The sequence below is a fragment of the Patagioenas fasciata genome, chromosome Z (genome assembly GCF_037038585.1).
Source record: "Patagioenas fasciata isolate bPatFas1 chromosome Z, bPatFas1.hap1, whole genome shotgun sequence".
NCBI classification, from domain to species: Eukaryota; Metazoa; Chordata; class Aves; order Columbiformes; family Columbidae; genus Patagioenas; species Patagioenas fasciata.
In genome coordinates, this window is record NC_092560.1 from 17,402,679 (window position 1) to 17,660,000 (window position 257,322).

The following is a 257,322-nucleotide window of genomic DNA, read 5'->3' on the forward strand; positions in this document are numbered from 1 at the left end:
TCTTTGCTCTTGGGGTGATTCCTCATGCCTTGCAGATGTGCAGTTTCCTATTCAAGCGCTGTCTGCTGCTAAATTTGCTGGGATGTGTTGCAGAGGAAATGAGCTCTTGAATGAGACGTGTGAAGAGAATGGAAAAACAGAGAAGGAGTGTGATAGATAGAGAGGAGAAACCCACAGAGGACATGTTCTCTGTCAGGGCAGGGCATGTAGTATTTCATGAGCAGTTTATCAGGCTTGGCAAATTGAGAAAGGTACTGCGCATCAAATGCTCTGTGTGAGCAGGGATGCCCAGGCACCTGCACCCATACCAAACCAAACCAAACCAAACCAAACCAAACCAAACCAAACCAAACCAAACCAAACCAAACCTCTCCTCCACTTCACCTCAGCAGCTCCTTAATTTTCTGCAGAAGGTTTCCCAGAGGTGTCATTAAAGACCTCAAGTAGAACGCTCAGATGGGTCATCTGGGGAATGTTGGGCTTGGCTCAAAATGCATCCAGAATCCTTCAAATTAGGTGCAGTCCCTGCTAGACTACACATTTGCCGTTCATCGTCGCAGAGGGTGGGTCCAGAGCATTTGTGATCTCTTTCCCGATGTGGGTACAAATCTAGGTGAGATCCATGGAAGCCAGGGATCTTTCAGTGGCATGAGAATACCAAGCTCACCAAGCACAGCAAAAGGGGTGATTTCTCTTTTTGCCATTTCTTGTGTGCTGGGGAATGGTCTAAAGGTATCCTTACAACACAAAGCCTAAGAATGCCTCTACTCGCAAGTTGCAGTGCTCTCTCCTTTCACTTTTTTCTCTTTGTTCCTCCCTTTCTAGTTTTGTGCCATTTTTCATGGTGTTTTTTGAGCACTTTCCAGAAAAACAACTGGGCAGAGGAAAGATCGTCATGGACATCACAATCTTTGTCTTTTCTCATGTATCTGTTTTGAAAACAATTCTGCCTTGGAGAAAGATTCCATAGTTTATGAGGACTGTGTCTGATACATATGAAAATGGTCACCAGTTTCAAGAATGTTAGTCTAGTGATGAGGAAGAAAGTAGATAGAATTTCAGGGCAATATGGGTTGTGTGATATCACCAGCATTTCCTGCTGTGATTTGAACCTGGACTGAAGATCCTGTCATTGTTGAACACAGCAAAAGGATTTATCTTTTACCAAAGGCACGTTTGACAGCCTTTGGCACCAGGGTTTCTGTATGCCAGCCATGCTGCTGGCCTGTGGGCCATGCACATTCTGCCTTCATCTTCTCCAGCATTTCCTCACACGGTTTCATCAGGCATTCATGCTTTCGAACCTTGATTGAACATATTTATATGCTGCTGTTGTGCAGAAACACCTTTTGGAGACATGTTTAAGAACTGGTGGGAAAACCCCAGGAAAGCACAGCTATTATACGAAGCAATGGCTCCAAGAGCTCTACAGTTGCCATGGCATATGAGAGGTGTGCTCCATCAAAGGGCATCAGATCAACCAGTGTCAGGTGGTAGGAAATTTGTTTGCAGCAGGTGCCTGCTGTGGGTCTGTTTCAGTCTGAGACGAGCCTCTCGAAAAAACCCAGAGCTGACCACTGAAATCAGTCACAACCTGTGTGGCAGGATGCAAACCCCCCTCTCTCCCCGCTCCGTCCTTCATCATGGAAGGAGTAGGCACATCTCCCTCTCTCTCTGCTGTTTGAGGCTAACAGCTTCTTTTGTTTGGCCCCAGAACACCCTGGCCAGGGCCACTAGGAGAAGGGAGTGCTGAGGCGCCAGGGAGCCGCTGGGCACCCACGGCCAGTGTGGGGGATGTTTGGAGGCTTCAGGGGCACCCCACAGCCAGTGTGGGGGTGCAGAGAAGCTTCTGGAAGGCCCACAGTCAGATCTGATCAGCCAATAAAAACGGGACTCTTCTCAAGACTTTGCCCATTGTCACAGGTCTCTCGGAGCACCAGCGAGATGCTGCCTCCGAGATTCACCCCCCGCTCGGGATGGAGACTCCGCTTGCTTTCCTGCTATGGGTGTGAGTAAAACTTCTCCACGCAGGAATGTGAGTGTATCTACTTTCTGTGCACATATGCACGTGTAAGTGTCTGTGCTCAATATGAGCACATGTAAAATTAATCCTCGCATAATCACGAGTGTATTTTCCTCCTCTGGTTCCACATAACCACATGTAACTTTCTGTGCACATTTGCACGCGTAACTTTCCGTGCACATTTAGGTGCGTACTTTCCATGCTTAATACAAGCACATGTAAAATTTATCCTCGCAGGATTGTGAGTGTATCTACTTTCTGTGCACATTTGCACATGTAACTTCCTGTGCTCAATACGACCACATGTATAAATTATTTCCTTGCACAATTGCGAGTGTATTTTCCTCCCGTGCTTCCACATAAGCACATGTAATATTCTGTGCACATTTGCATGTGTATTAACCCTCACAGGATTACGAGTGTCCTATAAATTTACCCTCACAGAATCGCGATTGTACACTTCCCGTATGCACTAGAAGTACGTGTATCTCTTTAAAATAATCCCACACCATATTCAGGCAAGTGTGGACTCCTCCCGGACTCAGAGGCGGCTTCGGCATTGTTTTGGTGATGCCACCTGCATGCACTCTGTGGACCGCCTGTTGTATTAGTTGCTGCCCCTTAATAATTTTCCTCAACTGATATCTGAACCTGTATTTAAGTCACTTATGGAGTGTTAAAGCCCTGTTTCTCACTGGTTTAATAAAAGTTGTTTTGGACCCTGTTGTCCCTTAAACTAACCTCGGGGTGCCTCCTTGACAACCTGGAGCAGAGATTTGCATCCAAACTTGTCTCTCTAGTTCCACAATGGCAAATCTGATGTTATTTTATCAGCGGTTGACAGAGAAAGAATTCATTACGTTTGGTCTTTCTCTCTTTTGTCCAGAGGCTAACTAGGGCAACCCTAGGAAACAGCTTTATCATCTCCTTTCTACTGGGCTCCATACCATGAACAAGGAGAAACCTATGCTGCTTTTGTGACAACACTTTACAGCATGCGATTTTTTTTTTAATTGGTCTTTCACATTTATGATATGGCTTCCCTGTGTCAGATCATCATGCGTGAAGAGTTTAAAATCAGCCTGTCGTACCATAAAATTCCAAAAGCAACAGAATTTGGAAGTTTTGGAGTCAAGGGATCCTCAAACTAGAGATAAATTTCTTGGTGCAGTGTCACATCCCACCCAGATGTATGGGTGGGGGGAGAAGTGACTCAGGTTCGTCTGTCCCCTTGGTTGGAAAAGAGTACACACAATATTTAAGGTCCATAAACAAAAAGCCTTTATTTTGCAGTTTGGTCTAATTGGCAAATGATTTGGTGGCTGAAGGATTTATGTTAGGTTCAACTGGTAAACATAAAAACTTTGCAGCACATCTGGGGCTGTCAATATTACTATATTCCTTATAAAAAAGAAAGAAAAGTATAGCAAAGAAGAGGGAGGGAGGGAGGGAGGGAGGAAGGAAGGAAAAGAAGGAGGGAGGAAGAAAGGAGTGCACAGCATGTACACAGCTGGCAGAACAGCTGGCAGAAGGCCCGGGAGGCTGTGACACCAGCAGCCCAGGCACAGGGGGCTCCAGTGGGCCAGCAAGGCACAGCCTGTGACCCACAGGTGGGGAAGACACAACTGTGTCCGCAGGGCACAGCAGACCTGAACAAGCTTTAGTTTCCACACTTAGAAGGAAGCTCTGTCCCGACAGAGAATTAGACGTCCTCTAGCCACTGCAGCACTTTAATGCAGCTGGTACTGACTGTGCTTGGGAAATGTAACCGAGGGTTTCATTCTGGGCCAGGGAGCTGCTGTATCTCTAATAAGTGTGGGCAGGAACGTGCTTTTAGTGGCATCAGCTAGAGCCCTGCTTTGACATGGAAAAATTTACTATGCTAACATTTATCTTTTGTAGACTGTAGCCAGAGGAAAATAGACTCAGCGGACAAACAAACAGTTTGTTCTCTTTCTTGTCCTAAATATTCAGCAGAGAGAGAAAGCATTGTGTATGCGCAACATGATCAGTCAGTCTTGAGAAATGCTATTGTTCTCACAAAACCAAGAGTATTTAGAGAACTGTGTTTGTATTCTTACACCCTTTGTACACACGTGACATTTCCTGCTTTTGCAATGTGACAGCAATATGAGGAAGCATTGAGAGCACTGCAAGAAAAGTTGTCTCCTTACACTGCCTCAAAACTCACAGGCATTTCTATGCTAAAAAGTTGAGAGTGCAAAAAATTGGATAAATGTGAAAACTGTGATGACAGAACAAGATATTTTTCCACAGAAAATGTTACTGATAATGTAGAAAGAGAAAGTATTGAATTGAAAGGTACATGGCTACTCTCTCCCTTCTCATTCCCTGCTCCCTCCTCATCCAGCAAACAGCTAAGGCAGCGTCCCAGGACTCAACCAGGAACTCAGAGATGGGTCATGCACAGCACCACACTGCACAAATATTTCTTCAGTTTCCTTGTTTCCAGATTTTCTTATTCCCCTGCTCCTTAGCATTGTGGGAAGTCAGAGAGAAGTCAGTATCACAGCAATAAAAATACATTGGACATCAACTGCTCACTGATCACGATAGAAGCTGATAACAAGAGAGGTACTTGAAGCAAAAGACTGGCAAGTGCCTTTACTAAAGACCTTGCTAGTTAACTGAGAAGGATGCTAAAAATTATGACAAGTTGTTTGGTGCCGTGTGTGGAAAGGAGTTCTTCCCTCTTACAATGCAGCACTACATTACAGGACTGCACATCCCGCCTGGGGAGCCACTGCTCTGGTACACAGGAGAATTGTAAGAGCACCATCTGAAGGACAGTTTATATTAATACAGCAACACCAGCAAAAAGAGGCTTATTCTGTGTTGTTTTTTTTTTTTTTTAATCACATTATTTTTGTATGCAGCCACATACACAACTATTCAGTTTAAAACTAAAATAAATGATCTCATTTATGTTATCTGTGCAAGTTTTAAGACCAAGTTTTTCCTTGTATTTGCTTGTAAAAGTGTAATCCTTGCATTTTCAGGGTTTGTTTCCTCAACCAGCCTGATGCCTTTTCTTGAAGTCTGAAGGAATTACTGGGCCCTTTGAAATGTTTTCTGCTTTAGGAGGAAGAAAATCTTTACCCAAAACATGTTTTCCTAGATTTCCAATCTTACCAAGGGTACTCTTCTGAAAGCTGATTTTGGAATACTCTGCCCCAGTTGGCTCATTGGGAGGACAGGGAGCAAAACCACCTACATACCAACACAGAGGAAACAGAGAGAACCCAAGTTTTCTCCTTTTCATCCAATAATTCCTACATTATTTGAAAACAATGAATTAGCAAAGTTACCTGATGATACTATAATGTTCTCTCTCAAAATACGGATTTGAAAATGTCATTGACCTGTGATGTGCTGGGCCTTACTCAGTGCTTACATGCCAAAGTCATTCATAGCTTGATGGGCACAGATGGCTGCATACAGAATGCAGTGCAAACATCACCAGTGCTGCTACTTCCGGTCAATATCAGTAATGAGCTCTTACATGGAAATAGGAGACTTACAAATCATCACAAGCTTTGGAAAGCCCTTAGTTTCAGGCCATGTAGAAAACACAAGGAGTATTTATTCTGTCAAAATTCAAATTAGACATATAACTGAAAAAAGTGATTCGGGTACATTTGCCAGTCAATGTATTTATTTTGTCTTGTACTCTTGGCGATTTGGATGGAACAATTGCCCAGAACATGCCACAGATTCAGTGGACTTAATGCATTTATATGAATAAAGTGATCATCCACAATTGCAGATTTGTTAGTATAACAAGAGAAGCCTTCACGTTTGGGGACACAAGTCATAGTGCTGAATAAGGTGATTTATAATAGGCCTCTCCAAAAATATCAGTTCTGTATGTCTCTTTGAGATATCTGATATTCTTGGTCAGAGTTGAAACATCAGACTTATCCAATACAATATTGTCCATGGTCCTACATTTTTCTTCATGCTGCCAAACACTTACAATTTTGGTATTTGTTTAAAAAAAATCAGTCATAACATATTGTTACTCCATAAAATCCCATCCTCCACATACCATCTTAAGAAGATCTTTTGTCTGATAAGACAGCATTTGGCAAATAAAGTAATATTGGAAATACGATTTATCTTATTTATAGCTCACATTCATTTTAACAAGAATTGTTAAATTACCAGATCTGAAGTTTTCTTTATCCGAACCATATTTAGGGCTTATATAACATTCAAGGTTTCTTTTAGTCCAGTCTGATTTACAAACATAATATTAGCATTTCTCAATTCCTGTCTTCTCTTATAGTAATCTGTTGGGTTTTTTGTGTTTTGGTTTGTTCTGATTGCTTTGGTCGGTTGGTTTGGTTCATATACATTTTATTAAATTATATATTATTATATTATATTATATTATATTATATTATATTATATTATCATATTACATTATATATTGTTATATCATATTATATTATATTATTCATATGATATCATATCATATCATATCTACATATGATTTATTTTGACCAAGAAAAAATTAAAAATATTTTTGTTGTAAGCACAAAAGGCATTTTTCTCAGTTCAAGGAATAAAATCCCTTGGGTGTTTGTAAGAAACCAGTATTGACATGTGAAATTACAAATGAGTGTAACATTTTGGGGGAGAAGGAAGGGAGAGAAAGTATTTTCTAGAAATATCTCTGTGTAAATGTATTTTTTGGCTCAGCAGAGAATTTATTGTACAACCAGCAGCCACTGGAAGAGTAAGTAATACACACTTGTAATGATGATTACGCAAACATCACACTTTTAAAAATACTTTTTCCCCTGTAGAAATAGCCTTTGGTGGCGTGGTGGGAAAAAGCCCTCAATTGTGTATCTTGATAGACAGGATTTGGACATCAGGTACAGCTTTACTTGCACTGAAGTAAAGAGCTGTTTGCCTACTGTGCTTGCTTGGCACCTACACAGCTAGAGAAGCTACTGCCTGGCAAGCTTAGCTCTGCTGTAAAATATGGCACTTTTGTCCCCAGGTTAACAGTGCTGTGTTTAATGAAAACTTGCTAGTCACTGTCGAACTCTGTTATTGTTTCTCAAGGAGGCAGACTTAAACCTACTGACTTGCTGGGCTAATAATTTTTGGTAGAAAATCTTAAAAGCACATCCAACTTTCCTTCATATACATAATTATTCTATTCTGCAGTCTTAATACACTCCTGCATTAGACATGTTTTTTTTCCCCCTTTTCACTAGCTTTATTTTCCACTTTATTACTATCTTTTGCTGGGGAGTCTTTGGACTACTGTTTTTAAAAATACCTTTTTGAAAAGATGCGTGTAAACCTACCAGGTCATTAGAACAGAGAATTTAATCTGGCCAGGATACCAAAGACAACATGACAGGCTTCTGTAAAAGTACATAGGTAACAAAAAGAAGACTAGAGAAAATGTGGGCCCTTGACCACCTTTTCATGTGCAGATTTGTTTAGGAAAAATGAACTTGCTTTCCTTATTCTACATATGCACCTTTCATGAGGCAAAATGTTAATTGGAATTTATGGCCAAACATATTTCCTTATTTTTCCTTATTTTGCTTATTCAGATTATGATGTGAGCAAGTAAGTAGAAATTTTTTCCCTAGATAAGATATCGGAGAAGTCATTAAAGTCAGCAAGTTCTTTAGGCAGATATTTTCCGGCTCCATGAATATTCTAGCGTGAAGTGACGTCAATTAAATTCCATTTTTATTTGGTTTCTGTGATAAGCTATGAGATAAGATCTCAGTAGGAAATGTGGAAAAACTTTATATTCACCTGTATGTACAAAATTTTACCCTCTTGGTTAACTGGTCAGCACTGGTTGCTGCTTCTGTAAAACTCGGTAGTAACACAAATGTCATTTATACACGGATGATGGTCCTTTTGAAAAAGACAATGCAAAATCCTCCACAAACTAAACAGAAAAAATAATTCTCCTTCTTCCATACATTTTCTGTGTCCTCCCCAGATATAAACTACAGGTTAAACCCAGAAGCAACATCACGTTAAGTAGACAATTGTTTCCCAGGGAATCCCTTCTTTCCATAGGTAAGCATACCTACAAAAGTAACAGGAAAGTGCTGTATTTTATATCGTAAGTACAAGGTTATTCTTTGTGTCATTATAATAGATACTAATGATATTTTGTGCTTACTTCACATGAGTGGTATTTTAGGTGCAACACCTAAGAAAAAAGGCTAATAGAAATACTTACCACTCTTCCTAAGCCGTGTATTGTGCTCTTGCTCAGAGTTCTCAAGCTGTGATGAAACAGAAGGGTGTGCAGGCAGCAGACAGACTATTTCCTGATATTGCCACAGTGTCCAGATAAAAAAAGGGTATGAGCTGTTCCTCCTAAACTAGCTGTGCCACAGGCACAGCTGCACTGTGTACCCCTTGGGGGGCAGGTAGGCAATTGCCCCAGCTCATCTTCAGTGTTCCTTGGATACCTCTGGCCATCCAGCTCAGCTACATGCTGCACTGGCTGTGAACCCCACACACTCCCCCTTCTCTGTGAGAAATTATTTTCTCATTATGATTGAGCTTAATGTGTTATTCTCACAATTCTGTAAAAGGTTCACTGTTTGTCTGACTAGGAGGACTAAAGGGGGAGTAACAACCTTGCCTGAACCATCAGTGGTTAGAAGCACCTCTGAACTCGATGATTGTTAAGGAAGCAGATCTACAGGAACCCCAAACAGTTTTGGATCTAAAGCCAGTGAAATTGTTTGGTTTTCCCATCAGTTTCAGAACTTGAGAGCAATCTAGGAGACTGCTAAATAAACTGGAAGCATGGGAGCCAGACCCACTACTGAAGTTTAATCATATTCACATGAGAATTAGCTGGAACCTGGCAACTTGCCACCATACATCTGCTTGTGCATTCTATTAATCTTTTTGCATACCCACATGTTTGTCAGAGATTAATAGAAGTTATCCATTTGCTACTTCGTATTCTAGCTCTTTTCATAAAAACACTGTATATACCAATTAAAGATATGAAAAAGAGCATATGCCCATTTCCTTTCCTCCTTTGAGATGAGGTAGCTTAGTTGTTAGAAAACAGGAGGAAACGTCACGAGGGACTAAGTCCTGTGCTTGTTGAAGTGAAAGAAAAACCCTACTGGTTTTAATGAAGGAGGATAAAGCCCATGGAATGCAACCTACAACTTTGAAACAAATTCATTAATAAGAGGCATTCAGCTGGTTCTCCTCAGACCTGCATGCTTTTTATACATCAGAATTATTCTCAGCAATGTGACGGGGAAAGTGTCAAGACTTTTACTTTAATGGTAATGTTGGAATTTTTTGGACATCAGTAGCAGTTCTTACCAATCTGTATGATCTTCCAGAGCTTTGGTTATAGCTTTGATTACGGTATCACCTAATGAAACATGTTCTTAGACTCTCTCTCCTGCAGCACGTAGGAAAAGTAACACCCAACCTGAGATGGCAAGAGAATCTTAACAGAGGAAATATACAATATTTAAAATGTATTAAATTAACATTTTAAACAAGGGAGCAATACTGTATCAAAGCATTAAGTAGGTTACTGTCGGACAAACCCAAAGTAATATATTCCCTGTATGAAAGTGGCTAAAGAACACAGCTGTTTACAAGAGAGATCAGAGGTATTACTACAGTCATCTAATCAGATTCCCCATTAAATAAGGCAAACAATTTCACTCTGTAAAATTAAATCCTTAATTACAGAGTGACACTGCAGACAATTCATCTCTGTTGACAGCAACTAAGGAAGATTTAGCAGTCACTCGGTGTTGTATAACCCTGCTAAGAACAGTACTTGTGATTCTGTGATTCCCAACAAGCTATTTAACCTTCTGATGACAATGGTCTGCTTCAGACAGCTGGCTTTTTCCTCTTGGATTGGGCTGTAAACTGAAAGGGTTGTAACTGCTTTACAAATTGCAGGCCAACTGGATTATTTTTTAATAAATTCCAACATGTTCCATCCATTTCCATCACCCCACTGAGGCTCTTGGTGACCACACAGTTGCTGACAGTATAGCAGCACTATTTGAGAAACACACTTTGCTACCACTTACACATCTCCTTCTGTACTAGCCAAGGCTTGCCTGAGAAAGGTACAACCTTATGCCCCTGTGCTGCTCACAGATAAACTTTCTCTGCTTATCTTTTTAACCATGAAAGCCTCATGTCTTCAAAAGCTGTGTCAGCTTGGGCTCAGCATCATGCTGATCTAACCCTTCTAAGCCTTGCCAGAATGCTGCCTGCTAGAACTGGGGATTGGCTTGTTGAGCAGCTCCTCTTGCAGATTCCAGTCCAGGCTACTGCCCATGCTCCCCCGCAGGTAGGTTGTGTTCTAGAAATACTGGGTACACACAGTCACAGCTTCACACGAGCCCTTGTCAGCCTTCTTGAGCCCATCAAGAACAATCTATTGAGCATGTACAATATGTGGCATCCTGTCCCGTCCCAATAGATGGGATGAGGGATGAGTTAACTCTAGACGCGACACACGCTCTGACTCAACAGATGAGACCAGGTGTGAGTTAACTCTGGTTTAATTCTGCGCGATTATGTGAAGTGAATGACAATCACCTCCGGGGTCCAATTCAATTGTGAGTTTTACTAAAAGTCCTTGTTAGAATATTGGTTACAGCGAATGGTGACTTGGCAAAAGTATAACAGAACTTATCAACACATTAAGAGCAAAAGTCCTACTACGAGCAATATATTGGCAACCATCCGTAGCTATAATATGAAATTTAACCAGAAATCAACAGCAGAGCTTAAAGATGGCATTATCCTTATATGTTCAAAAGAGAAAAACAGAAAGAGAGTGGTAGAGAGGGAAGGAAAACTAAGGTATAAGGGAGAGAGAAAGAGACTAATATATATATAAAAGGAAGGAAAAGCAAAGAAATGGGGGTATAGCAAAAAGGAGAGAAGGAAAGAGCAGAGAGAAAGAAAGAATGAAAAGAGTGAGGGATCCAGTCTCTTACGGCCCCACAGTGTGGATGACAGGACTTGTACAATGATGTGTAGCCTCGGTGTCCCACAGCGAGGATGCTGGGGTCAGGAGCGCAGTGTTCTCCGATGTCTGGTTCAGAGTGAGGGTCCTCAGAGTGCTGGTATTCTCTTGGTGAGGCCGAGTTGGTAGTTCCTTCGGTGAGACTGGTAGGCCCTTAGATGAGACTGGTACTCCCTCCCCCCGGTGCAACTGGTAGGACCTTAGATGAGACTGATATTCCCTCCAACCATGCTGGTTTTGGTGGGCTTTTTATAGTTCGCAGAGTAGAGGAAAGTCTGGGGGTGGGAAAGTGGTGATTGTGAAAGCAGGACAAGTCTGGACAAGTCCCGATCCACGCTGAGGGTCTCTGCCTTGTCCCTTGTGTCATGCTGAAATCCAGGGGGAAATGGTGATTGCAAAAGATCAACAAGTTTCGACAAGCCCCGAGCCATGTTAAACGGTCTCAACTTTTCCCCTTTGTTTGCGGAGCTGGCCATATCAGGAGACTGGGCTATGTGCCCTCCAGCACATTCTCCATCTCCTGTTGGTCAGCTGGCCTGATCTGTGGCTCCTTAGCTCATGATTGAAGTGCAGATCTCAGTTCCCCCTGCTCTGACTGTGTCTTCTCTTGGTTGAACTAGTCACAATGCTTTCAGCCATGATCCTTATCAATACTCAACACATCCTAATTTCTCCCACATCTCATTTCTTCTGTGCACCTCTCCCCTACCACATAAGACAAAAGTGCTGTTGGCATTTTGCATAGGCAATGCATCCCAGGCAAACATGCACTGTCCTGTTTGTGGAGCTTCAGTGCACACCATGCAGAATTTCCAGTGCAGTTTATTCCTATAATTTACTGTAAAAATCTCATTCTTATTCACTTGGGAAGCCATGAGTAGTGGGGTGGCAGGGAACCAAACCAAACCAAACCAAACCAAACCAAACCAAACCATCTCAGGTACCCAAGCACTGCAAAATGAAATGAATCACTGCTCTGAAAATTTCCATCCTTCTCTCTCATAAACAGCTGCACCATTAACATGACTAAAATATTCACTCCCAATAACACGACGTGTGGTTTTAGTGAGCTAAAGGAAGAGCTGCCTGTGAAGGGCAGCTGGAAGTCTGCCAGCTCCTATAGACATGGGAGGTGGGACAGAGAAGGAGTCAGCCAGGCTGGGACTCTGCAGAGGACCAGGAGGACCAGCAGCACCTGGGAACATCTGTGCAGGGCCATGGCAGTTGCAGCCAAACATCTAATGGCCTCATTGTTGAGAGGACTCTACATTCGATAAAACTAAAAAATCTCCACCTTTATAGCCCAGCTGTTGTTTCAGGGACTGTGGTAGCTAATATTGTTTTGTTCTGACTTTGAACTAGATTTTTAAGGAGCTTATTTAGAAACACAGAAGTTCACACCTTACCACACAGAATTTCGCTTGATGGCTTCATAAGAAGTCCCTTCTGTGTTCAGGTAAGCAGCCTACACGACTACTATTCCAGAAATGTGTTCTCCAAACAGATTTATACTTCCAAATTATCTAGAACTATGTCACCCTACCAGTAGCGCAGCCTCTGCTGCTAAGTTGCACCTGATGACTGGGATAATAGTCCATTGCTTTTCCAGAGGACATTAAATTATACTTATATTGCGAGTAAAAGTGGATTTTTCACCTGGTCATTTCCCAGCACTTAATGTGTTAAGAAAAGGATGCTGTCCTCTCTGCCAAAGCTTTGCTCTGCCAGCAAACTTGCTGCTCTCCACTGTGACATTCAGTACCCCACTTAATAATACTTGACAGTCATGAGATTTATTGTAAAATATGTTAGACAAATTATTTCAGGAACACTACCCTCTGTATCAACTAGTCAATTTACATCAATTGCGCTGAACATTTGGGAATGTTATGTGGCACTGGATACTTTTGAAATTTTTATCCAAGACTAGGGGACTAATGAAATATAAGCTCTGGCTATCTCTAAGCTGCCTTTATTTTAATAAATATTTTCTGATTTTTCAAGGCAGGTAAGTTTCTTGTGATAGGTTAGATTACCTTTTATGTACTCCCATGCACCTGTGCAAAGAAGGCCACCTCATTCAAACATGGGCTGCTCATAGTTACCTTGTGTGCAGCTTATGACCCCACAAGGAGGAATGGAGAAGAAAATCAAACACAACTTACAGCCCAGAGCTGTTTCCTTGGATACAACATACTGTGATTTATAAGCTGTATCATTAAAATTATGATAATTTTAGCCTCTTTTCACACCTCTCACATGCTTCTTCAAATTACAAACCTGAGATTATGTGTTTATCTCAATGTGTGGCAGTGACATACACAGTCTGGTTAAAAGGACAGCCATTTGAGATGAGTTCATTTGTTTGCACTGGTAAGTAGAGAGAAGAAGACATTTTTTGAGTTACTGTCATCTGATTGAACATATAACTTTCCTTCACTCTGCTGGCAGTCCCACGACTACATCAAACAGGAAAATCTGACTTTTGCTTTTCTGAAGAATCAATCTCAAAATTGTTTTGGCTTGTATACCTGTCATCCCTGGAGAGTCTGTATGATATTGTAAAATGATAGTGTATTACACATCAAAAAATGGGACTTAGGGTACATGCATGCCATTCTGAACACCTGCCACCTAATAACAACCAATTGTGTATCAAAAAAAAAAAACCAAGAAAGTATTGAGAAACATTTCTATTTCCTACATCCTTCAAAAAATTTAGCAGAGAAATGGGTTTTTTAACTTGATTTGAACTTTGTCCAAGTTTTGAAGAGAGCGGCTCTTTTCCTGCAAGGTCTGAGTTGGGGATCCTGGGAGAGCTCCTTTGCTGTCAAAATGCAGCTGGAATTAAATTGCCTCTGTACTAGGGAGGGCCTAGCATCAGTGCCATTAAGATTCTGGCTAATTATATGATCATACAGCTCTTAAATGCAGACAGATGTCATACTGAGTCAAGGTGCAAGTTTATATGTACAAGATGAGTGTGTTCAAGCCTTTAATCAGATTACTGGCAGTGATCATTCCAGCCTTTCTAGTTCATTTTCAATTCTATTAATTTATTTATGTGTCCAGCTTCTCTATTTGTCCTATGTGAGGCCTAGGCATTCAGAAATTAAGGGGTTTTTTTCTTTTGTCATGTTAATTTGAACCTAATAATAATACCTGCCAAATGGCAGGGATATGAAACAGTAAGCTGAAATCACCTCCCAGCTTCTCTGCAGTTGAGGAGTTGTGGGCTGGATGCACGATGCCATGGACAGCAAGTACAAAGATACACTGCTTCTGCTTTTATTCTTCCATATCAAGGCACCGATACTTCTTTTTCTTTCTGTTTCCCAGTATCTTCTTCCATTTCCATTTTCACTTTCCCTAACGCTATTTTTTCTCTTATTTGCCTGACCTCCCCTGTCGATTCACTTCTGTTTATTGCACAGTTATGTCTAATATTTATGACCAGTACTATAAAATGTAGGTTAATAATGCAATAGAATAAAACTGACACCCAGACAAACAGCTACTTTCATTCTATTTTAAATAACAACTCATGACAAAAAACTTCAGTTTTCACATTCTTCCTGTAAGAAGATAAACCACCAACAAAACATAAAAAAATTGTACACATTTTAAAAAATATCTAAGGGAGTTGTTTGTCAAAAGATTTTCCATGTCTTAAATAATCTTTTAAGATAGTCCCAGGACCAAATATCCTTGCCTCTTTCATGTATGACTAGCAGATAGGTGATGGGAGCGTATAACAGAGAACTGGGCTTCTTATGGAATGTAAGGGTGGCCTAAGCTCACTTATTGAGGCACTTTGAATGGTGCAGAAGACTTGAATGGCTGCCTTAAATTAGACGCTTAATGAAAAGAGGTTGTAGCCCATCTTCCTTCCCAAAAGATTATTTAGACCAAGTGTGCAGATGAGGAACTAGCAAAAGTAAATTTGTTAGGAAGGAAACGAGGAGGTTCAACTAAGAGTCTCTTTTGGTGGCTGTGGCTCTGCATGTGGCTACACTGCAAAAGTGCTGATTGTTCTTTGGTATTTCCTTTAAAAAGTGACAATGCATTTAGTCTGAAAAGAAATCGAATTTCTGCAAGAACAGCTGCTGCAGCTAGTAAGTTCTTGACATGTTTCCTGCTTGCCATGTGTGCTCTGTCACTTCTGCCATCTGATGGAGACAATATGGGAATGATGCTGGTTTTGACTATTCTAACTATAATTATATGACCTTCGTATACTCTGAACACTCACTTCTTGAAAACTTGGCTACTGATGTAAAATTGTTTAGAAAGAACAGTTGCAAGCATTATTCTCTTTCTTCAGTTGTGCAGCCTAAAACTTACTAGCTATCATCAAATTAAAAAGAATTTCACCCAAACTAAAGTCCATAGCACTGTTTGCATACTTTCTTGGGGCTTTCTGAACGTTAAATCCCTATGTGTATATTCTGCTCCATGTTTGTATATATAGTCTTAACCTAATTGTAAAAAGAGTATCTTCTTAAGGGATGCACATTCCTTCTCATGTGAAATTCCCTTGACCTTTCCTCTTAATTCCAGTGGCCAGAACTCTTGGGAATTAATGAAGAGTTGGGTTTAGTAATGAGATATAATTTCTTTCTGGTGCAATAGATCAAACCCATTCCTAAATAAATAATAGCTTTTGATTACTACGTGAGTGGAGACTAGTTGTACTTAGATTCTGATTCTTCCTGTAAATATGCTGTATGACAAACTCCTAGTCCTTTGTTCAGTTTAAAGGATCAGTTCATTACTCATAATACTTAAATCGTCCAGGGTGATGCCACCAAGAAACATACTGGTACACGGTGCTCTGAGCCTCTAACGTGCCATTCTTGTCTGAATGAACAAAAAGTTCTGCTGCTGACTGTTTGTGTAATGACAGCAGGTACCTTCACTTCTAAACATCAAATAATAACAATTTTGGTCCACCATGTTTCTCAAATTGTAACAAATGGAAACTTACTGAGTGCTTAAATTGCCATCTTTTAAATTTAGCCTTCAAATGCTTTTTCGGTGACTAACACATCTCACAGAAGAGGACTCGTGAATGGAAGAAAATGCATTTATAGATTATAGCAATGACTGCCATTATTTTTGTATTCAAGACTTCCAGCTGTGACAAATCCTGTAATAAGGCTATATGTTGGTTTTCGCATTTGAGTCCCTGGTTTGTCTTAAAGATACAAGAAAACTTCTGCAAAGGTGCTCAGCTACTAACAAAAAAAAATCTAGATCAAATTGATCATAGCTTATATTTGCTACATTTACATTATGCTTTTAGTAGCTTTACATAACTGCATTTGCTTTTGAGTTTGATCCTACCAAAATAATCGAAGATTTTGCTATCAATTTCAACAGCAGCAGGACCAAATCGTTAGTGGCCTGAAAAAGTCAACCAGGAGAATAATAAGCTTTTCAATCTTCCAATTTTTTTTTTTTTAATTGAGGTCTTTCCACTTTGCAACAAATACTGTGGCACATAACATTGCTCCAGTCCCACTACCCTAGACATTTGCTGGAAAACTTGGAAGACCTTGATTTTGTTGAGCCAGAATCTCCAAGAATTTGTCAGTGTGCCAAATATGAACTGTCACCAAAACCATTCTATTCACCAAGTAAATTGCTGACTCAAAACATGCCAGATTGCATTGTGGGTATGATAAAATAATGTTTTTATTTAACATGGTGATGCAATTAGAAACACAGTTAAGAAGGGGAGTTCACAAATGGTAATAGCAATTTCACAATCACTGTAAAAGTGAAATAACTAATAAAAAAGTGAAAGAAACAATCCAAAGTATTTAAGCTATTTCTTACTTCAGCAATTGCTTTTGAAACACAAAATGCTCATAAATAAAATTCTATGACAATGCTCTGGCTCCAGGTATTTTTTTTACCTTCAGTTGAGTGTTTACAGTAAGGTTTTATTGACTTCCTGTTCTAAATGACTATCATAAAAATATTTAAGGAATGATGATATTTAATCAAATTAACTTCCTAAGAATGTTTTTGGGGGTATACAAACAGGTTAAATATTTACTACCTAGATTCTCAGTGAGAAGAATCGCAGTACTTCATTATAAGAAATACAGTTTATGTAACTTATTTGTGACCTTCTCATTTGCCACAGGAATCCATATCCTCTTTCTCACTGCCAGGCATGATGCCACCTTAGGAACAATGGCAGTCCTATCTTAAGAAACATAAACTGGAATGATAATTTGGAACAGTCTTCATATTAAAATAAATTGATGCTCTGAAGTACAATGTAGTAAGTTTGTAAATGACAAACAAAACTAAATTCCTGTTGCCTTTGTCATACACAGAACTGAGAGTAAAATATCTCATCCCTTCCCTGAAAAGATCAGACTCAGTATTAAATGACTAGTAACATAAGGGTAAGTACATGTGGGATTTCAGTCTATAGGAACCCCGACCTAAAAGAAGTAAACTAACTTACAACTTCAGGAAAAAAAAAAAAAAAACACCAACACCAAACCCTGTTTTTCGTTACCTGGCAAGTGTCTTTCAGCCATTAGTCTGATTTTCATTTATAGACTTAAAGACTGGATTTCAAATAATCAGTTTTCCCATGGATTTCAACATGGGGGACTTGGCTATACAATTTATTAGCTCCTCACAATAGGAGAACATCTACTGTTAAATATGTCAACTACTCTGTCTAATGTTTTTAATTATTTAATGGTCAAGAAAGTAAAAATTTCTCTGCAGCTCTGGGAACATAATCAACAGTGCTGAAGAACCTAACTTAATCACCAAAGGTTAAATGTTCAGTTTGGATTCACTGTCCCATTTGAATGAATATCAAATAAGAGCAAGCTGATGATTTATAAACCCCTCACCACCCAGGAAAAAAAAAAAAAGGAAAAAAAAAAATTTAAAAATAGAGGTCTTCATATATGTATAATACTACAGATAATATTACAGATTTAGCAACCCTATGTACGGAAAGCTGCAAACTTTTGAACTTCAGGTCATGATGGTTCAAGTAATGAAGGACTGCAGGTTCTTTTTTGCCTTTGGGAAGAACAGGTGTGCTGCATCATCACAACTTGATTTTGCAGCTGTCCAGGCAAGGAAGCTCGCTGTCAGCATGAATTCCAGCTTTCATACACTGTCTGGCATTTAGCAGCAGGAATTTTAAGACAAATATTGTAGGTCTTTTTGTAAGTGGAAGCTGGCAAACTCTTTTTAATAGTAGAAGTAACAAGCACTCTGGCTTCTGATTATTAATATCACTTTAAGTGAGAAAGTGAAATACTGCCAGGAAGCATTTCTAAGTTTCAAAGAAGGGAGTCACCATGAAAAAGTCCCTGGCTGTTGATCACTGCTCCACCCAGAAAGCCAACACGGTTTATGAGGTTTAAGTAAAATAAATAAACTTGCACACCTTGAACCCACTAGAGAACAGAATATGTGTATTTCACAGAAGAATAGCAAAAGTTGCAGGAATCCACGTGACCTAGCTTTGAGAGACTCTATTTCCACAAATCAAAACAAAACCTGAAATATGTGGCAACTATTTACAGTTTAAAATAGTATTCAAGGAAAAACAGAGGAGCATGTAGTAATAAACTGAAAAAAATAATGATCCTTAAGGATAGAAAAAAGAATGAAAATCCAAATAATTGCAAAAAAAAAATTGAAATACTGATGATTTCTATTAAAAATACAGTGATGTAACTTTTTCAAGATTTTACGTACATATTTTGAAGTATTTCTACTGATAATTAATTCTTCAGTACACAGTATGTGGGAGTGTGAGTCTGGTTTTGTTTCAAAGGCTTGTCTTCCATTTGCAACAACTACGAAGATTTATCTATTTTCTGTTTCATAACAGCAGCTGCAATTAAAGACAGAAATTTCAAGAGACTATAGGCACATATGATGAGAAGCTCAACATTATTTCAGCCTCACAGAACACTGGTAACATATTCAGTGTGGTTTATCCAAGCAAGCGATACAGCTATGAGAGCTAAATTCAACTGCGCTTCTCCCCCTGCTTGCCCACTATAGGAATCTGACTTCACCCCACTGGAAAAAGAGTATCTATGGAAATACTCATGTACAAAACTCTTGCAAATTCAGGCTTTACCAATGTAGTAGCAGCTCAGTAGCAAAGTTTGGATTGACCTATATTGTTCAAAATTACTATAATTAATAGTATTGGCTATTTGATCATAATGACAATCATATTCACCCTGGACAACAATAAATAATGCCTGACATATTCCTGAAGTCCCATGCATAGGCTTGGAGCCTATAACTCTGTAAGAAGCTCAAAGGAATTTAGAGGGACTGTATAAACAGACAGGAAAAAAAACATACTGAAGAGCACTGAAGGTCATCATGTGTTAGTATGACGAAGAAAATGGCCCTTTCATTACTAAAAGAACTCAGTGAGAGTCATTTTGTTAGGAAAAATTTCTGGAGCAAAATAATGTTGTCTTGAGGTATGTACTGACACCTCAATTCTCATTTGGCTGAGCCTATACATGTTCTTAAAGAAAATACTGAGTAGAAAGGTGAAAACCTTACCAAAAAGACATTCAGTTCTGTTATTCTAGTTCTGTGTAGCTTGAGAAAGTCAGATACCTAAAAAATACATACAGCTGAAAGAAACAAGTTTTCTGTTCCTTACAGGTTTTCTTAAAAGTGATTTGCCTCCTACTGCCCTGGTGGTTCTTTCTCTTGATGATATAATTCACACCAAATGAAGACAGCTTTTTTTTTTAAATACATAGAGAAGAACTGAAATGAAGAGTGGAAAACATGAGTACTAAGAAAAATGTGATCCTATCATATTTTTCCTCTCCCATTTCTGCATTAAATGGAGCAGACACTGGTCCATGATAACCAGGCGTTTTCAGGTAAAGGGCATCTGCCTTTTACAGACATGCAGACCTATTCCTTATCAAATTTTCCCTCTTCAAATTCATCTTCACTCAGGCTACATACAGGTGAGTTGCAGTCATGAGTAGTAATACATATCCACGAAGAGAAAAAAAGATTGGAACCTTTATCCACATCCAAATACAATCAAAAACCAGCTACTTGTTTTTTTCTCAAGTTGTTCCTAAATAATGTGTGTATACCAATATAAAGTCATAACACAGAGAAGCTCAGCAGAAATGTTGAGTCAGAAATGACACCTTCATTTACAGCAAAACTAGTGGATTAAAGAAAAAAATTCTTCTAACATAAGACTATATATAGTGGTGTTTTCAGTAGGTATCCCAGTCACAAGTACGATAAACGCTAGCAATTACGTCATATGTGCCAACTCAGGAACATACAGTCGGAACTTTACCTATGGCTCTTTGTTGGCCTTTGCACAGGAACACCTTTTCTTCAGCACAGTGTCTCAGTACTTTCAGCAGTCTTCTGTTCAGACATAAAGATCTGAATGCAGGGAGCTCACTGAAGCACAGAACATTTGGAAAAACTTTGGAAGCATCATGACATATCCGTTGCTTCTCTGTTTTTAAAGGTTTTCAAGATAAACATTTCCACTGTATAAACTCACAAGAAGATTCAAACACTGCAAAAGAAATTCTCCTGGATATGTGGCATTCTGAACATCTTACAAGCTTCCGTTTCATGTACTCCTGCTTTTGTTTGTTCTCTGTTATGCTTACTATTTTGTTCTTTCTTTTGTAACTGGAAACAATTACTAAAACTCTTTTTTAGCATTTTCCACTAAAAAAAAAATTCACAGTAGTGCTTGCTTACTCATGTCAGACTTAGAAGCAGCAGCTTGTTCACTACAGAACATTTGCTGGATTACTCAAACAGCCTAATGCAGCATCTCATGCAGCGTTAGAAAGTCACAGCCTCCCTAATTATCACCATTTAGAGAAGGTGCTGAAAGACACTGCTTTTGGATCCCAAGCTGTGTAAGTATGCTAGTATCACCTTTTTTCTGGGCTATTTAAGTTGATAATGCAACCCCATTGTACCTGGTATCAGAGCTCCCTTCAACATATTTGCATAGCACTGCACTGTGTCCTATAGACAGACAGCCCACAGAAGCTAGCCTTAGCACAAGGATAGTATTTACCAGCCTTTGCTTTTCCATACAATCTTGTGATACTGTAAGAAAGATAAATACCCTGGAACTCTGTTCTTGTACACTTATAAAGGAATGTGTCTGGAAAAATCATGTGGGCTTGGCTTCTATATCCAGCCGAGGAGGCTTCTCAGGGTTTAGAGCTAGGGAAGAAACGGATGTTTTCTTAACCTGTTACTAAGAAGTGATTTCTGCAAAGAGTGCACTGTAACTTCCATGTAACTTTCTGTACACGTAAAAGGCAGATGCAATATCTTGTTTTGAAATACTAAGACATAACACTGATAAATGAGTAATGCGCTTCTGAATACTCTTATAAACTGAATTTTCTCATCCCCAGTGATGTATGTGAGCACAGCACCTCAAAAGCAGGATATTATCAGTAAAATGGCACTGAAACCCATTGGAAATGCACTGCACTTCATGGTTGAATTCCATGACATGGATCCTGAGTTCATTTTTCTCTAAAGATGAGATACTCTTTAAAAGGAAAAACTTAAACCAGCTCAGAAAGACTTAAGAACAAATGGTTCTTTATCAGAGAGGGTAGAATCCCAAGCATGGGAGAAGGTCTCTCTCTGCACAGAAGACATTGCACTGGCATTAGATTTCCCTGAAAGATGATCTTGCTCTGCTGGACAATGAACTGGAAGTTTTATACTCATTTGTCAGAGAAACCTGAGGCATGCACTCAGACCAGACTGTGCTTTGATTCAGTACGTCAAAGAGAAGGCATAAGTTTGAGAAAGAGAAAGACACTAAAGCCAGCAGAAGTGTGCAGGGTGCATGCTACATTCTAGTAGCTGCATTCTTATTTGGTTGTATGGAATTTTCATTTTGCATTTTGCTTCAGCTATGAAGCAGGACTCATATTCCAACAACAGAGCTTATTGTGAATTAATGAGTGTATCATTAGTAAACATGTAGAATCTTTATAAATGCAATCTCACTTAAAACCTGATGCTTCTTTAAAAGGGTGAGTTCAAATCATCCTTTTAATCTAGAATGACATTTCTACTGTCATTTCAATGTTATTTTAAACACATGAAACTAGAAGACCAGTCAATAAAAACATTCAGACAACACTCATTCTAACATTCTAACATTCTAACATTTTACTAATGTTAGAAATCCTCTGAAGATTTTCACCAGTTTGTATGTATATCCTCTAAGCAGTAATATCAACACGAAAATAAAACACTGTTTTAGAATTTCACTGTGACTGTTCTTCCTAGATTAGATTGCTTTAGATACATGCCTGAACTGGGAAACAGAACCAATGTCATCTAGTTTTTGACAGCTGGGAGAGCTTGACACTGCTCAGTTTTCAAGTGAATATGTGGCAAAAGTTAATTTAATTAACTGCCAGAACTTTGCATGCTTTCTGTTTGGCAGTGCTGACATTTTAACTCACCCAGATGCTTTTCCCTCTTTCACTTTTAGGAAAGTTTTTGCAATCTCTTTTCTCTTACATGCAATTTCCTGGCTTAAATTATGTAATAGTCTTCAGAAAAGAAAAAAACAGGAAATAATGGCAACACTCAGACTGGAAGTCCTGTTTAGATGTTGTCAGCATCACATACACATGCTTTGCAGCTTCATAGTTACAAAAACAACCAAAGAAATCCAGCTTATCCCACAATGGTTCACTAATCAGGACAAATGCAAGGATATGTGGGTGGCTAAGAGAACATAGTCATGGATAAGAAATTCAGAAACACGGAATTCATTTGTAAACTTCGCTGGACTGCAGAAAGTGGTTCAGGGAGGTGGCAGTTTTTCCTGTTTCATTGAATCCAAAAAAGTGCACCTGTTCCATTCAGAATAATAATATAAATGGTACAAAGACTGCAGTTTTGTTCTAAGGAAGGCATCGAGATGACTGATTTGCCACATTGTAAACAAATGTTGTCTGAATTACCACGGCCTATGTGAGCATCTGTATGAAGAGCTCTCTGATTTCTAGATCATAGCTTAGTGACTAGTCCTGCTCAGTTATCTCAGAAGCACCTATGTGGAGCAGGGAAAACAAAAAAAAAAAAAAAAGGAAATAAGGAAATATGCAATCAGTGCTTTGATACAAGAGACTTACACTGTTCTGAAAGCAATCATCAGAAATCCCTACTGAAAAATGTCTGCTTTCTTAAAAGCACTCAGGCCTTCTCTCCTACCCTTGTTTTCAGCAAACAAAATGCAGAAAAATTCAGGCTTAGTGCTGACATGCTGATAAGCCATAGCTAACATCTCCTTGACAATATGTAAGAATATAAGAAATTTATTATATCTGCAATTACTGCACAGAAAAGAGGAACTGCCCTTGAATATTCAGACAAATATGAGACCAATAAGTTTTAATCTCCTTTGAAGTGCATCCTTAATAAGCATGCTTAATATTATTTTAATATGTATACTTTTAAATTATTTTCATAAGCTGATCAAATCAGTAGAACTGGAAAACTGGGGGATTTTGTTTGTTTGTTTGTTTTTAATGTAACCTTGCATACTTTTCAAAGACATGATAGGAGAGGAACATGGGAGAGGGAAGAAAATTGCTTATTTTAATTAAGAGAAGAAATAGAACTCTTTGTAGTTATGCGCATTTCTAGAAAAAAAACCTCTCCAAATTAACATATCACAGAAGTGACAGTCTTGAAGCTGCACATTGAGTTTTAATTCCTGCATAAATCATGATCTAGGGGAAGGCTTTTGATGCAAAGGGCTTTGTTACTGACTGCTACTAAGAAAGCTATAAGTTGCTCCTTATTTTCCTTCAAAAATTTGTCCATGGTTTCTTGTTATATAAAACCAAAGGAACATATAAATGAAATTACTTATGTGGGTCTAAAATACTATCTGTGCATGATGGTGGACTCTGTATGCTGAACTTATTCAGTAGCTAAGATCAGCACTGACTCATGGATTTCAAGACATAAAAAATTACTTTGACATTCTCATCTCATTCCTCTGTTAGAGACAACTGGAACTCAACATAAGTATCCTGCAGCGACTGCACACTCTAAACTGCCATACTTATGCAAATGCTTTGACAATGTGAAGTTGCAATAAAAATGTTAAATGTTCTGCATTGGCATAATGATCCAGCTGCAACTACTGATGGTTGCAGCAAAATTCATCCTGAACTTGTGGAAGGCTGACTCTCAGTAGCATGAACTTGTTCTGGCTCAGGTATGGCACACAATTACACTTCGCCCCACACAGTCAGGTGTAGTCAGGAATGCAAACTGTTGAGGGAGAAAAGGTAAAAAACTCATCAGCATAAAGCTAATTCATAAAAATTATCTGAAGGAGTCTGAACCAGCAAAGTGCATTTATACTAGACCATCACTCTGTCACAGCACTTTTGATCTGGAACTCTGAGTCTTAATACTGACTTCAGTATATTGTCAATACATGTCAACACTTGTCAATACAGCATTCTCCTGGAGAAACTGGCTGCTCATGGCTTGGATGGGTGTACTCTTTGCTAGATAAAGAAACTAGCTGGATGGCCAGGCCCAAAAAGTTGTGGTGAACAGAATCAAATCCAGTTGGTGTCTGGTCACAAGTGCTGTTCCCCAGGGCTCCGTGTTGGGGCCAGTTCTGTTTAATCCCTTTATCAGTGACCAGGACAAGGCGATGAAGTGCACCTTCAGTAAGTTTGCAGATGACTCCAAGTTGGGTGGGAGTGTTAATCTGCTGGAGGATAGGAAGGCCATACAGAGGGATCTGGACTGGCTGGATTGATGAGCTGAGGCCAATTGTATGAGGTTCAACAAGGCCAAGTGCTGGGTCCTGCACTTGGGACAAAGCAACCCCGGGCAGCACTACAGGCTCAAGGAAGAGTGGCTGGAAAGCTGCCTGACAGTGTTGACTGACAGCCTGCTGAACATGAGCCAGCAGTGTGCCCAGGTGGCCAAAAAGGCCACCAGCATCCTGGCTTGTGTCACAAGCAGTGTGGTCAGCAGAACCAGGGAAGTGATTGTCACCCCGTACTCATCACTGGTGAGGCTGCATCTCAAGTACCATGTTCCATTTTGGGCTTCTCTACAAGAAGGTGCTGAAGGGTGCACATTGAGGTGCTGAAGCATGGTCAAAGAAGAGCAACGAAGCTGGTGAGGGACCAGGAGCACAAGTCTGATGAGGGGCGGCTGGGGGAACTGGGGCTGTTTAGCCTGGAGAAAAGGAGGCCAAAGGGAGACCTTATCGCTGTCTACAGCTACCTGAAAGGAGGTTGTAGCATGGAGGGTGTTGGTCTCTTGTCCCAAGTAACAAGTGGTAGGACAAGAGCAAATGGCCTCAAATTGCGCCAGGGAAGGTTCAGATTGAATATTAAGAAAAATTTCTTCAGAGAAAGGGTTGTCAGTCATTGGAACAGGCTGCCCAGGGAAGTGGTTGAGTGACTATCCCTGGAGGTGTTTAAAAGACATGTAAATGTGGTATCGAGGGACATAATTTAGGGGTAGACTTGGCAGTGTTACGTTTACAGTTGGACTCAATCATCCTACTGGTCTTTTCCAACCTAAATGATTTCCAACCTATGTTTTCAGTCACCCATCTATAAAACTTTATAAGTTATGAGGATATTTCTCTCATCTCAGATATTTTGTAGAAGAAATGCATAGTTTGTGAGATGCTTTAATATTTTGAAGCAATGAGCATAAATGTCCTCTACACAAACATCATCAGTCCCATCAAAGAGTGATTCTATGAATTAGAAAAATTTGTCGGACTAGCAGTTACGATTGCACATTTCCTGCAGTTACCTTGCTAGATCATATGATGTGAACAGCTTAAAGAGTTAGCTTGGAATTCAGTGTGGGGCAATCTACCAAAATGACAATTGCAAAATTTACACTGTAAGGAGCTCTCTACTACCACAGCTAGACACAACTCTTATCAGGCTGGTTTTAATATGTCTGTGCAGGATGCAGCTGTCAGACCCCAGGGCACTCACACTGGCAGTGTGAGGAGAAGAAAATTATCATTGAGATTCATAACATGTTATTTACTGACAGTTTTATTATATCATAAAGCACTGTTACTGAGTGCACACATGAGTGGAAGAGAACTTTAAGGTACCTGTTTGTTTCAGCACAAAGAAGGAAGAAACTCTCCTACTTTAGATGTTATTTTCAATGAAGAAGCAGCAGAGGTTCTGTCTGCTTTTCTTTTTGGACCTGGGATTTGGTGAGGCCTGTTTGCCACATATAACCGGTGTCACTGCTGTCTGAAATTCTTAAAACTTTCTTTGCAAGAGCTCTGCAAGACAGTTCAGTCTTGCTGGTTGAGGTGAAACATAGTGTGAAACAGTCCACCTTAAAGATCTGAAAGGAAGTTCTGAGAAGCCCTGACTGCATTAGCTTATTCTCCATCATCTTGCAAATACACATACCACCATGAGCTAGTTAATGCTCCAGATTTTGAATACATTAAGAAAGCATAATCCACTCTAAAGATTTAAAGCTGAGCTAGATGGCACATCTGACTGCGGTGTATATGAGCCACTGTGCTACTGGTGGGAAAGGCAGAAATTGAAGCTTGAGGGGATAAAACCAGAAGCTAGTTTCCCAGAGATCTCTCTTGCAACTCTGACCTAGGGAAGCCGTCATCATTTAAGAGGTATGACTACTGAACATGTTTATGAGTAAATACGTGATGTAGTTGCTCTGCTATCATTTGTTATAAATACTATGGCAGATAAAAGTCAGAGTGAGGTAAGGGCCTTAAACACAATGGAACAAAATAGAAGTAGCATGCTGAAATGCTACGCAATTTATCTTCTTTAACACATGCACACATACAGTAGCTCCTTCTGCATTTGGAATTCAACGTAGATGAATCAGCATGTCCAGTATCAGTAATTACAGCTTTAAATGCACAGCTATCATGCATTCATCTTGTGTAGCTTGTGATCAGTCTATTCTACCAGGAATAAAGAAGTCCTAAGCAGATGCTAAGGGTTTGTAACCGTTCTTGAGTGGTAAGCAGGCACAGCCACCTGTGCAGCCTTGGGTCATGCAGCAGGAGTGAAGCCTCAGCACTCTGCTCCCTGGGAGAGACCAGGCCCCTGTAGAAGAGACGTTCACCTCAACACAGCAGTGTTGTGAATGAGGTCCTCCCAGCCCCCCATCTTCTTCAGCAGGAAATCTTTGCACATTCGTTGTCCCAGCTTCCCTTCCACATTCATTCATTTGCACTAATTTATAGCCTTCTTCACTGTCCTGTTACAAGGGCCTCAGGGAGGTTTTGATGAGGACAGCCCTTCAGGACCCCTCACAGCTCTTGTCTCCTGGGGACCTTGGACCCACAACCACCAGCTGTTCACCCACCCTGGGCCCCCACAGTGCCGCAAACACCCCCCTGTGCCCTGAGTGCCTGCAGACAGAATCACATAATCACGTAATGGTTGGGGTTGGGGATGGGGTTGGAAGTGAACTCTGGAGATCATCCAGTCCAACCCACCTGCTAAAGCAGGTTCACCAGAGCAGATCACACAGGAATGTGTCCAGGTGGGTTTTGAATGTCTCCAGGGAAGGAGACTCCACAACCTCTCTGGGCAGCCTGTTCCAGTGCTCTGGCACCCTCAAAGTGGAAAAGTTTCTCCTCATATTCAGATGGAACCTCCTGTGTTTCAGTCTGTGCCTGTTGCCCCCCATCCTATTGGTGGGCACCACGGAAAAGGATCTGGTCCCATCTCTTGTCATCTTGAGATATTTATAAATATTGATGAGATTCCCTCTCAGCTTCTCTTCTCCAGGCTGAACAGACCCAGCTCGATCTCAGTCTCTCCTCATCAGAAAGACGCTCCAGACTCCTCATCACCTTTGCAGCCCGCCGCTGGACTCCCTCCAGCAGACGCGGGGCACAAGGCGGGAAACAGGAGAGGCAGCAAGTGCCAGGGGAACGGGGCTCGCGGGTGGTGAGGTGAGCCGCGCCGGGCGAACACCGGCACACTCGCTCCTCCTCGGCCCCGGGGCGGGAGAGCGGGAGGAGCCGGCCCGGGGCGGGGCCTGATCTGCCGCGCCGCCTCACGCCGCCCCGCCCCAGGCCGCCACACGCCGGCGCTGGAGGTGAGGGAGTCGCCGTGCTGCAGCCCGGGCGGGTCGGGGGCGGTGGGGGCTGCAGCCCAGGGCTTCGCTTCGGTGTCGGGTGGCGCGGCGGGGCGCCGGAGGCGGGAGGGAGGCCTCCCGTGGCGGGGACGGCTCGCTGGAGGCCCTTGCAGCTGGCGGCGGGCACATCCGTGCGTACGGTGCCTGTTTTTTCTCACCTTGTTTTCTTCCCGGTGGGGTGGGCAGTGTCGCCGCGTGTGGGCTACGGCGTGTGCCGTCGGGTTTTCCTCCGGTTTCATTTTTGCGGCTGTTCAGTTCTCCCCGCGGCGTGGGGAGCTCTGCGGGGGCGGCGGGCCGGGCGTGGCGGGCGGGGGTCGCCCCGAGCTGGGCTGGGGCAGGGGCTGAGCCGGGCCGGGCGCGGCTGGTCCCGGTCCCCGCTGGGCAGCCCCGTCTGCACCCGAGGCCGTGCCGCCCGCTGCCCGAAGGGCTGACAGAAAACGCTTCTCCTTTCTGGGCTGTTTGTGTTTGTTTGGGGGCGTTTTTGTCTCTGAACTTCCGCGGACTTTTAAGTCTCTTAATCGTGAGGTTGTAGCTTTATAAGTAAAAAAACCAAAACCAAAACCAACCGAAAACCAACAGCATGTGGGGAAACTGCCAGGGCTACGTCCCTGCGAACACAGGCTGTTCCAGGCTCGATCGAGCTGCCCAGGCGGGCGCAGCCCGTGCGGGGTCCACGCTGACCCGGGGTGCCGGGCCGGGCCGCTTCTGTCCGAGATGCGGGTTTGCTGAATAGCAGGAAACTCTTTGAATAGTAAAACTTACATCTCAGTACCATAAAGCGGCTTTCTTAAAGTAAGAATGTTTCAAAGCACTTCTTTGGCTATCAGAGGCTGTTTTATTTTTTTTCCCCTCCTTTTTTTATACTGCTTCTTAAAAATGGAGCTGTGGTGTGCGCTGTTGCTTTAGGAAAACTTTGTGCGGATGTTATGTTAGGTCTCCCAAAGGAAATGTAAATATACTTCTTTCATGTTGATTCTAAAAGGATGTCGCTTGAGGTGAAGAAACAGTGGGTTTTTTCCTTTTGTTAGATAATTATGCTTTTATGTAAATGTTATGAGCAAACATTTGCATAATGTGATGTGGAGGAGGTCTTGGATAGAAATTAAAACAACAGAAACTCTTCTTAAAATGAACAGCATTGACAGTTCAGGAGTTAGTGAATATATAGTGTAACACTTACTGTGTCTTCTGTGTCTCAACATAAATTTATAGGATATTTATTCCATGGTTTATTATGGTAGAAGTGCTTTTGTAATAAAACTCATTCAATGGTCTTTCAAAATTCTTTGATCTTCAAAGCAGAGAATACATAGTCTGATGAATGCCTGATGTAGTTGTTGCTCTGACTCTTCCAGAACCTAAAGAACAGAAATAATTCTTAATTTGTCACACGTCTTCCTCCAACTGGGTACTTTTTCCTATCCTTAATGTACTTTTTTGCTTTATAGCCATCTCATAATTGATTCATGAAAACCAAATTTGAAGACAAATCACAGAATGGTTAGGGTTGGAAGGTCTGAAGACAGATATTTAAATGTATTTTGTTTTTAAAGATTAGTTTCTGGTAATTAACATGTCAAACTAAAAATGAAATGCAATTGTAAAAATGTTCTTCACTCCTTTTATTTTACTTTGTTTAATCTCTTTCATAGATTCTCTCCCTCCCCCAGTTAGATAGAACAGGGACTGGAAAATAATTTTTGAAGTTTAGGAATTGGTCCTTAAACCATTAAAAAAGGCAGGAGGTTTTTCACTGAGTTCAGTTGGTGCTAGCTTAGAGCTGTTTATAACCTTTAGTTATGTATTTAGGTCTTCTTGATATCAGGAGAATTGAAACACATGCCTGAAAATAACCATATGCTTGTGTGGTTTGCTGTAATAGTTTGTCTTTGTGGGATGGTGTTGGGTTTTCTCAGTTTTGTTTTTTATCTAGCCTGTAGGTAGGCAAGGGATTTCTTTTTTTCTTACTTTTGACAACACTGGAATGGGCTAGGAACTATAAAAAATATTTTCTTTGTGGCTTGCATAATGTGGTACATGTAGCATTGAAAATGTACTTACTGGTTCCTGCAGCTCCATGTGTACGGTGTCCACTCTGTGTGTTTGTGGTCTGTGTAACCAAGGCACAGTAAGTGTGCTGGCGTTCTTGGCTGCTTTAGGGTAGAAGCTGGCAACAGCCTTTTGTTAGGACCTGGGCAGCTGTTTGTAAGGTGCCATTCCCCCTTCTCCCCTCAGCTCCCATTTAGTTTTAAAAAGAGATAAGAGCTGGCACAACTTCTGTGCAGTTTCCAGCACTCTGCAGGGTACAGTGCTAACAGTTGCTGAGAGCCTGCCTAAGCGTTTGTCTTACACAATGATTGCAGATTGTATACTTGATGGTATTGCAGTGTGGTTACTTTGGTTACTGCTGATAATTATATGGTGCTATATTTGAAATTTATATACTGTGGAAGCTAAAAAGCAAACTTCACTAGTCAGGTGAAATAAAATGTGCACATAGGAGCATATAGATGAGCAATTTGGTATATGTTATAGTGTGCAAAACCCCATATTGCTTAGAACTGAATAGCAAACTCTGCACAAGTTAAATGGAACGAAATGCTTTTCGAAATTGAGTCTTACTGACAGTGCTAGACAGGACTGCGAAGATGGTCTTCATGCTGTTCTACCATCCTGTGTTAGGTACAGCTTTGACAATTTTTCATCTCCTAGGTATAATTTGTGTTTGAATCCATTTTGTACCACACCTGCTTGTTGTGGGCCAACACCACTGATATTTTGAACTTGATTTTCCCTAAGTAGATCCAGTGTTTCATTTGTCATCACAGATTCCTGCTGTGATTATGAAGTCACACGTCTTATTCTTCACATTTATACAGTCCAGAAAGAGCTTTTTGTCCTCCCATGTGAGGAAGAAACTGCAAGTCCTTCCTCAGAGAGCTGGAAATCCCATCTTTTATCTTCCCTCTTTATTCTCCAGCTGTGAAGTAGAAAACCCTATCAGGCTGTTGCAAGGTACAACATCTACCATTTTACTGTTATTTCCTCCTTGCGTCATAGTCAAAAAAAGTAAGTTACTTGTAAAATTGTGTGGTACTGTATAGGGACATAGTCGTAGGATGCATCAGTCACAGAAAAAGCCTATCTTGGTGCCCTTTGACTAGAGCTAGTTTATGATCAGAATTATGTTAAGTGTAATGGACACAAATGCGAAGATGATTTGATTATACCAATACTTAAAAAAACAAATACCATTCAATAGTAGAAATACTGCTGTAATTTACAAATGCAGTCACTAAATTTTGTTCACAACTCCAGAAACATAGCTGTGCCAGTTGAACTGAAGGAAACGGCTAGCATTTAAGCTTGTAGCTTGATGAGCAGTGCGGTTTAATGGGATGTTGCCTTCAACACCAAAGCTGACTTCAGAATACTACAACTGTTATTACAGTTTGCGACTTTTTTGGCTGGTGGCAAACTATTGCTGAGGGTTTGTGATAATATTGGATCACTGAACTGATCCAGGTTAAAAGTAACTTTGCAAGAACAAAAGAGGTTGGCGTGGAGGGCAGCTGTTTTTCAACTGACTGTTTAAATGGTGCAGTTTGCTGGTACAGCCATTTGTGAGGGTTTGTAAATGGCAGTGGAGAGGTGGAAGAGAAGTGGAATTAGTAGAGACCTGTTAGTTTTGTCTTAAGAAAATAGTATGTGAGATTTCTGTCAGTGTTCCTGTAATCTAGTCAAGGGGGAGGAACTTGTTGCTTGCTTGCAACACCTGTTGCCTCTACCATGTCCCCAGTCTGAATCGTAAGTCCAAATTTCGCTTTCTTTACCCATCGGGGCTTCTTTTGTTGGCATGAGCTTTAGCGTTGCAAAGCCCAGGGTCAGACCTGTGTCTGCAAAGGGAGTGAATGAGCTGGATTCTCCTTGGGCTGTTTTGTACCCAGAACTTCCCATCCATCTCTATTTGGGAAAGGAATTTTCTCTTTTTTGTCCTGCTGAGTTTGTTCTCATGGTAAGTTCTTGGCCTGGGTACCAGTGTGAGTCATTTAAATGCCAGCGAATATATCTATGGAGCTAACTGATAGCTTAATTGTAGCTGGGGTGTGCCTGTCCCTCTCCTGATCTCAGTGCAACTGGTCCAGGCAGCAGCAGCTGGAGGAGCAAGGAGGTACCAAGGATGGCAAACTGGTGGGAGCCCCAGGTCTGTGCTGGGCTCGCAGCCTGTGCTGGCCTTTGTCCTGCGTTACTTTGCTGCTCTTGCTGACTGGTCTGTGTAGAAAGGTGTCCCAGTGCTGGAATGGCGTTCCCATTTGGTTACGTAAATTCTTGTGAAGCCTCCTGCCGCTGGACACAAGACCATGAGAGCTGGTAAGAGTTTCCTCTTTACAAGCGGTTGCTTCTTCCCCAAATCTAAGGTGGATTTTTTTATTTTTTTTCCAGTTCATGAAGAGCATTAACTGCATGAGAGAGCATGTCGACCCAGAGAAACAGGGAGCAGCCAGTTTTCTATTTGGGTCATGTGAAAATCCATTACAGTTGCCACTGTTGCGTATCTCTGATCAGAAGATTAATGAATACATTCTTTTTTTTTTTTGGGGTCAAGATGGCAGTCCTCATGATTACATACCTTCACTAACCCGAGGTGTGAAGGTGTAGTATTATGAAAAAGGAGCTTAGAAATTCATGGGCTTCCTTTTATAACTGTATATTAAAATATTCAGAGTATGATTGACCTAAATGGAAAGATTCCAGGAATCCCTGGATACTGCTAAGATAACTTTCTACCTTGAGACATTCTACAGATGTTCTTGGTTTTAATGTGTCATGAGTCAAAGCTTTTTGCCTGAGAGTAATGCAACACTTGTATGAGACCGTGCCCTGTCTGACAGTGTGGCAGTTGCACTACATGGCTTGTTGGTGCCTCCTCCTCAGGAGGAAGGTGTTTTTGTGCAGTGGTGTATGGTTGTCTTGTTTGCCTGTCATTGATAACAGTAGCTCAGTGACTTTTTTAATCTCTGGAAAAGAAACAAAACCATCTCAGCTAAGAACACTGAACATTAGTTTCAGTGGTGCTGAGTTAAGTTTTTCAGATCACTTCATTACTTGGTTACTTCAGTTGTCAGGTCTTACATTCAGAACCCCAGTAAGGGATGTGTCAGGTGTGTCAAGGACCTTTGTCTTCAGTGTGCATTTCTATTGTTCTAATGTCTGACAAGTTTGAGAGGGCTTGTGTACAGACTTGTTTGAAAATACACATATTTTTGTATTCATAAGTCTAAAAAAATGTTACTAAGACAATAAATAACACTATTCAGCCATTTTTCTCCAATATGTCTCCTGGCCGTATTACAAAAGGTTGTCTTAGAATGGAGGGGTGAAAATTTACCTTCTTGGGTAATGGAGAGGTTGGCATGCAGTATGGTCTTTTGGCTTGTGAGTCAAGGTAAAAATTACTGCACCCTTACCTTCTTCATACCACAAAGCGTAATCAGCAGATCTACACCTGCAGGCGCTGATTAGGATCTTTTCACCACTTTTTTTTTATGATATGTTTTATGTGAGTCTATTCAGAGAGCAGATGGGGTGTTCGTGGTTTATGCAGTGTGGAGATTGCCCTTACCCAGCCCGCCCAGCTCCTGGTCACCAGGCTGCAGAGAGATAAAGTGATATTTCTGTGGCTCTGAGCAGTCTTGTGTAAGATCCCTCAGATCTCTGTATAAATAGTCTGGAAACAAAAAGGCACGTGTGGCTTACCTTGCATGGAAGAGTACACCCTTAAGTCAAATTTGAGTACCCAGGTACTGCGAAAAATGATGTCTTCATTTTGAGTAATGTGGAAGTCAATATGGGTAATTTTATAAGGTATATTGCAGTGCATGAAGACACAGGCACATACAGAAGCCTTTGAGGGACTGTCGCTTTAGCCCTTTATTGCTTACTCAACCTTGCACACACTTTGAGGAAAAAAAAAAACACAAACTTTTCATGTTCAGAGTGGTAGTGGAAGATCTTTGGGGGGAAGAGAGAAGTCCCAAGTTCAGCCACTTTGTTCAGCGCAGGAACAAAGGAAGTATTATGAAGTGGTTTTTGGCTAGGAAACAGAAAACCTTTTCATGAGAGTCCACAGCTTCTGGTTTTGTTTTTAATACAAACATGATGATGTAACAAGTCATCTCATTAAGGAACGATACTTGAACATTTCATGTTATTTGGTTTTGTTTACACAGTAAACTTTTTGCCAGCTATTCACAGATCACTATAGTAGAACACTAAAGTATTGCAAATTGAAATAACATTATTATAACATTATTAATAGAAATCTGAATTGGAACCTTACTTTGCTTTGAGGCTTTACACTAGAAACAGTTTGAAACTATGGGGAATGTGGATGGGTAAGGACCGTAAGTCTTTTGTTATCACATTTGCTCTGGTTATGCTTCTGCTGAAATGTATGATGATGATGATCCTGTCAGAGATGTGGTGCTAGTACATTATTCTTCAGTCATGTGAATATGATCATTCTAAGCATATGCAGAAACAGAGATGACATAGTCAAAGAGGCAGTTTGACATCTGATTTCTAGGCAGAAAACCAGACATGGAATATTATTTCTTGGTGTGCAAATAATGTAGTTTGAGTATGAGATATTAAAAGTACCTACAGTTAAAACATAAATATCTGTGTAATTTTAAGACACCCTTTAAAATTCTGTTGTAACTAGCCGAAACAATGACTTTCAGAGAAGTTTTACTGATACTGATTGTGAGAAGGAAGAGCTTCAGACCTCTCCAGTAATATAGTCCAAAGTAATTCAGAAGGACCTCTTAAATTGCAGTGTGAATGGCAGATTGCTTCTCTATCATTTATTTAGGAATACTTGCTAACATGTTCACTGTTAAATTAACAGTTCATTTGGTCTTTAAAATATAATTTTTCAGAGCTAAGACTAAAAGAATAAGTAGCTTATAACTATAAATATTTACGTTAAGATGGTTCATGTTCTACTTCATGTCTGAATTGTATTCTTAAGGATATTTTACTTAGGCTTCAGTGTTTGAAAAAAGTGACTCCAGCAGTAGGAGAGGTGTCCTACTTGTTAGCCCTCAAAACTTTAATTAAGTCTTGAAGTATTATAAACTGTCATCTTTGCTCAGCCCCAAGATTTCTCTCAACTAATTTGGACCATGTCTGTGTATGTTAAACAGCAGATTTGGTGTACTGTGGTGTTCTCATGCAAAATAGCTAAGAAACATACCAGTGTCTAGCTAGACTGCATATTTTGTAAGGCTGTCCTGTGCCTTTGTTTAAGGTTTACATGATTGCTTCTCTTTCTTTAGGTTGCTATTCTGCTAGAGAACATACCAGTTTTTGTTGTATGTTGGTGTATTCATCGGTGTGACTTTCGTCATGTGCTTTGCATACAGTTACACTGGAGTCTTAAGTGTTACTGCAGCCAGAGCCCATCTAGGACTGTCTATTTTATTTGACTAGCTGTTTTTAACAGAGTAGCAAAACTGGAGGTTTTGAGCAGCAAATGATGACTTTGAGGTCACCTACAGCCTGTACTGCCTGCAACGAAGGCAGTGTTTCCCTCATTTATGTCTCCTTATCTCAGCACACTGCGTTGTTGTTATTATTCTATGAACACGGGCCTTCCTGTTGTGCTGTAATTAGCCAAGAGTGAACACAGAAGCTTTGGTATAAAAGAAGAAACACATTTTGATTCTGAGTTACTGGTTCTCAAACATGGGATTATTGCCTTCTGTTAGCAGCTGAACTGGTCAATTAAATTCCTCTTCCTAATAACAATCCACTAAGTCATTAAACTAATTATTGCATTGCTGATTAGTACTAACTTTTTCTTTTTCTGTATAGGCAGGGTTGTAAAGGGTTGTCTAATATGCACTTGTCTCACTCACAGCTTTAAAAGATACAGTGCTTACTGTGGCAAGGCTGATTGTGTTGTAAGGTGAATGTACTTTGCAACACCAAGAACGGAAATTGTTATCGCTGTGTTTCAGCAATGTCCATAACAGTATTTTCTTAGCATGTGAATAGTTAGGAATGTTATGTAGACAGGAAAAAATGAACTGTGGTCTATTCTGTCTATGGGGGGGATGCAGTTTCTGGAATTAGCTGGATTTCTTTGGAGTCTGAGCTCCGTTGTACTAAAGCCCAAACAGAGCATGCCTTGCACGTTACTGACCTCTGAGTTTATTTTGATGAGTCTTTTCAATGTCTGAACCTACCCAGCTTTTCTGCTTCATGGGCTTTGTGTCACAGAGGTGATGGGAACTCTACAGGGTGGAAGATGCATCTGAAGATTGACATGTCAAACTGATTGTCAGAGAACCGTGCCCTCTTTACCTTAGTTTCTCCAGAGGAAGAGTTGTGTAAGGATCCCTACAGTAGTTCTGTATTGCAGAACTCATCTTTGAACCTGCTCAAGAAAGATCACTGTAGTTTTAAGTGCATTTGATCGGACTGTGACTTCAGTGCAGCCCCAAAGTAGTTGTGCATCGTAGGAGTATCCTACCTCCTAATTTTGGTCCTTGAATGTATTTACCTCAGATGTAAGAATGGTAGTTTTTCAACAGCTGTTTGACCTTATGTGGAGGTCAGTTATTAACTAGTAAGCAGCCATGAACATCTGCACAATTACTGAGTGCAGTTACCTTTAGCACTTGCCTTGACTCCTCCCATACACATTGCAGAGACTACCTGTCATTCAGAATTGCCCTTTGCATCTCTCCACTTTCATCATTGTTCCAAATTTGGTATGAAGTAATGGTCTGCGGCTACAGAATGTTGAAACCTAATCAAGACCCTTTCATGTGTTGCAGCTGTTCACATTACTTTTGTTAGTTTGCTGGACAGGCTTCTCATCTGCAGCCGCTCCCTCTGACACATGCAGGAGCTGAAGTGGTGAGATCTGAGTCTGGGTATTCTTTGGGTGAGCAAAGGAAGCCCCTGCTAGGGGAATGTGTGTGCCGTGATGTAAAGATTGAAACACAACTTCTACCTGGCCATGGCTTTTCCATACTTAGCCACGCTTCTTTTATGTGGGCAAAGGTGGCTCTGGATCTCACTCACAGCTGTCCCAGTGGCAGCCTTGCCAGTGCCCTCAATCAGCCTGGTGGCATGATGATCTGGGCAGATGTGCCTCAGGACACAGCTGGCAGAGGGCTGACGTCAGTGCAGTGTTGTTGCAGATGACTGATAGCGTGAGGGGTACGTGTAATGTATTACCATGAGGAACTGATGCACATACAGAATCTTTGGCTGGTTTGTGTCTGTGTTTAACTTGTAAATGAACTATGAATGTCACCTGTGTTTGAAGGATGACCTGATTTCTTTGATTGTGATATTATACAACAAAGTGTAGCTTTGCATGTTTCATTCTTCTTGCATCAGGTTGTGTTTGGAAAAAAATGGCTAATGAACAGACATATTTTTGTTAAATTAAGGCATCTAGTGAGAACTGTAGTAATTAAAAAAAAAATCTGTATTCATTGTGTATTGGAAGCTAAGGCACTTAACTTCATTATTTTAAACAATCACATGTATTGCCAGGTCATAATCTAACTTTGACTGTATATTTGCCTTTCAAAAGGGAGATACTGCAGACTGACATATTTTTTTTTTTCACCTACCTTGGGGCAGGCTGCCAAAACACTGGAGTGGTTTATTCTAGAAGTGTACCCCACAGCAATTATGATAAAATTTATTCAAAACTTTTTCCATGTATGGCATTATAGCAGCCCTTACTTGAGCTGAATCTTACCGTTTTATGACTGCATTCCTGTGCTGGGCTGACTTGGTGATCAGAAAGGCATTGGAAGTCAGTGGGAAACAGTTGTGTCAAGTGGTTTGTAGCCCTTTGCAAAACTCGGGCAGATTTCCCCTTGATTGGGAGGGACTTGAGGAAGAGCTTGAATCTAAAATCATCATGTTCAGTTTATTTCAGTCTGAAATTATCTGGTCTATTCACATGTTGTTTGTACAGATATTATAGAACTTTGAGTTGAATTAGGCAGCTAACAAATGTGATCTGAAATTCATTCAGTCTTCTAATTTATTTGTTCATCCAACCCTGATTTCTTTAATGTCCAGTCTTTTTGTTCTATCTTTTCAATGTGCAGTATATGTCTGATTTAATCTGCAATATCAGGATAGCATCATAGCTATAGCAAATGTGAAAAATGTAAAAGTACATTAGAAAATTATCTGTTCAGAATAGTTAAACTGGAGGTTAAAATGCCAGTGGCAATTTCAGCTGCTTTCAGCTGAAATTACATGTTTAATACGAGACTGTGGTAGGAAGTAATTTATAAATTGTTTGGTGCTTTTTTTTTTTTATTTTTTGGTTTGGTCATAGCCTGACATTAGTAGAAGAATTTCACTTTGCTTTGCTATACCTGCAAATGATAAGGTGCATGATGGGAAGTGTGGCTCATAAAACTTGAGTTAAAAACATGAGATGCCTTAGGATATTTGTGTTGGCTGCTATTGAGCAATGTCTTGGTTTTTACATAGACCCTCAAAGCAGAAGAATTTATCTTAACTTTAGGTCTAATTACAGGGATCGTTAGTTTCAGGATTTTAACTTGTTTGTTGAAATGCAAACATTTTTGTCAGTGTTTGCAAAGCTGTAATATTGTGCTAAGCACCACAAATTAAATGAAAACTGCTGGGAATATATATGTTTTTATGAAGTAGTTTGAGAGGTAAGTAAGTAGGCATAGTGAAAAATGGGACTTAATTTTTCCATTTGCAATAATCTCTATGGATATTAGAGATGAACCTCTGGAATTCAGTAACTGCTTGGGTTAAAACCTTGTTACAGTAGCAACCACATTAAATATTTTGATGTTTGCTTGCAGTGTTGGTTTAGTGTTGTTTAACAGTATTTAGTATTGTTGGTTTATATTGGTTTTATGCAGAATGCATTTGAAACATTTGGGACTTACATTAAGAGGCTTTTCAGCTAAGGCTGAAAAGGTTGGGCGCAAACTGTTTTTGACTCTGGTGTTTTGTTGGTACTTCTAATTGAAACAAGAAGCAGCTGTTGATACAGGGAGGTGGAGGGTGAAAGTCTTTCTGTAGGAGCTCAGAAATATTCAGTATAAACATAAATTCTGTGAATTTGTTGCTTTAACCTGTCAACTGTAAGTGATATTTATAAAGTGGTTTGCAAACTCTAAGATATATTATGAAGTATATATTTACAAAGTGAGAATATATATACTGAAGGGTGGGATTTGCACAAAGCACCCTCAAACTTGGAAGGAGCGGAAGTAAAATTATTAGTGGTTTCTTTACAACTTCTATGAGCTTTGCTAAATACTGTGTCTTTGCCATTAAGACTGGATCTAAAGTTGCAAACACAAATTTTATAGAGCACACCTGATGCAACTTTGCATTTTATGGAAGAATTAAAGGTAGCTGGTATGTGGGAATGAGTAGTTCAGCAAGCTGCAGCTGGTTCTTGTAACCTCGGTTTTGGTTGTATAGATTTGATGTATAAGGCACTGAAGGTAAAAATGTTTTCATTAAGATCAATATACAAGGCCTAGGCTAAGTAAGATTTTTACTTGTTGTTAAAAACTTATGCTTAGATTGTCACGTTCAGCTTGATACTCTGTCCAACAAGCTGACACTTAAAACCTGGGATGTGAGGAGGAAGCCAGGGCTTACCCCATGAGAACTGTTGAGTCCCTGCAGTTTGTTCTGGCAGAAGTGAGGGATGCAAAGACTCAACCCTTTATGTGAGAGGCTCTTAAGGACTAAACCAAAAGTTATAAGAGCTGTACCTTTAAGGGATAAATGGAAAAAGGAGAAATACAGTGTACTTTGTATAGGAAAGGGGTGGCCGCTGTCCCTGTTGTGTTTCCTGTGGTTTGTCACCATATTGCAACCGGGCGGCATGCTCTGCCTGGTACCTGTCTGTATGCATGACAAGCAAACACAGGCTGTCAGCCTACTTGTGCTGTGGGTCTCTAAGAACCTCTAACAGCTCTCAGACTTGGATTTGACCCTGTGAAGCACCTGTGTTATTTAATGGACCTTGGCAGTATATTTCATGCCATGTATTCCGTTATGTGACTTTGTGCCTATGTATTCTACTCTGTCATACATGTTCTGTTGACATGTGGCATTGTATGAATGTAACTGACAATCAGGCCTGGCATTCACTGAATGATTAGCAAAGCCAGCAGTGATGTTGGGAAGTTATAAGGTCATTCTTGTTCCTTCTGTCTGTTCATTTACATTCTCTTCAAGAGAAAGGGACCTTTGGAGCAAAAGCAAACATTTTGGTGAACTGAACTCTCAGACAGTGAACTATCATTTCAGATGTGTGCAATGGCTATTAAATGGAGAGGGAGAAAAATAATACCATTGTTCCAGTTTTAGCTTTTGTTGTGCTGATAGAAGATAACGAAAGTGGTGACAAACGTAGCAAAAGCCAATTTGCAAGGAATTTTACTCTAAGTAGCCTAGGAATAGTATGTGTGAGATCATGTTATCTCCACTATATTGCATTCTGTTGAGTTAGCACCAAAACTGATTAATAAGGTCTTTTTAAAAAATCTATGTACAGAGGCAAACTGTATCTGCAATTTGACACCAAGCTGGGAGGAGTGGCTGACACGCCAGAAGGCTGTGCTGCCATCCAGAGACCTGGACAGGCTGGGGAGTTGAGTGGGGAAAAATTTAATGAAATATAACAAGGGCAAGGGTAGAGTCTTACATCTGGGTAGGAACGACCTCAGGTTCCAGTATAAATTGGGGAATGACCTATTAGAGAGCAGCGTAGGGGAAAGGGACCTGGGGATCCTGGTGGACAGCAGGATGACCATGAGCCAGCACTGTGCCCTTGTGGCCAAGATGGCCAATGGCATCCTGGGGTGCATTAGAAGGGGGATGATTAGGAGGTCGAGACAGGTTCTCCTTTCTCTCTACTCTGCCCTGGTGAGACCACACCTGGAATATTATGTCCAGTTCTGAGCCCCTCAGTTCAAGAAGGACAGGGAACTGCTGGAGAGAGTCCAGCGCAGGGCAACAAAGATGATTAAGGGAATGGAGCATCTCCCTTATGAGGAAAGGCTGAGGGAGCTGGATCTCTTTAGCTTGGAGAAGAGAAGAGGAGACTGAGGAATGACCTCATCAATGTTTATAAACATGTAAAGGGTGAGTGTCATGAGGATGGAGCCAGGCTCTTCTCAGTGACAACCGATGATAGGACAAGGGGTAATGGGTACAAACTGGAACACAGGAGGTTCAATTTAAATATGAGAAGAAACTTCTTCTCAGTGAGGGTAACAGAGCACTGGAACAGGCTGCCCAGGGGGGTTGTGGAGTCTCCTACTCTGGAGACATTCAAAACCTGCCTGGACACCTTCCTGTGTAACCTCATCTGGGTGTTCCTGCTCCGGCAGGGGGATTGGACTGGATGATCTTTCAAGGTCACTTCCAGTTCCTAACATTCTGTGATTCTGTATCTGGGTTTCACTGGGAAGAGAAATTCCCATTCAAGGGTGTTTTTTCTTTTTGTGCAGCAATACAGCCTAAGAATGCAAAAAATGAACAGCAAGTTCAGCTAAACAAGGACTTGAACAAATGCAAAACAAAGTAATTTGTCTGTTTAGTTGCTGTGATAAAGATACATAGACTTGAAAGCCAGGAGTCCCTCAGATCCAATACTGTGTTGCAGTGGCACACAGCAAAATTGTAAATGATTTTGAATACAGTGTAAAACTTAACTAAAACCAGTTGGTTTTTATGAAAAGTTATAAACTAGTATTGGAGGTGCGATTCACTGATTCATAATAGAGATTTTGCAATGATTTTAATAACTATTGTGAAATATTTGGTTTTATATTCTTTGTGTTTCACCTACTTTAAGAACATATTGTATATGTAAGAAGTGCCTTCATTGTATAGTAAAAAATGTTAGCTTTCTATCATTTTAGATACTACTTTTCAGTAAAAATCTATTTTAGTATTTTTTTTAGTATCAAAGAGTTATACAGGAACAAATTACTTTTCCGTTTCACAGTTCTGATGGTATATTCTTTTGAGGATATTTTTCAGTTTGTCACAGCATGTTAGCAATCAATTGTATCTTATAACCCTTCATCTCTTTGTGTATATGTACAACATGCGTTTGTATAATATCTTCATAATATAAAAAAAGTCTAATATGCAATGGATAATGTAGACAGTATATATAACACATATATAAAAATTGGATATGTAAGTAAAACAGCATTCTTCAACCTACTTCTGAGTGGCCTTTCTGGACTCAGGTAGATTTTACACTTTGTGTATTTCCTTTCAGCCTAATATGCCTACCTATTACTTAAATATGTGCTTTTACAGAGATTAAAAGTATATGCACTTTTCCTGTGTTTTCACAGTCTGGTCTAAATAGGAATGTTCTTAAAATCAAGTTTATTTCTAGTAAATGGAAGTGATGACAGTAAGTTTGTGAATGATTACAGAATAGTTTTTTTCTGTCTTGAACTGTGGAGAAGAAAAAGGGCTGTTAAAGAGGTAATTTCTAGTCATATTTTATTTGAAAATGTGATTAGACATGCTCTCCCCCACCCCCTTTGGTCTTATTTTGACCTTGTAAGAATATGAACACATCTTCCATGATTTTATAGTTTTGAACATGGAAACTTCACAGGTTGCCTGGACTACAGGTGCTTGTACTGTCATCCACATGGGTGATACTGCCTCTTGCTACCTGTCCCAATGCTAGAAGCAAATGTAGATGTTTTATAAGGAGCACAGGGCCCCCTTGAAGTTGTAACTCAACAGCTTTTGTAAAGAGCCAGCAAGCTGGAATTTTTAGGTACTTCTTGTGCAACTCAGACACTGGAATTGCAAAATGCTCTTGCAAGTCACACTGTTGAAGCATTAATAGAGCTTTGCTGTGCAGGCATGAAACAATAAGGACTCTCTTTTCAGATGTTCTTAGCTATCAAGCAAAGCTGCCAAAGCTATACCCCAGGTGATTGCAAACACTGATGTTTAAACCTTGAGTTCCTTGGCCAAAGTAGTTCATGCTATTGGAAAAAAGAATTAAGATAGAAAGTGTTTCCCAGGTCTCTTGCCAGCTAAGTGTGAGAAAGTGTAGTGTACCTGTTTTTAACATTTGAAAGTGCGCAGAATTACGCTTCTTGCTACCTTTAGTCAGTGGCCAGGAGAATAGCTAGAAACCCAAACCTAGAGCAGCTTGTTTTCTGCTGATGTTTGGTGAAAAAATATTTTTCACAAGAGAAAAGGAAGGCTAAAGCCTATCAAGGTGTTCAGTTCGGTCTGATTTTTAGATGGTGAAAATGTATAAGGCACTTATACATGCATCAAATCCAGCTTGCTTTACAATTCACAGTTTTTCTGAAGTGGTGCATTTCTAGTTCATGAGTTGAAGTACGGATACCTGGAGGAGTGGGTGTGGGGATGTTTATAGGGTGGTCTTGCCCCTTTCTGTCCTTCCAGGTGATATGCTTGCTAGCTGGTCTGCAGATTTTTTTACCAGTGAGTTGGAGAAAGCTGACAGTTTGTTTGCCATCTACCTGTGAAGTAAGACCATATGTCAGTATAATGGAAAACTGAAGCAAACTGTAAGGATGGGGAGAACAATGACCTAGAATAACAAGCTGGTTTATTTTCAGTAAGGTCTGCTTTCATCTCACTTCTCTTCAACCATCCCCCTCATCTTCCAACCCCCAAAGCAGATAGACTGCAAACAGATATTTGTCTGGTAACGTGTAGGATTCTGACAGTGAGTGGTGACCAACACAATCAGGAAGAAGGAGGACTTTTCTTCTTTCATGGTGTTTCAGGAAGCACGTTCAACTCCAGAAATCATTCGATTGAGTGCAGGTAAAGCTTCAAAATATACTGTTTTCATACAGGATTGTAAGAAACTGAGCTGCTTTTGTCAGTTTAAATAGGCCTCCCGAGTTCTTATTGCCACCCTTTTTTGTAGGAAATAATACGATCAGTCCTGTTTGGACCTACAGCGTGTTGCAGATGCAACCTTCAGGACCTCGTATTTTTTCAACTGTCAAGGACCGCATTTTTTAACTCCAGGACTTTGAGTCCATGCTACAACCAGATTAAAAAACTACTGTTTGAACAACAACAAATTTAAGAAGTGTTTTCATGTGAGAGAGCTCCATTTTCTTTCTCTAGGTGTTTCCTTAAATACTGTTTATCAGAGGTGAAGTACTTGTTGTAGGATTGTGCGCTGTTGGTGACTCATACAGATCATTTGACAAGTGTCCTAGCAGTGGAACATCTTAGAAGGGATAGAGGGAGTCACATTGAGGATGGTGGATGAGAAGAGCTTCCATTTCTAGTCTGTTGCAGGACCACACATATCTTTTCTCTGGCTTTTCTGCACTGTAGCAGGATGCATACATAAGTCACCTACCTGCTTTTTATATAGAAAGGTGATCGTCTGTAGTGATGGACCTACCTCTCCCATCTTGTGTTTTTCTTCATGTTTTCCTTAGTCTCTTGAGATTTACATAATATGCTTGTTTGGAATGATATTTACAGAGGTCTCTGTAGCCTGGGTCCTCTGTTAGATGTGAAATACAGTGGACTTTCATCATCTATGCCCTTAATTGAGAGAGAAGAGGGACACTATATATATGAAAAGAAATGCTAGTTTCATTTATGTATATGCAAATAGGTAATAGTAGTAGCTTTTACAAAGAGTAACGAGGTCTGAATTTCGTCAGACTAGAAGACACTGTATTCATATTACTTTATTGTGTTTTAGTAACTGATGAAACAAAACTGAGATGTGCATTTAAAAACAAAGCGATATATTATGGAGAGAAAAGTAACAGAAGCCTGTGGAAAGTTTGCAACTCCACACAACATATTTCTCTATTTTTAATGGGCATCTTGATGAAATTAAAATATTCTGCAGTTATTCTAGAAGACCTGTAATCAACTACTACACTGTATCCAAAGCGTGTTTTTTGTTGTAATCCTATTAGTGCCTCTCTGCTTTTACCCCTTTTGTGAATGTAAATGTTTATTTGGTGCCATAAATTTGCTGTAACCATCCCTTCTTCATGACTGGAACAAATTTTTCAGGTCAATATTTTTATTACAGCTCATTCCAAGTTCTAAATTAATCTTAAATTAATCTAAATTAGTCTTAAAATCACCCTTTTAAGGGTGACAACCTGTTCCCCAGGATATACTGTTACTTTGATGTAACTGTGTTCAAAGAAATTCAGATTGGATATACATGTTTAGCAAAAAGTGGTCTGAAGTACAATTTAAGTGGTTTGATCTCCCTGGAGAGTACAGAGGCATAGCAGCATCTCCTAAAATTTTAGTTCCTTATGTCCCATCAAGTAAGTGTTAGAAATAAGGCCATCAGTTGAACAGTGAAGCAGTGTTCCACTACCTGCCTCACTTTTCGTGCTGTTAGAAAATTCCTTGAAATGGGAAATCAAATTATGTCCTGTATATGCTGCAAGAGTTTTCCACTTAGAAAAAACCTATACGTTAACATGCACTAGGTCTTTCACGGACCATTACCACTTAATATAAATTGACAAATAAAACCTTTTCTGCAGCATTCACCTCGGACTCTGTAACTTGAAAGGCAGGGTGCTGCTTTCATCTCCGATGTAAGTAGAAACCCATCCGAGTGTTTCATTTTAAGAACAGATGAGCAGTAGTGGATATTTGAAAAATCAGAATAAGAGGTGAAAACTGGTAAGGCAATTGTTCTTAATCTTACCCACAGAGTTAACAAATACACATACAGTAGGGGGAAAAAAAAAAGGTTTCTGATATTATTTTTGATGCCACACCATATTATACAAATATTTGCAAGAGTTTGAAAGAGTGAAACGTAATTTTGAAAAGTCGCAGTGCAGAACAGGACAGTTGGCCTCTGTGAATTCAATGATTCTGGGTCGTTCAAAATACACTTGAATTTTGGCAGTCCGATTTCTTCCAAAGCGAAGTCAAAACAGGCAGTAGTACCTATAATGACACTTCTAAATACAGCTGATCATTGCAGTAAAGTGACTTGTATATAATTTCAATTTTTTGAAGGTGAGGAATAAGGAAAGTGGCAGAAGTGTCATAACATGCTTCTACAAGGGAAACGAGGATGTCAGAGACTCTATATTTCCATGATTAGTCATATCTTTTTGTCCTGTGGGCTCTGAGTTTTTGGCTATCTAACTAACACACAAACTCCTTTCCTGTAAGAGATGGCCCTGTTTCTCGTCTGAAGATGCAGTTACTGATGGTGTGGTATGTGAGAATTTCTTGTTAAAGGGAAGTTTCATGTGCAACTCTGTCTATATGTACAACTATTGAAAGGATTCAAGTAGTTTCCCTTTTAGACCACTCTGAGCTGTGCAATTTCATGAGGGGTTGTTTCCTATTCATAGGTTCCTTAGGATTAGTTTTGCTTTTTCTGTTCTATGTGGCTACTTCTGCAGCTATTGCAGTAAAAAGGTGAGGTTATTGTTCAGTACATAGGTACTTCCACTTTATTTTCTTTTAACATGTCCTGGTTCTGCCAATGGCTAAGCATCAGAGTAATTTTACTAAGGTCATAGGGATGCAAGAGGTAAGGAAGACACATTTCTCCAGAAACAACATCGATTCTGTTATTTTTGAGCCACTTCTTGTGATGCTTAAATGTGTTCCTAATTATTTATAAATGCTGTGTAGACAAACAGCTCAAGGGAGTTGGATGTGGACTGTTTGTCATTCACTTAGTCAGCCTTGGCATTATCATTGCATTTTTGCAAATATTACAGGCCCATGGAAATAATGATGCATGGTGCCAAGTGATAGGAGGGAACTATATTGGGAAAAGTGTGCAGTGACAGAGTGTTAAGAATGTAGTGGTGAAGCATACTGTAGCATACAGTCGAAATGATGTTGATTTAATGAGCTGCAAAGGCGGTTCTTGGACTCTTATCTCAAATTTAACATTGATAAAATTGTGTGTTCTGTAAAAAGCCTACTCTGAATATATTTATTAACTATCTTCATTTTCAAAAATACAAATTTCACTTCACACAGAATGTTGGGAGTCGGGGAGAAAATCATGCTGTACTTTTTCCCGTATTATCAAAGATGTCTTTTCCTGGTAGGAATTGTACAACAACGAGCTGCAAAACAGGAAAAAAACCAGTGTGTTTCAAGTTACCATGAGAACACTTGTGTAGTTTAGTGGTTCAGTTTGGAGATTAGCTAGAATTTGTCTAGCAAAAGTGTGGATCAGTTGAAATGACGACAGGGTCCAGATGTTGTATAGGAAATAGAACTCTGAAAAATCACCTTTTGAGAATTCCGCTGAGCACATGAAGAACCAGACCTGAAGAATGACATGTTTGTAGCTAGGTATTATGTCATTGTGTCCAGGATGAGGCATGGTGAGAAAAATTCAGACTTCAGCAAGGTGTCTGCTGTGGGAGGAGGAGCAGAGGCAAACAGGGCAGGATTGAATATCTCAAGCCCTTTCTGTGAGATAAACGTATGTATCTATGCTTCACAGTGAACTGACCCTTCTGTATGTTGGGCCAAAAAATACCTGTATTGTCCTGGATATAAAAATCAAGTTTGTTTTCTTGCTCTTTCCCCTACAACATAACCTTATACTATTAGCTGTTTATTGACTTTTTATTTTTTCCTTCCCTGTATCCTTTTGACTATTCAAAGTTAATGACACTGAACCCCTGTTTTTAATAGGCCAAAGCAGAAAACCTTTCTGATCCATGTATTTCCTGTTAACATATATTTCCCTTCCACTTTGGCTCCCTTGCTCCTCATCCACTATTGCTTCCTATTACTCCTTTCTTCCCAGTTCAACTGTGTACAGTTTCTGACCGAGTCTCTCCCTTCCCTTCTTGCACTTTTTTTTTTTCCTTTGTTCCCCATCCCAAATTGCTCACTGTGTTTAGTTGGACCCTTCCTGCCTGTTCCATATGTGAGAGTCTTCAGAGTGAAAGAAAGTATACTTCTCAACTGGTTTCATTTTTTTTTTTCCTGTTGTGAGGACATAAACATAGCAAAGGAAATCAGTGTCATGAAGGTTAGTCCAGGGAAACACGATTTTGGTAACCTTGGCATCTCTCTGAGCAAAAAGAGTGTACATCCTCATGGAGTTACGTGTCATGCAGGTATGAGTTACCTCTATAGATTCCTCTTCCGTCTGACCACCCTGATAAGTGTTAGCGTTTGGAAGCTGTATTTGTTACGCAGAGCTGTGCTACCTGGAACTCACTGGCAGGGAAGGACACCCTTCCAAGCCTGTGCAGGGACCACACTGGCTGACTCTGGGACCTGCCAGGCCTATTGAGGCAAGAGATTGTTCAGAGACAGGTGTACCAACACAGGCAAATTGTTTGGAAGAGCAATTGATAAAGACTTATTTAATTAGAAAACCTCCTTGTTACTTACATGATTCAGAGAAACTCTCAAGTGAAGCATCTACCAAAAAACATTGCAGGACGTCTGCTTTACCCCTGTGAGGGGAGAGTGGTTTGCCATCAGCTGCTGGGTCAAGGCTGTTGTGTGCCCTTTTCACAGCCTCACTTAGCATCGCTCTAGCAACTCCTTTGTTCTCTTGAGCGAAAATGCAAGCTTAGAGCTCTGTCTCAAAATGAGTACTTTCTGCTGAAAGCCATTTGCTTTGAAGGGAGATATAGATAGTGTCCAGTTTTTCTGGGTTGTATGCTGGACCAGTGTTAGTCACTGCTAGTTAAGAGAAGCTGTTTTAATGTGGTACAGTGTCTTCAGTCTGCCTTCTGAGGCATCTTACAGTGTCCGCCCTTCCTCTCACATGCGAGCACACTAACTTACACACACACACCAGCCAGAATGCCTCAGGAAAGATTTTTATCTGACCTCCTCATCAGATTCTTAAATTAATGACCTTCACTTACAAGCATTTGGGTAATACAGTGCTCTGCAAGAACACTGTTCATGCCACCATCACCATTTTTGTGACCTTCTGCTGCAGTTCCTGCTGCAGCGAAGGGGCTGCCTCTGTCTGTCCTGTGGCCACCCTTGGTGCTGGGATTATGAGGAGGGCTCAGTGTGCTGGGTAGTCTGGCTGGCTTTTATGTGTCTCAGTTATTAATTTTTTCTTGCCTTTTATTTGGTGGTCTTTGGTAATTAGTGTAGGGGTGAAGTTCAGTGCTTTATAATGGTATTTTATGGCAGGACCAGTCTCTTCATTTGCTCTAAAGTAAAAGCACAGCTAGCTAGTCCAAAATATTGAGTATCCCTTTTGACCTACCTAGCAAATTGACTGCTTATTCCTGGGAGCAAGACACAAACTGGAGAGGTTTTGGGGGTAGTGGGTGCACACTGCTAACAGCAACTCTTGAAAGGTAATTTTCTATAAATACATTTAAACATATGTGGCGTGCAGTGTGCTGGTTTGTGTTAGACTCAGACTGAAAAAAGTACAACCCTGTAACTGGTAAAATCATAGGCTGAAAAAGGTGTTTAATAATTGGACGCTCCAGCTGATTAATGCCAGGTAAGGCATATCAGACAGTGGAGTATTACATTGTATACTTTAAATCATAAGAACGCTCTGTTCCACTGAGAACCTATTAATTTAATGGATTTTCTTTTTCTGCTTTAGTTCATGGAAACCATGTAACGTTCGTAGCCAGTATTTTATCTTATTGGAATTTTATTTTCTTTCCTGTTAATGATTCATAAAACAGTATGCATTAAGCAAAAAGTGTGTTGTGTTTTGTTTATTCTGAATGCTGAAAGCGTTATTTTTACCTTTTGAAAACTGTGGTGTGGGCCATTCACTGACTTACAGAGAATGCTGTATGCCTTTTCTAACCCAGTCATAATGATGCTTCTAACCCAGTTACAATGATGCATTGGGAGTTGTAGATAGTGTTTAAGAGGGCTTCAGTGTGAAGGAAGGAGATTCTTACTGGGACCTCTCAAGAAGTCAAAGACCTCTTTCATTTGTGGGAAAACTCACATTTTCCTTGGAGTAGCTGACAGGTTCTAGTCTTTCTCTTGAAAATTCAGTGGTGTCAGGCTGTGTATGGTTCTGCTACAAAGTGTTCACCCACTATTTGCTCTTGTTGCTGATAATGGACTGTCTCCTTTTTAAATCTCACTCTCATTGTGTTCCCTGTCTTCTGTGTGTGTTAATAAAAAGCCAAGTTATGTTGAGATGTATCTTTTGCTTATAGTGATAGCTTATGATTTTGAATTTTCCCATAGTTTTTCCAGATAGCTTATTTTAAAAAAATGAACTTCCTGTGGAGGAAGACTGTGGTGGTGTTACATATTATTTATGAACTCACATTTTTCACACAAGAATGTTCATATTGATGCAATTGATGAGGAGTATAAACCACATCTAGAAAATAATGGAGTGTTTCAGAACTGGCAAAAGTATTTAGAAATGACTTCATTTTACCTTCTTGCTGCCAAAAATGTTCAGGAGCAGGTTTTTCCATTTGATTTGGCAAGTGAAAGACTGTTGGAAAACAACTTTAAAAATGTTTATTTGAAAACTTTTGTATCGCCATTAAAAATCCTGTGGCTAGGTTTTCATATCTTAGAACAGCTGTACATATTCCTTCCCAAGGTATACCTCATGTTCTTAAATGTCAGTAGGATACGTATGTAGACTGTGGTTTTGTTTCTTAAAGTACACTACAAGTATATTTATAATTTCAGATGAGTGCCAAATTCAGCATGGTGTCAGGCTGCTGCCAGGCAAAAAGCAGTCGGTTGCTCATTCTGGTCTGCCTGTCAAAGACTGACTTGGAGAACAGAAGTATACGGTCCATTATAGGGGCAGTCACAACCTCTGAATTTAAGCAGCCACATGGTCCGGGAGTGGCATAACCTAAAAAATAGTAACATTTATTTTGGTGCACTTAGTGGTGCAGTTCTACTGTAGTGGCTGTAAGATTGCTGTCTCCATTTGATGACAACTAGACAGCAGCAGCTGTGACAAATAGCAGCTATTTCCATACCTGCTGAGCAGTTCTTTCCTTAATTAGTTTCAGAATTTGACTTTATTGTATTACTCTTGCTTTTTAAACTACTCCTACCTAATGCAGCTTCTGAAATTATTTTCTTCTCCCTTAAAGCTTTTTTTGCTGTTTAAAAAGAAGCATGTTAGAAAGCTCATTTAAACTGAGAAGGCTTTTGTGCTTTATAGAGCATTTCATAAAATGAAATAATGATCTCTCTTCCATAGCTCTGCAAGTGGCTTGGGAAAAGTCTCTGAGGAACTCTTGCTGTATAGGAAACTGAGAACTCTAATCAAAGGAATTTTGGTGATGTAGAAGTTTTCCTGTGTTGAGAATTGTACAAGGGGGTTCCTTAAAAATGGTTTTCAAGAATAAAGTGAGCTTTCTGTTGAATTCTAACTAAAATTAAGTTGGACAGGTCCAAGGAAAGCTTATTGCAGTTTTAACTTTCCTGAAAGAAAAGAGGGGGTTTTTTTGGGGAGTGGGGGTGTGTGATGGGGCATTTTGTTTATTTTTAATTGGTCATAACAGATGTTATTATTCAGTACAGTAACTTCAAATGTTTGTCATGTAAATTTAGATATAACTTTCAAATTAGGTTCTTACAGTGGTCTTCTGTATCTATTCTTGAGTGACCTTATTTTTCATACAACCTAGGCACCTGAAAAACAAGTTGCTGTTTGAATATATGTTTGGGAACTTAACCGTTAGAACTTTTCCTCAAGCTAATTTTGAACTTAGTTCTGATGCTGTTGCCCACCCTATTGGGCACTACTGATAACGCTTCTTTCCATCTGCCTCTGAGTCTTGCTTTCTGGTTTTGTCAGAAGTAGACTTGCAGCTCTGATGTTGTGCAGAAGTATGTGGATGGTTGAAGCAACTGAGACGCTTGATCTGCCATTCAACATGGGCCAGAGGTCTGACATGTTGCATCACCTTCCTCATCCCTTTCCAAGTTTCTTCTTGATCTCAAATGTGTCCGTGTAAAAGCTGTGTTTGTGGTTGTAAGGAGGTCCATTGTGGTGATTATTCTTTGGCTGGTTATTTTCCTGTTAGCTTAATTGTCTAGGTGAGTTCTCCTGGAGCCTGAGGAACAGTGGCACCATAATAAGGATACTGGGAGGTGCCTGCTTGTAAGGCAGAACCATAGCAGCACCAGCTTGGATCAGTTGAAACTGTTGCAGATACACAGCCTGAGTGGTACATGGTGATAGGATGGAAACCAGGAGGAATCATTACAAGGTATCCAGACATTTTCCTTCCTTCAGGACAGTACAAACTACTTTTAAAAACAGTTGTATAATCTGTCAAAAAATCTCCAGTATTGCCTGTCACATCCTCTAAGGTAGTCTGTTCCAGTCTTCAACTATCTTTTTGCAGCTGTATAGAAGGGCGCTCAAACAGAGGCAAAACTGGGATTTTAAAGACTTGAATTTCTTTGATAACTTGGCTGCTGAAAAGCTTAACTTAGTAAAAGCTGTATATACAAGCTATGCTTGCAGGACCCAGGGTAAGAAAGCATAGAGGACTTGAAGATCATGATAATCCACTCCAGCATTCAGCTTAGTGTTTCCACAGCATATCCTTCTGCAGACTTTGATGTGATAGATTATATGCTAAGGGGCTGTGTAGTTCCCAGTGTTGTTTCACCTACAAGTGCCAGTGGAGAACTGATGAATAAATTATGCCATCTATTTTTATTTAACCACAGATTTTCTGAGTTGTCCACTTAGCAATCTTTTTTGCAATGTTCTTCTAAGCAAATAATTTCTGTTGTCTTTCTTCATGAGGTGCTTCTGTTGCAAAGTTCTGTTTGCTTCGCCATTTTGAGTTGGTGAAGAAAATCATAGTATGGCTGATCTTTTGTTGAGGCGGAAAAAGGTGTAGAAGTATAGAAAAGATAAAGGTCTCAAAACAGAGCCTCACAACTGTTGTGAAGTTGTTGTTTCATACACATTTCTCATAGTAGTGATTAGTCTTGTGCTTGTCTACTTTTGGTCTTGTGTATTCACTCTATACTTTTTATACTTTATCCATTTGACCTATTTTCCTTTTTTTTGGTATGCTTCTTTCTGGAGTTCCAGATCACTAAAGTTGTTGGTTTGACAAAATTCCTCTTTTGTATATATTACCCACCAAGCAAGGTGGGGTTGTTTGCACTTCTGTTTGTGTCATTCCTTTAGAAAATAAGTAACACTTTCACTGGCCTCCTTTCCGCCTTGTGTGGGTCTTCATTCCCCTTGGATTTTACCTACCAATTAGGTAGTGATGTAGCTTGCCTTACTTTCCTTCCAAAAATTGTAATCACCATGGTATGTGTTCCCTGTCATTCAATTTTGTATGTAGTGTCAAAGGCAAATGTAGAATAGTTTTCCCTCTGATTTTTGCTTGCTTTATCAACCATTGGTCCCAGCATGCTGCAGTATTTTGTTGGACAGCATGTGTTATGTTATGGTGTTATTTATTTCACAGTGCAATGTCTGGTATGTGTTAGCATCAGGACTACTGCCATATCAAAGTTGCTGAAGTGATGTAGCAGAGCTCTGATTCTGGACTCTGCAATGTCTTCTACCTGTGCCCTTCACCGGGATACTACGGTAACTTCTATTTTCTTATGTTGCTTACAGTTGTATATAGTGTGTAGATATTTCCTTCTTTTGCTTGTCTCAAAGAACACCCCATCTTGATGATTCTTACTCATTTGTAACCCCGGTTGACGTTGTAAAAAGATGTCTAGTCTTCTAAAAGCTACTGTTGTTGGCACCTCAGTTATGAAAACATAAGTCGGAATTAGGAAGTCTTCTGCTGTGTACAAATATGCCGTTCTACTTCATATGCTTTCAGTCTGTTACAAAATAATGATAAATTAATGAGGCCATTTCATTTTGTAAAAGGAGGGCCTGTTAGTAGTTTCTGCAAAATACACAATATGGCATCAGTTACGTCAGGGATCAAATGTTTGTTCTTTCTGATTGCTGGTCTGGGATCAGCGATTTGGAAAAGTTCCACAGTTTTAAACACAAACACCATATACAATGCAGTAGAAAGTTTGCTCTGCTTTCACAGTTGGTGTCTGGAAAGAAGTAAGAGATCCTTCATTGTTTCTGTGAAGAGCAGTAGTCACAGCAGTTGACGGTAGGGGTTAAATAGGTTACCAGGCATTACAGTGATCGTAGACATTAAAGACACTCAGATTGAAGTTCTGAATTTTAGAATTCATTGAGGAAAAGAGACTTTTTCACATTTTAAACTTTTTCAGAATTTTTGATGGTTGTCCAGTGCATTGCAACGTGTAAACATTGACTTCATTCTCAGGGTATATTGGTTTAAAATATCTATATCTATATCTATATCTATATCTATATCTATATCTATATCTATATCTATATCTATATCTATATCTATATCTATATCTAGATATATATATAGATATATATACACATATATATATGTGTATATACACACATACATACACACACTAGCTTTTACTTCTTAGATATTTTTGGCATGAGGACATACAGATATGTTTGATCTTAGATTGCTACATGACTACTGATATGAAGAAGTGAATCCATTCCACAGACCGGTGGAGGAGAAGAAAAAAATAGCTGAACTGTATTTTCTTAAAACTTAGTGGACACGTATATTACGTCAGTTTTTACTTGAGAGCTGTGTAACTGTGCAGACACTCAAGTGCAAAGAACATTCACTGAAATTAAAAGATATGAGTTGAGGGAATTAACTTGTGATGGCTGTTGAGAAAATTGTACAATGTTTCATGTATTGCCTCTTTTCTTACTCTGTGAGCTACATAGAATTATACTTCCTTTCACTTGTTTACATTTGCTTGTTGGCACACTGCCTCTCAGGGCTTGCATGTTCTCAAACACCGATCTGCATTGTTTGGTCACTTCAGAATGAAGGCAATTAAACAATGAAAAATAGAGTCACCATTGTTGTAAAGCTCTATAAAGAAACTGAAATGCAATAGATGTGAAAGTTCTAACAATTTAGGTCACGCTTTTCACTTTGTTAACAATTCATCTGCCTCTTGAGACTTCTGAGAACAGGGCAATGTGAAAAAGCTTGAAGGTCCCTTCTTCAGTTCCTTTTCCCAGGGACACCTGGAAGTATGCCGATATTTTTTTACTTGATTTCCTATGGAAACAAGATGTATGTATGCGATTTATATTGCGTTGGAGAATATTTTGTGTGTCCTGAGCCCCTCAGTTTTTGTTGACCTATATTTGTCAACTGAACTTGACAGTGGTCCAGGGTACCAGCAAGTTTCATGGAAAAACAGATGAGATGAGATCTGATTGCGAAAACTAGTGCTGAAAACTGATGTTGTATTAGATGCCCAACTAGTGTTGTATTAGATGCCCAAGAATACAGGAGGGAGGAAGACTTTATAAATGCATCATCTTCAAGAGAAGTTTGGTCAGTACCTAAGAAGGTGTGAGTTCCAGTCTTGCTCATCCCGAGGCAGTAGGGGAATTAGCATTATTAGTGCCTTTTGATATTGGAGCTGCTCTCTCATAGCTCCAAGAATACTGTGAATGGTTTCAGGGCAGGGTGGGCAAGAATCACAAAAGAATGAGTTCTTAGTAGTTTTTCATTAGTGAGTATGTATTGAGGAATTTCTTCTGCGGAGCATTTTTGGTTTAGAGGTTTTGCTCCTTCCCCCACCAGTGTGTAACACAGATTTCCAGTTTCATGCTTGAGCTGAAATCTGGCACTGTGTAACCCTGTCCGTCAAGTGGTTTGTTGGAAACACGTTCCCATATAGATTTGCAGGTCCTTTTAGTGAATAGAGGAGCTGACTTGGCAAGCTACTTTCACAACTACCACAAGGAAAAATATGATCAGGCAAATCTTAGCAGTTAAAGTGAGTTTTTCTGTAAATTAAATGGCTGAGATTTTCATAGTTGCATTAAAAGATGCTGCTTTAAAGTCGTAACAGAGGAGTAATGAGGGCTACCAAGGAATTCAACTTGGTGACTCTTTTCAATGGAATACACTATAAATGCTGTTTATAGAATTAGGAATGCCTGGCAACATCTTTGTGTTATGCTGACAAACTGCCATCATCAAGAATGCAGTCTGGTGTTTAAAACTTCCAGTTACTTGGGACAAATATAATGATTATTCTGATAATTTCATTTTTTTGTCTTATGCTGAGTTAATACCCTTGGTATGAACTTAATATGAGATTTTGTGTGCTTTTCTGAGGAATCAGCTGCCCCATTTGGGGGGTTTTGTGTCTTTCTGGAGGAAGAGAGCTCTTTAAGGATTAGAAAGCGACTATCTCTAATAAATAAATTGTCTGAAATGCATCAAAGTACAAGAATCAAATTTCTGGGTTAATTGCAAAATTTTGTATTCCATCCCAGTACATTCACTTTAAAAAAAAAAAAAGTGAAAAGAACATCCAGTTGTGTGTTTCAGACTCTTAAAGCTAAAAAACAGGCACCTGTCTTTTTGGTTTATTATTTGCCTTAAACAGACTGTTGTGGTTTAACGTGGCAGGCAGCTAAACACCACATTCAGCCGTTCATTCTGCTCCTGCCCCCACCCCCAGAGGGACAGGAGAGAGAATTGGGGGCGAGGGGAAAGTAAACCTCGTGGGTTAAGATAAAGACTGTTTAATAGGACTGAAGTGGAAAGTGATAATGATAATAATAAAAAATATATAAAACATGTGAAGCATAATGCAGTTGCTCACCACCCATCAAGCAATACCAAGTTCCTGAGCAGTGGTCCCCTTGTGAACTTTTCCCTAATTTATAGACTGAGCATGACATCATATGGTATGGAATAACCCTTTGGCCAGTCTGGGTCTGCTGTCCTGGCTGTCTCTCCCAGTTTCTTGTGCATTTCCAACCTCCTCACTGAAAGGTCCTCAGCTTGGTATAAACATTGCTTGACAACAACCAAAATGTAGGTGTATTATCAACATTAATTCTAAATCCAAAACACAGCACTACACCGGCTACTAAGAAAGAAATTAACTCTGTCCCAGCCAAAATGAGGACACAGGTGTAATTGCTTCTTGTATTCGTTAACTTCCAGCATTCTCCTTGTGCCCACTGGAAAATTTTAAGTTTTTTGGGGTTTAAAATTTTAAGGTTTAATATTAGTTTGTTTTTTTACTTGTCATATTTAAAATGACAGATTATGCCAGGTGAAAAGGCAGCAATACGTTTTCTCTCAAATGATATTTCTGTTTCTGAATGTATTAGCCACTGTAGAAGCCTGACAGCAGTACACCTGGGGAGGTGTTTCTCTCAAAAACTTAGGAGAAAATGTACGTGAATTTTACCTACCAGCCAGGACAAGGTGGCAGTCATAGCAAGAAGCTACATGGCTTGTATTTGGAATGTGATTCCTAAGTAGCATGTTTTATCAGTGCTTTTAAAAAAATGATTAATTTAAGAAAATAATCTAAAGATGCTAAGAAATGCATTCTTCAAACAATTATTATTTTCTTGATAATGAAGAGAAGGCAGAACTCATTTTTGCCTGCCTGAATTAATGCATGAGGTCTGTGGGAGCTTAACAATAGTATTTGTCATGGATGTTTGTTTTCACTGAAGCTGGTGGGAATGCCAAAGTTCACTTGGAATTGAGCTGAAAGGTGTTAGTGCCATAACCTGTGAGCTGTGCCTAAGCAGTTAAGGTTGTGTAAAAACAGATACTAAACTATAATCTGGCAAAATGAATGATTTATGCTGTTGGTAAAGGGTGAATTGCTGCAGGAAAATGTGATTAAAAATTAAGGAACAAAAAGAGAAGCTGGGTATAGGAAGCTCGCATTTGCTGTCACCTCAGTTCCCGAAGCTCCAACTGTGCAGTGGGCAGGCGGAGCTGATACAGTAGGGCCCTGGCTGAGCAGAGAAACTGAAAATGCAGCCCTGTAGCTTTGGAGTAGAATGCATATGGCACTTCTGCCCCAGAATCTTGGGAACTACAGTTTCTGTTAGTTGGGAAGTGTGCAACTCAACAATTCCAGTGCAAGAAACTAAACTGTGAGCCACAAATTTTTCGTTTAGAGGTTAAAGCATGTATTGAGTAGGTGTGATTCTTTTAAGTCTGTGTTTAGGGCAAGGATGGAGATGTTCTGAGCAGAAAGTTGGAACTGAAGGCTGTAGACTTGTGTCTCAGGAACTGAGCATTTCCCACTGTTTTTTGCTGCAAGGGAGACTGATGACCAAAATGTTGACTTTTCAAGAACATTTGGGAAAAATACTCTTTGACTTTCTACTGGATTTTAATGTTTCTCTCTTTTGTCATCAGGTAGGATGTGTGGCATCTAAAAAGCCAAACAGAAGATCTTTATAGCCCAGTCGTTCACTGAATACCTACAATATCTTTAAGACTAAATGTTTTCCTCGTCTATCCCTACCTCTAACCCCACAGTCTTACTTTATTGTGAGCCTGTTCTTTCTCAGATACATGCAGAGGTCCAATGCGTTAGTTATGGTAGTTTCCTGCTATTGTAATAAATAAATAGTAGTAGCTTAGCCTGGAAATGGGTGCAAGACTTTAACTCTGTCTTTACACTGTCAAACCTCAGCAAATCTGAGACGGTAGCTGTTGCTATGTACAATATAAAACACATGAGAAGGCACACTGTATCATTTCAGTAGTTGCAGGGCAGGGAGAAAATACATGAAATAACAGTTGCTTTGGAAAAAAAAATATTAGCATGGAATAGCTGTCATAGCAAAGATCTTGGAAGATGTTTGACGCAACCCCAATTGTGGTGTTAGATCTGTGTACTCTGTTTCTCAAAAGATTAGGAACTGAAATAATTCCATTCTAAATGTCTCTAATAATGAAATAAACTGGTAGAGTTAGGAAAAATTCACTTTGTTTGTTTTCACATAAATGTTCTTGGTTAATTTGTTTGACTATAGTGGGAACGGGCTTTTTTCATGTCTGGCATGCGTGTTTTCTTCACTTAACATCTTACTGAAGGAAAGTTCTGGTGTTGCATTCATGTTTGTCTCTTACAGCATATGTATGATCATATTTTAGGAAGTTTTGAGACTAGTAGAACAGCTTATGTCAATAGTCCTCAGAGGTGTGTGGAGAACAACAATTTGAGGGGTTTTGGTGGTTTTACCCAGGAATCAGTTTAATAAAGTGTCTTCCTCCTACTAGTGACTAAAATGACATTTCATTTCCTACAGAAGTTGTTTTAACAGAAGTTCCTGGTGTCTGAATGAATATACTGATAGAGTTGCAGGCATGGATTGGTATTAATTAATATCAAATACGTGAATATAGGTAAGATAAACAAACTACACGCAGTTTTAAAAGCTATCATAATTGGTTTAATGCCTTTAAGTAGGAGTTGATGTATAGGATCACTCTAATACACATCCAAGTAAAGGAATTACTGATGAAGCTGCTTTAATTGCCTGAAGACTACGATGAAGAGTGTAGCTGGCTGCAGTAGGAGAATACTGTGATGTGATGTTAGAAGAGGTTTTTCTAAGGAAGCTTTGTTTTGTTGTCAGAAAATCCAGATTTCTACTTGTTGTCCATGGTTTGTTTTTGTTTTTGTTTTTTTTTTGTCTCAGGTGCAATTAATAGTCTGCTTCTTAGAAGGGGAAGAAAATACTGTTTTGAAGTCTTCTATTCTTAGTGGTGTTTGTATGCTTTTCAAATTACTGGAAAATTAAATTCAGTGAATGAGGCCTGGGAATATTTTTTTGCTAAATCAATTTTTAGTTTTATACAAGTTGCTGTCTGTACTGATGGAAGACAAATGAGATTGGTTTTCTTCCAGTAGGGCTGAGAAGTTGAACCAAAGACTAGTCTTACTGACATATCTTTAAACAGATGCAGAAGGTAAGAGGGAGATGTGATGCCAAAGAGCTATCAAATAATATCTGGTTATGTTGTATTTTCTCCTATGTTTAGTCAAACCATTTTAACTATGAAATAGCTCACCTCAACAAGATTACTTGCAGAAGTGATGCTGATGGTAACTACCTTTATTAGAAACTTCCAAAATGAATTTGTTGTCTACGTCTATTCAATGTGCAGTCTTCCAAACTGTCACTCCTGTTGCTTGTCTTTTGGGTTTGGTGGAATTAAACTATGGACTGTCCCAAGTGATTGGTTTATTATTTATTTTTTAAAATCCTCATGGAAGAGAGCATGTAATTCCACAACACTCCAGAGCATGTATGTCTTCTGCTGTATAGAAATGTTTATTGTAGCATTGCTGGTGCTACAGTAGTGAAATTTCCCTAGGGCAAAGGGAATTTAGACTGCACTTATTTTATCCTGTGTAGTACTGCCAGTTTCTAAATACATTAAACGGAATGCTGTGTTCAGCTCTGGGACTCCCAACATAAGAAGGACATGGACTTGTTGGAGCAAGTCCAGAGGAGGCTACAAAGAAGATCAGAGGGCTGGAACAGCTCTGCTGTGAGGACAGGCTGAGAGAGCTGGGGGAAGAGAAGGCTCCAGGGAGACCTTATAGCAGCCTTTCAGTACCTAAAGGGGACCTGCAAGAAAGATGGAAAGGGACTTTTTGCCAAGGCCTGTAGTGCTAGGACAAAGGGTAATGGCTTTAAACTCAAATATTATATACTTAGATGAGATATAAGGAAGAAATCTTCAGTGTGAGGGTGGTGAGGCTCTGGAACAGGCTGCCCAGAGAAGCTGTGGATGGCCCGTTGCTGGAAGTGTTCAAGGCCAGGCTGGACAGGGCAACCTGTCAGGGGTGTTGGAACTAGATGATCTTTAAGGCTTTCAACCCAAACCATTCTGTGATTAGTAACCAAGTTATATGAGATAAATGTTGATCAGTCATAGCTGGTTTGTCGCTTAGGCTGAAGAATAGTAGAGAAAGGAAATCTAAGGCTGTTCTGCGATATCTAAATTTGTGATGACAGAGTGATAACAGATTTTTCTTTTAATAGGTTCTGGAAGGCATTAAGAACACTAATGAATGGCTTGATCTTTGCTCTCACCTCTGGAAGACTTTTCCTGTTGTTCATAAGGGTATGTGTACTTCCATTAAAGTGGCGACAAAAATCTAGAATGATTTTAAAACATGTCATTGTAGTACTTCGTTTCATTCACTTTGGCAGCCACACTTAGTGTCTGACCAGGTGATCTCTAATGTAGTGGCTTATTCTTGATCTAGTGTTGCTTTATAGCTATGATAATATGCATTGTCAAATAAAATATCTCTATGCTCCTTTGAGGAGATACATGTATCAATGCAGCCAAAGGCCTTGTAGCTCTGAGACATGCTGCTGAATATCTAGCTCACAAGCCTAATCGTTTTTCCCATAATTTTACCTTTCAAGATCCTCTCATGCAGTCCACTGAGGAGCAAGATTTCACTGCAGTGTCTTTCTGCACACCTTCATACTGGTATGAGGAAAAACAAATAGAGGGTCACATAGAATCAGTTGTATCCTGAACATATGACTGGGGCAGTGCTGTCCTTTTAGTCTGCCTGGAGAATCCTTCCCAAAACGATCCTTTTGAATACTGGTTTTGCACTGTAGATGTGTAAGGTGCTTGCACAGTGTTTCAGGAGAGAGGATAATTTGCCACTCTTACATATTTGATTTCTTTGGAGAGGGATTTGCAGAAAAGCTGTCTTGGAAAAATCAAAATTTCAAAGACTCCATGAGCATAATTGATTTTATTGAAACTGTACAGTGACCAAACTGTGTGAAGCAAAAGTAAAATGTATGTTTGCTTTGGAAGAGGATTGCATTGCTGACATAAAAGAGAAAAAAACACAGAAAATAAAATTTCACTGAGTTCCAGTAAATGTTCTGTCTCCTCAGTATATCAGACCTAATTGTTTTGTAGGGCATTGTACCTAGGAGCTCCTGTTTTTGTTTGCTGCTATACAACATTTAGTAAATAGATGTTGCCTTTCACCAAATACTTTACAGGTCAAGTCATTTATAAACTGATAAAAGTTAATTAGAAAGTGACTTGTGCTACATTTGCCACTGTTGATCTGTGAAAGTTGGTGAAGGAACCATAGAGAAAAGGTGACAAAAAATGATAGCGTGACCTGTAACTTTTAATGTTACTGCCAGTCCTTTGTTAGTTAATACTACTTTAATAATCCAGAAGACTGCATTACCATCACAGTAATGGAATTCACTACCTTTTTGATAAAGAGATGATGAGGCCGATAGGTGTGGCTCCTTCTGAACATGTTTGAGGACTGCACACAGCTGGGATTTTGTGTTGCTGCTGATGCATCACCTGTCTAAATGTGGGACCCCTGGACTTAGAGCTGAGCTGTTTCAGAGACATGCATAAAGGTAGTAGAACAAAAATTAATCAGAAACAAATGGGGCAAGGAATATAGGTGGTATGTTTGTATGCTTGAAAACATGTTTCTTAGTCACAGAGAGAAACATGCAACATACTCATTCTAAAACATATAATGAGTGAATTTGCAATGCATTCAGTAGTTCAAATGAAGAGTGACTCTTGGATACAGTACAAAAATAGGGCATACAGTGCATTTTGTGCTGCCTCTATAGAAAGGAAAAGAGGTGATCTTAAATGAAATATTTACCTTCTGTCCCCCAGTTGTCCTTTTAAGCAAGTGGCCAAACAGAGAGGAAAGCTTGAGATAACCTCAGTGCAGGAAAATGCTCATGAAATGTCACTGATCTTGGTGACTTGCTGTCCTCTTAAAAAGTTCGAATTTGGCAAAAAAATGGATAACAGATTGTGTGATGTTTTCTGGACATTAGAGCAACTACTTTGTTTATAACTTAAGCTTTGTTCTTAGATGTCATCTGTTACTGAAAATGGAGATGTTACTGTGGGAAAACCAAATGAAGAGAAGACATATAAGAAGGTAAATACAACAACATTTTCATGCATGTTTTTTCCTTTATATTGGCAATTCAAATCTGCTGTAATTGAAATATATTTCAGAACTTACTAAATATAAGAACAAACAAAACATGTTCCATGGATTTTTTTTTTTTAAATACTTTTTTCCTTCTTTGAAGTCGTAAGACATTTCTACTCATTCCAGAGCTGACTATTTGAAAGCTTGTTCTGCACAGCTTTCAGGTATACACTCTTGCCAGACTGATAGAGATTCTTTGCTCTTAGCAACAGGTACACCTCTGGGCATAAACACTGTTGTCAGAAATTTAGTACAGTGAGTTCCCAGATACTTAGAATGTTTAGTCAATGTTTGTGAACTACAAACCTGCCCTACCACCTCCTCGGTGCTTTGCCAAACAGTACAGTTTTTGTTTGCTTTGTTTTTTGTAAAAGAAATGTTGTTAAAGAGAGGACATATTTAATGTAGGAACATGCATCAATGGTAGTAGTGTACGGCTATTTAGATATCGTAACAGTATCTGATACTGATTTTGGTTATGTTTTTCTGTCACTGATTGTCTGAGACTAGCATTATTTAGGTCGAGGTAGCACTGCTGATGACTAAGGGGAGCTGTAAGTGCACATTTTTGTACACATATTTACACAACCAAATTGTTAGCTACCAGATTTCATCATTTTCTTGACAGATCACCTCAAAGAAGTGGTGATTTTTTTTTTCTTAATTTCTGTAATCTAGCATATAGATCCACATACTCCAACAGTATATATCATGGATGAGGGTTTTTCATTTCTGAGTGTTGCCTACAGCACTGATGATGAAGTCAAGGAGAATAACAAGCTACTGGTTCTTTTCCCATCCCATTTGTTGGAAGGTACATTTCCAGTATTTGGTGGCCCTGACATTCCAGATAATTTTCTCAGAAATGAAATAATGTTTGAGAAAATGTTGGTTTTGGTTTTTAGATATAGGTTATGTTCAGTCTCCCAGCTTATGACTATAAAATGTTGAAGTCTGAATTGTTCTTGACATTTAGTATGAGAAAGGAAGAAAAGTTCAGTGCCTGAGGTGGACACTTTTGCAGTTTTATAGTGCTAGGCTAGACATGACAAATCCTAGTAGTCCCACCACAGATGACTTTCCGTTCCCTCCAGTCATCCTTCATACCCTTCTCTGTTCACATTCAACTCTAAATTTACGATATTTCAGAGGAAGCCTTGTTAAAGGCTTCTCACCATGACACAGATTCTTCTGTGTATTTACTAGAAGTCCGTTTCTGACAAAACCTAGGATTCACAACCACATCACACAGAGATGACAGGGACTATCATCTCTAAATTCTGTTCTTTCCCCTGCCTCACCAGTTGTCTGTACTTGTATTTTATACCAGTTTAATTCCTTTACTTATATTTACACCTTCAGTTGTTCTGAATTCAAGATCCTGTGTTGCATATGCCCCATTGGTTAGGGTTATGACCAGATATTACTATGCTCCTGCTTTTGTGGTAACATTAATAAAAAATGTTGACCCCACAATTTATCCATGCTGAGTTTCCTAGTAGCATGTCTTTTTTTAAAAATGAAAGCATCAGGCAATGTATCTCTCCTCTTAAGCCCAATTCCTTGCAAACCTTGCACTTTCTGTTTATTCTCACCTTCTCCAGACATTCCAGTTAACATTGTTTTGTATTTTTTTACGGAATCAACTGCATATGTCTAGGAAGTTGATTACAGGGTGAGCCTGGCAGGACCTGTGTTTGACCTGTGTTTCCCATTTAATTCCATAGGTTTAGATGATTTTCACAAGGCAGTCTTGCTCTGTTGAAGTCTTATTTATAATTAGGAGCCTCCTGTCTTTTGTTACCACATTGCTTTTCTTCACTCTTTCATACAGGTATCGCATCTACAGTTCTCTAGTCATACGTTGTTGTACTTGGTTTGTTTGGCTGAAAAATACTTGTGGTTTTGTCCTATGACTCTGCCACCTCTTACAAAAATTGGCTGGAGAAGAGCTTGTTTCCTCAGCTGGTGCTTTTTCAGCTACTTGGGTAGTACCTGTCCCAGTCTCCTACTGCCCTCAATCACAGTGGGAACTGTGAGATAGACAAGATACTCACATATTTCTGAGGTCAGACTTGCCAACCCATTTTCGTTGCTCAGAGGCTTCACTTCCACATTTTAAAAAAAAAAAAAAAGTCATAGTAAAGGTCAAGAAGCTTGTGCTGTTAAGCTTAGAAGAGCAAAGGACTGTATCTGGCGTGAATTGTTACAATTCTGGTTTTTACTCTGCTTTGGACTCTATTATGTAGTACAAGGGCAGCTGTATAACTGCTGTTAAGATGGGACTGAGTAAGTTTATGAAGGACTTTGTGGCATGGGACATCTGGTACTGGTGTCTGTCTTCGACCTGGAGTTCTTACTAGTGATGTGTTCCCCACCAAGGTCTGGTAGCCAAAGAAGTTGTATCATGTGAAATGGATGTGAAGGGTTTCAAAGTAGCAATAATATAGCTGGAAGCAGAATGAGTAACTAGCACCTAGTCCAGAAACACAGACATTAGAAAGGTTTTGTAATGTCAAGCTTTGTGTGGGTAATTCAAGGGATTTCTTGTGATAATTCTAAGAGATAGCCATCCTGAAATGTGATGACAGTTTCAGTCTCAAGCCCACCCAGCTAGAGGTCACCTTTGCAAAGCAGAGAGATTAGCGAAGGAAGAGTTAATGTCGTCCTGCCATCATCTCCTGTTGTGGGACCAATAGATTCCACAGGGGCACTCAGTAACAGTAACTCTCTTCTGAGCTGTGTGGTTTGGTCTTAAATTTAAAATCTTCCTTCAGCTCTTTTATGTCCTCACAAAGCAAAATGCCAGTTTGCTTTTCTGTCGTCTCCTAGCAATTGCAAAGGGACTTTATCGATTCACAGTCTGCATTCACATTGTGGCAAAAAGTGCATGATGCTCAGATGCATGCGGGAGTGTCTGTAATGCCCAAAATAAAATTAAATCTGTGGGCGAAATGGAGGCTCTGATACTGCCCTGCTGAAAGTTATGTTTTTCTTGGATGGGAGTGGGGAGGGGTGAGGGAGACCAGTCCTCAATCTGATCTAAAAATCAAAATGGCCTTTTGATTTAAACAATATTGCATTTTCTTAATTATATCTTGTGTCCATTCATTTTTTACAATAGCATGCAAAGGTTATGTCTGTGCAGCTTTAGAGATATATATATATATTTATATATGTAAAAATATATAAAGTACACACAAATGGAAAAAGTATTGCATGAAAAATGTCTGCTTTGTGATGTAAAATGCAGTGACTCATAAGAAAAAAATAGATGAAGGCCTTGGCTTTGGAGGTATTTTCCTATGTCGGATCCAATGAGAAATAAACCTGTCTAATCAATATATATTAAACAATGTTTTAGTTGCTTGATCTGGAAATGTAAATATCCCTTATTAAGAACTGTGAGTTCTCTCATAAGAGAAACCTAGGGGGAAATTAGAGAAAATAATTGCAAATACTCGATATTTTAGAATTGATCTGTTTTATGCAAGTGTACAAAAAAATAGTAGTATTTTTGTCTTGGAGATGAAGGTGTTTTCTATCTAGTGTAAATGAAGCTGCTGCTTTAGCCAATACAGTCTGTCCCTTTGATATAGAGATGAATGATGGCTTACTAAAACCTATTTCCATCAGAGAACAAATTATTTCCCGAAACTGTTTGCAAAAAATAAAAAACCAAACAAACCCAAACCAAAACACCGCAGCAACAACCAACACGCACACCGCAGCAACAACCAACACGCACACCGCAGCAACAACCAACACGCACACCGCAGCAACAACCAACACGCACACCGCAGCAACAACCAACACGCACACCGCAGCAACAACCAACACGCACACCGCAGCAACAACCAACACGCACACCGCAGCAACAACCAACACGCACACCGCAGCAACAACCAACACGCACACCGCAGCAACAACCAACACGCACACCGCAGCAACAACCAACACGCACACCGCAGCAACAACCAACACGCACACCGCAGCAACAACCAACACGCACACCGCAGCAACAACCAACACGCACACCGCAGCAACAACCAACAATTTTCCACTGGGGTATGTAGGAGACCTTCATATTCTTTTTCTTGTGGTTCACTCCCCCTTGCTTCCCAAGACTCCAGAGTGGATGATGTTGATACAGCTGGACTGGACTGACTGATGTGGAAAGGACATACAGCTGCAGTTGCACCTGGTGACATGGGGCTCAGCTGCTGGAGCACATGTAGAACATGTGGGAAGTAAAGACTCCTTAATCTGCTCCCTCTGCTCTTGTTCCCTCTTCACTCTGTAATTCTGCCTTTTGCTGTTCATACTGTCAGGTCGTGCACTGCTGAGTGATGTTCTCAATCTGGTGCACCTCATCTCGGAGGACTAGTTATCTGTGATAAATTAGTTTGTAACTCTGTGCTAACAAAAAGCATCTGAATCATTCACTGGTGAAAATGGGCAGTCCTCAAAATGTGCTTGTCCTTCCTCTGTCTGTATGCATGGATGTATTTTGACCATGCTGTAAATCTTAGGCATAATTTGGCCTTGGGATTGCTGAGTGATTACTTGTGTGTTCATCCTGGGGGAAAAAAGGAGTCTTGTCTATAATGGAAAAGTTTATTTCTGACCTCTAGTATCTTTGCTGTACAGGAACAATATGTTCCAAGTATGTCCTGAATCTATGTAGATTAAAGAGCTATTCATGTATTACAAACCTCTGTAGTAATGGCTGTTTTTCATTTTTTTAAAGTTCACCTGAGGTAAACAAACTTTTCCCAGGAGAGCATCTCTGAGCTCATCCAAGATAAACTCTCCAGAATAATAGGTAGTCTGTAGGGCTATGTGTTGCATTTCTGGGACTTTAGATTCTTCCAATATTGTGTGAATGATATTGGTCAGCTCAGCTGAAATAGAGGCACGTAACATCTTTATCTGAATTAATTAAATCTGCGTTTCTTCAGTTTTCAAAAATAGCCAAATTTTGGCCCACTTCCCTAGCAGAAGAAGATCTGACTTGTCAGCTGCATGAATGTAAACACCTTGCAGCTCCAGCAAAATGTCTTAGATTACTAAAACTTTGTGAGAGGCCTTGCCTGACTGTTGCTACAACATCTTTGCTTCTTGGTGACAACCAATGATAGGACAAGGGGCAATGAGTACAAACTGGAACACATGAGGTTCCACTTAAATATGAGAAGAAACTTCTCAGTGAGGATAACAGAGCACTGGAACAGGATGCCCAGGGAGGTTGTGGAGTCTCCTTCTCTGGAGACATTCAAAACCTGCCTGGACACATTCCTGTGTAACCTCATCTGGGTGTTCCTGCTCCGGCAGAGGGATTGGACTGGATGAGCTTTTGAGGTCCCTTCCAATCCCTGACATTCCGTGATTCTGTGATCCTTTCAGACTCTGAAATGTGTAACTAGACCAAGACAGTGTCATGGTTTCTGTTATGAATCTTGCTGATTTATTCAGCTCTAATTTGTTGGTTTGGTTGTTTTATTCTTGACTTTCAGTATTTCTGCTATTGCAGTCTGACATAAATGCTCTTCTGGCTTTTAATTGTCTCATGTTATTTAGTCAAATCCTTGAGAGAACATGTAACACAAACTTGTGTGGTTTTTAATTTTTTTTTTCTAATTTTTTCTTCCCCTTTTGCCCCATTCTCTGCTTTTACCCCCTTCTCTTTCACCCTTTTTTTTCTTTTTTTTCTGCCACAACCTTCCTTTGCATATTCTGTCCTTAAAGTGGTGTTATTTAAGATGAGTCTATGGGGCTGTTCAGTTGCAGTCATTTGCTACAAGTGTTACAATCTCTGAAACTCCTCCTGGGAGTATCAGTATCAGTAAATTTCAAGAAGTTGCTAAGTTTACAGTGTGAATATCACCTGAAACGTTTGTCACTCTAATCAAAGAACTTAGTTAATGGAAGATAAATTTCACAGGTAAATGCTCAATGCAGCTTTTAAGATAGAGGATTCAAACAGCTTTATCAAAGAAATCTTAAATCATGCAAATTGTGGCCAGATCTTGGTTTGGTTTTTACTTTTTGTTTTGTTTGTTTGGGGTGATTTTGTTGGTGATGTTGTGGTTTGTTGTGGTTTTTGATGGTGGTGTTTTGTTTCTCCCCTGGGGGTGAGGTGTCAAGGGGGGGAGAAACAGAGAGAAGAAAGGAAAAAAAAGAGCAAGAGACTGTGATTGCTTACTCCATTTCATTCTTGAAGATCATAAGCAAAGTAGTAAGGGAGCCTGGCAACAAAATGCAATCACCAGACTGTAGCTTCTCTGGGATATCTGTCACAGTCTTGCCACTGCAATCTGGAGTATATAATAGCTAGTTTTTTTCATTTCCTCCTGATATTTTGCAGACTTTGTTGTGAGAAACTGCTGACACTCAAGCAGCTTTTACATTGTGATGTCATCAATCACACAGTAGTCCAGGGGAATGTAATTTTAGGACCGTATAAATGTAACTACTCCGACATTTATACGGTCCTAAAATTACATTCGGACCGTTAATGGCAACTGCGAGGATGATATGTCCCCCAGTGAAAAGGAGTTGGACACCTCTGCAGTGGTACCTGAGTCTGCTTCCTGACAAAACAGATTACAGTAGCATCTTGATGCTTAATTCTAGGATGGTGGCGAGAATGGGGCACAGGCAGGTCTGCTAAAGTCCATTAAGTGTGTAGAAGAAAATCACACCAGGAAATGAAGCAGAGATATGTAGTGCACTTGTTGTGGAAACCTGCTACTAGATTACCAGAATCTCTACTTGCAATCTGAAGGCTGCCACACATGGATACAATTAGACTTTGTTTATCGTTATTACATATCTTGCGGTTATTCCGCTTAGTGTTTTACAAGTGCTTTACGTAGCCTGTTCAAAACTGCATATCGTGTGAGTCACATTGCTCAGGAGCAAAGGGAATTTGCCTGAATGAAGGAAACCAACTACCCGTTTTTAGAGTGTGCAGCCATGTACGAGCAGCATTGCTGCATCACTTTTGGCATTGGTTTATACCCTGCATCTTATGTCTCCATGTAGATGACTTATTCTGGCAAACACTGAAACCTTGCTATTGGATTTTTTGCTGCACTGGGACCTATGTTTTCAATGGCAGACTTTGAGCGCTTTGTACATCTCCTAAAGTGACTGTCTATACCAGGTTTGCTGGAGCAACTACCAAACTTATGGGTCTCAAATTGTTTTCCTCAGAGAGACAGAGAGAAGAACCAAAGAATTTGGACTCCTGAAATTTAGGCATAAATGTTTTGAAACGGAGGAAAAATGAATTGAAAGCCCTGGAGTCACCTGAAACCCATTTTGGAAAATGAAGGGAGAATATATTCAGCTTGGGTCAGAAAATAATTCTGATAGCAGTTGAGCTGGAAGAATCTAATGTGTCAGTGTCTCAACTGTTTCCTGGGAGACCATCCCAACAAAGTTGTTAAAATTGCTCATAGAAGTACAAGAAAACTGCTTTCACCAACTTTGACCAGTAATTGTATAAAGAGGAAAAAAATGCAGTATTATCAGTTCCACTTGTTTAATGACATAGCATTTATACTAGCATTCAGCATAGTATGCCAGAAGAAAGAACAACTTAGTAATAGGCATTCACACCTCCCCCCCCCCCCGCCCAGATCCCAGCAGCAAGAACCAGAGGTGAGGGAGATGGGCAGAAGTCCGCCTTCATGAAGTGTGACCTGCAGCAGCTGGGCAAACAGCTGATAGAGCGAAAAACAGTGTCAGCTGAAGGAAGAGCAAAGCAGCACTGCGGCTGCGGTGACCCATGGTTACAAGTTGTGGAGAAACAGTAGAACTACTTAAATCAGTGGGATTTTCTAGTAACTCTATTTCTATATCCCTGTTTGTGATACAAAAGGAAAGTGATAACTCAAATGTGGCAGCTGCAGAGAGCATGCTGAGATGGGGTAGCCACCTTCAACAGAAGCAACAACAAGAAGTGTTATTTCAATGGGAATGTGAGCACAGCAGGCATTCTGAGACAACTGTAGTGCAGAAGCAACAGACTGACAATAACTGCCTGTACATCTTAAATCTAATTGCAACTTCTCAGTGTTCAAAGAGAGGTCTTTAAAAATGTTACTGAAAGAAAGCATGCTGTTTTTCAACAGGCATGCTTTTCAGGTGGTTTGGCTTAGGGGTTTGCACAATTTGTGGAGGCTTAGTGTCTTTTCAGGAATCTGGAAAAGATAAACTGTGTTTGCATGGGAGTGATGGTGTGTGTGGGTTCATGGTACTTACGGTAACCACTATAACTGAAGAGCAAATGCTTATTTGTAGTAGAAAATTCATATCTAGCCTAATTCATGCGGCTTAAATAATTTTTACAACATCAGACCATGTGGATTTCTTTTTCCCTTTTGTTTTTTTTAACTTCATTGAGAATGATTTCTGCAGGAAGGTGTCTGTATGCAGCTGTTTACACCAGTCCAGTTCATTAAGTCCCAACAAGCAGCAGGGTGGGCTGGTGAGGAAGACCAGGCTTCTCCACAGACAGCAGCAGAAAGAAATGAACTAATGGCAGCTATGTTGTAGGAAACATGGCTACAGAGCAATGTTAATCAGTGGTGGCTTCTACTCAAATGCCTTTTTCTCCCTATCTGCTACATAGAATTGTGATAACTAGATATCTCTACCATTTCATTAGGCAGATTTTGAAACCTTTTTCAGTGACAGTAGCACAGCAGGTGCAAGAAAGCAAACATCCTGCCTTCCAGAGTGATAATGAGGTGGAGTTGCTGAGGCAGAGTTCATTTTTCGTCATTGCTTTATAGCACCTACAATAAGACAGGTGTCTTCTGGAAGAATCACCCTCTTTTCCCCAGAATGTTCATAGGCCAAACTTCAGCTGCAATAAAATGAGTTATAAAAATGGAGACCAGATAAGCAAGGACAAAGTTTACATCCACGCAGTCCTAAAGGACATTCCTAGGATGTCTACTTTTAAAGAAGGTGAGAATATTTGTGTTAATTTTTTTTATAAGCTGCTTGTAGGGAATGCATAAAGAATTAGCAAAGACCAGTTGAGAGTTAAAAGAAGAATGGGAGAATAACTTTGTGAATGACAGTAGAGGGGAACTTCCATAAAATTAAGTGAAGCCTGTGTCCTACTCAGTTACTTTCTACTGATGGTTTGTTAAATGATTTGGTTTTGGTCATTAATAGTACCATACAAATATAGGGAAAATACAAGAAAAACAGTTTAAAAGAATTAACTTATTTGCCATGTCTGAAGTCTTTGTGCACCACATACCCAGAACCAATCCTTTATCTTCACATCAGTGGTTAGTTAGGTTTCTCAGCCATTTACAACCCTCACACTCTCATGGAAATAATTATTGAGCACTGTATAATATGCTTTGTGGTAACAAGACTTTATCTTGTTCAACCTGTTCATCAGTGACCTGGATGAAGAGACTGAGTGCACCCTCCACTTAGTTTCACAGTCTAAAATTCATCAGCTGAGGTTGTTTATCCTGCTGATTATTCTCGTCCTTTCATTTCTTAGAGCTTTGGAAGGTATTGATAATAGGTTAAAAGATGCAATAGCCACTGTGCAGTCACTGTACACTGTCAGCTGATACGTGGATTCAGGGCAACTTTCTGAACCTCTACATGAGGGTAATAGGAAAAAAAAAATATTATTTCAGTCTCTAAAAGAGAGAGATTGTGGCATAGGAGGTTGCTGAATTTATTGTCTGCTCTACAACAGGAGAGTATTCAAGAGGAATTGAAAGAAATAAGGGGCTTGGGCTTGAAACTAGATTTTGCTGCCTTCATGGCCATTAAAAGACGTACCTGAGTAAGGCAAAAATGCATGAGATCAATTTTTCCATTTGCATTTGTAGATTCCAAAAATACATTTTTGTGGTAATGAAACTGATGGATCACAAACATTTCCCCTAAGGCTTGAGGAACAGCTTTTTTATCCTTCCTTGGATTCCATTATTAATCACAAAATAATAATAACAATAATAACAAAGTTAGACCTAAACCAAGTTTTGTTTTGAGATAAATTCCAAGATTTGTTTTGTTTTCATTTTAAGGCTTGTGAAGACAAAACCTTGTAATTCGTAAGGGGGTATTGGGTGGACAGCCTTTGCTGGGGATAACTTACAACAGTGGTTTACAAATAATTGACTTTGGGTGAGCAATTGGCTTCAGCATCCCATAACTGCTATCTTTTTTTAAAAAAAAAGTTGTTAAAATATCCGGAATTATTTCATAACATTGCTTTTCCGTTAAACCCATTACTGTCATTGCTGCAGAAATGATGGGTGGTTACTAATACCATTCTTGAATAGGAGTAGGAATTAACAAGAAGGTAACGTTATAGGTAAGTTCTGCACCATACTAGTAGAAGGCCTTACATTCTGCATTCCAAAGACTCTAGGTCTCCTTTTGAATTTGCAGAAATCCTACAGATATTGTTTATGAGCTTGAAAGGTGATCCAAACTTGGGTTCTTCAAATCATATTGTCAGGTTGCCTGCCTTTTTTTTTTTTTTTTTAAATAACTTATCCTCTGTCATCCTGCCTGAGGCGTTGGCAGATGAAGTTGCTAAGCCACTGTCCATCACATTTGAGAAGCCTTGGCATTCCAGTGAAGTTCACACTGACTGGAAAAGGAGAAACATAAGCCCCATTTTTAAAAAGGGAAAAAAGGAAGAGCTAGGGAACTACAGGCCAGTCAGTCTCCGCTCTTTTCTCAGCAAGATCACAGAGCAGATCCTTCTGAAAACAATGCTAAGTCATACAGAAAATAAGGAGAGGATTGGTGACAGCCAGCATGACTTCACTTAGGGCAAATCATGCCTGACGATTTGGTGGGCTTCTCGAATGGGGTTACAGTGTTGGTGGTAAGAGAGGAGCAACTGATGCCATCTCCCTGGACTTGTGAAAAGCATTTGACACAATGACATCCTTATCTCTAAACTGAAGAGTCATGGATTTGATGGATGGATCACTCAGTGAATGAGGAATTGGCTGGTTGGTCCCACTGAAACTGTTGTGGTTAATGGCTCAATGTCCAAGTGAAGACCAGTGAAGAGTGGTGTTCCTCCAGGGTCTATATTGGAACCAGCACTGTTTAACATCTTTGTTGGTGATGTGGACAGTGGGATCAAGTGCACCCTCAGCAGATTTCCTGATGACACCAAGCTATGTGGTGCAATCAACATGCTGGAGGGAAGGGATGCCATCCAGAGGGACCTTGACAGGCTCAAGAGGTGGGCCCATGCAAACCTCATGAAGTTCATCCAGCCAAGTGCACAGTCCTGCACGTGGGTCAGGGCAGTCCCAAGCACAAATACAGGCTGGATGGAGAGTGGATTGAGAGCAGCCTGGAGGAGAAGGACTTGGGTGCGTTGGTTGATGAGAAGCTCAACATGACCCAGCAGTGTGCTCTCACTGCCCAGAAAGCAAACCATACCCTGGGGTGCATCATAAGAAGCATGACCAGTAGGTCTCTGGTGAGGCCCCACCTGGAGTTGTGCGTTCAGCTCTGGGACCCCAGCATAAGAAGGACATGAATCTACCAGAGCAAGTCCAGAGGAGACTACAAACATGATCAAAGCTGGAGCACCTGTCCTATGAAGACAGGCTGAGAGAGTTTGTGTTTTTCAGCCTGGAGAAGAGAAGGCTCCAGGGAGACCTCATAGCAGCCTTTCAGTACCTAAAGGGTACTTCAGTCCCCTAAAGGGACTTTTTACCAAGACCTGTAGTGACAGGACAAAGGCTAATGGCTTTAAACTGAAAGACTGTAGAGTTAGATGAGATATAAGGAAGAAATTCTTTACCATGAGAGTGGTGAGACACTGGAACAAGTTTCCCAGGGAAACTGTGGATGCCCCATCCCTGGAAGTGTTCAAGGCCAGGTTGGATGGGGTTTTGAGCAACCTGGAAGGTGTCCCTGCACATGGCAGGGGGAATGGTCTAGATGACTTTTGAAGGTCCCTTCCAACCCCTTCTATGATTCTGTAATTAGAAGAATACAGCACTGTGGTATCTAGTGCTCTTTCAAACATGTTCACTGCCACAGCAAGGGACTAAGATGGGCATCCAGCTATGAAGCAGAAACTCTATTTGCATGTGTATTGGTTTGATCAAAGTTACATAATTACTGCTTTTGTTGGGCATTAATCATTCATGAATAGAGGCCTTTCAAAGAAAGAAAAATGCGAATCTTATTATGACACAAAGCCAAATCTTTTTAATAGTCAAAGTAGCAGTCTAAGAATGGTGATGGTGTTTGTTCTGACCAAATTGCCTGTTCTGAACCGTTATGCAAGTGCAGGTTCTGTTTGGTGTGCAGTCTTAGTTGTTTAGGAGCTGCACATCTCTGTCCTTCTCTAAAAATAAGCAGTCACTCAAGCATATGCTGTTCTGAGAACTATAACAAGAGTAGTTTTGTTTACTTGAACCCTTTCTTATGTAATTCCCACTCCTGAAATGTGCTGAAGTAGTTCTGACCATGAAACTTCTGGTGTTCTTTCCTTCCACTGAGACAGTTTCTTGCTTGTTTGGTGGGTGGGAGGTAAAGCCTGTAAACAGAGTCCAAAAGGGTATCATCAAACTGGTGAAAATACAACATGCCAAGGGAAAATAACTTTCTTCCTGATAACCTTCTTTCCGTTCCCAATTATTTTCTTTGTTCACCCCTTCTATCCTTTCATCTTTTATTAAGAAGAATTCCTTTCTTGACTAACTTCTTATTTTGACTCAGTTCCAGAATTTTTTTAATCCATCCAGCAGGTTTGTCTAATCAGCAGGAGAAAGTTTGAGATGGTCTCAATTTACGTATATATAGTATCTGTCACTATTTGGCACTGTACTTTTGAACCCTTCTTTCCCTGCAAGCCCTGTTCGTTGAATTTAAGATGTTTGACTCTAAGCACATAGATTTTTCTGTAGAGGTTTTTCTTCCTCATCACTTCAGTTTCTCTTTGGATTCCTCCCTCTTGCACTGTCCGTTAAGTAGAACTTACAATAAATACATTCATTTACAGAATCTGTATTTAAACCATTGGCCTACATTGTGATGCCTTGATGTGCATGTACAATCACCTGGAATTTGTGACTTTTTTTCCAGAAGATAATGCAGTTATCTGAAGCAGTTTGAATGTCCAGTTAGATTGGAAATGTCTGAAGTTAGAAGCCAATGTCCAAATTATTTGAGCAGCTTGAAAAGTCTCAGTCTGTACAATCAGAGCATTGATTTTTTTTTTTTTTTTTTTTTTTTTTTTTTTTTTTTTTAGCTTTTGCTACAATATAGTGTTTCTTTTAAATCTTTTAACTGAGAAGTGGTCATCTTTCTGAGGTCTAGGAGGTAAATATGACATAGCATTTTTATTAAAAAAAAATTATTAGCAGTTTAGCATCGAATGTTATTGATAAACAACGGAAATCTATTTTTGACAAACTTATGCTTGAATTCTTACTTTCTACACAGACTGCTTCCTCAGCTATTAAAGGCGCTATCCAGTTGGGAATAGGATACACAGTAGGAAACCTTACGTCAAAACCAGACAGAGATGTTCTTATGCAAGACTTCTATGTAGTAGAAAGCGTCTTCCTGCCAAGGTAAGGACAAGTCTATTCAATTTGTTTTCAATAGGATTTCATAGTGAAACTCTTAACTAGATGTTTTAAACAATGACTGTTTTCCAGTTCTAAAAAAAATAAGGCTAGAGTTAGTTGAATGTGTGAGAATTTGAAAATTATCCTAATTGTTGTCATTGAAAACAAACGTAGGGAGAAAATTGGGAAGATCACACTTAACTGAAGATTTGAGACTTGTTTCTTCTAGAGAAGGAAAGTAATTGTGATGCTTTCAATTAAAGGATCTGTAGGATGCGTGGATCTGTATGCAATTAAGTATTATATCCAACATTCACTTGTATAGTTTAGTTTTTAAAAACTGAGGATAATACTCGCCATTTTGTCAAAGTGTTGTCAGAATTTATGAAAAGTCAAATCCTGCAATGTTAAGAACAGTGTAAGAATTTACACCACACTGTAAACTTCTAGCCAGGAGTAGCTGGCTCAGCTCTTATTAGCTGACTACAGGTTGTGCACCATTGCTGCTTTGCGTCTCAGCTTGTATCACTGCCAGGTGGGTGCTATAGAATTTATAATAATACGGTTATGCTGATAAGAGAAATCAAGGTCATACTAATTTGGGGACTTCAGAAGCTCAAGTACAGTGCTATGTAACTTTTCCAAGTTATATATGCTAGGAATGGATAAAGAAGGTTAAGGAAAAATGGCTTTCAAAACTAGGAAAATAGAACTGTTGTCTGGGTTCTTAGAAGTGCTAAGTGTAAGTAGTGCCCGTTGTTTCCATGAGGACATGCGGTGTATGCAGTATTCTCTGAATGTGAGTGTTTTCTGTGACCTTTTCAAAGTTTGGTTCATGTGCAGTTTGAATGCCACTTCATAAACTGCTTGTAATAATTTACAATCCTTAAAAATTACTGATGTCACTAAAACGAAGTGAAACTGACAATGTACAAAATAATTGCAGTCATTTGAATGTTGATCTCTCCTCATGTAAATTTGCTTGATTCATCTTCTGTTTTCCTCTGAATTGAGATATCCTTCAAAGAGAAGAAAATGTATTTCTTAAGTCAAATGAGTTTTTAAGTTACTTTCTTTAGTTCCTTGTAGTTGAGGGTATTGTTCTGGTATTAACTATAAAGTTTGTGCACAGTTTTGTAGTCCTTCTCTTGTAGATTAGGTAAACATATAGAAGTTAACTATGTGCATGTGTTTTCATACACTCTAATAACAAGATTTTATTTGCTTTAAAAAAATCCAAATTACAGCTGAGGAATTTCCATATCTTCTGACGAAGTTTTTATTGGTCTGAAAAGTGGAGAGGGAGTGACCCATCGTATTAGTGAAATTTGTGACTGTGACAATGATGCAAACTTCTGTACTTTGGCTGCGGTAACAGCCTTGTTGTTCATGGAAATTAAATGACACATGCATTGCAAAACTGTTTTATTACATAGCACAGTTTGGGGAAAAAATCTCATCTCTACCTTTTTTAACATAGTTGTAAAGGAACAGGTAAAATAAAATGGTTTGTAGTCCATAACATTGTGTATATTTTCTCTCATGTGAAGCTTAACATGCCTGTACACTCAAATTTCTCTGTTTTGTGTTGGTTTTAAGGGAGACCTGGGAGAGATCCCTTCTGGCTTAAAAAGAAAACAAAGGCAGAAAGAATAACCTGTATGCGCTAACATAAAACTTATTCTAAAAGCTTTAGTAGCACCTTTTTGGACAGTTTCCTATGAATAACCATATGAGGAAAATTAGACAAATGAAAGTAATGGCCAGAGCAGCATAGTTGTGGGGTTTTTTCATAGCTGTGTAGTAAGCAGAATTATATATGGAGCCTCTCCATAAAGAGCACTTGCTGATAACATTCTCTGTGAAACTAAAATCTGACTATCCCCCACAATCTCTTAAAACCAAGACACTTGGTTTCTTATGCTAATCCACAGACATCAAATTTCAAGTCTTCCCTGTGTCTCTATGTAACATGCACGTTCTCCTATCTAAAATGGTTTCAGTCCAAAGTGGTATTAGTTTTTATAAATTGTGATAATTTAGCATGGCATGTAATGATACCGGCATCTTTCCTGCTGTTTGTGGGTGTTGCGATGTTGAGTTTTTCATTATGTCATTATGTGGTTTGGTCCTGAGTCATATCTATAGGTAGTTTCATTACCATAGTTGGAGGTAAAAAGCTAAGATTGTCTTTTTTCCAGATAGGGCTGCTCTTTCAAGGTGCTCTTTTTCCTGGGGTGGTACCTACATGTGAAGGCAGTGTTGTTAAAAGTCATTACTGTAATGACTTTTTTTCCTTTGGATTGGTCTGGGTTGCAAGTAATTAGTTGAAATTAGTTACACTGCCAGTGGATCTGCCTCAATCTGGAATCACCCTGGAGCGAATAGAAGTTAAGCTTTTTGCCAGATGTCTGCAGCTGGAGGAGACCCTGGCAGTGCAGCAAGTGCAGTGCTGCAAGCAGGTGCTTACTGAGCAAGGAGCAGCGTGTTTCCACTTGCTCCGGGTATGCACAGTTCTGCTGCAAGCTCAAGCAGACCATTAGCTGAACTTCCCCTTCATTGCGGCCTATTCACAGCAGCCTGCTTCTTCGCAAGCTGTCCTGCTCCACTTTCCTCCCATGTTTTCCCACCTCTCCCCATGCGGGTGTGCAGCCAGGTGAGAGCTCAACTGTCCTGCAGAGCCACGGCACACCTGCTGCTCTGGCAGTAACAGCAGTGCTGTTGTGGTGGTGATAAAATAGACCCGGGTTGATAGAAATGCAATGAAACAGCAGCCTCTGTGCCAGAGAGCAAAGTAGTGTTATCCATGCCCTTTTACTGTTAGGAGAAAATTGCCAGCAGTTGTTTATAAACTTTATCAGTTGCAGAAGATAAATAGTCTTCTTGTATCTCTGGGCCCCCGAAGTAAACCTCAGCACCACCTGTACCCCAGATTCAGTAACCATAGCAAAACACTTCCAGCAGAATTCAGGATTCATGAATGAGGGAGAAAAACACCAAAGGAAAAAAGTGAGCTATTCAGACCTGAACATGACTGCCCTGCTTATTGTGGCAGCTACTGATGTAGATAGGAATAACTCTATGGATTGCAGGTTATGCCTGGTCCAGAGTTACTTTGTAACTGGCTAAAATTTTCAGAGTTTAGCCCAGAATGATTTAGGTGTTTATTTCAGGAGGTGGTTTTAAGTGTAATATGGGTATCTCTGTACAGTGGGTGGGTTTGGATTGCAAAGGCCCTTGCTTTCATTCATACATTGTAGTGGTGGAGGGGGTTCAAAACTGCCTTTGTCGCTTTCTGCTTCACATTGTGGCATTCCTTTAATCCCTTTTATTGAGCTGCCCAGGAGTTTATTGCATGTGGCTTTTGGGCACTAAATGAGATATTAGGGGATTTTATAAAGGAGTTTTTTGAGAAGCACTGTCCAGATGGAGTTTAAATAGCACTATGCAAATGTGCTCCTTGGACTGAGAAACAAGTATAGTCTGCAGTGACCTAGTTGATTCTGAAATTTCTGCCCAGATCCCTGAATAGGGTGAAACTGCAGGAGAAACTACTGCAAGTAACCTGTCTTCTGGCTTTTAAACACTGCTTCGGAAACCCAGAAACAGAGTTGCTTACCTGGTGCTAGTGCTGCAGCAGCAGTGGCTGGAAAGTTCAGTGGGGAGGTTTTGTGTCCTGCCCATGCTCTGTACACTTTGTCCCATGATGCAGCCATGTGGACCATATTGTGCTTCATGCATTGTGCTCCGTGCTCCTGACTTCCTCGGTTGGAACCAGTTCATTTTGTGGCAGCACATTTTGTCTCCAAATTGATCATTTGTGCAATGTGGACACAGCAGTGTCTTGACAGCTTTTGATTGAAGTGTGGAGCTGGCTCCAGGTAGTGTGGCCATGGTTAGAAAGGCTTGTTGCTAGTAAGCCTCGCTGTGTTAGGCAGGAGTGGCAAGCTGGTGGCTGGGCTGTGGGGCCGTGCAGCTGCCTGTGAGCTGGCAATGTGGGCAGCTGGCTAAGCATTTCTAGCAGACACATGCTGAATAGGCACATTTTCTGTAGTAATGCTTGACAAGCCAAACAGAAGCTGCTCCACTCTGTCAGCTAACTGTGGCAAGTCAGTCATATGCAGCCTCAGAAATGCAGAGCATTTGGAGCAAGGTAGCATGTTCCAGGCTTCATCTCTTTTTGTTTTCTTAGATGGAGGCTGCTGCTAAGCACAGCTCTGAGTCTGACTTTTTTGCAGAAAACTGTTAATCAGTCTTGTGCAGTTCCTGTGCTAATACGCTTTATTTTTAGGATCTGAACCCTGCATATCGAGAATACTTGGCTGTGGTTTCTAATTTAACTAGTAAGACTGTTATATGCTATTGACCTGTATACACCCTGCAGCTACAGTCATCTGTACAGTAAACTGGTTCAATGACAGATTGCTTTCTTGTGATGCTAATGAAAGATTATTCAGTGTTTTCTGTTACTTAATGTCAAAAGCTTAGCATTGTATTACGATAGCATTTGGATGACTGTCCAAATAAGTAGTCAAAAGTACTAGGAAAAGTCAAATCTTGGCTGTTTTCTGATAGATTTTTGAGGAATGATTTAGTAAAACGAAAGCTGACACTTGTCCTTGGAAAAATCTTTGTACCAGACTTGTCATACATTACTTGATGGGCTAAGTGTCTTGGTAGTTAAAGAAGTACAGAAAACTCTGTAGGCTGGGTGTGAATAGTACTCAGATGTTCACACTAGCACTTAGTTGTTGTGCAATTTACACCACTGTGTTTGTTTCCAGTTGGGCAGTTTCACAGCCGGATAAGAAAGTAGCCTTTGATAAATGCTGCTGCTTTTCTTTTGTTCTTCAGTTGCAGAGATGCACAGGATGACCCAACTTCTGACATTTTTTATGGTTTGTGAGTGGAGTGATAGCACAGATAGGAGGAACAGCTTCTGTTTGCAAAACAAATAGTATTCGAAGTGAAGGTACTGTGGCAAGAAAAGCAAAAACATGTTCATTATGAATTATTGGTCTTAGCTACTTCTGTTAGTGATGAATTCTTGGTAAACCTGTGATAACCTGGTTGCTTGTGTGGTTATGTAGACATACTTAAACTATTTTAAGGTACCCTGAAATCCCTTGCCTCAATGGAATCTCTAGTTGATGGTGAAATAGTCATGTCATCATCATAACAAAATGTCTGTGTATTCAGCTCTTACATAGGTGGAGTTGGCTTGTTTTGAAGATACTTACTATCACAGTTGTATTTTAAAGCTGCCTTGCAGGGTACTGCTGAAGATAGCATATAGGAGCCAAAAGTATAGGAGAACATACTGTGGGGAAACAAAGGTATTACCACTGGACTTTATCCCACAGTGTGATAAAAACACACACCTATTTGTACAGATAGCCATAATACCTACTTACATCATGTGGGAAACAGTTGCTTTCCTGAAGTGATATATAGGAAATGAATACACCAAAGCACTACTTGGTCTGTGAGTTTGTAGATTCTAAACACATTTTGATGTATTGTAAAAGAACAGTTTTATCCAAGAACAGTGAAAACTATTATCTTAGTTTTTAATATTGGGAACATTTCATTTTAGACATTTTATTTTGATTTGAAGATTTTAAAAAGCGTTGCTTCCACATGAGAGACCTGAGGTGTTCCCTCTCTCCGCTCTTTTTACAACACATACAAGGAGGGCATACATAGGCCCACAACTACAACATTACTATTTCTTTTGTGAACAGCTACTTCAGAGCCTATTAACATTGCTCTGTGACGAAAGCTTGATACCAAGAGATGCAGCTGGCCTTCCCTGCCCCTTCAGATAGGTGTGCAGTCTCTTGAGTGTGGCCTGCCAGGGTGAGGCCATGGAAGAGAAAAGCTGCCAAGAAACACATCTAGGTGTCTTGTTTAGCAAATTTTTGCAAGCCACGGGGTTAACCATTAAAAATGCAATTAGTTTTATGTCATTTTTAGTTTGATATTGTACCACGTACACTTTAAATCAACCCTCAGCTTTTACTAAGAGACAGGTTAAGGTGCACATACTGTCATTTCTAGGCATGCTTGATTTAAAAAAGAAAAAATTCTAAAATATCAGTATTAAAGCAAGCTTGTGTACTAAGCTTAACCTCCTTTTTTTTTTTTTTTTTTAATTTTTAACTCTACCTGTGAGTCTTTCGCTTTTGTGTGCTCTTACAACTAGGATTATTAAAATACCTCGTAATTTACAGTTGCTTCCTAATCTTTCCAAAGCCTATATTGTTTGTCATAGTGCATATGCAGAGACTTGAATTCCTCAAGATTGCCAGAACCAAAGAATGAAAGCCAATATTAAAAGCCTGTATATTTCCTCTATTAAAACTCTGGTAGACCTGTGACCTAAAGTATCTGGGAGGTAAATTGTACAATTACCTAATAGTTTTAATATATTAAGTATATTTCTATTTTATCCAGAGCTCCATTTTGCAGATTAAGTTTTTTGTCAACAGTTCACAGGTATTTTTCTCGTTCAACTTCAAAGACATAACTGTCCCCATGAAACTCCCTCCTCTGATTAAAAGTTGTTATGCGCGGTGCTTTGCATGTGTATTTTAATACAACCAGAGTGAAACACACTTGTGATCTGCACCAAGAAGATGTGGGGAAAAACCATGAAATACATTATCTCCAGAGCTAACAGAGTGGAAGGTGAATAATTTTGTCTAAATAAGGTTGAGATGTATTTGCAATAAGCATTTTGTACAGTGGAAACTTTCCTTTTCAGGTGAGAGCACGGAAATACTCAGCCACAAGAAATTTGAAGGTTTTCTGTGACTGTAGGAAATTAATGGAGGTGGGGGTGCTTTATCCCTTGAAAGTAGCAACAAGAAAACCTTACCGACTTTCGTCCAGAAAGATAACCAAGAAATCTTAAATTTCTGTCAAGCTTGCTTGTTGCGTCACAGAAGAGCTTACTGTTGTGATCCTGTAAACTTTTCTATCAGGCAATAAAGCTGAAACTAATTAATATGTTTAACACAAATGGAAGGTTATTATAAAAACCTCTGGAGAGCTTTAGTAAAAGGAATTTTTAAGCAGATTTTACAAAGGATAAGGAAACTTGTCTGCATAACGAAATTCAATATGTTATCTGTAATAAAGTAAACTTGTGTGCTTTAACTAAATGGAATTGCTTCTGTGTAGATGCTATTCCAAAATAATTGCTCTGTTCTGCAATTACTCTAGAATTAGTCTCTACATACTATGCATTACTGTTCATTTGCAGACCCAGTATTGGCCATTTTACTCCATATGTACTTGCAAAATCGCTTGGACCCATAGTATTGTTGCTGCAATCCTCCTGTCTTCATTTCAGCCTGGTGAAATTCCAGCAACAGTAGATGTTCTGGTATAGTAAGGACATCCAATCTATTTAATGCTGTGCTTTTACAAAAGAGGCTTTTGAGTTATGAGTGCAGGAAGCAGATTTATAAAAGTATTTATGTATTGAAAGGTAGGACTTTTTAATAAAGTTTAGGTGATTAATCTTCCCTGACAATGATGTGATGTTTCAGCAGAGAACACTGTTCTGTTCTTGTCTGTGTCTTACAACAATTAAATGCATTTGCAGATATAGCCCCACATTCCCATTATAGTATATATTACCCAGTGGCATCCTCAAGTTGCACAAAAATGCAGTGACGTGCATCCAGCTGTATAAAACTTAATGTCAGAGAAGACTAGCAGTGTTCTGAGCAGCTGAAAGACCTTATGAGAAAAAGCATTATCCAATCTTGACTGTAAAGAAAGACTACTATTGTCAGCCTAATACCCTGATGATTTCCATTTTTTCCTATATAATGGAACAATAAAATACATGTGGATTTGATTTTTAATGCCTTGTGATACAGTAGACTACAAAGTGATCAGATGAGTTCTTTGGGACTATGCAGCCTTCACTAGCTGTTAACTGTGTGGTTTAGCTCTCCAAGAAGCAGTAGTATTCTAATGTCTTTGTATGTGCCCTGCGTCATCCACAACCATAATTTTCTTTGTGATTTCCAGACAGAAATAGGGTTTCTTCCTCCTTTCATCTGAAGTATATGCATTTCTGGAGCCTGAGAAAGCTTGTTCTCCCACTCACACGGTTTAATTAGAAGCAGTTCAGTTCAGTTCTGGTGGGTTTTGGCAGTATCCATGCAGTTGTGGCTAGGTGGGTTGAGTAGGCTTCTGTCGTCAAATTGTTATTAAAGGAAGGTGATAAGTTCATATGACAGGCATTAATTGTACAGGATCAAAGCTCTATAATATTTTCACGATATTTAATTTAGTCTTCGCAGGACTGTTGCTTAGAGTTTACTACTTTTCACATATGTGTGAATTCCTAGTTTTATTTATTTATCTTTTTTATGTACTTTGGATAGTCTTATTGCCAACATAGAGGAATGTGCTTCATTTCTGAACAAAGTGGTATGGGTAGGTGAGTAAAGAAGTCTTCAAGAGCTGATGTTGACCACTGTGTCAAGTCTTGAATTTTGTACTCATCTATTTATCAGACTGTTTGGAGACTGATCAAACTGTCTTAAACTGTTCCTGTTTGTGTTGAAATCATAGTGTAGAGCTTTACTCTTCTGCTTAAAAGTCGTCTTTTGGTTTCCATTATTAATGATTCCACAGGCAGTTTTAATTATTGTTTTTCTGCTGGCAGCATTTTGCATCTGACTTTTTCCTTTAGCTTTAATTGTGTACTGTAATCTCGAGATTCATACAACTGCAGCTTAAAAATACAGTGAGATAGTAAATATAAAACTAGGGAAAGAGCTAAGGAGGCTATAACAATTGTTGGTTGGTTGGTGTTTTTGTTTTTTTTCCCCATTTAAGAAAGACTGTCTTCCAGGCTGGCCATCCCAGTAGTCTTTGTGCCTCTTCTGTTTTAAATCTGTATCTTGCATGTAGCTGCATACCATTTCCCAGAATTCCCTAAATGGTCTGTACCTTGTGTCCCTGTTTAACCAATTTAGTGTGTTAAGCTAGTGCTGGTTTAGATTGGGGTGGGATAAAATACGTGACATGACAGCCAGCCAAACAGAAAACTCCTTTAAGGTCAGCAACGCCAGAGTGGCTTTCCAGTTTTGGACTGTACTATCAGGAAAGAAAAAGGTACCATCACTGCAGTTAGCCTGCGGTAGACTAATGCTGAGGATGCTGTTTCATAAATAAGGCCGAGCAAATCCATGTTTGTTGGCACCATAAACCAGGTGTGGTCCTGCTTCCTTCCTACTGCTCTGGCCACACAGTTCTGCCCTCAGTGTTGTGTTGTCCTTAGTGCCTGTTTGACCCCCTGCAAACCACTTCAGGTCACCAAGCCAGTAGTGAAATTGTTTTGCTGCATTGACTTCCAAACCCTTTGCAAGAGCGTATGTGGAGTTCACCCTTCCTGTGTCAGTAAGCTATTAGATTGGCTTACCTGGGAGGAGTTGTCAGAAGTTGTAGCATTAGTTTAAACCCAGTCTTTATGCAAATGGATATGGGTGGTGAAAATAGTCATTCTCTTTAGGACAGGAGGAAGGAATTTGCTGGCAATATTCTGTCTCTCACAGACATTTGTTATACTGATTAATGGTGATAGGGAGGTGTGTCTGCATTTATGACTCTTGTCTCAGAAGGCCAATGGTTGTGTTAGGCAGCTTTACAGTAAAACTGGCTGCAAGAAGGAAATAGCTAAAAATTGCTGAGTAATAATTTGGTTTGGTTTATTTTTGTTTTTGTTTTCAGTGAAGGGAGCAATCTAACCCCCGCTCATCATTACCCTGACTTCAGATTTAAGACGTATGCACCTCTTGCCTTCCGCTATTTCAGAGAACTTTTTGGTATCAAGCCTGATGATTACTTGGTAAGAGCTTGCAGTTTTCCTTTGAGTTACAAATGATTGTAATGTATACCAGTTTCATAGTGGCAGAAGAGGATGCTTTGATAGTGCCCAAATGGGTATTAAATTTTATGTGTAGAGTGGTTTATAACTAGCGAATATTTTTGGTGTTTTATGAAAATGTTAATTCTTTGTCTTCCAGACTATTCCTATAAAAACTTGCCTTGTTAATTGACTAGAGTAGCTTGAGTGTTACTGCTCATTCAGGTCATTGTTACTAGAGAAGTTATAGTTAATACTTGTGTGACTTCTACCAATTCAGTTCTAATAAACTGCTCTTGTGTTATTTATGTTATTTATTCACTTCATTAAAGAAGCTCTTGTCTGCAAATGTTCCCATCTAGCCTTGAGAAAACTGGGTGGCAGGCTAAAAAAGAAGCATTTTAGAGTACCTCCTTTGTTCTCTGTATTTTATAGTCTGAAGACTTTTTACTTCTCACTATTCAACTGTGTACATAAGAAAAAAGTGATGCATTTGATATTGTCATACAAGCAGGCTTTACTTGGTAGAACCACTTTGTGCGCTGCCAGGGACAAAAATCCACTATTTTACTTCTCCTGTAGTTATGCTTTTGGAAGGATAGTGTGAAAGCAAAGAGCTGGATTGTTTTGTAGGTGTTTGCTTTATGTCTAGTTTGTCTCATTACGATCCACCCAACAAGTCAGAGACCCAGTACAGATTAGCAATTTTGTACATCAGTCAGAGTTTTGTTGTTAACTTCTTTTGAATGAGTTTCCAAATATTTTCTTTCCATTATTGATAACTGTTTATTTAAAAATAAAATAATTTAAAAGACCTTGAAGGAATAAAAAATTAAAATTGATTAAATTGTGCTGAAGCGTTACTTAATCTATTACTTAGCTGAGTTCTGTTGTGTTCAAGTGTGTTTTAAGGGCTTTTTCCCTTGGAAAATGAACCTTAAAGCAAAACTTGACTAGTTTTGCTTTTATTTCAGTTGCATGTGGGTATTTGATTTTAATTCTTTAACACTATGGATTTTTTTATTACTAGGCCTCACAACAATAATTATGTATAAAAACAGATATTTCCTTTGAATTGTAGATGTTAGTAGCAGGGAAGTGGAGCTGGGTTGGAGTTTTATAAAGGTGTCATTATGTAATGTGTTTTATCTACTTTTATAGACCTGGGAAAAGACAAAGTATCAGGCTGTAGTTGCCAGCTGCTGAAAAGACTGTACTTCCTAGAGTAAAGCTATGATCACCTGCAACTTCTATTCCATGCAAGGAAGTGTTTTCAGTGACATAGGTTAAAGAGTATAGAAAGACCGCTTGCTGTTGATAAGAGATCTGTGACACTCAGTTTAGCTGCAAAATGACTAATCACTGAGGGGAAAATCCCAGTAAAGTCAAATTGCTGCAGATTCTTTTTCCTCTTGGCACAGCAAAAGACACTAGTGATATGTTGCCAAGGAAAAGGGACAACTAGAAAAGCTAGTTTCAAAATAAAGTGTACCTTGTTTTCTTGAAAATACAAGAATAGATTTCCTTCAAATAGGTATTTTTGTGAAATGTAGCTGGGATTTCAGTGTGTGTTGTTGTAACTGATGCATGTCTCTGTTAGGGTTGTACTTGCTCATCAAGCACATTAGAATCTATTTCTGTTGTTTCTGATCCTAAATGGGCGTCACTTTGCAATCAGAGTAGGTTGTAGTCCCTTGTGGTCCAGATGCAGCTATGACCAGAGGGGTGCTATGATCATAAAACGAAATTATTGTTCGGGACCCTTTTGCTAATTGGTTATGACCAAAACATCTCGTTAACAGTTTGCTCCTAGTAGCATGTTCTGGCTGAACAGTCCGTCCTGTTTCTGTGAAATCTGGATCTGTCATGCAGTGACCGTGATTCCAATTCAGTATCTAAAACAGTGTAACGAAATGCCAGCTGAGTGTCCAACTGTGGTTGAAGGGGAATGGAAGTAAAAAGAGAAATTACAGCAAGCGCATGTGAGTTTACACTGTTCGTTTGCAATGACGAACCCCATAGATTTGCATTTTCACCTTTTCCAAGGACCTTCAGTGGTAATGCACTGTAGGAGTCAGACTGGATAATGAACGTAAATATATTTTAACAGCTGGTAGAATTAAATTGTCACTGGAAACCTCATGGAATGCTGGCATTTTGCAAGTAAACTTCTTAATCTTTAAGTATTTAATGGGCATGGGCATGAGGATTTTCTTATGTTTCAGATTTGATTTGATTTTAATCTCTGTCCAGTCGAAATTTGCTGGACTCCTTGTATAGCAGTACTTGGTGGGTAGACTTTTATTTTCCAGGAATGAACTGAATGGTATAATGATCAGCACACAGTGTAGGCTAATAACTGTGGTTATGCTATACTGTTTTATTGAGCTTTAATGCTTAGGGTAATTGTTTTGAAAATGCTTACAATAATTACAATTACTCATGAAGCTTTATATATTTAGGCAAGAAGAATGCAGTACAGCTGCTGATTTGCTCTGAAGGTCTGTAGTACTGCAGATCAGTATTGCTGTTCTACCTGTAGACAATTGCAGCTGTAGGATTAGTAAGAAAGGTGTCTCGTATTAATTGGAACTGAGTGAACTGGAGAAGCAGGGTGGGAAACAGGTAACATTTTTATGGCATGCAAAAGTTATTTAAAAATTGCAGGCATCGGAAAAGCCGCAAGTTGAGCCATAATAAGAAAATGCATTAAGGCAGGGGTTTTGAGTCCATAGGAAGCATGTTTCTTTAGTTCAAGTGCTCACAAAAGCATATATTTGTTATATTTTCTTGTATCATTTTCTTTGCTATAATTGTCCACTGAAATTGGTGGCAAGACCGCAGTTAAACTGAATGAAAGCTGTTTTGAACAAACAGAACTGTTTTTTCTTGTGAAATTGCTCAGTTCATTTCAAGCAATAAACCAATAAACCAGATATCTGTCACTGAAACAGTTATTCCTTTTGTTCTGAGAAGACCAGAAGGCATAGTGTACTGCTAATAATAATTCTCTGGTGCTTACACTACTCACAATTCACATCCTGTGTAATTTGTTTTCTTTCAACAACCGAAGCCTGAAAATACTGGACTGTACAGCAGATCTCCAAGTGTGTAAAAAGTGTGATATGTAACAAAGGAAAAGAGTATGTGAATGAAAGTTTAATGATATATTTTAAACAAGCTCTCAAGTTTAATATAAACAGATTTTCCTGTGTTTTTGAGGTTAATGTCACCTCTCTGTTTAGCTTGAGTGAGGCATGAAGTGTGAATTAATGGAGATTTAATAAATGTACATTAGCCTCTGTGTGAGATCTGGTTCTACTGGTAAGGAATGCTCCTTGATGTCTTCTTCCTCCTGATGTGATAGTAGATATTACTGTCTCCCTGTGGAAGAGAGAACCTGTCTAAGCATCCAAAATAATGGTCCTTCAAAACCCTGTTTTTCATACTTCACTGGTATTAAGTTTTTCTGTTTCAGGCAGTTTTCAATCAGAAAACTACATTAGCAGCTGTGCTGAGATGATTATTCTTATAGTTTCAATCCCAGTTTCCACAGAAGAGGACTTGTCTTTTTGTCTGTATTGAGAAACCACTACTCCCAGTGTGTTTCTCTACCATCTTATTGTACCTGTTTCATAAGTGGCTATGAAAAGTGAATAGTTGCAGTGAAAATGTCATCTTAAGGCTTTTGACTCAAGAATTCTCAATGCTGATGGTGCAGGGATGGACTTTCTCCACCTCAGCCACTAGCTCTGCTATGGGGAAGGTTTGGCTGGTGCAGTGGGACATGCAGAGGGACCATATGCTCACCTGCCAGTTGCTTCTCCAAGGTTGTGCAGAGTGGGATGTAACAACGGCCCTGCCAAATCTCGGCCAGATTACTGTCACCCAACTTGCTGTACGTTAGCAGAGTTGTTGCAGTTGAAACCCAGAGATTAAGCTCCGTGATTCCCCTGTGCCTACCTGAATGTGTGGTGCTTTGTATTAAACTTGTATTTGGGTAATGCATGCATTGGCAGTGAAAAACAATTTTTGTCTCTTCCAGTACTCAATCTGCAGTGAGCCTTTAATTGAGTTATGCAACCCAGGTGCCAGTGGGTCCCTATTTTTTGTAACTAGCGATGACGAGTTCATCATCAAAACAGTTCAACACAAAGAGGCTGAGTTTCTTCAGAAGCTCTTGCCGGGTTATTATATGGTAAGTCAGTCAAGACTATATTTTACTGTGTTTTTCCTGTTTTGTGTCACATGTTTGAGTTTCATTTGTTGTCTTTTAATATTTCATTTGATTTATCCATATTTTTCATAATATTTTTGACATTTTTTACCCATCTTTCAACTGCACACCCCCGTTGCGAAGAATAGATATAAATCAAGAATATAGTTAAGATTATAATTGCTGTTCTTCTAGGATTCAAGATGAAGCTGAATGTAGTTTTCTGATTTGATACCAAACTTTACTTCTAATAAGCTAGTAACAAAAAAGCTTTCTAAATTTCTAATCCAACTTTTTTCTCCATTTTTTGCTTGTCTATGCTCTGCATTTCACTCAGAGTGGACAAAGAAAATAGACCGGTCAGTTTCCCTTTTGTTTCTGGACTACTTCTAATTTCCATTTCTCATGTATTAAAATTATTATGTTAAAAAAAAAAAAAAAAAATCCATAGAATTTGTTCAAAACTTAATTTTTGAATGAGGGCTGATGCCAAGTTGATAGTATTGTTTTATGTCTGTCAGTCATCAGAAAGGGAAACCATTGATGCAAAGTAAGAACTTAATTCTCCTTTTAGAAAAACAAACAAACCCCAACAACAAAACATAAGCAGAAAAAACCCCATATGTATGAACACAGGTTCTCCTGGGTGGTACACAGGACTTTGAATTATTAGACCTGTGACTGACTTTTTTTCTTTACTTTCGTAAAACCTGAAAAATTACCCTCTCACTTGTACTAAAAATAAGGACTATTGCCATTATTACACTAAAGTAACATGGATTCAGTGTTTCTCTTAAAATATTATGTGCTGACAGTTGTCAAAAAGCGCAATGATGTCACAAACTTTTTTGTAGTGTTACTAATCATGATTATTGGCTCAACCTACGTTTGAGTTATTACAAGTAAATATAAGACCTCTTTGCTTTGTTTCTGAGAACTTTATCCTCACTGCTACCATATGCGAGAATTTCCAAATTGAAAAACTTCAGTAACTTTGATTTTTTTCCTATTAATGTACTTTCTTCCTGTAGTTGTATATTGTGACTTAGTAACCATGTGAGACTTGAAGTAACTTTTCCCCTTCTCGCTTTTTCATGCCAAAAACTGAGAGTAGTTGTATTCAGGAGGACATCTTTTGCTTTCACCTCTCTTATCCTCTCCTAGTTAATTTTTTGCCTGTTGTGGAATTTGGCTTATTTCACAAATTTCTGTTCTGATGGTCTGTCATGATTCTGTTATGACCTCACATTCCTGTGGAGACAACCTGGTCATTTGGCACTAAGCCTCAACAAGAAAAGCCTCATGGAGACAGGGGTCTGTTTTTCAGAGTCCAAGTCAAGGTAATGAGAACTGCATCTGACCCAAACTCCTTCCAGCAGGTAGAATGCAAAGATTGTTCGGGCCAGAATAAATAAATGAAATCTTGGGGATGCTTTTAGGTTTGATCTGCCTGCTCTGCTCTTTCATGGGGTCTGGGAAGGAGAAACCTGTCAAAATGTGGTTACTGTTCTGTTTGTGGCCTGTATAAGTTCCTGGCAAAAAGGCAGTATTTATGCTAGCTTTCTGAAATGCAGACCCACAACAAAAATCAACAGGTCAAAGAAATTATACTAAATATGAAAACATGCATGATTTTATTGATGTTTGTTCATGTCCTTTTGTATTAAAAAAACCCCACAACTTTCTAAAGCATGGAAATTTATTGAAAATAGACATATATAACAATATGTCTTTTGTTTTAGAATCTGAACCAGAATCCAAGGACTCTTCTACCCAAATTTTATGGGCTGTACTGCGTTCAGTCAGGAGGCATTAATATTAGAATTGTTGTAATGAACAATGTTTTGCCACGAGCTTTGAAAATGCATTTCACGTACGACTTGAAAGGCTCCACATACAAAAGGAGAGCATCAAGAAAAGAGAGGGAGAAGTCCAACCCTACATTCAAAGACTTGGATTTCTTGCAAGACATGCATGAAGGGTTGTATTTTGACTCTGAAACACACAGTGCACTAATGAAAACACTACAACGGGATTGTCGGGTGAGTAAACATTGTTGACTATTTAAACTTCTGTGTTTGCATCTGTTCTAGATTTACCTAAGCAAAACAGAGAGCAGGATGAGACTCTGCTGTTTAACCTCCATTCCTTTTCCATGCAATTTAATTAGGAAAAACTATGGATGTCAAAGCCCTGATGAAGCTATATTTTAGTTAAGTTGCTGGGATCTGTGATCCTAGAGTTGTAGAATGGAATATCCTGAGGTGGAATGGATCCACAAGGGTCATCTGGTTTGAGTCCCGACTCCATACAGGGCAATCTAAAAGTTAAACCATGTATCCAAGAGTGTTGTCCAAATACTTCTTTTATACTAACAGGCCTGGGGCTATGACCACTTCTCCAGTCAGCTTATTCTAGTACTTGGCTACCCTCTCACTGAAGAACTTTTTCCTAATGTCCAATCTGAACTTCCCTGATGCAGCTTTAAGCAATTCCCTCACATCACCAAGCACCCTTTTGCTGTGCTCATGAGGAACTTGTTGACAGCAGTGAGGTCTATTGGGCACATTCTGATGTTTTTATATCCTTCTGGTATTGTGGAGCCCAAAACTGCACACAGTACTCGGTGAGGCCAACCAATGCTGAGTACAGTGAGACAATCACTTCTTTAATCTGGTTGGCTGTACTGTGCTTAATGCACCGCAGAATATGGTTGGCTGTTTTGACCACCAAGGCACATTGCTGACTTACTGAGCTTGCCATCCAACGCAGTGCCCAGATCCCTTTCTACAGGGTTGTTTCCCTGTTTGGCTGTACACGCAGGATTACACTGATCCATCTATGGAAATACAGATTAATAAAGGAAGGTAATCCAGTAGAGGGTGCCATTTGGTTGGTTGGTTTTTTAATCTTGCTTTCCATTAATTTGGAGATTTTAGTGATTTTTTTTCTGAGGCACAGTAAATAGCCATGTGGTACCATTGTTACATTTGCTACACTCTATGTAGAGCTGCAAGCTCAGTACTGCTTTGGGAAGTCTACCTCTTTGTAAGTTAACAGTAGCTGAGAAGGTCGAGTAGGGGAGGTATGTTTAGCGGCAGCAATCTTACTTCTGGAGCAAAGTGATTTCTTTCCCAGCTGAAAAGTAGCGCTTCAAGTCCACATAACATTTTCAAGGCAGGAGAAGGATACCTGCCATTTTCCTTTGAGAGGACCTTGATGAATGGAGTCAGTGCCTCTTGTAGACAGGCAGAATTATTGTAAAATGGATTTTTTTTTCTGTAGCAAAGGTAAGAAAATATAAAGTAGGAAAAAGGGGAGTTACCCAGGTCTCTCAGAGTTTCACAAGATTCACAGGGGTTGTCGAAGAAAAGATTGACTTTGTCTGAGGAGAATCCTAAGAATTCCAGAATAAAACGGCAGAATGGGTAGGCTGAACTCATCACACAGAAGAGGCATCCTGAACATCAGACTTTGTTATTCTCTGCCACCTGTGACAAAAGATGGAAAGCATTGTTTTTGCACATGAATAGTACTTTTTGTTTAATTATCATAGAAGTCTACAATGCCTTGTGCTCTGTTTGTGAAGCTCGGTGACCTAATGTTCAGCTGCGTATTCAGCGTGAGATGTTTATCTAACACCACACATTGTTCTTTCTGTAGGCTCTTGCAGCAAGCTTTTCCTGAGCTCCTGCCATGTGTGATAATGCAGAATGTATCAGTATGTCACATCTGGGGATCTGGATGCCTTTTTGTGCATCCCCCCACTTGTCAAAGGTTACTTACCCAGTGAAAGCCTGGGAGGATCTATTGTATAGAAAATAATGAAGAGAATCTGAAAGAGGGAACTGGACTGAAAAGTAAAAACAAGAATCAATCACTTAATTGTTGCATGTAAAGGGGACTCTTACTGGTTCTTCGAAAGTAGGGGCAAATTCTTGCTATGTGTTGAGTGCTGAACTAAACATCAGCTTATTCAATATGTGATCTTAGATTAACAACTCTAAAGTTTGTCTGCAGTTCTTAAAGGCCCAGCTAAGTCTTTATATTATTAAAATAAGAAAATTATGTTTAAATTATAGATGTGTATACATAATGCATATATTTTACTATAGTATGGGTCTCTGTATGTCTGTATATATACACACACACTGAATGTTATCTGTATATTAAAAAAATAAGACTGGCATTTTTTTCTGTTCAAATAAGTCTTACTCTCTGTAAAATAAAGGGAGCAGACACTGTTGTCTTTCATAAAGCTGAATATGCTCAGCAGATGAGGTTGACTCTGACTACCTGCCTTTAGAAAGAACAGAAATACTCCATCCATTTTACCACTGCTCTTCTTCTGCCCAGATTTTATTTGGATGGCTACTTGGTGTGAGTGCTAACTGACCTAGATTTTTAGGGCTTCAAAACTTATCTATTTCATTTTATTCCAGAGTGAGAAACTTAGTGTAGCCACTGGAATTAAAAATTCATCAAAGAAAGAAAATTTTTGATCTTGCTAATATTTCAGGACTGAGAAATTATCTTCTCTGTTGCTTAAATTTGATTACATTTTCATTGTTTGTGTTTGCAATCAGAATCAGTAAGCAATGTTTTTTCTCCTGCTTCTTTAATATAAACATTGTCGGCTGGTAGCCACTCTCCTCTGTAGCCTCATCATTAAGTACAGAGGCCTGCTGGTGACCACAAAGAATGCAATGGGGGCCTGTTGTGATCTGTGTCTGTTGCCATTGTATCACCTGCCGTGTTCAGCGGTGGGCCCATGTTTCCCTTGGTCAGCCTTTTATCACAAATACAGCAGTAGAAGCTCTTTTTTGAGCCCTTGACATCTCTTCCAAGTCTCAACTCTATCTGAGCTTTGGCTTCCTTGACAATAATTGCAACCTCTTCATACCCAGGCAGTGTTTCTGAATTCCTCTGTTGTAGCCTGTCTGTCCTCCCCCATCCTGTATGCTGCCTTTTCACACTCAAGTTGTGCTGTGGCTTCCTGGCTTAGCTGGGCTGGCCTCCTGAAACATCTCCTCAGCTGGCAGAGAGCTCCATCCCCAGGGAAAGGTAAGAGTGGTAATAGCAGCAGTGGACCACTGCTGGAGGTTCAGTTCTTGTCTGTCACACCTTCCTGCAGCTCTCATGAGGAGACGTGTGATCTACCTGGTTAGAGGATGGAGCTGTGGGCTGGTGGCTCCAGTAGCCACTGCAGATTGTCGGCTTTGGGACAGGTGCAGATTGATAGTGTTCTCCAGCTCCTCAGTCCCCTTCTTATGTTCACACACAGGGTGACAGGGTCTGAAAACTCTTCTCACATACCGTTGTGCACCTTAGCTAAACCGAGGAGTGTAACGTTACAGTGTTCCTAAAGACGTAATATTCCTGAGTTTATCATACATGCAATGCACACAGTTAAAAATGTGAACTAGCTTTCAAATTTGAGACTATTGCTGAGACTTGTTATAGCTATCCTATCCTTGGCAGCAGATACTATCATCATAGTTACTGGTGTGGGTGGCAGGAGGCAAAGGGAGGAAGACAGGGACGCACTGGAGGCAAATGGTACTAAAAATAAATAATTTCACTTGCCTGAATACTTTTCCTGAAAATCTTTGCTTTGAAGCCTTATTCACTTCAGAGTGGTTTAATTTATAAAGCAAATGTGCCTGTATTTTTAATAATGGTAAATATTGAGAGTATTGGAAGGTAGTGTCAATAGCTGTGATTTATTTTTAGTGATCATGCTGTTAGTTATTCTGATCAATGTATAAAATTATTAATTATTAAAGAATAGTGCAGATTCTCCAATTTCCAAATAAAATTAGTCTTATAATTATTAACAGAATCTGTTCTACTAATTCATGAGACCAAGAATGGTACATAAGCAAGTACTATGTAAAAACAAAGTCAGTAAAGACATTAAAGACAGTTTAGAGTGCATTTGGGGAATTTTTTTTTCTTAAAGGTGCAGAAAATTAAACTCCATGTCAAACTTAGCTGCTGTTATTTTCCATTACAAATACCTAATCCTACAGAAATAGTTTTGATGTGGAGGAATACTTACGTGGGGCAAAGGATATAAACTATGCCACTAAGTGATCTGTTAGGTACAAGTAACATTAGCACATTTCTGTATGAGAAAGACTAGAAGTGGGTTAATAGTAGTATTTTATTTTTCATAGTTGATATGGAATCGAAGTAAAGCTGGGTATCCATTACTACTTATCTGATCTTTACTGGAGCTCTTAAGCAGCTTAACAAATACATGTTACCTCTGTTCTAGGCAGAAAGCACGGGGAAGGCAGCTGTTCTCTGCTACAAGGAATTCAAAGTCCAAACACACAAGTAACAAAGTTTGGCTCTTGATCATCCAGTTTTAAAAGTGAAGATAGAGTTTTATAGAGGTACTTGTCAAAAAGTACTGTGGGAGAAGTACACCATCACATTTCATCAGCATGTGGTCCAGTTGTTTGATGATAAAAATACTCTTAATATCTTCCCTGTAATCCTTTGAAGTACGGAAGAACTGGTAACTGTTTAATTAAGAATAAAAATGAAGGAAGGCTCTTATAAAACTGGCAGTGTCATGGTTATACAGAGATATTACTCTACAAACTGTTTCTCATCTAGTTACCTGACAAAGCATGTTAATATAGCTTTAAACAGGAAACATGAATTCCAGCAGAACAGATAATCACAGGATTCTGTATTAGTAAATCTTTGCTTCACACGCTCACACAGATACAGTATGTTCTCAAATGTCAACTAGTCATATGCAGGAATTTGAGGTATTCTATTAAAAATAGCCTGGTTTTGTTTTTCCCTTTCCATCTGCTGCTGAATCCAAGAGAAAATAAAATTGAAAAGGGCTAAAAGGAGGAGTGCATGTAAATGCAGCTAGCTCTAGTAACTGGGCAAATGGAAAAAAATTTACGGGTATTGTTCCTGCCGCTGTTAATGACTACTTAGTAAGATATTTACCTATATGCACTCAGATAACTTCTTTTTGTAAGTCAGTGGTCAGTTCCCAGTATTTCTGCCTCCTCTTGTATCTAAATATGGGAGATGAAAAAACTGTCTCTATGAATCAAACTGTGTTTGTTTATCCAGGAATTTGGGATAGAATTCCTCAGACAAATTGCAAAGACACGACGTTGTAAAAACTGAAGTTTTATTCCCCATGTACTTAAAAACATGGGTAAAGAGTGAGCCAGAATTCGTAAGAGCACTAGTCATCTTCATTTGTTACCTAAGGATGGTTTTTTTTGTTACAGAGGCAAATTTAAGAGCTGGCCTATAAACTCAAAACTAGTTCTTCTCAGTTAGCTGTTGACCTTAGTGATCCTGTGACACCTGTCACATTTAAAACTACATTAACAAATGTTTTACACAAGCAAATGAAGCAACTCACTGTAAAATTGGGGGATTTTGTCTTGCAGTAAGTACTTAGATTTTCTGTCTCAGTAGGAATTGTATTTTCCCAGTTATCAATTGAAATACTAATAACCTACACATAGGCAAAGTATGCATGTTTTATGATTTCTTACTGGGGCATACCTCTTCCAAATTCATGAGGGTGGAAAGATAAGTTTCTTCTTCTCTCTGTAAATACAGCTATTACTAGGAAGTGTTATTCAAATAATCTTTACTGTTTCCTTCTGCATCTCCTTCGTTAAGGCATGTCTTACTGCAGATGAGGAAACCAAAAGCTTCCGAATGGATGAAGACTGAATCAGTGGTTTTCCGTCTGTGGCAGAACACTTAATTTATGTAGTGTATTTTTGCGTTAGAAAATTAGGAGTATGATTGGATGCCTCACAGGGCTATTATCAGGATTATTAAGCTAAGAACTCCACACTACCTGGAAGATTAAAGTTTGTGAACACTGTTTTTGTCTGGTGGTTGGAGTTACATATATATCATATCCTTACAAACAGTAGTGTTGGCACAGCTTGAAGGAATATTGAACTGCAGCATAGGGCAGAAATAACAGATGGCCTGGAGGTGGAGAATGAGCTGATCTTGGATGAAGGGCTTCTCTGTCAGAAACAGTAGTTCAAGGAAAATGGACATAGAATGATACTGCATATCTCTTGTATCTTTATATATTATCACTCCTGTAGTGTCAACTGAAATTCCAAATTTCTCTTTACTTCTGCTTTGAAAATCAGAAACCAGATTGCAATTTTTAGGAGTTTTAGTTAACAGTGTGTTTCAAGAATTCTGTTGAAATGAGAAGTGACTCTGTGTATGCTTTGTGGGGGTTAGTAATTAATTTTCTTGGGATAGTTTGTAAATCAGACCCATCACTAGGCATTTGATGTTTGTGTACTTGTATCTAAGAAATGCTTATCTTACGAGATAGTCCTTTATTTTGAGGACTTTTTATGTATCTCATTACGTTAGAGAATAATTGTTGACTTGGTGTAAAATCTGTCTTCTTTCTGTTACGTTAGTTCGTATACCCCTTTTCCAAAGTGCTTGTAGGAGAGGAAGTGCTTGCTTGCATGGTTATCCTTTTAGTTGTTGCATTTCATAAGCCTGTGAATTTTTTTTTGAGTAGCATTTTCCTTGATTCTTTCGTGAAAATGAACTGCTGACTTGAGTTGTTTCACATGGTTAGCAATGTGAATGAAGATTTCCCTGTCAAACAGTACACAGTTTGGGCTGCATCTAAAATAAAACTGAAATTCCATGGCAGAAATCCTTGCTTTCCTCTACCAGTCGCTGTTTGACATAGTTGAGTGTAACCATGTCTAAGACAATTTGCAGAGTGCTTTAACATCTAATTAGCTCAGAAAAGAAAATCGCATTCAGGGAGTTATTTTTCCATGTTTCAAAACAATGTGTTTTGTGATGCCATTTCACTATGATTTTTGTTTTCTAATATGACATGAAAGCAGAATAATGCTTAAGGCTAGAAGGGGATGAGTGATGCTTGCCATCTGGAAGTTGTCAGAGCAGCTAAAGCCAGCCTTGCAAGTGGTACTCAGTGACCAAGTGACAACACTGTGTAGACAGAATCAGTGTAGTTAGTGAAATAACACACACATATACATATATATATATATATATATATATATATATACAAATGAGATGAACAAATTAATGTCAAGTTAATGAACACGATGTTTACTTGTCATTATCAAATACAACACTTAATCATGCTGTGTGCTAACAAATAAAAATATTCTGGCCGAGATCTGCCAGTGCCATTTTGCTAGCAAGGTATATTTCAGAATGGTTACATGAGTAGAGGTTTAATTTCTCTCACTTCTAACTACATTCCGGAAGTTAATGTCAGTTTCTAGTAATCTCAGGTGGATAACATCAGGTGTTTTTCAGGGCTTTCTCATTTTGCAATGAATATAGCCTTTTAATACTGTGATTTGTTTCAGTGTTTTTTCATTAGATTAGAAAATGAATTTTCATTTTGGTACCTTTGTAGCAAAAACTTGCTGCTGCTTTTGTAAAGCAGTTCCATCTAAAATGATCAAAACTACTTGCAAACAACCCTTGACCCAGGAAAAGGCTTACGCCTTTTAGTGTTCTCATGGGTTACTGCATGGTCAGCAGTATCCCAATGTGTTATAGTCTGTAACTTTTCCTTGGCAAATCAGATTAATTTGTACAACTGTGTGTACAAAACATTGCTTATCTATTTTAAAATAATAATGATTTTATATTTTATATATGAATAATGGTACATTTGTGAGAGCCCTTCAGATATATTTGTATATTCAACTGGAAATCCCACTGATGGAAGTAAAATTTCTGTCTTAATATAGGCTGAAGACTTTGACACAAAGTAAGATTTTGTTGAATGCTGATGTTTGAGATTCTTTCTTCTTGTTATGGTTAATTATTTCATAGCAGAATTTTCCTTAGAAACAAACAGGAGAGTAAAACATGCTTGATCTGGTCAAAAGGTGTGTATTTGCCTTGGGAGTGGCTGTTTTGGTTACCAGATTTCTAAGGGGAGGTAATCAGAACTGTACATCAAACCAGCAGGCAGGCAGAGGGGCAGATGGTATTAGAATATCCTGAAGGCACTTTGTAGACTGAACAATCCTGCTTTTGAGTAGGGCTGTGAATAGATGTCAAGGGCACAGGGGCTGGAGTTCATTTGCGATGTGCTGTTTGTAAGAGTACGTACTGTGGTTAGTACTTCAGATGCACATGTGTTTCAGTTTCCTAATGAACTGGAATAACAGAATAGCTACTTGTTTTTGTGATGTTTTTCAGAAATCCTAGAACAAAGTCATAAATAGTCAAAGGTATTTTTAGTCCATTGTATTGCACAAATAGTATGGGTTTAAGTGGCAGAGGTGAATTGATGCAGTCATAAAGATGAATTTTATCACATGAGACATCCCTGTGGAAGAAACAGCAACATATTATAGTGCAGCCTCCCATAAGGCTACATCCAGTTCTAGTTGTAGGTTATGTAATTAGTGCAGTTAAATCATAACATGTTTGTAATCTAATTCAAAAAACAGTAAAGAATAGCTGGAAGGCAGAGCTGTCAGCAGCTATGTTTAAAACTAAAAAGCAGCAATGCTTTTTCCAAGCCTGACTAACTGCTGTAATCTGTTTTTGCATAAGCAGTGTTGCTGACTGCACTAAAGTAAATATTTTTATAGAAGATGAATTGTAATTTTTTTCCACCTTCCCAGAATCTGCTTTCAGTGGAAGATGAATGGCAGACATTGAAAAGAATTCAGCTGTATTGTACCTTTGGCTTCTACTTAATATAATGGGTACACCAGAAATACAGATAGACTAGAACAGAGCATTTCTACCTCTATGCCTACATACTTAGACATTGGAGTTAAAATTATCTTTAATAGGCTCGCTTTTCCTCCTCATGCAATTTCACAGACCACAAGACCTTTCCTGGTGACTGCCAACAAATATTATTTTGGATTTGCAAAATGTGTGTTAGCCATCCCAATGTTTTGTGTAAAAATATTTATGCTTTGATAGTCTTCATCTAAATGATGTACCTGGAGTTATTTTTCATCCCTGCATCATCTTGTTCTCGTTCACGTAAAAAGATATGCTATTGCCTCATGATTCCATTCCAAAAATTACACCGTTATCTTAGAGCATTGTGTGCCAAAACATATCACAAATCATTCCCAGTCTGTATGAGGTGAAGGAGAGGTGAGTGGCACAGCACATCCTTCCTGGTTGCTGCTAGCAGTTTCTCTTCCTCTAGTTAGCACTGCTGCCATATGAGACATTTAACACGGCTGCTATTTGCCAACAGTTTCGTTGTATTAGAGTCACAGCTTGTTTTAATTCACATTTGCATATTGACTTCAGCTGTATTTCCTTTCAATGGCAGTATGCCAGACTTCATAATGGTGTAACTGACTAGGAACTTAGGAACAGTACATGTGCATGGACGAAGCAAGCGGCATCATCTACTGACAGGGGCAAAAATGGCTGGTAGAGCTGGAAGAGAGAGCTGCTTGGTTAAGTCATGCTTCAGAAATAAAACTGCATTTGCAGTTTAGATAGATCTTATTTAGCCTAACAAAGAGATGCATGATTTTTGTACCCAAATTGCATCAGCTATTAATAAGAAGGTGGTAGCAAATGCTTTTTTTGACATTTGAAAGTTCTCCAAGAATGCTTTCTCAGTTATAAACAGGAGATCAAGGGAAGCTAGAGAGTAGTCTGGCCAAAAAAGCTCAGGGAAGTCTGGAACATGCATTAGAGGTGACTTTAGAAGGTCTGTAGTTGGTAAGTATGTGGTGGAACTATTAATTGATTATTTGCTATAAATTAAAAGGTGCCGACTGGTCATATCTTCCTTGGCTACGAAATAACACCAGGTTACATTACAGCTATGTATCTTTCCTACTTGTAAGGAGCATTAAGCTATTTAGATAGCTAGCATTTTGACCTATGTGGGATAGTAAAAGATTTTTGTATAATTATAATTAAAGTTCAAAGGAAACTTGTACTTTGTTGGCCTATTTTTAGTTAGGCTTTCAAATGCTGCTGTCTAGTTCGTATTTCTGTTGTCATATTTTGTTTCAGTACAGCCATTTCTTCTTTGTTGATAGGTTCTAGAAAGTTTTAAGATAATGGATTACAGTCTGCTACTGGGGATCCACATACTGTACAGTAACATGAAGGAAAAAGAAGGAGAGGGTTCCCAAAGTGCATCGGACACAAAACGTCATGGAGGACAGAAGGTTCTCTATTCCACAGCCATGGAGTCTATACAGGGCCCTGGGAAAGCGGGGGACACAGTCACCACAGAGACAACAAACACGTAAGTACTGTAACCTGCTCTTTAGATTACTATTGAAACTCACACATTCTGTTTCTTCAGTCTGTGCCACTTGGTATTAAGAGGCAAAACATTCAAGAAGTACACTATATTTCAGTGGTTGAAAGATGAAGCCTTTTTTTTAAAAAAAAAACGAAGACCACTACATTTGCTGCAGAGCAGGAAATTAAAACATTGATTATTAGCTTGATCATCTTTAAATACATGATAGCAAATTTTCTTAGTTCAGAATTACTTGTGTATGCACGAGACCATTCATTTATAGACATGTTATGAGACACTATTACAAGAGTCCCAGGTATAATTTAATTTTAACTGGCAGCAACCTGATGAGCCATAAGCAAAAATTATTTATTAACACTGAAACTGATATTCCTAAATGGTTATCTTCATCTCAAGAGTTTACTCAGTACATAGAACTGCATCATCAACTAGGGAAGTGCAATCACATCCAGGTATGTTATTTCCTGAGGGTACAAACTACTGCTTTCTTCTTTTCTATCTAGCAAAAACTGCAGTAGAAATTGTATATAGACAATAGTTATTCTGTTGTTTCCTTTGAAATACAGTTGGTATTACTAAGAGAATTGTGTTCACCATTCTCTTTCTATATTATCAATTCTTCATTATAATGAGGGTTTAATTTCAGACTAAGCATTAGCTCTTCTCTTGATTCTTAAGGGAGCTGTTTAGATAAATACAACTGATGATATAGAAACATGTGCTTAAACTTACAGCAAACAAATGGCAAAATTAGGGGTTTTAGCATTTATAGAGAGCTTCCAGATGTTCAGAGCCCTAGAATATAAATTAAAAAGAGCTGAATTTCACACAGTTTTTACATCATCATTCAAATTCACACAGAAGATGGTGAATGCTCATGGAAGATCATGGAAGAAGGGGCTGGCCACTTGAGAAGAATATAAGGCTGTTGTCAGAGGGTGTAGGGAGGCAACTAGGAAAGCTAAGGCCTTGTTAGAATTAAACCTTGCAAGAGAGGTCAAGAACAACAGAAAGAGCTTTTTCAAATATGTGGCAGATAAAACTAACACCAGAGGCAATGTAGGCCCACTGATTAATCAGTTGGGTGCCCTGGTGACAGAAGATACACAGAAGGCAGAGTTACTGAATGCCTTCTTTGTTGCTGTCTACTCTGCCAGAGGCTGTCCTGAGGAGCCCCGTGCTGCTGAGGCCCCAGAGGAAATCAGGACAATGGAGGAGTTTACCTTGGTTGATGAGGACTGGGTTAGGGGCAATTGATCAATCTGGACAATCCATAAATCCCGTGGGTGCTGAGGGAGCTGGCTGACGTCGTTGCTGGACCACTCTCCATCATCTTTGCCATGCTTGGGAAATGGGAGAGGTGTTTGAGGACTGGAGGAAAGCAAATGTCTCTCCAGCCTTCAAAAAGGGCAAGAAGGAGGAACTGGGTAACTATAGACCAGTCAGCTTCACCTCCATCCCTGGAAAGGTGATGGAACAACTTATCCTTGGCACCATCTCAAAGCTTTTCAAGGATAAGAGGGTTGTTAGGGGCAGTTGATATGGTTTCACCAAGGGGAAGTCATGCTTGACCAAACTCATAGCCTTTTATGAAGACATAATAAGGTGGATAGATGATGGCAGGGTGGTGGATGTGGTCTACCTTGACTTCAGTAAAGCAATTGACACCATCTGCCATAGCATCTTCACAGCTAAACTGAGGAAGTGTGGGCTGGACGATTGGGTAGTGAGGTGGACTGCAAACTGGCTGAAGGAAAGAAGCCAGAGAGTCGTGGTTAATGGGCCAGAGTCCGGTTGGAGGCCTGTATCTAGTGGAGTGCCTCAAGTGTCAGTACTGGGGCCAGTATTATTCAGTATATTCATCAATGACTTGGATGAGGGAATAGAGTTCACTGTCAGCAAGTTTGCTGATGACACTAAGCTGGGAGGAGTGGCTGACACACCAGAAGGCTGTGCTGCCATCCAGAGACCTGGACAGGCTGGAGAGTTGGGCAGGGAAGAATTTAATAAAGTATAACAAGGGCAAGTGTAGAGTCTGTCATCTGGACAGGAACAGTCCCAGGTTCCAGTATAAGTTGGGGAACGACCTGTTAGAGAGCAGCGTAGGGAAGAGGGACCTGGGAGTCCTGCTGGATAGCAGGATGACCATGAGCCAGCACTGTGCCCTTGTGGCCAGGAAGACCAGTGGCGTCCTGGGGTGTATTAGAAGGGGGGTGGTTAGTAGGTCCAGAGAGGTTCTCCTTCCCCTCTACTCTGCCCTGGTGAGACCACACCTGAATATTGTGTCCAGTTCTGGGCCCTCAGTTCAAGAAGGACAGGGAACTGCTGGAGAGAGTCCAGCATGGAGCCACGAAGATGATTAAGGAAGTGGAGCATCTCCCTTATGAGGAAAGGCTGATGGAGCTGGGTCTCTTTAGCTTGGAGAAGAGGATACTGAGGAATGACCTCATTAATGTTTATAAATATATAAAGGGTGAGTGTCACAAGGATGGAGCCAGGCTCTTCTTGGTGACAACTGATGGTAGGACAAGGGGTAATGGGTACAAACTGGAACACAGGAGGTTCCACTTAAATAGGAAAAGAAACTTCTTCTCAGTGAGGGTAACAGAACACTGGAACAGGCTGCCTAGGGGTTGTGGAGTCGTCTTCTCTGAACACCTTCCTGTGTAACCTCATCTGGGTGTTCCTGCTCTGGCAGGGGGATTGGACTAGATGATCTTTTGGGGTCCATTCCAGTCCCTAACATTGTGATTCTGTAAAGCTCATGTATGATGGCATTGATGTTGCACTGGCAGTTTTGGGGATGTTGGGTTTTAGTTTGGTTTTGTTTTTTGACTAAAAGCCAAAGGTGATATAGGTCATCCAAGAAACTCCCTATATTTATTATATATGGAAACATACCCAGGGCTCCCATCACTTGAGCCAGTGCATTGGTGCCCAGATGCTGGGCCAGGTAGTGCTGCTGCTGAAGCTGGCTGCAACAATTGAGTCCTTCCTTGGCCCCTTGCACCATCACCTCCCCTGTATTGATGTACCTGATGGTGCTGCAAACCTCACTGAAGTGGGTGAAGATAAACCTGGGCCCCACAAAACAGACCCTTGTGTCAGTCTTCTGTTGTGGTTCATTATAAGGCCATATAAGCTTGAGGATGAGAACTGATACCCAGCAGGAATAACTGCTGCTTGTACTGGGTTGAATTTACAGTTGTATCTCCAAGGAAAAGCTGACAGAATATAGTTTTGTAAACCACTTAGCACTTATGAATGTCTGACCAGTTGAGCTGAACTTTATGGTAACAGGGTATACAGTAATTTAAACCCACTTGTTCTTATGTGGTTTCATTTGTGTCTAGAACAATAAAAATCTTCTCCCACCCATTACCCCCCAAAAAAGGTTAAGTAGAGGGTAGCCCTGGTTTGTCAAGGGAAGGGACTACTGTGGCTTAGTGGCCGAAGGGGGAATATATTCTCAACTATGTCTTTTGTAGCTGTTTCAGGTGTGTATTAATTGTTTCTCAAACTGTTAAAAGAAATTGGAGGTATTGCTTGTGTTGCATGTTCAATCTCTTTTTCTTCTGGTTTTGTAGTGGGTCGGTGAATGTCAACAGAAGCTAAGAAACTGGAAATTGGATTTCAGTTTCTGGTTCTAAAAACAACAGATACTTCTTTTTTTTAGGTGGTGGACTAGGAAGCATGAGCATCTAGTTCTTTAAGGTCATGGCTGAGTAAATACTCTGACCCAAGCGGAAACCCAGGCAGTCAGGATTCTCAGACTAATGCTGTTAGTTTCCTGTCACTAATCTGTCTGTAAAGAAATTTTGGAAAAGCACGTACTTAATTTTTGGTGAAAAAATACACAAAACAACCTTTTCAGACTTGGGGCAATGTTCAGGCTCTCTACAGTTTTGTTATGTGTGATCACTTAAGTGACAAAATCCTCCTTTAGCTAGGCAAATTATTTTTTTTTTCCCCTAGTAATAAACTAATGTATGCTCTCTTCCCCAGTTTTCGGATCATCTAAGTATTTCCAATTCTATCGAAAAGTTATCCTAAGATACTCTTTGTTTATAATGGATATTTACCATTTGATCCCAGACACTTTAGGTTTGACATTTAAAACCAGTTGTATGCTAAGTGACTCACATTTGTCTTGGCACTGTGGTATCTAGCTTAGATGTCATGCGTATTTATTTTGGTTTGCAAGTGGGTACAGTTCACCTGCTGATGATCAGAGATGTCTTAAAAATAATCTGACTTGTTTGTTTCTCTCAGAATGGGAGGTATTCCAGCTAAAAACCATAAAGGAGAAAAGCTGCTTCTATTTATGGGTATTATTGATATTCTCCAGTCTTATAGGTATGTTGAATTTCCAATTTTTATTGAATAAGTTATTTTGGAATGACTTAAAAAGTGGAAATTTTATAAAGAAGTTCTGATTTTGTTTTTATATGCTTAGGTTAATGAAGAAGCTGGAACATTCTTGGAAAGCTCTTGTTTACGATGGGGTAAGTAGCTTTTATTTTTTTTTAACTGCTGATATTTTAATAATGGAACTTTGACTTATGTTGACTAGGAAAGAGGTAGCTCTGTTATTTGTAGTCTACCATCAGCACGTGGTTTGGACTGTTGCTGAAATATTTTAGGTCAATTTCCCAATACATGCTCTGATTTTATTTGCTGGTCTTTCAGAAAGCAACTAAAATGATTAGCTTGTCATTATAACTTACACAAAACAATGTCCATTTAGCAGGACATCGATGAATCTGTCAATGAAAAATGTACATAATGTGAAAAAAAGCATTTCAAATACTAGGAGGATTTTGCAGAACTTGGCTGTATAATTTATAACTCATAATTTCATAAATGAAATACTTAAAGAAAAGTTCTTGAAGAATTAACCTTTAAAAATGAAAAACTTGTTAGGGTTCACTTGTTTTGAGTATGCCTGAAATATAGATTACCTGAATTGTCCAGCTTCTTTCTTGACAATTTACTTTGATTTACTTATGGAAAATGTGACTGAGACCCTTTTCACTCTTGTAGGATACTGTTTCAGTTCACCGACCAGGTTTTTATGCAGACAGATTTTTAAAGTTCATGAGTACAAGAGTTTTCAAGAAAGTTCAAGGTAAAAAAGTTGTCACTTTTACTCTTTTAGATATTTTTATAATTGTTATTTTACAACACTTCTGTCTTGGCAATAAAAGAATCCCCTCTTCAACATCATGTAGCACTTATGTTGCTAGGGGTTGAGTTTCTTCACTCAAGCTAATGGAATTGTAGTCTAATAGTAAAATTACCATCATTTATTTGCTGTGGTTTTTTGTCACATCAGGGGCATCTGAAGGTAAAACAGGTTCCCTGATATTAGCACTGATATAAATTTAATGATCTAATGATGTGTACAGTTCTGCATCTGTTATTCATGGGACTACCCCATTAACTTTAATTTACTTAATTTACAAAAGTAAAGATGGTTTACCTACCAGCTCTATTATGTTTGAAAAGATAGGCATTCTTCCCTTTGACATGTATTTCTTCTGTGCTTTCTCAAGGAAAAACAAAAACCAAAACCAAACAAACAAAAACCAAAAGTTGGATATTAATAGACTTTTGTCTTTGTGACTATCAGCTATTTCTCGTTTTCCCCTCCATTTCTCCTTCCTTAGTCATTTAATTCATTCTCAAGGATGAGATATATATCACTACTAGGTGCTTGCAGGATGTGGTGGGTTGACCTTCACTGGCTGCCAAGCCTCTCTGTCACTCCCCTCCTCAACTGGGCAGGGGGAGAGAAAAAATAAAACAAAAGGTTCATAAGTCAAAATCAGGACAGGAAGATCACTCAGCAATTACCAACCATGGGCAAAACGGACATGACTTGGGGAAATTAATTTATTACCAATCAAATCAGAGTAGGATAATGAGAAATTAAACGGAATATTAAAACACCTTCCCCCAGACTCTCCCTTCTCCCTGGGCTGAACTTTGCCACTCCCATCTTCTCCACCTTCTCCCCACCAGCAGCGCAGGGGGATGGGAAATGGCGCTTGAAGTCAATTCATCACACGCTGTCTCTGCTGCTCGTTCCTCCTCTCACACTTCCCATGCTCCAATGTGGAGACCCTCCTATGAGAGACAGTCCTCCGTGAACTTTTCCAACCTAAGTTCTTCCCACAGGCTGATGTTCTTCACGAACTTCTCCAGTGTGGGTCCCTTTCACAGAGTGCAGTCCTTCAGGAACAGACTGCTCCAGTGTGGATTACCCATGGGGTCACAAACCTGCTCCAGCATGGGTTCCTGTCTCCATGGGGCCACAGTTCCTACCAGGAACCTGCTCCAGTGCAGGCTTCCCACAGGGTCACAGACTCCTTTGAGTACATCCACCTGCTCCAGTGTGGGGTCCTCCATGGGCTGCAGGTGCATTGTTGTTCCACAGTTAATGTCCATGGGCTGCAGGGGCGTGATAGCCAGCCTCACCATGGTCTTCACCACAGATGTAGGGGAAGCTTTGCTCTGATGCCTGAAGCTCCTCCTCCCCTCCTTCTTCTCTGACCTTGGTGTCTGCAAGGCTATTTCACATATTCTCACACCTCTCTTCCAGCTGTGGTTGCACAGCATTTTTTTTCATCTTCTTAAATATGTTATCACAGAGGTACTATTACTGTTGCTGATTAGCTCAGCATTAGTAAGCAGCAGGTCCATCTTGGAGCCAGCTGGCATTGGCTCTGTTGTATATGTAGGAAGCTTCTAGCAGCATCTTGCAGAATTCACCCCTATAGCTCCCCTGCAACCAAAGCCTTGCCACGCAAACTCAGTACACAGGGGAAAGAACAAAAACCAAGAGAAGACCGCCATCACTACAGAAGGATACTGCTATGGAGAGTTGTCCAAAGGCTTAAGTCTTGCAGCAACAATTGGTTGTCACTTCTCTCAAAATCAATTGATTTCTATAAATCAAAGCAGAACCTGAAACAGCAGGTCCTTTTAAGGCCTTGAGGATGGAGGGAAATAGATCCTCTGTAACAAAATTCTTCCTGTATGTTGTGGTTTAACTATGGTGGGCAACTGAGCCCCACACAGCCACTTGCTCACTGCCCCCCTGGTGGGGTAGGGCAGAGAATCAGAAAGTGAGAGTGAGAAGACTCTTAGGTTGAGTTAAAGAGAGTTGAATAGGTAAAACAAAAGCTGTGTGTGCAACCAAAGGAATTAATCCACTACCCATAAGCAGGCAGGTGTTCAGCCATCTCCAGGAAAGCGGGGCTACATCATGCTGTCCCAGCTGCATCCCCTCCCAGCTTCTTGTCCACCTCAAACTATTTGGAGTGAGCTTGTGAAACGCTGGCCCTGTCCACAAAAACCTAGAATAATTTTGCCAGAGAACTGGTAGGAGCTCTGTTGTCTGAGACGATGCTCAAAGGAACTCCCCTGCACTATAGAGAGTAAGAAGTAGACAATTTGATACTTCTGTCTGTTGGACAAAATAAATGTCTAATGCAGCCATGTATGTTTGCTGAACATTTGCATCTTTGTTCAGTTCTTTTTAATTCTGACTGCTAGATTTATGTCAGCACAAGATACAATCTGTTCTGTATTCGAAAACTAAATGTACAATTAAGGACATGATGCCTCATTTTCTAATCTTAATTTGTCTGTCTCATTTTTCCAGGCTGTTACCCTGTCTTAATATCCCACTCTTGATCTGCTCTGCATACAAGGCTATTCATCTACTTCTATAGGGATTAATGGCTCAAATGTGTTATTCTTTTGTAGAATAAATAACTGGGAGTGTTCCTACCTTCAGGAACATTGTTCCTAAACTTTGAGTTAAACATTTTCAGTGTAAACTCTTAGCCCTGTTCTGAATGTGTGCTTTTCCCCCTAGTACCCACAACAAGCCTCCATAAATAATAACAAAAAACATAATAAGTAGATACTGCCTTGGGCAGAGGCTAGCTCAGCAGCTATCTAATATGTTAGTTTTTAACAGTATCCTGGAGCTCTGTGGATCTGACTCTAGTCTTCAGTCTTTAGCCAACTGGCTTTGCATTTAATTTGAGTTTTGTATTAGAGCATAATATCAGCTATTGCTGAAGCTATTATCTGAAGTAACCTTGCAGCCAATGCATGAAGGTCAGCAGCTGGCAAGTGAAAACCACTAAATGAACTTGCTGGCAGCCTTCTGGAGAAGAACTACAAATGAGAGTCATGCTTCAGTAGTAGCGGCAGTGGTCATATCCTAGAGTTTCACCCAAAATGCCATTTTAAGTAGTCAGGCCACAGTAAGAATTACAAAGGGGGATGTTCATACCTCAGTGTACAAGCCGTCTGCATTTTGGAAGTATTTCTTCTACCCAAAAAAGATGTTTGACACATGTCACTGAAGCGGAAATTCTGCACTAGCATATGCATCATTATATAGCATTAGTTCACAGCTCAAGGAAACGATCATAACCTCTCAGAAGACTCTGTCGTGGTTGAGATGGACAAATGACACAGACCAAGTTCTTCCAGGATGAAAGTAGTAGATGCCATTTATTGCCACAAGTGCATTTTTATACAGTTTTACCAATTCATGTGTTTCTTCACTAGTGGTTACAAGTTATAGCAGTAACATCTCATTGGTGATTTTTGCTATCATCAATGTTACTCTTCTACTCCCTTCTCTCTCATGGGTACACCTTGATATCTCCGGATACTCCTTTACTCCCATCTTTCTCTTGGGTAGGCCTTCATATCTTCAAGGCTAATTTTTGTTCTCATGCCCTCCGTCAGGGAATCCACGGACCCACCGTAGTCCCTCACAACACTCCAAGTGCCTTTTCAGTTTTTCTATCTTCTGTTGTGTGGGGTTTTTTTTTTTGTTGGTTTTTTTTTTTTTTTTTTTTTGTGTATCATTCTGTCTCTGATTACATTGGTCAATACTCCATAGCAGATTTTTAACTTACTGATGTCAAGGTTGGTTATCTGACTTGATGTCTTTTAATCCTATGAGCAGTAAGAAACCCTAGAAAAACAAAAAAGTACCTCACGCATAGATCAAATAACAATGCCTTTGGCTCTAGTTTTGGTATAATATTTCATTATTAGGTTTGTATCTGGGTATGTTTTTTGTCTGTTTTCAGAAACACTAGCTTTATAGATGGCTTGCTTTTCTCTATGCTGTTAAAGATGTGCAGAGGGATAAGATGACATCATTCAACATTTATGCTCATTTGGTAATGCAGCTTTAAAGTCTTCACCTTCAAAGAAAAGGTGCAATTCCATCACAGCCCTAAAGGCAACATCACAAGAAATAGTGTGTGCGGTTAGCCACGAGTGGAAAGATGAAAAGCGTGGCATTCTTGCTGAAGGACAAAGCTATGCCAGCCTTGATGAAGAAGGTAATGTCTCGTAAATCAACAGCCCTATAACCAGAAAGTTTCCAATCTGTCTGATCTTTCAAAACATCAGTCAGGTTGTTCTCATGGAGAGAGCTGTTAGTTGTATTGGGCAGAACAGACCTTTGGGAGCAAGATGTTTAACCAAACATGTCACAGGAAGTGTTTTTAAGCTCAATTCATTGTTCCCAGAGTCTTTTTGAAGAGATACAGACTTTGCCCCTTTCAGAGCTCACCTGCAGCCAGGCTCAAAGAAGAACCAGCTGCCTAATCCCATCTGAAAACTGGGCCCTGGTAGTGTGAGATCAGCTCCAGAAATGAGAATAATTAATCAGATATTCATACCACTGTTTACTATTTGGCCTTGGAGTTGCTCCGTATTCTGCTGAATGTACTGGCTAGCAGCCGAAATTCACCCTGTAAGGCAAAAGAGTGTGGGTATGGGAACATGAATATTGCATTTTCATCAATTCAGACATATTAAGAAGCTTCAGGAAGCTGTTGAGAGCACCGTGTGATTCCATGCATTTGCAGAAAGATTCTTGGATTAAATTTGAAATTAAATTTGTTAGTGTTATTTATTTTTGTGTATGCAGTACTAGGTTCACGCCACCGGCCAGATCTGGTACCAAGCACTCCGTCTCTGTTTGAAGCAGCTTCCTTGGCAACCACAATTTCTGCTTCTTCCTTGAATGCAGATGAGCATTACCAACGTGATCAACCTATGCTCTACTCTAGCAGGTAAAGGCTGTATATGGGGTAGAGGATTCGCCACTGTTTTGCTAGAAGTCTGATGATGTGTGCAATGGAAGGGGGCTCTGCAAAAGAAAAAACTGAAGGGGCAAGTGTCTCAGTAGTTCAGTCCTGAGCCTCTCCAATAAAGGAGGGATGCCATAACCCCATAGGATTTATGTATTGGTTTGCTATTATACTATATCTATTATGATTGGGGTCACAAATGGGAAGCATAAACACTGAAAAAATTTTATAGTACACTTTGAATATTTTGTCATGTTCCAAAACTAAACTGGGCATTAAAAACTTGCTTAGGCTTTGGTCTGTGCCATAAACCAAACTGCACTGAGAACAGGGTAGGAAATACTTGTAACTTGGCTGTAGCCTTAAACAACTGCAGAAAACTGTGATGTCCTAGAGATAGGGACCTACTTTCACATTTTATCTTTATTCTGAATGTACAGTGCTGAATTGTCTTTAAGTTCTTTCAAAATGACCATTTTCTGAAGTGAATTTCTATGAAACTTCACGCTTGTGTGTGATTAGAGCCTGTCTAATTTTAACCCAATAAGGATAAAAACAGGAAGATCTCAAGAAAAGTTGCGTAGATGCTTGTGAGCCAGCTTGAGTGTGGTTTGAGTTGTGTTTGAATGTACTTCAGCCATGACTGTCCAACATAGCGCTTATACCATTGCGTCTTGCTGGGAGATTGTCTGTGAGTGCTTGTACTCTATAGTATACACCTGAAATGTGCTGCGTTGTGTGTTCTTGCCTGCCTGCGGATCCCTTCACCTTGTGTCTTACCCCAGAAGAGCCATTTCTCTGTTTTTATCAAGAAGGGTAACTCCTGTGAACTTAAGTGTCTTGAATTTGTTTGGAATAAGCTGGAATGCTGGACTACATGGTGTCTATGCAGATGTAATAAGCTCACTCATGTGCTAAGATATGCTTCTTTACCTTAAACTGTATGTTGTCCAAAAAGATGAAGTTATTTCAAAAGCAATTTTGAGGCAGTAGGATTTTACCTCCTATGAAAATTTGACCAACTGCACTTTCATAAGAAGTGAACTGACTTGCAGAGTTACTTGACCAAAGTCATATTTCCAGCTTCTATTTTCATTAAGTTGAAATAAATCTCACTGATTTGGCATCTTCCATAGGTCTGGTGTCTTGAAATATATTTTGGGGTGTATCAAAGGTGAAGTTTTAATTACAGAAACATCACAAGTTGTCCTAAAATGCATTTACACAAGCTTTAGGAAATGAAATTACTAATGAATACACAAAGAGCTTCTGGAATTCAACTTCTGTCAGTCTTACCCGGTTTGTGACAAAATTAGCTGTAGGACATCAATATTCCATTATCTTTTACCAAGTTTTAGCTTTTCTAGAAATAAGGTTATAGATTACTGTTTTTTGTTTTGGTTTGTTTTTTTCCAATTTGCTTCAAGCATCAAATAACACTACAGAACTGCTTTGTGTTAGTGTCACTCAGCAAAAGAGGACTGCAGAGTTATTTGGATAAAAAGTTCAGATTTGCTGCAAATAAAACAGTTCAATACTCTTTACTGTCCATAGATTAATTGTAGAGAAAAGCTATGAGTAAGTACTTGATACTCTCTCGTAAATATATTCCAAAATAATTCTAAAATAAATAAGGTTTTTAGCAGATCTACACTTCAGTGTTTAGACTTGCTTACTCTCCAGTTGTGATTCAGTCAATGAAATAACCTAAACTGTTGTATACGTTGTCCATTATGTGATTACCCTGCACATCCTTATCTTAAAAAATCAGATTGTAACTAGTGTCTACAGTCCAGGTTTGCATACTTTCAATTCATCGGGACCACAGGACACGTTCTCTAACACAGCAGACCTTGTACCAGCATTCAGAGGTGTGTAGCGCTCTCTGTCTTGTGTCAAAACAGAAGACGTTGCCCCATAGCCAGGAGATCTGCCACGGGGTTGGCTGACTAACAGCCTTGCTGGTCCAGATATACCCTTTACAGCCAGGGCTCAGTGGCAAGTTTTTCTGCTGACCAAGTACTGGTTCATGTCACAGTCCTCAGTATTTATGGTGCATGAGAATGAGCTTTGCTGTCACGGCTCGTGGTTTTCTTATAGGATTTAAGAAAGGTGCTAAGCATATTCAGTATTAATTTCCCCAAGATGGTTCTGGGCACTTCCAGTTTTGTACCCACCTCTGCTTTCTGCACCAGTGCAGGGAGGTCCTTAATTCTTCATGGCACTAAAGAGTATCTCTAAGTGAATATCTATGTTTTTGTGGCACATTGCAGGAACTTCAGCCTTCCCATGAGAAAAGCTGTCAGGGAAATAAAAACACACACACAAAAAACCCATGCTACAATGATGTTGTAGATGTTTTAGATTTTTCTCCCTGGAGTTCTGCTTTTGAGTTTTACAAAACGTTGTGATGCAGGACTCTTCACTTTGCCATTTGTCTCTGATAAGCAGAAAGCCTGGAGCAGTCTTCGAAGCAAAGCCTGAATGAACTATTTGTTTATAAATGTGAGCCTGCTTTCAGTCTTTAAGTATGTAATTGACTGTGACATTCTGCTTCAAGTTATTTAATAGAATTACAGTTTGGCATCTTCTTTGTCAGCCATTTACCTTCAAAGTGTCCTGGTACAAAGTAGAGAGTACACACATTTTCTTGTAACCAGTCAGAAATCTCTGGTGTATGGTAATAAAGGGAGGCAATCCTGTGTGCATAGTAATAATATGGTATCTGTATAGCTCCTTGACTTGTATTGATGCTAATGAGCAGCATGTGTCCAAACCAGTGAGCAGACAGATGCTGTTATTTGCTTCATTAAAAAGAGAGCAGTAATACTTTTGAATATCTTGAAGCACACATCATATTTGTATCTTAATTTTTTCGGAATTGCCCTTGCTTTCTATCAGCCATGAATGTAATAATTCTCTAAGGAGAGGGAAATGGCATTTTGTATGGAAAAAAGGAGATCAGCACCATCTTTTCTTGAGGGTGCTCAGCACTCATGGTAGGAAACAAGCAACTGCTGCCAGTGTGGTTAAGCAGACAGGGGTGACTTGCTGAGCTGGGACTGTGTCATGTGAGGAGGGTTTGTGTAGACCTGGCTTGCTACAGATTAGAGGTAGCATAATTAATTGTAGATAATGCAAAGCAGCATTTAGGGACTTGTCATTAGAGAAAAAAAGAGACTGAGCAGCAGTAATAAACACACAGTTAATTAGGAGTGTTTTTCAAGACTGCTAGCTGATTATTTTTTCTCAAGTTACTACTCAGTCCTTGAAGAGTTAGAGGAAACTCGAGATGTTAGCCAGGCAGTGTGAAGAGCAACTGGTAAAAGTAGTGAATGAAGGAATAGTAGGGAGGGGAAAATGGCTTTATTTTTCGGCACAGAAGGCACTTTATCTAAAAAAAAAGGAATTAAAAAGGAAAAAAGGGACAAACGTGACATGTTATTCAGCACGTGTTGGCTTTCTTGTTTGTCAGAAGACAGCTGGTTTCTGTTCTGTGAAGGTCTTTCTCAGTCAAATGGTTGTCATAAGCAATGTCAAGTATTCATTTAGCAAGACAACAGAATTTACAGTTTATTGCTTCTATTAAAATTTTCAAAGATTTTCCACTCCTCCTCAAATAGGTTTATATTTGGTGCAGAGGCATTTTGGTATCTAAAAGGTCTGTTTTCTACTGGAATATATGTTCAATTTTGAGTCCAAATAAACTTATTTGAAAGGGTTTATTCATTGATCTTAAGAAACATAATACCTACATATTGTAGTGGGAATTATTTTTCTAGCAGAGTGATAACATACTTTTTCCACCTGCTGGTTAAGTTTTCCTAATAAACATAGAATCACAGAGTAGTTTGGGTTGGAAGGGACCTTCAAAGCTCATCTAGTCCAATCCCCTGCAATGAGTAGGGACATCTTCAACCAGATCAAGTTGCTCAGAGCTTCATCCAGCCTGGCCTGGAATGTTTCCAGGGATGGGGCATCTACCACCTCTCTGGGAAACCTGGGCCAGTGTTTCACCACCCTCATTGTAAAAAAATTTCCTCATGTCTGGCCTGAATCTCCACTCCTTTAGTCTAAAACCTTCTCTTATAACAACAGGCCCTGCTAAAAATTCTGTCCCATCTTTCATATAGGTTCCTTTTAAGTACTGAAAGGCTGCAGTGAGGTCTCCCTGGAGTCTTCTCTGGGCTGAACAACCCCAACTCTCTCATAGTGTCCTCACAGCAGAGCTGTTCATTTTTGTGGCCTCCTCTAAACCCTCTCCAACAGATCCATGTCTTCGTGAACTGAGGGCTCTAGCGCTGATGAATAAGTACTGATAAATTAAAGATGACCAATCTGAATGTCTTGAGCAGTATGACTGTTGTCTCAGTTGACATTGCTTTTACAGTTGCAAAGAGCTGACTCAGAATCATAGAATGGTTTGGTTTGGAAGGGACCTTAAAGGTCATCTAGTTCCAACCCCCCTACCATGGGCAGGGCCCCTTCCACTACACCAGGTTAATGCCTTGACAGGCACTTCTGGAAATGTTTTAAATAGGAGTTCCAGGGTACAACAGAAAGTCTCTTTCTGGTGTATCTTTCAGGAGGTCTCATGGCTTCCAGTCACAAACCCAAACAAAATCCCATGACATATAAAGGGCTATTTCACGTCTCTGCCTTTAGAGCAATGCCAGGACACTGTGGGTTGTATAAGGAGGATTGCTGAATTTTTCTGGTATGTTTGAGCCTAGCAAAATAATATATACGAAAACTAATTCTTGTTTTCCTGCATGTATTCTGTACCTCCTTTCTGTAAGACGTGCATGTAGTATGGAGTTTAGCTTTCTTTTTCATCTTCTTTCTGCTTGGCTCTGTATTTTTAAATTGTTTGTTTGCCTCACTTCTGCATTTCTCTTTTTTGGTGCAGACCACTTGAAATTTTGGAAGACTTTGAGGGGCTGTGGTTGTGGGGTTTGGTTTTTTTTCTCTCTTGCACAGTTGAAACTTCGAGACATGTCCAAATTTCAAACTGAAATGTCCCATGACTTGACATTATATTAAACAACTTTTTCAAAGACAGCTTAGAAAATGAAAACAAGTTCTTCTGCTGTTTTCTTCCAGTGTCAGGGATTCAGAGGTATTAGTTTTCCTATTTCAAGGAATATTTAACCACACCTTTTGCCAGCCTGTTTTTCTATGTAAACAAACTTTTGTGTGTTAAGTTTTAATATTCTGTCTGTCCACCCACCACCCTTAGCCTCTGAAGCTTAGATGAATTTGTCTTAGTCTGATTCAAAGAGGGTTAAATTAATGCAATCTTCATGAAAATGAGCAGCTAGGTGGAGGAAAAATACTTGAATGTTCTAATGCTAGGAACAGATGCACTGAGACACTGGGGGAAACTCCATGGGAAAGAAAGAAAATTTGACTATGATTGAAGCATGTAATTGTAGCTTAAAGAACAAAAAGGCCTTTACAGTTCTCCTGTGATTGAATTACTTTTGCTTCCTTTTTTCTTTTTTTTAATTAAGAACCGATATAAACTACAGTATTTTAAGCAATAGGAGGGCAACAGCACAGTTGAACATTCTGATTGTGGCTGACCACTACTGAACAGAAGAAAGTAATTTTAAAAATGGGAGTGTTTTGCTTGGTTTTTCTTTATTTTTCAATCTAAAAATTAAGGATGAGAACTCAGCGCACTGTTGAAATTGTACAAAACCTCTGTTCCACTGAAGTGTGCTTCCTGGTATTCGGTGTATCCAGGTGTATATAGAATTTTTTCTCTCCTGTGCTCTCCCCCAGTTTGTCTTTGCCCAACCAGAAATGTGCATTAAAATTGGCCGTCAACACAGCTCTGATGATGCTGTTGCAGAAGTCTGAACTTTTAGTCACTAACTGCTGACAGCATGTGTGTTGCTGTTAAGAGATTAATTACGAGATTTTTTTTTCTGTCGCTTTTTTGCAGAAGTTCCATGTACATGTCATTTTTAGCTCAGTTATTTAATTGGAATAAGGCTGTAATCTGTAAATCTCATGAATGTGCTGGTAGAAGCTGCATGTTATATCTGAAGAGCTTTGTATGCTTTAAGGTGTCATTCTTTTCTTCCTGTTATAGGGTTAGAGCTGTAGTAGTTAATAACCTATCTAAATACTAATGCATGTCTAGAAGTGTTCAGGGGTACTTAAATAAACAGTTTGTTTATTTGATTAACAATTATGCTCTGTTGAAACAATGATACTGTGTCAAGGTTAACACAGCAAGAAAATTAGCAGAAAAACAAATTGAAGAATGCTGGTTTAAAGAGCATAACACTGCTACCTGCAGCCCTGAAGAAGTATCAAAAAAGCACTGTTGGACAAAAGCCATATACACATCTTATTTAATCTTACATTTTTATATTTTCTTAATGATACATGCTGGCATTAGAAGAAAACAAGGCCATCCAAGTGAACAGAATTCCCCCTCTCTGATGGTGTCAGAAGTTAGTATTTGGGTTTATTGTAGTTTATGAAGTGTTTGTGGAAATAGAAGTGAGAATCTTTCTTGGCATGTAAATGCTTGTTATGGGCACATATCAAAATATAAAATTTCAGTCTCTAGCTTCAAATGTGTAAAGCAAATCTGTATGATGCACCAGTTTCATTAATTTACTAAGGCAAGTCTAAATTTCCATGGTTTAAGCCTCACACGTATATCTAGTAGATTATCTCTGTCTTGTACAGTTCATAGTCTTAAGGAAGATTTCTCTGGAAATTTGCTTTTCCTACTAGGTTTTTTGCTTGTTTGTTTGGGGAGTTGTTTGTTAATGTGAGTTACTTTCATAAACAGAGAAATACTGAGTAATTAATTAAGTGTAAATGGTGAAAGATTATTAGGCCTTAATATTGGGTACCAACTGGTTAGCATCAATACCAAGGGATCAGTGAGACATCTAGATTTCCTGAAAAAGAAATATAGTTTTTTTCTCCATTTAAAGTTTTCTGAGGCATTTACGTTTAACCTTTTAATAACTGGGATATTAGAGAACCTTTAGTAATGTACAAGTCTGGGAAAAATTAGTGCTGCTTTGTTACAAATCTTCTAAGTTGTGTGGTTATAGTGCTGCTTTACTGATGTATTATTTAAGCATGTGAAACTACTGTTAATATATTAAGTATTTTCTTTGTGTAGATTCAATATTAAATACTATATAGCAAGTAAGAATTCAAAAAAAGACATTAGCTCCAGCAAAGCAAGGAGAGCTGACTCTCAGATGTAGACTGCTTGCCCAATTATATTTTGAGACTTGTGCACAGAAAAAAGGCTAGAGATTCTAAATAGTATCTGTGGCAAGACTAGAGATTTCGTATTTTACCATAGTTATATTTACCTTTGTTGGAGATTTCAATAATTTAACTGTGAAGGGTGGCAAGAAAGCAGTGACAAAGATATTTTTTTAAAAGACCTATTAGGAGTATTTCCTTAGTGGAAGTTCGCAAGATAGCCAAGTATTTATAAAGCGGGGGTTCTGTCCCTGGAGTGGATCAGTGCTGTCCCAAAAGGCGAAGGTCATTGTCCTTGGCAATGGAAGAAGGACCTAACAAAGACTGAAAAGGACGAATCTTGTGAACAGAAGTTCCTCAGTTTGCTTTGAGCAAGTGATCTGGTGTGGTGTTTTTAATTAGCCCTGAGTGACCCTTTAATTTCCCCTGTTCCTGCTCCAAGCCTATAGGTATATATTAATAAAGTATTAATAAAAGGTACAATTTTTTTTTCAGAAAACAGCCTGAATGATTTAATAGATGACTGTATTTTCTGCTACGAATGTTCACTGTCTCAAAACATCTCTAGAAAGGGTACCACCGCAATGTAACTCAACAGAATATTAAACAAACATAATAATTAATAGAAGAAAGAGCAGTAACTAAATATAGTACCCTGATTACACCTGAGCTGTTTAATTTATTTTTTGCTCAGAGGTACTGTCTGGAAGTTTCTGATAAAAGTTCTGGTGAAGAGCAAGAGATGTCAGCCCTGCTTTTGAGTCTTTTGACAGTTCTAGTGCTGTGTAGGTAGGCAGAGTGAGAAGACTTTGTTGTGTTCTAAGGTTTATTTCAGTTTCATGACTGAGGGACCCTTCTTTTGTGAAATGTTCACAACGTGGCGCCACCCTTTCAGAAAAATAAAAGCCTCCTGAAAAAACTATGTTCTGTTTGCAGCAGGCCAGTGTAGATGTGAGGTTCTACTGGTACTTGTGACATTACCTGACCTTAGCATCAGGTCACTGGGATTAGTGATAGTTAGGGAACAGATGGTGGTAGCTCTCTGGAAGGGAATATTAGTGCAATAATGTGTTCTTCACCAGCAAATGTATAATGGCTTTTTAATGGATTTGTGTTGTAATCTCACCACTGTAAATGTAAAACCAGCACTATATATCTGAACACAGTTGGCCTTACCGTAATTTGCCCCAAACTGCAGTATCATAAAGTACACAATGTTGCTTCATACTTTGGTTCTCTGTACTGTCATACCTTGAGACATACTACTGTATCATAACCCAGTCTGCAGAATTATCATAAACTTCATCAACATCACTTTAAAGAGTGAGTTATCCCTTTCATATGTCCTAATTTGATGGGATCCTTTGCCCCATTGCACTGGATGAACAGTGATATAACTTGATGTGGCAGTCTGAACAGTGTGTTGGTTTGTCTGTCTTCTTTTTGGTACATTATAAAAGCAGCCCCTTATGTTACTGTGAGCTTTCTCATGAAGATCCATATATGTGCAGAAGTGGGTATGCTTCTGTCTGTGCCTACTAAATTAATTGGATCTAATCCCACTCAACTGCTGATGCCCTGTTTGCAGCACTTTTTGATGTATTTGTTTTAATGAAGTCCTAAAAAGGTGATAAGTGTTTTCCTTTGCAGAAAAAGAAGTTTTATAAATTATTTAGCCAGTGTTTCTTGGAAGCAACTTGGTTGTTGAAAAGTAGAAAGAAAAGCTACACTTTTGATTAACTTGAAATTTTAGATTATTGCTCAGTTAAATACACAGGTGTGTATGTGAAAGTCCAGTGGCAATAGTAGTTATTTAATATGTAAGTAGATGTTTCCTTGACTGAATTTGTCCATCTGCGTGCTGCTTTTCATATTCCATACTCATCCTTGCAAGTCTGATTTCACTACCTTAATTTTTTCTGGTGAGGAAGATCCAGAGGAGCTTCTCAGAACAGACTTCACATGTAGATCCCTCCATGGGCTGATACACATTGATGCGTGCTTCTCAGTGGATTTGGCTGTTATTACTCAGTATTTTATGATCTAGACTGAGTTCCTAAATGCTGATTTCTTACATCTCTTTTCAGCTACACATATATGACAGGTACATAAATGAAAGGTCTCGTGATTTTAGTTGGCATCTGCAAAGGTGTGTGGGTTTAACCATAGTGAAACTGATGTGCTTACTGTGATGTTTACTGATTCATATGTCATGTTTTGCCACTAGCACGAATGTAGTAGCACTGACTCACTGTCAGACTCCTTCACTTGAAGCAGCATTTAGAAGATCAGCCATATGTATTGTTTTCTCAGGTCTGTGGTTTTGATGTTTGTCAACAGTGTTTGTGGAATATTAAAAGGTAGTTTTACTGTGTTTGACCTACTTTTTTTTTTTTTTCCAGACACATGTAATTTTTTTAAATTAAATCAGAGGTCAAGTTTTAGAGGTGATATAATATTTCTGCATTGTAAACATTGGACTAATTAAGATATTTAGTTCAACAGGTACATAGATGTCTGTTGTCCCTATTCACATTTATATGTACGCAGGCAGATTTTCTGCAACAGTTGGTATTGAGTTGTACCTTGGAACAACAGTTTTAGTCCTCATTTATCCTGTAAGACATTTCTCTGACTTTTACACACAAATATTTTAAATAGCAAAACTAATGATGTAATGAGCTGATATTTTTTTTAAAGTTTATATAAGTTTTTAAACACATTAGACATTGCAAATGTGCTGCTATTTAGGGGATAAATATATTGTGGGAGATGCTACAGGAAAGCATATTGGACATCCAAAGATAGACATCGAATCCTATTTTTATTTCAGCTCTTCACAGCAGGGGAGAAACAGTGGCTTGTTCTAACTCATAGCTGTTGTATTTTGGCACTATCTGAAAGAGGCTTATAATTATATTTCTACAAGAGCTGTTCTTCACACTGCAGGAGAAAACAAAACAAAAAAACTAAAACCAAAATACAGCTCAAGCTTCTGCTTCCATCAGTTGTTACTACCTGGCACTGTTTCTGTCATTCTTCAAAGACTGTGCAATGACTTCGAAAGGAGACTGAATGGTTTTACCTGTCCTACAGGCTGCCGCGCAAGTAGACACATTATGATGAGGCATACTTGTTTTTCCATGAAGAAAACAGAAGTCTTTTATCTCTAAAACTGTCACTCAGTTTAGTGTAAATGAAATATGAAGGACAGAAATAGTATTTAAAATTTGGAAAGGTTTGAAGGACACCAGTCTTTTGAGACTTTTTTTTTAAATTATTATTGTTATTACTATTATTACTTTAGATAATCCTGACTGGTTATGCTAGTTTCTTGACAAAGTGTATTTTTTCACTTTATTCCTTAGAAACTTAATAGGATCTTATATATATCGTCATAGAATCATACACTTCAGGGATTATCTTCCCAAAGTGGACAGGTCATGTTCTTTTAAACAGAGAAAAACCTCCAGTTAGTGCACTTAAGGTATATGAAAGAAAGCTCTGTTTTGCAACAGTTTTCCTGCACTTTTCCTTTTAATAAACAGTTCTTCATGCAGGAGATGAGTCTGAATTGCTTGCAGAGTTTCTCATTATTCAGTGTAAAAGTCACAGCAGCAAGGAGATTGCTATCAGCAGATAAATTGTGGGTCTTTGAACGTGAGAAAAAAGGTGGACTGACATCTGTGTTGTTTCATTATCTTCTCTCATGCCTGATTTTGTTCAAGGAACTTCAGTCATTCTGGTTTTCTGTATGCAAGATTACTGTATCTTAGTACTTTGTTCTTCCCCTCTTTTCCCTTTTCTGTGTGTTAGTTTTGTGACATTTATAGCAGCCTTTCTTTGATTTCTCTTAATGTGCTGGTTTTGTTTTGACCCTTATATGCTGCTTGACTGCATAATGTATTTATATAACAGGTAAGAAAAAAAAAGAGGCACATTCTGAAGAGGAGATGGCATTGTCTTTATACTGTGTTATAGGCAAAACCAGTAGTTTAACTAACAATCCCAAGATTGAGTCCTGAACTCACATTGCTATTGTTTGCTATCCACAGCAGGCTGTGAAGCAACAGATTATGATTTAACAGGCTAAGAGCATGAGAAGCACAGTGCCTTCTAATGGAAAAGTATAGAAGAGGGGAAGAAAAGTGTGTGAATTACACTGAAATACAAGGAGGTCTTAGTCTTCTGATACACAAAGGACATAAAATAAACGCCACTAGTATGAATTGCAGAATCCTTACCTCAAGTACAGGTTCCAGAGGTTTTCTGGAAGTAAAAGAGGTTAAAAATAACAGCCATAAATGTGATAGTGATGTGGCCTGATATGTATATGAAAGGAGTAAGTATATATATATTTTTTCCTTTTTTTCTTTTAAACCTAACCTGGTGCAGGAATGAAAGCCAGGGATACACCACACCCTGCCTGACTTGCTTTAGAGTTAGTAATGCAGAGCAATATTTTGCAGAAAGAAGGGTTGACCACAGGATTTGCATATTTTTATAGCAGTAGTAGCTGCTTACTGCACGTTCCTCTCATGTCACATGGCTTTCATATATGGGCCTTTGCACATCCAGAGGCCTGAACTGTGTGACAGTGGGATCAAAACTCTGCAGACAAAAGTGTCTCTCTCCACCTACGCCCCTGCTCTTTTGCAAAGATGTAGTGTCTTTCATGCCAGAGCTTATTTTGTAGGAGGTGATCAACATACAGCTTCCTCACAAGGCCAGGAGGAACAGCAGGTGCTGATCTCCCTGGTGACTGGTAACAGGACCCAAGGGAATGGCAGAAGATGTGCCAGGGGAGGTTCAGGTTGGACATGAGGAAAAAGTTCTTCCCGCAGAGGGTGCTGGAGCACTGGAACAGGCTCCCCAGGGAGGTGTCACGGCCCCAAGACTGACAATGTTCAAGAAGAGACTGGACAACATCTTCAGACACATGTTGTGAACTGTGGGGTTGTCATATGCAGGGACAGGAGTTGGACCTGATGACCCTTGTGGGTCCCTTCCAACTCAGGACATCTGTAATTCTGTGTTTGGCAACAACCCTTTTTTCCCTTCCTGTCTGCTCTCTGCTCTTCAGTAAAATGAAGCATTGGCAGAAAACTGATGTGCCTGAAACGTTGCTCAGTAGAATACAACAGGTATGAGAAAAATGCTACTAAGCCAGTAGGAGCTGGGTGACCCTTGGGACAAAAGAAACAGTCTCGCTATTGAAAAGATGCCTTTTATTATGCTGACATAATAAAAGGAACACTGTAATGTAGCAAAGGTAATGCTATGTGCTTAATACTCATATGACATGAAGGTGACTGATGATTCACTATTTTGTTGAGCATTTTAATTTTTTTCTACTTTGCATGCTAGCTTTGCCCTTTCTGAAATTATAACCCATCTGAAACATGTTTAAACTACAAAGTACTGCAAAGGGAGAGGGGAAATGTGTCATTACTGGACTGATAGCTGTAACCATATTTTCATACTCAGTTAAAATGCAGAATTGTTTGCTTTTCGCCTTGTGGGCAATTAGATAAGAACTTTAAAAATAAGTTTCTGCAAAACTGACAGCTGAGGTTTCAAGGCAGCCTGGAGTTTGTTAGTTTCTGGCAGCTAGTGAGGACAGGTGAAAATGGCCACCGAACTCCATTAAAACACCTTGAAGAGTTTCAGCTTTGTGGATTCCAGTGTGTTTAAAAAATAAAACAAGACTCCTGTGTGGATGCATTTGCAGTTTCATATTCTTTCTGGATAGCAGAGAACAAAACATTGAGTCCGTGAATGAAATAATAAGAGTGCACTTGCTCTGTAAATACCACTTCCTTGTGGAGCTGAAATAATTACAGTACATTCCTGTTCTTTTCCCACTTTCCCTTCCGAACTGTTGGCTGCAAGTGATCCTGTATTTGCATGAGAACGCCCAATTCTGCTGTGCCTAACTACAGCATCTTTTTTCCTGATTTTGAATTAAGAAATCCTGTCAAAGTTTACATCATGCATAATGTGGAAGTAACTTATTTTGAAATTAATTAAATCATCCCACATTTACTGGGACATACTCTCATTCTTTAGGTAAACATTAGAGTTCAGGAACAGTATTACTTCCTGACAAAATTTTAATGAATGCAACAGTAGAAACTGGTTTGTGTAGGTTAGTCAAATATGAGCTCCCTGTTATCTAACCATTGCCAATGCACTTATATTTGTCTATTTGTTTTCTGTCTTTTCAAGTATTTGAACCTTCTGTGTTTCAGAGAGAAACATGCTTTGAAATTTTCAGCTATGACTGAGCTCTCTGTAACTTGTATTTTCAGTTGACTGTAGTCTTCCTTCTTTTTGCAGTAAAGGGTTGCCTTCAAGTTCAACATTCACTTTAGAAGACAGTGCCATCTATTTGACTTCAGAACAGAGCACACTGGAAATGGAAAATGATAATGCTTCGGTCTTGGATGTCTACTTAGTAAGTTGTGAAAATGTTTCCTTTTAATGTTGAATACTCTACAATGTAGAAATTAAAATTTCTCAGAGAGGAAAGTTGTGTTTACATTTATGATTCTGAAGCCAGTGAAGCAGAGCCCATGGCAGACAGGTGGAGTCCTTGGTGATTGCATCAAAAGCAGCGTGGCCAGCAGGTTGAGAGAGGTGAATCTGCCCCTCTGCTCTGTTCTGGTGAGACCCCACCTGGAGTCCTGTGTCCAGCGCTGGAGCCCTCAGTACAGGAAAGACATGGACCTGTTGGAGAGGGGCCAGAGGAGACCACCAAGATGATCAGAGGACGGGCTGAGAGAGTTGGGGTTGTTCAGCCTGGAGAAGAGAAGGCTCCAGCCTTATTGCAGACTTTCAGTACTTAAAAGGGGCCTGTAAAAAAGATACAGGGCCTGTAGTGATAGGATGAAGAGTAACAGTTTTAAAATAAAAGAGAGGAGATTCAGACAAGAAGGAAGAAACTTTTTAATGGTAAGTGTAGTAAAACACTGAACAGGTTGCCCAAAGATGTGGTAGATGCCCCACAGAATCATAGAATGCTAGGGATTGGAAGGGACCTCGAAAGATCATCCAGTCCAATCTCCCTGCCGGAGCAGGAACACCCAGATGAGGTTACACAGGAATGTGTCCAGGCGGGTTTTGAATGTCTCCAGAGCAGGAGACTCCACAACCTCCCTGGGCAGCCTGTTCCAGTGCTCTGTTACCCTCACTGAGAAGTTTCTTCTCAAGTTTAAGTGGAACTTCCTATGTTCCAGTTTAAACCCATTACCCCTTGTCCTACCATTGTTTGTCACCGAGAAGAGCCTGGCTCCATCCTCGCGACACTCACCCTTTATATATCTGTAAACATTAATAAGGTGACCCCTCAGTCTCCTCCAAACTAAAGAGACCCAGCTCCCTCAGTCTTTCCTCATAAGGGAGATGCTCTGCTCCTTTAATCATCTTTGTTGCCCTGCGCTGGACTCTCTCCAGCAGTTCCCTGTCCTTCTTGAACTGAGGGGCCCAGAACTGGACACAATATTCCAGATGTGGTCTCACCAGGGCGGAGTAGAGAGAAAGGAGAACCTCTCTCGACCTACTGACCACCCCCCTTCTAATACACCCGAGGATGCCATTGGCCCTCTTGGCCACAAGGGCACAGTGGTGGCTCATGGTCATCCTGCTGTCCACCAGGACCCCCAGGTCCCTCTCCCCTACACTGCTCTCTAATAAGTCATTCCCCAACTTATACTGGAACCTGGGGTTGTTCCTGCCCAGATGCAGGACTCTGCACTTGCCCTTGTTATATTTCATTAAATTTTTCCCTGCCCAACTCTCCAGCCTGTCCAGGTCACGCTAGATGGCAGCACAGCCTTCTGGCGTGTCAGCCACTCCTCCCAGCTTCGTGTCATCAGCAAACTTGCTGATAGTACACTCAATTCCCTCATCCAAGTAATTGATGAATATATTGAACAGTACTGGCCCCAGCAGCGACCCTTGAGGCACTCCACTAGATACAGGCCTCCAACTGGACTCTACCCCATTCACCACAACTCTCTGGCTTCTTTCCTTCAGCCAGTTCGCAGTCCACCTCACTACCCAATCGTCCAGACCATACTTCCTCAGTTTAGCTATGAGAATGCTGCGGGAGACTGTGTCAAATGCTTTACTGAAGTCAGGGTAGACCACATCTACCGCCCTGCCATCATCTATCCACCAGGCCAGGCTGGATGGGGCCCTGAGCAACCTGATCTAGTTGAAGATGTTCCTGCTCATTGCGGGAGGGTTGGGCTAGCTGACCTTTGAAGGTCCCTTCCAACCCAAACTGTTCTATGATTATATGATTTAATCGTCCAGCATAGTTAGGGAAGTTGTAGTCTAGTCTGTCTTCACTAAAGCAAGAGAATAGCAAGTACCAGTGGTCAGTTAGATGTAGAATTGACTAAGTTAACTGTGACCTCAATAGCCCATTAAATCAGCCTGTTCCTGTAGGACTTGTGTTAATTGGGCCTGTTGCTGGTATGACTGACATGAATTGTCTGTAAAGGGGGATTCACAATTCCTGAAATGTTATGGGAAATGGACAAATGAATAGTCATATGCAGCCTAACGGTGCTGGCAGATTGGCTGACTTAGTGAATTGTGCTTTAAACTAAAAAACTTGTGGGGTAGGATCCAGAGCTGTGATGCCTGCATATTCATAAGCAACAGGGTGGATGAGCACACCTCAGTCAAAATTAAGGCAACCAAAATGCCAGGGGGTTATAACTCAATCAAACAGTGTTACTTTGTTATTTTGCCTGTAAAGCAGCACACAATAGTGAGAAAATAAAAAAAAGGGAAAGGAAAAAAAAGAAAAAGGGAAACAAAAAAGAAGGTGGGAATGAGGATTGGCTTACCATCAGATGAGTTCCAAAGGTGTCCCTCTGGTCTCCGGTCCTGTAGAGTCCTGCCAGTCCTCTGTCATGGTTTGGGATCCTCTCGTGGGAAGATCTTAACAGTGTCGATTTGGGAGTAATCTCTTATGCTTCTTCACCCCCTCCACCCCGCTCCCATTGTTTGAGGCCAGACTCCGCCTTTGTTTCACAACCAGGGCTTAAACTGCACAGGCTCGAAAAAATCCTCACTTCTCGTGTCAGGACCCGTCTGAGCTTGTGTGGTCTGCATTCAAGGGTCTCTCTCTTGTCCATTGGGTGACCTCAGGACCCTTGGTGAGCTTCTGGGCGTGCTCTTCTTCGTTGGCTTTTGTTCGAGGGAGGAGGTAGGGGACAGGTGTGACTGAGGCTGCAGGTGAGAATCCATCTTCTGGAGGGCAGCTATTGTCCCTGGGTCGGAGAGACCCACATAACAATCCCTTTTAGGAGGTGGGGGCTAGCTTGGCTGAGGCAGCAGGCAAAGTCCATACAGCAGCCATTGTAAGCAGCAGCCCCCCTGGGTCAGAGGGACCTGTGCAACACAATTTTTCTCCTCGGGCCTTTTTCCAAGTCATTGTCCATGCGTTCTTTCTGTCGGGGCCTCAGTTCTCTCAGTTCCTGATGATTATGTTTCAGGCAAATATTGCTCCATGTTCAGACTGACTCTTACAGATAGGAATCACGGAAATTTGGTGGGGAGATTCACATGACTGGAAGACCATAATGGATGGCTACAAACTCTTTTGGAAACATAGGAAGAGAGGAAAAGGATGTGGAGTTGCACTTAAAAAAAAAAAAAAAAATTGAGTGTATGGAGGTAAGCTATGGAGACCACAAAAGCTCTGTCAAATGCTTTTGGACTGAGATGAGGTGGTTCATCACCAAGGATGGTCCTGTGTTAGGTATCTGTTACTGACCTTCCAACCAGGCTCACAAGGCTGATGAAACCTTACTTTGTTTGCTCAAGGAAGTCTTCAGCCAACAGAACCTGGTCCTCACGGGTGACTTCGATTACCCAAATATTTGGAGAACAACACAGCAGTGCACATGTTGTCCATGGGATTCTTGGAATGCATGAGGACTGCTTCCTGCTACAGGTGCTGGGCATGCTAACATAGGAACAGTGCATTGCTAGATTTACTGCTCACAAACCAAAAAGGCATGCTGAACAACGTAACTACCAATGACAGCCTTGGATACAACAATCACAACATTGTGGAGTTTAATATCCTGCTGAGCATACTGAAGACCAGTAGCTGGACAAAGACATTGGATTTTAGAAGAGCCATCTTCAGTACACTCAGAGCCCACACGTGAGGGATTCCATGGGAAGCATGCATGGAGGGCAAAGGAGCTTGTGAGTGCTGTGAGATTTTAAAGAACAGCTTCCTGGAATCACAAGAACAGTCTGTCACTGACAAAAGAAAAGGAAGAAGGCAGAACAAGAGACCACTGGGGCTTAACAGTGAGCTTTCAGGTGTACTTAAAAGCAAAAAAGAAGCATACCAGCTATTGAAAGGTGGCCACATACCCACGCAGGACTGCAAGAACCTTGCTAGGGCATGCAGAGATTCAGACAGGAAGGTTAGGGCTCAGCTAGAACTGAAACTGGCCAGAGATGTCAAGAATAAGAAGGGTTCTTCAGTTATGGCACTAGTTAAGCAGAAGCACAGGAAATATATAGGCCCCTTACTAAACAGGGCAGGGAAATGAGTTACTAATAATGCTGACAAGACAGAGGTTCCCAGCACCTCCTATCCTCCATCTTAACCAGCGTGGTTGGACCCCAGCTCACACAATCAAGTAGCTACAACTATGTATGTGTTGACCCACCAGTAGCGCCCTCTGCAAGGGCTCACCCCACATAAATTGGGAGCCCACCCCAGCATGTTAATAAAAGCAGCTGACATTGTTGCAAGGCCCCTGTCCATAATCTTTGAGAAGTCACAGAATCACAGAGTGCTAGGGATTGGAAGGGACCTCAAAAGATCATCCAGTCCAATCCCCCTGCTGGAGCAGGAACGCCTACATGAGGTTACACAGGAACGTGTCCAGGTGGGTTTTGAATGTCTCCAGAGAAGGAGACTCTACAACCCCCCTGGGCAGCCTGTTCAGTGCTCTGTCACCCTCACTGAGAAGAAGTTTCTTCTCAAATATAAGTGGAACCTCTTGTGTTCCAGTTTGTACCCGTTACCCCTTGTCCTACCATTGGTTGTCACCCAGAAGAGCCTGGCTCCATCCTCGTAACACTCACCCTTTACGTATTTATAAACATCAATGAGGTCACCCCTCAGTCTCCTCCAAGCTAAAGAGCCCCAGCTCCCTCAGCCTTTCCTCATAAGGGAGATGCTCCACTCCCTTCATCATCTTTGTTGCCCTGCACTGGACTCTCTCCAGCAGTTCCCTGTCCTTCTGGAACTGAGGAGTCCAAAACTGGGCACAATATTCCAGATGCAGTCTCACCAGGGCAGAGTAGAAGCCTTGAGGGCATCCGTGATGACTGAAAGAAGCCAAATCTCACACCCATCTGCAAGAATGGCCCAAAAGAGGACCCACAAAACTAGAGGCCCATTAGCCTTACTGCAGTCCCTGGGAAAGTGGTGGAATGAATCCTTCTAGAAACCAAGTGAAGCAGGTGATTGGGAAATCCAGCTCAGATTTACCAAAGGCAAATCATGCCGGGCTAACCTGATCATCTTCTAAAACAAAATAACATCTTCTGTCAGCACAGAGAGAGCAGTGGATATTGCTTACCTGGACTTCAGCAAAGTATTTGACGGTTTTCCACAGCCTCTTCCTGGACAGACTGTCATGATACAGACTGCACGGGTGGTCTGTGAGACAGGCAGGAAATTGTCTCACAGGCTGCACTCAGAGAGTGGGAGATCAATGGTTTTTACTCAGGCTGGCAGCCTGTCACAAGTGTGGTCCCTCAGGGTCCAGCACTGGGCCCCACACTCTTCAATGTCTTAATAAATGATCTGGATGGTGGGACTGAAAGCACCCTCACAAAGTTTGTTGATGTCATTAAACTGTGTGGTAAGGTGGAGACATGAGAACAGAGAGGCATCTTTCAGAGATGTGGACAGGCTGTAGGAGTGGGCCAGCAAGAACTGTGTGAAGTTCAACACAGAGAAGTGCAAAGTTCTGCATCTGGACAACATAACCAATCTGGGTGTCTGGGAGCAGCCTTGCTGAGAGGGACCTGGGATTCCCAGTGGACAGCAAGCTGAACACAAGTCAGCAGGATGCCGCTGCAGCAACCAAGGCAGATTGGATCCCGAGCTACATCTGCAGGGGCATCGCTAGCAGCAAGAGAGACAGGATGATCCCACTTCACTCAGTGCTTCTTAGGCTGCACCTGGAGTACTAGGTCTGCTTCTGAGCCCCACAGTTCAAAAAAAAGTTGTGAAAAGACTGAAGAGTGTACAAAGGAGGGCCATGATGATGATCAAAGAGCTGGAGAACCTGCTGTATGAGGAAAGACTGACGGAGTTAGGTCTTTACGGCTTATAGAAGTTTCAGGAGGAACCTCATCACAGTTTTCCAGTATTAGAGGGTGATTGCAAAGAGGATGGAGGCTTTCTCTTCACAAGGGGCAACAAGTACAAGTTGCATGGGGAGAGGTTGAATATTGATATATCAAATACATTATTTTGCAGTGAGAATAGTCAGTCCCTGGAACAACTTCCCTGGGGATGTGGTAGAGTCCCTGTTGCTGGAGGGTTTCAAGATGCAATGGGGACAGTGTGCTAGATAAACTCATACAGGCTCCCTTTCCCAAGAAAGGCTGAACCAGATCATCTTTCAAGGTCCCTTCCAACCTGGCTGTTCTGTGGTTCTCTTGGAACCACTTAACAAAGAAACCAATTCTTGTTGAAAACATTTCAATTTGGTTTATAGTATAACAATCTTGTTTATCACTAACACTGCTTAGCACTGTGAAGTGCTTCTTTTAAGTTTGTCTGTGGGGTGGATGGTGCTCGGAATGCTCTGAAAATCTAGTGACACACATAGGTAATACCTTCCGTAAAGCTGTCCTTATGAGTTTCAGGTGTGATGATTTTTGGCTTGTAAAACCTGCATTACTATTCTGTCTGGGAAACTGTAGTTAAGTATATGTGTATTTGGCTGATCAGGATCAACAGAAACTTAAATAAAACCCAGTTCTGGACCTTATACAAGCACCCAGTGTTCATTCCCGAGTAAAGGTCTGGAAGAATAAATAGTTCTTAAGTGGACGGAGTCATAGATGCTTTTTTGTCCTAGCAGCACCCTTTCTCTGCGCACTGAAAAATCCAAACCTAAGATTCCTTAGTCAAGACAAGATAGTGGCACATACCTCCAGTGTCTAGGTATGCAAGGGCTGACAGCTTCAAGGAAATTGGATACCATGGCTAAGCACAGGTTACTGCTTAAATGGCAAACTCATCTTGAGAAATTACTTACCTCTATGCCTTCCTGGTCCTGTCCTGCAGACTATATTGATGCCTCGTCAAGTGTTTTGAGATTGCTGTGGAAGTGAGCTCTAACTTAATCACATGTACACCTGTATGTATGCTGAGGTGTTTGGCGAAGAAAGAGGAAAAAGATACTGGTTTATGCACTAACCTTTTACTTACTAATGCCCCTCAATATCCTTCAGCAGACCCTGAAACAACAGTTAGCCTCTGTTTGGGAAAGCCTGATACTAAAGGACCAGTGATGTGTGTTATCAGTTTGATACACTGCTGCAGAGGCAGAAAGCAGTTTTAATTTTATAGGAGGATGATTAAACGCAGGCTAGAAGGGAAAGATGCATGTTTTTGAGAATGCTAGGCATGAGTCAGTAATTTCTAATTTATGTCTCAAAAATAAAGCAAAACAATGATGTTTGCATTAGCTGGTTTAAGACTCAGTGGAAAAGGTTGTAAGATGATACATTTTGACCTTTTGAAAGAATGAAGAGAAAAATGTAGCTTTAAATGGCACTCCCAGGTTTTCCCTTAATCCTGTAGTTAATAATCCTTGTCTGTATTTCTACTGCAAGGCAAGCTGCTGTAGTCTGACTCACTAATGAAAAATATCTTAACTTGCTTAGTTTGAGTCACTCCACTAATCCTTTCACGTCTTTGCCCGTCTTGCTTTGAAATGCTAATCTTCCTGGGCAAACTTTAGTCCTCTAGTAAATTAAGAGCTATGAATTTTTGATCCCCTGAATGAAAAAAAAAAAAATAAAATGACATTGTGTAAACTTACTATAAAAATAGCTTAAAAATGGCATTTGGCTGAACAGTGTTATGTAGAAATTCAGTCAAGTAAGGTGAGGTGGAGCAGAGATTGCAAAAAATAAAAAAAATACTCGTTACAGGTAAGAGCACTGTTTTTGGGGTGTTACATTAAGGGAATACCATGCAAACTCACACTGTGCACCTGATGTCAAAATTGAGAATTTTCCTGGTAACAGCAAGAATTTTAGTTTCAGGACACAGGAACAGAGACATCTTGAGTTTGTAACTGAAGGGCTGGTCTGAGTTCATCAGTTCTGAACAAAGACCAAGTTCAGCAAACCAGCATTTTGTGCACCTGTCGTTCTAAGCAGCACTGTTAGGAAAATCTTCAAACCCAAGTTTACTTAAAAATGCCATTGGTTTATTTTCTCTATTAACCCAGATAATAACTTAAGAAAGCTAGCTCTTATGAATAAAATATGACTAACCATGATGTGTGCTGAGCAGTAAGTATAAGCCAGTCTAAAGTATTTCTAAATATTCTAGTACCATACATTGGGAAACAACTACTGAGTATTCTATTAAGATAATTTTAATTCATAATTAAATATTGCAGAAAGATAGAAGCAGATATATAAAACAGTTGGCAATTTGAAATGTTTCTCTGCAGAAAATTAAAACATTAAAAGGTTATTGCTTTTATGGATATGTAATGCAATGGCAGATCAGATATTCAGAAGCAGAAGATGCTATCTAATACAAACATGTGTCCTGTATGTAAGACAGTAACAGAGAAGGTAACACTCTTATATTTAGCACTCTGATGTAGAAATGTACAAAACAAGAGACTAAAACAGTGTTTCCTTCTCCTCTGGAAATAAACTTAGTCTCCTTTTAAAGTTCTGGTGAAGCCCTATTTATTTGTGTCATTTCAGGCAGTATCAGCTGATATGTAAGCAGAAAAGCATTTAATGTCAGCAAGCACTGTTGAACACAAAAATCTACCATGTTCTCTGGACTTCAGTTAGTAGGAACTACAAGCCAAATCCTTCAAAAGTTTCTTCAGAGAGATCAGCAAGTGCAACCGATCCTGGAGACCTTAGTCCAGTGTTACTAAGGACTGGTACCTAGAATGGAGGACCTTAAGAGCGATAATTTCACTCAAAGTCACTTAATAACTGGTAGCTGACATATTGTTTTGGCAAATTGCAGTATCAGTAAAATCAGAGTAGTAAGGCTTAAGAATTACTATAGTTGGTTCATTGCAAGTAGGCTTGATTTCCTTTACACTTACAGTGGAACAAGAAGATGCATATAATCAGCACAGTAACAAACTTCAAAGTTTACTCCATTGTGATGCTGTACATCCTAAGTCATCTGGTGGTAAATATAGGATTTAAATGAATAAATAGATACCCTGTCTATAGGATTTCATTAATGAACTATAATGCTTGAAGAATACTTCTGTATATTTAACTATAACAGAAGATTCTTAGGTAGTACAGAAATTGTTACATGGAAAAACAGGATTGCCTCCTGTTGTTGAAGAAAGGGCTCACAGAATTGGTGTATGATTTAGAAGTCACTAACACTGAAGATATGGTTGAAAAGGATTGATAAGAGCTTCAGTAAAATAAAAGAATGGAATAACTGTAGTGATGAGCAAGCCCAGAGTTAGTCTGGTTAGTGTAGCTATGATTTGTGTCAGATGAATTGTGTAGATAGTATTATTACATTTAGAATTACTTATGGTTTATGTCCAAATGCCAATTTTATTATAGGATTTTGAAGTCTTAAAATATCTCTGGAGATTAATTTTGCATTTCAAAGCTGCTGTAAGTGCACAGATAAACAGATTTACAAATATTGGTGTATAAAGTGCCTGTTTAGAAACTGTCAAAACTGCCTCTTCTTACTCTTCAGTGCTCTTCCTCTTTTCTTCTTTTCTCTCTCCCATAATTAAGTATTAACACCTGCCTCTTTGAGCACTTTCTGTTTCATATTCAAACCCTTCCAATTGCCTTCCTCATCTCCTTGGATACTTTCTCTTGCAAATATTTTCATGCCTTCAGCTATTTTCAGTGTAGCACCCCAAGCTCTCTCATCTAGTATAAACTCTTTTTTCAGAAAAGAAAATTCCCACCTGGCTCTGATCAAATGAGGCATCCTAGTCTCATACAATTTTGGCTAGGGGATTGTACTTCAACTGCAACTTCTTGACGAGGCGTTTGGCTTTTATTCAGAAATATTTTGCTTTTCAGTCTCTCATTTGATACAATTGTAATCATGTTATAGTTTTCCTCAGGGTGCTGTTGTGGACTAATGGCAAGTGCGGCTGAAATTAAGGCAGTTCCCAGGCAGGACTACATGGAAAAACAAGCTAAGAAGTGTACAGTCACACTGTGCTGCATACCTCAAATTCTTATGTGTTGCTGTCTTTCTGGAGGCTTCAGTTTATCTGCCTCACCGTTTACCTTGAAGATACTGATAGAAGAACATGGTAGATTGAACATTAATTCTGGGACTGTGAGAAGGGCCTCTGGGCCTCTTTGCTTACAGACATCCTTCCTTTCCCCAAAATAATCCTTAACACATTGTGTGCACATATTGGAACCAATCAAGCACTCTTTCCTTAAAGTAGAATCCCATTTAAGGCTGACGGGCACAAACCTATTTGTTTTATGTGGTGAGGTAACTGCTCCTTTCCTCTGTTACCCATCTTATCCCTGTATCCATCCATGCACAATCTTAAACAGGAGAGGAAAAAAAGAGGCCCATGTCCCTCAGGGAACTGAAACCTGGCGTCAGGTAAAACAACAGCCAAACATTTGAATGTAGTTTGGCAGAGGTGTTCTTGCAGAAGCAACATTATGTAGGAAGCAATGTAGCAGCAATATTTCAGTCACCCTTGGATGAAAATCAGACACGGGAATTATGTGCTTGATTAGATTAAAAAGGTACCATTTCAGATTACAAGTAATACATTACTGGAGGAGCCAAGTGCTAAAATGCCAGCACGTATCGTCACTGAACTGCATGTTCTCATGCCCCATATGAGGAAATGAATCAGTTCAAAAGCAAATCCATTAAAAGAGAACTGGAGCACAAAAATGCTCCAATACAAAAAGCCTCAAGTAGGCTCAAACATTGTAAATCCATTATTTACTCGGTGTGAGAATGGTATGTACAGAACTGGGCTGTACCTAACACAAAGATGAATGTCTGAAAATCCCACCTCCTTAAAATGGCACCAGTAGCATGAACAGTGTTTCTGTGATTGACTCACACAGTTAACACTTGCTATGAGTTTCTGTCAGGTCTGTTTATTCCAGCTCTGTTGTGCAAATTTTCCTGACATTTTTTCCATCATTGATCTCTCTGAATTGCTTTCAAAGAATCAAAGAGAACAAGAATAAGCTCTTTGCAATTGCATCACGTAATTACTGGAATAGCATAGAGCTAGCATCAGCAATACTGCTAGTCTCCTTAGAGAGTTAAAAGTAGTGATAAGGCTGGAAGGTCTGAAGTTCTGTTGAGTGAACATCATATCTGTCAAAAATGGACCAGATCTGAATGATTGCAGAGCTTTCAGACAGAAACTAGATGGTGCTAGCAAAAAATTACCTTGGCTTCATAAAACATGATTCTGTTTATCAGTACTAGCATTTTTCAACTTTTTTTGCCAAACTGATTCTTAAATTTTTTTTTAAATCCTTGTAAGCCTTATGTCACCCTCTTTTAAAAATGTCACTTTCTTTAATTTTACTCAGTTGTCCAACAGTTTCAGTTTGCACATTAAAGTGTTCTGCATCCTGTAAGTACACACTAATTGACTCCCTTAGCACATTCAGGTGCTAATATGACAAATAGACTTTCATTGCCAGACTACAGCTATCTTGAGTGAAAGAGGACAGCCTCTGAGAAATTAGCACTGTGCCCACTACCATCAGTGACAATGAACACCGTAACATGGTTGTACAAAACAGTAACAGATTTAAAGGTTGCCACAGAACAATATTGAAATATCAGTCTTCAGCGTTCAAGGTCTAGCGCTAGAAGTCGTAACTAAAATATTGATTTAAATCTACTGGTTACCTTTTGGTAAGATAAGCTTTAAGAATGTCTTTTGAGATTTTTTTTGTTATTGTTCATTGCCAAGATTAGATTGTTGTTGAGCTATTTAAAGATTAGCTAAATGCTTCTATAGAAAAGTACAATTTAAAGGTGACCTTAAAAACCTGTTAAATAAATGTGAACTTATGCCTTTGTTATATATATTTTTAAGAAGGTTTTGGAATTAGGGTCACTACAGATGTCTTTCTTTTGGGTCCTGCCCCATGTTGGATATACTAGCTGAGATGCATTTAATATACTGCAATATTTTGTTCAGCTGTCAGTTTAGCCTTAGTTTGACTCATAATAATACGGTGTTAGGCAAAGAACAATTTATTTTCCTTTCTTCTCTGATTCTGTAGAGATGCTGAGAAGTGACCAACTTTGTATCACAAAGTGGCTGCTTCTGTAGAACATATAGCATTCTAATTAATTAACATTATTAAGGTTTGGGGGTTTTTGTATGTGTGAAATATATTGATTGCTATGACAATGACTAGAACATTGGTTGTGCCTGCAGGTTTTTGAATAGGTATGGTTTTTCAACCGGGGAAGGCTATTGCGCAGAAGCTAACATGACGTTTATACATGATGTAGGAAGACAACAGTTTTTCCCCTAAAACTTTTAAGTAACAAAGGCCCCAGTCAATTCTGCAAGGTAGTAAAAGCTGTTGTGAACTTCTGAGTGCTCTCAGTTTGGACTGTCTTCTCTCATGTCCAGAGTGTTCCACATTTTGCATCAGTAAGTGGTTCTCTTCATGTAATATAAGTGTACTGCCATGTCTGCAAAACTTCAGGCATGAGCTGTTGTACAAGAGACCAAACGCTTTTGACTAGAGGGCAAGGTAAGAGAAGAATTGCTGACAAATTGTGCTGCAGCCTCTTTAGTGGAAGAAAGATGATACTTGTTTATAATTCTGTAAGAAAACAAATGCAACTCTTGATTTGTCATTTCTTTATTTCCAGTAACAAAGAATACATGAAGAGTAAAACTTAAGAGACGTGATCGTGGTTAATGAAGAGCACTTTCTGCACTCCTGATTTAAGAAGGAGGAACTTGCTGAGCCTAATAGACAAAGAGTAATAATCAACTGAACTTATTCTAAGAAGTGTCAGGATCTTTGAACCACAGAAAGAATTGATGGACTTGGAAAAAAATCACATGAAACATTCCACACTCTGCTATCATCTGCTGTTGCTTGCTGAACTGTGAAGAACTGTGTATTCAGGCTGCTTTCTACTATATTGCAAATCACCTCTTTTGGACTTGAGAGTGATTATTTTCTTACCAGCTCTCTAGTGGTTTCATTTGCATGCATTCTGTAACTATGCACAAGCAAAAATCTATTACATGCTTTATCTATTTAAAAATAAGCACAGTGATGCATAAAATTAATTCAATTTGTTTTGACCCTTCAGTTCTAATCACTTAGGTCCACATCAGTGGAAATTGGATTGGTGTCATACAAGGGTTAGGGTAAAACTGTGCACATACTGTATGAAAATGAGCCTCTAAAGATATTTTTACTGTTGGTGAAAAGGAAAAAATGTTATTTATAAAAAGGCCTTATGTTGTGTACATATATTGTCTTTGAAATATTTTTGATTTTAGTTTATTTCTTGTAAAAGAGGAAATATATAATTTATTTAGTAAATGCTACTGTAAACTATAGTTTTATTGATGAATAAAATATTTTATTCTCAAGAATAGATAGCTGTCAACCTGCTTTTGATCTGACAAGGACTTACTGTTCTGGTATTTATCTGCCTTCATGAGATGGTCTCGAGAGGGATCTCAAGAGATAGGACAACCACTCCGTAACATGTCGTCTGTCTTTATCTCCTACCAGCTTTGTAATGAAAAGGGGAATCTTGAAATTAGAGTAGAAGAGGCAAAGGAACATATTCAGCAGGCATTGCTTCATAAAGGCATTTCACGTTTTTCAGTATGGGAAATAATTTTAAGATAACTGTGGAAAACTGTTCTGGTTTCCTTAATTTCCCTAGCAGCAGAGAGAGAATCTCAAACACCAGTGACCATCAATCCAGGATTTCATGCTTTGATGCCCTGGTGTATTTAAAAGCCACAGAGCTGTCACTTTGAAAGTTTATGGATGTTATTGGAAATAACATTTCTTCTAGAAGTAAGCATAGCAAACCTGCTTGATTGGGAAAAGCAGAATTTGGCACTTTAATTCCTAGAATTATGCTTTGTACCTCTGAAAAATTTTTCATTTAAGGTTTTGTTGTTTTTCTGTTTTTGTTTGTTTGGTTTTTTTCTTTAATGGAATCCTATAACCTTGACCAGAAGGAGGGAATTATTCCTTAATTATGCACAGAATAGAGAAACTGAAAGGTTATTTTTTTTCCCTCTTAGTATGTAGAGTCACTGGCTTAATTTAGAGCTCCTGTCTCACAATAACCTCTTTTCTGGGCTTTAAAATTAGATTGCTTAATCTCAGCAAGATAATTCTTCTACAGCATTCCCCTTAGAAATGCACAAGACCAATCCACGTGCCCTGTGAGCAAAAACATTTTGTACATCTATGTGTAGTGTGCTCCTTCATGCACAGTATCTAGTGTATTTACAGTGTGTCTCTGTACAAAGTATTTCTGATTAGCCTTATTTGGGGAAAACCATGAAATTTATTAATTTAAGCACCAGCTTAACCTTCATAAATCATACATGTTACTTTTTTCCCAGCTACCTAGTAGACCATAGTGTCTGGATATTAGTCCTTAGGAAGACCCCAGAGGACACACAACTCAACTGCAACAATCCTGTCCAAAACCAGAATGCCTACAGAGAATGATTCACAAACAGAACCATCCTTTGTATACAGTCCGTTTTACGCAGTAATTCCTAAATGAAAGCAGTCATCTAATACTTGCAAAAGGAAATCCTCTATAGTCTACGGAGCCTACTGGGAAGACCTCCCCCAAGCACGTGCACTTACAAGTTTGGTTTTGTGGTTGTGGTGGGGTTGGGTTTTTTGTGTGTGTGGTTTGAGTTGGTGGAGTGGGTTGGTTGGTTTGTTATTGTTATTGTTTTGGGGGGTGTTTGTTTGGGTTTTCTGTGGTTTGTTTGGGGGTTTGTTGTTGGCTGGGTTTTTTTTGGTTTTGTGACTATATGGTTCTACTGAGAGGGAAGAGGGATTAAACAATGTTAATGATCAACAACTTGGAACCCATTTCTTTTTCTAAGACATGAAATGGTATAAAGTTTCAAACATCTAATAGTACAGAAGCTTGTAAAGATGTTTATGTCTCATGCCTAAGTATTTAATTTCTCTTCACCTTGCATTGGTAGCACTTCGATGAAAATGTAATGACTATTAAGCAGATCTATAAATCTAATGCAGCAGTGCATGTCAGGTAAAAATAAAATATATACAGAAGGCACAATCAACATGCTGTGGCATTGAAGTAATGTGCTTGTCCATTTCTACAGGTCTAAACAGATGGATCTCACCACAGGGAGGAAAATTTGAAGAATTAGGTCACAGATGTGGGCTGTGTGCAGTGGTATCTGAGTACTCTGTCCCTGCAGCCTGGCCGGAGGGGAAAAACACAGGCTGATGCCTGCTTAGAGAAAGGTAGGGAATAACTCCAAATCTGTAGATCTCACCCTGTGACTGAATCATATGGTATTCAGAAGGGCAAGTTTTGCCTTTGGTGGTAGCATGGAATAGCTATCCTCAGTTAAAAAAAAAACAAAACAAAACACCACAATCAAACTTCATGTCCTTGTACTAGAATTCAGTGGTTTGAAAATACACCTATCTTGAGATCTGTTCTCTTGTTGACTTTGCTTATATTTCAGGGAATTTAATTTCATATAACTTAGTGCTATTTTCACAAACCTTGAATAATACACAATGATAAAAAAGTAATCAACAGTGCAGTGCACCTCTTTGTTAGAAGCCGCTTGCTGACCCATTTCCAGTGGTGCATTCATTTGCTTACAAGAGGAGAGACAGCAGCTCCTTCCAGACCAAAAGTGCAAGGCCTGATCCTGCAGGTATTTTTGCATCTGGAACTGCTTCACAGTTATTTTACGTGAGCTTAAAAAGATACTGATACCAAGGTGCTCTGGTACGAGCATTAATGTAAGGGAAAAGGATCAAGATGAAAAATATCAAGAAACCATTGCTAAAATTGCTAGCACCTAACTCAGGCCCTTTTTAAAGTTGAGTGAATGATCCTTGCTGGTAGTAATGTCCTGTAAAGTTCATGAACTTTGACATTCTTGGCCATTTTTTAAAAGATTTTGAGAGATTGCTAATACCAGAGAAAATATTTAGTCTACACTGATTAATTTATTTGTCATTAACTCAGAAACAAGAGAGAAACAAACATTTCCCATTGAAAGTGGCATATGACCTTGGACGATTAGAGAAAAATCACTTGGAACCACCTGGACAATACCAGAAAATATCATCTGACATTCTTTTTATAGAATGGCAAGGTATCTTTTATTACATCAAATGCTACATAAAAGAACAGGCATTCCCCTGTTCTTCCAGCTGCTTTCCTCTCTCCCCATCATGGTATGAAAAAGGAATGGTTTGCTTTATTAACATGATCTGCAGTCTGATAATTTATTTCTCTCTACAGGCCATACCTCAGTATGTAGTGCATTGACCATTATAGGTCCAAAAAAACATAACTAGTTTCTTCCATAAGTGATAAAATGTGGGTTGGTCTTTAAGGAACTAGGGAGTATCTTGTATGGGCTGGAAATAAAAAAAACTTCCTTCAGAAAATGCAACAAGAACACAGACAAGAACAAGGTCTGAGGGAGGATACCGGTAACCAAAACCCACACAGGACTCTACTGGAAAGAGACAAGAGGCTAAGTAAGATAGATAATATGGTTTGGTACAGAAAACTCTTAACTACAGCAGATGAAATCTACTTGAAATGTACACAATTGACTTGAATTGTCTGGGCTTATGCCCCTTGTTTGGTGGAAAAGAATTTCTGCTTAAAGAAAAAAAAAAAAACACAGAAATCATGGTGAGAAACCTGACAATTTATTACCTAAAGCATTACAAGCTGCCAGCTGCTTATTTGAGTGAGAGCTTTAGAAATGTAAAAACAAAACACAATAATCAGTAGTAAGTTTCTTAATACTTGTATGCTCTACATATTTTTTTACTTGCAGCTGTTGGATCTTGCAGTTCTGTCCTATGGAAGATCTGAAATAAATTTCTCTGTGTTCTCACTGAATTTTTTTTTTAATAATATTTTTCATCAGAACTATTTTTTATCTGTCATGTCCCTGATAAGCCTATTTTATTTTTTCAGTTTAAATAACAAAAAACCAAACCAACAAACAAAAAAACACCAAAAAACAAAAAAAAAAAAAAAAACAAACAAAAAAAAAAAAAAAACAACCCTCTCTATTACTTCCTAGGTCTGGAAAAGCTGTAAATACTGTACTTTGAAAATTTGCCAATTACAGGAAGCAGATTCTTACCATCCAGCTTAGGAAATTACTGTGATTTCAAAGCACAGGTTGATGATGCCTGCTTAGAGACAGGTAAGGAGTAACTCCAAATTTGTAGATCTGACCCTGTGACTCAATCATATGGCATTCAGAGGGTGAGTTTTGCCTTTGATGATAGCCTGTTATAGTTGTCCTTAGTTAAAAACCAAACAACTTCATACCCTTGTACTAGAATTGAACAGTTTGAAAATACTTTGACCTATGTCAAGATCTGTTCCCTTGTTGACATTGCTTATATTTCAGGTAGTTTAGTTTCACATAACTCACTATTTTCCCAAACCCTGAACACTACACAGTGATAAAAGAGTAACAAGTTGTGCACTCAACAACACACTTCCTAACTATTTTGTAGCTCAGGCTGCTGTCAGCATCTGTGGTGTGTTGGAACCGTGCCTGTATGTTATAATCACTAGTCCTTGCAAGGTAGAAATAAATAGCAACTTTCCTCTGCCCTGCCTGGACTTGCTTTGGTTTGTTTTGCAGTGGTGAAGGGGGCTGGGTAGTGTTGCTTGTAATTTCTGCTTTTCCAAGGTCCAGCTCCTTGTAAATCTACCCAGCAAAGCTGCTTTGCCTGAACAGATACCTGTAGATACCCTAGAGCAATTATTCCTGTGTCTGAGAACAGCAGCTGAGGTGAAGGTGCCCGCCAGGAGCAGTCATGTTACCAAGTGACCGTCGCAGCTACTTACCGTTACACCACCAGCCAGATTCCACATCCCCAAGTTCTATGTACCAAAAAAACCACCAAAAACAAACCTCTTAACAGTAGACGAGGAGCCGGCACCTCCAAGAAGGACACTCTCCCCCTCTACCGGGCTGGCGGGGCAGTGCCGCCTCCTGCAACGGGCGCGTCCTGGAGAAAGACCGTAACCGACGGCGACGCAGCGATGTTGTCTCAGTAGTGAAAGACACTGTAGTTTAGTGTGGCTGTGCTGCGGCTGAAGCCACCAGAGGCAGGGGAACTGGAAAAACAAACAAACAAAACACAACACGAGGTGTCGTGCTTTTCTCTCCCGGCGCGCCCTGGGCTGTACGGCAGCACAGCCGCGCCGTACTCCGGGTGCTGCGCCCGGGCCGGCTGCCCAGCCCTGCTGCTGACAGCCGGCTGCGCCCGGGTCACCGCCTCGGACACGCTCCCACAAGCGACAGGCCCCGTGCCCACAGCCGCTCCGCAGGCGCGGCGCCCTCACCAGCACCGCGCCAGTCGCCTGATCCGCCCTGCCTGCGCGTCCCGGCGCCGTCCCGCAGAGCGCTCAACCGCCCGGGACGGGCTGCTCCGCGCCCCGCCTCCCCGAGCCCGAGCCCGGGCCCCCGCCTTGACAGGGGCGCTGGGCGGCAGCGCCAGGCCGGGCCAGCGGCCGCCCCGCTGCCCCGCACCGGGCACCGGCTCTCCAGCCCCGAGCCGGCCCGGCCCGGCCCGGCGCTGCTCCCCGCGGCGCCGGCGGAGGGCGGTAGCGGCCGCAGCGGTTCTCGTCCGCCGCCGTCTCGGCGGGCTGGCTCCTCCCCTGCCGCTTCCGTAGCGGGCAGCGGCGGCATGTGGAGGCCGGGGGCGGCTGGCGCGGTGATTGCTGCGCGGCGGGCGGCGGCGGCGGCGGCGGCGGCGCGGCGGCACAGCGGAGGCCCGGGGGGCGCCCCACTGTCAGGGGCAGCCGCCGCCGGCCGCGGCCGGACGGTGAGAGTGAGGCGGAGTAGCGAGGCGCGGCCTGCGCCGCCGGGAGGAAGGAGCTGCGGGCGGGGAGGGAAGGGCGGCAGGCGGGATTTCCTCAGCCGACCACGGGCCCCTAGTCGCCCCTCGCCGGGCCCGCGGCCGGGACGGCAGCCAGGGTCCCCGCCGGGCTCTCTGCGGGCCGGGTCAGCGGGGCCCTGCCTCTCCGGCGGGGGAAGGCCGCTCGCCCCCTGCCGCTCCAGCCCCTGCGAGCGGCGCTGAGGCGGGCGGACCAGAGTCCTGCGAGGGCGGAGCGGCGCCCGGCAGCAGCTCCCCGCGGCAGCCGAGCCTCGGCCTGCGCCCGCGGGCAGGCGCCGAAGGGCTGGGCCGGTGGTCTCGCGGATTCCCAGCCCTTGCAGGTGCAGCCGGGGCTGCCCGGCGGGGAGCTCGACCTTCGCTGCTCTCCGGAGCTATTGACTGGTTTGCTGCCCTTCTCCTGTTGCAGGAGGTGCGTGCTGGCCATTCTTAGAGCCCGGTTTGGTATGCGGAGGGGTGATACCAGCCGTGTGCCAGCACCGTGTTGGTAGTTGCGAGTCATAAATTGAGTGTGAGCACAGGGATGGAGTCACAGCTTCTCAGGCTGTCCAGAATCTCAGTGGATTTCTGCCACTACAGCTTTTGATCCTAAGTGTATATTAAATAAATGCTAAAGGTTGCAGTAAAAAACATGTAGGCATCAGTGTGTACTTTGTCAGCCAGATCATTGCGATGTTACAAGGAGTTTGCTGTTGTCCGTACTTTATGTCTGTGTGACCTCTTTGGCCTAACAGACAAGTTCATCTGTAATGCCCGAGGATAGACATCAAACCATATGGAGAGAGATGTTTTTGTGGTTTGCTCTCATGAGCACTTGAAGAGGGGCTATCATAGTTCCTTTTAAAATGTTGTTTTTCAGCTCTGTTACTTTTTAAAACCTTGTATACACAGAAAGCAATCAAGCATGCTATCTTGCCATTCATCCAAAAATATATGCCTTAATAGCCCAGGTTAAGAAGGAAATGGCAAGCACGCTGTCTTTCTTGGTGAGCTTCTGCTAGTGCGTTAGACTAGGCAGCCAACATTATCCGTGTTGATGGATTGCTTCCCCTCAAAGGGGTTGCCCATTTTGATCCCTTGTATTGCCAGTATGTTGATGCAGCACTTCTGTAATTTTGATTTGTTTTTTAAAAGCTTATTTTAAACAGAAGAAAAATAAGAAATAAAACAGCTTGTTCTACAGAAGAGATCTGGAATGTGAAGTGTGATGCTAGCTCTTAGCTTTTGTAAGGAGGATTCAGGGTTTCTGTCCGTTTCAGTTGAGTATATTCGTGGTCTGTAGCAGAGGGTCAAAAGTTATTGATAATGAAGTGTCTGAGTAGCTGATACTTGTGAAAATCTTAACCTAAGCCAGTTGTCTGAAGTTGCTCAGTAGTTCTGTGGTAGAGCGATAGAAAAGAAAATAGATCTTGTCTTTCCTAGTTCCTTGTTGTATAAATAAAGTTCTTCTGTTTTCCATTTGTATCAGAAGAAAATATTATAGATTGCCTCAATCATCCAAGGACTAAAGCTGCATAACTGTTTCCATATTAGCTCTGTAATATAGAATATGAATAGTTGGGGAGGGGGGAAGGTCTTCAAGGATCTATTGACTTTGTGTGACAAATATGTAATTTATAGTTCTTTGTGTTTTGACTTTTCCATTTTCCTTATACTTACTTTCAACAGCAATTACAATATGCTGCAGCGGTGAAGAGCAAGACTGTTCGGTTCATGAATTTAAGAAATGCAGGAACTCTGAATGATACAAGGTAAATTTTATTTTGAGATATTCATATGAAAACATTGTCTCTGCATTTTATGATAATTTCTAGACACGATAAGACTGTCAAATTAATGTAATGCTGATATGATGATGTAAAGAAAAAGGATGATTTTAGCAAAAAGCATTTTGGGTTAATTTGGGAAGTCGCTTAGGTAATAATTCCAGTACCTAAGCATAAGTGTCTAGCACCATTTCACATGTCAGGGTGCATGAAGTTTCTGCCTTGTGCTGGGAGGATGTGACACAGTACCTGTTAGAGACTTCTCCCCTTCTGATGCTGGAGTTGGAGGCCCAGTCAAGGATTGTGCAGATTTCTAAAATAGCTCTTACCATGAAGTCTGTGAACTGCACCCTGAACCAGGACACAAATCCTGCCTAATCCTAAGGCCTTCTATTCTCCCTGCCCCTACGTTTTTCTGTGGTGTCCCTCACCTAAGTGGCATATAGTATATTTCAGTAACTGGCTAGCAATATATTTTTTTTAAATTGTGTTCTGTATAATCAACTGGAAGATACTGAGTCATAGTTCATAGTGACTGCTGTATTGCCATGCCAATTGGTAAAAACTGAAATGATCTTACTGAATTGTCTGTTGCTAGAGGTACCCACCTACACGCTTGGTTAAAAGTTGACACTGACATGGATGGAAAAACTTATGTGATTTAATTACGTTTGGTTAATTAAACTGATCTAGGCTTTGTTCCCACAAACTTTTCTACTTACTAAAGAGGATAACAGAAGCAGTCTCACAAGTACTGTAAACCTTACGTAATGGCTACAAGGGTGCTTTGACACTTTCTGAAGAAGAAGGTTATTGTATGTATTAGTTTATAAGCACTCTTTAAATAACGCTTAATTACCAGGCTGGTAATACCAGTTGAGGAGTCAGATGCTGCACATAGACATGGCACATGATTCTGATGTTTGTAACCTGCTAATAGCTACAGTGAGTTTCTTGGAGTCAAATGACATACACTTCTGAACAGGAGATACTTGTATCTATTTGTAGAGTTCAAAACTATGTAACTCTTGCACACTGTGCTTTTATGAAAATGCCTTATTTTGGAGTTGAGCTCTCTCCTCTTAGCACACAGGAGTCAGCACATGTATGGAAAGCAGTACATATTCCTCAGTTGGAGATCTCCACTATCAAAATTTCAAAATTCTGTCTCAATTTATAATGTGGATTGTTACGTTAGCTAAAGAAAAATGAGCGCTTGTTTTGTATGAGTTTTTCGCATTTACAGTTTCCTTCATGGTCATGGTCTTGGTATGTTTTTATTATAGGGAAAATACTCTCTTTCATGTTTTTCCTCCTAATTATGGGTCTGTATGTCATGTATAGCTCTTTAGATGAGACCACTTACGAAAAACTGGCTGAAGAAACACTGGACTCCTTGGCAGATTTCTTTGAGGACCTAACAGATAAGCCTTTTACACCAGAAGATTATGACGTCTCTTTAGGGGTATGTTTTAAAAATTCTGTTACCACTGTAATTATTCTAGATTTTTTTCCTTTGAAGGAGAATTTTAAATTATTCACCTTAATGCCAACACTTAAAATACAGTGAGTTTTTACAGCTTTTTTGTTCAAATATGCCTGTTTATGCTGACTGCAGCAACTATTCTAGTAAAAAGTAACATGTGCTGTCATATGCTTTGAGCATTTAAAATGTTTAGAGAAAGACATAATAAAGAAAAATAAATGAGCACAAGAGGAGACAGAAACTAATTTCTAATTTCATAGAATCATAGAATAATTTTGGTTGGAAGAGACCCTTAAGATCATTGAGTCTAACCATAACCTAACCCAATTCTGGCACTAAACCATGTCCCTAAGAACCTCATCTACGCATCTTTTAAACACGTCCAGGGATGGTGACTCCACCACTTCCCTGGGCAGCCTGTTCCAATGCTTGACAACCCTTTCTGTGAAGAAATGTTTCCCAGTATCCCATCTGAACCTTGCCTGGCACAACTAGAGGCCATTTCCCCTTGTCCTATCACTTGCTACTTGGGAGAAGAGACCAACACCCTCCATGCTACACCCTCCTTTCAGGTAGTTGCAGACAGCGATAAGGTCTCCCCTCAGCCTCCTTTTCTCCAGGCTGAACAGCCCCAGTTCCCTCAGTTGCTCCTCATCAGACTTGTGCTCCAGACCCCTCACCAGCTTCATTGCCCTTCTCTGAACTCTCTTCAAGACCTCTGTGTCTTTCCTGTTGAGGGGCCCAAAACTGAACACAGGATTCAAGGTGGGGCCTCACCAACACCGAGTACAGGAGATGATCACTTCTCTAGTCCTGCTGGCCACACTATTCCTGATACAAGCCAGGATACTGTTGGCCTTTTTGGCCACCTGGGCACACTGCTGTCTCATGTTCAGCTGCTGTCAGTCAACACCCCCAGATCCCTTTCTGCCAGGCACCTTTCCAGCCACTCTTCCCTGAGCCTGTAGCACTGCCTGGGGTTGTTGTGACCCACGTGCAGGACCTGGCAATTGGCCTTGTTGAACCTCATACAATTTACCTCAGCCCCATGATCCAGCTGGTCCAGATCCCTCTGTATGGCCTTCCTACCATCCAGCAAATCAACACTCCCACCCAACTTGTTGTCGTCTGCAAACTCACTGAGGGTGCACTCAATCCTTTCATCCAGATCATTGATAAAGAGATTAAACAGAACTGGCCCCAGTTCTGAGCCCTGGGGAACAGCACTCATGACCAGCCACCGACTGGATTTGGCTCCATTCACCTTAACTCTTTGGGCCTGGCTCTCCAGCCAGTTCTTTATCCATCAAAGAGCACATCCATCCAGGCCATGAGCTGCCAGCTTCTCCAGCAGAATGCTGCGGGATACAGTGTCAAAGGCTTTACTGAAGTCCAAGTACACAACATCCACAGCCTTTCCATCATCCACTGCATGAATCACCTTGTCGTAGAAGATCAGGTTGGTCAAGCAGGACCTGCCTTTCATAAACCCATGCTGACTGGGCTTGATTGCTTGGTTGTCTTGTATGTGCTGTGTGATGGTGCTCAGCATGATCTGCTCCATGACCTTCCCCAGCACCAAGGTCAGGGCTGTAATTTTCTGGCTCATCCTTCTGACCCTTCTTGTAGATAGGTGACACATTCACCAACTTCCAGTCAACTGGGACGTCGCAGGTTAGCCAGCACTGCTGATAAATAACTGAAAGTGGCTTGGTGATCACCTCCAGCAGCTCCCTCAGTACCTTTGGGTGGATCCCTGACATCTCTTCTCTGACATCAGCAGTCACTTCCCTCCTGGTGGGTACCAGGATAGACCCCTGTCTTGTAGTACATGTATATCACATGCACCTGGTAGAGGAGTTTCTTTGATTGCCCTGAATACTGAGAAGCAGTGTTTGCCTTGACCAGGTAGAGTACGTTTGTCCTGGCTTTATTGATGACTCAGCCTGTGGTGGAGAAAAGCCACAAGAGGATGCAATGTTTGGATAGGTGGTTGCAAAAGCAGCACCAGGGCATACATGGGGAGAAGGCAACTGTCACAGGAGACAGTATGTGGGTGCAAGCCTGATAATTTCAGCCTTTAATAGCTCAGCCACTCAAATTTGTTTACAGGAGTCACAGACTCTGATTAAAAATGTCAGTTTTATTTGTATAGGGAATTTATTAGTTTTATATACAATTCCTGATGTGGTTTGTATGTCACAGCGCTCTGCATGACTTGGAGGAAAATGCAGTTTTGCCGCACGCTGCTGTCTGCAGCACAGGTCTCTACTGTGGCATTTTTTGAGTTTACATAACTGCTGCTCCCTCTTAATGCCTTACCACAAGGAGGTTGCTTTCTGCTAACCCTGTCAGTTAAGCTCTTATGCTCAGGGACACTGAAGCAGATGGTTTGAGTTGCAGTGTGGAGGAAAAAACAAATGAAACAAAACCAAACCCTAACTAACTGAAACCCAGTAGTTTTCAAACTTGCTTCTGTGTAACTTTGCCGTTGTAATGTTCATTCTTTATTTCTTATAGCTAGGCTAGAAAATAACATATTGTTTGTAGGATTCTGTTGTTGCCCTTAGCAAATACTATTTGTTGCTTTAATTAAGTATGTGATTAATGTTATAGGTAGTTGCTTTTTTTTCTGAAAATAAAACAATTTTTTAACTGTTACCATTCAATATATTTTAGCATATCAGCACTTATCAGCTTAGTTTAAAGAGTTTAGGACAAAAATTAGCAGAAAGTTTATAATTTACTTCTTTAACAAACACTTCATGATGTGAAGGTGGCGAGTCAACTGATGTCAGAATTTTATCTGCAGCCACTGTAGAGTGGATTGTGTTTGACATTGATTCACAGTGAAGCTCAAGAAGAATTATTTTTACACCCATCTTTATTCTTACCAGTACTCCTTTTTCGCATAGACAGTACGATGTCATAATATCTTGTCATTTTTCTGTTAAGAGCAAGATGTTCAACAGTGCCAAGGTTACTCAAGTTAATTCCAAACGAACAAGGCTGATGCTATTGCAAGCCACAAGGTGGCAAACGTGATAAAGGTGTCGTATGCCAGCGAATTGTTATGAACTTGGTTTCTTCGTGCAATTTGGCGTCTTGTCCAGGAATAAAAAATATCTTTTGAAGAATATTCGTGTTAGCATGAGCTAACAAACATTCATCCACAGTACAAAACACATACAGTAGTATTTCTTAAAATATGGTAAAAAATATTTTGCATTTTAAGTTCTTAAAAAGTTGTATTTTGTAGTATTTCAGAGGCCTTGCAAAATGTATGAGAAAATGTTTTAAGCACAGCATTAGAAATTAACCTTTTAATTTGCAATGACAGAACAACAGTACTCTCCAGCAGCTGACACACAATATAAGCAATAGTGTAATTTTTTGTTGACTCTTTAAGACCCTATTTACTTACAGTGTTTCTGTAGTGTACAGCAGAACATCATGCTGAATACTTAATACGGGACTGAAGAGCATGCAGAAAGAGAGTGAAGCCTTTATATCACTATTCCAACATAATCACCCCAACCTGCTCTTTGAGCTTTATTCTAATATAGGGCATGAAATATTTGAGAAACACTAGAGTAAATATGACTATTACCTGAATCATCAGGCTGTATTCTGTAGATATTTCGGTTTTAATTAGCATAATTCAGATCATCTGCAGGTTAACTCTAGTCCAGGTAGTGCTGTTCTTTTAAAGTTACAACAAATATTTTGTCAGAGTTACACCTGCTTTTCAACCGCATCCGTGCAAATGTCAGAGACATGTGAATCACGTTGTCAGTAAGAAATGTGAGTAAGGAAGAGAAAATAAATGCTCATTACGATAATGGTCTAAAGCTGGCATAACTAAAACAAGCCAGACCTCATAGAGTTGAGAAATGGAACATTTTTGAGGTATGATTCAGGATCTAGGCACTTCATCAGAATTATTGGAGAAAGAATTGTGCTTATTCACTGGGAAATTGTTACAGTTACTTAAGAAAAACTAGGTAAAATTGCATGGCTCAAAAATCTAGCAATGACACATAAAGCTTCTTGACTTCAAGCCACACCAGTCCTGCATTATTCATGAGTAGAAAAAAATGTTATTGGATGATGTTTTAGTCATTGCAAAATAAACTAGCAGTCCTTTCAAGATGACAGGTCAAAGCTCAAGAGCATTATTGAAGTAGTGCCGTTGTGAGTGGTGCAAACAAACTAAAACTCTGACCAGAAGGTTTAAAGTCTAGATCAGACTTGAAGATATGTAGGTTGTCCTATTCCAAGCAATAGTTGTTTGGGAAATAGCTGGGAATATGATACAGATGTCTAAGTTTCTGTTTATTTACTGCAGATGATGTAGTTCTAGTCAAGTAACAGGATGCAAATTTTTAATTTCTCTCATTTTCTTTGTGTTTTAAGAGTGGAGTTCTAACAGTTAAATTAGGTGGAGACATGGGAACATATGTAATCAATAAGCAAACACCAAACCGGCAGATTTGGCTGTCCTCACCCACTAGGTAGGTTATGTGTAAGTTATGTAATGTCTACAGGCTGGGTGGAAATGTACGTCCCCTTTTTTATAGCACAACATGGACTGTGTAAAATCCTTTTCATAAGTAACCCTTTTCCTTAGTATATTCTCAGAACATGATACAATCTAAATGTTCAATAATTTCTTACAGAGGTTCGAGACACAGTGCAGTGTACTGACATGCCTAAATTAATCCAGGAAACATGTAATACAGAATTTTCATACGCTGTTTCAATCCAAAGCCACTGTCTACAGGAATATAGTCTACTCATAGGAAAAATAAACAGCCATGATTGAAAAAATAACCAGAGTTTCTGTTGGAAACAGAGTGATGATGCTGTTATGATCTAAACCTCTCTTTGTATTTAAACAGGGTGGCTCCTTCCCGTCCAAGCTTGTGGGATTTCCTGCTTTATATGTTTATGTGCTCTCGCACTGGTTGTTTTTGTCAAGCATCTGCACTTTATGGGAGCCTTGGCTAGCTGTTCCCTCTGCCTTCTCTAATGCTGTGCTTTGGCCCATTCCAGGTTTCCTGGTTGGTTTCAGCAGAGAGTACAATCAGGAGAGAAACTGTTGTAGCTGTCTCTCCCAAAAAATTGTATTCTCTGCCACTGTCCCAGTGAAAAAAACAGAGGGAGTTGGTCCGCGTTGCTGGTGGAGGAGCCAGCTAGCTGGAACGTATGAGCGCTGCCAGTAACCAGGCAGGCGTACCTCCTGAACAGCCTGCAGAAAGAATGTATTCATTGTGAAACTGAGAATGGTTTTGCAGTAGTAGACTTCTGTAGTAGAGCTTGTACGAGAGGAAAAAAAGGCACAATGGAATTTAAGATTTTAAGACAATTCTAATAGATGTAAAATTTAGCTAAAGAAAATTATAACCTTGCTTTAGTGTTCTTCTGTACTGGCTGGTGCACAGCATGCTATGTTAGTAATTTTTTTCTACTAACTCCTTTCCTATACCAGAATCATTTTACTAATTAAATAACTTACTTAAGAGGTACATGACTTGCTAAGGCACAGGCCTAGCAAGGTAACAAACCTTTTTGTATAGACAGATGCAGGGTGTGTGTTCAGAATTCGTTCATTCCATGTGTTTTGCAACAAGAATAATTTCTGAACCTTGATTTTGCTTAAGATGACTGCGAGATTTTTCTGTCACTGACACAAAGATTTCATCTATATATGAAACCTAAAATTTAGGGAATTTGTAGCTGTTTGGAGCCTACCCTAGTTGAGCTAAGACATACATGCTCCAGAATATGGCGTTCGTGAAATAATGTTAAGCTTTTCTTTTTGATTGCTCCAGTAGTGAAAAAAAAATATACAAAGAAAGATATAAACTTGAAAATTCTCTGATGGTCTTTTTCATCATCTGTGATGCAAAATGATTCACCTGCAAACATTAAGTTTTGTGTTTCTTTAACTGGTATAATGGAAAACAGTGGTATTTCCTGAAATATGACACTACATGTTCACTTCCTAGCTTCTGACAGCAAGTACACCATGATTTGGAGTAACATCCAGTGAAAGAGGCAAATGTTACTGCCAGTGATCACTTGAATGTTTTATTTGGGGAATTTATACAGTACATGTAGAATCTGGAGTCTTTACAAACATCTCCCAAGGGAGACAAATTCTTAAGAACTGAGAGACATTTTCTTGAAATTTTTTTACTTTGTGTTTTGCAGTCATGCATCTATACACCAAAGTTTACCTAAGCTTGTGTTTGTAAAGCTTTACTTACTCGACAATTTAAAAAAACGTAGTGAGAGGATGGGTGCAACCTGCCAGCAGTGTGATTGCAGTAATTTCTTGTAGCTTTTTTGAATGAAGAGACTTTTCAGCCTTACATGGCATCTCTTAATAATACTTCAGTGTGATACTTTAATTCTTCTCTTATTGTTTTAAACATGTATGCAGACTTTCCATAGGAAATGTATTTAGTCTGTATTTAACCTTGCAGACATTTGATTGAACTCACAAGATGCTTACTTAAATTATTGATTTAAATGAAAAAAACATATTTGTACAGCATTTTGGAGATTCAGAGAACTATGGTGGTGTTCCATATGCTAAGCATATTGCTGATATTTGCTATGTAACGTTTTAAAACAGTTAAAATAACTTAAGCATTTCTTTTTTTTGTCGGTGTTGATTAAATGGCCTGTCTTAGCCTGGTTTCATGAATGGCTGCATCCCATTCTGACATTCCCTAGGTGCAGGACAGCATAAACATACGCTTGCTGCAAAGACAAAGAGGTGAGAAATGCGTAGTAAAGTAACTGGAACACATAATCTCCATTCCAAATAACTACAAGTTCACATACAGCAAGTGAGATTTCAGTGGAAGTGACTCTAATTTGTGTTTGCATTTGTAGTTTCTCGTTGTTTGGTTAGTGGTTGGAAAGTTCTTCATTTGAATATTGCAAGTAATTCAGATATTCAAGGTTCAGATCAGTGTTTATGTTTGTAGAGAACCTGCAGATAGTTCTTGTGTATACATAGCATAGTCTGTCTTCTAGCAGGCCTTGTATGTGGATTGTCTGAGTTCCAAGGCATTTTGCCCAACGAGTTCGAGGGTAAGACTGATGGTTTGTGTGTTTATCCCGGACGGTTATTTCATTCCTTTCTCTTTTCTTAGTTTCTCTAGCTGACATTGGCAGTAGTGAGCACCTTTCAGTCATGCTCCTGTTTCAGATGTGGAGAACTGAGTGGATAGAAAGGTCTGGAATGGAACCCGAGTGTTCAGGTTTCTTTCTTGATCCTTAATTTAGACCTGAAAAAGCAAGCCAACAACTATATGATAGAACAGAGGAAAAAGGCATTTTAAATATAAATATCCCACATGCCAATATATTGGGATTCAGCTGGTAATTCTTTTATTTCATCTAAAGAGAAAGTGACAGTGGGGATCTGTGTTCTGCTGTGCTTAGAATATCTGCATCTGACTGCTACAAGAACTAATCAATAGCATTAATTCAGCATTATACAAATATCCCTTGTAATATGCATGTGCAAGGAAATTATGTGGGTAAGGGAAGAAATTGGGTAAATCAGTGCCAAAACCAAGAAGGGAAGGAGCTTGTGTCTGCTGGGAGTGACTGATGTATCTTGTCACCTTTCAGATACGTCTGTTAGATGGCTTGGCAGTTCCTGGCAGATCTGGCCTTTTCTGCTGCACATCCTGGGACTGCTCACCCATCCTTCTCCATGATAACTTGTTTCATTTTCCTGGGCACTCTCTGGGGTACGTCATAAATACGTGCTTCCAGCAGCTCCCCATGAATACTTACACAGTGTGTGTTTTGTTTTCTAGTGGGCCCAAGCGCTATGACTGGACTGGACGGAATTGGGTATATTCTCATGACAGAGTATCCCTTCATGAACTTCTCTCAAAAGAATTTTCAGCAGCGTTAAAAACGAAATTGGATTTGTCCTGCTTAATATATTCTGGGAAAGAAGATACTTGATGATATTCTACCTCATGAAAGTTTAAAGACTTTAATGGCAAGCCAAGCCCTTCCTTGGTTTCTGAAGTACCTGAGCTTAATTCTGGTGTTGTTTTTCATGACATCACTATGTTGTGTAACAAAAATGAAAATAATATCTTTTTCTCTAATGCTCAGTCTTTGGTTTTCTGTGTCACTGCTTGCATCTGTGTCCATGCAGTATGGGTGGTCAAGGTCTCCCTTCCTGTCACTGCATTTCTTACTTTCTTACTGCAGAAGTAAGTCGTGAATTCTTAGTCTCTGTAGTCTTGTTTAGACGTAAGGATTGACGCAGCTGGTGACTTTTGACAAACACACAAATGCTCAACTTCTTTTGGTGAAACTTTCACCCGAAAAAAGAAATGCCTGCAAACTGCGTTGACACAAGTTGTGGTACTGGGAATACACTGCATTAAAATTAGTGACTCTTGTGAGTGAATAACACATCACAGTCAAATTGAACACACCATAAATTAAATTACTGTGGCAAGTAGAAACTTCTCATTTTGTGTAATGCATGTAGTGAAAGTTCTTCTCTAAGTATTGCGGAACTTGCACGTCTCTGCAAATGGTAAATTCTGCTTTCTTTCACATGAGGATTTTTTTTTTTAGCTAAATTTAAAATACTTAGAAGTCTGTGTGATTGGAAGCATCTTATGGAACTGGAAAGGCTAGTATGTGATGTTTAAGCTGTGTAGCAGTATCTGCAAACACTTCATTCTTTTACTGTGAAGTTCTCTTTCTGTTACCTTTATTTCTTCAAAAAGTAAAATACATAATTTATTGGCTTTTTTGACTTAGTTGAGCAAAATTAAGATCCTCTCATGGTAGCAAAAATTAGTACTTTTTGTTTCACTGCATTTCTTAAGTGGGGCACAGGCTATCTTTTTTCACAGTGCAGATGCAGAAACTTCCACCTTTTTTCTTCTTAGAATTGAGTATGGTACTTACGCTGATGAAGCTGTATTTTTCAAGCTGTTAAAAAATGAGAGTGAAATAAATTACATACTCTGCATCTTAAACCAAAAAAACTTTAAAAGAAATCATGGGCTGGAAGAAGAACACTTCAACACATGCATGGTTGTATTATTACCACTGGTGGTTTTTAATTCCCTGTAAGATGGAAACACAAAGTTGTTGACTGATTCTTGAGGAAACAGTTACACCATACTCTCATAATTTTTTATCAATGTATGAAAAGATGTTCAGTGCAAACTATTTTTCTTCTTGGTTCTTCTGATGCTTGTGGTTAGTTTGGCATGATCCTCTGGCTAGCTAGAATTATTACAGATGTGATTCATTGTGTCATTGAAAAGCAACAGCTATATAGTATTGTTGTCCAGTATTTGCATTTAAAGTGTTGTTGCCCACTATTTCCCACCATATAAATAGAGAGTAACATTTCATTTGAAGTAGCTCTTGGTTAATTGTGCATACTGTTTGCATGTTTTTCAATCAAAATAAAAAGTTACCTTTAGCTACAGTTACCTACTTCAGCTCTACGAGATGAGGTAAATATAACGACTACCAACGCATCAATACCAGAGTAAAATATGTTGGTTCTTTTTTTTTTAACAACAGAGAGCTAAAAAGAGAACATCTTTTTACTGTCTTGAATTTAGAACAGTGAAAATAATTTACAGCATATGGAAAATGGTAGTAGTTAGTTCTACCTCCTAGTATTTCAAATAGCTACTTAAACATATTTGTATAGATGTTATGACCTGATGTTTGAATCAAAGATATTTCCTCCTGGTTGTGCCTTTGCCTGATCATGTATAGCTTGTGTAATTATTTTTCTGATTGATTCTTCCAAAATTTATTTTAAGTAATTTGCATGCAACATATTCACTGACATGCATCTGATTCATATTTGGAGGTTTATTCCATATTCCCTTACCTCTCATGCAAATGTCTATGGCAAGATCAAGTTGCATGTAGAATTCTTAGTTGATTACGTAAAGGTGTGATTTCAGGCTATGATGACAAAGCTAAAGACTGCAGACATACACACTGTTTTGAATTTTTTATGTTTCTTAAAACACTTACTGGAAAAACTCTTCAAAATTTGGCCAGTTCAGGTGGATTTTATAAGAGCACTTTAACTTCCATGTTTGACATGCCGTGGTTCTGCTATTTATGCAACTTCCTGTGTTTAGGTAGCTGAGTAACAAATGGATTTAATCTAACTGGTAAAGATAAGCAGCATCAGCAAGTTAGAATGAGTTTTATCGTGGTGTACAAAATGAAATCATAAGATGCGACTCGTTTTTTGCCCTAATACTTGCTTGAAATTTTAAGTCAGGGCAAGGACTCTGGCAGCCATCACGCTCGTACAGTGGAGGCACAGGACAAGCCCCGATCCTAAGGTCAGACTTTGCATATTGCCCCAAGACAAATAACTCCTCTGTACTGTTTTTCAGTTCCGTAACTTACTTGAATAAGCAGAGTGCTCCCTGGTTACGTGACACCACGACACTAGTTTGTTTCTTTTCTCACGAAGGAAACAGCTGAAGGAAAATCCTCTGATGGACACTGTGCACAGTCAGTATTGATAACCACCAGTGTGTTTCTGGCAGTGGTTTCCCCATACAACAGTTGCTCCACCTCCAGTGAAGGAAAACACACAGAATACTTTTGAAAGACGAGTATTGGCATTAGTAGCTGTACTGGATGCTCAGACTCAGCAGAGAACTTGGGCTGTGTTGGGTCTTTTGGGGTATATCAGTTTTCACCAATAGATAATTGCTCTTTCTGGAAGTGGTTGACTGTATTTTTCTGCTTCTGGTCTGCTGTCTGAAAGTCCCAGCATTTCTAGCCTTGCTCAAATTCACTGTGTTCTGTGAGCCAGTGAGTTCTTTAGAAGTCTTGATTTGTGTAGTCACGCAACTGCTCACAGTCTGTATTGATCACAAAATACTACATATGTCTCTGACAGAACCTACATGCCTAAGTGCTTCTCTGGTGTTGGTTGGCTCATTTTCCTTTCCCCTTGGGATAATTCTTAAGAAACGTTACCTTTTCCCTGCAAGACTGTTCCATGTGACAAAGTCATCTTTGTTCTTTAAAATTCGCAGTCTTTTGGCAGCTTCAATAAATGTGATAAAGACCTGTCCTGAAGAGGTGGTAGCTGAATAAGCAGGATGTGCAGGGAGGTTCATGTTTGATTACTTTCAGCTCCTGGTTAATGGTTGAACTCTGTGATGGTGCTAACCAGCTCTGGAATGTGTGGGAGTCCTGGAAAGGAAGGTGGAGGCTTGCCAAAATACCTGGAAGAACATTCAGAACAGAAGAGGAAGCATGGGAGGGGCAGAGGCAAAGGCCATCAGGAAGAGATTAACTGTGCCCAAGGGCTGATGTCACTGCCAGGGCAAGGAAGGACCAGGGGCAAACTGCAGCGTGCTGCAGCCCCTTAGGGGGTGGTATTTCACATTTACTGCACACCACTGCTTAAAATTGAAACCAGTCAAACACATTCCATGTCCCAGTCCATTTTGCTATTGAGCATTAAAAAAAACCAACAACAAAACAAAACAACCCAACAACTCCTCTTTAAGAAAAAGTTGTTTGGATTTACATCTCCCCGTGTCCCAAAATGTCTTCAATGTAATTTGTACTGTTGGCAGTATTAGAACAAAGACAAGATTAATGACCTCTACCAAAGGAGAAAGCCAGCGAGGCTGTTTCGCTGGGGGGAGAATAAACAGAGTTATGAACAGATAAAGATTTTTAAACAATTAATTACCTTTTTTTTTTTTTTAATTCAGGTTAAGGAAAGACAAATTTAGATAAGGAAACAATAGATGTTTAACACAAGCAGTATAATGTTGCTGCCATCCCCAATTTGCTGAATTGTTTTTAAAATTGTCATGGTAATTATGGTAAGTTATCAGTATTACAATGAGTAATTTTGTAAGCATTGTTGGCTTCCAGTTGTAGGCTCTTCTGCTAGCCATCAATGTTCTCTACCGTTCTACTAAAAAAAGTAGGAATATATCAGATATGACAATAGTATTGCTTCTCTTCACAGCGTTGTAGAACCATTAACCAAGCATCATTGTAAGGTCACTATTACAACAGTACCTTCAGAAAGAGACCTAGCAGCTCAAGTTTTTAATCATTCATAAAGGAAATGGACACCCAGCATAGTGAAAACCAAATAATCTGACAGGTACCTGCAAGTCAAACTAAATTGCTACTCCTCATGCCTTAATTTCTGCTTGAAAGCAATATTGTCTTACATACCAATTGCTGAACCTGTCTATAGCTGACAGAAATGTTACTCAATTAGTCCAATTTTTTTCCTGAGTTTTGCTGTTTGGGGCTTTTAGACTGCAACAGTCACTTGAAGACTATTGTATGCACAGGCATGTTAATTATTAACTGTAGCTACAAGCAGTTTTTTTTCAATGCAATGTCTGAATGCAGTTTCGTATTTGCTGTCAATAAAACAGACTCTTTCGGTGGCTCCTTCCAAAGTCCAGCACCTTCACGAAGAACACCGTTTGCCTTCTTTATCTTAATTTCTGTATGAGGCATTCTGAACAAACGTAATCTGCACCTAACAAGGGAAGAAACCAGTCTGAGTTAGGTGTAGGAGTCTGGACTAGTTAGTATCTGTTGAAAAATCATCTGCCCTTTGTCACCAGCAACTAAGACCAAACAAGAAAACTTAAAAGTTTTTGTTTCACAGACCTGATAGTGGGGGAATACACAGTTGAATTTTAGAGGGGGTTGCATCGGGCTTAACTGCCCGTGAGAGCAGATAACAAATTCCTGGTGACATTCAGTGCTTTACAGTACGGAAGAAATAAGACTCCTAAGAATCCTGCAAGGCTGTGCGGCCTTGCCTTTCCCATTTCAGCTGCGGGACGTGAGCAATGCCGGAAAGCTGATACCTGTGGAATGCCAGCCTGAAGTGCAGTTCCCTTTCGGTAAGTTAAGGTTTCAGGAACAGCATTGGTAGCACTTGCAGAGTGACGCTGTGTTCTGGCCTGGAAATGAGGCTGCTCTGCCTTCTGTTAATCTTGAATGTTTCAGCTGTGAGTGATGATGTGACCACACCAGTAAAGCAGGGGGAAGTTCGCCACAGCTCTTCTGTGATAAGAGGCAGGAAAAAGCAGATTCAGAAGCATGTGTAAACACTGCACGGTGGTTTAAAAGCTTTTTCAGAAGTCTTCCAGTTAGAAAAGTTGAGATGGGCAATGATCCCGAGTTCTTAGCAAAACGTTGATGTAATCAGAAGAAACGTACAAACGCAGGGCTGGGTGACAGCGCACCCCCGGAGCTGCTCGAGGAGGAGCGAGAGGGTCCCGCCAGCGCGCCCGGCCCTCCACAACCGGCACCGGCCGCCCGCAGCTCGGGCAGAGGCGGGACCCCCTCTCGGGAGAACGGACGGGCTGAGAGAAGCCGGGAGGGGGGCGAGGCGACCGGGGTGGCCCCGCCGCGGTGACTCAGCGACGCGGAGCACCGGGCTGCAACCGGTATTTCCTGTTCCCCCGCCCGGCGCCGCGTGTGTGTGGAGGGGTGCCCGGAGGGGAGCCAGGCGAAGTCGCCCCTGAACCGGGGCCGTAAGGAGGCGGCGGGAACGCAGGTGGAGCCGCGCCTGCAGAGGGGGCGCGCAACGCACCGCCCGCCCCGTCCGGCCGCCGCCGTCCCTCCTCCCCTCCCTCCCGGTCCTCCCCGCCACCGCCTCCCCACCTGGGGGCGAGGCCGGCACCTGCGGCGGGAGCCCGCCCCGGCACGGCCGCGCCGCCCCCGCCCCGACAGGAAATCGCCCGACTCGCCGGGAGCGGCCGCAGCACACCCGGACTCGGCTTCACGCTCGGAGTCTGCAGCGCCGTTGCAGCCGCTCCGGGGCGGCGGGCAGGGCTGAGCGCGCAGCCCCGCCGCTGGGCCGCTTCCCGGGACCTCTGCTCCCGCCACCGCTGCTCCCGCCGCCGGCCGCCGCCACACCGGGGCTACCTCCGCGAGCAGGCGAGTATCCCCACGGGGCGCGGGTTGGGCTGCCCCCGGCTCCGCGCCGCTCCCCTCTCCTTGGGCAGGTGCGGCGCTCCGCCGCCCCCCGTCTGGCGCCGCCGCCACCTCCGCCCTGGCGGCCGCGCTGCGGGAAGAGCTGCGCGACTTCTCCCTCCTTTGTGTACTTTGGGTTTTTCTCCCCCGCCTCCCCCCGCCCTTCCTCGGGCGCACTTCGACTCCTTTGTCCGCGGGCGCCGGGGCAGGGGCTGCACTCCCGCTGCGGGGACCCCCCGGCCCGGCCCCGCTCCCGCCGCCGCGCACCTGGGGCACGCTACAGCTGGCCCGGGTCGGGGATCGGCTTTTCCCTAACAGGATTAAGCGGCTCTCGGTGACTTTTTCCGTGCTAAGTACTTTCCGGGAGAGTGCGATACTACGTGGGAAGCGGGAGAGAATGTCACCGATGAATCAGGGGTTTTGTTTACTTTTTTTTTTTTCCCCTTAGGAGGGCGGCTCCCCCGACAGGAGCACACCCCCGACAGCGGGGCTTTGGGCTGCCTTTGTTATACACAGAATTCCTGAAATCTTTGTGTTGGCACATCCCAAGTGAATTCCAGCCGTGCCTTGGGCTTCGGCTAACTGGGTCAGGGGAAGTTTCAAGTTAACGGGGAGCTGTAAAACAAAGGAACAGGCAGTTCCAGGAGCCAAATGCTTGATTGCCCTGTTAAAAGTGTCTTGGCATCAGCCTTGTTTGCCGTGCTGGAGCCGAGGCCCATTAGATTTACATCGTGTGGTGTCAAGGCTGATCTGCCAGTGGCATGCACTTGCTTTATTAGACAACTCTGCCCTTACTTTCCCCCTACTTGAAACCTGTTTCCTCTACATATTTTCCCAGGATGAAAAAGTACATGCTGTCTGAACATACGTGTGTCAAGAGTCATACACTAATCTTTCAGATGGGTTACCTGACAACTTTCATACCTTCAGTGTTGCTTTCTAATAGTTACTTTCTTAAAACAGCTGCAACCTCTGAATGATCTGTTCCCTAGCTTCCATTTATAAACTGGTGTTGAATCCAACAAATAGCACAGTATTTGAAAGCTCTCAGCCCCATAGCTGTGTTCCAGCAGAGGCCACCAAAAGTCTGCTTTGTTTTAACCTTTGGCTGCAATTACGAAGGTGGAATTGTTTGAAACAAAATGACTTTTATTTTGCTCAGCAGAGTTTTATTTTAGAGGTTTAGGGCTGTGATTCGGCAGTGGTTGAGAGGAAGGAAAAGAAGAAATGCTTTGCATGTAGTAAGCATGTTTCTGCAATTTAGACATGATCGGTAAGATTTATACTTACTATAAACTAGCGCTTATGAGGGCTTTCTTCAGGCATCTGAGGAAGCTGTCTCCTGTATTTGACTTTTAGGTGAGTTTACTGTTATAATTGCTTCCAGCGTGTTATATGCAAACATCTTGTTATGCCCTAAACATTTCAGGTAGCGGTAGTGACTGTTCTTCCCTTTGCAAAAGGAAGTCACTATGGATTGGAGAAACTCTGTCTGCCTTTGTGTTTTGCAGTGGCTGTGTCACAGTAACTACTTCTGTGGTCAGTGCCACTACACTGGGCTTTTTGTGAGACTAAAGATGAGTATTGGGAATTATGCAAAGGGGTTAGCATGGTCCCAATACTTTGCATGAACTATAATCTCAACAGAGCTCTTCAGAATGAAACATCAAAGTAATAAAGTGTCTGATACTTTTTTGATTGCTTAATCCCCCTTTTCCTGGTTCAGTGTCTTCTAAGGACAACCAGGAAATCTTTCTTATCTGATTAAAATAATGTTTAGGCACTGACATGGTTCACAAAATGGAATGTGTTGTACCTTTATAAAACCTAGATGCATCAGAAAGTTGATCATAGTAACCCTCAGCTGGAGAATGGCCTAATATTCCAGGACTACTTCAAAGCTGCATTTAACTTGGAGCCAATTCAGATGACAGCATTTGTGTGTATGTTTTGACAGCTACCAATATTGTTTGTCTCCAGAACTTCCTTGTAGGGTAAAGGAAATCTCTTGTTACAAGACTGTTCTTTTTTAATTGCTGAAATAACAGTATTTACATTCTCAAGGACAGTTTAACTTTTGTCATGCCTTGACTGCATCAGTTTCATCCTCTTGTAGTAACTCTAGAGCAAGTAATTCTAATAAGCGGGAAAAGAAAGCACTGGCATGGTGTAACACCTGCAGTTTGTTGAGGTTAGAGATTTTCAAGTCTGTTTTATTTTCAAACAGGTATGAAAACACTCATTGGTGGGGAAAAAATAATTTATTTAATCTGGCAGTTGATCCTTGACATCAGCTGCATGAGGCCTGTGAGTCTTGATCTGAGATTGCAGCAAATTTCTGTGAGCTTCAGAAGACTTCTCAGAAGTTACACAATCAATTTGTAAAACAAACACGGCAATAAGAGTACAGGCCATAATTTTTAGCCGTATCTTCTAATATTATGGACCTTGCTGTAGTGAAGAATACTTGCAAACGGCGAGTTACCTGCAAAGGCTACAGCGCCAAAATGCGTATGACTTGCTTTGCATGGCCATGCTGACGTATGCGCACCAGTGCACGTCATCTTCCACGGCTGAGGGTTTTGGTGTCAATTCCGTGACCAAGTACTCAGGCTTAATTTCTGCACAGATTCTTCTCCTAGATGATTTTGTCAAAATACAGCTGTTCAACCGTGAGGTGCTCTTCTCAATTAGCTGAACCTGTCCTCTTCCTCAGAAGGAGCAGCACTGTGTTAGATCCTGTGTCTGCTCCCTTGTAAAGTGTGCTCATGCCTGGTCCCCAGGGTCTTTGGAGCCGTCTGTTGCCCTTTAGCAGTCTTTTAACAGTACTATCTATGGTCATGCTAGTTGCACTTCAGAAAGCTTGGGGGGGCTGGGAGTTGGCTGGTTTGTTTGGTTTTGGTGTTTTGTTTTGTTTGTTTGTTTGTTTGTTTTGGGGTGTGTTTTTTGTTTTGTTTGGTTGTTTTGTTTTCTGACCAGATAAATAGTGATTTAGAACTTGCTGCATTTTTTTTTTTTTTTTAACCAAGCAAAGCCTACATTTAGCAGTAGAGGGCTGAGGTTATTTTTTACTTACATATTACATAATTAACACAGGTACTGACTGCAGTATGGGAATTATGCAGCAGCAAAGACCAGTCCAGGTCACTTCACAACTTAAACTATTAATGTTTGGGTTATTTTTTAGTTATTTTATTATAGTTGGTTTTTGTTTTCTTTTAAATCGGATTATTGCTTTTTGAAAGTGCATGTTATATAGGGAATATTGTAATTTTTGTTTCAAATTAGTATGCAGACTGTGGATTTCTGTCCAGTGTTAGATGACCCCTGCAATTGCGAATGTATGTGGGATGTTTGTGATCCAAGCCTAGTAATGACAGAGTGAGCTGGGGGAGCCCTGGTGGGATATCTTGTACAGCTTCTATCCTGGTGTGCATTCATTAGCTGCAGGCTTTGTTTTTAGGAAACATGAGCTACCCAAGTTTTCCTGAATTTAGGTCAGTATTGTCACTGTGTATGAGTGTTGGAAGCTCAGATGACCATGGCTTCTAATCTAGGAAGAAAATGAAACTCATTAGTGCTGTATTTTCACATGTGTAATGTGAAAATGACAGCTAAAAATACTGTGTGATGCAATAGTAGGGTAAATAAGAAGTGTGAAAGGGAAAATACCCTTTTGTTCTGATATTTTCCAATGCCTACTCCATTTCCATGCTATTGTCTTTGCTTCTGTTTTGCACCAGCAATCCACAGCTGCTTTTGAGAATTTTTTTTAATTTCATAACGTTATGCAGATTGCCTCAGGTGTGGTTGATGCACATGTGATATACATGCATTCTTAGGTGTGGGTATGGTTTCATTATGCTAGGCATGGGTTCAGATATTTTGGTCCACTTTGGATTTTTCCTCAGGTTGGCTCAGTAATACTTCCCACAGAAGTGTTTTGTTGTCTTTACTCTGTCATCCTGAACTAATTCTTTGTCATCAGCCTGCATTGTACTGATAAACTGAGCCTGAACTGGACAGTTTTTGGCTTCATCTAAACCAAGGTTTCCCATATTTGTTCAAGCTATTTGTTTTGCCCCATTAGTGTTGTTGTTTGGTTTTGGCTTTTTGTTTGTTTGTTGGTGGTGTTGTTGTTTGGTTTGTTTTTAAGACACATTGGAGAAAACCCATAAAATCTCTTTAGCATGTCACCGCTAACAGTGAGGCTGTCAGTAGTCTGGCTTGCTCTCTCTGTTCTAACATCTGCTTCATCATCCAGCTCTGCTTAATAGCCAGCAGATTTGGCCGCTGGTGTCTCTAGCCTCCTTAGCACAACTTTGTATAAGCTGATTCTGAGAATCTCCAGGAACATATGGACTGTTCAGGCAAGGGACGATCTCTAAGGAGGGGCCAAAACCAACTGCCTTTCGTGAAGCTGTCTGAAAGAAGTTTCCAGGTCCTCCTCTTTCCATGAAACCATTTCTGCCCTCACACCCCTAGTCTGGTCCTTGATGCTCCTTTACCTCAAGACTGTTTCAACAGATCAAGCTTTACATACGCATTGGTTGTTTTTCAACCTATTTCTTAGCTATATGGCCCAAACAAAACACTTATGTTCTGGATTTTAACAAATGTCTGTCATAGTTATTCTTATCACTTGAGAAAAGCGTGTGGGAAGAGGCCTTTGTTTCTCTGCTCTCTTCATGACATAATTCTTTGATGTTACAGAGATTATTGTTGAGAGATGAGAAAGAAAATAATTTTGTCTCTTTCCAAAGTGATTTGTGGTTGTGTTGGGCAATAGTTGTCTCCTTTATAGTTGGGTCTGAAGTGACTGAAGGTGTACTCATGCTTCTGTCATCAGGTCTTACATGAAGTGTGCTCTACCTCTAATTAAGGGAATATGACTGTTTTAATCTGTCAAGGATTAGAGCAAAAGGAAGCTTTTGCTTTGATCTCACAAATGTTTTTGGCCTTTTTTTTAATGCAGAATAGAGCTTCTGTCATTCTCTCCCCATTCACTGAAATATGTCTTACTTTCCAAACCATCTGCTGCAATTGAGTCTACAGTTTTTACAGTGTGAATGAAAATAAGCAAAATTCAGAACCGCTTTTGTAAAAGTCACTTGTAGGATTTCAGCCAGGTTGAAATCACAGCCCTAAGACTGAAACTGGTTTTTTTGTCCCACTCTGTCTCGTCTAAGGAAGCACAGAAAAGAGTGATGAACTTCGGAACAGTTCAAGAAAAGCTGACAGTTTTCATGGAGACCTCTTATACACTTACAGCAGTTTGGTGAGGCTGTGACAAGTGGTCCAAGCCTTTTGGTACATTGCCACAATGCACCATATCAGTTTGATAGAAATATGTGTTGCTAGATTTTCTTTGTTTTGTAAACTGATTAGTCATTCGTGTGAGAGATTGTCAGGGAGAAGGTTAGCAGAGGATACAAATATAGTGAATAAGTGAACAATCTTTTTAGGCAAGCTGTGAGGCGATTTCTTGCTGTTATCTTTTTGGATATGGCTGAGGAACATGAGGTCCTAGAGTCAACAAAAATATTTTTCTTGACAGCTTAGTTCTCAGATTATGTTTGTTCACTTCTCTGTTCTCAGTTAGGAAAATTGCATGGTGTTCTTTGCAATATAACTTGCTGTTTGTTCTTCTTGAAAACATACAAGGCCAGAAGAAGGGGAGTGTATGGTAACTCCCCAACAGGAAACAATGGGTGAAGGTATGTTTTAGACCTTTTGTTTGCTCTGCAAAAGCCATCCTTCACTAACAATGAATGCACTAACAGCTTTGAATTTCTGTTTTTGGAAAAAGTTGAAGGAAGTTGATAAACTGTGAGTCACTCACTCCCTCTAGATATCAGGAGACTTCATGAAACATTTAGCCAAAAGCAGTGCTTGGGAGTAACTTGTGCTTATTGTGTGAACTTGGATTTTCTGTGTACAAGTCTAGCTGTTGAGCACCTATACTGGTGGGAATTAATTGGGTTTGCCTGAAGAGAAAATATGGACTAGAGCTGCACTCAATGTTTTATAGACTTTGCATGTCTTTGAAAAGTACTTTTGGGAAGTTTTTGTAAGAACTGTTTCTTAGATATATAAGGGAAAAATTCAGGATTAATAAAGTGTTAAACGGATGACAGAAGGAAGTACCAAAACTTCACAGGAGAAATGTGGTAATACAGATGTTGCTAACAAAACTGACTTTGAGGGAAGATTTGATTTTGTTGAAGTGTTTCTACATGTAAGTAAAATTGAATATTGTCATGGACTACTACAGTTAGAAGGTTCTTAAGAACTGGAATAGTCAAAAAAACTGCCTGCTGCTTATCTTGTGTTTTCCTAGTCAGTGCTGCCCAAGCTATCAGAAGTCAGGATGCGTGCAGGCATAATGATGTTAGCTGTGCTTGCAGCCTTCTAGTAGTACTTTGCATTCCTAAGCTTCTTAGTACTTTGTATACAGATGTTTGAACTTGTAGTTAAGACATGGAGAAGTAATTCTTTACTTAATTCAATTTCTATGCTTTTAATATATTTATTTTCTTAGTACATCAGAAATGTTCAGGCTGCATACTCCTTACATATCAGCATGCAACTAGGTAGGTGAAAACTGAATTCTCTCCTCTGACAGTTGTTTTTAGTGGTACTCCCTGAATTAAAAAAAATGCTTAATTTTATTTTGATTTTCTAAGATCAGTCCTGTGGGATTACTGTTTAGTGATGGTTTAAAAGAGTTCAGTGTGTGCATGCGTTAACATAACCTTCACATTTAGCTGAATATTAAACACCAAATATGGGTAACATGGGATTGTAAGTAATATAGAACCTGGCAATGGCTATACAAATTGTGTTGTTAAGAGTGGAATATTTTACAGTATAAGTAATGAAAACTTGTGGTTTTCATCTTAGCAGTTTCTAAATAAGTAATGCGCAAGACAAAGTCAACCCATCAGAAATATGGATGTATCTGATAATATTAAGGAATGACTAAAATGTGGACTTTACAGAGAGAGTTGAAGTCGTCTGTCTTCCCGTCCTGTGTGTTCTTTTTACATTTTTATCTATATTACTGGAGAAGTACATATAACTATATATATTATATAAATATTATGAAAAACATTCATATCTTACAATCTTAGTATCTAAGTAGCAACAACAGTTCCTTAGTTAGTCTTTTTGCAATCAAATATGTCTCTTATAATACTGCAATTTGACAGTGCTGCAGCATTTCAAAGATGTCTCTGCTATTTAACAAGTACATCTGCCTCCAGCTTTGTAGTGCTGGAGGTCTTTGGCACGCACGGTTGCTTACCTCATGGCAAGAACAATTTTGACATGGAAAACTACTTCTGGCTTAGTGTGAGGCACATTTGAATGACGAGTAGGTGTCATAATGGGAGTCTTTAGCTTTCTTAATTCCATACAGTTCACATAAGGGAATGTTTCTCCATGTCTTTTCTGAACAGATCAGATAAATCCCTTCTAACAGTTCCGTTGTACAGAGCTTTGTGGTGCTGAGCAGAAAAGTTGAAGCAAGAGCTATTTTTGTCTGTCACAATGTCTGAAACAGTCTCAAGTTTTCTGTGCAGATCTCTTTTAGTCCCTGAATGGATTTGACAGAGATGTTACCTAGTGCTCTGTTAGTACTTGAAAGATTATAGACAGCAGAGATTTAGCAAAGGATTAGTCAATTGGAGAGTGTGCATTATCCGTCCAGGCTTAGGACCGTGATTGTCTCTTCAATCATTTTTATTAGTGTCTTATTCAAAGATTGAATTATGTAACAATGACGTTTCAGGGGAATCTGGTAGGAGTTTTTCTTTGGTTTCTCTCTCCTGCTAACTCTTCAAGCCTGGGAGAGAGGGGAAAAAAGCGTTAGTTTTATTCTTTGAACTTGCAGCATGTTTTGAAAAGCAGCAGTTCAGATAGGTGAAGAGGCATGACTCCAGTCGCAGCATCTGCATTTGGATGATAACTTAGCGTGGTGGAACTCTTGAGAGAGGCAGGATGCGGTACAAGAAATACGTAACTATTTTAGAAGCAGCTATAGGTATTACTCCCCTTAACAAGAGGGAGCTGCTTCCTGAGGGTAGACATGCAAATCTGTGGAAACATCGAGGGTAAGTGTTAAAAAACAATCAGTGAACAACTGTGGAAAAGCCTGTGCTTACCTTGAATCATGCAATTTTAAAACTTGTTGGTTTTTTTTTTTGTACCTTCCAAATGGTGTATCTTCTGTGGTTGTAGTTAAACTTTGTTGTTTCATTAGAGATTTCTGTGTACTTCTTGTCTTTGGCTAGTACAATAAGTAGGATAAGGTATTATTTCTAAATCAGGCGTTTGCTGAAGAACAGAAAGGCTAAACAGATGCGTATTCAGCAGAATGAAAATTAAATGGTTGCTTTGTGTTTATTACTTACTACTAAGCTGGTGTTCGTATGTATGCGCTCCCCCTCCCCCATTTGAAGACATGCATATTTTAGTTTTATCCATGAGAGAACTAGCAGCTGCTAAAAGTGGAAAAGGAAAACACTTTTCTCTATGTGTGCAACTTTCCTTCTCTGCTGGGAAGCAAGAGTTCATCATACTTAGAAATACCATTTCCTTGAAGGAAAGTTTTAGTTATTAAAAGAGAAGTCAATTAAGGCTATTAATGCTAAATGTGAAATACTGAGCATTCTGGTTTTGTTAAAGACTATCCAGAGTTCATTCTTGTACCACCCAAGTATTAGGCTTCAGAAAACTTTTATGACTGTTTCCTTCAAAAACGTGTGTTTTCTGTGAGAGGGGATTGTCATTCTCTCCCACCTTGCCCTACATGAGTGGCATCAATGGACGGGTGTCTTCCCAAGCCCTTCTAGGCTCTCCTAGTTTTGCTGTACATTAGAATGCTGTCACTCTGCTTCAGACGTTGCAGAGGAGTGCAAAAAGTGAGAAGCTTTTGCTCAAGAGCAATTAATATGTACTGGTTTGGAATAGTTTTCTGTAAGCAAGACTTCAAAGAAAAGCTTGGAGTAAAACTGTGACTATTTGGCTGTGACTGAACTCAGATGTATCCTGTAATTTTTCCACAAGAACACTTCCTCTAATGGTGGTAGCAACAGTAAAAGTCATTAAAATACAGTGCACAATATGATCTTTTTTCTAGTTGCATCACCAAAACCACAAAAACCAGTCTAGAATATATGCTGAAGCCAACAGCTTCCAGCCTCTTTTCTACACAAGTATTCTTCAAGTTTGCCCTAAGCTTCTGGTATTGTATTAATAAGTGCTTGTAGGGCTTTTTGTTAAAAATCTGCCTAGTAAAAGGGGTTCTTAGGACAATGTATTTGGACACAGGACAGTGGAATGTCCTGGACTGACTTCCTTTGATTGTTTCATGTAAGTTACCTACATGCCAGTCTCTTTGAATTTTGCAGCAACTCTTTACATGTTGATAAAACTTGATAGTTTGAGGAGTAGTATTGGAAAGTAATGGTACATTCCTCCAGAATTCCCCTTTGCTTTCAAGTAGACTTGTTTGGCCAGAGTCACAGCTTGAAACAAGCCATCTGAAAATGAAACTTCCTAACTTCAGTATCCATTATTTTTTGTTTCATAACTGTGACTGCTTGGCTTTAATCTACTACTGAGTGCTAGTCAGTGTCAAAGTGCAAAAGACACTGCCCTGTTAATATTTGTGTTTGCTTCCAGCATACTTGATTTGGTATCTCCCTACTTTCAGGGAGAGGTTTAGTTCATGCAATTGTTACACGCACTTGGAATTCCAAAGTGGTTAAGATGTATTTGGATTATGTTTGGATTTGCCATTCCAACAGTTTCACAAAAGCAGAAAAGCTGTTGTCATTGGACTGTAATAGGGATCACTTTTATGTTTTCGTTAAAACTTTTTGGGAACTAAAGGCTGGTAACCAGCAATTGCAGCAAAGTGAACCGTGAGTTGAAGAAAAAAGAGCTGTTATTTTTTCTTAGCTGCAGACTGCTAATTCTGTACAACTGGAATAAGCAAATTAATAGCTCACTTTGCTAATATCATCTTATCACTCAACTTGTAGAGATACCCTGTCATGTTCATAGGGAGAAGGTGTTTTAGAAGTGTGATTGTGTATAGGGGGGAAAGAAAAAAGTAACAGACCTAATGAGACAGTTCCTAAAACGCAATGCGGAACATGGGATATAGAGGTCCTCATGTGTCGTCTCACCACTGCACAAATTCAGGTGCATGCTTAATTCAAATACCTCCTTTAACCTAATCATCTCCTAAAGTTAAAAGAAAAATAGCATTGGAGTGTGATGCTAGCTCCAGTGACATCACTTGAAAGTTGTGAAAATCCTGATCTAAAAACCCAGACTAAGGTGTGAAATAAAGCAGGAAAGGCAATTATGTTGTTTTGCCAGGGCATTCATTTACATTTCCATATCAAAGGCATTATAAAACATGTTTTTCTACCTCCATTTTGGCTTGGAATAGTGACGTGTTTTCTGTGACAGATCTGTTTTTATGATTTTTGGCATCTTGATGCAGAGGCAAAATGATGACAGCAGTGGTAGTTTGAGTTTAGCTTTCTTGTGTAACTTTCCTGCAGCCTCTAGAATAGTATTCTGTGCACAACCTGGAACAATAAAGCTGATGTTTGTTCATAATGCACAGCGTAGTAAACTCATATTAAGCATCCTTTTGTTCTGTGACTTCAGAAGCCATGCCTTGATCCAAAACAACTGTTTCAGCATAAGAGCATCTTCCTGGAAGTAATAATCAGCAGAGAGGGAAAAAGACCTTCTATTATAGTTTCACAATGTAACGTCTGGCAGGTGTTCGCATTTTTGAAGTTTTTAAGAAGTTAATCTGAGACCATATGTATCTTTAAAATATCTTAGCAGTTTTAAAGTTGCTTTTTTGAACCTGGGTCCTCATTATGATTGTGCTCAAGAAAAGGTGGGTGTCAGACACAAGACACGATCCATAAAATGTGGGATATACTTGTAGATAATTGGGGAAGTTCTGCAGAATTCGTTCAGTATCTCTTTCTTATGGCTCTCTTGCTCTCTAGAAATGGCTAATGGAGTATTAAGCAGAATTAATATACATTGGTGAGGAAAATGAACAAACAAACAGTTACAGTATGGAGAAGATACTCTGCTAGGGAAGTCAGGCTATATCCCTTAAAGATGGAACACTTTGGAAGGATGCTCTTTCAGAGGAGTTAAGGTAATCAAGATGTGTGTTGGTTTTCTTTTAAAAACAAAACCCAACAAACAAACAAACCCTAACCACTGGCTTCTGTTTCTATTTCTGTCAAAAGTTTCTGCTTCATCTTAGTTAAGCCATTTATTTTCTGTTTTCCTACACAGGAAAATCAAAGGCTAGGACAAGGGGTGGGGGAGAAGAGAACTCTGACAGGGATGCTGAATGGAAGCTAACTTACTGCCTTTGCAGAAGGGGGTGTCAGAGGCCTGTTGCAGGTGAAGATGTAGCAAATTATATTGGAATTATTTTTTTGTGTGTCATTCGCCAACTCGCGTTGTTACGTTACCAGTTGACATCACTGGAGCACATATATCTGATTGCTTTTAGGGAGGCTGTGCTCAAGATACAGTGTTCTTACTGGCTTAACTTTGTACAACACTCTTGTACAAGCTAAGCTGTCCGACTAAGACTAAATTAAAATGCCCAGATGCCTTGTGGAGAGGACCAGTGCAACAGGGGGACTATTAAGCATATTTCCTATCTGTACCCTATTTAGTTTGCGAAAGAAAACTCATTGTTGCCTTGTGTGCAGGCAGGTGTGGATGCCTGAGGAGGGACAGTGCTAAAACTGAAGTCTGAAGCATTGCTGCAAGAGCAAATACTGCTGAGTATCTCCTTTATTCAACTGCTGTTCCCACTTGGTTGCCAGGGAAGCTGAACCCTGGCAAACCAGTGAAATATATTTTATATCCTCTCTATCTCTAGGACTTCAATGTCCTAGGTTTCGCAATAACTCTTCTGTGATTATACATGACTCAAATGAAACTTTGTTTTTCAGGGAGCAAACTAGTGCACTGCCATCTCCTTGTGAGTGGGACTGGGAGCACAGCCGTACGTCGAGCCCAAAGCATCTCACAGCGAGTGGACAGAGACGCTCAAAATCTGTCATTCCTCACAAGGTAGTAGTGATGTTGTAACAGAAGTGGCCATTAGTTTAAAATTATGGATTCTCATCATGTGCTAACTGTAATGTTCATTCTTTTAGCTATGATTTTAAGAGGTTTTAAGAAACTGTAGAGTAATATGTTGAAATCTGAACCTGTTCTTTTGGATTCCTGAAGCAACCTAGAATAAGCACATGTGCATTTTCTGAAAGCTGGATGATATACAACAGGCCTCCAGAAGAGGAGAGACTTCTGCAATGAACTCAATATTCTGCTGAAGTTATGCAAATAATAATGCACAGGCCTGCACTAGTTCATCTCTTAGCTAAACATTGGTAAAGAATTAATTTAATCTATGGTGATGTCTTCGGCAAATATAAATATTTAGCATGGGTTTGGGGATAAATAAATTACTTTAAGCATGGAGGGTAATATTAATGGGAATTGCTTAGTGACTCAGTGGAGTCCTGGGAAACAGAATAGCCACACACAGGGAGAGTTGTTTTGCTGCATATTTTATTATAGTACATCATTAAGGTAAATATAATCCTTTTGGCATCTTAACCTTGCTTTTGAAACCTTTTCTCAAGTGCTTCCAGAGAGAATATAAAATGCGTCCTTAGTTTTATGTCTTGATCAAACATGTTTGGCTTGTTTTTGTAAGTCATTTATAGATAACAATTTTAAGAGAGCAAAGGGCTTTTATGCTGGTGTGTTGCAAAACCATAATTGACTTATCTTTCATTCTTGAGATATGAATAGCTGTTGCTGCTTTAGTAATTTACTTGGAAATGTGAGTATCTGTTGTCCTTTATTTTTAGTTTGTGATGTACTTAACCAAATCTACTTATCTGTTAGTTTAATGTTCTGGAAGTGAGGGGAGAGGATGCTAGTTAATAAGACTGTAAAGGGGGAAAAAAGGGGGGGGGAAAGGGAGAAAAGGGGAAAAAAAAAAAAGTCAGCATTTTATAAAATAACAAGCAAGACCTGTTCAGTTAGGGCAGTGTGTGGGGGGAAAAGATGATATGAGAGTATCAGTGAAGCATAGCTAGGCAGAAATGTCCCAGTTGAGATCTCAAGCGGATCTAGCATTTCCTCATAATAAAAAAAGCTGTTAAGAATCTGGTGTGGTATGCAAACCTTACACCAGGGAATGTGGATACTTGGAAGCCCAGCTGTTAGCAAAAGAAACTCCAGGACCATGTATCCACTAGAAAAAGATGCCTCAGAAGCTGCATCCAGCCACTTTGCCTGTGGGCTCCCAGGAGTTGTGGAACTGGCAAGTGAATGACTTGCATAGCTGTGTCCATCTTGTTTCTCCATGATGATTGTTCTCACTGTTCTCTGTTGGACTCTCACCAGCTCATTTTGGTCCTTCCCAAAGAGCAGCACCCAAAAACGAGCATAGTACCCTAGCTGGGACCTTGCTGTTACTGAATAGTGCTGCAGAACTGCTTTGTTTCTTAATGAGCCTGTCAGCAGGAGGTTTGCCAGTATAAATAGGATGGGGAGAGGCAGAGCTTTGAAGCACAGTTTTAGTGCTCTAAAAGACTAACTTGGCTGAAGAACTGCTGTCTGGAGCTTTGTTCTTTAAATTAATCTCTGTATCAGAAAAAAATTAACAGGAAGGTTTTGTGTATGTTAGGTCTTGTGCATTCTGCATATTATTTTGCTTGTTCTTAATAATGATCTCCATGAGAATGAGATCTTTGTTTTCTTTACTGTGTTGTTTTAATTAGTTTGAGCCATAAGAGTTGATTACCATGGTAAAGTTTTTCATGTTGTAGGGCTTGGCTTCTAGTGAGGGAAGGCAGATAAACTGCTGAAAGCAGAGGATTGTTTCAGAGCCTTGCAAGGAGTAGTCAAGAAGCATGGAGAAGAGAGGAAGGAAATGAGATGTAAGCAAAATGAATGTTCAAACAGAATGTGCTCAATGCAGTGCCTTCTGTTTAAAATGAATTCATTGGGGGTGGGGAAGAGATTTCCTTTCACATGTTGATATGCACTTTTGTGTGATGTTTGGGGAGAAACATAGTACGCACTTGTGTGTTTTGGATCTGTTTAAACTACTTATTTCATTCTTTAGAATAACAGTACTAGCTTTTGTAGCTTCCTAAATTAATAGTGGTCAAAGTGCTTATGTCAAATAAAGTTGCTTCATTTTGCATAATGCGTAGGGTTGGGGGGGAGGTGTGTGTGTCCAGGTAGAGTCACTGTTAAGTCCCTGTTTCACTCTCTAGCAGTAGGTCACAGTGTTTCATTTGCTTGTCTGACTTACCAGTGTAATTTTCAAGACACTGCAGTGTAGTTTAAAAAATTGCACAGATGAAAATATGTTTAGAATAAATAAAATGTATTTATTTATTCTCCACATTATCCTTTTTTATTGACTATTATAAAACATCTTTGTGTATTCTCATGCTGCTTTTTATCTACCCTGTGAAAAGTGCTGTGCATCTATATTTTCTAAGTCGCATTCTTTGCAAAGAAACGTCAAAACCAAGCAGTCTTATGCCTTTTTTTAGCAGAATAAACTTGTGAGATCTAGTATAACTGATGACTAATATTTCAAAACTTTTGAGAAAAATATACTGTGTTACTGTGTTTCATACTGTTAATATCTCCAGTGCTGTTCCTATTTGTTCAGCATATAACAGCTTGTCACAGTAGTTTTTCTAATTGGCTTAGAATAGTACTGCTTTGTGCTCTGAATATTTATCTACATGCTTTAAATTTTGCTGATTTGAAGTGTCTATATAAATCTGTATGTCTAAGTTTAAAAAAAAAAACAAAACAAAACAACATATATATATATATATGTATATGTGCTTACCATGAGAACATCAAAATAGGTGGCCAGTAAGCCACAGCGGATTTTGTACTGTTGATTACCCCAGAAAAAGTATGTATAAAGTATGGGATGCTGTTTATGTTGGGCTCTGTATTTCTTCTAGGGACATCCATGGTTACTAAAATAACAGCCTTAGAATTGCTACTTTGAAACATGGAAAGTGTGTACAGCTGTGCATCCCTACACTAGACCAGAGACAGTAAACATACTGGACCCTGCAAGCTGCATGCCAAAACCTTTATGCTGCATAATCACAAGCTGTACTTTGAAAGTGGAGACAAGGGTCAGGTTAGTGAACACATCACTCTGCTTTATGCTGGCACTTGAGTCATGCAGTGACCCAGGAATAATAAGCTAGTTCAGGTAGAGGGGAACCTCTGTTAGGGAATAGAGATCTAGGGCAAAGAAACTTCCCTGGCACCTCTAGAGGTTTCTAGCCCAACCTCTTGCCTAAAGCAGGGTCAGCTGTGAGATCAGAACAGGCTGCATGGGGCTTTACCTGGTTGGGGTTTGAAAACCTCCAAGGACAGAGATGGTACAACCTCTCTGTGCCCTGGGTCCACAGCTTTGGCTGCCCTCATGGGTGAAAAAAAATTTCTGTTTATATTCCTCCGAACTTCTCGTTTGAACTTTTGCCCATCACCTCCTGTCCTTGCACCATGCACCACTGTTAAGAACCTGGCTGCATCTCCTCAGACTTCCTCTCATCAGCACCAGTGGGCTGCTGTTAGGTGTCCCAGAGCCATCCTTCCTCCAGACTAAACAAGCCCAGCTGCTACAGCCTCCTCCTGCAGAACTGGTGCTTTAGCCCCCTCCATCTTCGTGGCCCTCCATTGAATTTACTTCTACACATGTTAACAAGTACCCAGATAGTATATGTGGCTTCTCTAGTCCCTTCAAGATAGAGACTAGGATTAAGTGCGCTATACATGTGACTTAACGCCAGTGTAGAGCTGTGTGTTTGAACCACATGTAGCTCCTGAGCAATTCAACAAGAGTCAGAGGTCAGCTACCTACACATCTTCTAATCCTGAAGGTTGAATCTGTTAGGGCCCAGCTTACTATATAAAGAAGTGGATGTAATTGGATTTATGAATTATTTCAGTAGGACTGGGCTGACTGATTTGTGTGATTTTGCAGGCTGGTGACAAATAGCAGTCTAAAGAGATTGCCTGGAAGGGAAGGGGGAAAGGCTGTTTCGCAGCATTGTATTTTTAGAAACTTCTACAGTACCTTTCATCAGAGGATCATGAACGCTTGCTTAAAAACAAAAGCAAAACTGACCTATCTGTTCAGACTGTTTAACAACTGGGCTAGCAGCCTGCACTTCCAGTATCTCTTGCTGAAATCAGTTCTCATTTCTTTAAGTAGGTTGCCCATTTGCCGTACTGTCTACCAGCACTACTAAGCATTGAACTCCAACATTCAAAAAACAAAAAAAAAAGAACAAACCTCACAACGCCTGATTGTCAGAAGGGCCAATTAAAAGGCTTAGTGGTGGGGAGGAGGCAGAGTGAACCTGAATCACAACATGGACATTAAGCTTGGTCACTGCAGGGAAAGTTGCTGAATAGCCTTACTTGGTTGGCAGGAGTAATGGTGAGAGGCAGCTGCTTATTTTAAATTTGCATCCTGTAGTGTAGTGTTAAACGGGTGTTCCCTCCACTGATGCTGGAAGGAGCACAACTGCTCAATTCACTGGAGCATTAGATAATTTATGGAATGCGTCCTAGGTTTTGCATACTCAAGCTACAGCAAGTGATCTCTAAATTAGTACTACACAGACCACAGATTCAATCTGATTGTAGGCGAACGTCTGCCTTGATTGCTTAAACCGAAAATCTCAATGGGAAATGTGGTCACTAGAAGTTATTTGCATGTTTCTCATAGAGTTAACACCAATTACTCTTTCCATGGAAGTTAATTTTAAAATCTCTCCACACCTACATAGCATTTTGTGAAATCTCCTGCACATGTTAGTGTTTTGTACAGTCATTGCACATGTAAAATAGCTGGTTGTAAACACTGCAGAAGACAGAGCTGCACATTTATAGCCCAGTTCATGTAATTTTGACATGGTGTTGGTACCCAGCCTTTACGCTTCATGATGCAGTATCCCTTCTAGGACTGATTACAACTGTACCTGCATCTCCTGTTTTAAAGGGAGACAATGAGTGAAAAGTGCAGGCAGCCATGCCTCCCAACATTCTTAAGTGTGCAAAGACCTGCACAGATGGAACAGACCGTTTTTCTGGGTCTCCTGCCCCTCTTCTGCTTGTATGGCTATCCTAGGTCAGTTTTGGCTAGTTTGTAGATATTCTTGGTAGTCACTCATGATTCACAGTGTAGTGTCTTGTGGCGTTTAAGAGAAGCTGAGTCAGGAGAAGTTATGTCTAATTATACACTTTGCAGCATTGAGCTGCAGTTTAAGGGTTCGGTTTTGTTTTCTTCCGTCTTACAAAGAAAGAGAATGGGAATGCTGTTCTTCAGTGGAATCACTCCTACAGAATTGGGTGCTTTGAGTATCTGTTCTCCCCTTTCCTGCCACAGGAGGTAGGAACTTGTGCTGGAGGAGTTCCTGCAGCTCTTGTCACTTATTACACTGCTAATCTTATGTCCTTCGATTTTTGGTTAAGGTGGCATCATCCTCCCCTCATAAGTCCTACCTACATATTCACCTGTGGGATGACAGCTTGATCAAAGGGCAGAAAATACCCAGGAAGGCATGAAAGTCAGTTCTATGAAGTTGATTTCAGGATAAGTAACTTGTAAGTTATGATAATGTTGATAGTTATGCCATCAGTATGGGCATCTGGGCACTTGGCCAAGCTCTAGTGTGAGCATGAGCACTAGAGGTCACTTACTGCTCACATTTTTGGACTAGTATAGGATGATTTATCTGTCCATCATGGCAAAGTGGCTGTTTGGTTTGAGGAAAAATAAATAAGAAAGCAGGAACAGTTATCTTTCCTCATACAAGTGAGAAATTTTAAGAACAAACATGAGAGATGTTTTGATAAGCCCAAAAGGATTGTTTTAATAGAATCATAGAAGAGTTTGGATTGGAAGTGACCTTCAAAAGTCATCTAATCCAACCCCCCTGCAATGAGCAGGGATATCTTCAACTAATCATGTTGCTCAGAGCCCTGTCCAGCCTGGCCTTGAATGTCTCCAGGGATGGGGCATCTGCCACCTCTCTGGGAAACCTGTTCAGTGTTTTACCACCCTCATTGTAAAAAATTTCTTCCTCATATCTAGCCTGAATCTCCTCTCTTTTTGTTTAAAGCCATTACCCCTTGTTTTATCACTATAGACCCTGCTAAAAGGTCTGTCCCCTTTTAAGTACGGAGAGGCTGCAATAAGGTCTCCTGGACCCTTCTCCAGGCTGAACAGCTCCAACTCTCTCAGCCTGTCCTCACAGCAGAGCTGTTCCAGCCCTCTGATCATATTTGTGGCTCCTCTGGCCCCTGTCCAACAGGTCCATGTCTTTCCTGTGCTGAGGCTCCAGAGCTGGACACAGGACTCCAGGTGGGGTGTCACCAGTGGGGCAGAATCACCTCCCTCGACCTGCAGGCCATGCTCCTTTTGATGCAGCCCAAGATATGATTTGCCTTCTGGGCTGCAAGCATGTACTGCCAGCTCATGTCCAAAATTTCATCCAGCAGTGCCCCGAAGTCCTTCTCTGCAGGGCTGCTCTCAATCCCAATCCTTTCATCCCTCAGCCTGTGTTGGTACTGGGGTTTATCCCAACCCAGATGCAGGTTCACATGGGCCTACTCATGAGGTTCACATGAGTGCACTTCTCAAACTTGTCCAAGTCCCTCTGGATGACATCCTATCCCTCACGTGTGTCAACTGCACAACTCAGCTTGGTATCATCTGCACACTTGCGGAGGATGCACTTGATCCCTGTGTATGTCATTGATGAAGACATTAAAAAGTACTGGTCCCAGTATGGACTCTTGTGGGACACCCTTTGTCACTCATCTCCATCTGGATATTTAGCTGCTGACAACTACCCTCTGGATGTGACTGTCCAGTCAATTCCTTATCCATCAAACAGTCCATCAAATGCGTATCTCTCTAATTTAGAGAGAAGGATGTTGGAGGGGGCCATGACAAAGGCCTTAAGGAAGTCCAGGTAGATTTTTTTTTTTTCCATCCAGGTAGATTGTCTGTTGTTTCTGGAAAGTGAATTGAAACTAACTGATAAGCCATTCTCGGGTGACAATTTGTGGTAAGCGGTTGAAAACCAGCCTACTTTGCTGTGGTCAGTTCCTGTATCTTGGCTCAGGCTAGCTGTGTTAACCTTGGTTGCTGCCCTACAGCTCAAGAAAGTATAGCCTGATAACCTCACTGTTAGTGTTAATACTGTGTGGCTGTAATAAAGTCACAGAACATGCCAAAATGAGGTTTTGGGCCAAACTGCAACTTTTATCTGGAATAAGAAGTAATCCTCTTCAGCCTTGGACAGGACAGGCAGAACCTTACATTGCTCTGACTGGCACTGCTTGCACCCTCCAGCAGGCTGGGAGGGGATCAGAAGTGCTAGCTGTGCATCTTCTGCCAGAGCCTGTATGGAGGGAGACGGCTGCAGGAGGCTGGTGCTCTGCTTTATGCTGCCATGAACTTGATATGTATGTTAAGAGAATGCAGTTGGCTGATGTTGCCAGCCAGTGCTCAATCTTTGGGAAGTTGCCTCCAGTTTGCAGAGAGGTGCAGAAGCACTCAGTGGTGCACAGTGGCAGCTGTTTTGCCTTGTCCCGCTGTATCTCATGGACCAATTCTCTATGTCAGATGCTATCACAGTGCCCCATGTGTGTAAGGGGCCTGGCCCCCTACACTTCATTTTTTTCAAGTGGTCTTGACTTTGGTCGTATACCAGACGGCTAGTGTGCAAACACAAGTTGGATGGTAACCCTCACTTGTAAAACTGAGAGGAGGGACCAGATGAAAGAAGAGCCAAGTTCATGCTTTGGCATTTTTCTGCATTTTTCTCTCTAAGTTTAAAGTAACATGCTGTTTGCATTCTTTTTTTAAAGTATTGGCCTGAGAAAGCTCTTCCCTTACAGTTTGTCCTCATTCTTTTTTTCTTCCTTCCAAGAATTGATTCAAGTATTGACTCATACGCCCAAAATAATATAACCCCAGGAAGACAGTAGCACTGAGAAAGAAATCTTTATTTCTGAATACAAGTGTGGCTGAACTTCTGCCAGTCTTCTCCTCCTTAGTGCTTTTAGCGACTATCATTTCTGCAAGCTCTTGAGAATACCTCAAGAACATGCTTTTTAAAAATATGTAATTATGGTCTCAACTGAGCAATTCAGCCTCTGAAATAAAATCAGCAGTGTTGACTGTGAGACTGATGTGGAAGGGCTGTTAGGTGGTGGGAGGGGAACATGACTGAGGCTGCAGACTTGGGGAAGCCATTGGGTGTGGGGTGCTTCTGAATCCCTCTCCTCCTGAAAACACACGAACAGAAAAGGTAGAAATGACTGATGCATTTCTGTTTGGCAAAGCAGCAGTGGATACTGCCCAAGAGCCTCACGCCAGAAATGCTGTGAGGGCTGGGACCATGGGCCCATCTCTGCCGTTTACCCGGTGACAGGCGGCAGCTACCGGCTGCTGCCAAGGGCAAGAATACAAGAAATATTTTTGTAAATGGAGAATAACAATTCTTTTCTTCCCAGGGAGAATGAAAATGTTTCTCCGCCGCCCCGGGGCGTTTGCAGGCTTGATTGGCTGGCGGCTGAGGGCGGCCGGGCCCCGGCAGTACAAAGTCGCTCTGTGGCGGGCTCCTCAGTGCCGCCTTTGTCCCTGACGGGCTCCGGCCGCCGCCGCGCCTCTCCCGCCGGCCAGAGGCTCGACCGGTTTCCTCCAGCCCTTCCCGAGCAGCGGGGCCAAGGCTGGAGAGAAGCATGCCCGGGGCTGACGGCTCTGACCGCTAGCGCCGGGGGCCGCAGGCGGCAGCCGCCCACGCCTGGGCTGGCGATGTTACTATGGGAGCGACGCAGGGCTCCGCCGGGAGCGAACCACGGCAGCCCGCGGGGGGGGCGGAGCAGGTCGGTAGCCTCCCACTCGCTCACCGCGCTCCTCCTCCTGCCGGGCTCGCCCACCGGCACCCCTGGCCCGGCCGTGGTAGTGTTCCCGCGGCCGGGTGCCGCCGCGGCGGGAGGCAGAGCGGGCGGGGCAGTGAGGTGGGCCGGGGACAGGGGTGTGTCTGGCACTGCGTGTGGCAGTTGCAGGTGTTAACGGGCGTTTCAGACCCGCTCAGCGTTCGGGTGGCCGCTGCGGCCACGTCTTCGAGCCAGGCCGGGACCCCCGCCTGCTGGCGGAGAGGCCGCTGGTGTGAGGGGGGAGGTCGCGGTTGGTGCGGGGTTCGGGTTTGCTCGGTTCGGTCCCGCTGCCTCGGGCTGTCCGATGACACTGCTGGAGCCGGAGCGCGGTGGAAATCCCGTGCTTTTTCGGTGAAATCGGAGCGGGAAGCTCCAGGCTGGCAGGCAGGAGCGAAGGGGCGTTCAGCTCCCTTGTGCGTGTCGGTGCCTGGGCTTGCTGCTCTGTTTCTTACGTCTTGAACGCCAGAAGACGAGCCTTAATTTTATGTTTTAAATACTGGTTGCGCTTAGGATGCAGGTCAGTGTTTTAACCAAGAATATCCCTGTTTCCGTGGAGAAACAAACTCCCAAGTTCGAAAAATAAAATCCTCCCTCTCCCTGCCCCCTGCGTAGTTGTTGGTTTGGTTTTTAGAGACTCTTCAGTTTTTAATGAGATGTTTTCTTGCACCTGTTGTTGAACTGCAGTAATGCATGTAGCTACAAATACGTAGGAGTAGCAGGCAGTACCTGTCGGGACTGGAGAGGCAGGGCAGTGTAAGCTGAACTTATCTGTAGTCATCTCCCCTACCCCTGCTAAAATGTAGATAGAAGCCATAAGGATAAGTTATTTGTGCTTCATAGTTTTGTGGCTTGGAGATTAATTCCTACTCTATGTATCCTTTTTGTGTGTGGAGTCTTTTTGTGTTTGCCGATATTCCATACTGCACGTTACAGGTATTTATTGGCCATCAGTGAACTACTTGCGGATACTTTATGTGATTATCTCCATATTGTGTGGTTTGAGTTTTGTTTGTTGAGCGGGGGGAGCAGTTTGTTTTGTTGTTTTTTAATATAGAAGGTTGTGCAGTTGATCCAAGTTAACTCAGTCTCACTCCACCCTTCATGTTCTGTTGTCTTCATCATCTTCTCTACTTGTCTCTTTCATCTGTTCTGAATATATGGTGTAAACTCTTTGACACAGATCCCATTGTATTTGACACTTCTGTTGCTGGAATACCATCATTTGCTGATGGTTCTGGTGAGAGAACCATAAATACCTATGACAATGTGTTGGTGACTTGCCTTGATGAGGTTTAAATATGCTGATGTGAGATGGATGGAAAGCCTGACTCTGCATGTGTGAGCTGTAGTAGTTGTAGAGCTTTTATTTACAGATGCATATTTTAGATGTATACTTTACATGGCTATTGCTTGAACTTAAATGAAATTAGAGTGAGTATGGAATGGTTCCTGAAGCAAGAGACCTTGTAGTATATTTCAGCAAATGGTGTAGTGGTGGATTGTGCTGTCAGTCTCCTCCCATTTGTTTCAAATTTTTGGGCCTGCTTTTATCAATATTGGTAGAATCCTTGCCCTTTTGACATTAATGACGACACTTCTGTTGGCTTCGTTTGATCCAAGATTTTGCCCTTTTTTGTACTTCCCTATTTATACCACAAACTTTCTCTATTCTGTGGAGAAAATGCATGTTTAAAGAAAAAAAAATCCACAAAAGTAAGGGTTGACAGGTCTTTACTGAATGTATGAGGTCTTTGGGTATGCCTTTCATGTAAAGAAATAGAATTAAATGGTTTGAATACAGCTTCTTTTTATTTCACAGTTGTGAGTCTATGCAGTATGGGAATATGCTGTGTTGGCTATGAATTCAGTGGCAGCTTCTCTGTCAGCAGAAACAGAGTTTTGGCTGATCTTTTCTCCTGCCTATTGTTTGAGACTGAGAAAGCTCATGTTTCTTATGTGAACTGAACTTAAGGAGGGAGAAATTGTTGGTGTGGCTCCTGCAATGGTTATGTTCCATATATTACAGTTACTACAGTCCACAATTCTGTTTCTTTTATAAAGACAACAGTTTGTTCTTTATTTTGTAGAAAAAGACAGAAAAATAATCAGAGCTACTACAGCTATGGCTTCTAGTTTAATCTTTGTTTTCCTAATGAAACTATGTAAATAATGTAAAATTTATGGCTACAGTTTTGGTTTTAGGAATTCAATTTTTCACAGCTTGTGATTATTAGAAATATAACACAGATGAAGATTCAGCTGACATTGGAAACATTTTTTGCGTCCTTTGGGTGACAGAAAGTGATAAGTTGCATTATTTTCTTAGGAAGCTGTTATCATTCGTCGCTGCAGGGAATTTCTCTTCTGAGTGACCTGTATATAGGTTATGAGCAAAATATTATGGTGACATTCACGATTGTGTTAAAATTGCAAATAAACTTAAAATCACTTTGTATTTTAAATCTGTATTTGGAATGTATTTCTTATCATAAAAATTAAGAACTAGCCAATAATTTTTTTGTGATCCATGCTGATACGACAGACTGCAAATACCAGCCTTAAGGCAGAATTGTGTCCCTGAAAGCATCTCAGCTGGAATGTGCAGTGAAAACTAATACATACATGCAATTACTCAGGATGCTATGTGAGAATAAATCATCCAATTTACTAAGCAGCAGATGTCTTCATGAACCCTCTACACATCTCTGCCCAGTAACTTAAAAATCCAATAAAGAAGAAAATGGTCCTTCCAGGCCTACAGTGGCAACAGTTAAGTAAACATGCAGATGATTGTCAGCAGCTTTCCAGGTGTTTGTGCCTTGTATTGTGCCCTATTAAATAATCAGAGAGCAGTATCTTTTTACATATTCTGCTGCTGGAGTTTCTAGATCTGATTAATATTAGTGTGTGTTTCAAAACTAGATTTCAGATAAATAATTATTGTGAAAAAAAAGACAATGTCAAAAAAGAAAAAACTTCTTGGGTGTGATCTGACAACTTCCTTATACAGCTACAAGAACTGATACACCTATCAGCCTGTGATGAGAAAGCATTTTGGATGCTTACTCATTATGATTCTTAGTATGAGCTTTTCAGAGAGAATGCAGGATGTCCAGCTAGGCTGTCATTCCAGGCTCCACAAACAAAGCTGTGAGAGGCAAATTGTTGGCCACTGACTGAACAGAGCAGCATGCTGCCAGGGTCAGCGCTTGGCACTGACTGCTCTTCTTTCTGTGTTCCAGTACTGCAAAAATCTGGATAATGTGGGTTTCTTCTAGTGGCCAGGGCTGAGTATTCTTCTGTCTCGTGTTTCAGAGGCTTTTGAAGAATTGCAGAACAGGATGAAAAAGAGTTAACTTTTTGTTGCTACACTATTCGTGGAATAAAAATTACTTAGGTAAACTAGAAGTGGTCAGTGGTTTTGGTTATTCTGTTCAAAGTCAAGCTGATACCTCTTTAGAGCAATTGAAGTGACAGTAGCATAGCTGATTGGTGTGTATGCTCCTTAGGTCAGAACTTCTGTTTGTGTGTATAATTCTACTTGCATTGTTTTGTCTGTGGACTACATAATGCCTACATTTTGGCTGTATTTTTTAATCTTCCAACACCTGAAGTTTCTTGAAAGTCTTGCAGTTTAGCATGAAAGTAGGGTTGTCGTTCCTGAGCCAGTACTTGGGCAGGAACTCCTTTTCAGTTGCTGACAGAGTTGTCAAATATTATATGTGTTTTATCTCGGTAGGATGTGTTACAGTAGATGAGGCCGCAAAAGCACTGGGATCAGACTTCTGAACACATAGTGTTGATTGCAGATGGATGCCTTTTGGCATTTCCAATAGCTGCTATGCAATCGATTCCCCTTTGGCAGTTATGCTTCCCTAGCTGTTTGTGCACAGTGCCAGTTGCACTTAAAAGGTTTAAGGGTGGGTTAAGATGGGCAAAGAAGGTGGAGAAATCTTCAGTCATGTGTCTCAGACACCTTTGCTGAACTACTGGTAAAATGTGAAAAGCCTGTACTGTTGGTACATCAGTCTTTGCTGTCCCATTGGTGCATGTGAAATACTTATAATCTAATCTGACATATCGGGATGCTTTGAGTATGTTTTGTCATTTTCTGTGAGGCTTTTTGTTTGACAGAATATTATAATGCCACTTTAATTCTAACATTGCCATGGTGTTAAATTATAGAATTCCATTCATTAAATTTTATCTATTAACTTCTCTGTATGTTGTAATAATTTGACTGAATTTTCTGTTCTTTTCCAAGCTTTCTTTACCAGCTTTCCTAATGTCTTCTGCAGCAGTAAGGATGGACTAAAACTCTTGGATCATAATGATTTGAAATGGGATTACGTTTTTCTTACTTTTGTGAAGTCCGTTTGTCTACAGGCACATACATAACTTCTTTTGGATGGGAAAAAAGCAGAGTACTTCATCATGGTTTGCTTCTGTTTTGTGTGTCAGAAGGTCTTTGAAGTGTATAAAGCTCTTTTATGTGGTTCAAACCACAAGAAGAAAACTTTCTGTTCTGAATCTCGGTTGAGAGTGAATTTTCAGTGGCTACCAAAGTGAGCTGTGCTCTGGGTGGTAACTTAATGGAAGCATTTCTAAACCTTAATGATTCTGAGATGTTTAATTTCCTTCTAGCCGCATATGCAAAAGCATCCTCTTGTTTTTCTCTCTCAATCCTTTACAAGGCCTCGTGATTTATGGAAGTGGCTAATGGTCGCAGAAGGAGGAATAAAATTTCTTCTGTCACTCTCTGATCTTGTTCTGGTCAGCTCATCCTTTGAGTAACTTCAGTTTGCAGTTCAGTGGAAATGGCACTGTTTCACAGGGAAGTGTCAGTTTGGTTTCATTTAATGGTTGGAGCAAAACCTGAAGTTACTTACATTGATGTTACATGCATGTGAACTGTTGGCTTGGTAGGAAGGGTTCTAGTTTCAAATGGTTCTGCTGGCATCCTTCCTAGAGGAGCAAGACCAGCTGCAGGTGAACTCAGGTTGACGCTTAGGGAATGAATAAGACAAGTGAAAGTTACTGTCTTGATACTAAAGAAAATGGGTAGTTTTGAAATAAGTTGAGAGGTGTTTGAAGTGTTCCTTATAACAAGATGTTTGGATGTTAGCAAAGTCATGCACTAGTACATAACTGCATGATATACTTCAGCCTCATGACAAACCTTGCAAAAGAACTGAGGAGAAGGAATGGAAAAAACTTGGATTTTGCCACTCTCATCTGCCCTTCTGTTTTCTTACCTCAAATTGTTTTTCTCAGTGTCACCAGGTATGTGGTAAGTTTCAGTGTAACACAACTTTATATTGGATTATAGGGAGTTTTTCTTTGTTTGTTTCCTCTTCTTCCAGATATACTGGGAAGAGTATCAGTATAAGACTTATGGACCCAATCCCTTCAAACACAATCCCCAGATTTGCATTTGCATACGTACTTCCTGCTGCATGGATGACAGAAGTATTACTGAACTCCCTTTTGCAACAGATTTTGCTCTCATTTTAAGCATGTGTGAGATATGTTAAAATTTAGAGGTGAACTTTGGCAATGCGTTCTGGCATGATGGAGTAGGCTGTTGAGGCCTCTTGAGGGGCAGATGAGTTGCCTGAGGCTTAGAAGGCAGGAGGATGGTGGCAGAAGGAACAGAAGGCAGAGAGTTATGCCTACTGTGACTAGAAAAAAGGGGGAATCTCCTTTAAAACAAGGACAACAGAGCAGTCTGTAGTTTCAGTGTGCTGATTAGTGCAATTAGTATCTCTGTAAGAGTTGGCAGATGAATCAAGCTGTTGTGGTGCATATCTGAATGATGCTGAACATACGACTTCAAAACGGCTTGATTTTATAGAGATTGATATCTTTTGAATTGTCAATTTAAAATTCTTTGACAGAAATTTGAATTATGTTTTTACTGTTATAGACATTTAAATGTGTTTGAAAATTTTCTGTATCTACCTTGTGCGTCAGTGACTTCCTTGACGTTTGTTTTGTGAGGCTTGTGATATGGCATTGATAATTGTATTAAATACATTGTATAGTGTGAATTTAATGGGTTCTAGTCTTAGGTGGGGTCAAATATACCATTAGACTTTAAGCATTATACAGAACCATATTGAGATTCATTTCCATCAGCCAAAAAAAGAAAGCTAATGTGACAATGTGGAATCTTACTGCCACAGGAATGCTGAAACAAAAGCAAAATGTTTCCAAGAATACAGCATATCATTCTTCTATTAATAGAATTAGAACAAAGGACACTAGAATCCTTAACAAGGAAAAAATATCTAGTTTGGTTTGGGACTAAGCTCAGAAACTAACGATTGTACCCAGTTTTGCATTGTCTTGCGTTGTAACTAGATGATTAAATATAAATGCTGACTTTATTGGATTGTATCCCAGCAATGAAATGGCTTTTTAAAAAACAGTTACATGAAGTAGTAGGCAGGTACCAAGCTTGTTTTCCTCAGTTTTGGGATCTGTAGTTGATGCATAACAAAGTTTATGCAATCCCAGAGTCTGCAAGGGCCGTGGAATGGCAGAAATGTGATTTCCCACCAGTAGTTGCTTGATGGTAGAATGAGTCACTTCTGCTTGGTTTGCTCTTTGAATGTGGGTGCAGGAAGCAGAAGCATTTAAAAACAGTAGCAGTAGAAGATGTATCACTGAAGTTGAACAAAATTGTAATGAGTGCCTTGGACCATGTAATGCGTATGGTGCCTTTTTTTTTTTTTCTTTCAAATTTTTATTTTAAGACGCTACAAGAGTAAAAGCTATGCTTTGGCTGCAGGGAATAATTGAAATAAAACACTGATTACATGGTGGCTCCATTTTTATTTTTCACAGTTGACTTGATTTTTTTAAGTTCGTTTATCTAGCATAATGAAATTGATTATGCTAGTGAATTTACCTCTCTGTCAAATCCTGATACTGTAAATACATCGGAACAAACACTTTTTTTTATAATGCCGAGCAAAAAGTGGTCCTCTTGAACTTAGCTTATGCATGAACTGCTTGAGCACTTCTATTCTCAGGCCTCACTTGCATGGGTGTCTTTAGGAGCAGAAGGTACCAAAACAGTGTGCCTGGAAAGAAATGCATTAGGTTTTACAATTAAAGTAGATGGGGGTAGTTAAGTCAGAGACAGTCTTTAAAGCAGTTATTGATAAGGTGAACTGAAAGTTCAGTGTCCTTTCAGTAGTAGTGTTACCTTCTCTTAGTGTATACAAAGAGACAAAGACACCTTAGTCTGTCTGACAAAGTGAAAGTCTACGAAAACCATTCAGAAAAAACAGTAAATAAACTCATCTCACTTTCCACTGTGTAAATACATATGCCACATAAACAAATATAATTGATATGTTAGCCTTTTGCCTAGATTAATTTTGATCTTCAACTGAAACGACATGGCTTCCAGGTTTTTGTCTCCTGAAGCCTTGCTATGTCTTTTTTTTTTAAAAGGGATGGAGGGGAAATCTACTTTATTGCAAGACTGGGCACATGCCATCTGCCCAAGAGGTGAGGTTTGTTCTTTTCTGTAGAACCCCTTCAGCACCTGTGGGAAACTAACTTAGTGTTGCCAAGGCTAGTGCTGCATGTCTCAGAACACTTGGGAAGAACAGTTTCTGGCTTTCCTCTGTGAAGCAACATGTAAAAAGGAAGAAAACTCTGATGAAAAAATGTTAGTTGCCACGGTATTTTTTCTGAAGAGGCAGAAATTAAATTCTAAAAGACAAAACCCAAAATAATTTAAAACATTTTTGCTGCCTCCCCTCACCCTGTTTGTTGTTGTTTGTTTGGGTTTTTTTTGACATGGGATCTGTTTTCTTTCCAAAATGGCAATTTTGTATTTCAATTGAAGCTGTTCCCTCAGAAATTTTGAACAATTGGTTGCTTCCTGTGGGGGGAAGCACTGGAACAATTGCAGCATAATTTCACCAGGTTAATGACAGAACTGTTGTTGAGCAAAAGATAGTGGAGGGAACTTGCTCCTGAAAGAGATCCAAGCTATATTTTTATGAGTTCTAGGTTTTCAGTAGGTAAGACCTGTGTATCTTGCAGCTGTGTTTTGGACACAATAATCAGTTTTGTGGGTTTTTTTTTTTTTTTTTTTTTTTTTTTTGTCCCCTCCCTGTCTTGAATAGGCTTTTGTTCAGTTTGTAATGGGATATTGTACTGGGTTTTGATGATGCATATGTATGCATCTACGCTCAGTAGAATTCAGCTGTAACAAGTGTAAACTCTGTGCTTGTGTCTTCCACCCCAACCCAGAAATGTTTAGAAGTTTTGCCTGTATGTTTTAAATTTGTATGCCATGCAAAGGTTCTGAACTGAATTGGTTATACTCTGGTGGGTAAATACTGCTTTTACCCCTTCTCACCCCCACCCACAACGGTAAATGAGAACCTGCTCCTGGTAGCATGCCATCAAAGCAGTTCACATGGCTGCTTTAGCATTTACCCCCTTCCAATAGTAAAAGAGGGAACAGGCAGTTGTTAGACATATAGTTGCTCAAGAAGCATCATAGTTTTTAAAAGGCACCACACCATCCTGGAGTAATTCATGGGTATTGAATTGGAATGATTAAACGTTGTTCTTATTGTCAGAGATCACAAGTACTGTGAAATACAACTGAATGAATTTGAGGAAATTCCAGTGTGTGTTGCTTGATTTTTCTGGTGCAATGAGAAATTATGCCATGACGTCAGCAGAATCAGGACCTTAAAGGACCTCATGGTACTTCTTGCATGTATAAACGTCTTAAGTTCAGGTTAAAAGTAGCTTGGAAGAAAAAGCTTCACTCCAAAAATGTAACTATAATTCTAATTTTTATTGCTAGTGCTAAAATGTGATATTTTTGACTGTAGGTGCAACTGTCATGTAGTATTAGTTCAAAATATAGTTCAGAATTTTTCAGCTACCAATTTCCATGCTGTCTTGGTGTGACTGATGAGTAATATGCATGGTTTATCTTTGGAGTACCAGATGTTTCTCTCTTTTCAGAACATGCAACTGCTTGGGGAATATGTTTATTTCCTTTGTATAAACAGTGCAATTAATTCTTGAAATAATTGTGGTGGAAAGGCACTTAAACTTAATAAAGCTGGAATTAAAAAAAAATCATCCGTTTGACTGATGATAGGATCTGTGCTTAAGATCAAAGAAACAAAGCAAAGAATACCAAACACTTTCTTTTAACATCATATTTCCCATCATTTTCTGTCTGAAAGGGAAACTGTGAAACAGGATTTGGCCTAACAAGATGTTAGGCCTTTCTCAGAAGTTTTTAACTGCTGCAACTTATATTTAGGAAAATCACTCAAATGCCAACGTGTTTGGGAAGTAAGTGAAGATATTGTGCTATATTGAACCAGTTCTTCAGAGAAGTAAGAATATGCAGTGTGCCAAAGCAATAGCATGAAGTTGTGATTCTAAATTCTCAAACTCTAAAGAAATTCTGTATTTAACGTCTTGTTTTATCTATCAGGGGAAGTGCGTGAGTTGCAGAATCACTGCACCACCTAGTGTCTCTCTGTGTTAGTTGCGAGTTCTCAGCTCTCAAGTTTTGCTGGCTTCCGTAGATTGTCTGCAGTGTGCAAAAAATCATTTGTCAAAAACTCGGTGGGTTTCTTCTGGAATATGAGATTTCCTACCTTATTTTGCTGATCTGCTCTAGACTTCTAAGTGCCCTGCAAGTTCAGTGGGAGATGGAAATGCAGCTGCTGGTACTTGTATGGCTTTTCAATATGCAGTGAGAGAGGGAAAACAAAGCAGGCTTGCTTTCTGTTCATCTGTACTACAAGGGCAGATGTATTTAGTGTGTGTATATATATACGTATATAAAAATACATTTTTATTAATATATCTTAAAATATATATGAGATTATATCATAGTTACATTATTATTTGCAAAGCTTCCATAAATGCTTTTTCTAGAATATGGGCAAACAGACAAGATACATGACCTGTTAATATCTATCACGATATGCTAGGATAAAGTGTATGCATGACGGTAGTAATCTCTTGTTTTAGCAAAGATGGATTAACAAGCAGGAGAGAATATATTTTCTCATACTCTTAGGTACCCTTAAAGCCACTCAGGAACTTTAATTTTCCTGTATTTTCCATTAAAAGTTTTTTCTGTGTTGCTTGTATTTCCCTGCTCCTGGCTGAATGGCTGGACTCAGAGTTGTGGTCAATGGAGTCAGATCCCGTTTGAGGCTGTTCACAAGTGCTGTTCCCCAGGGCTCAGAATTTGGGCCAGTTCTGTTTAATCTCTTTATCAGTGATCTGGATGAAGGGATTGAGTGCACCCTCAGTAAGTTTGCAGATGACACCAAGTTGGGTGGGAATGTTGCTTTGCTGGAAGATAGGAAGGCCATACAGAGGGATCTGGACTGGCTGGGTCATTGGGCTGAGGCCAACTGTATGAGGTTGAACAAGGCCAAGTGCTAGGTCCTGCACCTGAGTCACAGCAACCCCAGGCAGCGCTACAGGCTCAGGCAAGAGTGGCTGGAAAGCTGCCTGGAGGAAAAGGATCTGGGGGTGTTGATTGAACATGAGCCAGCAGTGTGCCCAGGTGGCCAAGAAGGCCAACAATATCCTGGCTTGTATCAGGAATAGTGTGGCCAACAGGACTAGAGAAGTGACTTGGTGCTAGTGAGGCCGCATCTTGAATCCTGTGTTCAGTTTTGGGCCCCTCACTACAAGAAAGACATTGAGGTGCTGGAGAGAGTTCAGAGAAAGGCAGTGAGGCTGGTGAGGGGTCTGGAGCACAAGTCTGATGAGGAGCGGCTGAGGGAACTGGGGCTGTTTAGCCTGGAGAAAAGGAGGCTGATGGGAGACATTATCACTGTCTGCAACTACCTGAAAGGAGGTTGTAGCATGGAGGGTGTTGGTCTCTTCTCCCAAGTAACAAGTGATAGGACGCGAGGAAATGGCCTCAGGTTGTGCCAGGGAAGGTTCATATTGCATATTAGGATAAAATTCTTCACGGAAGGGGTTATCAAGCATTTGAAGAAGTGGTCCAGGGAAGTGGTTAAATGACTGTCCCTGGAGGTATTTAAAAGATGTGTAAATGTGGCACTTAAGGACATGGTTTAGTGGTGGATGAAGGAAATAGAGTAATCCACTAAGAAATAGTAAGCAGTTTTTTTATGCTGTAGGAGCTGTTTGGGCCTACTTTGAAGAACCAAACCTGGAGTGAGTCAGGGGGCTGCATGTAAATGAGCAGGAGCGGGGTAGAAATTGTTATGGTCAAAAGGAAGTTTTTTAGTTAATATCTTATAAAACCATGCCAAGCCTATGAGGTAGATGCGTGTTTGGGAAGAGAAACCTGAATTGCCAAAAATGGGAATGATGTTGGTCTTCTGTCAGCCTTCAAAAGGTTCTTGTTTCTAGATGTAAGGTAGTCTTAATGAACCTGAGAAGAATAATAGAATAGAATCATAGAATAGAATACCTGGTTGGAAGGGACCAGAAGGATCATCTGGCACAAGTCCAGTCCAGACAAGATGGCCCAGCACCCCATCCAAGTGAATCTTACAAGTGTCCGATGTTGAGGAGTCCACAGCTTCCCTTAGGAGATTATTCCAATGGCTAATTGTTCTCATCGTGAAAAATTTCCATCTTGTGTCCAATTGGAATCTACGCAGGAGTAACTTCTACCCATTACCCCTTGTCTTTTCCATGTGACTCCTACTGAAAAGGGAGTCGCCCTCTTCTTTCTAGCTATCCTTTACATCCTGGAACATGGTGATAAGGTCTCCTCTAAGCTTTCCTTTCTCAAGGCTAAACAAGCCCCATTCTCTCAGCCTTCCATCCTATGGCAGGCTTCCCAGACCTTTGATCATCATTGTGTCCCTTCTCTGGACTCTCTTCAGTGTGTCCACATCTTTTTTTGTGTATTGGACGAGAACTGAACACAATATTCCAGGTATGGCCTGACATGTGCTGAGTAGAGTGAAATAATTCTTTGTCTCTGCTGGTGATGCCCTTGCTAATACAGCCCAACATCCTGTTGGCCTTATTTGTCATAGCAGCACACTGTTCACTTACATTGGGCTTGTTGTCCATCAGGTTCCTTTCTACAGAGATCCCAGCATGTGATGCACTCCTGAATTATGTTTTCCCACGTGCAAGACAACTTGTCTTTGTTGAACTTTATAAGGTTCTTGTTAGCCCACTCTTCCAGCCTATCCAGGTCATCCTGCAGAGTGGCTCTCCCTTCTGAAGTGTCTGCTTGCCCACTCAGTTTGGTGTCATCAACAAGCTTCATCAGGGTACACTTGATACCATCATCCAGATCACTTATGAAGATATTACACAGCATTGGGCCCAATATTGGTCCCTAGGAGACCCCACTCGTGACAGGTTGCCAGTTTGAAAAGGAGCCATTTACCACCGCCCTCTGTCAACCCACCCACTGCAGAGACCACTTGTCTATAGGGTAACATGTCAGTGTCCCTAGGAAGAGTCAGTAGAAACTATATAGAAAGCCTTAGATAAATCCCAGTAAACAACATCCACTGATCACTGCACATCAACCAAGGACGTTGCTTTGTCATAGAAGGTGTCAAAAATGATTCGCCATCTATTTGGTCATTTTTGTGGTCCTCTCCTAGGCCCTCTCCAACAGGTCCATGTCTTTCCTCTACTGAGAGCTCCAGAGCTGGACACAGGGCTCTAGGTGGGATCTCACCAGAGCAGAGCAGAGGGGCAGAATCACGTCCTTTGACCTGCTGGCCATGCTGCTTTTGATGCAGCCCAAGATACAACTGACCTTCTGGGCTGCAAGTGCACATTGCTGGCTCATGTCCAATCTTTCATCTACCAGTACCCTCGAGTCCCTCTTTGCAGATCTGCTCTCAATCCCTTCATCCCTCAGCCTATATTGGTACTGGCTGTTGCCCCGACCCCGACCTTGCACTTGGCCGTGTTGAGCCTCATGAGGTTCACCTGGGCCCACTTCTCGAGCTTGTCCAGGTCCCTCTGGATGGCATCTCGTCCATCAGGCATGTGAACTGCACCACTCTTCTTGGTGTCATCCACAAACTTGCTGAGGGTGCACTCGATCCCACCATTTGTGTAATTGATGAAGATATTAAATAGATATAGTCCCAGTATGGACCCCTGAGGGACACCAGTTGTGTTGGTGTCCATCCAGACATTGCACCATTGACCACTACCCTATCCAGCCAATTCCTTATCCACTAAACTGTCCACCCATCAAATCCTTAGCTCTAATTTAGAGAGAAAGATATTGTGGGGGAGTGCATCAAAGGCTTTACAGAATTCCAGGCAGATGACATCTATAGCTCTTCCTTTGTGCACTGATGCAGTTTTTGCTCCATTACAGAAGGCCAGGACTTGCCCTGGCTGTCTGGAATCACCTCCCTGTTCTCCGTGTGCCTTAGCATAGCTTCTAGGAGGATCCGTTCCATGACTTTCTGAGGCACAGAGGCGAGGTCGACAGGTCGGTAGTTCCCAGGATCTTCCTTTCTACCCTTTTTTAAATGGGCATGTTATTCCTTTTTTTTTCCAGTCACCAGGGACTCCACATGATTGCCATGACCTCTCATGTCTTGGAGAGTGGCTTGACAACTGCATCAGCCAATTCCCTCAGGACTCTGGGAGGCATCTTGTCAAGTCCCATAGGTTCCTCAAGTGATCATGAACCTGATCTTCATTTACAGTAGGAGGGATTTTGCTCCCTCAGTTGCCATCTTGAAGTTCATCCACTCCAGAGGTGTGGGAAGACTGAGGCAAAGAAATTTCTGAGTACTTCAACCTTCTCCTCATCCATTGTTACCAGTTTGTCAGTCTTGTTCACTAGGGTGGATATGCTTTCTTTGACCTTCCTAGTCAAGAACTTTTTGGCTTCCCATGCTCTGCCAGGTGCTCAAGAGGCTGGGAGGGAGCAAAGCCAGGACAGCTGACCCAAGCTGGCCAAAGGAGTATTCCTTACCATATGACATAATGCACAATATGTACACTGGGGTTGGCTGGGAGGCAAATAGCCACTAATCGGGAACCGAAAGGCTGTCAGTGTTCAGGGTGGCGAGCAATTGTGTTGTGCATCACTTGTTTTGTATTATTGTTATTTTTGTTATTATTACTCTCTTCTTCTGCTGTCCTTGTCTTAACCCAGGAGCTGTGTTGTTTTTTGTGTTTTTTTTATTTTCCAGTTCTCTCCCACATCCCAGTTGAGGTGGGGGAAGAGGGAGAGTGGGTGATTAGAGAGTGGCTGTGTGGTCCTAGTTGCTGGCTGGGGTTAAACCACAGCACTTCTGTTTGTCAGAATTGGAGGAAATCTGTGTGTTTACTTTCCTGCACAACACATTTCAGTGGATAGGCTACTTGACTTGAAGTCAAGAAGCCTGACTTATGCTCCTGGCTCTTCAGCTTACAACCTTGGCACTGGGTAATTTTTAAGAAGGAGTAGTTTTGCTAACTGGAAGCAAAATTCATAGTGAAATACTGTTGAGCACAGTGTCAAGTAATCACTGTGGGTGTTGTCTTGCTGGATTCAAACTGTTGCTTAGAAGAAGTAAAACAAACAAAAAAACCACCCTTCATTATTTTCTAGTAAACAGTTCTCATTTGATGGTTTAAAAGTTTTCGTGCTCCTTAAGTAAACATTGGTCTTTGAATGCCTGGAATACATGTTGTAGCATTTGCCAGTGCTGCTGTAGGTAGAATTTACAGATTATAGGAAGTGAATAGTGTACTTTCTAAGTGAAACATGATTGAGAAATGTCTTTGACATCATTACTTTTTTGCATTAGAAAGTTATGTTTGTGTTTCTGTATAATGACATTCAACTTACAAATAAAGGAGTTTCTGCTTTGTTGAAGAGTAATTGCACGTTACTTCTAGTGGATATCTTTTGCAAACCATGTTTTATCACTTCTCTTCCTTTGAGCTGAGACATTTATCATTCTGGGAACCTGTTTCTTCAGGATGATCTGTTGCTCTTCTGGGGGTTGCTGTATTGGTGCAGGAACCTACACAGAAAGTAGGAATTGCTTCTTTGTATTAGAGCATTTATTGGTAGAAAATGAGGTACCTCCTTTTTTTGTGAAGGTTGGCTGTGTTGTAAAACATCCATGGGCAAAGAGTTTTTCTCATCCTTTTAGGTCTTAATCAAAGGTCCACCATACCATATGCAAATACTTCATGAAAACACTTCATTCAGAACCTTCTTACTCCAAAGTGGCTTGAGCATCCTTCCTTACTGCATGGGAAAGGCCTGGTAAAGGTCGTGTTCCTCTTCAGTTGTTTTTCATTATTCTAATTAATAATACTTGACAGGCTCTGGATATGCAGCTTGTGTTATGTATGGGATTCTCTTTTCATAGTCAGTTTTAATAGCCTAGGTAGTCTATGACCTACAGCTGAAAAAGAGGTAGTGTGGACCTTCACACCACACAGTGATGCACATACAGATCGTTTTTTATTTCACTCAGCCTCCAGTGTCTATTGACTGGGATCCCCCAGAAAGTGAAGTGGATCAACATCTTTGAATGTCAATAAATCTAGGGCCATCCAGTTTTGTCTGTCGTAATTGCCTTTATGTAGGCAGGTGACATGTGAAGGCAGTTTCTGAATCCCCTGGTAATGTATCTGGTCTTTGAGACCCGGTGTGCTGCCAAAATCTTGGTGCAGCTCTGGAGTCCTGCCACTTGGCTACTGCTGTCAGTGGCTAGAACGGCCTCTGTCCCCATCCTGTACAGATGGATGACTTTCAGTTAGACTTGAAAGTTCTTGATTATCTTCAGCATGGGATCTGTCTTTAGGGAAGACCTGGACTCAGATTTCAAGGTTTTTATGCTTAAATCCATGGTAGCAAATGAAGGCGATGGAGTGAAGAAGGGCCTCTTTTTTGGCTCACTTCCGTAATGGAGCCAACAAGACTATTTCATTACAAGACTATTTACTTACATAGCCTTGCCTAGTTTATGTATAAGGAAACACGCTTTTTCTTTGCTGGCTAGACAGGAAGAGACTAAAACAGACAGTGGTCAGTGTAAGACTTGCAGTTAGCTTTTCTGCTGGGGAGATCATGCCAAGGTAAGAAAGCTTTCTTCACCTGGGTATGTGGAGAGATGGTGCCTCCTGCTGTAAGGCTTTCTTGTGACATTCTGAGGTTGCTCTGTTGAGTTTTCTGGGTTTTCTGCTTTTCTTTTTTGCAATCCCAGTTTATAGAACACATCATTGTGCTTAGTTTTCTATTTATGTTTCCTCACATGATTCATAAACATCTTGTTGTATGGATAGATTCCCACGAAGAACTAAGATGTGTGTTTCATTGGAGCTGAGCTTGCTTTCAAGAAGTTTGAGTTTGAAATGTCTGTGGATAATAGGTGTCAATAGGTGGAATGTGAGAGGTTTGTAATTGTGTCTGTCGTCTTATGCCGGGGGGGTGAAGCTAGGCTTTAGTTTACTCTTTGTAAAGAGACAAGCAGGTAAGGTCAAAAGTCAGCATCTGGAATGGTGTTTGTTTGTAGTTCAAAAAACTTTTATTTCCATGTCACTAAAAAAAAAAAAATTAAAAGAGGAATTCCTGTCATGGAAAAATTGTTTTCCTCCAAAATGAAATATCTAAATGCCAAAGCCTTCATCTTCCTGTGTAACTCATCAGTCTGTTCACAGCTCCTCTTCTGACTATGCAAGAAAACTTGTAGTAACATTCCTAGACTTCCTGATTTTTTTTTTAGGTTTTTTAAAAAATGTCTCTTCAGGTTCCTTTTAAATTTTAGCATAGTCAATAGATCAGTCTTTCTCATTTTCCTTTAGGGAAAAGGCAATCCAAAATGAAGGAAGAAGAGTCCTTGCTCTTATAACTACTACAGCTTAAGGACAATGTTTTGCCATTTTTGTTCTCTATGTTATAACAGTAATTTTTTTAATTTTTGATGAGATGTCTCTGTCTGGAGTGTTGTTGAAGCTTTATCAGGGCAAGGAGGAGGAGAGCTGAGACAGGGCTAGAGAGGTCTCGGATCTATCCTTACATTTGTTTCTGTTTTCTACTGTTTTTGTTAAAATAAATACATTTAAAATACAATCTCAGAAGCTGTGAATGTGGGTCTGTCTGTTCAGAGGAATGAGTTTATTCTTTAGAAGTGTTGATGGAAATTCTGAACTATTTTAACCAACTTCTAATGACACTCTTAAACTACTTCTGTCCACATGTGTGCTCTGGGAATGGCTTCTCCCAGACCCCGTGGGTACGGGATAAAGGGTGTTGGCCTTCGGGAGCCCAGCGCTGGAGGTGCAAGCCTGTGTTCATCTGAGTTCTGCCTGGTGCAGAGATGGGGGTTGCAGTCAAACTGCAGGATGTTGAATTTAGTCTTGATTTTAAATGGAAAAAAAAATCCCAACCACAATCACACACAAAAAGACCAACAAACAAACAAACAAAAAACAAAACAAGCCCCCATCCAAAGATGCACAAAAAACTCCGTATTTTCCACTGCTGTCGGATTTCTTAAGGAGATACCTTGTTCCACTAATGAAAAATGCAAGCCCGTGTTCCTATCTGTCACTGCCTGTGAAACTTACTTACATAAAGTCTAGGTGAAAAGTTCGCTTAAGGCTTAAATTTCACAGCCTTTTTTCAGCATAGATGGAACTGATAGCTTGACCTGTTTCCCACTGAATTCATCTGTTTGGCTGTATGATTAGCTTATCATTCTTACAAATATTATACTGAATGTTTGAGAGCAGAGGAAGGGTCTTGTTATTTGCAGCTTTTATAATTTTGTTTCTCTTTCCATTTTTGTTTGCTGGAGCAAAATCCACAGTTCTGCATGTGTTAATATGTAATTTTGCACATGCAGTTGACAGGATTACTGGCATGTATACCGTTATTTCTGCATAAGGATTCAGCAGTTTAATTGGTAAAACTTGATAGCGGCTGCTAAACTGCAGTGTTACTCAAGACAAGTGGTAATTTTTACTACAAAATATTATAGTTGAAACATGAATTTTCAAATAATTTGCACTGTGCTTCTTAAACCTTTTTTCTTTTAAAGTTTCAAGTAGGTTCCTGGTAGAGTTAGCCCATAAGTGCTTGGAAGAAGAATAACTTCCTACATACCGATTTGTTCCTAGCACTTAATTGAAAAACCAACAAACAAAAATGTAATATATGGTACTGCTTCTTTCTGGGGTTTCTTAAAGTGAGAGTTCGTTAAACTAGTAGATTTCCCTACTGCGGTTTTGATGTGTTTCTGTGTGAAACTGAGGGCAGGATTTGTTCGGGTATGTAGGCCACTATTGTATTAGAATTACATAACCCTGTTGAGTGGTGGAAACAGATGAAAAGACGGGGATGTGCGGCATCCCCTCACAGATTATATCCTGCAACAATGAAGACAGCTCAAGCTCTGCAGAGAATGTGGTCACATGCAGTCAAAAAGTTGGGGATTTTGAAAGGGCACGTGAGTTGCTTTTTGTTGCATGTTGCTCCAAGTCTTTTCTTCCCCTCCTCCCCTTGTATATTCCTCCCCTCTCCAACTCAGTTTGATAGCCAGATAACTGCTGTGACGGGTCTTACGGTTTTGTTCTTTCAGCGCGAATGAAGCTGTATTCGGTGATCTCTCAGTAGCAAGTTATTGCATAAATCTCTGAAGGCTGTCAGTGAGAGCTGCAACAGCTGCCTGTTAGTAGCACACAGACAATTTTAGCACTTTGACTACTCTCCTGCCAAAGATTCTGTTAAGCAGTCTGGTTTGGGTATGTAGAAAGCACCTGTCATTTTGATATATGAGCATTAGGCAGATTTAAGCAAATCCTGACTACAGTGTTCTAATTAGAAATGGACTGACTTTAGTCACTTATGAATTTAGACTACCTAATTACAGTAATTTGCACTTACTGCAGGTAGCCTGCTATCATTGTGAAACCTGAGGAGGCTTGCAAACCAGTTACTATCAGTAACTGGAAGTGGTGTTTTTAACCATTTTGCCTGCCTTTCTCTCTCCAGTGTTTTGGTGTGCAGTCTTACAGTGAAATTGTGATCCTATAAGGGATGCACAGGCTGCTTAGTATCCCTTTGTGTTCCCTTACAGATGAAGTGTGAAGAAATTGGCAAGGTGATGGGAGGCTTTTTGTAACCCATCCCTTGGCATATTCAGAGGAGAGTCATATTATTAGATGTGGAATACAGGAATTTTGTGGTTGTGGTGGAGACTTCAATCTTAATTTTGATCAAGTTCTCAACTGATGATTTATAATATTTCTAGTCTCTCAGTCTTCTCCATTAATCTGTCAGTGTGGGTTAGCATCATGGGCAATGACAAGCAGCAGTACATTTCATAATGTTAAAGAGATTATTACTTAGAGATTTGAGGGAGTACAGATGTGTTTCATGCCTTATGGGCTTCCAAGGTGACCATTCAGTTCTCTGAACTGTGTTACAGAACTTGCATAGCTTTATCAGTATGGCAGAACTAGTTCTGTTGTCTTGGTGATTGTGTTGCACAAAATGAGCTTTGCAAGTACATTGTGTGCTTTCCTTCACTAACATAGCATACAGCAAATGGGAGAAAGTTTCACAAGGAGCAGTTTCTGAAAGTCTATTACTGTAACATATGCTGATGAATTTTAAAGTGAATTATTTAATTAGCTTTTGTTGAATGTTCAGTAACAGTTTTCAAACTAAAAGTAACCCCTCAAAATTTACAGAGAAGGTACCTGAGACAGTCACTGATAGTATGAGGAAATTTTTCTAGGCACAGATGAGATGACACTGTAGGCTCAACATCTTGTAAGACCTGAATTGTAGCATCTGTAGGCAGTAGTTTGTCTTCCATTCTTACTGCTTGTTTTTATGACCAGATACCGAGAGACTTTCTTGTCAGAGCAAAATAAACCTAACTTTGTTAGTTTACAGTGTTTTTATTTACTACACAGTGCATCTCTCCAGTTGTGCACAAGGTTTTACTTGTGCCACTGCTCATGGGAGGCCTAGTTTTCTGGAAAGGCATTCCTGTAAGTTTACCTGTTTCATACCCAGAAATCCACCCTCAGTAGCTTTACTGTGCTTTCCTTCGTCTTTTTTTCTGCAGTATTGTACTGAATAAGTAGTCATTTCTCAGGTCTTCCTTTAGCAGGTAGTGTATTGAAAGACCTGGTGGCAGAATTTCTGGAAGAGTAAGACAGCTGTGCTGCTCTTTGTCCCCACAGGTAGTAAGCTCTTGTAGATTTTGTCCTGCCTGCCTTACTATTTTGCCTGTGCAGAGCTGGGCTCAGTATTTTGGGCTAGGAGGTAGTCTTGGTAAGAATTGTATACAGTGCAGACTGAAATTAAGTGATGTTCTTGTTGCACATGTAAGTTGTTGAGGCTTTTATACAGTGAGAAGGATGGAAAAAGGTTATTCCATCTCCCCTGCCTCTAAAAACTTTGAACCCATCTGCTTGTCCTTCTGATTTTATACATCATTGATACTGACACTGTCTTTCAGTTCTAAACCTTTCTTCAGTTAACCAACTCAATGTGAATGACACTGAGGCCCTCCTTTACCACAGACGGGTTTTCTGCAGAGCTTAAAAATATAGAAAAGCAGGACAGTGATGATGTAGACAAGGATCAGTAGTAGGTAAACTGTTTACATGTCTTCATGTATGCCAGACAAGCAAGCCTAGTCACTTCTGTTTACCACAGCAACACAGGAAGAGTGCTTAGTTAAGGAGAAATTTTTTACTTATGGAGGGTTCAGTGTCAGCTAGTTGAAGGCTTAGGCATGTCAGCTGGTTAAATGCAAATATCAGAATTATTTCACCATGTGCTTCAGCAGAGTAATTAATTGACCCAAGACATATATGTTTAAATACTAACAGTTTAAATGCCGCTCATTCTTGTCTGATCTAGACAAGTAGAAATTTAGAAATACTTACTTGTATTTTTTTTAATATAAGCCATCCTCTCCATGTATTTTAAATGAATTTTTAATTAGACCCAAAAGGTTCTGGGAACTGGAGAGCAATATTCATTTTCTGAGAGAACACTGGAAATTTAACACTGTTCAGTGTTGTAAAATTCCTGATAAGGATGCTGAATGTTTTGTGTATTCCCTCAGGAACTCAGAGCATGACTTATGTTTTAAATTTGGTTTTCAATACATGAATGTGCAGTGGAAAATGCAAACTTAGTTCCTCTTTGGGGTGCTCAGAATCCACTGGAAGAATACATTGTGGGGTTCTTTGCATTCAAGAAACTGCATCGCTAGCTTGCTAAACAGTTTTGTGCTGCTAGAAGACTTCTACTCTGGAAATACAGGGCATGCTTTAAAGTATAGGCATACCCTTCTTGTGTCACTTCTCTCTGTTGTTTTGGAATTTAGTTGCCAGTAATCCCATAAATGCCTTTAAAAAGATGATTTAGTCAAAACTGAGCTTCTGTGTGAACATCAGTTTTCTGAGCCAGCTCTTAGCTTTCCAAGAAGGAAGATCACTTTTGGCATTAAGGACAAATAAACCTATGGCCTGAGTATGTGCATACACATACTCATGCAATGCCTGGATATTTCTTCTGCAGTGCGTAAAATATTGTGGCTCATTTTTCTCCTTGTTTTACAGGGCAGGCACTGAAGGGACTGGCTGTGTACTATATGATGCATCACAGCTGGGTGATTATTCTGTATTATATTTTTAAGCTGTGATGTTGGAAAGATTTCAGGTTATATCATGTAAGATAAACTGATGAGTTCAGAATCAGTTTTAACTGGAAATGTGGAAAAAAAAATCCATTTCTGAGAAGTGTCACAGAAATGGATATGCCAGTACTATATAGCGATACACGGTGTGTTCCTGTAAAATTTAATTTCATGAGAGGAAACTAAGTAAATACTCACTTATGTAATTCATAGTGAACAACACATTTTGTTAAATCCACGTGAACATGAAGCAAAAGATCTGAAGGCTAGTTTGGTTTGAAAACCTCAGTTTCAACTGCTAATCTTATTGCATACTGGAAAGGAGAGGTATTAAGTATTTTGTGTGGCTATATAATGCTAGTGTGATCTGAATTAAATAATTTTGCTGAATGAGACTTTCCCAGAAAATCAGAATGAGCTGTTAAAATGGTGAAATGTGAAGAGATTCTATCACCCTGGACCTATTAATATTCTTTGTCTTTTTAGAGAAAAATCATAATTAACTGAAATACATAACTTCATACCAAGTCTACCAAATTATTAGAATACATACGTTATTTTTTATACGTGTGTTTTAATGGGGTATTTCACCTCTTCATTTAGATAGTTGTATGCTTTATGTTCACTAATTGGTTTCTGTGTGCAACAGGCCCCAGGCATGGAAGAGCTGATATGGGAACAGTACACTGTGACCTTACAAAAGGTGAGTGAGTGCCTGTTATATTTTTAGTTTACGAATATTCAAGCATTAGTTTAGTCTAAGTATGTTTTACGATAGATGTTATTAGCATATCTGAGTCTAGATCAGGTTGGATTTGTTGTCCAAATCAGGTATGTTTTTCATGCTAACACTTAATTGCTAGTTACACAGTAGTATGACTCTTTCAGGTTGAGTAAAGTAAATTAACAACGTAAGTGCTGTACTTGCTCTTGTTTGGTCTTTGTGATTACAGTATAATATAGCACATGCTAGCCACATAGCTAAATTCATCATTGAATAAACTTACAACCAAAGCACATGGTTCTATCAAGTAGTTATGGTTTATGTGCAAACTTTATAAATAATCACCAAACATGATTACACTGTTTCCTTTTTTTAAGCTTTAATATCTACCAGTGTAGAATCTAAAGGAAAACTACTGTCATCAAAATTTCTAAAATACACTCATTATAGATCTCACTTTTAACAATTCTACCAAGAAAACAGGAAGTATCTCATTACTTAGAGTCCTGTTGAGTTAAAGAAAGTAGGCCTTCTGTTCTGAGTTCTCTAATGGCCAGGCTGCCACACCGTGGCACAGGATGTGTGCAGTGATGGTGGTGTTCCCAGCTGTTCTGATGATCTGGGTTCAGTTAGTAAACTGTACCATGCTGCTTATGTTTTTTCACATGTTCTGCAATGAACTCAAGTTGATGACCTAAGTTAAAATTGTGATCTTTCCTACACAGCCTATTTTATGTGCTGAATTTTTGAGAAAAGATTGTTTTTCCAGGTTACACAGGTAGACAGCAGAAAGACTGCAGATGCAGACCTTAGTTCCTGTAATTTCCAGCTTTTCAGATCCTGAATATCTCATAAATGAGCATTACTATTTTGCCTCTGAGACAGGCTTATGCTACTGAGGTGACAAAGGGCCGTTGGACTTGCTGCATCAGCCACTACCAATGAATTTTACCATTATTTTGAATTTCATACTCTTTTGGCTTGAAGCATCAGACTGTCTCCTGTAAAACTAAGTACAGCAAGTAAAGTGCTGTTTAAAAAAAAAAACAAACAAACAAAACAAAACAAAACAAAACAAACCTGCTTTCCTTCTCAAAGAAATAACCACCTAATATTAGCATTAGTGGAACACAAGCTGGCATATGATATGAGCTGAGGGAAAAGCACCACTTTAATTTGATGTATTACTTTGCCACTATCAGTATGTTAAAATATTTTGTTTAAATGTGGCTTAATTTGGATTTTATAGTGATAGGAGGACTACGTTAAATAGCTGATAAAATTAACCTGTGTGTTTAAAAAAATGTATGTTTTTCTGCACACCTTCTTGTCTGCAATGCAGGTCACTAACAGTACTCAGTTCTAGGGTTACAGACATGCTTCCTTTGCACACTTTTACTTCCCTGAGTTTGCGAATGCTATCTTAGGTCTTTTATGGATCTGATATTTCTACAATGACAAGTTCCACAGAAATTACATAAATAGTTGGTTGTGAGAGAAGGTGATCATAGAATCATAAAATCATTTCAGTTGGAAGAGACTCTCAGTATCATAGAGTCCAACCATAACCTAACCTAACTCTAGCACTAAACCATGTCCCTGAGAACCTCGTCTAAACGCGTTTTAAACACCTCCAGGGATGGTGACTCCACCACTTCCCTGAGCAGCCTGTTCCAATGCTTGATAATCCCTTTCATGAAGAAATTGTTCTTAATATTCAATCTGAACCTTCCCTGGTGCAACTTGAGACCATTTCCTCTTGTCCTATCAATGGCTACTTGGGAGAAGAGACCAAGACCCTCCATGCTACAGCCTCCTTTCAGGTAGTTGTAGACAGCAATAAGGTCTCCCCTCAGCCTCCTTTTCTCCCAGATGGACAGCCCCAGTTCCCTCATCCGCTCCTCATCAGACTTGTGCTCCAGACCCCTCACCAGCTTCATTGCCTTTCTCTGAACTCTCTCCAGCACCTCAATGTCTTTCTTGTAGTGAGGGGTCTAAAACTGAACACAGGATTCAAGGTGGGGCCTCACCAGAACCAAGTCACTTCTCTAGTCCTGCTGGCCACACTATTCCTGATACAAGCCAGGATGCTCTTGGCCTTCTTAGCCACCTGGGCACACTGCTGGCTCATGTTCAGCTGGCTGTCAATCACCACCCCCAGATGCTTTTCCTCCAGGCAACTTTCCAGCCACTCTTCCCTGAGCCTGTAGTGCTGCCTGGGGTTGTTGTGACCTAAGTGCAGGACCCAGCACTTGGCCTTGTTCAACCTCATCATAGTGAATTCACAAGTTCAGTGCTTGCTTATTGTTATCAACCATGTTCTTGTTGAGCTTGATCAAGTAGTAGTTGTTACAAACTAGACAGTAATTATGGTGAAAATAAGAGCCTGGAAAAGCTGGTCCACTTTCCCAGGCATCACTAGAAAAATAAATTTATCTAACAATAAATTTGTTATGAATAACCAGTAGAGCAAAATGCAGACTAAGTTACTGAGTCCTTTGCTTAATTACTCACCATCACAAGGCTGTAGACTGAGGTTTTAGAACGCAGGAACATGTCATCTTGTTACATGGATTTGTAAACTCATTTGTTATAAACCTACAGGTTCTGTGTATTTTTGCAGCTCTGCACACAACTGTCGTATTTGAAATAATACCTAGGTACAGTGTCATCACAGGAATACTAATGTTACTCTTCCTTCTCCCTATCAAAATTTCTATGAATGGAATTGATTTTTGTTGTAATTGTTTTTGTTGTATTTGTTTTTGTTGTGAAGGATTCGAAACGCGGATTTGGGATTGCAGTTTCTGGTGGCAGAGATAATCCTCATTTTGAAAATGGTGAAACATCAATAGTAATTTCCGATGTTCTCCTGGGTGGTCCAGCAGATGGATTACTTCAGTAAGCAATTTCTTATTTCTTTGTCTGGCTTGTTTTAAGGGTATGGGTGAAGAAAATAATACAGAAATGAAGTGTTTCTGTAGTACTTCTGGTAATATTGTCCTTGGTGAGGCAATGTCTACCGTGGACAAGTAGTTTTAAATCTGTAGGCTGAGAAAAACCATTTCTAGCCCACTGCTGATCAGTTTTTTATTCCTTTCACCTGGAATACCTGACGAGAACTAGACAATTTGGAAGAATGCCGAAGTTGTGCAGTAATAGTAATTCAAAAGGGTAGATTCTGGCCATTTTGCCACACATGAATTTTTGGTGAGCTAATGAAAAGGCTGACATGGGAGCAGTTGTTGAAGGACTGAATGAAAGGATTCTTTTGAAGCAGGTAACAAACCATTCTCAACATAAATCCACAAAACATTTGTTTTATATCAGTGATCCCTACACAACACCACTCTCATCCATCCTGTTCCATAATCGTCTGTGATTTGGGAATAAAATCACATTCACAAATTATGTAGGATCCTAAGTAAATTGATGATAAGGCAGTACCAAGCAATTTGAGCACATTGAGACAAAACACATTCTGAAGGAAACTGAATGCAAAGCCATTCCTCCAACAAACCAAGGAGTATAGTTCTAACCTTCAGCATGTGTGGGAATTACAACCCAGCAATGCGTTTTCTGGTAAAGTAGGCTCTTGATATAGTGTTACAACATTAAGTTTGATACCATCTTTGTATGTATAGACTGTGAAGAGAGCTATTTTAACTCTCCCATAAAACCTGGATGAAACTGATCCTGGAATATAGTGTGTTGTCCTGGGATATTCATTCAGTAAAAGGAGTTGGAAGGGTAAGGAAAGAGGCACAAGAATAATTCAGAAGGTAGAGAAAGTGCCTTACAAAGAGAGGCTTAAAGTATGTAATCCTCTTATTTAAAAAGAAGATTGTGATGTGACTTGATTACAGTGAAGAGAAAATAACGAGTACTAAAGATTTCTTCTATCTAGCAAAAAATGTCACAGTAGCCAGTAATTATTTGAACTAATGCTTCGCTGTAAAGCTAGTAACTGAGTAGTAAACAGAAGAATAGGAGGAGTGGTAATTTTGTGTTCGTTTTTGGGAGGTTTGTTGCTTTGTTTTAAATCTCCTGCACTGTTTGTGCTGAAATGCCTTTCTGGAAGATAAGGTTTTTGATTACTCATGTGTTATGGGGCTGTCTCCTGTGGGTGACTGAGTTCAGTCTTAATGGTTTATTTGACATGCAAGAGGTCTGAATAGACAAGTTAGTAATATTTTGACCTGTACTTCAAGGCAGGGGGGACTTTTTGTGTATTAGAGTTTGTTTGGTTTCCCTGCCCCCCTGCCAGCAGTCATCTTTCTTCAGAGTAGATGGGACCTGAATGCCAGTGTTTCAGAAAAGTGTACTGAAGTGGTACTTGTCAAGATTTGTCTGAACACTGCTATGGCTGCAGCAGTTTGAAGGTCTCTTGAAATTCTTACGTTGGTGTGAAAAAAATCTAGCACTAGGTATGAAAGGCTAGGAATTCTGAAAGAGCTTAAAAAAAAGTTTTAATGGTCATCACAAATATTCTTTAAAAAACGCAAAATCTTATGTGACGCTATTGCAAGGTACTTAAGTGGGACATAGTACATGTACAAAAATGCACACTGCTATCCAAAGTCTGATATTTAAACATACCGGAAGCTTCTTCTAGTGTTCGGGTATTGTAGGGTTTGTGTAACAAGCACAGTTTTTAAGCAAAACTCCTTGTTAAAATGGATGAAATCCATAGCCTTCCCTGAAAAGAAAAATAGATTTTGCTCTGGGGTTTTCATGGAGACTCATATTAAATCCCTTTTTTCTTCCTTTTTCCCTCCCCCACTTCCAGAGAAAATGACCGGGTGGTCATAGTTAATGGGACCCCAATGGAAAATGTTCCACATTCTTTTGCAGTCCAACAGCTTAGGAAGAGTGGAAAAGTGGCCACCATTGTAAGTAAATTACAAATGTATTCACTCTGCAGTGGTACGTACCTGTGTAACCAGCCAAGGTTTTGTTTTTCTTCTATCAAGTGTACTATAAATGCATAAAGCAAAGCAAGCCTTTGCCCAATAGAATGTACCAAGTAAATAAAACAAAGCAAAGACATAATTTCTACAAGTGAAACAAATGGAAGTTAAACAAGTGTCACAACATTATCCTGTTGAAAAACTGTGAATAAAATCTATGTCCTGAATCTTTAATTTTACTGAATTATGAGTAATAGTTGGAAAAAAATGAAAGTTACATGAGGCAAACGATGTCCTGTGTACACAGACCATCTGCAAGGATTTGCTGTCCAGATTGGCTTTCATTAGTTGAGGGAGGCATCTACTGCTCTCTCTTCTGGGCACTTGAAATGTTTTTTAGAAGTCACCTAGAAAAAGAATGTCAAGTACTCACACTCTTGCTCAGGTAAAAGAATGTGTTTGCTGATCTAATCTGATTTTTTTTCTTTTTCTTTAATTCTTCTGCTCTTCTTTATCCTTCCAATTAGTAAATACTTGTTCTGTACATCTAAGTCATCTAATTTACTGGTTGTTCTATAAATAGAACATTGTTGTTTTCTTCCCCCCTCCCCCAACCTCTTTTTGAAATGTGAATAATATTAATCTGTTGTATTTCATGTTCTGACCATTGGAGGGGTTTTGTTTGTTTCATATTGGACTGAACAGGTAGTGAAACGACCAAGGAAGGTGCAGGCTGCTGCATTGAGGCGGAGCCCATCCCCTGAGTATGAGAGCAGAGCTTTAGATGTAATGGATGACCACGCAGAATTTGATGGCAAAAGTGCTCGAAGTGGTTACACGGATAGAAGCTGGCATAGCGGTAATGGAGGGCGCAGCCAAAGCTGGGGAAACAGCCTGGATCAGAGCTACAGAGATGAACATGACAGAGGACGTAACCAAAGCAGAGACCGTGGCAGGGAATGCAGCTACAGCCGTGATCGAAGTCGAGGCAGGAGCATTGACAGGAGCTTGGATCGAGACTATAGAAGAGATCGGAGCAGGGGAAGGAGCATCGACAGGGATGGTGGCTATGAACGGGACTACAGAGGAGACTACAGCCCACCCAGTTATCATCATGGATCTCAACCTGATCCTAGATATGGGAGGGAAGTGAGGAGTCGAAGTCGGGACAGGCTTCGTTCCCGAAGTCCTTCACCTGAAATACACCACCAACATGAGTACCTAGGACCTGCGCAGGATCAGAATGGACCAGTCAGTGTTCTCTTAACAAAAGGCAGGCATAACGAAGGTAGGTATAGTAGGGGAGGAGAGGAATTCATTTTTAATACATTCTGTTATTTTGTTTGGGGAGGGAGAGGAGATGAATATTTTCTACTTTTACAGATTAAATATTGTAATTTTCTAACTGATCGCTTCAGTTGTTTTTTCATTCTTCCTGGCTGCTTTGGCATGCTTTTTCCCCCCAGGACCTTGAACTTACCTTTGAACAAAAATCTGCTCACCTGCATCATTTCAGTCTTTTCAAGACACTGTGTTCTTTGGTTTTCCATTTTCTCTGTCCTGTTCTTCTGATTCTGGTGGGAAACATGGATCTGATCGTGATTCAGATTGCACTTGGTACATCTGCAAAAGGGTCAGCTACAAAGGGTGAAGAGTAGACTCTGCTTTTAATTGTGCACTTATTCCCTTCAGTATAATTAAATTAGTTTCGAGGATTGTTTGGCTCTGAATACTTCAGGAAGTCATTAAAGAACACTGAAATAGCAACAGCTGAAACAGCCTTTCCTTGCTGAATACTGGAGTGCATAAGGGAAAGCCAAAAGCCTGATCTTTCATGTCCTGTGAAATAAAGATTATTGTGCTATAAAGCATGTCTGAGATTAGGTTGTGCATTCTTTTGTGGTTTGGGGATTTTAGTGTTGTTTGGTTTGGATTTTTGTTGTTCATTTGGTTCGGGTTTTGGGTTTTTTTTGTGTTGTTTGTTTTTGTGATGTTACTGTTGGTGGGGGTTTTTTTGTAGGGAGGTAGTGGTTTGTTTGTGGGATTTGTGTGGGTGTTGGGGTTTTGTTTTATTTTCTAATCTGTCCTGTTGAGATTTGGAAGAATTTTTGCTCATTTAAGCTTCATATGCAGGAGCTAACCTCTGTTTTCACTGACTCTGGGAAGAATCCCTTTCCCTCTTTCCTCTTCTTCCCCTGCATATACTGTTTACACTTGTAAAGATAATGCAGATAGGTATACAGATAGGGATAAGTTTTATATGTAGCTATTAATGATATCATAATTCCTGCCATTCATATATATGGTCTGCAGATTCACTTAAATGTGGTGATTTTTTTAAAGCAGATAGCTCTTTCTTTCGTTTTCTGTTGTTCTAGGGTGTTTTAGAGTGTTGCCTTTCTTTGTTAAGTAGCAAATATACTGATACAAGTAACTTGGATCAAAGGATCAAAACCATCTTTCCTGAAAAAAACAGGACACTTGCTGGGGTACAGATAGAACAGGGTCAGCATGGAGTAACTGGTAAAAAACCCAACCAAACAGAAAAACTCAGCCCTTCTGTTAGTGCTTTTTGGCCATTTTTTGTCTGTTTCTACACCATGCAAAGTAAGATACAGAGAGAGAATCTAGTCCAGCATGTTAATAAGCACATCTAGAACGAAGGCATTGTTCTGCTGTGGAAGGGGCAAACTAATTATCCATCTGTGATTGGTTTTGGACTGCTGTTTGTTCGGCTGTAGTGACAACACAGAAGCAGGAGAGTTATCTTGGGGTTAAGTGGGTTTACTAGGTCTGCATTCTTTTTCTTTTCTCATGCTATAATGGGCTGTGCTGCATGTACACTGTTTAGTTTTTAAAAAAAGGGTCCTCACTCATCTTCTAAGCTATGGCCGTTCATTTTCCTGATTCCAGAATATGGTCTCCGTCTTGGAAGTCAGATCTTCATAAAAGAAATGACCCGTACTGGCCTAGCAACCAAAGATGGCAACCTTCATGAAGGGGATATCATTCTTAAGGTGTGTTCTGATTATACTGATAGCAGTTTAGCAGACACTTGTCATTTATAGTGGTTGCTCTGGAGTACGTCATGTTATAGTCAAGTTCATTACTGGACTTGAGCACAATATGGACTTCTGTGCTTACTTGCCATGTTATTGTTGCCTTTTTATGTCCAGATCAATGGTACAGTGACAGAGAACATGTCTTTAGCTGACGCCCGAAAGTTGATTGAGAAGTCACGGGGGAAGCTGCAGCTGGTTGTCCTTAGGGACAGAAAGCAGACACTGCTCAACATTCCTTCATTGAATGACAGCGACTCGGAAATGGATGGTGAGGTTTAATGTGGATAAAAAGTTCTGGACTCTGTGCAGGGACGGTATGGAGCTTATAGTGTTTTGCTGTGATAGAGTAATACTAAGTTTTTTATTTAAAAATAAATAAATTAAACCAAAACAAAACAAACAAAAAAAAACATACAAAACCTAAGTAATAGCAATTAAGCATCAAGCCCACTTCCTTCAGGAGAAAGGGTTTTGTGGTAATAATATAATTATGTTTGGGGCAGGGACAGAGATAGAAACAGCAATGTTCTGGTAGAATCAATCTTACTTCTCAGAACAAGCAAATCAGCTGCTCTATTAAATGACTTCAGTTTTAAAAACAGGTGGATTGGACTGGTCTCTGCTTTTGGGGGCATTAACATTCATGACAGCATTCAACAGCAGGTAAAAAATGCCAGGACAAGAGGAAATTAAGTCCCCCTGGACAACTGGTTTCTATTTCCAGGATCTGTTCTGTACAAATTACCTCTCACAGTATGTGAGCTGTATCTCTCAACATAATCTTGCTTTGGGAAAGGCCTAGGATATTTGGGGGAACAGAGTGTTACATTATTTAGTGCAATATATTTGCTGCTCTGATGTCAGAATACTGGATGCAAATTTTTATTGGTCTTACTGTGAAAACTGAGATGTGGTTCAAGTCTGAGGTCTACTCTGTTTCTTTCGTCACTGAAGAGCAATGATGCGAGGACTCTTAATGTCAAGGTGGTGTTCTTTTGGGAACCTCCATGAAACCTCAAGTAAAAAGCTGCTAAGACTAGTTAATGAGTATGTGTTATGCTCAAAATAGTTGTAAGATGTGAGTGTGAAACCTTCCAGAAATATTTTCAGGGGGTGGAGAGAGGAGGATGGAAGCACTAAAAGGTATACAGCACTTTTTGAGCTCTAGTCAAATCTACCTTGAAATGGGAGTAGGCTTAAAGGTCAGTATATGAAAGCTTTGTAAATAAATGTGGTGATCAGGTGTGCATATAATTTAAACAAATCCTGAATGTCTTGATTTGCTGCTCTCTTTACAGACATTTCTGAAATAGAGTCAAACAGATCATTCTCCCCTCAAGATGACAGATTACTTCATTCTGATCTAGATTCGCATTCATCCACTGAAAAGCTGGAAGAGAAACCAAAGTAAGAAGTAGTCTTTTCTAGTCTATTTTTCTAGTCTGTCTTAAAATATTTGGCATTATTTTATCTGATTTCACTACACTTTTTTTTTTCCTTTAGTGCAAAAGATGATCCGTCCACTAGGATGCCCAGGATGGGAGCAATGCCTACACCATTCAAATCGATCGGTGACATTGCTACTCCTGGTGTTACAGTTGTAGACACAAACAAAGAAATGAAGTACCAAGATGACCCACCAGGTCAGAATTTGAAGTTTTTGGTTCATTTTTTTTTACCTGGCTGCAGAATGCCTTCTCCCCCAGTCATGTTGACAGATCTAGTATACGCTTCATGTCATCTGCATCCTGACACACAAAGAAGAGGTCTGTCTTTGCTTTGTGGTGCAGAAAGAGAAGAAACACTTGAGATTCTTTGATGGCAGTTGGTTATTAGAATTACTGCCTCAAAAAACAAGTACTCTCCTAGAGCATCTACTGTAGCGTATTGCCCTAAGCAGCCAAATGAAGCTATTCCTGAAGTCTGATCTGGTTTGCCTGTAAGAGTTGTCTGTTCCTCCCTTTACCTTTTGCTCTATTTCAATAATTAAAAAAAAAAAAAAAAGTAAATAAATTCTAGTCAAATAGATGCTTGATGTTTAAATCTATATTACCTTTGGCATGGAAGGGTTTCGATTGCTATCTGATAGCTTAAAATTGCTGCCATTTATGATTTTTTCAATAGCTCAGTAACTTCTGGCTTTTTCATTTACAGTTTCTCAACCAAAAACAGTTGCAAGAACGATTCTTAAACCCAGCCCTGAAGATGAAGCAATATATGGGTAAGGTGGCAGTTGCCATGTTCTTCTGCACTCAGTGTTCTTCCAGTGACCTGTACCTGGTTCTTGGTTGTATGGGTTTCAGGTTTTTTTTTCACATTTGCAGAGATACTCCTTTTACAGCTTAATGCCAAGAAGAGGTGACATGCCTTCTAACTGACCATATGTGAGTTGAACTTAGTTGTAAAACTGTCTGCCTGGAAGTTACAGACTTGCCTTCTACCCAGAAGATATAGAGCACCCCTGTGCTTCTGGACTTGCATGGCAGTGTGCACAGTGGCATAGTTTTGTATTTTTATTCTGCTCTACTTGGCACTTTGAGATAGTATTTGGAATACTGTGTCCATTTTGGGGCTCACCAGGACAAGAAAGGCATTGACGTACTGGAGCAAGTCTAAGGGGTCAGTGGTTGCAGCGTATGACAAATGAGAAAAGATGGAGAAAACTGGTTTTTTTTAAGCCTGGAGAAGAGAGGGCTGAAGGGACATCTTACTGCTGTCTGCAGAAACCTAATGGGTAGTGGCTGTAGAGAAAACAGAGCCATACTCTTCTCAGACAGGTACAGTACTAGAAAAAAGAGCAAGGGACACCAGCTGGAACAGAAGAAAATTTTTAATGAGGGTCATTAATGACTCAAACAGCTTTCCCTTGTAGGTTGTGGTATCTCCACCACCAGAGATACTCAAAAACATAAATGGTCAAGGCCCTGAACAACCTGCTTTGAGCAGAGGACCATTCTAACCTATGTAATTCTATGGAAATGTATTTTACACCTCTTCCATTGTTTTATATGTACACGAAACACAACCCTCCCCTTCTCTGCAATATTAAGATACAAAGAGAATGTCCTCTAAGTAATTAATAAACAAGCTTGTTGCAACATAAGGCCAAACGTGTGTTTCTATACAAGCTGGAAATTTCTGTACAGAAATTGATGTCTTTTCTTCAAATCCAAGCCTGTGCAGTCCATATTGCATTTGTAGTCTCTGCTTGGAAGTGAACAAAATATTCCTTCCAAAGTTTATTTTTGTGTTTGTTTTGTTGTTGTTGTTGTTGTTTTGTTTTGTTTCTTTTGTAATTTTTGGAACTAGTCAAATGGAACCTGGTACTCTTGATTCTTTAACAATTAAGATACTAAATGTTGTAAACTATATTAATAGGAAACCAACTTATGCGTTTTCTTTTGAGGGTTTCCAAATGCAGAAATTGAAGGGAGAAGAGCACTGAGACTGTAAGGAGAAGCCTAAAGATAACGTTTTGAAGATATTCTGTAGCTTGGAGTATTTTCCCAAATGGATTCTCTGGTCTTTTCTGGGTTACCCCCTGCATATGTTGTCATTGATGTGCAAATTAATCAAGTGATTATTTTGGTGAAGGGGAATTTATAATACAGGCTTAGGGTATTACTGAGAAAGGCTGACTGATAAGTACTGTCCTCTGTGTTGAAGGTCACTCAGGCATACAGCTTTTCTGACAGCAAAAAACCTGAACCTAGCCTGGTAGCCTCTCCCACTGCAATATGAAAGGACTGATTGTTAACATACCAGTAGAATAGACTTGGAAATAGTTCTCATTACAAGAAAACTTAAAGACTTCTGTCTAATTAACGTGTTAAACTGCGAAGAAAATAGGTGTAAATTTAAGGCATATGACAGTTCTCAAGCATATACAGGAAAAAACAATGAGTATGACTACTTGTAACTCAGAGAGTTTTCACAGAAGAACCAGCTTCTCATAGGAGAGAGGATCCAATAGGTAGAGGACTATTTGGGGACTTCAGGAATAAGGAGTTGTTTTCGTGCTCTTTCAAGTCTGTCTATGCCACTTACTCAGTTTTCCTAGTTCAGTTTCAGAAAAATGCAAATTCTCTGCTTTGTTCCCTCACTGAAGAATTGCCTGGGTAAATACAGTCTATATAGTGAAAGAAAGGGACTAAGACTATTATTAATACAATTTTGTTAACAGAGTTGCAATTCTTTTCTCTTGACAACCTGTTATATACCTAACACCTGGCCTTACTTTTATTTTCTGCCTGTAAATCTTGTAGTCCTAATACGAAAATGGTGAGATTCAAGAAAGGGGACAGTGTGGGTCTACGACTGGCTGGTGGAAATGATGTAGGGATATTTATTGCTGGAATTCAAGAAGGCACCTCAGCTGATCAGGAGGGACTACAGGAAGGAGATCAGATTCTTAAGGTATGAATCTGTGTCCCTGAAATCCAAATGTCTTTTGTATTTTGTAGTTTGCTTCTTAGTGGAATTATGGAAGAAATTAAGATGTTAACAAGTCAAGTTATTGCTTTGGAAGTGTGTATGTGTGGTGGAGGGGTCTTAACTGAAATGAGTTTTTGAAGGAGAGTTGTCTATCAAGGTTTAGTTTAAGATTCTATGGAAGGGTTAGGTAAGAGAAATATTAATCAAGAAAAATGCCACAAGATGGGAGAATAAAATTCTTGTACAATGCTTCTTCGTAGTCTTGGAGTGAGGAAAAACTTAGGCCAATTCATTTTTCTTCTTTCATCTTTCTGATTTCCGTGGATAACAGTGATTTATTTTTCCAGTTTCCCAGTTATATCATCTATGTCATTTTGTCCTCTACATTCTCCTTTATCTTTCAAAAATGCAAATAGAAAGCTAGTGTCATTTTCTGTCTATTTTCTCCTGTGATAGCCTTGATTTTCAAGGTGTTTTGGAGTGTGTCAAAATAAAAAAATCTAACTGTGCACGTCCAAGACCTTGTTGCTTCAGAAAGATTACTGTTAATGTCTGGAATAAAATAATCCTGGTGGCACAGACATCCATATTGACTTAAACGAAAAAGTGTAAGAGGAGATAATATTTAAGATTTTTAGATCAAACAAAAATCTTTGGTTATTCCTTTTATTGTTGATTTTTCAGGTGTTGATTTTTTTTTTTTTTTTTTTTTTTTTAAATTTTTTTCCCTCTACGTAGGTAAACACTCAAGACTTCAGAGGCATTGTTCGGGAAGATGCTGTTTTGTATCTCTTAGAAATTCCCAAAGGTGAAACAGTGACAATTTTGGCTCAAAGCAAATACGATGGTAGGTGCTTTGACAAAAATGTGTGTATATCCATGAATCTTTTAAGCTCTGTTTTGTCAGTGAAACCACAAGTAATGTCTATTGTGCTTATTGTTGATAGCGTTTTATTTACTCTCGCTTTCAGTAGTGTGGCTATGTTCCGTACCACAAGGATCATACAGATGTAAATATGTGCTATGTTTTTCAGAGCACTTCTCCGTCTCTTTTGTTATTAACAAATAGCCTCTTTTCTTAATCCTGAAGAGTGACGATGTACTGCGTGTTCCTTCTGCTTTTCTCTCTGTAGCAGCTGGCCCAAGATCTGCTGTTGGCATTACTTTTCTGCTGTGTCTTCAGTCAGCAGCAAAGGGACAGTTTTACTGATGAACAGTTAAGCAAGATGAACAGTTAAGGAGCAACAGTTAATGTGGAGGCTGGTTTTTTGCACATTTTTGAGTGGAGGGAAAGAATTTCAAAACTGTTCTCTAGAATGACAGCTTAATCTTTCTTGGAAGTGTAAAAAATATAAACTAAAGAGGAGTTCCTGTTTTAGTCTACAGAGACATCATGGCCTGTGGTAGAGGAGATTCATTCTTCATCAGAAGCCACTTTGAGTGTGAAAAAGAGTCACCACAAAGCTTAGCATTCACCAGAGGGGAGATCTTTAGAGTAGTAGATACACTGTATGATGGCAAACTGGGAAACTGGCTGGCTGTGAGAATTGGAAATGAACTGGAAAAGGGACTCATTCCAAATAAGAGCAGGTAAGGTGGCATGTTGTCTTCCTACCCATTGTTAGAACTAATTTTTTTTTTCCAAGTTATTTTTGCTTCCTATGTCATACATTTCTTTCTTTTTTTTTTCCCCTTACAATGGGAGGATGAGGAAAGGATGAGAGAGGGTGGTGTTACCTACATAGTAGATCAGGTATTTGCAACACAGGCCTAGAACTTCTGTCTCAGCAATCAACCAAGGTTTGACTGCTAACTTCAGTTCTTCTTCTAGAAAGTAGGTGTAGGGTCCTATTTTTGCCTTCTTTTTTTTTCTCCCCTTTTTTTCTTCCTTCTTCTCTACCCCCTACTTCATCCCCATCCAAATCAAATCAAACAAACCCCCCCAAAAAAACATCAAACCCCTACACCTTAGGATGCTCATGTGCAAGAATATTCTGATTAATCTTTTAAAAGAACTTCAGTGCTTGTATTTCTTTTGTATATCCTTATGGAAAATGTTTCAAGAACTTACTCCAAGGCTCATATTTCTTGGTAGCTGTGGTCCTTATTTTTGTATGAAATAAAGAGTGAACCACAGCAGTGTTTTCTGCTTAAATATACTGTCCTAGCCAAAATTCGTGTGAGGTAATAATAAGTGTTCAAAAGTGCGCAATGAGTAAAAGTATTAAAATTCATCAGCAAAAAGTCTGGGTATTTTTAGACTGCAGCTTTTAAGTTCTTGAGTGTGGTTGTGATTTTAAGATGAGGGAAAAAAGCTCATGACTGCATTGTACAGAAGTTCCTGAAATACCACAGAATCACAGAATGTCAGGGGTTGGAAGGGATCTCGAAAGATCATCCAGTCAAGTCCCCCTGCTGGAGCAGGAACACCCAGATGAGGCTACACAGGAAGGTGTCCAGGTGGGTTTTGAATGTCTCCAGAGAAGGAGACTCCACAACCTCCCTGGGCAGCCTGTTCCAGTGCTCTCTTACCCTCACCGAGAAGCAGTTTCTTCTCAAATTTAAGTGGAACCTCTTGTGTTCCAGTTTGAACCCATTACCCCTTGTCCTACCATTGTTTGCCACTGAGAAGAGCCTGACTCCATCCTTGTGACACTCACCCTTTATATATCTGTAAACATTAATGAAGTCACCCCTCAGTCTCCTCTTCTCCAAGCTAAAGAGACCCAGCTCCCTCAGCCTTTCCTCCTAAGAGAGATGCTCCACTCCATCATCTTTGTTCCCCTGTGCTGGACTCTCTCCAGCAGTTCCCTGCCCTTCTTGAACTGAGGGGTCCAGAACTGGACACAATATTCCAGGTGTGGTCTCACCAGGGCAGAGTAGAGAGAAAGGAGAACCTCTCTCGACCTACTAACCACCCCCCTTCTAATACACCCAAGGATGCCATTGGCCGTCCTGGCCACAAGGGCACAGTGGTGGCTCATGGTCATCCTGCTGTCCACCAGGACCCCCAGGTCCCTTTCCACTACGCTGCTCTATAATAGGTCCTTCTTATGTGACTCCCCTGCCTCTTTCCTGGTCAATGCATTCTGTCCACTCTGTTAATTGATTTGACCAAACCAGCCTTTGTTTTTATGCCGTAGTTACTTAGCTTACAAGGCCTAATGGAGAAGAGAGTAGTGACGGCATTTTTTTAGGATTTCAGCTCTAAGTTACACTCACCATTCTTTTATTTATGCTTTTGTGAGTTACCAGTTTAAGACCTGAGGACTCATTCCCGCCCAGCAATTTTGTAGCTGTGGCAAGTTGGAGCATCATTCTGACACTATTTTTGTTCCAAGGCAGAAGGCCCTGGACTTCTCAATTCATTCCTGCACTCGCGCTGTCTATCCGGCAAATTACCTGTTGTAAATTGAAAATCTGTTCTTCTTCAGTGAAAGAGTCTTTGCTCTCCTTGACTAGTTCTGTACAAATTAATTCTGTGCTTTCTCTGTCAGAGCTGAGCAGATGGCCAGTGTTCAAAATGCCCAAAAAGATGGCTCAAGTGATAGGGCAGACTTCTGGAGAACACGTGGCCAGCGATCTGGAGTGAAGAAGAACCTGAGGAAGAGTCGTGAAGATCTGACAGCCATTGTATCTGTGAGCACAAAGTTCCCAGCTTACGAGCGAGTTCAGTTGCGTGAGGGTAAGTGAAACTGCTGTGAGCCAGCTGCCTGTTCATTGCTGGCTGCTTCAGAGTCCAAATGTTTGGTCAGCTAAATAAGTGATTTCAAACAAGTTGGGTTCAGTGTTGAATTTGAGCAACAGGAAGGGATCACATTTTTTTCAGAATGAAAATTTCTGAATGCTGTTAGCTACTCTTTGACTCCAGATGACATGTGCCAGTTTCAAGGCTTACAATGAAGAAAGGAAGAAGCAAGCAGGATTTTCTTGTTTCCTCATCTTCCCCTTGACTAACTGTGAAAGTACAATTCATATGCCTGAGATCAATCACAATCTAGCTTGCTCATAAATACCACTAACATTACCTTACCCACATATTTTCAAAAATTTGTCCAAATGTAATCAAGGTTGATATAGTCTGTGATTCTAAACTAGCTGTATTACTAATGATGTTGAGCAGCTCATGATAGTTTTCTGAGTATTTGCAATTGACAGTATTATGGAACAAAACATACAGTAAAAAGTATTTTAAAGGAGCTCCAGATATCAAGATGAAGACTGAGTAATATAACGTCATTCCCCTATTAACTTACAGGGACTGTGTTTGCTTGCACTTGTTTTGACATAAACATAACAATTTTGCTTTTCTTATTCAAGCTGCCTTGCAGCTGGTTTAGCATTTGTATCTTTATTCACACAAAATGCACTGTGTCGAGGTTTGTTCTGTTTTGCTGGATGGAGGGATTACTGAAGATCTGCTATATGTTTTTGGAATGTAAAATCCTCTCAATACATCTTCATTAGAAGGAATAAGGAAGCTGTTAAATTAAAACAATCTCTTTTGCTTTCTCAGCTGATAAAATAGCTTTCTGTATGAGTTATGCTGTTGCACAAACTTTTGGGGAAAAAAGAAAAATCTATGTTTTTAATATCTTCAGCTTATTTGTAACCTTGCATAGTAATTGAGGATCTTGTCTGTGCTGCTTCACTTGTATATAAAACCAATCTTATCAGACATATATTTTCTCCAAATATTTTTTCAGCTGGTTTTAAGAGACCTGTGGTGATATTCGGCCCTATTGCAGATGTCGCTATGGAGAAGTTGTCAAATGATTTGCCTCATCTGTACCAGACAGCAAGTAAGTTGTCTTCCTAGCTTCCTTGTCACCCATCTGTAACTGAGAGAATGGATAACTTAATAATCACAGCTGCCCAGCCACTCCAAATAAGCTAAAATGTTGTCTTTGCAGAAACAGAACCCAGAGATGCAGGTTCAGAGAAGTCAACTGGCGTAGTGCGCTTGAACACTGTGAGGCAAATCATTGAGCAGGTAGAGTATTTCTCTGTGAAAGCTGCTTACCCTTAAAGGCATGTTCTTTGAGTTGTCTGCTCCTAAAACTTGCAGAGTGCTCAAGTCTTCACTGCATCTATTTCTGCAATAATTAGACTTGGCTTAATGATAGGACTGTTTTGAAATTTTTCAACAACAGTTTATATGATTTCCATAGCTGTCCTCCAAGTGGGAGGGTGAACTGGATGTTAGAAATTAAATTTTCCTTCCTTAGTGCATTCTAAATCTGAACAGGCGGTTGTCTGTGTTTTTACTATATGTTTTCTGAATTTGCCATGGAGGCTTTACTGTCACACAGTGCTCTATTTGCTCTTACCGAAATGTAAAGTTTTAGATTTCTTCGGAGTTGCTACTATTGAAATGAACAGGAAGTGACTATGATAGCTAAGTGACATCTACTGAGATTGTATTGGCTCTTTTTCTAATACTGTTTAGAGATCAAGTAAATAGGTAGCAATCAAGAAGCCTAAATAAAAATCTTAAGGCAAAAAGATTGTACTCTGCAGCTTATTGCCCTGGGCATAATCAAATCAATGCCAGAGGAGTTAGTGTCATACAGAAGTCTGTTCAGAGCTCGGGCCTCACTGAAGCACACATTTGAAAGTCCCATTCATCTTGTACTACAAGTGGCTGAGGAGGAATATATCAAATGAAGAAAGTGAGATTTGCCTCAGCTAGTAAGAATAGATAAAAGTTCACAGATAGCACCCAGAATAGCTGTGGTAGGGGCAGGTAGAGAGAAAAGCTAGTTAACTTTCACTACCAATTTGTGGAAAAAAAGTGCAATAAGTGTCATTTACTTACCATGAAAGTTAGTTAACTGACATTCAGGCAAAAGCTGTTCAGAAAAATGGAGCTGAAAGAAAACGGCTGCCTACTGTGGCTTCTGAATGTGATGTAACTGGGGGGGGGAAAAAATCCAACAAGTTGTGGACTTGGTTGGACAAAAATATCCTGGTTTTCCTAGGATGTTCCAAGCACCTCCTCTTGTTTCCCACAAGCAGCACACTGACTGGGCTTTCTTGTTAACAGGATAAACATGCTCTGTTGGATGTGACTCCTAAAGCAGTGGACCTGCTAAATTATACCCAGTGGTTTCCAATTGTAGTCTTCTTCAACCCAGACAGTAAGCAGGGTGTGAAAACTATGAGACAAAGGCTGTGTTCCACGTCTAACAAAAGCTCGAGAAAACTTTATGAGCAAGCAAACAAACTGAAGAAAACTTGTTCGCACCTCTTCACAGGTAAGGAGGAACTTGTGTCTAACCTACTTAGCAAGAATGTGGTGAATGTGACTGTGGATCTTGAGGATCCACTTACTACCCTGCATGTTAACTCATGCAAGCTAAAAGTAGAAGGGTGTGACGATACGGTCATGAGCAATCCCTTCCTTGACTTTTCTCAAAGTTCCTTGTTCTGCCAAATTCTAATACAAAACAAATTATGAATCGGCATACTGTCATTAAAACATAAGTGATTTAACAAGCTTGTGGAATGGACAAACAATAAAATAAAAATACCATGCTTCTGTCAATGATCTGAATGAAATGGGTGCTTAACATTCTCACGTAACTAAAACAAAAAGTGTTAAACAGCAAAGACTGGATAAAGGATCACATTGCATTTGCTGTGTGTATGTACTTTTTTTCCTTCACTTTTTACAGCCACCATCAATTTGAATTCTGCCAATGATAGCTGGTATGGTAGTCTGAAAGATACAATTCAGCAACAGCAAGGAGAAGCAGTATGGGTATCAGAAGGAAAGGTAAGTAGTCAGTCCATACTCTGCTAAGCTATACAGATGTCTCAAGATATCTCTTGCCAGTAAAATTTGTTAATAATTTTGTTTGCCAATGCTGGATAGGATAGATAAGTGGTTGATTGATATCTTCCTTGGTAACGAAAAATTACTTATTGTTCTGTTTTATTCTTTGGAGCTTTCATCACTAATGCTGTGGCTAGGGGAGAATGATGAGGACTTTCCTTTATTATTCTACCTTAGAGTTTCAGTTCTGCAAAGTCATTCTTAAGGAGTTGTTTGGCATGACGTTGAATCCTAACTAGACTCTAATTCTTACAGATTTAATATTTGCTACTTAATTCTTACTGACTTTTCTCTAGCTGGACAGCTTGGAAGATGATGCAGATGATCGTATGTCTTACCTTACGGCAATGGGTGCTGACTATTTGAGTTGTGACAGTCGGCTGATCAGTGACCTAGAGGATACGGATGGAGAAGGAGGTGCATACACTGACAATGAACTTGATGAGCCCTTGGATGAACCAAGGATTTCATCTGTTAGCCGGTCCTCTGAACCTGTGCATCATGAGGAGGTGAGATGACTGGATTTTCAACAAGACTGTACTTTGGACTTTCTGAAAGCCCTGTATGTAGGCCTTAAAAATGAGTTTTAAAAACTGCAGCTTAATCTTACCTCTGATAGTGTTTTAGAGCTACCTTGTGCAGAGCAAAAATAGTAGTAGCTCTGCTTTTCTGCCTAACTCTATAGGTTTCTTGATAATGTCTCATCACCTTGAGCTTTGCAATTATATCTGTAGTGATTGTGGTCAGGTTACTGACAGTCATTTGTCTCCTGGTTATTGTTCTCAAAATAGTAAACTTGACAGAAAAGTGATTGAGTTACTGAATGCTGCAGTGATTTTTCTCTCTTATTTTCTTTCATAGAGTTTAAAAAAAAATAATCCGGAACCAAGGGCTCAGTTGAGAAAAGCTGGTAGCAGGGAGATCCTTAGAGAACCGAGTCCACCTCCAGCATTCAAGCCTGAACCACCTAAGGTAAACTTGTAGAAACAATTCTGAATACAAAGTTCCTTTTTCTGGGGAACTCTCCAGGGTGGCACATTATGAAGAGCAATAGGAATTATCAGACATTAAAAAACATTTTAAGTGTGGAGAGAAGGAAAGACTGAGGGTGTTGCAGGATCAAGCAGACAGAAAACTTATTTGAAGAAAAGTGTTACTATTTATGTGCAATCTCTACATGGAATAAGAAAGTAGACTCCTTTTTGTGTCTATCAACAAATTGAAAGGCACTTTTTTTCGCTTAGCAAGGACAAATATAAGTTAATAACCAGGAAAAGTGTATCTGATGGCCATTATAGCAAAGCACAAAACGAGAATCCACCATTTCTGAAATTAGTCTCCATCACTAGAAAATGATGTTAACTGTCTATTCAAACCTTGCTCAGAAATGATGTAGGGCGAAAAATATTTTGATGTTTGGATACCAAATTCTATTTTAGCAATTCTTGATTACTCCTGACCCCAAACTCCTTTCTTTATGAAGACGGGTGCCCTCGCATCCTGCATGTATTCAAAATACATTCAAGTATGCCTTGACAATGGAGATTGGGCAGAGCAGGACATGAGTAAAGCAAATGAAGATGAAACAGAAAACAGGTGTGGGTCCTGTGTACTTCTAAACTCCTGGTAGTGATATTCTACATTAGGCAGTACTGACAAATCATTTGGGATCTTACTTTTCTCTGTGCTGTCACCTAACACACATTGTAGTTCTGGTAATCCTTAAAAAAGGGGACAAATTAGTCTAAGTGCGCTAGTCTTCTGTAGATTGATGTGTAGTGTATGAGCGTATGGTCAAAATGTTGCAGCAGTTCAAATGCCTTTCAAGTGTTACTTTGGATGAGGATTGACACTGTTAAAGCCTTCATTTGAAATGAAAATTGTGAAGTTTGTGTGTTTTATACTGACAGGGGAAGTTACAAAACAAGGAGGAGCTATATGACTTCCCCAAGAACTATGACTCCAAATCAAGTAACATTGCTGTCAGCAGTGAGACTTCAACTGTATCAGCTAAAGCAGCACCACCACCTGTTTCTGCGAAACCTGCCTTTGGGAGACCCATCCTGAGAAACGCTCAGCCAGCAGTCCCGCCTGCAGAGGAGGAAGAGGAGACGGCAAAGTTGCAAGAAGAAGGAAGCGAACAAGAAAATACTCCAAAATCTGTATTGAGGAAGGTCAAAATATTTGAGGAGATGGATCATAAGGCGAGGATGCAAAGAATGCAAGAGCTACAAGAGGCTCAAAACGCCAGGGTATGAAGAGATGCATTCTCACCCTGCTGTGCTTTCCAACGTGGAACAACCTGCATCCTGAAAATGAAAATCAAGCCCTTGCGTTGTGTTGCTTCTGGAGGGAGAAGTTTGGGAAACCATACCTACAGACATACCATTGTGTGGTTTGGATGTGAAAAGAGGATATATTTTAAAGCTTCCTATTGTAACTATAGAAAGCTGTCTTCTAATACTTCTACTGCTTTTGGCAATCTGTTATTTTCACATGCACTTTGAATTACAACTTTAGCAAAAGCTTATATAATTGTGGGAATATGAATAAGATCAGTTACCAATTTGTGCTTTAGTTGTTTCAGATGTAGCTGTGACCTGTAGATCTGTGGTCTAGGATCCCTAATGAACTGACTTCAAAATAATAGTTCTTTTCTCTTACTTTCTTTTGAAGCTTGAGATAGCCCAGAAGCACCCGGATATTTATGCTGTCCCTGTCAAAACACAGAAGTCTGAACAGAACTGGCCCCAGCCTGTGAGGTAAGGTGCATCCAGTTTAAAGCATTCTGTCTTAATTGTTTATTTCACCAGCAAGAGGTAAACTGATCTGGCCAATTTTTATTCATACAAATAATCCTGCTTTGGTATATCACTTTTGTGTTGTGCCTCGAAGATTACTGTAAAGGTGGGGCAAAGTTTCTGTGAACTCTTCTTGGTTTTCAGGATTTTTTTTTTCTTTTAGTTCATTTATAGTATTTTGTGTTACCCAGGAAGACACACTATATGCTTTTGCTGAAATATTTGCAGAGCCAATTTTTGCCCCAATCAGTATTACTCAGAAGCCTTTCTGCATTCACACCCCTTGATGTCCATTTTTCCTGTGCTAGATACTTGATGACTGTCTTAATTGCTGTTTTAATTACTTAATAATACTCGATTATTCAAATATATATTCAGTGGGTAGGGAAACTGAGGATGAAACTTGCCTGAGGTCACCTATCAAGTCTCTTGAAAGGAGAAGTCTTTCGTTAAAATTCAATTCGTTCTGGACTGATTGACCATTGTGTCATCTTACCCTACACACTGCGTATTTCTGTGACTTGAGCAGTCACCTCTGCGAGAGCTAACACTGTATGATACATTTTGTTTCCTGGTCTGCAGGACTTTTAAGTTTTTCATGCCTCTTAGTAATTGCTAATAGCACTGGGATTTGGTTTTTGCTAGTGAATTAAATCCTTTGATGTCATACTGTATAATCTAAAATGCAGAAATTGAAAACACAGAGTTACTATTTTCAGATTTTCGTGGTAGATTTAGAAAAGCATACTTTGTTTATACAGCCTTGGCAGATTTTTAGAAGTAATGAAAAGTAATCTTTAACGACATATGCAAAATGTTTTGTTACATACAGAAAACAGTGCTGTGGCCTTTTTACAGGAATGTTAATGATTGGCCTAAATGAAGTGTTTAAGCACAGGGGCAGTATGGAAGGAGAATAACATCTTGTTTTCATACAGTTTGGAACTGCAAAAATCATGGCTCTTGAAACTGAGGAAATGCCCTTACTTGGCAGATTTTATTGCTATATAGCTGCTTAGTGTCATATTGAATGGGTAGCATTGCAGTGTAGAAAAAGCATATGTGGGTTATTTTTGTCTGCTTTTAAGGATGAAAGCCTTGATTGAGGCGAGAAGGCTATCAGTTTAAGAAATGTCACATAAGAAGTCTGCAGACCTTGAGAGAGGAAACTGGGGATGCAAAAGAAGCAGGCATAGAAAGAATCTGGTCCAAAAATAATTGAGGAAAATATCAGCTGGGGTAGCAGCAACAACTGAAAACCTGTTAAGCTCTTGATGTGTATGTGTATGTCTTCCCATGTTAGCTCCAGACCTCCGGAACCACAGAAACCTCCTGTTAGACCTTACCTAGAGAACCGTGGCAGTTACGGCAGTGATGCAGAGGAGGAGGAGGAGTACCGTCGGCAGCTATCAGACCACTCTAAGAAGGGGTATTATGGACAGCCATCCAGATACAGAGACACAGAACTGTAGGCTTGCTAATATGTGCATGTATAATGCTCTTTCAAGGTTTCTTTCTTCACAGCCAAAGTGGAGCAGTAGTTAGTCTTGAAAACCTGCATTTTTATTGGGGTAGATGTTAAAGGGTACGCTACTCAACTTAGACATATCTATACGCTGGAACTGGAAGAGTTCATTTTTGGGGATATTATTTTGTTAGCATCTAAGAAAAGAAATCACTATTGCCTGAATGATGTTGCCTGTTTTATAAGGACCAAATCCTGAACGTTTGTGTTAATTCTTAGTACTTTAATACTTTTAACATAAACCCTTTTTTCCCATTTATTAATGCTGCCTTTTTGGACTGTTCTGCTGTGTTACAAAAATATGAACCCAGAGATATATTTCTTAATGCAATAGAACTTAATTTGAAAGTGTATATGAAGAATAGTAAGTGCCTTTAACAAGAAGCATCTTAAACTGTTTGTTTTGACATCTGATACTTGGTGCGAAGCCATAACACACTAAAAGGGGATTGACTGTTTTACGTATTTTTTTAATCAATTCCATGGTAACAATTTACTTTGCATGTTATTTTTCTAGGTTCATAGATATAAAATGCAATATTTCATAAATACTGACTGTACATAATAAAGGTGCAATTGACTGGGTTGTTGGAAAGACCAGGATGTGCTTAAACAGACAAAATGATGTAGAAATTCAATCATGTATTAAAATTTACAGACTGCAAATAATAAAGCATATATTCTAGACAAACCTTGTGTATCTTTTGAACAGTAGTATTAGTCTTCTAGAGTCTCTGAATTTCACAAGTATACTTACAGCAGCATGCTGTTCAGCTCAGGGTCTCGTCTGTTGTTCAAGTAACTCAAAATGTCACTGTTGCTTCCCAATATTCTGACCAATGTTTTAAAAATTGTTCAGTGGATCATAGAGAAATTACATTTTGCTGATGGAATAGAAAACATGTTTTTCTAATGCTTACTTTAAAAAGGTGGAATTTTCCTGTTGAAGCAAAGGAATAGATGCATCTCAGATGAGGAAACCTGCACTTCTCACCATAGATAAGAACCACAGCATAATATAATTAAGGTTGGAAAAGACCTTTAAGATCACTGAGTCCAACCATTAACCTAGTACTGCCAAGTCCACCACTGAACCATATTCTTAACCACCACATCTGTACATGCCTTTTAAACACCTCCAGGGATGGTGACTCAAGCACTTCTCTGGGCAATGTGTTCCAGTGACTGACAACCCTCACCCAACAATCCAGCCGGTCCAGATCCCTCTGTATGGCCTTCTTACCCTCCAGCAGATCAACACTCCCACCCACCTTGGTGTTGTCTGCAAACTTATTGAGGGTGCACTCGATCCCCTCATCCACATCATTGATAAAGAGATTAAAGATATCAATATAAAAATTGACATATAGAAATATATAGAACAAGTTAAAATATAGGAACATACAGTAAAATATGTAAAAGTATAAATGAGTAGAAAAATATTGATGAAGATACTACTTTGATTAAGCTTTTTTACATTCAGCTGGAGGGAATTTTGTTATCATTAAAACTTTTACAGCTACAGGTTTTTAGAGGTGGATTCATCCGTACTTCATCAGTACGACAACTTACCTTTGAAATTTTTAAGTACTTGCTATATTAGAATGTACTTTATAGCTTGGTTGTGTAACAAGAAAGCTTAAGTAAGTGTCCTGATCATCAGTTCTTCAGTGTGATTTTCCCCACCACAACCCAAGATCCTTGACTCATTCATTTCATGTATAGTTCTTATTTAGTGGGTAATTATCTTGTTTTTTCCTCTTGGTTAGCAGCTACATTTTGTGACTTATGTTCAATAGAGTAAAACTTTTTTGTAACCCTGCCCTATTCTTGTGCTGTTCAACGTAAGTTCACTGCTGCTATTAAAGGGAAAAAAAAAAAAAGAAAAAAAGAACAAGAAATATTACTTCTTTAACCAGTGCCTAATTTGCTTTGCTAGTTCCCCTTGAGTATGTTTCTAAGCAGCAATTTTACCAGGGGATTCCAACCTCGCTTGATTCCCAGGATATGGGATTTCGTGCTGAAGCATTATGATCAGATGCTGCCAAGTCTGTCTGCCCAACTGTGCCCAGCTGGGGAAAAGCAGTAGCATTTTCACAAGTATGGTGGTGAATATTATTAAGGGCCTCAGACTTGTAGCAAGGTATTTGAATTCTTTCTATGCTTACTGTCCTTTGTTGTGTCAAAATGTAACCTAAAAAATCTAAGCCTTTCGGGGTATACATACGTATTTTCAAGGACGTTTTTATCCCAGCCATTGCTCTAAAATATCAGAAATTCATGAAAAAGGGATAAGAAAGATCAGGTGATGAACTAGAACACACTAAATCATACAAGATACGAAGCCAGCAAGTTTAGAGAAACCTGATGTTGTTATCTTATTGATACCGAAAATTTGGCAAAAAGACCCCTTCACATTATCTTGAAACTGTTAAAAAGCAGGCACTTTTCTTACAGCACACCGGACGCTCGCAGGATTTCTCCTCTAATCAAGCCTACGCGTGATTCACACTTCTTGGTTATTTATTACATATACGTATTGCATGTTCATTTGTTTCTACTACTTAGTTAATGCATTAAACAGAAATTATTTCCATAACCCCCCGCTTTGCTGGAGGTCCCTCTTGGGTATTCAAGAGTCTTCATCAGGGGTCTCTCATGGTCCCCGGTGGTTTTCTTAGCCTGGTGCCCTCCTGGTGACGGCTTCTTGACCTAATTTCTTGAGCAAGCATATTGTCATTTTGTACTGCTACTCAGCAAAAGTCATGTAGCTCTTCCTTCATTTGATGGAACACTCTGCTTTCCAAGCTCACAAGCCAACGACATCCCCTTTGCCTCAAGTCCAGTCTCTATAGAACTGGTCTTGCTCTGTTAGGTTTCTGTTACATTATGCCTGGTCTGTCTACCTTAGGCCTAGTCTTGCTCCATTATGCCTAGGGGTCTCTAAAAGAGTTTTGTTCCTCGTATCAAGGGAAAGGAGGGGTCATGGGCTCAGGTCTTACAGCCCCAGCCCCCGGGGACAAGAGGACAACTCCATACCTACCAGATGCCACAGCATCCTCTTTTGCATTTGAGACTCAGCAGAACACCAAGCCAGGCGCTCCTGGAGCACGCGCATGTCTTCCCCCAGCATGTCCATCTCTTCCCCCAGCATGTCCATCTCTTCCCCCAGCATGTCCATCTCCGTGCCTGCACTTGTGCATCCAGAGTCTGCCAGGTGTGAGGGGCACGGCCGTGGGCACTGTCGGGCACGGACACGTGTGGGGACGCTTCCCAAGCGCAGGCACAGCCGAGCTCTCTCGCGCGGAGGACACGGACACACATGTGCAAATGGTGGTGGAGATCAAGAAGTCTTTATTGGGGGGAGCGCTCAAAAGGGCAGCAGCCCCTCGCTGACCAGAGGGAGGATCCTTCCCGTGGCATAGGCCACGTTGTTGTAGGTCTCCTCACACAGCGCGTTCAACAGGAGGTAGTAGAAGAGCTCGAGGCCAGTCCAGGCGGCGAAGAGCACCACAGCAGCAAGAATGAAGATGACAGCAAACTTGGGGCTGGCAAAGAACATGTAGAGCATCCTGCGGGGTAGAAGAGGCATGGCAGACAGGGCAGGGTGGATGCCTCACAAGACCCTCTTGATATGGGGTTGAGACCCTTCCAGGAGCCCCACAGGCCTCCTCCCCGGCCGTTTCTCATTGCTCCCTCGGGCAGGCTGGGACATGAGACTCCGCAAGCCTGGCAAAACACCCCGACCCAGGGAAAAGTGACGCCGAGCACTTCTCAGCTGCAAAGCCCACAGCCGGCCAGCAGCTTGCCAGCAGCCTGGCTTGTGAGCCCCACCGGTTGCAGCAGGCGTCCAGCCCATCCCAGTGGCTGCCCAGGAGCTGGTCCCGGGGCACAGGGGACGCAGTGGGGACACTCACTGCAGCCAATACATGAAGCCGCATTTTCTCGCCAGCGAGTCCCTCTCCTGCAGGTCAACAGAGGACACCTGGACACTGTCAAACAGGCGCATTCACAAGTGGACACACGCTTCTGCTCTGAAGAAGACGTATGCTTCTGCAGCAAATTTCTCTCTCTTCTTCCCTTCCAAAGAGGTGTGCTCAGGAGCAGGGTGTTTCAAGATTCTCTGCTTGGTCTGTGCTTTTGGGGTGACTCCTCATGCCTTGCAGATGTGCAGTTTCCTATTCAAGTGCTGTCTGCTGCTAAACTTGCTAGTTATACCACGCCAACCAGACTCTTGGAAACACCCTCTTCTGCTCTGTGCCCCTGAGACTGAAGCGGATGTTTCATCTCTATGGATGACCGTCACTCAGGGTACTCAAGTGCAACAGCACCAGGAGAAGGGGAAGAAGGCAGCAGCCAGAGAATGTGTCAGAGAAACAGACGTTTATTTGCTTTTTCTTCCGCCAAGGGAAGCTGCAGCCCCGCTAGCGCCGTCGACGGGGCCGCCTCTTGCGGGGCTGAGGAGAGTCCTGGGGGGCGGGGTTCCTCCTCTTTGGGGGGCGCCGGGGCCCCCCGGGTGAGCGGTCCCTGCCCTGGTCGGCAGCGGAAGGGCTGCGGCTGCAGCCCTGGGCAGAGGGACCTGCCCCCGCCGCTTGCCCCGGCTCCTCCTGGGGCTGCTCCCGCTGCGCAGGGCCGGGCGCAGATGGAAGGCAGCTGGGGGCCCTGCTCAGGGCGGCATCCGGCGTGCTGGCTTCATCCTCCACGTCGGAGCCCGCAGGGCTGGTGGGGGCCAGCCTGGGGTCAGGAGTCGCCACCCGGGAGCTGGGGGGGCTGGGGCTGGCTGCGCGCCCGTAGTCGTCCTCCTCGTTCCCGTAGGAACACAGCAGCCTCCAGGCCTCCTCGCCGCACCGCTCCACGATGACCTGGATGAGGCCACGCACCAGCGGTGCTGCATTGTCCTGGAGCTGGGGCTCCATGCGCTGGACCAGGGCCTCCTCGTCCAGCCCGTGGCAGCACAGGGCATACAGGACGATCCTCTGTGTGGCCACCGCCAGCCACCACTGCTCCTCATAGATGGCGTGCAGCTCCAGACTCAGCCAGGGCAGCACGGGCTCCAGGAGCTGCTGGTGTCGTCGGAAAAGCGCTGCCCAGACCTGGGGCAGGAGCCCGTCCACGGCAGCCGTGTCCTCCGTCTCCACAGCCCCCTGCTCTCCCGGGAACGGCGTCCCCGTCACAAAGAACACAGGGGACCCCGCGGGGCCAAGAGCGGCTGCTGCTGACCGGGCGTCTGGGAGCTGCGCTGGCCTGGATGCTGGCCAGGCTTGGCTGTGCAGGGGACATGGTGACACACAGGTAGTCGTCTCCCCGCACAGAAAACTTGATCTCTTGCATCTGGCCTCTGCAGAGTGGGCAAGTAGATGTCCTTCGAGCCCAGCGCAGGATGCAGCCCAGGCAGAACTGGTGCTGGCAGGGCTGCACGAAGGCGACGGCCTTCTGAGCATCGCGGCAGATGGGGCAGCTCCACGCTGTCTCGCTGGCCATGCTTGTGCTCTGCAGCGGCTTGGGGAGAGCTGAGGAGGAGCAGCTGCTTCCCCTGGCCAGCGCTGGTGCTGCCCAAGGTGTTGAGCACTGCCAAAGGAGAGAGGCCACGGTCATGGGCCGTCCCATGGAGGGGAGGGGAGGGGAGGGGAGGGGAGGGGAGGGGAGGGGAGGGGAGGGGAGGGGAGGGGAGGGGAGGCCAGGGGAGGCCAGGGGAGGCCAGGGGAGGCCAGGGGAGGGGAGGCCAGGGGAGGCCAGGGGAGGGGAGGGGAGGAAGGAATGCCCAGGCCCCTGTACAAGGACACCCTCCCCGCTCCACCAGCCGCATCGCCCACCCCACAGCCAGCCCGCGGGACGTTTCCCGCACAGCTCACCTCCGCTGCAGCAAGTGTGTGCCGCGGCGCCCGGCTGCCTGAAGCAGGCAGGGCCGGGCAAACACAGAGATGGCTCCGGGATGGGAGCGAGAGCTGCCGACAGCAGCCCCCAAAGCACCACCCAGCACCACGAGAAGCCTCGCTCTGACGTCCACACCTCGCAGGCTGCTCGGCAGGAGTCCAGGCACCAGCCAGGCTGAGCCAGGCTCTGCTGACGCCCGGAGATGAGCACTGAGGGACGCGAGGTCACAGTCCGTGGCTCCATGATGTCACAGTCCGTTGCTTGCTGATGTCCCTCTCCACCACTTGGTGATGCTCCAGCCGGCCTTCCACCCTGCATGTGCTTGACAGCAGGAGAAAAAAAGAAGATACTTTTTCATTAGTTTTGTTTCTATGTTTCCCTGCCATCCTAGCTTGGTCACCTGCCATTTGTGTCTGTGACTGTGTCTTGTCCCCACCTCTGACATGGTGCGCAGGTCTCCTGCAAGGGGGAGCGTGGTGGGACCCGTCAGCGTGGACTGCCAATGGCCATATATCGCCACCCACAGCTGGGAACTGCCTTTCCCTGCACGATGTTGGGATTTTCAGGGAGGAATCGTAGTGCCTGGATGGCTGAAGGTCTGCAGACTCCCTGATCGTGACTTTGGGGAGCCCAGGGTCGATCCCCGCATAGGCCGTGCTGTCTCATGAGCTCTTCCTACCTCTGGCTTTTATTATCATTTCCATTCATTTGTCAAGGCTCTTCTTTTGCTTTTGGAAGATCATCATTATCTCTTATTTCCACGTTTGACGGCGTCAGAGTCAAGGGTGCTATAGTCATGTGCATGTTTAAAAGGACAGGCCTCTATGCAATCCTCCATCCCAACACATGCCCCATGCCATCCCCCATCACATCCCATCACCTACCCCATCCCATTCCCTATTCCATCCTATCCCATCCCATATACAACACCATCCCATACACCATACCATACCTTACCATACACCCTATCATACTATATCATATACTGTAGCATACCATACACCAACATTACCAAACAAAAACATGCCCCAAACAATACCATACCATAGCGTACCGTACCGTACTGTACCGTACCGTACCGTACTGTACCGTACCATACCGTACCATACCATACCGTTAGGTACCATAAACCATACACTACCATACAAAACCATACCCCATACCATATCATACCATATGCCACACCATACCATACATCATACTGTACCATACCGTACCACAGGCCATCCCATCCATTCCCATGCCATCCCATCCTGTCCCGTTCCATCCCATCCCATACACCATAACATACCATACCATACGCCATATCATCCAAAACCATACCGCATACAATTACAGGAAAAAACATACCCCATACCATAACATGCCATACACCATACCATAACATACCATAAAATAAAATATAGCACACCATACCACATACCATACCATACCATACCATACCATACCATACCACACCACACCATACCACACCATACACCATACACCATACACCATCCCATCCCATCCCATATACCATAACATAACATACACCATTACATCCTATACCATACTGCATACATGCAAAACCATACCCCATACCATACCATTCCATACAACATACCATACACCATACCATACCATACCATACCATATCATACCATACTACACACCATACCATAGCATACACCACACCATACCATACCATACATCAAACCATACCATATCATACATCGTACGATACCATATCTTAGGATACCACAGCATACCAGAGCATGTCGTACCATACCATATCATATCATACAAAATTTGATACCTTACCATACACTATACCATACAAAACACCATACCATGCCCCATACAATACGACATACCATACCCCATAACACACCATACTATACCATACTATATCATACATCATACCATAACATATTATACACTGTACCATACCATACACCATGCAATAACATACAAAAACATTCCCCAAACAATACCACACCATACCGTACCACACCGTACCATACCATACTGTACCATACCATACCATACCTGTGGCGCTTCCACAGGGCCCCCACGGCTGGGCCAGAGGGGCAGGGGTGCCAGGCCAGACGGCTGTGCCTGTGAAGGCACCATTGTCATTCAGATAGGCAGAACGGGCCAGGAGCCCCCCAGGCTCCAGCTGCTCCTCAGAGCAGGGTCCTTCATGGGGCTGCCACACCTGGGCATATGGTGCAAGGAATTTTTCCTTTGCCATATGCTGGACACTGCCAGTCCCCCTGCAGGTCTCCTGCACCTCTCAGGCTGCCCAGGGTCCCCAACATGTCTACACCCCATGTGACCTTTTAGGGGGCCTGTGAAACCACATTGCTCTGCTCCAGACTAATAGCCAGGTTCCTCTGCTCCAGGCTTTTTATTTTCACGACAGACTGTCTCCTCATGCCTGGCCAATGGTGTTCATTTCCTTTACCTTCCCATGAACCTGCACTCGATAAATGCAGGTGTAGCGTGACTTCCCCCAGTTGCTCTGTATGAGAAGCCTGATGCGCTGAAAGGCTCTGGGAAGCTCACTCTGCAAAGCAAATGCGGCAAAAAGCCAGGTCAGTGCCAGGGCGTCAGGAGGCCCTGCGTGTCGTCCCCTGCCAGCCTGGCCCTTGCAGCTCCCGCCCTGGTTGATGGGACAGCATCTCTGTCCTACCCTTCTCCCGACCAGGCCCCCTGGGCTTCTGCAGAGCAGGCCGGACCTTCTGGAAACCTGAGGCTTGATGAGCCTTGGCAGGAAATGGAGCCTGGGGAAGTCCTGCTGCTGGGGCAAGGCGTTGGGTATCGTGGCTGCCACCGCCTGTCTGGGTGGGGCTCAGTGCCTGTCCCACCACCCCTTCCCTTTGCTGGGGCGTCTGTGCTGGCAGAGTGGCCAGGGAGTGCTCCTGCACATGGGCTGTGGCAGCACCCAGCAGCTCCTCCATACAGACCTTCCTCGTGCACACACATAGCAACTGCTCTTGTTTAGGCTTTGCACCGTATATTTGGCCCATTCTACCCGGGTGTTTGTATCTCCATATCCTGTTCCTACTTCAAAGGTTTCTCTTACATCTGGCATTTCTACAACAGTGACCACTTTAGGGTCACTTGGCAGGACCCACTGCCCTACTTTGAGTTTTTTGAATCAGTAATTTTGTTAGTTCTTCATTACTATTGTTCTTTAACACTTACATTTTGAACCTTCCTAGGGCATCTTTGCCACTAATGTCTGTTCATGATTCGTAAACCCCACTTACTACTCCCTGTATTGTAATTAGCAATGGGCTGCACTGCAGGGACTCACATCCTGGGAGAGATTGTCCTCTAGATAGCATAATTTTTCTTTTCAACTCTGTAATGGTTCATTGCTCACTGTCCATCCCCTAAACTCTGTGGTCCAGAAAACACTGTACCGGGAGTGGCAAAGAGAGACAGCAACAAAAACTATGCACTTATTTAAATCATCCTTAGAGCAGCTCAGTTCCCCTGGACACGTCTTTGTTTTCATAACTCAATTGTCTTTGGCTCTGTACATCCGCACAATAAAGGATCTGGCAAGCTTCTACTTCAACTGTTAGGGAACCTTCAGTTTCAGTCATGTTAATGATGAGTAACCTATTTGTAAATTCTACATAATACAGGATCAATAATCCCCAGACGTTCTATTTCATTTTTATCTCTGTATCTTCAGTCGAAGGGAAGCGTCAGTTGTCCGTACTTGCCACTCGTCATTGTCCTTTGGAGGTTCAACTGGCCGTATGATCCATGTGTAATGAATCCACCCTTTCTCAGCTGGTTGTACCGCTGTCTTGGTGATCAGTGCAACTTGAAATGTTCCTTCCCAATGTGCCTGAAGCTTTGTTTTCTCCCAGGATTAGACCAGGACCCCGTTTCCAGGCTGAAACTTGTGAGCTACAAACTAATGGCAGAGTTTGAATGAGAAGTCTCTGGTGCCTGAGAGAAGATAGAAGACAACCTGAGTATACGGTTTTTGAGAAACATATCCTTAGTTTCAAACTGTGGGGTCCATCATCATTTCTGCCCAGGTATGGTACCCAAAGAGCATTTCACAAGGTGAAATTCCTATATGCTTGTGAGAAGCAGTTCTGATTCTCAACAAGGCTAAAGGTAGACACCTACTCCAGGATAACTTAGTTTCCAATACTAATTTTGACAATTGCCTCTTTAAGGTCTGGTTCATCCTTTCTGCTTTTCGAGATGACAGGGGATGCCAGGGGGAATGAAAATCCCAAGATATCTCCAAACTGTCCTTTAGTCTTTGCAGTACCCTGGAAGTAAAAGGTCCCCCTTGATCTGAGTCTATATTTTTCACTATTCCCTATCTAGGAATAATTTGTTCTAGAAACACTTCTGCTACCACTGCTGCCATGGCAGTGCTCAGAGGGAGAGCTTCTACCCACCCAGTAAGGTGATCTACCAACACTAGTAAATATTTAATTCGAACAACTGCAGGTAATTCTTTGAAATCAACTTGAATATGCTGAAAGGGTCATAAACTTGGACTCCACCCTCCTGCAGGCTGCTTTCTAAGTGTCTTTTAATTTACTTTTTTAAAAAAACACACATATTTCACAAATTTGCTTGGCTATAGTATAAATTCCAGTACACCCATATTTTCGTAATACTATGTCACACATTGCTGGTGTTCCCCAATGACTCCCCTGATGTAAAATTGCTAATACCTCCCTCATGGTTTGCTTATTTAACATTTCTCTACCATCTGGGCGTACCCATTTCCCATTCTGTTCCCTGGCTCCTAATTCTCGGAGGACTTCTATTCCTTTTTCATTGAAGACTGGAATTTCTTGAAGGGTCAGGACCTTACTTCAGGTTTTGAGGATGTTTCACCTGCTGATTTCCCCTGGCGCAAAAGGAGTTTTCCATCTGATGTCCATTAATGTGTCCTACAGCCACCTCTATTGGTGACATCAGGTTATGTAACACTTGTCCAACTAGTTCTTCATGAAACAATTATTTCCCTTTGCTATTAATTAGACCCCGTTCTTCCCAGTTTTTCCCAATGGTGTGCACTACTTCAAATGCATATCTAGAATCAGTATAAATGGTACCTTCTTTTCCTCCTAACACACACAATGCCTGATTGAGAGCATATAGCTCGCATGTTTGAGCTGAGCGGTTATTAGGCAACCTTCTCGTTTCCCTTGTTTCACCACTCACACCTTCAATGACGGAACACCCGTTGCGTCTTTCCCCTGAATTACCATTGAAGACCCCTCTATGAAGGGGTGCAGCCCTGCACGTAGGGGTATGTCTCTCAAATCAAGTCTGACTTTAGTTTGGTATTCTAGCTAAAGTCTAAACAAACATGCTCTAGATCTTGATCTTCATTGTCACCTCTCCATAGGTAAAGTAGCAGGGCTCAGATATGATTCTGTTGTTAAGATCAAATAATCTTTTTCAATTAATAAAGCTTCATACTTCAAGATTCTTGAGTCAGCTAGCCAGTTCCCAGCCTTTTGGGTCAGGATCAGTTTTGCTTGACGGGGGTTGCTCACCACTAAAGTTTCTCCAGAGGTTAACCCCCTGCTTTCTTCCACCAGAAAAGCGGTTGCTGCTGCAGCTTGCACACACCGGCCAACCTTGATACCCTGGATTCTAAGAGCTTTGGTAAGTGTGACACTGGTTGTCGCTTCCCCCCAGCCCACCTGCTGGTGTGACCGCACGAGAGGCAGAACTGGCCTGCACTCCACGCAAGCATTGCTCGGCAAAACACCTCTGGATTATCAACGCTGGTTTTAGCATAAATCCACAACACAGTCCCATACTAGCTACCATAAAGGAAATCAACTCCACCCCAGCCAAAACCAACACAAACTTCCAGGGCATACTATCTCTTTCAAATTTTCTCCTTGTGACCCCCCATGCAATAATGGTGTTTCCGCACCCAGAGCCTCGAAAAGGTCTCTCTCTAATAAATAATCTGGGGAATCTGTTATAAATTTCCAATCACTCATGCTTTAAGCAAACAAATCTTTTATTATGTCCACCTGATTAACAGGAGCATAAGCTAAACAGCTCTGAGTGCAGGGGGAGTGCGCTCTGCCAACGTGCACGCCTCAGGTGTCTGATGAACTCTTTTTATTGCCTCGGCTAGTTCTTCTTGCATCAGACCCCGTGGCTGGTTGTTACTAGGGCTATTCGCTCTTCCTCACTGGTTGTCAAAGAGTTTCTTCTTCCTCAGTGTCCCCCCTCACAACAGTTTGCCCAACAACCAACTGTAACCACCTTTCTAAATTAAACAGGTGCCATGCTTTATTTGGTCAACATGAGTAGTTTCTGCAGCTTAGCAGAATTTTCCACTTAACCATCTTTTTTTAGCACAAATTATTATCATTTTTCTCGTAAATCTTGCACTAATATAAACCTTCCCCACACGCTTCTAATTCCTGTTGTCACGAACAGGAGTTTGTTCAGAATTCTCTCTCCTTCCTCCTGCTACCCCTTTTATTACAACGGTACCTTATGTCTAAGATCTTTTTAAGGTAAAATTTAAAAGGGACAGGGCAGCTTCCGTATCTGCAAAGAACTCGACACCGCAACCTCCTACTGTACCAACTATATGCCCTTTTGTGATCTAAACAAGTCTCCCCACATTAAAGACATTAATCGGTCTGCATTCTGGAATTAGTTTGAAGATACTTTGTTCTACATCAAGGATTTAGAGCCTGAAGTCTCTTCAGTCCTTGCCCCACACTGGGGTCGGGCACCAGGTCCCCAGCTTCATAAAAACAACATTCCTTCGTTCACCGTTCCTTACATGTGTATGTGGGATTTATGTTGCCGCCTGTGCAGCAACGTGTGTGGAGTCTGAGCCCCCGGGCGGCTTTGGGGGAACCTCTCGGCAGTGGGTGGGGGTGCGGGCCCGGCCTCTCCTGTGCTGCAGCGGCTGCCGATCTCTCGCTGCCGCCTCTGTCTGGGTCGCTGGGCGGCGACAAGCGCCTTGTGACCGGCCCGGGCGCTACGGCAACCCGCGCATGCGCACAAAGAGCCGCGCGGCACAAGCAGTCGTGGCGGGAAAAAGCGGAGGCGGCGGCGGGAAGCCGCGAGCGTGCGGCGTTGGCTGAAGGGACGCGGCGGAGCGCTAACAGGGGAGCGGCACTGGGTGGCTGTGCCTCCCTGAAGAAACAGTTGGGCACCACGCAGGGGCTCAGCCTAGCCCCACGCAGCCCCCAGTGACACTAAAGCTAAAACTGCAACGCAAGGGGGTTTAGCTTCTGACAAACTGTCTTTGGTTGTTCTTTTTTTTCCAATATAACAATGCTCACAACAAGTGAAAAGAAGCTTCACTCCTGTGACCTATTGGGGTATTTGTAGTCACAATCATAATTATGGGAGGTTCTAAGAGAAAAGGGAAAAAGATGAATATGGGAGGGGATGGTCCGACAATACCTCCAGATAGCCCATCAGGGAGGATCATAACTAACGAACTTATGGTAAATTACTGTTATTTCACATGGCCAGAATACCGATTAGCTAAAGGATAGAGGTGGCCCCCTTTAGGCAGTGATGATATGTCAACATGTCAGTATTTGTGTCTACGTTTAACAAACACTGAAAACAATTAAACAAGAGTGTGGATGAGTATGGTTAACAGGAAATTGGTAGGGAATGAAATGATGTTGGAGAATGGCTTAAAAATAAGGGGCATGGGTCTGCAGAGCAGTTGTACGAGCAGAGCCTGTTCTGAAGGCCTTAGCATAAGTAGCAAGACTAGGCCGCAGGGGGAACCGCTGACTGTTTCAGCAAGATCAGCAAGGACACTGCGACCTTGGCAGAGTCTCATAAACAGCTTGGGAGAAGCAAGAGCACAGGAATGTAGAACAAGCATGGCTAGTAACTGCAAGTAGGAGGACCATGCCAATGTGACTGTTAGAGCTTAAGCCAATTAGTAGGTGACAGGCATGCATAATGATCGTGAACTGTGTAAGCATATGCTGTTCGGGCTAATAAATCAAACTATGCTTCATCACTCATATTGAGTCGACCTGCGTGTTCCTCTGCCGCTCAAAAAATAACAGATACAGTGGGATTCTATATAACAAAGAAACAAAGTAGGGAGGAGAAACAGAAAGGAATAAGGAAAGATGAGACATTCTCCATTAACAGAAATTTATGAAGAGCAAGTGTAGGATCCTGCACCTGGGGAGGAACAACCCCAGGCACCAGTACAGGTCAGGGGCAGACCTGCTGGGAAGCAGCACTACAGAGAAGGACCTGGGAGTTCTGGTCAACTACAGGTTGACTGTGAGTCAACGATGTTCAGGTCCCCAGGTGGGCACAGGGCAACAGGCACAGACTGAAGCATAGAAGGTTCCACCTGAATATGAGAAAACCCTTCTTTACTTTGAGGGTGCCTGAGCCCTGGAACAGGCTCCCCCGAGAGGTCGTTGGAGTCGCTTTCTCTGGAGACATTCAAGACCCTCCTGGACACGTTCCTGTGTGATCTGCTCTGGTGAACCTGCTTTAGCAGGTGGGTTGGAATAGATGATCTCCAGAAGTCCCTTCCAACACCGACTATGTCTACACCCCATGTGGCCTTTGAGGGGGCCTGTGAAACCACATTGCTCTGCTCCAGACTAACAGCCGGGATCCTCTACTTCAGGCTTTTTATTTTCACGACAGACTGTCTCCTCATGCCTGGCCAATGGTGTTCATTTCCTTTACCTTCCCATGAACCTGCACTCGATAAATGCAGGTGTAGCGTGACTTCCCCCAGTTGCTCTGTATGAGAAGCCTGATGCGCTGAAAGGCTCTGGGAAGCTCACTCTGCAAAGCAAACGCGGCAAAAAGCCAGGTCAGTGCCAGGGCGTCAGGAGGCCCTGCGTGTCGTCCCCTGCCAGCCTGGCCCTTGCAGCTCCCGCCCTGGCTGATGGGACAGCATCTCTGTCCTGCCCTTCTCCCGACCAGGCCCTCTCTGCCTCTGCAGAGCAAATGCCCAGCCTCAGAGAGCAGGCCGGACCTTCTGGAAACCTGAGGCTTGCTGGGCCTGGGGCGGAAAGGGAGCCTGGGGAAAGTCCTGCTGCTGGGGCAAGGCGTTGGGTATCGTGGCTGCCACCACCTGTCTGGCTGGGGCTCAGTGCCTGTCCCACCACCCCTTCCCTTTACTGCTGGGGTGTCTGTGCTGGCAGAGTGGCCAGGGAGTGCTCCTGCACATGGGCTGTGGCAGCACCCAGCAGCTCCTCCACCTCCTCCCCAGCACAGCCCAGGCCTGGGGACACTGGCCACCCCGCCCCGTGTGCGGAGCATCCCTGTGGTGCTGCCTGTTGGCTGTTGCCACCTGACACTTGGGTTTCAGGGCAGCACGCGGCACAGGTGGGGTGGCACGACCCTGGCTGGCTCTGCCAGGAGCAGTAGGCATAGGCAGGAGCTCTGGGGACCTGCGTGGTCGTGGGGCCGACCTGAGTCTCGCCCTACTTCTGCTGCCCTTGCTGAGTGCTGCCCAGCCCTCCAAAGCCCGCCATGTCTCTCTTGGCCAGGGTTGAGCCCCTGCCCTGGCAGGGACTATCCACGCCCCTCCTGCCACTGAATTGCTGGCCAACCTGCATTTCTGCCCTGGCCTCGTGCCCTAACACACATCCCACACCTGCAGAGGGAAGGTCTGGGCCGGCGCTTTCTTGATGTCATAGCCGAATGTCCCCAGCAGAGTCTCCTCTTTTCCTTCCTCATCCAGTCCCTGGCAGGTGAAGCACAGGGGAGCAGTCAGGCTCAGCTCGGCCATGAGGCAACACACGTGCCACATCCGGGCCCCCGACCCCTCTCCTCTCCCGCGGCTCCAGCACAGTCTGGAACAGGATGCGGTAGGGCCGAGGTGTTGGGCCAAAACCCACGGAGCAAGTCTTCAGATGGGAGGACACCACCCTGGACATGCCCTGAAATGTCCCCTCAGAGCACAGCTGTGCTTGGGAGAGACCAGGAATCTCTGCAGAGATTCAGAGCGACCTGCAAGTCCCCCTTCTGGCTTCTCTCCAGCACCAGGTCCCAGCCCCAGGTGCCCAGCAGAGACTTACAGAGACGGTGAAATCTCGAGGGGCACTGCTGATGTCCCCGAGTGCAGAGGACTTCTTCAAGGGGTGCTGCACAGTGATCGCGGTTGGTTGGACTTGTGCGGGCAACGTAATGACCACTTGGCTCCCCGACGCTTGGAAGGGCCAGCAGTAGCCTGGGGAAATGTCCGGCTGAAAGCACAGGGCAATGGCAGCGGTTGGTGAAGGGAACAGCAATCCCACGTCTTTACAAAAGGAGTGCAACAGACAGGTTTAACCCATCAGTTAACAGGGAATGTTGCTGGGGGAATATGAAAGGCAGTTGGGAAAGTTTGTAGCCTCCGGGTACTTTGGCCGGTGGGGAAAGGAGGATGGATCGCCTGCGGCCAGGGATTAGATAAACAGAGGACTGTGTCTTCCCACAGTTTTGAGCGTCCCCATAGGGACTCCTATGGACTCCCCCTTTCTTCAAATAAAGTTTCTTTTTTTGGCTTAGTCTTCTGTCTCCTCTTCGAACATTAACCGCTAGCGAAGCCCATTTCCGTACAGCAGTGAGGTCTCTCCTCAGCCTCCTTTTCTCCAGGCTAAACAGCCCCAGTTCTCTCAGCCACTCCTCATCAGACTTGTGCTCCAGACCCCTCACCAGATTCATTGCCCTTCTCTGAGCTCTCTCCAGCACCTCCATGTCGTTCATGTAGTGAGGGGCCCCAAACTGAATACAGGATTCAAGGTGGGGCCTCACCAGCAGCAAGTCACTTCTCTAGTCCTGCTGACCACGCTATTCCTGATACAAACCAGGATGCTCTTGGTCTTTTTGGCCACCTAGACACATTGCTGGCTCATGTTCAGCCGGCTGTCAGTCAACACCCCCAGGTCCTTTTCCTCCAGGCAGCTTTCCAGCCACTCTCCCTGCGCCTGTAGCACTGCCTGGGGTTGTTGTGCCCCAAGTGCAGGACCCAGCGTTTGGCCTTGTTGAACCTTACAATAACTGGTCTCAGCTCAACTTTCCAGCCAGTCCAGATCCCTCTGTATGGCCTTCCTACCCTCCGGCAGACTGACACCCCCAGCAACTTGGTGTCATCTGCAAACTTACAGAGGGTGCACTCAGCGTCTCATTCAAATCACCCAGATCTGACAAGTTCCTTCCCCTGGCGGTGACCAGGTACGGTGGTCAGGAAGCAGCAGCTCAGCTCAGCTCAGCCCCATTCATCCCTTTCCTGGGGGAAGCTGCTGGTTTCTAGCAAGCCAAGCTCCCTGTGAGATCTCGGGTATCTGGCACCTGACCAGTGCCACGGGCTTCAGCAACACCACTGGCCTGAGGGGGGACACCCTGGGGCTTGCCCTCAGCCTTAGCAGGAGGAACAAAACAGGCACCGATGATTTCTGCTCCCATACCTGCATAAAGGTCTCCAGAGGCCGCAGATCACAAAGGAACCAAAACAGCCTGCAGGACCATGTAATGCTCCTGTGTGATCTCTGCAGGTCGATGGTGACCCCTGAAGGAAGAAGAGAGCAGCTGACTGTCAGAGGCCCCAGGCTGGTGGATGGGGGGTATATCTAAGGCTGCCTGCCAGCCCCGTGCCCTCAGAGCAGATGCAGGCAAGGAAGGGATCCCCGTGCCCGGTGAGAACGTCTCCCTCATGGCCGCACGAGGAGAAGGTTTGCGGGAGCTGGGAGCCTGCAAGCCCCCATGGGAAGAGCAGGGGGCCCAAGCTGATGCCACCCGATATGCAGACAGCAAACGATGACCTGACTACTGGCTTCTCAGTGCCCAGGAAAGCTCAGCAGAGAGGGAAAGCACAGAAGTGCTGTCAGGGGCATGGCGGGGCACCTGTGAGGGGCCGAAGGGCAGGACAGGCACTCTGCCGCAGGCGTGCTCTTGGGCCCTGTGATTCCATCTCATCTGCCCTGCCTTGGAGGGCACTGTCTGCACCGCAGCCTCCTTTGGGGAGGGCTAAGCAGGAGCTCAGTGCTACGAGATCGGTCTGCCCACATCCACACCTGTGCTTTTCAGAGCCCAGGCAGACATCTGGACACTCTCTTCCACAGGCATAGCAGACATGGCCATTCTCAAGTCCTCTATTTCCTGGGAAAGACAGAAATGAACACGGGAGACAAACACGTCAGCGGGCCATTCAGTGTGACCACGGAGTCCTGGCACAGAGCCTCTGTTGAGCAGAGTCAGGGCTCGGGAAGAGCATTCGTGTCCGCAGCCATAGCAGGGGTATGGGTCTGGGCCCCACAGCCTCGTCTCCACCTCCACGCTGCCCAGCTCAGCCTGCAGATGGGCTCAGACCTGCCAGGGCTGGATGCTCCTGGGAGGCCACTTGTGTCTCACTGCTCTCTGGGCTCAGACCAGTACCACCAGAGGCCTCAGCACCTCAGTAGCAGGACATCAGCAGTCCTCCACTGCCAGTTAAACTTGGCCAGAGGAGGGGACTTTAGAGCAGAGCAGCAACACTTGGTGAAGGCTGGCTGGCTGGGCACAGAAGGAAAACCCCACAGCATCCCCACAAGGCACCCCGTGCGGGGCCCTGCTCATCCGCGCCCTCTTTCACAAAGCACAGCATCACCGTCTTCAAGGAGCTCATCTCAGCAGTCAGGCGGGTCAGATCCTTCTTCAGCTGTTGCACCTCCTGAGCTTGTTCCCTCAGCAGAGCGAGCGAGTTCCTGCAAATGCCGGCAGAGCAGATCTTGTCAGGGAGCTGCCCAGCCCCTGCCAGAGCCTCCAGGCTCAGAGGCACAGAGCAGAGACACAGGGGCTCCAGGCCCCTTTCCTTGCCCTGCTTTGCAGGTGCTCCCCTTCCTCTCCAGCTTATGCAACAGGCGAAGAGAGAGGGAAAAGCCTGAGCCCCCCGTGCTACACATGGAGCACAAACAGCACGAGGCCAGGTCCTGCTCCCCCACCAGATGAGCAGCGAGCCAGGAGAGGGCTCTTACCGCAGGAACTTCAGCTCGCCCACAGGCTTCTCCAGCAGCACCTGAAAAGGAGAGGTTCTCTGCTTGAGTCCCAGAGGTGCTGGGGCTTTCCAGAGCCCAAGGAAGCTCTAGGGAGGCACCGCAGAAGCTGCTGCTGCTGCTTTGGCTTGTGCCCTGGAGCCGGAGGATTCGGCACTTTACCCAGCCGCCACCAGCAGTGCTCCTCTGCGGGACTTCCTTGTCCCACAGGAACATTCACCGACCTGTGGCACATCCTTTGCCCACAGCATCCACATTGGCAGCGAGGTCCCGCAGAAGGCACCAGCTGTAATTCACATCACCAAGAGTGTTTTTACTAGCGTTTCTAATGACCTCCCCAGTCTTGCCATCTCCTCCCACACCAGGGTGGCAAGAGGTCTGCCGAGAGGTTTTCTCACTGCTGTAGTGAGCACCAACATCTGGCTCCATGGGCTGTGAGACAGACACCTCTCGGTCCCTCCCCCCGCACAGCACCACCGAGGACCCTCCCTTCAGCTGAGCTCCACGCCCCCAGCAATGCTCAGCTCTGGCCCTGCCTGTCACCGTCTCTGTTTCCTCTATCTGCACAGCGGCGTGGGAGCGGAGCCTGTCCCGGCATGGGCTGGACACCTGGCACTGGTTTCTGTGAAGGAGTAGGACCTTCTTCAAGCTCCCCTTCACAGCAGCGCAGGCTGTTCCCTCCCGCTGCCTCTGCACATCTGCCTCTCTCACGCACCCCCCGATCATGCCAGCCAGGCTGGAAGTCCATACAGCCTCCCCTTGCAGGCTTGCGGGCTAAGCAAGTGCTTCCCTTGGGCCGTGGCAGCTTCTGCACAGCCCGTCCACAAAGGAAAGCTGCCCAACAGCAGGGATGTCTGCCTGAAAGGGTCCTGCCGGCTGCATATCCTAGCAGTGGCCCTTGGGCTGACTGGGGTCTGTGTGTGCGGAGCTCCTGGAGCTGCAGAGGCGGCAGGCTGGAGGGTCCCCACAGGCGTTCCAGCGCCTCTCCCTCAGGCTGAGGCTTGCAGCCCATGCATCTGTGCTGCCCCGAGCAGCGGGTGAATATTCACCAGTAGCAGCTACACAGATGAAGCAGAAGATCATCAAGAGCCCGCTCCTGGTCTGGACCATCTCCTTCCTGAAAAAGAGGGAGTCCTGGTGATACTGGTGCTCAGGGACTGGAGCAGACTCTGTCTGGGACATTCTCACTGGCAAGCTGAGAAGCATCAATTCTGGAGGTCAGCTTGCTGACACAAAAGCTGACTCAGCAGCCCCTTTCAAAAGGAGCACAGTTTCTATCTGCCCATTCTTCCCCAAGCCAGAGGCTGGTCGAGGCCGCAACAAAGCCTTTTGCAGAGGCTCAGCCCTCACCCTGAGCGCTCCGCTGCACCCTCCTGGTGCGGAAGTTTCAGACACTGACACGTGTGCCGACTGGCGCTGCCGAAGGATTTTGCTCTCGTTACTTTCCAAGCAGCCGCCCAGCCCTGGCAGCACTTGACCTGCTGCCAGCAGGAGCCACGCTCACCTGGTGCAGAGAACCACCAGCCTCCCCCTGACTTAGCAACACCCCCTTCCATGTCCGCACTGGACACGTGCCGTACTCACACGGTAGAGACGCAGGTGCTGAGGTACCGCTGAAGGGACACCAGGGCCAGTGCCAAGCTGCCAGAAGCGATCAAGACCAAGCCTGGCAAAGAAACCAGAGAAAAGCCTGAGGACCCTTCTGGAGGACACCTGGTGGGACACAGGTCAGACCCTCGGGGAGGTGGGCACTGGTCCCACATGCTCCCTGTCCAGGGCAGTGGCAAGGGCAGGGCCGAGGCTTTCCCCTGGGGAGGGGGCAGCTGGGTGCACCCCTGGGAGCAAAGGACCGAGGGCTGGGCAGGATCCCCTCGCAGGCAGGGCACTGATGGCTTATCCGGGGAAGGAGGTGGCACGAGGCTTTGGCCTCCGGGCTCCCACCAGGTGGGTGTAGCCCATGGTAGCCAGAGGATCCCGCAAGGACATGGAGACAGCACTCAGCTGTGTCACAGGCGTGTAGCTGAGATGGCCCCGGGCCTTCCTCAGAGGAGGATGGCGCTGGCTCTGCAGGGCTGTTGGGCCAAGCCCCGATTGTGGGGTGACAGGCAGCCTCTTCTCCTCAGCCCTCGCTAGCACATGCAGCATCAGGCCCCAGCATAGCCAGGGGAGGCAGGAGGGAATGGGAGATGCTCGGGCGTCTTTCCTGAGAAAGCCGTCCAGCCTGTGGTCAGAGGCCAGTGGCCTGTGAGAGCTTGCCCTCCCCTTTTGATTCAAGATCCTGGCAAATACTTGTTGGGCAGAGTCATGCCCAGAGCAGGGCAGCCCGCAGTCCCCTCTCCGGTGGGCTCCAGCCAGCACCATCTCCTCCACCTCTGGTGCAGAGGGAGCTCTGCGGTTGCATCCCAGGGGACTATGCAGAACGAAGCAGCGTTGAACTTACTCTCATCTTCTTGAGAGCTGGCCCTGCAGCAGGCAGGTTCTTGCTGGCTCATGCCCTGGGCCACTTGAGAATGGGTGGACCTGGGGGAGGAAAGAGGTAGAGCCCTGTTGTGCAGTCTGCGTGCCATGCGACCTGAGAGGGGCGGGAGCTGCCAGCACAAAGGATCTGGACCGAAGAGAGGCCTTGTGAATCACGGAATCATAGAATGGCTGTGGTTTTAAGGGACCTCTGGAGATCATCTAGTCCAAGCCACCTGCTAAAGCAGGTTCAGCTAGAGCAGACCACACAGGAATGTGTCCAGGAGGGCTTTGAATGTCTCCAGAGAAGGAGACTCCACAACCTGTCCGGACAGTGCTCTGTCACCCTCAAAGTACAGACATTTCTCCTCCTGTTTAGGGGGAACCTCCTGTGCTTCAGTCTGTGCCTCTTGCCCCTCATCCTATTGCTGGGCACCACTGAAAAGAGTCTGGTGCCATCGTCTTGACACCCACCCTTGGCATATTTATAAGCATTGATAAGACCCCTCTCAGGCTTCTCTTCTCCAAGCTGAACAGACCCAGCTCTCTCACTCTTTCCTTGTAAGAAAGAATCTCCCTAATAGTCTTCGTAGCCCACCACTGGACTCCCTCCAGTAATTCCTTGTCTGTCTTAAACAGGGGAGCCCAGAACTGGACGCAGTGCTCCAGATACAGCCTCACCAGGGCCGAACAGAGGGGCAGGGTAACCTCCCAGGTCCTTCTCCACAATGCTGCTTTCCAGCAGGCCAGCCCCTGCCAGGCTCCCGGGACGCGGCCCCATCGTTGTGGGAAAGGAAAGCAGCAGAAAGGCAGCACAGCCACCTCCACCCCGTCCTGCACTGCCCACCAGGCCCTGCTGCACCACCCTGTCCTTGAGTGGGCACCCCAGCAGCCCCATGGCATTCAGCGAGGGGGCACAGGCTGCCCTCCTCCAAAGCGCCCTCTTCTTCCTGAGGCCCCTGCAGCACGTGACAGAGGGCCAGAGCCCTCCCCAAAATGCCCTCGGGGCTGCTCTCCCCAGCAGAGACCAGGCAAGGAGGAGGCTGAGCTCTCGCGCAGCTCTGCTGGAGGTTGCCCAGACACACCTGCACAGTGCCAGCAGCCAGAGACAGCTCGTGCAGGGAAACAGCAGGATGTCCCATGTCCCCCTGGCCAGGACCCTGAGCCGGCGCCAGCAGCAGCACCGCAGGGCTGGGCCCCGGGTGTCTGAAGGGCTTTCAGCCAGTTTCCCGAGCCCCACAGCTGCTGCTCTGCGTATGGCCCTTGTCAGCTTCCCCTGCATCCCCCACCAGCCCTGCCTAAGTCTCTGCCTGTGCCACCCCCCCAGCTGAGGCCCCCAGAAGGAACAAACCCTCCCAGTCACATACCTCTGCCCCATGTCCCTGCCAGCTCCCCTCCCTGAGAGGGCTCTCAATGCCCTCCGTGAGTTTGGGGGAGCGTTTCTCCTCCTCATGTTGGGGAGAAAGCAACAGCCCCTCCTTCAGCCGCAGGCGTTCTGCCTGCGCAGGGCACAGCCGCTCAGCCAGAAGCTCCAAGCCGCTCCCTGCAGAAGCGCTCCTGCCACAGCACACAGCCACCAGAACAGGAGCTGCGCCCAGCCCGGCAGTCACGCCACAGAGTGCCAGGGGGCTGCTCAAGCCCTGACCACACAGACGCCCTCCTGCTATGAGGTCATGGCCGTGATGTCACAGACGGGGCCGCAAGGGAGCTGGAGAAGGGGAGAGACCCTGCAGTTCTCCTGGCACCGCCCGTCCACAGCAGTTCCCGAGACTGCTCAGGAGACAGACGGATGGGGGCTCCAGAGAGGCCCCTGACAGAAGGTGGGTGAGGAAAAGGGATTGAAAAGCTGCCGGTTCTTTCAGGTAGACCTGGGGGGGGTAAAAAGAGCCAAAGCCTGGACCATAAGACCGAAAAAGGACTATGGGTCATCTGCACGTCTAGCATGTAGGAAACAATTTACCTTACACATATAATAGGCCCAGACAGGATCTCTCAGCAAAGCATATTTTAACAGTGATTTTGCAGGATCGGGTGTTCTACCTAAAAGTAAGCCCACATGGTAGGGCAAAAAGCCCCTGCTTATATCCCCGTCAAACCCCGGCCTCAAATTCTCTCCCCTCTTCCCCCTCGGTGGGGTACTTCAGGGCTTACAGACTACGCAACGCCTGCCTCAGCCTACCTGTCTCGTTCATCTATTCTAACAACTCACTCCCCTCACGGATTTATTTAAAATATGGGTTCCTGGCTCTTTGGCTACCCTTCCCCCTAACTTAACTTTTTAAATCCACGAATGAGTTTGTATTCCAGCATTAGTTCGAAGAGACTTGGTTTTACATTAAGGATCCATAGTCTGAGTGTCTCTCAGTCCCCTCCCCTGGTTGGGGTCAGTTGTCAGGTCCCCAGTTCCGTAAAAACAACACTCCTTTGTTAGATGTTCCTTACAGTCGTCCTCTTCTCCTTCTTTTTACTTATGTTGGTTTTGCATTATCTTATGATGCAGTCTGGTAGGTGGCTTCAAGCCTGGACACCATGATTGCACATTTTCTTCAGGAGTTATTCATCCAGTGTTGCTTCTTTCTTCTTGTTCTTTCAGCAGCATCACTTTATCAGAGTACAGCGGTGGCCCTAAAGGAGTTTGCTTTGCTAGAGCTGACTCAATAAGCCATTGAACAAGTCCTTGGGCACACGGGAAGATACAACATCCTACTGCAGTTAGCACTTCTGCTACTACGATTAAAGAAGTAAAAATAGATACTGTAATTTCTTTCCATTTTCCAAACCAAGATTCTGTCCCTCTTGTGAGCGGACTGTCTATTCCTGAAGTCTCAGACAATTCTTCTGTTCAAGTCGTAAGCCCTTGTGAAGCTCTCGTTGGAGTATTGTTCGGGTAAAGGTACAACACCTATCATCTCCTAACACTACGCATACACCACCTTTCTCTGCTAACATCATATCTAGGACCATCCCATTTTGCCACGTCATTCTACTAGTAGCATCTAATTGTTCAGCAATTCCCTTAACTGCTTCTCTAGTATCATTTACAAATCATCGTTGGTTATAAGAGATGTAATTTATCCAATCTACATTCTTGTTTATAGTTACCCACCAGAATAAAAAGGATTCAAAAACTGCCGCTACTTGATTTCCTGCCTTGTGTTCATTAGGGATCCCTCTGGGAGCCCCAACTGAATCAAGATAAACTCTGTCATCAAAGAAAAACCCTAAACTCCTTTGCCCGTTGCCCTGATGACTTGTGGTTTCCAAATGCCAATTTGAAAAGGAATTGCCAATTGAACAATGTCACAGGTACCTTCCCAGTGCGGGGGGTAAAGTGGAATGAAGCATTCTCGTCCCACAGCACCACCAAAGATCTGCTCAGGGAACATTTAAAGAGGTAGGATTGCTTTCATGAGGACCAGCTTCACATGTCTCTACATACCTATCCATGTTTCCTAGGAACCTCGTATCATGCCTGCCCCGTCACGAGAGACAGGCAGTATGATTTCCAGTTATTCCCGAAAATGCCAGGGGAATTCTGAGATCTTTCCCCTGTAAGGCTGGCAAGAGCAGGGAGAAAGTATGACACGACTTATTTCCCCATGCCGTCGAGTCTCGGTATAAGGCTAAAATGCACTCCGGCCCCTGCCGATTTCCACTCCATCCCAGAGGGAAAGGTACCACCTGGGCCACAGACCTTCCTGGTGCACACACGTAGCAACTGCTCTTGTTTAGGCTTTGCACCGTATATTTGGCCCATTCTACCCAGGTGTTTGTATCTCCATATCCTGTTCCTGCTTCAAAGGTTTCGCTTACATCTGGCATTTCTACAACAGTGACCACTTTAGGCTCACTTGGCAGGACCCATTGCCCTACTTTGAGTTTTTTGAATCGGTAATTTTGTTAGTTCTTCATTACTATTGTTCTTTAACACTTACATTTTGAACCTTCCTAGGGCATCTTTGCCACTAATGTCTGTTCATGATTCGTAAACCCCACTTACTACTCCCTGTATTGTAATTAGCAATGGGCTGCACTGCAGGGACTCACATCCTGGGAGAGATTGTCCTCTAGATAGCATAATTTTTCTTTTCAACTCTGTAATGGTTCATTGCTCACTGTCCATCCCCTAAACTCTGTGGTCCAGAAAACACTGTACCGGGAGTGGCAACGAGAGACAGCAACAAAAACTACGCACTTATTTAAATCATCCTTAGAGCAGCTCAGTTCCCCTGGACACATGTATTTGTTTTCATAACTCAATTGTCTTTGGCTCTGTACATCCGCACAATAAAGGATCTGGCAAGCTTCTACTTGAACTGTTAGGGAACCTTCAGTTTCAATCACGTTAATGACGAGTAACCTATTTGCAAATTCTACATAATACAGGATCAATAACCCCCAGACGTTCTATTTCATTTTTATCTCTGTATCTTCAGTCAAAGGGAAGCGTCAGTTGCCTGTGCTTGCCACTCGTCATTGTCCTTTGGAGGTTCAACTGGCCCTATGATCCATGTGTAATGAATCCACCCTTTCTCAGCTGGTTGTACCGCTGTCTTGGTGATCAGTGCAACTTGAAATGTTCCTTCCCAATGTGCCTGAAGCTTTGTTTTCTCCCAGGATTAGACCAGGACCCAGTTTCCAGGCTGAAACTTGTGAGCTACAAACTAATGGCAGAGTTTGAGTTAGAAGTCCCTGCTGCCTGAGAGAAGGTATGGTATGGTATGGTATGGTATGGTATGGTATGGTATGGTATGGTATGGTATGGTATGGTATGGTATGAAATATGGTGTGCTATGGTATGGTGTATGGTACGCTATTGTCTGATGTATGGCCTGGTATGATATGGTATACAGTATTGTCTGGTATGTTATAGTATATGGTATGGTATCATGTATGAGATGGTATGGTATGGTATGGTACTTGTTGGGCAGAGTCATGCCCAGAGCAGGGCAGCCCGCAGTCCCCTCTCCGGTGGGCTCCAGCCAGCACCGAAAACGTACACCATACCATACCATTCAATACCATGCCATATACCATACCATACCCCATAACATACCATACCATAGACCATACCAAAACATACCATAACACACCATACACCATATCATACTATACTGCAAACCATACCATAGCATAGCGTACCGTACTATACCCCATACCATACCATAAACATTACAATACCATACCATACAACACCACAAGATAACATACCATATACCATAAAATACACCATATCATACCATATCATAACATACACCCTAACATAGAATACAACATACCATAACATACTCCATACCATGCCATAAACCACACCATACCATGCCTTATACCATATGCAAGACGATACCCCATACTATACCCTACCATACCATACACCATACCACACCATACCCCATACCTACCACATATCATACCCTATACTGTACCATACGATACACCGTACAATACCAATCCATACATCGTAACATACTAGACCACACCATAAGCCATACCATTCCATACCATAGCATAGCATATCATACCATACCACACCATACGTAACACACACCATACCATACCAT

The 257,322-nt window shown here is 41.3% G+C and overlaps 2 protein-coding genes and 2 long non-coding RNA genes across 16 annotated transcripts; 2 read left to right on the forward strand and 2 right to left on the reverse strand.

The window, feature by feature from the left end:
* Window positions 1-28,186: 28,186 nt before the first annotated feature.
* On the forward strand, window positions 28,187-142,217 carry PIP5K1B (phosphatidylinositol-4-phosphate 5-kinase type 1 beta). Of its 9 annotated transcripts, none has more exons than XM_071802083.1 (16): window positions 28,187-28,259; window positions 61,279-61,360; window positions 63,135-63,203; window positions 76,740-76,870; window positions 86,624-86,741; window positions 90,805-90,957; window positions 92,718-93,017; window positions 103,050-103,261; window positions 107,555-107,638; window positions 107,739-107,787; window positions 108,326-108,410; window positions 112,510-112,665; window positions 113,259-113,403; window positions 127,009-127,126; window positions 130,218-130,362; window positions 139,835-142,216. In XM_071802083.1, the coding sequence occupies exons 2-15, from the start codon at window positions 61,304-61,306 to the stop codon at window positions 130,350-130,352; spliced, it is 1,812 nt and encodes a 603-aa protein (XP_071658184.1). In that variant the 5' UTR covers window positions 28,187-28,259; window positions 61,279-61,303; the 3' UTR covers window positions 130,353-130,362; window positions 139,835-142,216. The 9 variants fall into 9 exon arrangements, with proteins under 9 accessions (XP_071658184.1, XP_071658185.1, XP_071658186.1 ...); XM_071802084.1 differs by lacking the exon at window positions 28,187-28,259 and adding an exon at window positions 28,314-28,438; XM_071802085.1 differs by lacking the exon at window positions 28,187-28,259 and adding an exon at window positions 28,314-28,433.
* On the reverse strand, window positions 125,883-130,727 carry LOC139826400 (uncharacterized). The gene is made up of 2 exons (XR_011736433.1): window positions 129,531-130,727; window positions 125,883-127,524 (listed from the first exon to the last, which is right to left on the reverse strand). It is a non-coding gene; the product is annotated as an uncharacterized lncRNA (long non-coding RNA).
* A 3,672-nt stretch (window positions 142,218-145,889) lies between the features above and the next one.
* TJP2 (tight junction protein 2) lies at window positions 145,890-231,141 on the forward strand. 4 transcript variants are annotated; one of them, XM_071802080.1, is made up of 27 exons: window positions 145,890-146,052; window positions 147,790-147,872; window positions 149,232-149,352; window positions 153,790-153,887; window positions 175,422-175,542; window positions 206,806-206,859; window positions 209,657-209,781; window positions 211,670-211,772; window positions 212,496-213,078; window positions 214,704-214,807; window positions 214,967-215,120; window positions 216,151-216,259; window positions 216,356-216,495; window positions 217,007-217,073; window positions 219,118-219,268; window positions 220,025-220,133; window positions 220,666-220,876; window positions 222,784-222,971; window positions 223,993-224,088; window positions 224,200-224,279; window positions 225,333-225,543; window positions 225,964-226,064; window positions 226,421-226,633; window positions 226,986-227,096; window positions 228,035-228,376; window positions 228,801-228,886; window positions 230,229-231,141. In XM_071802080.1, exons 1-27 carry the CDS (start codon window positions 145,915-145,917, stop codon window positions 230,395-230,397), a joined length of 4,068 nt encoding a protein of 1,355 aa, XP_071658181.1. In that variant the 5' UTR covers window positions 145,890-145,914; the 3' UTR covers window positions 230,398-231,141. The 4 variants fall into 4 exon arrangements, with proteins under 4 accessions (XP_071658181.1, XP_065716717.2, XP_065716716.2 ...); XM_065860645.2 differs by lacking the exon at window positions 145,890-146,052 and adding an exon at window positions 146,436-146,533; XM_065860644.2 differs by lacking the exons at window positions 145,890-146,052; window positions 147,790-147,872; window positions 149,232-149,352; window positions 153,790-153,887; window positions 175,422-175,542 and adding an exon at window positions 184,417-184,440.
* LOC139826399 (uncharacterized) lies at window positions 157,092-163,514 on the reverse strand. Of its 2 annotated transcripts, none has more exons than XR_011736431.1 (2): window positions 163,354-163,514; window positions 157,092-162,486 (listed from the first exon to the last, which is right to left on the reverse strand). It is a non-coding gene; the product is annotated as an uncharacterized lncRNA (long non-coding RNA). The 2 variants fall into 2 exon arrangements; XR_011736432.1 differs by having other exon boundaries at window positions 163,090-163,514.
* Window positions 231,142-257,322: the final 26,181 nt, after the last annotated feature.

Coding starts and splice junctions, on each gene's coding strand:
- PIP5K1B (XM_071802083.1), top strand. CDS start 61,304: ATGAATGGCTTGATCTTTGCTCTCACCTCTGGAAGACTTTTCCTGTTG. Junction 63,204..76,739: donor AAGAGAAGACATATAAGAAG/GTAAATACAACA, acceptor CTTTCTACACAG/ACTGCTTCCTCAGCTATTAA. Junction 93,018..103,049: donor CACTACAACGGGATTGTCGG/GTGAGTAAACAT, acceptor CTTTGTTGATAG/GTTCTAGAAAGTTTTAAGAT.
- TJP2 (XM_071802080.1), top strand. CDS start 145,915: ATGTGGAGGCCGGGGGCGGCTGGCGCGGTGATTGCTGCGCGGCGGGCG. Junction 216,260..216,355: donor AAGCTGGAAGAGAAACCAAA/GTAAGAAGTAGT, acceptor TTTTTCCTTTAG/TGCAAAAGATGATCCGTCCA. Junction 222,972..223,992: donor GCGAGTTCAGTTGCGTGAGG/GTAAGTGAAACT, acceptor ATATTTTTTCAG/CTGGTTTTAAGAGACCTGTG.